The sequence below is a fragment of the Anser brachyrhynchus genome, assembly GCF_964034855.1.
Source record: "Anser brachyrhynchus genome assembly, chromosome: 26".
NCBI lineage: Eukaryota > Metazoa > Chordata > Aves > Anseriformes > Anatidae > Anser > Anser brachyrhynchus.
In genome coordinates this window covers 4,225,467-4,436,236 of record NC_137719.1, presented here as the reverse complement: position 1 = coordinate 4,436,236, position 210,770 = coordinate 4,225,467, and the positions used below count along the sequence as shown (strand labels likewise).

The window sequence follows — 210,770 nt, the reverse complement described above, 5'->3', positions numbered from 1 at the left end:
TAATAAAGAAGGAAAATACATTTTGAACAGAGATTTTGGAATGTTTCACCTTGAATGTTTTACTTTTATTCACTTATCTTTACCTGTATGGTCTTTCAGAGAAAATAAGTTTTCTGGCAGTCTCCAGAATAATCAGCAAATACGGAGATGGTGCCTGAGAAGAAAACATCCCATAAAAATCCCTGTGTGATTTAAAACAAGCAAACGAATGAATGTATTAAGCAGGAAATGTGAGGTTTAAGTCAAAAGTGTTTTAAAAGCCATTGTATGAAACCTGTCACAACCAAAGGCTCCTGGTGCAGTGCTGCATCCACGCTGCAGCTCTCGGGGGCGGCAGGAAAAGCTCTCCCATGCAAATTTCCTCGGGGCCATGAAAGACACGAGTGGGCAGCTCTTTGCAGTTCGCATCACCCCCCAGCAGATGTGGTTCGTACTGCCTGTGGCACTGGACCAATACTTAAAATTAGCAGGGGAGGGACCCGCTGCCGGCTCCCCAGGACAATCCCTGGACCTCGTCTTCCTGATGGGAATTAACAATGGTTCCCAAATTCAGCCGCTTCTGGTGGCTTCTGCCTCCTGCTGAAGTGGGAGGGGGCTCGAGTGCCTGATCAATACTCTTAATCATTGCTGGGTTATTTAATTATCTGGGGATGGGCTTGCTTTAAAGCAGATTTTTCGACTCAGGCTATTAAAAAGCTTTTCCTATAAATATCCCTACTGTACAGCAAGACCCAGGGGAGCGTCCCTGCACTCCCGTAATCTAATTTGTGGGAGTGGGAGTGCAGCAAAGAAATGCATCTGAGCAGGAAGCTTTTCAGCCTGAAAGCCACCTCGAACCATCCCCTCCAAACAAAAAAGCCTCCATTTAGCCTCAGCCCACAGGGAAGGAGCCTCCTTTTGCAGCCTCCTGCGGACCGGGTGCCTCGGTGAGCAGTGATCCGTGCCCCCTCGAGGGAGCAGGGCCCCGGTATGGGGTTGCCTGGATGGCTGTCAAGAACCTCTTTGGCTAATTGCAATCCCGGCTTAAAAGCATCAAGGGTGCGAAGCAGCAGCAGCCTAATGCAGGACCAAAGGTTAATGCACGATCGCACGACAGCGTTTAATCTTGCAGAAAAGGAAAGGTGCGTTTCTTTATTTATTTGCTTGGTTTTGTCCCTTTAAAAAGGGAAAAAATCTGCCCCACAACCAAGTGCATTTAAAAGGAAACCCCTCCCTTCCTCCAAGCTCCTGTGCTCCTGGCAGGTGCCTTTGCTCTCTCTGCAGCGTCCTTGGTGGTGGCACGGCCACTGTCCCCATCGCCGGGGGGCTCTGTCCCCAGCCCAGGGCATCCCTGCAGCTCCGTCCAGCTCTGCCTCTTGGCAAAATGCAAGAAAAAGCCAAAGGCAACCAGCTACCGGGCAAAGGAGGCTGAACTCTTGTGATTAATGAGCACTGATGCGCATCCAAGCCCCACTTTCTCACCGAGCGGTGCCCAATAAAGAAAACTCCCTGCCAGAGCCATGTCGGGGCAGGAGGGAGGATGAGAATAATACATCAACTCAGCAGCAGTGCTCGGAAAGGGCAGCGTGCCTGAAGCGCAGGCGAGACCTTTAATAACAGAAATGTTTGCCTGTGCGGGAGGCTTTGTGCTCGTGACAGCCGGGGGGGAGTTGTCCCTGGGTGAGGTCTGACGGGGGATGAAGGATGCTGGCGGCAGCAGGCAGCAGTCTGGGGACCGGCCACCAGGCTGGGCAGCAGCCGCCGAGCTGCGGCTTGGCTGCTGCTCTCCCTGGGGAGTTGATGGGTGCAGAGCCTGGTCCAAACCCGAAATTTCACCGAGAGTGGCAGCTCACTGAAAGTGGCCCATGAGGGCTTGATTTTCCCCCAGTAAACCTGGGAATTGACTGAGCCCGCGACATATCTGCGACCCAACGCTGATGCGCAGCAGCTCAGCGTCTGCTCCCCGCAGCAGCTCTGCCTGCAGAAGGAGCAGACAAATGTGTGCTCTCAGGGAGCCTGACCCTGAACTCGTGGGGGTTTTCCCGGTATCGCCAATCTGTGTCCTGCATTCATCCACAAACCTTACCTGCTGTGCCCATCTGCTCCAGGCACCAAAAGCAATATCGTCAGTGAACTGCGTTGACATTTGCCCGTAAAAACGTGAAGTCAATCAAGAAGTTGGTAGGATTGCTTATTCCCCACCCCCTGTCTGTTGCAGCACCCGGGGGTGTCAGCGATGGCCCCAAAGCTCCGGCTGCTCCCTGCCACGCAGCTGCTGCTATAACGTGAGCAGCCAGGGCACCTCCCAGGGGGCCGCATCCTGACGGGGCACAGCCTCAGCAGTGCTGGGCAGGGGGCACCCAGGAGCCCAAGTCAGGAAGAATGACCCTCACAGACCCTCTCAGTGCCGATTATCCAGGGAAAGATGAAGCCCTGGCAGTAAAGCTGGAGAAAATCTGATGGAAAAAAAGCCATAAAGTTTGAAAAAAAATAAAAAAAGGAAAACTCCACGTGGTGGAGATGCAGACGGTACAGGACAAGCTGGGCTGCAAAAACGAGACAGAATCTGTTCCTTTGACTTCATCCTGTTTCATCCCCTCCCCTAACTTCCCGGCCATTGATCTGTGCTGTGCAAAGGGCTCTCCCCCCCCGCCGTGCACTCGCAGACAAGGTTTCTCAGCGCTGGTGCCAGCCCTGGAGCCCTCTCGCTGCCGGGTTTTTCGTTGTGGTCAGCAGGCTGCGGATGACTGAGACATTTCGGATGGATGGGAGGGGGGAGCGTCTGCTCCAGAAGGCAATAAACCACTTCGGCCAGGAAAGCAAGCTTTGGCCTGACACACACCGTATTATTTCAGTCCTACAGGAATGAGATATACATAAACCTGTGCTGGGCTACGCAGGGAGCTCGTTATGAACCGAGCAGGGCTCAGCTCCTTCCAGGGTGCCTGGGTCCAGCACTGCCTAATGCATTTCTCCTCTGGTAACTCCCGGAGGAGAGAGCTACTGCTACCCACATTTTGCAGATACAGAATTTAGGTAAGAACACGTTGAGCAGAAGAGAGAATGAAACTCAGCCTCCCTAACCAGAGCGTGGTGTCCTAAGACTGAGCCATCCATCTTTCAGCAGGTTCCTGCAGAGAAAGCAGAAGGCGAGCAGGCTGTGAGCACCCTTTGCATCCTTTCCTCCTGCTCTTTTGGTCCTTCACCTCTGAATCATGCACAGTGCATCGCGATGCCCTCCCAGTCCCAGGCTCTGATACAGCAAATGTGTCTCGTGGTGAGCAGGGCCACCAACAGCCTTGGGGTGTGCAGGGGCTCAGAGTCCTCTGGGTCTGATCCTCACGCCCAGTTATGTCTTTTTATACCTGCCATTGTATCTGACTGCTCCAAAGTCCTCGTCAGAAATATGGAAAACCCAATAGATGCTGCTCGAACATACACGTCTCACCCCGTCTTTGTCCCTTGTCTGACATGAACACCACCCAGCTAAAAGGCAGAGGCTGAATTCCCCTTGAAGCACCGCGCTGGCCGTTAGTGAAACACAGCTCTCCCCGACAGCCTCCTCACCGAGACGCCCCTGCCGTGCTTTATCGATCGCTTTTATCGGGACGTGAGCAGAGGATGCTGCAAGCGGTGTCCGAGAGCCAGGCGGGGCTGTCGATAAAGCTGTTTCAGCAGCACAGCTGCTGTCCCCCAGACGGTGACCACGGAGCAGTGAGGCCGGGTTTAGGAGGGGACAAAGGGGGAGATCAGCTGGGCTTTCCCTCCGCGGTGCTGCCGGTGGGCTGTTTTCTATCAGGGAAGCATTTCCCAGTGGGCAGCCGCTGAAACAAAGGAGGCTCCTGCGGCTCAGATGAAAGGAGGAAGCGAGCCTGCTTGCTTTAAAAAAAAAAAAAAAAGGAAAAAAAAAGGAAAAAAAAAGACATGCTTTTGTGGATAGTCTGGTGGTAGAGGTGCAAAAGATAACAGCCGAGCCATTACGCCCACGCAGAAGTACGCAAGCCACCAACATCCGCCGATGGGAACAGACCGCCCGCTATCTACCGCGGAGCGAGCGGTGCCGCTTGGCTTTATTTTTAGGCTCTCAATCTGAAACAGCTCGGGGAGAGACGACTGCTGGAAGGAAGCACTCGGGGCTTTCTGAAGTGCAGAAGTCTTTCGTAGTCCGGACTCGGATGCCACGAAAGGCACCCAGCCCTGGCCCAGACCCAAATCCAAGCTGATGTTGGGCAGCTCTTTTAACCTCCCGGCTCCCCTCTGAACCTGGAAAAAAAGCACGATGAATGAACGAGGAAGAGCAGGGTGACTCTGTCCGCTAAATATAGCCCATAAGTGGTGCCAAGCCAAATGTAGGTTACTATAACATGTGAATCATCCTGCTTTGAAGAGCAAGGATGGAAATAAGGGATGTGAGAAGGGGGTGGGGGTAGAAGTGGTTATAAAATCCTGCCTTGATTGACTCCAAGTTGAGGTTTGCCAACAGCATCTAGACAGGAGTATGTAGCATGTGATGCGCCTGTTCCCACTATGTCGGGGAGGATCTGCCTGTAATTCCCAAGTAACATGCCAGCAAAGTATTGTAAATATGCCAGCACTGACAAAAGAGATCAGAACAGCTTATCTGGCTGAATATCTGTGGCTGACTCCCTGTAAGACAGATGGAAATGTTTCCTAATGGGCAGGGCACGAGGCTTATAAGGCTCATTTTTCTAATTCTTCTCTTAGCTCGATTTTCTGTCCATGGAAGGGGATGAAATACAGTGACCCCCCCCTTTTAAATTTAATGAAAATGCTGGGGATCAGGGCTTCTCATCCCTGCCTGAGCTGAATTGGGCACGGTGGGGTCCCACTACACCTCCAAACGCCGTATCTGCAGACTGGGTGATGCAGTGGGTTACGGGAACCTTACTGGGAGTTTGGGGCTTGCAGTGCCTGCTCTCAGTGATTTTTTCATTCACATAGTATATAAGTGTGTGTGCTTTGCCCCTGCTCTGTAAGCGTGATGCTTTTTGCAGTAATAACACGAAGGTCCGCTGAGCTTTGAGCAGTGCTGTAAGAGAAAGTCAGCATACAGGGTTAGCACAAACAGCAGTGATCAACAGAGAGGAGTTTCTTACAAGGAGGCAGGCAGGAAAGGGAGAAATTGCAGTGCTGATGCACCAGGGCAATATAGACTAAAAGCAGAAGGAAAAGAAAAGGTCTCTGCATGAGCAAGCAATGTCCCCTGCGAGGAGCACCCCTGTTTTCAGAGAGGTAAAACAGAAGGGTCTGCCCCTTACCAGAAAGCATGCACCAAACAGGAGCCGGGAGGCAGATGCTAGGACAAAAACCTCCCCTTTGGTAGCATCTCGTGTGCATGGGGCCACCCGCTTCCAGCACCTGCTTCTGCTGGAGACGGGGTCTGCTGCAAACCTTGCGGCTTTGGCATGTGCCTTGACAGCTCCCCAGAGACTTTCCACAATCCATCCTTTAGGGATCTGTCACCCACTGTAATGCTCGAGCTAATTCTGCGTACATCAAGGAAGCTATGCCATTAGTGCTGCCAGGTCCGAGGACCTCATTAGCATTTGCTCGGCAAAACTGAAGTCATCTAAGGCAGCTGGTGCCAGATCTGAACTATTATTATTAATCTCACCTCGAGCTGTGGTCTTTAGGGTCAATGCAGAAGGGGACCGTGAAATGGTAATGGTCAGAAACCTAACGGGAACCATCCATACAGAGGCAAAAGGTCTGCAGAGTCAGGAACAGCCACCAGAAGAAAAAGACCTGGATTGTTATTCATATTGCTTGATTTGCCTGGATGGCTTTAGCCTTTAATTATTTGTCTCACATATTAATTTCCCTGCATATTAATAGCAGCTCGCCAATGCAATGATCTTCCCCTGTATTTGTAGGACTCTGCGATGCAATATTAGGGTAATAAAAGCTCTTCCAGGCACATTGCATGTGTGAAGGACCAGCACTCAGTACCTGTATTTTTAATTAAAACAAAACAAAACAAAACAAAAACTCTTTTCAGCCCTACTTGTGCAGCCCTTCCACAAATAAATAGGGAATCTGGGTTGTTAGCATGCAGTCCCTTGAGTGCTGGTACAAATCATTAGCAGCTGAGCTTGTTTTTCTCCACAATTATATGAAACCAAAGTTCTGAAGAACTGAATTCAACAACAAAAAGTACCTTTTTTCTCATATTCTCATAAAGCTCTTTGCCCATTTTTCATTTGAAAAAAAAGACCATTAGCCTTACACATTAGACAGCCAAATTTAAAATAATGAAATATTTGCCATAGAAGGGAAATAGTCCAGGATACAGATGGGAAATATTCATGGCAAATTGCTAGCCAGGAAATATTTGGTGGGAAATACACAATGAGCATTAATAAATTTATACCCAAGGAACACAAATCAAGGCAAGAAATAAGTGTTCGAGCAGGAGCAGTCTAGCTGGAAGTATTTTGTGATGCAGACACACAGACCTTTCCCTCCACGTCTTGTTACCAGAGAAGTAACAAGACATATAGTTCCATTTCTATAAATACCTGGAGATACAGAGCCAGCAAGGGCAGCAATACTGCAGATGTACTACAACACAACCGCTCTGAAGAACTGTAACACCACTGTGCATGGGAAAATTATGTTTCCAGTCTGACGACTGCCATAAGGAATCCTGGCTAGTGCTGCATCAGAGATTTCCAGCCCCAAGAGCATCCCCATCTGCCACCAGAGCCAGAGGAAGGGCTTCTCTTCCTGCGTCCGTCAATACGCTCAATCCTCCGTGGGCTGGTCCTAGAGAAATCAGCATCACCAGCGCTGCCAGAGGGGCACGAGCCCATGAGTACTCACAGTCATGAAAGCTCATTTTACTGGTTACCTCCTCACAGCTGCGAGTTACGACCCCTCCCTGAGGATTCATACCCTCTGCAGAGCTCCCCTTCATTTTTATTTTTGTTATTCTGGCTCTGATCGTCTTTGTTGGTGGATTTCAATGCACCAAAAAAAATCGAAAAGTTGTTATTTCACCATATCAGCCTGATGGCACTGTCAGGCGGACAGAGTACGTCGCATTTGTCACAGTGTGAATAAAATCAGCCACATATTTCCAAGTCCTCACAAGTTTCTAAACAGCAAAGGCTTTCCATAGACAAAATGCATGAAATAACAGCATAGTAGCTCCCTCAGAGCTTAAAACTTCATATCTTAAAAAAAAAAAAAAAGCTGTTTTTCTATCTTTCAGAACATGTTCTTTGCATTCCATATAAATGCTATCCATTAACATTAATTATGCTTCGAGCCCATTATCACTTAGACACATCCATTATCCTCCAGAACATCCCCCACACCTCTCTTCTCGCTGATGTCTGATTCACACTTGTCTGTACGATGCGCAGCAGCACCACTCAGCTGTTCAGGTCGGGAGTTTTTCCTCAATTCTTAAGGATAAAATATACAAAATTCCCTCCCGTAACCGGGAATGTAGGAACATGTGCATCCCCCCACGCACACCTCTGCGCTCAGCCGCCTCTCTTCTGAAATCAGAACTTGCATGTTCACAAACTACACATCAAGGCTTTCCCAGTTTCTGTCTAGTTTTAGCAGATGGAGCAACAACAGGGAGAAAAAAAAAAAAAAAGCCTAGAAAGCAATATAGTGGCGAGCGCCCTGATGAAAGGAATCCTTGGACATGTTTAATTCATCAAGAGGTTGCTGACATTTTTTGGAAGGAGCAGCTCCAGCACAGGCTGCCCTGCTGATTCATGCAAGGCGGGCTCACACCTGCAGAGCCCCAGCAGGAGGAGGGAGACGAGCACCCCACATCCACCCACAGCATCTCTCCCCACGGTTCTTTTGCATTTGGGGTTATCCCCTGCCCTGAGCCATGCTAAAAAATCCGTTTCTTTTTCTAACCCTTCTATAACCACCAAACACAGGACAAGGCTGAGCACGTTTTTCCTGCCAGCTCCTGCAGGATGCCGTCCTCCCTGCCAGCACGCATTTCTTTTCCACGATCTTCTCTGACTTCGTGGCTTTATTTAGAACGATCTCTCTGCCAGCACATTTTAATCCTGCTTTTCAACCAGCCATGTTTAAGCACCCTATTTGCTCCAAAATCGCCTGGCCTGAGCAGAAGGCAATAAACCATGCCGGGCCACTCTGCTGAGGAAGCACGATTATCTGTGGCAATGGAAATGACTCTGCAAGAGCAAATTGCTTTGAAAGGGGAGCTGTATTGAGGAAGGGTAATAAACAGGGAAGAAGCAATGAGCCCCTGGTTTCTGGAGAAGAGGCAGGGACGAGCAAAGTCTTGGGACAAGTGGGGTGAACAACAGCATCCCCAGCCAGTGGTTGGGCCATGGATACTGGCATTCTGCATGGACTTGGTCAGGTCCCTTATCTGCAGTGACTTCCATCTATCGTCCTGTTTTTTAAGGAACCATTCAGATCCTGCATCCAAATGAAGATAAGGTCTGGCATGAAGGATTTTGATGATTAGACTTGATGATCTTGAAGGTCAACCCAGACAATTCTATGATTCTGTGTTTCTTTTGTATATTCAGAGGAGGCAATGCAGTTCTTGTGGGTGAAAAATGACAATTCAAAAAGAATCCAACATTTTTTCAGAAAGCAAACAACAGCAAAAGGCTGTTGGCACTCCTCTTTTTAAAGCTAGGTCATTTTTTCTAGGCTGCTATGCCTGTGTCAATGAACATAGGATTTTTTCATTTTTATAAAGAGGATTCAGTGTGGAAAAGAAGTTGTACAAGGGTCGGTTGCAAACCAGGAACAGCAGGCACATGCTTTGGGTGGGAAACCAAGCGAGCTGACCAACTGACAATGCTCCTAAGGCTTCTTTTGGAAAAAGGTAAATGGTTTGGCATGAATCCCAGAGTTACTTCTCCTTGTGACCAGTCTGCATCAGGACAAAGCATCAGAGAAGCCAGACGGCTGATGAGAATCGCTAACTTTTCATTAGAGCCTTTCATCCTGACAGAAATTTTCATATTGCATCTTTTGATTTACAGACCCATTTGAACAATTAGTTGAAATAATTAAAACTGGGGACCAGAAAAGGTGTTTTTGGATGAAGATGGAAATGCACCAAAAACTCGATCCAATAAAAGGGTTTATCCTCTCCTTACAAAAGTTTCCAAAACCACTAAACTCATGGCAACATTTTAAATATTGCTATAATTAGGATCAGCAAAGAGGTGGAGAACATTAAAATCTAATAAATGCACCACACAAGAGTAAACAAATTATTTTGTTGGATGCTGCGCGGCGGAGTTATTAGCTCGGCAGCCCCAGGGGCAGCGATGCACTGCCAGGAACGCAGAACAGCACAGCAGCAATTTCTTTGGGCTGGCTTGCAGCTAGATCATCTGCACTTTACGTATGGATTTTCTATACCCACATTTTTCTGTATGAAGTTATGGGAACAGGGTTGATGATGTAATAATTTTACCTAAATATTCAGGAGAGGAGACAGCGCTTCTTAAATACCAACTTTATTTTACACAGCCAATGGATCCTTAGAAAACTTTTTTTTTTCTAAGGCGAGGAGCGCTGAGAACATCAGCCTGTGCTCAGAACCGTGTTCACGTGGTTCTACAAGCACGTTATGCGATAGGCAGCTTCTCTGATTCACATCCCAGTTGGTGTCAGAGGGCAATCAGAGAGACGATAGAGACATCTTTTCCCAAGGCAAATTGCAAGGAATGTGTCTAATAAATCCACTAACAGATTTTAACTGTTTTATTTTTTGGCATGACGTATAGCACCTTTAGCAGAACGGCTTAGTTACATGCTCCTTTCTAGTACGTGTAGCAGTCAGACCATGTGGTTGCTTTTCTCTGTGACAATTCAGATCCCAGAGGAAGGTCTGGGAGTGAGCAGAGGGAACCAGAAGGCCATTCCTATTTCCCCCACGCCACCACTCCGAGCATGGATGTCCTGACAAACTCAGCAGGAGCTGTGCATACGAAATGATGGTAGGTTACGGCCCATAAAACTCTATTTTAATAACGCCACATGGAGTTATCCTTGGTTTATTGAAAGGCGTTTAATCATCAGGATGAACAGCGTCATGGCAGCTGGTTCTGCAAACCCTTCCCATGGCAAGTAAAACTTACTTTGTTGTAGGGGATCGAGATGAGATGAAAACAGGCAGGCTCAGTTACTCTGCACCATGCACATAAAAAGTACACCATGGACTGCACCCATGTTACACAAACAATGCTCATAGCACCAATGAAGGACATGAACAATTAGGCCAAATTACAGCCCAGGGTGGGTGCTGCAATCAAGGAGTTGCAGCATGCAGGTTCCACTTCTCCCTAACAGACAGAAGACGAAATCGGTGGCAGATGAGGGTGATGTGTCTGAGCACACATGACCAGCAAGGGTTTGCATTCAACAGGTCTTCTCAGTGCCCAAGTAGCAATGAGCAGGAAAGTAAAGGAAGTGCTGGGATTATGGGGTGAAAATAATTCTCTGATGGGGAGAAACGTGCTTTAGTGGAAAAAAATGGGAAGAGAGATGGCAAGGGTCAGCTGCGTGGTTTGTGCAAGGTGAGGTCCTCCTCCACACCTGGTTCAAAGGAAAGCTGTTCTCCTCCCCTTCTCCTCGCAGGGCTAACCGGGGCACGCCGGCCTGGCCCACGTCTGCTCTCATTTGCACTGGTGCCACTGACGTTAGCAGCTCACCCCTGGGACACTGCGGCTCCGCAGCGTGTCACTGCTGGCAAGGGCGTTACATCTGCTCCTGACTTTCCCTGGGATGAGCAGGAGGAGCTGTGCTGGTCCCCGATGCCAACGGAGACACGAGGAAAGTCAAAGTCCGTCGATGGTTGTGCTTTGGTGAGATGTGATGTACTGCAGCCCCTCCTGAGGGGCATGGCATAGCTCTGGGATGTTCTACAAATGTGAAATGGCAAACAAAGGTTGCATTCCCCGAATGGCAGAGATATAAGAATAGACCGTTTCGTTTAGAAAAAGCTTTTGAATAGGAGGAAGCTAGTTAAGGAGAATGATTTATGGCAGTGCAAGCTCTGTCGTACCAGAGGTGAGTTTTGTCAATCGGTTTCTACCTTGGAAATTATCACTGAAATCCCAGCAAAACCTCGCCAGCTGCCCGAACCTGACCTCAGGGAAGCCCCCATTGAATTCCTTTCAAAAGGACAACCTGAGTACTGCTGCCTGGACAGTGCCTGCCCTGGCTGGCTTCAGCAATCAGCTCCGCTCTGAGGACAAAACAGAGGAGCTGGTGGTGGCTCAGGAGGAGAAGAGGTGAGAAACTTTATCACGGGCAGGCTGCAAATCTGCCATTTCTTGCAAATTTGCCATTTCTCCTTAGAATCTTTTTTTGCAGGAAGGCAGAATTTGCTATAAATTGAGACCACAGCGTGATCTCTATTTCAGATTATGAAATTATAAGTATTGGACACAGCTAAAATAACAGGACATGATTATACTTAATGAGGCACTAAAAGGGAACAGCAGCATCTACAGAATGAATGTTGCCTCTGCTATCAGTAGGAGGGGATGCTGCTTTGAAATGGAAAAAATCAGTAGAAAAAGCACTGTAAGTCACTGGAACATGTTTGTTGAAATCGTGACCGCTGGCATAATGATTGAGAGGTCACTTCAAGGCAGTGACACGGGGGAAATGGATGCATTGATGTACAGCGAGCAGACTATGGCGTATCAGATGAGGTTATTAGATAAAGCTTCCTCTCATTCTCCACAAACATTGAATAATTCCAGCTGGCTGTTTAAGAAAATCAGGTTAAGAGATCAGTTGGGGGAGTTTTGTTTGCTTTATTTTGTAATTCTAAAACATACAGACTTCAAACCTGGCAAAATTTCAGACATAACCTGCAATACCAACACAGGGAGCATTTCAAAGGACGGTGATGAATATTCTGACCTTGAAATTTACAGGTGATAGCCTTTAAATTCTTTTCTCAAAGTGTTTTCTAAATGCATTTCATTGGCATGGAGCCAGTTAGTGAAGACCTAATGCTAATCTTAAGCTTGGAAATAGAAAAGTGAAAAAAAAGCAATGCAGCAAATTCCACCACATTTGCATGTCATGGTCTTGCAGCATCACTGTGACCACGGCATTGCTGAAGATCATTTGGATTTCTGTATGCAGATATCTTCTCTGTCGCTGCAGGTCCTTCTCACACTCATCTATAATGGGGGAAGAGAAAGAAAATAAGTTTAAGTGGTAGACATGCTGATAGATCAACTAGACAAATACACACAAAGCAGAAATGTTGGAGCCTTAAAGCAATGAAATGCCTAAAAGGCTCAAATTAATATAATTCTCCCAAGGAATATACAATTACATTTTATACTGTCAAATTTAGGAAAAAAAAAAAAAAAACAACATATTTTTGATGACCTTTCCTTCCATTCCAAATGGAAAACAAGCTCCTGTCTTACCACAGATTTATGCAGTCACTGATATAATCAAATGCATGGTTGTCCAGAACAGTCACTGATTTAAAAAAAAGCACTAAAAATTACCTTTGTTTTTTCCACGTTTAAATCACATTATGGAATCATTTCAGAACTGCCACGGGCAGCTCCCTATAAATGTCTCTCTTCCGCTCTACCCCTTCAGGATGGATGGCCTTGCTAGTCTGTCCTTTGTGCACGTTCTGCACATGCCAGCTTTCACTTGGTATAATTGGCACCATGGCTTTTAAACTTGTTTAAAAACTTTTGAGCCTTACTGCAGCTGAGGACCTTGAGACAAAAAGGACGACTTGCAGCTCCTGCTTCATCAAGTTGTCTAAGGAGCTATATATATTTCTTTTTACAATAAAATGAGTTTGCAAAATGTATTACTAAAATTATTGATCTTCCTACTGTGAGCGTCTGCATGATTCGATTTGATTTGTATTTATTGCTTCCCTCCTAATCAGCTTATAGGTATTTCTACTAAGAATATTCTTTAGATGTTATAAGGCCAGAGGAATTGAACTGACTTTCTGGCCAAAAAGCAGCTCAGATTTCTGTATGCAGTCTTAAAAACGTAAGGAATATCTTACAAAGCATGTCCATCCCCATAATTCCTTATTAAATGCAAACAGAGAACAAGAACTTGATATGCACAGCTCACATTTATATCACAAAAGGCACTGGGCAGTCTTCTCAGACCATGGGCACGTGAGGAGTGGTTTCAAAAGATGACGCAGTAAAACGCAGGCTCTGTTGTCGCATTTTTGTGACCACGAGCAAGAAAGTAGGTCTGGTTGATACGGGTGACACCTGTATTTGACTGAGGCTCTCGTGCAATTTTACATTTGCAGTTTACTGCGTGGCTGGAGGAAAATCTGAACCTGGCATTTGGTTAGGCCAGAAAGCTGAAGCAGGCCACTGCAAAGAGTCCTAAGGGACAAAATTGCCACCATGCTGTTGTAATTTGAAGAAACATAAAATGACTAGATTGCACAGGCTCCTCTGAGATCCTTGGCCAAACTCATAAGCTAATTCATACCATGAAATTCTCAGATTTTTCACCCAAAAAGGCTTTGCACATGGTAAGTCCGCCAAGCAGGACTGCTTTCATGCTCCCTTGTTTCTTAATTTTGCTGTAAAACGTTCTTACCTAAAAACCTCTTCATTTCTGTTCAACGTTTACTGTAGTGGTCTGCATCAGAAAAATAAACTATTGTTATATACAGCATCTAAATAAAAATGGGTCCCTTGGAGATCTCAGTAGCCATCCGCAAGGTGGACTCCTCGTTTAGTGCTAATTAAAGAGAAAAAGGAGTCACTGCAGTTATGTAGAGTCGTCACTGAGCTAGAGCCCTTCATTGGCTTTCTTTACGTGAATCAATTAAACATCCACCAGGAGAGCAATTAACCTAGATACAAATTAGACTAGCAGGGAGAACGTTTCCTTGTATCAGGCCTTTTATTTTAGAAATAAGAATCATCCATATTTAAGTGCGCTGTTTTGCCTCAGCTAAAAACAAGTCAATAAAAGAAAGGAAAGTCAAATGTCACGGTGAAGAAGGAGGATGCAGCTGTTGCTTTTTGTGCTGTAAGGACTAAAGTAAAGCTGAGTGCAAAAGCAGGGTGACAGCACACAGGAGGTAAACCCAAATGCATACAAAGGAGCCCTGCCCACAAACTAATTAGGAACAGCTGCCATAAATAGCCTAGTAACTGGCCGCAGATTTAGGTCCAAGCATTATAAACATAAATCTTCCCAGATCAGGGGTTTTATTCCCCAGACATGTCTGCAAGTGTGAGCATTTCTCTGAAATTACTGGAGCAATGCTGATTTATATTCGACTTTAGTTTGCAAAAGAGCCCCCCGGCTCTGAGCAGGGATGTCCGCAGAGCTTCCAGCCCGTTCACGCCACCAGCAGTTTTGCTGGGTTCAAATCCCCAGGAGTTGCACTTGTGTTAGGCCCAGGATTTTGCAAAACTGTAGGATGGGGTCGCACACAGGCCCTGTGGTTAGCACAACAGGCAGTGTTCCTTGGCAAGACCTCCCTGTCTTGAAAAATGGGGCTTCTACCCCAATAATGCCTCTAACTGCTAGCATGACGAATGTGTTGTGATAACAGATGTCAAAGGTAGCCGTGGCTGCGGCTAACTTTCTCTAATTTCCAGCCTGCAATAATTTTTCACTGCTATTCCTCGGAAGCAGCACTAGGAATAGTTTTGCCCTATGGCAGTCATACGGCGTGTACAGCTTCAGGAAAAGTGATCGTAAAAGGAAGCACAGTAGCCTTTTCAGAGTTGTATTTTTAGAAAGGGGAGGCTAGGAAAAAACCTCTCAAAACTAGGTAGGAAGAGCTATTTTTGATCACTTCATCACTAAAAGGCTGCTATCCTGACCCGTGCTATTTTCTGTATGGCACTTTCAGGATAGATCCGTTTGAAGCATCAGACAATACACACAGGAGAAGTGACCAATGAGCCAGAAAGCCAAGCAGAGTGTGGAAGCATCAAGGGAACAAAGACGTGTTATTTCCTTTGCTTTTCATCTGAGCCAATTAGATTTGAGTTTTTCTTCGACTGGGCTGTGGCTCGGAGCTGATCCTTTGCATTGTCTGGGCCATTGTATGCCTGAATCCCCCAGCTCTGCAGAAGGCAGAATTGGGTGATTTAATACCTTGAATACAGACAAATTTCCCAAGACAGACAGGAGAACCCGAGATCAACCATTTCCTAACTATTGATTAGAGGACATTAATAGTTAGTCCCATCTCACTCCCTGCCATCCCGCTAGTCCTATAATTCAACATTATGGCCACAGACAGCAGGGTACTGCAGACTGCGTTTCCTCAACAGCACACGATTCCTATTAGAGTTATGGCTTTTCAAAGATGTCACACGTGAAATTCAGTATGTAGTTCGGCACGGGATCAAGAAGCACTGATTTGAATTATAACCAGACAGGCAAGGCAAATGAAGCTAACGGACCTCAGTGGTGGTTTCCAGATTTGTAGCTATTCTTACCTCTAAGTGTGCAGTGATACCCTGACACATCCATTGTGAGCCTCCCGTCCACTCCAGTTCTCTCTGACAAATTGATTTGCAGCACCCCACTGACATGAGTTTTTAAACATATAAATTCTGCTGATTCATCTCTGTTATGAACCCCTTTTACAGGCCAGGGAGACACTTGAAATCTTGTTAGAGGCTGGGCTGGATATTCTCTGCGGCCAAGGGGCCATTTGAAGCATCAGGACAGTCTCCAAGCTCATTCATGCCACACCTGAACCCAGTCCTCCCAGTTGGCACGTGAGCTAACTCTATGTTTGGGTAAAGATGGCAGTGATGAAATGGTACAATTAAGGTTAAAAGAAAGTAATATTAACAGAAAGACGCTAAGCATCTTTAGGACTGAAGGCCTTAGAGCAGTCTTATAGCTACTACATTATTTCAATATTTTCCTATTCGTGGGCAGAGTATCTAAATCCAATCCTGCACCCAAATCCATTACATCACTCTGCATTATATCAGGGCCATAGCACCAAAGGTCATCTCTTTTCTAATGATGCTTTGGGAGAATAGCACCGGAAAGGAAACTGAGGCTCAGTGTTGCCACCTAAGCTCATTCATTTTCTTAAGGAGGTGCATATTTGCTGCTTACTGTTTCATTTGCTGCTTTGCTGTTTCATCAATCTTCACCTCCAAACTCTTTCTACCTGAAAAAGCTGTTCTGGGCAGGCTTATTTCTGTTTTGTCGTGTTTTGGCTTCTCTTATAAGGGAATCTACAATTAATTCTCTAGAAGAAACCAAGATTTCCAATATCTGTTTAATGTACATAGTCATTGCTTCAGAAACATTGTCATTAAGAAAGGTCATAGTTCATTTTTGTGCTGAATATGCTTTTCATATAGCAAGTTCATGGCACATCTGTACTTAATTGGTCCAAGAGCGGTTTGACGAATCGGTGAAACTGAGTTCAACATCCAGTTCAAGTAACTTGAACAGGGGTTTGCTGGCCAAGGACTCGATATGCTGCTTGAATATATTTGTAGAAAATGGGAGACTTGAATAGCTGCCATGGAGATAGAGGTACAAAATCTCTCTTTCCCTCTCACCCAAGTGAATGCCATTATGCCACATAATGCCACAGAAAGCTGCATTAATTTACAGCAGGTTCTGAAACTTTTCTTGAATATCTTTCTGTTATTTAATCATAAAACTCTAGGCTAAGTCCTCCACTGGAGTCATTTGGCATGGCTGATCCTTTGTGAATTTGCACAGGCTAGAAAACTGGCCCTTTGAAACATGGCAGGAGGTGGTCATGAATACGAACGTGCATTACGGAAGTTATAAAACAAATGTGCAATGCAGTGTTTTAAAAATGCAAGGAAAACGCCACTAGAAAATGTAGGTGGTAAGGTACATGTTTAGCTTTTTTAAGTCAGTAAATTACTGAAGTATGCTCCTAGCTGTGAAGTCATTCTTCGTATTGCTATGGAAAGAAACTTAGCTCTGTAACTTTAACTGCTCTTGGAGTGAATAAATCCAGGAAAGTGAATATCAGCAGTGAGCTTAAATGATGATCTGTAGAAATTTGCAAGGAATCTTCATTTACTCATAAATTGAATGCAGATGTTGCTTTAGGACTGTGCTTTCAGAAATTTATTACCTTCAAATGCAACACAAAGCATTCCTGCACAAAGGAAATAATGCAAGTGGCTGGGAATGTTTGATTTAAGGTTCTGAAATACAACCCCTGGCTGAACATGAATGATGAGAAGTGAGATGGTGTTAGGCAACTACTACTGTGTTACAGCTATGTCCTGCGAAAGTCCAGAACAGAAGGAAAATGAACACATAAATTTTTCAAAGCACAAGCGCTCCGCACGAGAACCGTCAGGCGTTGTGCTGGGGCATGTTATCAAACAGCCTGGCGTAGCTGCCTTAGCCAGGCCAGCTGGCCTCATCGCCACTGCCAGCAAGTCTGAGCCACGCCGAAGCAAGATGCTCACGTTTGAGTCCCCTCCCATTCACTTTGTCCCCTTTCCTTCATTGCACGTCCCCGAACAAGGATGAAGATAACTCGTGGAAGATCATGAGAACCCATCATGAAACCCCACACAGGACCTGTTATTTCAAATCTCAAGATCCTGAACAAATTACAGGGAAGGAAACAAATGTAAATGCTGTTTGCTGCGAGGCAGTCCCTAAGAGCAGCTTCCCATGAAGCTGAACACCAGCACTGCTTGCTCGTGTGATGGCTCAATCCTGCCAAGAGCCGTGCGCTTCTTCTGTGTCTGCTGATCACCTCTGGGCTTCCTTAGGAGTTCAGGTACCCAGCGCCACAGAGGATTAGGCCCTTAGTGCATAAACCTAAGTGTTTTCTTCCATAGCTGCCGCTATATAAATATTATTAGGACATCCTCAGCTGGACTGAAATGTCCTTGTTCTGTTGGCTGCACTGGAATGAGACCAATTTATGGCAGCTGATTATCTGGGCCATTATTTATTCCCAGTTTATGGTGACCAAATAAGGCTCTAGGACATCAAGGTCTTTGGCTGATACAAAGCGGCAGAACTTCACTGGTTTGGAGAGTTGTGCCCATCTACATTACTGTGTGGTGTGGAGTATAGGAAAGGGGCCAAATTCCGACTACCTTATTCGCCTTTTCAGCCTGACAAAATTCCTCCTGAAGTTGCACTTTGCTCTCCTTGCATTATTATCACTAATGCCTATTCAGGCTTAAATTTCTTAAGCTTAAGCTTGAAGCAGCCTTATATTTAAAATAGGCAGCCACTTACCAAGAGAAACCCCATTAAACTGACAAATAGTTTTTAATAGTTCCAACCAACTGCATTGCATTATCTGCCCAGTCCTCTTCGTTCTGTTGTCTCTCCATAACCTAAAAAAAAAAAAAAAAAAAAAGCCAACACCTTTTCTTCTACTCATCCGATACTATCATTTTTTAAAAGATATTCAAGTTAATTCATTGCCACTGAATGTATTTTCTACTCCTTTATCTGGAAGCAGTCAGGCTGTTGTGCAACTCCGCCTTCTGTGGTTTGTCTCCTTTTTTTTTTTTTAAGGAAGCTGCAGAACTCAGTCTCATCCTTCCATAGTATTTCTTTACTGCAGGTTTGTCAGTAGTGCGTAATCAAGATTAAAATCAATGCAGCTGATTTGCAGTTCGGTGTGAGTGCCTGCTCCTTCCGTGCATTTGCTCCAAAGCATGAGACATCATGTTGCTGTTTGCTCCAAAGTAGCATTGCTTGTTTCTTAAACTTTGGGGAAAAAGTTCTCTATAAGCAGAAATATTAGTCTTAATTTCAAAATCTCCAGAAATGGATATAGATAAAAAGGAAAAAGGAATTAGATGCTCATCAGAAATAAGGCATCATTTTAGACTAATTTCCCTGACTCATTCTAACCTTCAGATCACCTTCAGGATCATGTAGCAGGAACGCTGTCCATCTACATCTTATTATAGCCAGAAATGCATATTACAAGACTGTGATTAAAATGAAAATGATGTATTTTATTTCAGAAGGAAATTCTGTACATGCTTGTAAATGCCTGCGTGAATAAAAAACTTTTCCTTACCTGAATACCCTGATTTTTAAGGTAGTCAATACGTATTATGAAAATGATTGTATTCTATAAAAGTTTGCACTGCTTGAATTTCAAGATGCAATGAATAAGCCGAACGCTATCACTGCTTGATTATAAAGCAACAATTTATTTTGCATGCTGGGTAAATGGATTTAAAACAATCCATGCCTCAATTGTATTTAATGAAAGGGAGTTCTATTACAAAGTTCAGTATGTCTCTCCTTACTTGCTGTTCAACTCCATTAACTTGTTTTCAGAACATTAAAAGGATAATAAAAATTCCCAAGCACCTCTGTTAACCATATGTTTGCTTTTCCAGTAAGTTTTACATACGTATAAAACATGTTCTGCCCCCCCCCCCCCCCCAGTCTTTTATTTCCTTATCAGGGGAAAAAAGAGTAGTAAACCAGATCATAACATATATTTTTCCCTAAAATGAAACTAAATGTGATGCCATAATAGACAGTATTTTTGTTTTGACTTCCAATCAAATCCAAAGAGCTGCTTTTTGCCCATGGAGAAAACTTCTACCAAAATAAGTGGAACAGATTTAGAATCCATGATTGCTTCAATTATGGTATAATCTTTTCTCTATGCTTGTCATATAAAACTCCAGAGAGGTTAAACAGTGGATCTAACTGCCTGTGTTTGCAAATACAATTCAGCGGATACCGGGGATAATTCCGACTTCTCCACTGACTGCAGTGCTGCAGTCCTATGACAGCATCATATTAATGAGCCAGCAGAGGTCCGATGTTCCATGTGCCTTGCAAAGTTTAACCCTGTCCCTCGGACTTCCCTAACTCTCCACGATGAAGACACAGCAGCAGCAAAACCAGGAGCTGTGAATGCCCCAGGTTAAAGGCAGGAAGACTTTTCTGGGGACGGATTTTGCCTGTTAACAAGATCAACTCCTCCAAAATTCAGATTGCTGAACACAGGCAGACACATTTTCAGCACCTTTCTGAACGAGGGGTTAAAACCTACCCCCCTCAGCTTTCCTTTGCTTTGCAATGGAGCTGTATCAGTGATTTTTCTAGCACCAGCAGGGCTTTTTTTTTTTTTTTTTTTTTTCCTTTTCTTTGCAGCTTACTAATCAATTGCCTGTGTAGCTGTCACCCATCCAGGAGGAGTTCAAAGTCTGGATGCTAGCTAGTCTCTGCATGCAACCCCTAGAAAGTATATTGGACCACAAAAACATAATTCTTAACAGAATTTCCAAGCAGGAGAATTCATTTCTAAGCAATGCACCAAGCGATAGACGAAACAGGGAGGGCGGGAGGAAAAAAAAAAAAAAAAGAGGAAGAAAGGGAGAGAAGGAAGAACCAAGAGTAGGGATTTTGGGTGCAAGGGGGGGCTTTCAAACTCCTGTTTCCTGCAGCGGGTGCAGGGCAGAGCGCAGCCAGCCCCCTGCAGCCCCCCTCCTGCGGCTGCCCTGGCCCCCAAGGGGAGGCAGAGCTCTCCTTGCCGCAAAGCCTCCCGCAGCACCCCCAGGCCCCCGGCCCCGGCCACTTTTGACCTTCAAATGTCACAGCCTGCCTGGGGAGGGAGAACCGGGGAGGTGGCACCGGGGGGTGGCATTTTGGGTCCCCTCTGCCCCCTGCTCCCCCACCCCCCCTGTGCCATGCGGGAGCTGCCCGTGGTGCTGCAGCCGCTGCTGCTGGCCCCGGTCGGGCCCCGATCCTGGCCCCGATCCTGGCCCCGGTCCTGGCCCCGGTCCTGGCCCCGGTCCTGGCCCCGGTCCTGGCCCCAGCCCCGGTCCCGACCCGGCCGCGGGCCCTACCCTGCGGGCTCCGCCGGGCGCTGCGCTCCGCCATGGCCTCTGCGGGGGTGGGAGGGAGGAAAGGGGCAAGGAAAAGGTGAAAGAAAGAAAAGGGAGAAAAGGAAAAGGGAAAGAAAGGGATAGGAAAAGGAAAGAAAAGAAAGAAAAAGGGAAATGGAATGAAAGAAAGGAAAATGAAAGAAAGAAAAGAAAGAAAGGAGAAAAAAAGAAAAGAAAGGAAAAGCAAAATTAAAGAAAAGAAAGGAAAAGGAAAGAAAGGAAAGGAAAAGGAAAGAAAAGAAAGGAAAGGAAAACGAAAGAGAGGAGAGAGAAAAGAAAGGAAAGGGAAAAAGGAAAATAGAAGAGAAAGAGCGGCGATGTAAGGGTGGGGGAGCAGGGAGCCGGGGGAAGGGGAGGGGGGAGCGGGGGCGCACGGGAATGGGGACGGGGGCAGGGGCGCAGCGGGGAGGGGGCAGCGGGGATTTGGGGGGGTCGGGAGTGGGGAGCAGGGGCCGGCGAGCGAAGGGGGGAGCCAGGAAGGGAAGGGGGGAGCCGGGGCAGTGGGGGAGGCAAGGGAGGGAGGGGAGGAGCCGGGGAGGCGGAGCAGGGGAAGGGCCGGGGGGAGGCCGCCCCCCCGGCCACGTTGTGCCGCCGGGGCTTTATAAGGGGCGGCGGGCGGCGGAGCAGCGCCGTGCTGCCCCCGGAGTGTCCCCAGCCATGAGCTACACGATGGAGCCCTTGGGCAACCCCTCGTACCGGCGGGTGACCGAGACCCGGGCCACCTACAGCCGTGCCAGCGCCTCCCCGTCCAGCGGCTTTCGCTCGCAGTCGTGGTCGAGGGGCTCCGGCAGCACCGTGTCGTCCTCCTACAAGCGCCCCAACCTCGGAGCCCCCCGAGCCCCCTACGGCTCCACGGTGCTGAGCTCCGCCGACAGCCTCGACGTGAGCCAGTCGTCGCTGCTCAACGGGGCGGCCGAGCTGAAGCTGAGCCGCTCCAACGAGAAGGAGCAGCTGCAGGGGCTCAATGACCGCTTCGCCGGCTACATCGAGAAGGTGCACTACCTGGAGCAGCAGAACAAGGAGATCGAAGCGGAGCTGGCGGCCCTGCGGCAGAAGCACGCCGGCAGGGCGCAGCTGGGCGATGCCTACGAGCAGGAGCTGAGGGAGCTGCGAGGAGCCCTGGAGCAGGTGAGCCACGAGAAGGCGCAGATCCAGCTGGACTCGGAGCACATCGAGGAGGACATCCAGCGCCTGCGGGAGCGCTTCGAGGACGAGGCGAGGCTGCGTGATGAGACAGAGGCCACCATCCGCGCCCTGCGCAAGGAGATGGAGGAGGCCTCGCTCATGCGGGCGGAGCTGGACAAGAAGGTGCAGTCGCTGCAGGACGAGGTGGCCTTCCTGAGGGGCAACCACGAGGAGGAAGTGGCCGAGCTGCTGGCACAGCTGCAGGCGTCCCACGCCACGGTGGAGAGGAAGGACTACCTGAAGACCGACCTCACCACAGCGCTGAAGGAGATCCGCGCCCAGCTGGAGTGCCAGTCCGACCACAACATGCACCAGGCCGAGGAGTGGTTCAAGTGCCGCTACGCCAAGCTGACAGAGGCAGCCGAGCAGAACAAGGAGGCCATCCGCTCTGCCAAGGAAGAGATCGCCGAGTACCGGAGGCAGCTGCAGTCCAAGAGCATCGAGCTGGAGTCGGTGCGCGGCACCAAGGAGTCACTGGAGAGGCAGCTGAGCGACATCGAGGAGCGCCACAACAACGACCTCACCACCTACCAGGTGCCGGGGGGGCTGGGGGTGGCGGGGTGGGGGTGTTGTGGGGAGATGGAGCCCCCTTCTGGGTGCTGAGCATGGTGCTGGGTCGGGGGGGAGCTGGGGAGGGGGGGGTCTGTGGGGTCTGGGGTCCTGCTGCCCCGAGCCCGGCGCTCGCTGTCGGCGCGTTTCTGAAAGTCAGTCCCCAACTTCTTGCGCTCTCCGTGCGTGTGGCTTTGTCACAGGGGCTTTCTTGTCTCCGCTGCAGGACACAATTCATCAGCTGGAAAATGAGCTTAGGGGAACAAAGTGGGAAATGGCACGTCACCTGAGGGAATACCAGGATCTCCTCAATGTCAAGATGGCCCTGGATATTGAAATTGCTGCGTACAGGTACAGTAGGGTCGTTGCAGACATGTCTGGAATATTAATAGCACTGCAGATGCTGCTGCTCTGAGAAGCCGTACCATGGATGAGAAATAGCTGCATGCAGTGAACACAACTCAAATTAGAGCTTGACTAAATTACTGCAAGCCTCTCCAAATCTAGGCAGACCCTGGAAGGGCTGCAGTAAGGAGGCAGAGCTCGCTGGGGACCAGCTCGCTGGTAATGAGTGGCGAAGCTCCCAGTGTGCTCAGTGGCACTGGGATGGCGTGACTCAGTGCAGTGGCACCCTGGTGCTGCATTCTGCCCTTGTTTACAAAAGCAGAAGACGAAGCAAAAGACAAGCTTATTTTTAACTCCTGCTTGCTTTGCATATGCCAAGCAAGTGGTGCTTGTCATTTGAATTCCCTTTTATCACTTGAGAGGGACGGTGTGCTTGCTTGATCACAGTTTCAGGCAGGGACGGAATCTGCTTGTCACAAACACTTTTGCTTTTCTTGCTCAACTTTCCTCTGGCATCCACTCTAATCTAGAGCAGGAAAACTGCTTGCTATTGCCATCACCTGGCAGATTTTTTTTAGGCTCCTTTGCATCACTTCAGAACTCTAATCAGAACCACTGATTTTTCTGGGTCACAGGCTTAGATGAAAAACATGCCTTTCAATACAAGAAAAGTCAAAATAGAAAGCACCCTCAAGTCCCTTTAAATTCCTGAGGCTGTTCAGACAAACACAGGTTCCCTAGTGTCTGTAGCTGTTTGCTGCCAAAGATCACTTGAATGAACCAAAGTCTCTGAAGCCTTCTATTTTCAAAGCCACACAAGAAGGGTGGATGCCCAGGCTATTGCACTAGAGCCGTGCTCTAGCTGGCTTTGAAAGTCTCAGTGGCAATATTCAATTCGGGACCTTTGGCTGCATTCAGTTTTCAGTTCACCTGAGTCATAATGCAGCCCAGGAAGCTAATCAGCCTGAGTTTCTGATGGTAAAGATGAATTGCAACTGATCTGCCATAGGTGGTATGTTTGCCACATGCAAAGCAAGCCAGAAGGTGCTTGCTGAATATGAATTTACTGGAAGAGCTGATTTGAGGAAAGCAGAACTCGGGCTGTGAGCGATGGATTATGCTGATCAGCTCTAGCATATTCTACAAAACTGTTTTCATTGCCCTGACAGAGGGAGATATTCTAATAGCCGTCCCTTATGTTGGGTTTCTGTGCTCACTGTTTTTCTTCCTCCTGACTCCTTTAGGAAGCTGCTGGAGGGTGAAGAGACAAGATTCAGTGCCTTCTCTGGAAGCATTACTGGGCCCATATTCACACACAGACAACCATCTGTCACAATAGCATCAACTAAAATACAGAAAACAAAAATCGAACCACCAAAGCTGAAGGTCCAGCACAAATTCGTAGAAGAAATCATTGAAGAGACAAAAGTAGAGGATGAGAAGTCTGAAATGGAAGATGCCCTAGCAGCTATTGCAGAAGAAATGGCAGCGAAGGCCCAGAAAGAAGAACAGGAGGAGGAAAAGGCAGAAGAAGCTGCAGAGGAAGAAGTTGTTTCTGAGAAGGCAGCCGCAGAACAGGCAGCTGCACCTGAGGAAGAAGAGAAGGAGGAAGAGGCAGAGGAGGAAGAAGCTGCGAAATCTGATGCAGCAGAAGAAGGAGGCTCTGAAAAAGAAGAGATAGAGGAAAAGGAAGAAGGGGAGGAGGCTGAGGAACAAGAGGAAGAAGCTGAGGCCAAGGGCAAAGCTGAAGAGGTAGGAGCGAAGGTCGAGAAGGTCAAAACACCTCCCGCAAAGTCACCCCCTAAATCCCCCCCTAAATCCCCTGTAACTGAGCCGGCCAAGGTAGTCCAGAAAGAACCTGCTGCAGAAGCAGGAAAGGAACAGAAAGTGGAGAAAGGTGCCGAGAAGGCAGCCAAGGAGGAAGAGAAAGCAGCATCTCCAGAGAAGCCAGCCACACCAAAGGTAACATCTCCGGAGAAGCCTGCAACACCGGAGAAACCTGCATCCCCAGAAAAGCCTGCAAGCCCAGAGAAGCCCGCGACCCCAGAGAAAGCAGTGACCCCGGAGAAGCCGGCGAGCCCGGAGAAGCCCCGCTCTCCAGAAAAACCAGCAACCCCGGAGAAGCCCCGCTCTCCAGAAAAGCCGGCGACCCCAGAGAAGCCCCGCTCTCCGGAGAAGCCAGCTTCCCCAGTCAAAGACGAAAAGGCCGTGGTGGAGGAGACCGTCACCGTCACGAAGGTAACAAAAGTTAGCGCAGAGGTCGAGGCCTCCAAGGAGTCCAGGAAAGAAGACATTGCAGTGAATGGTGAGGTGGAGGAGAAGAAGGAGGAATCCAAAGAGGAGGAGGAAGACAAGGGGGTGGTCACCAATGGCCTAGACGTGAGCCCAGTTGATGATAAGGGTGAGAAAATCGTAGTAACCAAAAAAGCAGAGAAAATCGTTAGTGAAGGAGGGGACAGTACAACCACATACATCACGAAGTCTGTGACAGTCACTCAGAAGGTAGAGGAACATGAAGAAAGCTTTGAGGAGAAATTAGTGTCCACCAAGAAAGTGGAGAAAGTTACTTCACATGCTGTAGTAAAAGAGATTAAAGAGTGAATTAAATAAATTATAGCTAAATTAAAAAAAAAAAATTAAAGAGCTTGGGTCGGTGCAAAAGGTTAAGCCATATGACAGCTGCAAAATGCATGTGAGTGACGGCTTTAAAGCAGAATGGGTTCTCTCATGGAGGCTCCAGACACACAGTATTTTACTTTTTTGTGCAATATAGGGGAGGGGGGGGGAATGCATGCAGGCTCAAGATGTACTCCCTCCACAGAGCTTGGGGAACTAAAAAAAATAAAAATTATAAAAAAAAATATTAATAATAATGCATGAGATGAAATGTGCAAAGGAAGCTTTTGAATTTCCTGAGCTGTTGGAGGGACATATCTGAGGAACGACTTAAGATGTATTATGCAAAGAACCAACTGAGCCAAAAACAAACAGAAAACAGTACTAGAATATTCATGAGAACCAGAACTCTCCTAGCCTTAAAAAAAAGCTACTTATAAATAATTATGTTTACCTCACTGGTGCAATTAGGGTGGACTTTTGCTCATGGGAGAACCTAGTCGACATGCACAGTACGCAACCTTTTGTTGTTTGATGTAAAACCGTCACAGCAGTTCTTGCTCAATAAAGGTCAATACTGAAAATATGCCTTGTCTGGTGATTCTCTTCCAACTCAAATCCCTCCCTGAAATAAGGTATTTGTACTGACCAGCAGGGTGGTGGGGGTTGAAAAGGCTCTGGAGCTTTTCCTTCTCTGCATTTCCTCATTAAGATAACAAATTTCCTGTAGCATGATTAAGTAATGCTAATACTTCAGCTGGTTTAAGCAAACATGAGCCATATGCCCTGGTTTCTAGAGCAAAGTGGGATCTATTCTATGGGGTGGCCTTCTGGTGCTTGGAGGGGTTGCAGTCCCTCTTGCTAACAGAGGAAGGGGTCTCTAAGGCGTGTGCTGCTAACACTGCTTGTCTGAGCAATCCTGCTCGTGTTACTTGTAAAAGCGTTGGGCTGGCTCTGCATACTGGTCTCAATGCTTAAGGAGAACCTTAAAGATAGGGTAATTTCCAGATCATTCCTTGACTTCCCTGTGATAGTAGCATATCTGTTAACTGGTCATGGTATCTTCTGTGACGCTCATTTGTGACTTAATGGGTCTTTGCTCACTTAAGTCGTCTCAGCCCCGACACTATGTATTCAAAAGGTAGTAGGTAGCAGCTTTTACTTTTTCCTTTCCTGCCTTAATTCTGTGGGAACGTCCTTCTCATCACCTCCCTGTCTCAAATGATCCACAGTGAAATCTGTCTCTAAACACAAAATTTAGAAATTGAGGGCAAATAATTTCCTAGAAAAAGGAAACTGTCCCAGAGATGACATTGGGTTGAGTATCAAAAATATCCCTGACTCATTTTTTTACATATTTGTCCATCTTAAAATAACTGTAGAAAGGAAACCATTCCAGAGCCTGGACTGAGGCTTAGTAGAGTTCAGATTACACCTGGTATGACTGAGAAATAAAATAAAATTAAAGCATTTTTTTTATCATTTCCAATAGAAAGCCCTTCTAAATGCTGGCCTATGTCTACCACCATTTGCAGGTTGGCTTCATTAAGAAGAAAGCCAGGTAAAAGGGCCCTTTAAAATCCCAGTACATGGAAATTAAATGGAGATAGCTGACGCAAACGGAGAAAGAGGAGGGCCCTGACTCTAGTTTAGGGAAATAATGTCTTATTCTAGGATTAAGATTGTGTTTATTTCAATTGCATTTTAAAAGGATAACAAAGACCACTTCTACTGCTTTACATGCCATAAATAGCAAAGAAATGCAAATCTTTTTTTTGTTCAGCTGCCTGGGTTTGGCATATGAACTGTTCTGAAAGCTGTTGACTAATAGAGGGTCTGATCAAAACCCATGCTTTGCATAAGCCTTCCAATTCTTTGCCCTATCAATAATTGAAGATCAAGTAGATTTTAATTGGAAGGGTTACTCATGTTCTTCACTGGAGAAAACGTAAAAACTCCACAGTAGATAAGTCTTTCAAATAAATGCGAATGCCTTTGTGTAGCAAAGTAATGAATGTTTCTCCTGCTGATATCAATAATGGAAAGCTGTGCTCAACAGATTGCTGCTTGAGTGACGTTTAATTAAAGCAGAGTAAGCAAATTAAATGGCAGCTTCTCTGTAGCAAGCTTATTTGTGAAAGTTACGTGCATATGTGGATGTAAAAATAACTATACCTTTATGAATAAAATGTTAACGAGCCTAGTCCCACTCACCTGCCATCAGTGCTGCCAGAATCTGCTAAAATGTCACGAATTGTGAAGCCAATGGGCTACCCCTCAGCATGGAAAGTTGGGCATCTTCAGCATCAGGACAAAGAAGGGTCACCTTGTACAATTAATTAAATTTTGACATCAGTGAGAAACTCGAGAACATGTTAACTTGTGCTTACACAGGTGCAGGTGGGATCCCAAACTGGCTTGCTCTTTTTTATGTTATGCTTTCTTTTCAGTTCTGGTAGGAGACAGGTACAAGGACAAAACCTAGAAATTAATGTCCATGTTGCTAAATGCAGCCAACAGACCAGAGTTTTACAGCAAGAAATGACAGCCATTGAAGTAAGGCAAACTCATGGGCTACTCATTGGCATATTACAAAATACTCTCTTCCTCCCCTTTTCCACACAAAGCATACTTCAGCCTTTAGTTATTATCCACAACTACACTTCTTTTCTCTGTATGCTTTAACATACAAATTTTTTTAATTATTATTATTATTTTTAGTTTGGTCTATTTCCCACTGCAAATGTTTCCGTCAAATCCTAAGAGAAATAAGCAACCAGTTAGCACATTTCTAAATATTTATAAAACTATAAGATCTGGTTAATATTTAATTTTGCCAAGAGGTTTTGTCTACTGACATCTGCAATCAAACAGTTTCAAGAGATAGCATAATTCCAGGGCAGAGATGCATAAATAGTATGTTATTTGCCTGTTCTGCACCAATTATTTCTTGAGACTGTGCATAACCACTGAAGGGATTAATTATTTTCAGACACAGGAGTTCATTAATGAGTACAAAAGACTCTGCAAAAGGAAAAACAACAATTAATGGAAGCTATCTGTGAAGATCTGTGTGTTTGAGTTACGGGGGGCCATCAAGACCCCCCCGTGACTTTGGGAACTGGAGGGCTCTAAAACGGGAACTTTGTGCCTTATCGGGCTGGAGGAGCTATGATTAAGGCATTTTCAGCATCCCAGAGCTAAAATCCAGTCAGAAACAAAATGGGAAGTGTTACAAAACAGAAATAGGTTGCGTTTGCCAGGGTGCTGAGTCAGGCACTAGAATTTTCTCCACACGTCAGGGTCTGTGCTTTTACCAGGCACTAGTGGGCTTTTCCCTTCTCTGTTCAGGACCGAACCACCCTCAATTAAGCCAGGAAGGTAGAAAATGATGAACTGTCAATTATTCAGTTACCGGAAAGTTAATTCTTAGAATCTGGTTATTGTACCTGTATAAGTTTTCCTCTTGCCAGGTAGAAGGGGAGTGTGTGTGGAGAAGAAAAGCCCTCAGGACCTCCTTGCATTCGTCTCCCCAGTGACAAGATCTCGGCCTGATCCAGACCCCGTCTGCCTGAAGGCCAGAGGAAGCTCAAGGACAGACTTGCTGCTCCACTTGCAGCTGCAACTTGGGTTAAAGTTTCTACCGTGTCTCCCTCTGCCTGCTTTTACTGCATTGCGTCAAAGCCGGCTCCTGGATTTTCTGAGGTAAAGCAAGCGTTGCCAGCAGGATCTCCACAACCCCGAGAGCCTCTCGGCACGCAGACGCATGCTTCCACCCTCTCTCCCTCCAGTTTTCCTCAGGAGCTGGGCAGGACTGGGGGTACCAAACCAGGCTGGATGGCCCCTGCAGCTCGTAACCCTCTGCAGCTCACTGCCACGGCTGCGACTCACACATTTCCCGCAAGAGTCGTGAAATCTCTCCTTTAGCTGCAACGCGTTAAAAATAACGCAGGGAGCGGGGATCAGGCCGAGACACACTGCAGGGAGGACTGTGTTTTCTGGTGTACCTCTGAATGCGCTGGTTTGAGAGCATCCCTAGCAGCCTGGCTGCCAAGATTTGGAAAGCCACAAGCTGTGTCACTTCCCAGAAGTGAAAGGGATGAAAATGACTAAGTGACGAAAAGGTTCATCCGCAGGAGAAGGCATGAGATAGGAAGAAAAATCACATATTGCAAAGTCAGGAGGTGCAGCGCTTGGAGAATGGGAGGATAGGGGCAGTGGTTTTAATATATGCCGATCTATTTTAACAGTGGTTTGGCTTTAATGGCTGTGATGAGTTCTGATCTGGCACATAGCATGCTTTTTGCTCTGCAGGAGCAGCTTCTCTCTTCCTAAAGTGCCATGCTAAGCATTTTCTGATAGGGCACTTTGGCGGTTTTCCAGGTGCCATCTCCTGCACTCCAAACCGTGCTGCGTTAAGAGCTGGGGGTGTCACGTACCGAGAGGAGCAGCTCTGCCACCCTGCCAGCCCCTCTGAAAAGCTTGATGCCAGCGGCACAGCCGAGCCTCTTGTCCATGGCACCGAAAGTACCCGCTGGGGGGACACCCACATCTGCCTGGTGAGTCTGCATAAACACAGAAAACTCTTTTCTATAGAGGTGGAAAAGCCTCTATGGAAAGCAGAGGGGAGGTGTGGAAGAAAGTCTTAAAAGAGATTGTTGAAGAAAAAGGGGTATAATTTGCTTGCTTACCTTCTGGTTCTCAAAAGCATCAAAAATACAAAAAATAGGAAGAAAAAATAAAAATAAATAAATAAACAGTATTTAGAAATGCTGTCAGGACTCCCTGAAAACAAGTTACTGAATTACCCCATATGAGTACAAAGCTCTGTCTCCTGAACAGTTTTGCCATAAACTTCCTTTTTCCTGCTGTATTTCCTGGGAGCATGGAAGGAAAGAATTGCCTTGAGCACTTACTTCATCCACCTTCTTTATAACTCTTTCAGCAGAGGGACGTGCTTTTGGAACATCCCTAAAATTTGTATAAAAACATACTTCTCTCTGAAAATAGTCGTTGAGGAGAGCCAATGCAAATCAGCCAATGTCATGAAGTCAGCGTAGAAAATTAAAAGGTACCCCAGAACCTCATGTAAAAATCCATCTAGCTAAATGTGACTGAGAAGGGTGCAGCCCCACGATGCCTGTTCTATTTTGGCTTTCCATAAGTTTAAGCATATTTTAAATGGTTTAATTTGCAGTCCTGGTCTGCTACTTGCCCTTGGCACAAGGTGAAGTTATAGGCATTGACTTTTTGAAAGCTAATTGAAGCTAATTGAAAATAAATAGGCTCAGGCTTGATATTTCTTTCAGAATTGTCAGGCTTTGCTGCTGTGAGCTGTTCCTATTTTGTGTCTGATCACACTTTGTGAGACTTTTCTTTGGTTCATATTGAAAACCTTAAAAGGCCCTAACAAATTCTCATTAGAGAATGAGACTCAAGTCCATAGTGGTATGACTTAAGACGGTGGTCTGTGGGAAGACGGCTCACACTCAGTTGTCAGAGAATGCTGCACACGCCCTGTCCTTCCCTTAAAAAGGAGAGAACTATGAAAAGGTGTTAAGACAGACCTTGTTCCAAACCTTGTCAGCAGTCATTTTCCCTTTCCATCGCTGAACCTATCCATTGTTCTTTTGCCAATATCAGTTTCTCTATTCATTGGATTTTTTCCATAAGGCAAAAGAGAGTTGGTTTATACAAGACTAGCAAAACCAAAGCTAACAGCCCATTCAGATTGCAGCATATTTTTACAATTAAAGTTTCCTGTGAACGTACATCCACAGCACAACAAAGAAACGCCCTTATTGCTTTATCCACATATCAGTGCTCCAATATATCAGCTTGGGACAGAATCATTCAACAGGCTTGAAAGATGAGTGTAATACCCCACTTTATCTATCATTTTTAAGTGCATCAATGACAAAAGACACATACTACAAGGAATCTGTGTAAGCATTTCTGTAACTTTATTGACTAGCTTTATTGCACATACTTATTGAAGCCTCCATTTTGCCCACCCAAGGTTTCCATAATTATTTTAAATGCAAGTTAAAGATAACTTTCATTCCATGACTTATTTTTTCCTTTTAGAATTTTAAGATTCTGAATCACCCAAATAGGACATAACCCCTGAATTCATACGTGTAGACCATGCAGCACTCAGGGAGCAAGCCAGTGGGTGCTCTGCAAGCATACTGATACTCCGCATAGAGAAACATCATAGATCATTAACTTTAAACCTCAGTGGTCACTGAATTAAATATGTGAGACTGCAATTTTAGCTCAGTCAATCATATTTTAACTTGATGAGAAAGCTGGACTGCCTTAAAAATTAAGCTTTCTTCTTCACTTCACTCTCTTCCTTTCCTGCTGCTTCTTTCTCTTCCTTTTCTTCCTCACCAGTTTCCTCAGCAGTTTCTTGAGACTCCTCTCCTTCTTCAGCTGCTGTTTCTTCCCCTTCTTCATCACCCTCTTTGGCTTCTTCAGATTCTTCCTTTGCACCTTTGAAAAGCGAGAAGAAACATTTCTCATCTCCTACACTGCTTCAGACTAGTTCCTAATCCCAATTCCACAGAAGCCAGCATACCTGCACCTCCATCTCCATCCATTTGGATGACAGCCAACCTAAACATCATGGGGCTAGCAACTGATTTCTGCATGGTAGCAGCAACATATCTAGGACTGACAAAATTATACAGCCCGTTTACCCTAAATTTCAGAGGGAGTGAAACTTTTTACAGGTCTTTTAGAAACCAGTCTTGAAAAATAGTAATTAACTGTAGACTCGCTGCTTTAAACCTTATACAAAGATTTGAGTTCAAGAAGGAATCTTGCTATTATCCTCCAATTGGCTCTCAGCTGTAGTTTTGTTATGATCTGATCACGTTAATAAAATTATAATCACCTTAAACTCGTCAATTGGTCCAATGGTAACCAATACATTTCAGATGTGTTTAGGTTACAGCCTTCAGAGCTAAAATGCTGCTCTTACATTTTTAAAAAGTGAGTTTGGTAAGTAAACTGGGGGACAGGAAGTGGCGTATACTTCGGTTGAAGGAAGCGAGTAAGCTACCTAGACCTCAGGCAACAGGAGCTGCTCTCAAGACACGGTTAAATCCAGACATCAGGTGATGTTCCCATTATCCTAGGCTACTCTGGGAATTAGTATTTAGTTCAGGATGTTCCTGTTATCCACTCAAGGATGTTTGAAATAGCCACATATTGCTTGCTGCCAGCATTACCTGCTTTTAAAGTATTGCATTAAATTTTGTAAGAATGAGAAACAGACAGCAGTTTCCAGGGGCTAGAACCAGTCCTATAATCTCCCTGGCACTAAACATTTACCTTACCTTCTATTCTAAATTCAGGTGTACTTGCTCAAATGCTACATGCTTGATCTCACATGCTTGTTAATAGTCAGTGAGAAAAGTCTATTAATTAAATCTAGTTCCTAGGATTTCTAGGTTTTATCCCATATGAGCAGGGTGAAACATGGAAGAGAGGGGTTTGAAAGTAACTAAGTACCTTCCTCCTCTTCTTCAGCCTCTTCACCTCCTGCTTCTTCCTCCTCACCTTCTTCTTTCTCTTCTTCCTCACCTTCCTCTGCTGGGGCTGCCTTGGCTTCTCCTGCTTTAGCAGCCTCAATTGTTTCCTCTATTTCAATCTGTTCTTCCTGGACATGACTAGAGTAGTAGGTGGGGAAGGAACGGGTTGTCATCAAGTAGGAACTGGACTGGAGACCACTGTATGCAGACCTGCCAAAAGTCGGGGCAGCCTGGGTGTAGCCACTGGTGATGCTTCCAACACTAGTGAAGCTGAGTCGGGTCTCTTCACCTTCCAGCAGTTTTCTAGCAGGAAAAAAAAAAAAAAAAGCAAGCATCTTAGCTCTGCTGCAGTGGTATTCAGCAAACTCAGCTATGGACAAGAGAACCATTATTACGCTTTGAGCAGCACAAGCTCTAGGGACTGCATACTACCTAGAGTGCAAATACTAGCCCATAATGAATAATTGTGTGGCAATAGTATTCTTATCTTCTTAGAAGAAGTTAAGTTTGAAATGTGTATTACTGTGGAATTAGTACTTGTTTGAAGTAATGAAGAAAAGACCCCCCAGGACTAGGTTTCTACAGCAGGTAAAAGATACAGATGTATTTTGGTAGCCTGTGAAGTTCCAGAGAACAATGCAAATGTAACAACTCCATGTTACAGCTATAAACCTCATCTAACAGCTAGCCACTTTCAATGTTTCCCTCTGCGGCATTCACAGAAACTGTTTCAGCATTTATAATTTCTACCAGTATCTGGGTTAAAACATTAACCAGTTATTTGCAAGCAATTCTGTGAAAGAACTCACAAGTAATCTCCTGCTAAGCAATTAGAGAGATATCCCATTGTTGAAAACATGTAAGGGATTTCTAGTTCTGAAAACATAGCTACCTGTTTTAAGGAGTTTTACTGATATAAAAACAGGTTTTAGGCTTAGGGATCTCTTTGCTGTATGAGTACAGCATTTATTTTTTTTACATGTAAAGATGGAGAATAGATAATATACCTGAGTTAATAATTCTGTATGCATGTACACACATACTATGATACTCCTATTTGCTACACAGTGCAGATTTTGCTGAGAGCAAGCTTTACCTTAAAAGCACTGCTTCTTTCAACCGCAAGACAATTAAGAAAACCTGATTAAACTCTGCTATCTCTGACACTTTCAGCTGGAGGAACAAAAAGAGTTCTCTTATAAAAAAAGGGGGAATCAGATCCAAGATTGATTTACACATCCTCCCTATCATACCTGTATGCTGCAATCTCAATGTCCAGGGCCATTTTCACATTGAGCAGGTCTTGGTATTCCTTTAAGTAGCGAGCCATTTCGCTCTTCGTGGTTCGCAACTCATTCTCTAATTTGTTGATTGTATCCTGTTGGAAGCAAGAACATTGACAGTGCACAAGCCTCGGTTTTCCCATCTAGCAACGCCACCTGCCAAGGGATTCCTGCAGCCCTTGCAGCTTAACCTTGCTGCAGCAGACCGACAGCCCCCTCACACCGCTCCCCAGCGGGGCTTCCCCACCCCTCCCTCTACACCCTAGTACAAACCTAAGCACCCATTTCCCGCTATTTAAAGACTAAAGCATTCACAAGGGTTAAATATACTTCATTTTAGAATCTAGGCTGTTTCTTTCCCCTTATGCTTTTTGGAGCATTCATTTGCCTTTTTGACAGGAGCTTACCACAGTACACCCAAGACCACCCCCGCGTTATGCACCAAGCGGTGCTGTGGGCTGAAAGGCAGCCTGCGCTCACCTGCAGCGCCGAGATGTCAGCGCTCTGCTTTTCCTCCAGCTCCTGCAGCTGCTTCTCCAGCGCTTCGTTCATGCCACGGGTAGCCTCAATCTCCAGCGTCTTGGCCTTCAGGAGACGGCGGCTCTCAGACACCTCATCCTTGGCGGCACGGACAGCGTCGGTGTTCTTGGCAGCGCTCTCGCTGAGGACGGTGAAGCGGCTGCGGAACCACTCCTCGGCGTTCTGCATGTTGCGGGCCGCCAGCTTCTCGTACTGGGCACGGATGTCCCGCAGCGCAGCTGAGAGGTCAGGCTTGGCCGACACGTCCATCTCGACGGAGAGGTGAGCATACTGGATCTGAGCCTGCAGCTCGGCCAGCTCTTCCTCGTGGACCTTCTTGAGGAAGGCCAGCTCATCCAGGAGGCTGTCCACACGCTTCTCCAGCTCGGCCCGAGCCAACGCTGCCTCATCGGCGCCCTTGCGGACCTCCAGCAGCCTGGCCTCAGCATCCTCCCGGCTCAGCACCTCTTCCTCGTAGCGGGCCTGCAGCCCCCGCAGCGTCTCCTCCAGGCTCTCCCGCTCGCCCTGCAGCGCCTGCTTCTCGCTTGTCGCCTCCTCAGCAGCCAGGCGCAGCTCACGGATCTCCTGCTCGTACAGGGCTCGGAAGCGGGATGGCTCGGCGTGCTTCTGCCTCAGCACCAGCAGCTCAGCCTCCAGCACCTTGTTCTGCTGCTCCAACTCGTGCACCCGCTCGATGAAGCAGGCGAAGCGGTCGTTGAGGTCCTGCAGCTGCGCCCGCTCCTGGCTGCGGATGGACTTGAGGTCGTTGCTGATGGCCGCCACCTGGCTCAGGTCGAGGCTGTCCACGGAGTGCAGGAGGGAGCCCGAGGCGCTGGAGGCGGCATAGCTGCGGCGAACCGACACGGAGGAGACGGGCGCCGACAGGCTGGAGTACGCCGAGCGCCCGGAGCTGTAGCCGCCGCTGCTGCTCCGCATCGTGGAGACGTGGAGCCGCGAGCTGTCGGCATAGCGGCGCTTGTAGGAGGGAAAGAACGGATCGTAGCCGTACGAGCTCATGCTTGCGGGGGGCCAGCGACTGCTCTGCGGCTCGGCGCCGCCCGACGGCCCCTATTTATCGTCGGGGAGGGCGGGCGGCCGCAGCCGCCAGGCGGGGACGGGGAGGGACGCGGCGCTGAAGGACGGCCCCGCTTGGTTCGGGCGGCTCTGCAGGGGGTTGGAGGCGAGGGGGCGGCGGTCGGGGCTTCCCGCTGCTCGTTTGTCCCTTCTCGGGTGGGTCTGTGGGAGGCAGGGTGCTCTCGGGTCTGTGTTGCCTCACGACTCCTTCAGGATTAGCCCTAGGGTGCTGCGCGGCGCCATTTTGTGCCTGGTGGCCCCCTCCCGCCCAAGCCTCCCTGAGAGAGGTGGTATGGAGGTTGTCGGAAACCCCTGTCATAGCCAGGGCCTGGGGAAGGCTCGGGTTATCAGTGGGGCTGGGGCGTTTGCAACACTCACCTGTACCTCAGAAAGCTTAGAATGCATGTCTAAACAGCTTTTTTTTTTTTTCCCCCCCATCTCGTTTGCAGTTGTCACAAGGTGTGTGTGCTCTTCAAGCTCCTGCTGTGCTCACTAGGTATCTCCTCACAAATGGTTCTTAATAACCAAGTAATTACATGAATTAAGAAACTACTATGCGGTGTAGTTTGTTCTTGGAGCAGGAAAAAAAATATTGTCTAGCCATCTAACTTTGCTTTCTATATTCTTTGAAATGCTATGGAGGCAAGTTTGAGGTGTGGACAACAGGGATTGAATACTTAATCTTTCATAACCTGACTACAATGGAGACTAAAACTGGACAGCTGCCTTGCAGCTACCTCTGATACAGATTATTAGCCACTGATTGAGTAAAACCAAGCATTATTATGCAGTAGAATTCATCTAAAAGTAAGGTAGGGATACATTGCCCAAACATTTTCTGGGATGCTCCAAAAGGTGTTGATAATAATATATGTAAATGAAGCTGTCTGGCTGTCACTAATTACAGTAGTACCCAAGTATTTGGGGCACAAAGATATGCTTGCTTAATATGAATCATCTAATAAAAGTAAGACAGGGTGGATTTCATCATGTTTCCTTCTATAGTCTAGTGCTCTCAGGCACAACTTTACCTGTTGTGTGTTGTCATTTCCACAGGTCATAGTGTACTTGAATATAAAGAATATTAAGCTGTGAAGGGCAGTTTCTATCAAAGATAGAAAGGTATAAGATCTTTTCATCTGAGCTCATGCTGGAGAGAATTAACTATGCAAAGAACAAATAAAGACATATGCATCACTACCTCACAGTAAATCTGATGAGATTTTATTTTGCAAATATGAAGTGTCCACATGAAGATCGATGGAAATGCTCTCAACTCATAAGCATTGCAAGTGAGGCTTCAAGTTTTATTCAAAAAAATTCAGTAGCGGTTACGTTCATGCTTGTTATTCGTGTATTATATATGCAGAATACAGTAACAGCACAGGCATGATTTTACGTGCTAATAAATTTTAGATTTAACTGAGTAGCTATTCTTGACTTTTGCCAAAAAAAAGGTAGCTTTTGTATCTTGCAGTGCACCCAGGGAAGTAAATGAGCAGTGTAGACGTCGTAGCAGATGGGAAGATTTACCAGTAGGCTTGGTCAGAGATTCATTGAGCTTCTAAATACAAGTTGTTATGGGACATTCAACAAATGGATACTGGCATACCTTGTTTCATGCCAATGGATTTGTTAATCTCCACTGTATTCAATTTTGAGCATAAGATTTAATAATTAATAGTATCAATTATTATGCCATGTATTAATAAATTAATATACCTCAACTTGTAAAATAACCTCTACTTTGTGTCCCAGGAAAATAAGGTTTGTAATTGTAGTCTGTTAATATTCTTTCTCATATTTCTTTCTCATATCATTTTAGAGAGAGCAAATGAGTGCAAAACCCCTCCTTCTCCTCCAGTAGCGTGTGCCAGGAAGATGGGAAAGCATGTCTGCAGACAGCCCTGCAATGTTGAATTTCAGTGTTAGTCAGAGGTAAGGATGAAGCTTTCTTACTGTAATGAAAGGGAAACCACTGCTCGAGGCATCCTATCTTGGAAGTTCACATTTCCAGGTACGGAGTAATGCTAATGCTGGTTTTCCCATTCTCTTTGTCTCCCTTTTGTTGCTTTTTGTCATAATGCAGAGCACACTAGCCCCTTGATATTATTGTTAGACAAATCTCTAAAGTAGTAGTGAATAGAAGAACAGGATAAAGACTGGCTTCCAATTAGAATGAAATGGTCTGTGCTGTTTGCCTTGTCTGTGTTTAAGATTGCATCGGAAAAAAAGCAGGCAGGTGGTCACTGGAGATGAGCTGAGTCACCCAGCTGCTTAGCATTACTTCCCTTTCCATCTGCTAAAGCTACCTACAGCTGCTGCCTTGCTGTTTTAATTAGGTGCGAGTCTCATGATTTCATGTAACACGGACTTTAGGCAGAAGAATTGTAAGGCCAGGTTCATCCCTTGAAAACCTCCACTAGGTTGACTGACCTAAATAATGTAAATTATCATGAATGATACTGAAATTACATTAATGACATGAAAAGTGGCAGCTGTGCAGTCACATAATAGTGCTGCAGAAGCAAAAGCAAACATCTCTGACATTACTGTTTGCAAATTTCCCTCTGCCTCATACTACTTAGTTAATGTGCACCTAGGAGAAATTTAGGTCTAGGGCCAAAGACTTTCCTGTGCTAGGGCCTTACGTGTACTGAGAAGTAACTTGAATGCAAAACAAGAGCCAGTGAAGAACTTCCCTGAGCTGGAAAAGATTCATGCATTGGAATGTAGTGGGGTTTGCCTTTTGCTTATTTGCATCAAAAATTGGTTTCCCCAGCAGAAAGTCTAACAGGTATGTTTGGGGTTGGGGTGCATGGCAGAATGAAGCATGTATCATCTGCACCTGGTCTTATTTCAAAAGCATAAAATAAGCTGTGTCTGCTCAGTGTGGATTTACACAGAAATTGAGCATTCCTGAGTCAGAAGAGCAAAAGCATTGTTTATCCTTGTAGATTTTTCTACTCAAGAAAGGCACAACTCTGATAGACTGGGGAATCAGGTGCTCCCACTTCTGAAAATTTCCTAACTGTGGTGTAAATAAAATACAATGTAAAACAATCTGGTGAGAGTTGATCTGTGCGTGCTACCTATACTTGCAAAGCAGGCAGGTGAGATATATTACACATAATTAAGTGTGATTAAGAAAGTTACTTTCTAGTGTTCTGTAATTGTTGATGAATTTACTGGAAATTCAAAAATCAACATATTTGCATTCAGTGACACCATGTATTACTGAATGATTTTTTTTAGTGATAAGATTGATCAGAGCAGTCCTGAAGGAGAAAAGGAAGAGCTGGAACAGGTCCACTGTAGCAGTCGATGTTGAGTGCCAGTACTTTACTGCTATGGGAATGCAGTAAAGCATGCATTCTGCTGAGTGGTCCCTATAGGTCCTTTTACTGATCTTACCACAGAGAGGTGTGTTGTAAAAACGGAATAAGAGAATTCTCATTGAAGCCCCTGAGAGCTTCAGTGCTGAGAAAAGTCAGGTTAAGTGTTTCAGTTTCCCTACAATGTTTCCGTTTTTAATAGCTACTTCTCTCTTTAAAACTTCTGGGAAGAGACAAGGGGGCTAAAGAAATTTCTTTGGCTTTATTCTCATGTATGCTGGATAATACTGTATGTATTTTTACATCTTTGGGTTGTTTTGAAGCTTTGCTCATATGCTGAAGAGGCTTCAAAATCTCTGTTGTAGGGCACTAATACAGGGGAAGATTGTGAGAGGCTAAAAGCAGGAGTAAGGGGTCCAGTTTCTTTCCCTTTTCCTGGTGTTCAGAATCCGGATCTTATATATGCACTTGAAATTATATCAAGATCTCTGAAGGATTTAAATGTACAAACAAAAATGCTTTGTTCTACTTTGATTCTCCTTATGCTGCTGCATTTTTCTTTGTTGAATTGGAATGAATCTCCCATTTTAGGAAGTCTGCTTCCTGTATTCCGAACAGCCCTTTTAATATGAGACAACACTAATATGAGTTGTCAAAGCTCATAGGGAGTTTTGTCTGCAAGGACTGAAATACAGTATCTGAAAGACACAAAAAATGCTAATAAGTATTTAATTTATTTCTTTTGAACTGCTATTTGCTTTGTTTGTGCCATATATAGTAAGTGCCTGAGCAGCTTTCATTATTTTATTATCGCTTCCACCAATTCTGTTTTGCTGCACACAGTAACGTTAATTTGCTCACTTTGAGTTTGTTCTGCCACTTGATTACAAGAGCTAGAGGAAACAACCAGCCATCTGAGCTCCTTCAATGAATGCTTAATTAGAGGATTCATTAGCTTTGTTTACTCTTTGGATCAAGACTCCAAACTAGGCCACAAAATGTGATGGCAGATTACTTCTTGTGGTTAGATCTTAATTCCCAGAATCAATTAAATAGGTGATCTACGTTTGTCAGATTCCAGCAATTAAAGATAAAAAGGTTCTTGGGCAAATAATCTGAAGCTACCTTGCCAGCTGCAGAGCAATGTGCATGTCTTGAACAAGCCCACTCAGCCCGTTCTGAAAGAGATTTATTCCTCTGCAAAATCTCATGAACGGGTCTTCTGCCAACAAGAGAAGAAAGGAGTTAGACTGAGGCACATGGTAGGAGTTTGCCTAAGTTGGCACTTGCCCGTAGGCTTCACTGAAGCCCTGCCAGTTTAGGCTAGCTGAGGATCTGAGCCTCAGCTTTTAAAACATTTTGTCTCCTTGTGGATGATCTTACACGAAGCTGTCACCTGAGAAGTGTTTTGTGATGCCCTAAAATCCAAGAATAGTTGTTGACACCTCCCTGTGCTGTTATACGATAGTGTTTTCTGCCCGCAGTATGTACTCGCGTGTCAAGCAATGAACTCAGATCTGAGACATTCTCATCAGTACGAGTTGTGTTAAGGGGCAAAGACAAAGTGAACCCTAAGTGTTGGTGTGCACCAGAGAGTTGTTCTGGGAGACCAGCTCTCACTACTGCGCTTTTAAATGCGCAGTGATGATAATTATGTGTATGTAGTGTTACTGTTAGTGATAAGTGCAAGGAAGAGGCTGCATACAGTTAAGAGCATATGAAAGGCTCATAACTCAGGCAGAGGCTCTGTTTCCTTCCAAAAACTTGCCATCATGCGTGACAATAAAGATAAAATGGGAGTCAAAACCAGTATTTATTTGTGATCTGCAGGCATAATTGAAAGGCAGAGAGATCTTATATCTGTGGTCTGCAGGAACTTAAGCATGGTCTGAGTTCTCCACTACCAGGATGGGTGCTTCCTTTGGTTGCAGAATCTAGAAGAAGAGTTGAGGAATTCATCTGCTGTAACTCAATTATTTTTTGAAATTTTATGAGATTCTTCTTACTGCATAAGTAGCAATAAAATTTGTGGAGTGTAAATAAAGCCACCTCTACCTTTAATATATATAATCTTCCCATGCACAGAAGTGCAAGCATTTTTTAGCAAGATATAAGCATCCCATTATTTAGTAGTCTGGCACGGACAGCTGACCATAAAACACAGATGGAAAGCAAGCAGTAAAACTGTCTGACTGTACTGCAGTGTGGTGAATGGTTAAGCTTCATAGCAGCGAGCTGAAGTTGCTCAGCTCTGCAGCATATGAATAAAAATTATTGAACTTCTGCAGCCCGTGCACCCAATTTCCTACATCAGATCTTCTTGCATGAATCAGATTCTTGGTATTGTATTTGATAATCAAGGGTGATAGTCAAGGACGTACGCCTGGGTGCGATGGAATAGGGAATGCATCCCAGTGCTCCAGTTTTATGCTAATATAACCTCACTGAAGCATTTGCAGAGGTCTGCAGAGGTTTAATCTCTGGCACTACTCCTAGAGGGAAATTGGCTTTGCACCACTCTAATGCAGGACTATTTGTAAATTAAACAGCCTGGTTGACAGTGCCTGTAAGGCTCTCGTAGCATGTATTAGTGTGTTCTTGATTATACTGCTTAAGGGCAGATGAGAAGTTACTGTTTTTTCTTATTTGTGCAAATTTTTCAGAGAAATAGCAACTACCATTAAAAAAACTGTTAACTCTTTTTGAATGTGGGGGAGAAAAAATTGCTTAAAAGCAAAAGAAACTGCTAAACTGGAACACTGAAGCTTCATGAATCACAGGCAGATCACAGTTAGTAACGAGAGCATGATGCGGGTGTGCTTCAGGGAGCCCTGCGCAGGGACTAAGCAGTGCCTGCTGCCTTTGGGTGTTCCACGATCATCACCTTCCTTAGATCAGGATCTGTCACACTCCTTCAAATTTCTGTTATCCTGATATTATCCTCTAAGTCCTTCAGGTGACTGGTGGTATTAGACCCTTTAAAAGCCCTCAGGTTACTAAAAACTTGGAGCATGAGTTTGGCTTTTGTGTAAGCGAAATATTCCTGAAATAACTTCAGAAGTGCCTAGCATTGTAACTAACTAGCCTGCTTATTTGGCATTGCCAAAAGCTACTCAGTCGTTTGTTTTAATTACTCCAAAATCTCCAGGGTCGTTGTTGCTGTTGAGCAGATGGTTGTGTTACCTTCTAAGTGATTCCGCTTCCTCTCTGACAGCAGAAGGGGTGCACTTGCATGGGCTGCAGTGTGGGAGATTATTTGCCTATACCTAGCTAGTGCTCTGCAAGTCAGAGAAATTCCTGCAGCAGCTCAAATGAGCGCGGTTTCTAGGTCTCCAGAGTAAGATAGGAGATAAATCTTCAAGGGTCTGCTGATTCACAAACACAGCCATCAGAACTGACTAGAAATTGTATTAACTTTGCTTTTCAAGGAGAGTAACTTGGCCGTTTGTTATGAGGTAGCGTAAAGCACTTGATGTTGTAGAGAATAGCTATTGAGTAGACGGGGTATTAGGAAAGATGAGGTAGCCAGATAGATCCTTTTATCTCGCATTTATCTACTTCTGTTGGTAGAATCTATAAGAGGATGTTTGTGAAGCTAAACAAGCGTATTTCAAATACTGAAAGCAAACACGAAAGGTCACGTTTCACCTTTCAGCACAGCACTCTGCCTTTCAGAACAATATAGCTGGGGAGCGGTGTAAAAGCTGCTTGCAGTGAAGAGTTTTATGGGTGGATTCTCACTGCCTCCTGGTTCCTGCCTGGTTCCAGATGGGGTGACCTTTGGGAAAGCTGAGTGCTGGTTTGAGTTTTCTGACCTACAGCACATCAGTGTAATGGTTTTATGCTCTTGAAGAGCACTTTTTTTTTCTGGTAGATGGGTATCAAAATGATGAAATGAACCTCGAACAAGAAATGACCAGAAGAGAGCCCTTTCCTACAATCTCGTCAAGTCTATAATTCACTAAGCTGTCAAACCAAGCCCTTGCTCTTGAGTTGCTCTACCTCTACCAGGTCATGCAGTATAAACCCAGGCAGTTCTGTATTTTGAGCTGTAATTCTTGGAAATTCTCAATTGGTAAAGGTATTCTCTGACCTCTGGGCAAAAGGACCGAATAACTTCTAAAATTTCTAGGATTGGCACATTTACTAAATCAGAATCAAGAACATTGTTGTTGAGCCTAAGCGGTGCTGAGCATCTAAAATTTTTATGAGACTGTGGTTGTTTCAGAACTGAATCCCATATACAACATTTAGTACCTTTCTTAGCCCAGCATCAGTCATTTATAGCAGGGGATGCCAGCAGAAGAGTAAAACTGATTTCCACATTCCCAGGTTAGCAGAGGCTCGGAGGCTGTGAATGCTGGACTTGTTTAGCTGGGGAGAGGAGCTTTCAATTAAAAATTGCCTGTTGCCATGCTGTAGTAGGAAATTGAGAGCCAGCTGGCACGTCTCAGAGCCTGGCTGATAAACAGGCGCTGCCATGGTGGCTGGAGGATGTTCTCCTTCAGCACATTTTCTAAGCAGCCTCCAGAAGCTGAGGTGCTGTAGATGTACAATCAGATATTAGTTATCCAGCTCTGATGAGTCAGTCCTGAACAGGGAGATGAGCTTATTTCATCTGCCCAAAGATACATTTTTCTTTTCTTTTCAGCACCAGCAGGAACTAGTCAAGCCTCCTATGTTAAACACAAGATGGGATGGTAACAGTTAACCTCTGCATTACTGCACCACGTTCTGTGACGCTACAGAGGCTGGCAGCTTTCAGTGGCACCTCACAAGTGGTATGAGTAGTTTATATGCTGTCACTATTTAGAGGAATAATCCCTTGTGTATCTGCTTTTACTGTGTTGTTGGGAAATGTTTCCTTTACGTTCATGGGCTACAAGATATGATAGAACTGGTTGTACCCAGATTTAAAGAAGTTCTTTGTGTAGTCATCAAGAAATCAGGTGGTACTCCTGAAATATTTACAGCTCCTTCCTTCTGGAAGGCAACAGCTTAGAATTCATCTTCCATGCCTCAGCTTTCCAGCTACCATTTTTCCTTTCCAGATCGTGCTTTCCTAATTACATTGCAAGTGCTCAATAGCAGGCACTCTGTCCGAATTTATATATGTACAATATCTAGTGTGCTTGTGGGCCTCCACAATGTGTGGCAATGGTAATAAAAATAAAGCATTAAAGTAGCACTTCTTGATCCATTAAGATAATGGTTTGTCATCAGGAGGAACACGCTTTTAAAAATTTCACTAAAGAAATTTGTACAAGCTCTAAGATGTACTTCTGCTTTGAAGTACTGGGAAAAAGGTTCCAAGCTTTTTTATGATTTCAGGAAAAGATACATAGTTGTTTTTAATACCCGTTGCATATTCAAGATGGAAAGCAGTTTTTCATTAATTCTTCTTTTTTAACTTCAATAGTGGGTACAAGCAACTTGTTTTTTAATCTTTTGAGTGTGTGTGTGAAGAGAGCAAAGAGGAAACGGTCACAGTATCCACGATGTCTGCTTCTGTTAGATCAAAGTTAAGGACGCGTAACTCTCTGTAAGGCTGGGCTACGTCCTCTGTTTTATTTGTTAAAATGACTTGTGAGCATGGCAGCATTTCCAGTAAGCTGAGGAAAGAAGCGGCACAAGCTGGGTTGTTCCTGTAACTAACACAATCTTTAAATCTGGGAGCATCTGAGGCTTGAGTTTAAGACCAGTAAGCCTGGAGATCAGATGTTGAGAAAATTGGCTGCTGCTGTGAGTCTGCAGAAAAGAGAAGCCATTCTGCCAGCTCGCAGCCCTGGTCCAGCTGCTCCTGCGGCCATTAGAAAGCAAACGCCTTTGTAGGCTCAGCATGGTCAGAGAGGTGAAGGTGCACCTTGGGGATGTGTGTGGGATGAGTGAGGGGGAGGAAAGGAGGAGTTATTTCTTCCAGTAGTGCAGCCGGAGTGAAACAGGAGGCGACCTACTGAGTTCAGTGCTCCCCAGGGCTTGCTACTGCTGTGCTCGGAAAAAAGAACGCATTGCAGATTTCATTTAGGCTGGGCAAGGCTGTTCAGCTGCATCTAGGGCTTGCCTTGAGGGGCAGAGTTACTATCCATATAATCTGACCTAAATCATTCCTTCAGGAGGCTTGCCACGCTTCGGAGCAGCCTGCGCTGGACTGAGAAGTGCTGTGCACAGTGAGGAAGGAAAAGGCCCAAGGGAAGGGTTAATTTGGGATTTGCAATTCCCTGGGGGCAGACCGCAGCGTTTGGAGCTCTGTGCACCCTGCCAGCGCCTCCTGTTGGGAATTCACCCCGGTGGAGCTGCAATTTAGGGGGAGAGGAGAGGGCAGAAAGGCAGCCGAGACATTTTTTTCTTGGACTTTTCAAGGAATCTGTCTGCATGAGGTGAAATAAAGGGCCTAGGATTGCTGTGTCAGGGACAGCAGAGGCAGCTGCAGCCTAAGGGGAACTTAAGCAAAGTTTCTCTGCGTCCTTTGGGGGAGGATGGGGAAAAGGGGGATTTTACCATTTTTCCAAATGGAAAAGGAAGGAGCAGCCCCTCTCGCATTAACCCTTGGCAGTGTCCTCTGCCTGTCACTGCAGGGGTGTGGAGGTAGGACCTGGCATTTCTACCTGTACCAGGAATTTATTGTTAGAGCCCTGCTATAGGCAGGGAAGGGAAGGAAGAGGGAGAAGTGATCGTCTGAGTGGCTGCTGTCAAGTGGAGCTTCGAGAAAGCATTACTCAGTCTGCCTCTTCTCTCCACCCTCTGGGAAGCTGCCACTTCTGCAGCAGGTCCGGTTCCTGGCAAAAGTTCAGCACTGCAGCAACTTTCCAGGAGAAGGGAGGGAGAGAGGAGGAGAGTCCCGCATAGAGGAGGAGCTACCATGTCCCAGGCTCCCTTTGGACAGAAGCATAACTGCTAAAAGCAAGAAAAATATGCAAAGGGCAAGCCTCTTTCGTATCCAGGAGCAGTGAGTGCTCTGCACCAACTTCCGTATAGTTAACAGAAGTTTTCAGTGGCCTTATCACTGCCAGACCTCACCCCAAGAGCTAGTGTTTGTGATTGATACTGCATAAAATTCTTCCCCAGAGTAGCTAAAAATGGTGCAGCAAAATGGGGTGATGGGAGTATCCGTGGGATCGGAACAGTTTTAGCCCAGGAAGGTGTTCTTTTCTGAGTGCCCCGAGAGGAGGTTCAGGTGAAACTGGGGGGGAAGCAGGAAGAAAATGTTCATTTTGGGGGAGAGGGGTAAATAGACAACATACAAAAGAGGGAGGTGTTAAATCAGGAATAGAGAGGTGGGGTGCCAACAGGTGGGAAATCAGGACAGACCTAGCAGAAACTGAGCAAAGGGCTGAGAAGTGAGCGCGTGGGCTTTGTACAATTGTGTGTCTCTTCTCCCTTGCCTCCCACAGCCTTCGCCAAGCGCTGCATTCAAGGCAGTGTTTGTGGACACCGAGTGCTTCTCCCACTGAGCCCAGATTGCAGGAACGGAGACCACGTCCCCCGTGGGAGTGGGAAGAGCCCAGTCTCCAACTCCGGTCTGCGTGGAGGGGGATTAAGTTCTCCGCCTGCAACCAGCCTTGCGCGCAGAGCAACTGTTGGGTGACAAAGGAAGCTTGCGACTCCTTTCCCACCTGCTTGACAAAGGAAGCTTGCGACTCCTTTCCCACCTGCACCTTTAGGTGCCTCCTGCTGGAGAGCAGCGGTAGGTGTGTGGGGCTGGACGTGCAGCGCTTCGTGGCCCTGCTGTTCCTTTTCTATCCTGTGCAAGGTAGTGAAGGCACTGGTGTACAGCCGCATGGGAGATGGGGTGTAGGAGAGGAGGCGTCAGCTGCTCAGCTGCTCCCCGTGAGTGGGAGGTGAGCGTGGCAGTGGGAGTTAATGGCTTTTCTGCAGCTCGGAGGGAGCAGAGCGGCTTCTCCTGACTGCGGTGGGGAGATAACGGGCTGGGGGGGGCAGCTTTGATGCTTTCCCTGGAGCAGACCCTGGGGAGGCAACGGAGGGAGCTGTGACTCTGCGACTATTTGCAGGGAGATTTCTGGACAGGAGGAGACCAGCTCTCCGTGTGAGTGGCTCCGGCTTGGCTGCAGTGTCTCCTGCAGCAATGGCTCCCAGGGACGGGCAGGCTTGGTGCTGGCAGCCGGGGAGGGGCGGTGGCTGCTGCCAGCCCCCCTCTGCCGCAGGAGGCTGCTGAGTCACTCCTGCAGCGCCTGCTCCTCTCTGAACCTCCAGGCTTTCCTAGGCACCCGCAGTGAGACTGGTGGAGACAGCGCAGCCTCTTTATCTCTAGCCCTTTCTCTCTCCTCTCTCTGTCGTTTTTGTTCCCCTTCTGGGTCCCAACCAAAGGAAGACATTGCTTTATAATTTTTTTTTTAAAGCCATAGCCAGCATAAGGTGATGCTGAATCTATTTCTTTGATAATAGATCTTCCCATTCCTCTAGAGAGCAGCAATAATATTTGATGAATACAGTGAGTGCTGCAGCAATTTTCTTCTTTAAAGGAGCCCTACTGGGCATTGAATCAGCAATTATTATCCAGCGGGCAGACATTTCTTGGAAGAAGGGCTGGGGTGTGGGGGAGAGACATGATTTTTTTTTTTTGTTTTTTTGCAGAAATAAGCAGCAATAAAGTACTTTGTACTGCTGCTTTCCGCTGCCTGCTGTACAAGCTATTCCTCTAACCTCTTTTTCCTTAGGGATTGCTGCAGAACTTGTTGGTAAAACTCTTCAGAACTGCCCAGCATGCAGCTTTAGGGAGGATGCTCTGCAGGGAGGTGAAGCATGTGCAGGACTGTGGTTGTTTTACAGAAGCAGGGGCTTGGGGAGAAATGGGTGCTGGCTGAACGCTGATGACCAGCATAGAAAAAGCTTCCATCAGTGTTTCACTGTTCTCTCAAGCATTAGTGCTCTTTAAACATTCACATCTGCACTATCTGCACTACCTGATAGGAATTTCATAAATGTGATGGTCCTGGTCTCCTGAAAATCTAAGTACTTGTTTGAGCCAGTGGATGATGACTCATTGCTTTGTGCCTTACAGCTCTATATTGAACTCCCCTATAGCCTTACCTCCTCCATATCAGTACAAAGATATTAGCACTACTTTGTCTTAAGATAAGCTCATACTAACTATTTTAAAATCCTGTTTTAATTTGTTCAGAACTTCTATATGTAATCTTTTTAAAATTAACTTCTGCTTTAGAAGTTCTTTGGGCTTGCTATATTTTAAAACTGGGGCTTGAAATTTCATAATGCTGGGTATTATTTCATTTGTATCTGTCTGTTACAAAGAAGCCATTTAATTATGATCATAGTTTTTTTTCCAGAACACTTGTAGATTCATACAAATATACCAAAATATTATATTAATATACTTATTTTATTCTTTTCCTTTAGTGTTTAATGCCCTGTACTGTTTACAGCATGCAGTCCAAATTCTGCATTTAATACCATTAGGTTTTCTATTTTTTCCCACATGGGCTCACACTAATTGATTCTAAAATGCATTAAATGGTTGAAATATATGCAAGGAAAAACATTCCATTATTTAATGAACCACTCAAAGTCAGCTCCTCGTCCTCCAATGTTTATGAAAAAGCAAGGCCAATTGTAGCCAGCCCCACAATAAGTCTGGCTCGTTGGCTCTTCCTAGCCTGAAATCTTAGCCTTAAAATAGAGCCATGAGACCAGCAGGGTTTATTAGGTACACAAAAAGAAATATAAATTAAAAAAATCTCAATCATCAGTCTCTGCTGCTTCTAACTCTAGCATTAATTCTAGTTCAGTGCTTGCTGCTAGCTACGAATCTAAATTTAGCCAGTTGGCCTTGGCACAAACCCACTCTGAGTCCTATCATGTCCGTATCCCAACATGTTTGGGAACATAATTTTGGTGGGAAATCTACTAGAGTGATAAGAACTTGAGAACTTGTTTCTGAGCTCTGAAGTCCTGGCTACTCCAGGAGCTGCTGTTTGGAAAAACAGGGAAAAAAACTTTCTTTTACCAGCCTGTGTTCCAGCATCTGCTCACATACTTATTGTTTCCTTTTTCAGATCTATTTTTATCCCAGCCGTTCCTAGCTGCACATCTTTAGGGATATGCAGATGTTACATAATGAATAAGTCATTTTCCTTGTAGAACGACAAGAGGAGGGGAGGCTTGAATTAGGAAATCTTTCTTGTCAAGTTCTGCAGTTTTCATAAAGTTATTTATATAGACAGAAGTATCTATCTGCCTGTAACATCGGTTTTATCAGGCTTCAGCATTTCATTTGGATAGCTCTAAGGGGATTACTCAAGTTAATAAGGAGTGTGTGTAGGAGGACTGCAGGTCTTCCCTTCTGTCTTCCTCCCACACTTCCCATCGAAGTCTCTGAGCCTAGTAAACTGCCTTAGAACACTTGGAACTGAAGCCTATGAATCTTCTCCTGTAGCTAATGGGCAGATCATTCATAGCGCACGTTGTGTAGCTACAAGAGGAGTATTAAAGACCTGGCTCTTGAAATGTAGGAGTTTATCAAAGAAGTGGAATTAAAGGATGGAGAAAAGGAAAGGGGAGAAGCAGCATCAAGGTTTTTCCAGCAATTTAATTTCAATGTGTGTTTCTATGTTTCATTGACTAATAGTAGAGTAAAACGTTGTCTTTCTTTTGTATTTTTCATCTACAGATCTCAAAATGCATTATGAATACTAATCAGGTAAGAAAGAAGAAATTTGGATTGGCCTACCTAAAAAGTAGTTAAAGAATGTTTAAGCCATACTGGCAGTGTTTTCTAAAGATGGGCCTATTGCATTTGCTTATATAAAGACTACAGTCATCTAATAGCTCCTTATAAGTTGCTCCAAAATTACACCACTGCAAAGTGAGACCAAAACAAGGACGTGTTTGTTAGTCTTATGTTAATTATTTGATTACTGATTTTGGTTAAGATTCTGATCAGTGTCCTGAATAGACAATACTTGCTAGCCTTTCCTGTAGTCTGTCAACGTTTGGAATGATTATGTGCAAAATGAAAACTCTTTCCCCGGGCTAGTACACCAGATATGTAAACCTATCCTATTAAAGGAGTAATTTACTTAACAAGGCACAAAATTGGCTTGCCATCCCATGAATAATTGGAATAAATGTCTGCCATCTGAGCCCTTGCTGCAGTCACTAATGCAGATGGAGATTTGCAAGGTTTGGCTGCACTGTGTGCTAAAAGGGCTCACATGTACAGCTCACACAAACTACCTCTTGGTCTGGGGAGTTACAGATGGGACCCATAAGAATCCCTACACATGCCCAGATACTTATTTTATCTTCCACCAGCCCAACTTAGAAAAAGCTTTATGTTCTGTTGGGATCTGAGGCTCCTTTGTGCATTTGTTGTGGAACAACATGTGTGATCTAGTACGTGGGAGCCCCTTTATATATAGGGTATATATATAGGGTATATATATATGCCTCTTATGGGATCAGAGGTCTGGAATTGGGACAGGAATTTGAAACAACTTTTCATTACATGAAATTAATTCATTGGACAGGAAGCAGAACAAACAATACAAAGTTAGGGGTCTGTCTGTCTGCATGTTAGACAACACTCATTGATGTCCAAGCACCCAGAGCTAAAGTTTGAATCTGAGCTTCAGAGCCAAACGCGTCAGTATGGCAGGCGTCTGTGGCAGACACGTGTATGTTAGTTCCCACAGAAGGTGGGCGTTCATTTGAGGCTTTGTCTAAGTCTTTCAATTTGTTACTGTCATAACAATAAATATAAGGACACTCAGTGGGATTTTGTTTTGGGCAGGTTAACTTCAGATTCTTCAAATGTTGGCTTCCACGATCATTCCAACCACAGCGGTTTTCAAGATCGAGCACTTACCAGTTGCATTGCTGGACCAGTACTGCAGCTAAGATGATAGGTAAGTGCTGTAGCTTTGTTTTTCTTGGTAGCATACTGTGAATTATTTATGCCATCTCTTTGTTGTCCTGGTGGCTTGGATGAAGGGAGAAAAATGCATGAGTGTGCGGCTTCATTTATAGACCACATTAACATCAGGTACAAAACAGATGCATTGGCAGGTAGTAGAATCGGTTGCAAGCTGTTGTAAGGATGTGCCGTGCACCTACATGGACATCATGTGTTAGCTGAAATTGCAGCACCAAGAAATTTGCTAGAGCTCGTCATAGTGGATCTGTTGGGTATAACAGGTATATTTTAGTCTTGTTTCGCTGTGTATCTGGTGTTATATTGGCAGAATAGCTTGGATAAACTGTCATGTACATACTGGTTTAAATAGATGTAAGCATGAGCCTCACTTTAAAAAATATAAAGCTTTAATTGAACACTTTTCAGTGTGTGAACCATCTGGCTCCTGTTTCTGTAGTCTCAGAACTGCACAGAATCTTAGTACATGTATCCTCATCACCTCTCTGTAAGGTGATGGCACCCCATTATCCTTGTCCAGCACGTGGGAATTGCACTCATAAATACCCTGGACTATCAAAGAGTTAATTATCTAACATGCTTTTGTGCATTTCTGTGATTTCCACAAAGCACATTTTAGCAATTTTGTAGTCCTAAAGATCTTTGTAGTCATGGCTGTGATTTTCTGAGAAAGTTCCTGGGAGAGTGGAAAGGTGAATTTAGTTGTCTGGAGTTTTACGTCAACATTGTTGCCCCTGAAATACCTTGTTCTTGTGATCTGTAACTGTTGGTTCTTAAAAAAATAAATAGAGAGATGTTGAATGGGTACATATTTACATTAATCACAAAGACAAGGTAAGTGCATTTGATTTTTGATACAAAGTGATATTGTAAAAGGCAGGTGGCTTCTTGGCCATAGCCCCAAATTCTGCACATCCTTGTGCACCTTCTATTACTGGCTAAAATAAAGCTTATAATTAAATAGGTTACTGAAGAGTTTGTAGATTCTATTATACGTGCAGCTGCTGCAACATTTTAAATTCAATTTGTTAAGGGATATAGACATCATCTCTATTAAGTTATAATGTATAACTTAATGTAGGGTAGGAGGGACCATTAGCAAATGCCATATGCTAACCTCAGTCGTGTCCACACTATAATATAAGTTAGGAACAAAGGCGTATTCCCAGATGCAGTTATCTCCTATGGAAGAGACCTATAGGGTCAGCACGCCCATTGTCCATGCAGACATGAGGGAAGAGGTTTGGGTGAGGGAAAGACACAGACAGATGCAAAGCTGTGTGATGGATATGCCTGATTACAGCATGAACAATAGCTGAAGAGAGGTTCATGCAGAGCTTGCTGCTGTGAATTTACTCAAAATTTAATGAGCCCAATCTGCCACCTTTGCATCCAGCAGGAATTTTGCCGTTGATTGGAAAGATGGCAGGCTAAGGCCCAATATCAGACACCAGCTAATGTTATTAGTGCATGGCTTTCCTGCTATTCCTTTTAAGAGATAAAAAGCCACCAGTAACGATACTTGCACATGCTCATGTTTGTAGTTTATAGGAAGTTAAGCTGGGGTTGCTGCGTTTTATGCTCTGCTCTGAAGTGACTGTTCTACCATTACACCTTGTGAAATACCCCTCAGGTGTCCTGACTTTCAGTTCCCTTCTCCTATGCAGTGGCCTAGTTATGAGTCTGCCTTTCTGCCCAGAGAGTAAAACAGAATCTAAGCATCCTGAGGCTGCTCTAATTAGCCCCTACCTTCCAAAAAAACAGGAACAAAACCCTGACTGATGTACCTTCAGACACCTGGTCTACCTATTTGGTTGTGCTGTTTCCTTCAAAAGCTTTTTACTGGAGTGTTTCAGCCCAATTTAGATTACTTTTCCAGCTACCTTATCTTGCTTTTATTTTAATGGGTATTTGGTATCTCACATTGTTTTGTTGGCTTAGGACAAGACTCCAGTGTACCTCCGTAGCAGAAGTAATGCATGATGTCAAGAAGGAAGCTATGTAGAACATAATTACTTGCAGTCTTCCGAAGTAACTTAGAGTCATATTTAAGGTTAAATTTCATTCTCGGTAGTCATGAAAGCCAATTTGATTAGTAGCTTTATGCACAGAAGTCGCCGCTGATATTAGATTACTGCTGCTTTTTTTCCCAGATTTTTGCCAGCGTTTATTGATTAAGTGTGCTGCTCCAGGCACAAATAAATAAATAAATAAAATCATGTCCTGCAGCTAATCAATGGGCTGGTTTTTAAAAGTCTGCAGATCATGTTACAAGGGCAATTGCTGTTGTGGGTTCAGCAGATGTGGCTGCAAGCTGTGATTTTGGATGCAAATGCGATTTAAAAATAAAGTAGTGTCTCCCTGCATCTCAGCTCTCTGGTTTTAAAAACGGCCTGTTCACACAATCTTGTGCTGGAATGTGTTTGTTTAAACACCTTGTTAAGTGATAAGGCTGGCACAACCAGAAATTTCAGCATTTCTTACTACACTGTATGAGGCAAAAAGAATTTCATATCAGAAAAACATAACATTGCATCTTCATTGGTCAATATCATTGGACACAGTACCCCAGTATACACTGGTAAAGAATTAATTATCATTATTTTACGTAGCTGCAAGCAATCTTGCACTCAGTGCAGTTTTAATGGGGGTGAACAATTTAAGGCTCTTCTGACATGCCATAATCATGATTTCTGTCCTTCCCTTGGGTGTGTAAATGTGAACATTTTATTTTGCTCAGTCTGTTTCTCGATTGTGACTTAAGGACATTCTTACCTGTGGCATTTTGACACTGATATTCTTGAGGGCCCTTCCAGTGTTCACAGAAGGTAATACAGAATGGCTGAAAATGAAATACAGATATTTGAAAGTTTTATAGGAGGAGCTGTATGAGCACAGATTGCCACAGAGATCGTGTTTTAAATTGATAAGGTAACAAATAATGGTAGAAGTTTTGTCCAAAATGGCACAGTACGGTAAAAGGAAGGCCAATCTGAACCTGTTAGGTTGTCACCCATTAACTGATACTATTGTCCTGCCTTACAACCCCACAAAATAACGTAGTATCCATATAAGAAATCAGATAGCAGTGTTGAATCTGATCTCACCCATAATTGTTTAACTCCATCTTTATCAGCAGTCTGTCCTGATAAATTACTGGAACCTAAATTAACTAAAGAAAGTAAGACTTTTTATTGATTTCTATGGACTTTTAATTAGGCCCTCACATAAACCTGCCTGAATTCATTAGAGTTACTGGGGGCTTTTTCAACTATTCTGCCCAATTCAGAAGACTGTTTATGTTCCTAATCTCTTACTAAGTCATCAGGAGGCTTGTGTGGAGTCGAGGATATCTCTGTGCACCCCCACATTCCCCTACAGAATGGTCATAAATGCTTGGAAAATTTTGAGCTGCCATGACAGTGCTTTTAAGTACAGCAGTGGCTGAGGACCACAGCTGACATTAAATGAACTTTCTCTTCTAAGTATCTGCCTACTCAGTACTGTGTTTCAGTGCTCAGCAATGCTTATTTCTGCATGCCTAAGTGTCCTTACTTCTCTTTTCTGCACCTAATGCTTCCTATATTTTACTTGTTCAAATTGATAACAAATGTGTTCCTTTGAAATGCAAAACAGTTGCAGAAACAGAAGCGAGAACTCTGAGTTGGGTCTGAAGCTGTGATGAACCTGTATTTTAATAACAGGTGGGTTAACAGACATGAAAGAAAAAGCGTTTGAGGGAGAGAGGCTTGTCTCATGAGGCTGCTAACATGTTCTCAGCTTCAGCTGCTTTGAACCACCATGTTCCAGTAAACGTTGCATTTCAGCTCAAACCTCTTCCATTATTTCTAAAGGAAGGGGGGATATCTAACCATAGAACACAGAGCCACGGTAAGAAAGTTTATAAAACATCTGAATTATCAAGAATCATCCTGCAGGATTTAAATTTTTAGTACCAAGTCACCGTAGGCCAAATCTTGCTTGCTTCTATTTTAGTCAAAGGATGTTTTATAAGAATAGGTTCAAGAGGGATTTGGCCTTGTCTTTCACAAGATCATTTTTGTCTATCGTAGCTGTGGCATGTCTGCAGAAATGTCAGTGTGAATTGTCTAGTGATCAACAGTGACGGCAAAACATGACACTTGTGTGTTTGCAGATAACAGCAAACAAATTGACCTTTCATATCAGGCATGTCAATATACCAAGCAACTCTATTCTTTTGGAAATAAATGCCTTTTCCTGGTTCTTCTCTTTCTCTGTCTCTCTCCCACTCCCACCCTTACCCACTTTTTTCAGTAGGCAGAACTAATGGTGGTGATTCAGACATTTTGATTTTGGTTTAGATAGTCTTCAGGTTTGTTGTGGTTTAACCTGGCAGGCAGCTCAGCGCCACACAGCTGTTTGCTCCCCGCACCCCTAGGTAGGATGGGGGAGAGAATGGGGGAAAACAGTAAAAGCTTGTGGGTTGAGATACAGACAGTTAACAGGACAGAAGGAAGAGAAATAATATGATATCCACAAAGCAGGTGATGCATAATGCAATTGCTCACCACCAGCAGACTGATGCCCATCCCATCCCTGAGCAGTGGTCCCCACACCCCCCATATAATTGTTCGGCATGTCTACATGATGTGGAATATCCCTTTGGCCATCTGGGGTCAGCTGTCCTGCTTCTGTCCCCTCCCAGCTCCTTGTGCACCCGCAGCCTCCTCGCTGGCAGGGCGGTGTGAGAAGCTGAAAAGTCCTTGGCTTAGTGTAAGCACTGCTCTGCAACATTAAAACATCAGCGTGTTATCAACATTATTCTCATCCTAAATCCAAAGCACGGCTCCATATCAGCTCCTAGGAGGAAAATTAAATCTCTTCCAGCTGAAACCAGGACAACATAGCAAGCTACAAACCTTTAGGTTTTGAGCGTTAGTATTCTGAGGATGAGAAGCCAAAGGTTGCTGCATGTTATTACTATTATTGATTGGGAAATAGTGCCTTATCCAAGCTGAATCCTTTGCCTTTAGGTGGCCTTTATTTCTCTACCAAAGAACTACAGAAAAGAGGAGGACTTGTTTAAAGCAGATTCACTTTTTCTACCACATTGTTTCATGATACTTGTCCTATGTGGTATGTATTTCTTTCTGTACCAATCATCTCAGTGTACTATCAAATCTCATCCGGAACAGTTCCCATTTTAAACCGAATTATATGATGTCATGCAAATTGTTTGGAATTTTAATTTTATTTTTAGAACTAGGATAGGTAAGGAAAAGGCTAAAATGCTGAAGAGCCTGCATGTCTGAGACTTCGGGAGTTCAGCGCTGAAAGGTATCTCTGATACATTATTCAGGAAATACTGGGCAGACAGCATACCTAATGAGTAGCATCAGGGGTATCTGGACTTTTTCTTTAATGCCAGTGCCTTTGTACATCTTGCTAACGTGATTTACAATGCCTTAAATGAATTAGTGCTACAGCTTCACTGGTCTTGAAAGAATACCTATGCATCATCTTACTTTGACACAGCAGCTAATCGCATCCAGGAGAATTAAAAGGCATGTAGCCATAAATTCTGGCATAAGCTTCAGATAAGGACTGGAGGTGAAAAACAGGGTGGAGAGCCAAGTAGATTCTGCAGCTTGCAAAAATACATCCTGGGCACTGGGGCAGAATTCTGAAATTCACAAGGTCAAAGTAAGCAAAAGTTGTGTCTGACTCAGATGATCAATAGTTCCTGCCCTAATCACTTGTTTGCACTCCCAAAGCTCACTGAAGAGACCAGGAATATCTATATCTAGGTCTCTTACCTCTAAAGCTTAGATCTGTGTTCAGACAGACTTCTTTCAGATTCAGCTTGAAAGCAAAGGACCTATACATGCAGAAGTATATGTGTGTGCGTAGCCTGGATCTTAAGTGCTCATGTCCTCAACTATGATCCAAAGGAGTCTGTCATTTTGCTTCCTTACTGTTCCAGCCCACAGCCCCAAGTCCTGTAGCCAATAACCTCTATTAGTAGACAAGGGCTTGCTTTCACTGGCACAGTTATTGTGAAAGATATCTCTAAATATAGGTATAAAAACGTACAGCAGCCTTACATGACACAGACTGCTTTGAATCTCTCTCGTATGTCTATATAACCACCACTGATTCCACTAGCTTGACTGAATCCTTGCTAAATTACCTCTCTGGAAGAGAAGAATCAGACCCCCCTGCTTAACAGAAAGCACTGTACTTTATTTTCATTCTGTTTAAAGCAAGGAGGATCCAGTGCTTCAGCTGTCAGCAGGGAGACAGTAGTTATTACCCGTGGAGCTGTTACAGACAAGCAAGGGCACTGAGAAGCTACTGACAGATTTTTATTTCCATTACTGGTAGGCATCGATGTCAATACAAAAAACCATACATTTCTCCATTAGGTATGCGTGCCTGGTTTATGCATAAGGGCTCGATGACATTCTTGTTTGTGTTTTGACATGACATCTTTTTCCTCTGTAACCGGACATTCTCTAAAAAGAATGTCATTGCTTTCCTCCATGCTTCATTATAGTTTGTCTTTATGTTTTCCCCCCCAGCAGCCTCCGGCAATTAGGCTGTTAATGCAGTTAGGGGTGGATGGAAGGCAGCGATCTGGGCTCTGAAACAGAACAGCAAGCCCTACGGTCCTGCACCACTTCCCTCTTGTCCACACTGCGTAGTCATTAATAAAGTCCCGCAGGTCTCTCGCGGCGTGCTCTCAGAATCTGGGCTGCCCTTCACAGGGGAGTAGCGATAGTGCTGCTTCGGCTCTTCCCAAATTCAGATAGGTCTGACCTCTGGCGCTCTGATAATTTGTCTACAGCAGCTCTCTTGCAAGCCAGTGACAGACAACCTAGAACAGGTGAACTACAAAATATTTGCTCTGGGTTTCCTTAAATCCTTGCACAGGAGCGTTAGTCAGTGGCAAAGAACAACGGCAATCAAAGCTAAAGATGTGAGTGTAATAAATTGCTTTGTGTGGTAACCTGAGGCAGGCGACATTTTGATGTTGGAAAAATTGAGATCAGTTGTGAAATGAAAAGTCAAAGGCGTTCCTTTAAAAAATGTTTCTCTGCTTTAGATTCAGCAAAGTTCTGCTTTTCCGTCACCCTTCTGAGTCAACTGTTTACTGAGGGTGACCTGAATTTACAAAGAGCTGATTTTCTACCAAAAATTGCATTTTTTTTCAGTGAACTGCAAATAACACTTTCAACAAAGTTTCACCGAAGCTTATAAGAGAATTTGGGTGGAACCTGTGCCTTAGCTTGCCATATAGCCAGGATGGCTTGGGGAAAATTGCACTGTCATGCCAGCCTTGTATCGGGTCTTTGCAGCGAAGATCCAGGAATTAGGATTCTCAAGCAGGCGTTTAGGAAGTGCTTGCCACAGAAGAAGCATGAATATGTGAAAAGCAGCAAACCAAAATATTCTTTACACTCGCATTTATAGACAGACACATGCACACGTTTTGAGGCTTTGTTTTGAGGCAGGGAGGGTATCTTTAGTGAATATAGATCATTTATATTCTGGTGGGTTTAGCTTAAATGCTGCACAGCTCAGTGCCTGCTTGTCTGAGGCAGCTTGCTCTGAGAAGGGTTAAGCTTTGTGTTTGTCGACAGCATTGCAGCAAAGGGGATGAAGTAAGCTTGAAGGGCAGAAACGCTGTACTGCATCTTTAACAGGGTGTGTCCCATCCATTGCTGCAGTCTCTGCTGCAGTGAGGTTTAAATTGGGCTCTGTCTGTCTCGTTAAGCCTCCTTACTTTATGATAATTGGAGACGGCAATCATATTCAGACACAGCGCTAGAATGGCTGCTGATCTGAAAGCGACAGTCAGCCCACGAAGGGTGGGAAACTTTGGATAGCACAAATCCCCTGCTCAGTCACCCATTGCGTAGTCCAGAAAAACTTTTTAGTGATTTTGTGAGTTAAAAGGCTCTGTTGCATATAAAAAGGAGCTAGCCGGGGATTTCGGCACTCTGTAGCATCGTACTGTGTTAGTAACTTCGCAAAGTCATCGAACATGTTCTGCAGCAGCTGCTGGATATTGCTGAATCAATTTGGCACTGAGAAGAAGGAGACTGTTAGGCTGTTGAATTTCCTTGAGATTTGCAAGTCCCTCAGACTCATTCGATGTGAAGTTATAAAAGACACTGGCTTTTCACAGTATTGACAAGCAGGTTTCAGAGGATTAGAAGAAGTGATTTTGAAATAAAATCCTCTGCCGTCATGACTGCAGTGCTGGCTGCACTGCATGGGGCAGGACCAGCGCCACTTGCGTAGTCATTGCGTGGTGTAGTTCTACAAAGCCTGCCGTGGTCTCCTGAGTGCTTGTTCCCTTTGTATTATAAACATCCATCTGTGACGAATGTCATATTTAAATCCTGTGAATTTGTGTATTACGAAGTTGGTAGACAGCGTTCAGTTATTTTTATTTTGAAAGGAGACGTTTTCTTAGACTACCTTGTAATTCATTACGTCTGACATACGGTGCTGCTCTAAGAAGAGTGCTCATGTCACCAAATGTAGCTTCATGCTCAGATCTCATCCTTTCTAATTGAAGTTTTGGTCATATGCATCTAAGACTTGTTCTAGTGAACTGAAGCAGTGACAAATATTTTGTTAACCTAAATGAAAAGGTAATATTTAACCAGAACAAAGCTATGATTTAGGCTATCCGTCTAATAGCAACTCCCATGTTCTTACAGACTCATGCTGCTAGCACATTTGTATGCAGGGGCTCCTGCAGAATGTGTCGAGTCCACCAAAAACTAATCAGGCTTCCTGCTAATATTAAGGGCAGATTGCAAGATCAGCCTCTGTAATTATAAGATGGCAGAAATAATTTCTGCTTGTCTGTGAAGTGTTCGCTGTACTTCTGGCACTGAAAATGAGATAAGTTGTTCAATTTCCTCCCGTGTCGTGAGAGTTCACTGTTCTAAGTCCTGCGGAGACTTCAGAGAAGATTGCAGGGAGCAGGGAGTGGATCGCATTTCACTTAAAATTATAGAGCACATATATTTTCAAAGAAAGTGCAGAGCCAGACTTCAGAGCTCATTGAGCAATGTTACCTCTGGAACAGAGCAAACCCTTCTAGATGACACTCTGCATCAACTACATGAACAGTGAAACGCTGCTGATTCATCTCTATCTGTACTTTCCCTTATGTGAGCTCTAGTGCCACCAAGCGCCCGTCCCCTGGAAGAAAGCAGCCCAGCCTGATTGACGCAAACAACGTCCAAATGAGCTCTTTCAGGGAATGCAGTGATCTGCAGCAGGTGGGATCAGAGCTAAAATAATCTTTTCTGAAACAGAAATATGAAGGCTTGAACTTGGGATTCCTCCAAAGCCTTAAAACTCCTTGTAACTGAGCTCTTAATAACAGATTTAGCAACATTCCCAGCTTAAATTTGTTGGCTGATAGAAATAATGGTTCGGTAGTTAATAGACTGGGTGTAGGTCCTACAGCACAGCTCACACCAAAAAGGTAGGACCAGCTGCTTTGTTTGTGATCAGTTCCTCACAAACCAGAGACTGAGCAGAATTGTGAATTCTGCCTGAAAGCAGACGTGAGGGTGCTGGGCTGGATTTTGTGTATAGGGAAAGAGCTGGAAAGAGCCTTATTCTGCCGGCCCCTGAAACGCCAGTTCTGCAGTGACAGGTGAAGGAAAGGAGAGATGATAATAATCTGAGATCGTGGCAGCCTTAAAGCAATGATGGAGGAGACAATACATCGTACGAATGCATTAATCTTATGTAATTTCAGAGAAGGAAGCTTGCCAAAATTGACGTAAATAGAAAGCCGGAACATTTTTAGGTGTATACTCTACTTGATTCTCAAGTGGACTCTGCCAGGACTCACTGTGCTGCTATTTTTTTTGGATACCACTCAAGGTGATCCAGGTTTGTCCTGCATTGCTTCCTCTGTGTTGTAAGAAGGCAATAATGGTTTTTTTTTAGAGCTCAGGTGATAGAAACTTTTACTGCTCTCTTCCTCCCTGTAGAACTTTTACTGATTTGCATCATCTCCAGCAGTCTGTTATCAAGAGTTTAGTCTTTTTTAGTCCTTGATTCCTTCTGAACAAAGTTTAACAGATTTTATACTGGCTCATTATGCTGTGCTACTACAGCAGTGCTGTTAATGAGGCCAGAATACTTGTTTAAGAAATTAAACCTATTGCCTGAAATAGGAGCAGATATCCTTGAGCCTTTTGTATGAGATCTCCCTTTGGATGGGGGAGGCTGTAGCCTGGTGAAAAATAGTTCCCCACAGTGCATTTTGTAATCACCACTTGCATATGAACCTAACTGACTTCTTCCTAAAAGGGCAAAAGCTGGAAGGAGCCAAGTGGCAGATAAAGCTCCATGAATTTTCATTCCCTATCTTAGAAGAAAGAATGCAGAGTCCCTTAGGCCAGGCAAGACAATTGTGCGCCTCACCAGGAGATCTGTCTGTTGCCTGCCGAGCTGAAACAAACATTTCCATGTTTATAGGGCTGGGGATGGCTTCATCAAATTGCAGATCAAGTCTGCTTCTGCTTTCCTCCCCTCAAACAATATATTGAACTGCTACCTCTGAATTAGTCATCCCATCTGGTACTCACTGAAACCAAGGAGCTAAATCTCGAGGCAGAAGAGAGTGGAGCTGGTCCCTTAGCTGATGGATTTGTATTTTAACAACTGAGAAACGTTCAGAGGCCTGAGAGGTGTCAGCACGAAGGCAGCCGAGGGGGGCTGATGTGCAGCAGCTGAGATTCAGCATGCCCCTTTGCTTTCTAGTGCAGACTTCAGACAAGGAATTACAGATTGCACGTGAGAACACACACAAAAAAAATTCTCTTAGGACAAAAGACTCTGTCCTTTCTGTGCAGCTTTTCATTCGTTATGCTGCAGCCTCGGTGTGTGCAGTTTATATCTCGAGACTGAACTAACGTGCCAGGCTGTCACCTCTTTGTGTTCCTGCACGTGTTAATGAAAGAATGTGGGCCCGATCCTGGAGTCCTGCAGTGCTTAACACTCCCCCGTGAAAGCTGGTGTTGGGTCAGATACTTTGTCTTGCTCAGATCAGTCTTGCTGTCAGTAAAACAAGACTGTAATTGTCTTCCTGCCTTTCGTGTGGTGCAGTTTTGATGAATAAATCAGTTTCTAGACTGCTGTGTTAGAGATAAGTACAATTTGGGCAGAGTGTTGGCAATCTGTGTCTTTTGGACTTCTATACTAAACTCACTAATTAAAATCCAGAAGAGTAGGAAGGCAGAGGGCTTTTTCTTACCCTCTACAGAGCGTTACCAGTTGCCAGCAAGTAATTTTATTTTCTTTTGCCCGGTTGGTTGCTTGAGCTCTGCTCCAGGCAGCGCGTGTGCTCCCAATGCCTGGCAACAGCGACCTGACGTCAGTCCCGGCACGCTCCTGAGCAGCAGAAAGAGCAGAAATAGTGCCTTGTCACCGTGTTCTCCTCGGGCTGAGCTGCATCATGCTGCTGCAGGGATAGCCTGCCTTCGGTTGCCTGCACAGAGCAATGCAGAAAGGTGCTTGGGGGGGTATCAGTGCTGTGGGGGGAGCGTGGTGCATGCTGAGGGCACGGGGCTGAGCACAGCAGCAGCTGTTTCCTACGGTAACAAGTGGCTCCTTGTTGGCTGATGGCAATATCTGTGCACAGCAAAGTGGCAGAAGTGCTGCCTTCCGTGGTGCAAAGCATTATTCCACGCGAGGCAGCGGTTCCCAGTCCCTGTAGGGGACCCGTGGAGCAATGTGCTGCAGGGAGTCACCCCTCAGCCGGCTGGCCACATCTCATCTCAGGGACCGCTGCTTCTCTGGGACACCCACAGCTATTCAGAACATGTTCTGTTGCAAAATGTATATACAGCGCGCTCAAAATAAAACGGGGGTGGTACAGGATAGAAGCCCGCAGAAGGTATCATTGCATTGCTCTGAGGTTTGTCTTCAACGTGAATTTACAAAGTCGAACGGACGCTTAGTCCCTGCTAGAATTTTGCCCTGCCGCTTAAGGCTTTGAAAAGTGCAGACGTTTTGAGTTACAGTTTGTGTGCACATCTACAGAGATCCTCATAGATCTTGATGCCACAAACGCCCTTCTTGTTTCACGCAGTAAATACCGGGAGCATCGCTGAATGATGGTTTTAGCTCATGTTATTTCTCTGTGCTGGAGGAGGTCGTTTTTCACATAGAAGAGCATTAAATCTCTTCTTTGCTGCTGTTTGCTGCAGAAATATTTGAGGCGGGCAAGGATAATAGCAGGAAATAATTTTGCAGAAACCTAAATACTGCACGCTAACTCTTCAGCTGTGCAAAATGCCCCCTCAGGTGTTTACCTGGAGCTCTTTTCATTTGCTTTTTTCCTGCTGCTGAGGAACCAGGCCAGTGGCCACAACCAGGTGCAGGGGGTTTGAGCACTCTGCAGGGAAGAGCGAACAGTTTTCCATGCTGATCTCTTAGTGGCATCTAGCGTTTAATATTTGTAATAGCATCCTCTCACGAACATTTGGAACTGCAGTAACCTTGAGGATTTCCCTTGAGATTAAGCATTTGTAGATCTTTTTAAGCAGAATATCACTTATATGAGGGCTGTAGGCTTAGCCCTTTTAAAAGAAACGTTTTCCAATGCTTTTCTTCTCCCTACATCCCAGTGCTTTCCTTTGATTTGGGTATTTAGTGAGTCTTTTCTTCAACTTTGATATATTTGTCATTAATTCTCACTCTTAGTGATTTTTCTAATCTCTATTTCCCCATAGCAGAGATTTTTTTTCCCAACGGTTGTGATAGTTTTGCTTCTCTGGAGGGATGAAACAATCTCTTGGGCTCTTTGCTAGAATTAACCTCACACTATGGGAGCACTGAGACAACAGAGGGGGTGTCTGTGAATGTTGCTGGCAGAGCAGGTTTGCGTTCAGGCTCTGTACCCCTTGCATGAGAGGGGAACGGAGAGGAAGAAGGCAGACATGAGAAGCAGCATGGAAATCAGGAGAGCTTAATGGCCAGTGCCAGAGATCTTCAAAACCATAGACTCTACTGTTAATAGGTGTTTTATTTTGCCTGTTCAACTCCATTCCTGTAAGCACTGAGAACCAAGCCTACTTTGCTTCCTTTCTTTCTCTTCCCTGGTTCACTTTACAAAAGAAAAACCTCTCCACATTGAGGGTATCGCGGGGCCGGTGCACTGCACGCCGCCAGCGTGCTCTCCTGCAGGCCTGTGCAAGAGAGATCCAAAACTTCTAATGACATCTAAACGGATATTTCTGGGTCCCAGGAGGAGATGCGTTCTACCTCCGGAGAATCAAAACTGAATGACAGAAATTACAAGAAATTTCCTTTAAAAAATGAAAGCCTCTTTCAAGCCAGGGAGAATTAACTTATAGAGAGGACATTTAGAGCTGTGAAGGCAGTCTCTTATCAACAGTACTGTGTGCATCAGGCAGTACCCTAGAAAAAGTGATTATTGTATTGGTATTGTTTCTCAGTTTTGGTTTTCCAAGTTCTGAATACATCTTTCCTCCTTTTCAATGGGAGAAAAGAGAAATAAGTTGAAAAAAAAAAAATTAAAGATAAAACTCATAAAAAAGAATCAGTATTAGATGAATGGAGAAATTCTTAGGACTATGAATGTATCATTGAAGTGCTCGTTTATTCGTATGCCAATGAAAATGAGTCATAAGAATGAGACATAAGAAAGTCATGGGCTTTGTTGTCTTTTTCTGAAGCGTGCATCACATAATAAAATTTCGTGCTTATCCAGAACCTTTCCTCTGAAGATCTCAAAACTCCCAATGTAAATTAATCAAGCCCTGTACGTAAATATAAGCAGTTTGCCTTTGTTTAAGGATGCAAGGAATGTGCTGTACCTAGAACCCCTAAGTTGTAGGTGAATATTTCTGAAGAGTTGCACATAACCATTAATTGTTTACAAAAAAACAAAGCACCTCTACCTCCTTATAACTTAAATCCATGCTAAATGGAAATTAGTCTGAGCCACAAAATTTGTATTTGGGTATTAGATCGGGTGAGTTCCTGGGTGAGCCTTTATTGTTTGTGGTTAGGTCTAGAAACTACTGTGCTTGGTTTTAGCTTGAGTTTACCCGTTGTAAGATCTATATTTGATTTTTCTTTTTATCAGTATTGATTTATTACTTGAGAAATAACCACATATGACAGTGGTGACAAGCAAATATCAAAATCCTGTGGGATCAAAGTCAGATCCTTCTACTTTTGCTGCTTTCTGTCCATCTGAATCTGCATCTTCCCATCATGAACCAGATCTCTGTGATGGATTTGACAGGAAGCAATCTCTGATCAACGGCCAAAGCAATTATTATTCTTTACAGAATGTCTGAACTCCTTAGGAAAAAACACTCCTGTATGTAACAGGCATCTGAATTAAATAGGTGTTTTTAGCTTTCTTGTATCCTCAGTGTCAAAATCGGGGGTTAATTTTGTAGTAATGCACTTCATATAGACTTCCCAGGAGCAGAGGGAGAAATCACTGCTTTTAAGAAAGGAACTATTGATCGCAGTTGCCGAAGAGGACTATGACATCTGCCCATGCGTCCTAAGAATTATTGGAAGCTCATTTCCAGCCATGAAAATTTTGATTAAATCTGACCACACACCTCCCTGCTGAGGACGCTTTCGGGAACAAGCTCTTCAGACATTAAAGATGTAAGAGATGCATTAAATATAAAATAGTCGATATCCATGATTCAGCTGTGATGGATAGATACCACAGGCATTGCAAGAGGGCTTCTACTAATAGGCACTTTGGAATTAGCCAGTGATTCTTAATGAAAATGCCTGCCAGCACTTCCTCCTTTTAATCTTTCTCATGTTATCAAAGAGGAGGGAGGAGTGGGATCGCTGGAACAAAAGTAAAATATAAATTCAGAGTTTGCAAGTCTCTTGGTAGCTATTTCAGTTGTGCCATAGCAGCCGGAGCTGAGGGTTCTGGCCTACGTGGTGGTAAGGTAGGAGTAAGAGAAACGCAACCTGGATTCCTCCTGGGGTAAGTAAGCAGAGTCACTGCCTGAGGTACCAGGCCACTAGTGAGAACCACACGTATCCGTCACTGGCATCTATGTCTGTACCTGCAGGTCAGGCTGTTACGCCAAGAATTTTGCTGAAATCTTCCTCTTGCTGAAGTTAGTCTGAGCATTGCTACTGACTTCAGCTCTCAGTTCCTCAAGTTTATTCTTCTGTCTTGGAATTAACTGAGCTCTGTTGAATCTCATTGATTATAAAACCAGTTCCATTTTCTATAGTAATGGGAACAATATAATGTAAAAACCCCGCAGTAGGTTGACGTTGAAATTATTTTTTCAGCAATACATTCCTAAAAAACATTTATCTCCACAACAAGTACTCTGTTAGATAGGACAGGAGGGTCCAGGCACATTCGCAGTGCGAATGGGGTCAGTTTTTTTGCTGTTCTATTTGCAATTGCTTACATAGAAAGTAATGTTAGAAAATGAACGAATATGTTTTAATGTAGTCATGAAAAAGGGGCAGAAAACTTAACCCTATGACCATTTAGCGCTGTAGAAATCAACAACTAAATGAAAGAACTTTATGGCTTTTTGATAGACCAATACCAGCTTGAGACAGAGGAGTTTATTTAAACCCACTGGCTGTGAGAGTGATCTTTCTTGAATTTATAGGGTCCTTCCTCCAGCCTCAAATGCTCTTTTCTTCAAATAAAATAGCAAAAGAGTAAAATGCAATGGTTAAACCAGAGTATGGCAATTATCTTTGGAGTAAGAGTTACTTACTGCTTGCTTTTCATCGTTCTTAAATTGTAAAGCTCAAGTTGGTAGCTGAGGGAGTGTTAACCTAGAACTTAACTAGACACAAGACGCAGCCACACAAGCAAATTCCCTTCCTTCGTGTCTGACGAAACACCAAACCAGTCACATGCCTCGATAAGGGGCATTTCTGTGGAAGTTTCTGGCCAGTTGCAGTCACGCACTAAAGATACCTATCTGCCCCTCTGGCAGAATGTCAGTTAGCGTAACTCTGCACAGAAACACCCACGTGGGTAGAGAATTACTCATTTACAGCAGTTGACAATGTGTGTTCTGCTGTTTCCTTAAATCTGCTGCCATCACTCACAGTTTTATGGCAGGCTGCGTTTGGGTAGCTCGTACCTCATCAGATCCCTCGTTGACAGGACGAGGTCACAGGGATCTTTTATCTTCACAAATTTTGCAATAAAATCTTGGAGCACTGAAGGTCTCTGAGTTCTGTCAAACTTGCTTGTGCTGTTATTCCCTAGAATAGCCACGAATTTCAGTCTAGCAATTCTGATTATGAGATTTTGCCTGAGGCCACGGACTTGCAAAACCTTTTATGAAACATGCAGCAATCTTTCCGACAAAGGGAATTGCAAGATAACCTTTGCCTCTGCCTCCTGCTAACCTTTTTAAAAGGAGTTCAAAAGCGAGATAAAACAATTTGATATCCAGCTGTTGGGAAAGGTCTTGGCATCCCAAGCTGAAATGTAGCAGTCAGATGATCTCCTGCTAAAATTAAAGTCACAACCCTTTTTGTTATCGCTAAGAGCAACATTTGTGGCATGAAATGTGAAAAGCAAACAAAATGGATTTCAGTGAAGCTGTGCTGATTTACATCCACTGAGGATCGTGCCCACCTAATGAGCTACTAATATGAATAATAAAGTCTGGCTTTCAGCAGTAATTCATTCATGGGCTGGAGAGCTGGATTTGTTGCTGGCCCATGGGATTCTTTATCAGTGCATGTGGCAGCAATAAATGGACTCAAGTGAATTGTAGATGATGAAGATAGTTAAAAGCAGTTTTGAAGTGAGATCTCTGAATGCTATACCGTTTTAAGTATCGTTTCTCATTGTGTTTCATTTCAGAAATATTGGATTTGGGACTTAACAGAACCTACAGGAGTAAGGTCTGGTCTTCTTGTATCAAGTTGGTGCAGATAAGTAAATGCATGCGTGCATCATGCTGGCATTTGCAGCGGTGAACATACCCGTAAGTGTTACAGACAGGGTGTTAACACCTTGCACTTTCTAATGAAGCAAAATATCCTAACGAGTTTTGCAACTGTTGCAGATGTTGATTGCGTGATTGGTGCTTTGATTTGCATGGATAGGATTCATGCCTCAACAAAGGAAGAGATCACCATCTGGATAAAATGCAGACTAGATGGGAAGATTCTTCTGTCTTTCCTTAATAAGAAACAGATGGAGGAGGGGTAGGAAAACTAAGCTTTGAAATTTTAATAAACTCAGACATGAAAATACAAAGCTATTAAAATAGAAACGCCAACTAACTGATTACTCAGAACCTGTTCATCTGACTTAGGGATACATCAAGGCAGAATTTTTCAAAGCTGCCTAAGGGTTGTTATAGTCCCCATTCCTGTTTAATTGAAAAGGAGTCAGGTTTCAGTACTTGGATGGCTTTGGAATTTTTTGCACAAAATCATGAAACGGAGATGATTACATTTCATCTAGGATTCCTCTTGAGAAAAAGCGATAAGCCCGTCTAACAAACTGTTGTGCTACTCAGCACCATGTTACCCCAGCTTATCAGTGGCGTAACTGTACTGAAACGAGCAGCTCTGCCTCATTAGGACTGAAGAAATGCAGGGCTGGCTTGAAGGGAATCCAAGGGCACTGCAGAGCTTTGGGGCTGCAGCCATGCCCCATGCCAGGGGTGCCAGTCATGCTGCTTGCTGCTGATGAGAAGTCAAGTCCTCTTGACCTCTCAAGAAACCCGTACCTGCCTATTATTTGACTACAGGTCCTGTAGTCATTAACCCTGGAAGATTCTGAACATTGCTGAACTCAACAGAGTAATTCATACGAAGGCAGCATCTCTGCAGCTTCTGGATTTGAGCTAATAAGGCTGCACGGCACGGTGCTCGGGACATGCAGCGTCATGTCTTTATTAATTGGGACATACACTGGAAAACCTAAGCCTGAATGGCTTTCAGCGAAACTTGCTGTTCCTACATTAATTTCAACAGGAATTAGCATTGAGGTAACTCTCAGATTCCTACTAGAATCGTTAACAGCATCATTAAACATCTAAATACCTTTACAAATCTGTCCCCAAGACGTGCATCGGTTTTGGAAAGGAAAGCTCAGCTCCATAATCACATAATTGCTTTGGGGATTTTTTTTTTTTTACACAAAATCCACAACTTTTACAGTGCATCTTCTCCGTTACTGGTCCTCTCAGCAGCACTGTTTGCCCACAGTTCTGCTTATTTATCAGCCCAGAATACCATGCAGAATAACTGTTTGCTATCATATGCAGTTAGCCTCCTGGGGAGTTTGCTGCTCTGTTCAGAAATACTGAATGCTCTGCTTAAGAAGCAATTTATACCGTGTATAAATAAAACAGAAACATTGAGCAGCCATTCATGTTAGGCCTTGGGTCAATGAGCTGTGCCCAGAGCTGCTGTGTATTTCTTCCAGTGAAGAAATTGTTTCCTTCCATCGCTGCAGGAAGACTGAACAAACTGTATTTGCAGAAGAGAGGGGTCTTGACATAATTCGTGGGCTTGTTGAGTAAGCCATCCTGTGCTTACTCTTAACTCCCAAGTAGCAGGAAATGCTTCTGGACAAGTTTGTTGCACCTTAGTCCCAGGTGGTGATCAAAAGATGGTAGTAGTAGCTGTAAATCACAGCTTAGGTAATGAATGTTTACTCTTTCTCACAGCTGTGCTGGTATAGAGTAATCCAGAAAAAAAGTGCCTGTGAAATTGGTGTCCTTTAAATAGTGTTTGTTTGTTTGTTTGTTGTTGTTTTTTTTTTTTGAGAAGTTGTTTAGAAATATCACTGCGACATTAACAGAACAACAAAATGAGCTGACAATATGGTAATGCCAACTAAATAACCAAACTACCATTATCATGCAAGCTTTTGCCTTACTTGCATAACAAAATGTGCAGTGAAATATTCAGCTATATAACTATATATTTGGGCTGTGAGATCTTCAGATAAGGTTAATTGTTATTCCACGATAAAACATGTACAGGCAGCTGGGTATAAACGGCGTTTTCTCCTATTTGTGGTGTATGAATATATTTGCATATTTAGCTGATCATATTGCTTACACTGCTGGGTTTTATTTACGATTTCTGCTAGTGATCAGAACCTAAGGGTCAATTTCTGAACTAGACCTGATCATTCATCAGCAGGAAGGCTTGAATTATTCAATTAATGAAGAGATGGCTTTAGTTGTGGCAGGAGATTTTTTTTGTTGATATTTTAAAACCACTTAACATTTTGTGGAGCAATATAGTTTTGTTATTTTTTCTCCACTCTGTTTCCACGTCCTTTCTGTTAATTTAGGTCGCAAACTTTTTAATACAAGTGCCATCTTTTTTTGGTCGTATATGCACAGCACCTAGCTAGATAGAATCCAGGCTGGTGACTGGGAGAGTTTGTAGGTGTTGCCCCAGGAAAAACTTTTTCTTGCCTTTTCCCTTCATCCAGTGAAGGTGAGTACATTCTCTAGCCGCTGTAGTTCTCATTTGGGACATAGGAGGGCACTAGAATTACGTTTCTTTAACTCCAGTTATTCCACAAAGAAAGAGATGCAGTTGGGTAGTACTTGAGAAATGTTTCTAGGACATGGGGCTCTTTCTAACTTAACGTCTTGAAATGACAAGTTCAGATGAAGGATTTACTCCAGCAGTCAGATAAATTGCAATTGTGTTGTTCTTTCAACTGTGAAAGGTAAAAGACACAGAAGTGATATGGCGTTCTTAGTGCACTAACGTGAATAAACCCCAGTCACGCAAATTCTCTCCCACTCTGATGTGCAGCATGCCCTCAGTCGTGTGGCTTTGATGTGGTATTTATGTAAACAGAGTTAATCTCTAATTGTAACCTTGATGGGAATTGAACTGTCTATCTTCTGTTTGGGGCAGAGAAGAACAGGGTCCAGACTGTTTACCACTAGTGTCCCTGGTTAAACAGCACTTAAGCGTTGAAAGAAAAAAAATAATGTATTTGGTAACATAAGATTAAATAAAAGGCTTTCCTAAATAAAACCTACTTTTAGTGATAGCTGCAATTTCCTATTCCATGTGCCCTAACATATGCAAATCGTTGTATTTGATGAATCATTCGCCAACTTCCCTTCAGTTAAAAAAAAAAAAAAAAAGCAACAACAACAAAAAAAGAAGCAGCTACTCTAGTTGCTGCTTGTCTGTCTTTCATGTTTTGCTCTGTTTTTCATTTGCTGCCAAGAATTTGCTTGAACTGGGTTGGAAAATACGGGTACGGCTCAGCCAGCTCAACTATAAAATCAGGAATCTTAAAATCAGGGTGCTAGGCCGTCACGCAGACTCGGTTAGAGAACCTCTAGCCAAAGGCCTTGGCAGCCAGAATACAGGTGGGCTTTCAAAAACTCACTGCATTCTCTTCCTCAATGTTTTTCTGCTTTAATATTCTGGCCTCAGATCCAGGCGCTTTGCACAGTCCCTCGCTGGTCACCTCCAGACGCTTACCAAGCTGCTTCTCTTCTCTCTTTGGGGTGATGCTATGGAAAACCACTGCTCAGCGTAACTGACATGGAACAGAAGAAAACTTTAGCAGAAAAGAAAGAGGCATTTTCCTCCTGCGAAGGAGGGTTATTTTAGCTAAGCTTGGATGTTAGCACGCACGTGGCACCTTGAACTGCAGCGAGGAATGTTTAGCTTGAAGTACTGCAGCTTTTACAAGACTAACACTTCAGGCATGGCTAAAGCAGCCCTCCAGGGTGGATGGAAAGTTCCTTGGACAGGGAGGAATGCAGGGTGATGCAAGAGAAGCCTCCTCTGCATCGTTTGTTCTGCCACACACTGCAAAAGGGCCACAAAAAAGCCTTATCCCATTTGTATCGGGGAATATTTTGGAATCCAGACAGTCCAAGGTCAGATTAGAGGGGCTTAGACCAACCCAGTTTGGTTGTCTTGATAGCCTAATTGCGTTGTTCTTTGTGTTAAGGTCTCCAAGAATTTTGCAGTGTTAAGCTTCCATTAAAAGAAAAAAGTTTGGGTGAATCTTTCAGAGTAGAAGGATTTGCAAAATACCCCAGTGTTTGTTCTTCATGCAAGTGTGTGAAGTTGTTGGATGCCCCCACCCCATTCCTGTGAGCCCTCAGCTCTCCACAAAAACCCTACAAGGGCTGCGTTTAGTGGCACTACCGAATCTTTAGCTAGAGGTACTGTAGGCTTTGTGGATAAGGACAACGATTTCAGGTAGGTGTCAGTACAGCATCAGAGGCACAGTTGGCTGAGTTGAGTTAGTGTTTTGTACAGAACAGATTAGTTAACCGGTTCCAGCTTGCAAATCTTGCTGTTTTGTTGCTATAACTTGTTCCACATACTGACAAACTCCGTGTGGACCCTTCAGGTGCCGTGCAGGTACCGAAAGAGCCCGTGTCCACGTTTAACCTTCTGCTGCTCGGTTCTTCAGCAGTACACAGCCGAACAAAGTTGGGAGCACCCCAGTCGCGTTGTGAGCAGCCCTAGGGAGATCAAAACATCGTCTGAGAGAAGGGCTTGGCTCTCTAGTGGGAACTGGGCGTAACGTTACAGCACATCACAGCTGGATGAGTAATGGACTGGGCACGCAACAAATTTGTAGGCCACACATTCTTGTCGGATGACAGGCCACCAGGTATTGTTAAAAGCACAAAATATTGTACAGTGGTGCTGTGATAGTGATATCAAGTGGCCTTAGGTTTAAAGTTCTGGCTGGCGAAGAACAAGTTTATTTGTTGGAGAGGGCAAATTACCAGTAATTAACTCTCATTTATGTTACTCTGCCACTTAGAGGCGTCAGTGAAGATGAAGGCAAATTAAATTTAGAAGAAACACAGGTGGGAGAGCGTGGTATGGAAAGTATGCTCTGAACATGCAGGAGGGATGGAGGCTGGGAATCAGCCACGAAGTGATCTGCCCAGGGCAAGATGAGCTGAGCAGCAGGGCTGCCCCTAGTGCCTCTCCCTTGGAAGAGAACAAGATTATTTCTCCAGATTCTCCTGCTTTAGTGCGGGGTATACAGGTGGTTGTGTTTTCAAATATTGAGACTGATTGCACTGTTCACTGCGTGCCACGGGAGACAGGCATTCTGCAGAGATAAAAAGCACATTGGTGACTTCCAGCCCCCGAGGGATGAGGAGGACCTGGACCTTCCCAGGTTCGACCTGGCACTTTGTAAAAACCCCCAGCTGTCTGCACGGCCCAGGGCAGGTCGGGCGGTGGGACGGGGTGCTCGGGGAGGTGCTGGGGTCACCGTCCCTGGGGGTGTTCGAGGAGAGGTTGGACGTGGAGCCTGGGGACACTGTCAGTGGGTGATGGTGGTGGTAGGGGGCCGGTTGGCCCAGGTGGTCTTGGAGGGCTTCTCCAACCTCAATCATTCTGTGGTTTTGTGTCTCTGTTACCAGTTTCAAATACTCCAGCAGGTCCCAGAGCACCGGAGGCTTACACCAGGAACCAACCCAACCCCACAAACAAGAGCCTTGTGTCTTCGGCAAAGCGCAGCCCTGTGAGCTTTCTTTTTTTTTTTTTTTTTACACACTACTTTTAAACTAACCCTTTTGTTTCCTTCCTCGTGAATGGTTCACTGCTCGAGCAAAGCCTGCAGCCAGCGGGACCCCGGCTGCTCCAGCAGCGGGAGCGGCCGCAGGTGAGTCCCAGCGGGCGGAGCCGTGCCGAGCCGAGCCGAGCCGTGCCGGGCCGCCCCCGGCCTTGTTCCCTCCCCTCTGCTCCGCTCCTTGCCGCTCGGCGGCGGCCGGCACTCGGGCGGCTGCGGGCAGTTGTCCCGCATGGCGGAGCGGCCCGGGCCGGGCGGTGGCGGCACAGGGACCGGGCCGGGCCGAGCCCAGCCGGGGGAAGCGCCGCCGGGATGGCCCGCTGGATCCCCACCAAGCGGGAGAAGTACGGCGTCGGTGAGTGCCAGCCCCAGCCGCTCCCCCTGCCCGGCTCCTCTGCTCCCCCCTTTTCCCTTGCTCCCCCTTTCCTTGCTCCCCCCTTCCCTGCTCGCTGTGCCTTTCCCCCCAGAGCCCTCCCCATGCTGCACGTCCCTTTGCTTCCCCGGCTCTGTGCCTTTCCTTCCTCCCCAGCTCCTCAGCCCCGGGAACCCCCAGTTCCTTTCTCCTCTGCACGCTTCCTCCGCTGTTACTTTCTTTTTTTTTTCAGTTTCTGCCCTCTTCCACTTTCAAGTTTCAGCCGCCGGCATCCGCTCTTTGGACCCGTGGGGATGGAGGCTGCGTTCAGCGCCTGCCCTTGGAGCTCTGGGTTTCTGGGCTCAGGACTGACCTTTGTAGTTTTGCCTCCGCAGCGTGTTTAACAGCACAGAGAGATCTAACGTAGCAGCAAAAATGCCTGCTGTTGTCCCCAAACGGAGATGTGGATAGGAAAAGTAGCGTCAGGATAAGAAGTTTGTAATGTGGGAATTGGGGATTGTGGGGGATGTCTTTGGAGGGGGCTGGAAATCTTGACAGTGATATTTTGAGGTGAGGGGAGGAGCAGTGAAGGCTTAACTGGCACCTTGTGCCTTCTGCCCTGTCCCGATAACAATTAAAAGGAGTGGGTTGAGTACTGGCTCGCTTCTCTCTAGGCAGAACATAACCAGTGGTGCTGCCGATAAGTTCCCATTTTCTTGCGAGCGTGACAAATCAAAAACCACACAATTCTGAGGTTGATTGCAAGAATTGGATGGGAACGATGGGCAGGAAACCATGACTGACACAAGCAGCTCCTTACAGTTTATTTTAATGCAGGGCGATCTTTTGTGCCCTCTGTGTTCCTCGGTGGACTTTTTTTTGATGCGAGGCAAATTTGTAATTTCATGCTTGCAAAGTGTCAGTTGCCCCAGCTCCCATGAGGTTGCTTGTTCAAGTTCAGTCCATGGGCTGAAAAATGAGGGACCTCATCCAGCGCAGCTTTGTGTAGTGAATATGAAAACCAACTCGATTGCAAAGTGGCTTCGCAGGGAGGCAGCCTCCTTCTTGCAGGACTGTGGCTTAAGTTTGGCTAGATAACTTCAGAGGTACCGTATGCAGCATGGCCTTATCTAGTTCTGCTCTGGTAACCGGGAGGGTGTGGAGTGCTGTACACCCTGAACTTTGCTTCTTTCTGTGCAGCTAACAGCCCAGGCTGTTTGTACATGGGAACCCATGTGTATGACTTAGTGAGATTACTCCGAGCGTCAGGAATTAAAAATGTTGGGTATTATAACCCAGTAAGCTACATAATCATAATCTGAATGGCTGGGCTAGATCGTTGTGTGTTTTTTTCTGAGCTTTTTTTTTTTTTTTAAGCACACCTTTGAGTAAGGCTCTGCTACCTGAAGAATGGCCTTGGGCAGCGGGATGAATCAGAGGCACTCCTCTAGCCAACATTTCATCTTGCTTCCGGGGTGATTTTTGTGTGCTGGCTTCAGCCAACTGCTGATTATGCCATCTCCTCTCCACAAAAGGCTTGTGAGTAAGCAGGGTGGAGGAAAAACTGCCTCGTCCCTTATGTTACCGACCAAGAAGTGCTGGTGGGAAGTGTCCCCGTAGGTCTGTGCGTTCAGACAGCTGTGTAAAAAGGATACTCACTTCCCCTGCCTGCAGACTCATGGACCAAACTGACCTAGAGGCTGTAATGCTTCGACTCTTGCTTTTATTTTGCAACACAACTGAGGGGGTTAATCCGCAGGCAGTAAACAGAATTATTTACGCAGTGACAAACTTTATCAGGCGGTGTTTGATACGTGGTGTTAATGAATCTTAATTTTGTCAGTTCGATATTCGCAGGCCTGTCAGTTTCCTATCTACAGTTGCATCCTGTGCTGTGTTAAAGCTTTGCACTCAGGTGCCAGTCCTCTCTGCGTTTGTGCTTAATGCGACTGTCAGAAACAATAATCAGGCCTACTCATCATAGGTAGACTGAGCGTGTTTATGGCTGTTTGTAGGATCTAGATTTCAGTCTGTAGGGGTACTAATGCTTAGGATAGGATGTAGACTGATCACATGAGATGGAAAAGGTCCACTTGTGTATGGAAAAGCCCAGAGCGGGGGCATTAAGCTTTTTCTGCTGATGCCTCAGTCTAAAGAAGTTGACATGGATTGAAAGGAAATTGTGAGCTTCTTGTGCTGATAATGTCTGCTAGCCAAGGTGCCAGGTGGTACAAAATATGAAGGTGGCTGCGATGAGGGTAATGCCACTGGTTCTTGTAGTATGGGCCCTTGGATGGTAAGAACTTCATTCACTGGTAGCATGGGTAAGTTGATGGTTGTGAAATGTAAAGCTAGAAGTTCATTCCTTTTAGAAACAACAAACACATGCTGGGTTTGTTAGTGGTCTGCACTTTGGAAACTAACCCAGAACTGCTTGGTTTTTTATTTATTTTTGAAATACACCCCTGTAAATCATACCAACACAGTAGGAAATTCCGAGAAGTTAACAGTGTGATTCAGTGTCACTTGTCTAATCTTTGCAGTGCAGTTCAGAATGGTTTATCTCCTGGGTTACATTCTACAGATTGAGGGTTCAAATGGATTTGCTGCCTTCTAGGAGTTTTGTTCTCAATTGGTTAAACCTGGTGACTGCTACCTTTTAGCGTGGATACTACTGATGGCATATGGACTGAGTTTGAAACTGGAAATTACAGCATCCTAAGGGAAACATACATGAGAGGCAAATGACTTGCAGTTTCTCACTCCCGATGAATTTTCAACCCAGTAACAGATGTGAGTTTGGAACCTTGAGCCTTGTAAAGGGACAAAACCACTGTTGATCGTCTGATGGGCAACATCATGCCTTTTGAAGCAACAACTGGGGGGCTCACTAAGCTTCCTTGCAATATGTTTCACCTCTAGTTTGGGAAGGAAAGGTACCGAAGTTGGACGGTCTTTGCTCCAGACTCAATGAAGTAACCTATTCTTGGAGTAGTGCTTTTCTCAGAAAGAAGTTGGCACTTGCAGAATGGCTTTCATGCAGACTCTTTTCTGTCAAAAGAGCTTGCACTGGAGGAAAGAATACCTGAATGGCTCCCTGCAGCTTTTAACTTTTATTTTCTGCTTGTTTTAAAATGATTAACTTAGGGAATCCACAATTCAATTTTTTTTTTTTATTTTTTTTTCTTTTCTGCTGGCAGTGACACAGGCTTGCATTAACTTTAGCTTAAGTATGCCACTTCAGTTGTAAAAGCAATTCTTTCTTCAGTCATCACCTGCTCTTAACCTGTAAGTGTTCTTTGTGGACTGGAAAAGACCGTGCTCTTGGTGCTTGGCTTCAGCATGAAGTACGAGAGAAATCTGGAGTCTGTGGAACGATAAGATCTCAGAGTCACAGAACGGTAGGGATTGGGAGGGACCTTGAAAGATCATCTAGTCCAGTCCCCCTGATAAGATGTTCCACTGCAGTGTAAATCCAGGCTGCTATCAGAAAAAGTAGTTGGACCCCTTTATTTGATTGCTGCCTCATGCAGTAACAGTCTGAAAAAGCAGCAATGGCAGCGTGGCAAACCAGGGCAGGGAACTGAGCCAGCTCAAAACCAGTTCAGAAATAAAAAGTGCTGGGTTTTCAGCCAGAGCAGTTTCCAGATGACAGTAATGATGCGTCAGGTACACATGCTTTCTATGTCACCTTTGACTGTGAGCTAACAGGATGAGAAGTGCTTATTTGCAGTTCTGTAGTTGATTTGTGTGCGTATCTACTCTTCAGGCGATCCACAAATCTGGTCTCCCACAATGAGAAGTTAACTGGAGTTCTACTGAAAGAGCTTAGAGAGGTGAGGTCCAGAACAGCTTGTGTTTGGGTGGGGTTGGTGGCTTGCACCTGGATGCACTGCTGTGGTTACCTCTTGAAATGTCTATTTACCTGGAGTTAGGGGATAACAGCTGTTCATAGAGCTTGTGTGCTGGGACTGGGAAAGGGCTGGGCAGGTTATCGTGTCTGAGCCTCTGCAGTTGAAGGCTGTAATGGAGCATTTGCTCCGCACACCACGAAATGCTTCAACCCAACAGCAAACTTAGAGCTTGCAGCAAAAGACCGAAAGCCACAAATTGCCATGTTCTGCTTGGAAGGAGAAACCAAAGGTATTATTAGTTGCCTATGGTCTTCGGAAATTGTTAAATGTATAACTTCGTATGTTATTATGAGCCCAGAAAACTTCACTGGTCAATGAGGTATATCAATGAATTGTTTGCATCTTAGTAATCTTTATAGACTCTGAGTAAAATCAGTCACGTTTTGGGTAGAAAGTGTAGTAAAATGTTGGGTCCGAGAGAATCTAATGGAACAAGGCACTTCAAGTAGTTTTGTGGAAGGTATTTTGGTTCTTCTGGTGCGTTTTGAAAGAAAAAAGTTGAGAAACTTTTGGGCAGCTTTAATTCCCAAGCTTTCTCTGCCTCTTCACATCCCATTGCAGGGATTTACATGTTGTATTTCAGCTATGCAAATACACGGGTGGCTGTTTGAAAGGGGATGGCTTGTTTTGATCTAGTTCCAAAAGCAGCAGGGCCATTTGCTAGGGCTGAAATACCTCGGCCATGTTACCAAGATCAGCTATTTGTTACAGGGGCAAGTAGCAGCCTCCGAGTTTTCAATCTATCATCTTTTATTGGGGGGGTGTTGAATAGATTTTTATTTTTTTTAACAGACAGGTAATTACCCCTAATAGTTATTGGTGACCTTTTAAACCCATTATATTTTTCCCTGCTGGAGGGACCAGCACGTAGGACTATTCTCGTCGCAAAGAAGTATTTACTCTGCTGAAATACCATGTGGTGGTTGAGTTACAATCAGCTGCGTCATGTCTTAGGAATGGCAGTAATTTTTCAAATGTAAACCAGTGCCTGGCAGCTACATTTGTGATTTATGTGAGCAGAAATGCAAAAGATCAGAGAGGAACAGAGAGTGCTGCAGAATAAGATTTTCTTACTAATGGTTTGATTTGTGATGACTTCTGATACGCTTGGCCATCAGGTCTTGGTTTCGTGTTCAGACTTCATATATCTTCTGCAAAGTTGTCTCGAAATACAGTCTGTGATCAAAAGAGGCTCACAGCACTGATAGCAGTACATCATGTCAAATTAGAGCAAATTTCATATTTGTTTCAACTTGCTGCTTGCCTTGTGCTCCCCTTCCTGCAGGCTGCTGCTAATTGGAAACGTTAAGTGCACTCTGGTGCGCTGCTTTCCTGACCAGGCTCCAGAAGGATGCAAGAATCTGGCTGCATCTGGATGCAAGAATACCTGGCTGTACGAGTAGCCCAGATTAAGTAAATTTTTCTTTTTTTTCAGAAAAGTGTGCCTAAGGATATCAAACCAGACATTTAGCCCTGCATCAGGTTAGCTTCATGTGAGATGTTGCTTAAAAAGGGGGGACGAGACGATGATAATATATTTACCTAAATTGGTGCAAAACCATGCATGAATATTCTTCATCAGTTTAAGGTGGATTAATTTTGATGTAAGCTAATCGGTTAGCAATAAATTCAGGCTGGATTGAAGGCCCATTTATTGCCAGCAACACATTTTTTTTATTTCAGAAGGAGAACCTAAAACTCAATTCACTTTAGTAGACGTTTATGTATAGAAAAGCACTGAGTGGTTTTATGCACCTGGTTTGTCAATACATTAACTTATTGAGCATCCTCTTTTTTTTTTTTTTTTTTATGTGATTTAACCTTTCCCTCTTGAATTTGTGCAAAATACTGTAAGGACTGAATTGGGAGCAAGCAAAAGCCATGTCATGTCTTACTGCATCTTGATTCATTTTGGATCTCCCATTTTTATATAATGCTTTCAACTGCATTAATACATCCTCATTCAAAAAGCACACTGCACTGCTTTTTGCTGACCAGTTCTGAAACGTGCACTTAACCTTTTTTCTTGCAAGCTCTCAGATTCCAGATTCTCACTCTCTCCGTCTTCCAGTGGCTTTCACTCAACACAAGATAAACTTGCCATGTACTTCAGAATTTGTTTGTACAAACGTGCATCCTGTTCTTCTCTTCTGTGTGTTTCTGAAAGGAACTTCATCTGTGCTAAATCGGTAAAAGAGCAGTCCGAGTGCATGTGTCCAGTAAGTGGAAAATTCTTTATTTAGAAGAGGCTGTGAGGGAGGAGCAGTGCTGGAGACCACAGGGGGGGAGCTCTCCTGAGCTATCTACCAGATTTTTTGTGCCTGTGTGTGCGTGTTCGTGCTTTTTTCACTTTTATTTTTGGTCAGGGTTGATAGAAATTCTGAGTTTTCACAACAGAACAGCTGAGCAAAGTCTTTTTTTTCCAGGAATGGATGGAGAGAAGTACCTCTTAAGAAGTACCTCTTAAGTATTGGTGCAGCTGCTTAGCTTTTTTGTTTGCTTGTTTTTGTTTTCTTTTGTGTAAAGAATTATTGGATACTGCTCATTTCACTTGAAGAATGAGAAAGCAAAAAAAAAAAAAAAAGAGCTCTGATGAAGTGATTGCTTCCCGGCCCTCCTTCCCCTTACAGAAAGGAATGCGGAGAAGTGGCAGTAATGGAGTAACAGAAACAAGAAGCGTGCGGCTTTGAGGTGAAACTGAATTACTGAACGAAGATGTAACAGTGGAAATGGAGCGTATGTGATAAGGATGAGCTGTGCCTGGCTGGATTTATGTGTGGGAGCAAATGTTAGGGAGAGGTTTTTTCAGAGCAGCGCTGTGTGTAGCCATTGGAACCAGGAAGGAAGGACCTGTGCCTGGAGCAGCGATGGGCTGGGGCTTTTGTACCTGGATTTTAACTGGGATCCAGACAGAGTTAACACCCCAAACTGGGGACTTTTGAAAGCTGTATTTCATTCACATCCTTGGAAAATTCCAGTTGTGGCTTCTTATCCAATTTTTAGATGGATCCCAAATCATGCTTAGGCATGCTTTGCTGTACCATTTTCTTCTGACACGTTTCTTTGTCAAAGGTGCGGAAGCTGTACTGTTAAATGCTGAGTGTAGCTGCGTTGCTGCAAGGTCTCTTCCCACCCCTGTGTTTCCAGCATCCTTGTGCTCTCTCTCTTCGTTCCTATCCATGTTACCAGACTGTAACTTTCCAATTATTTCTGTCTGGGAACGAAGAGCTGACAGGTTATTATGGGCAAGATTTGCTCAGTTGTAACTTCAAGGGCAGATAAGCGTTGTTGGGTGGAAACCCCGCCTGCCAAAATTTGCAGCTAGTCTCTCGAGTTACAGCCATTGTCTCGCCAGCAGCAGCTCAGATTTGCAGATCATATCATCATGGCAGAACATTAGGTCAAGCCTGCCAGCTGTTTTATGGGTGCTCTCTATATGTCAGCAGAGTATAATGTATCCCATTATTAGTCTTCTATAGGATTACTCATTTTTGCAAGTGCCTTAGTCTTTTTGAAACTTACAGCACATAGCACAGAAGACCCTGTTGTGACAGCAAAAGAGCAACAACAAAATCAAACAATAAAAGTAAGGGGGGAGACTTAAATGTTTCTTTTAATTTTGCATGGTCCCATACATGTTTTATTTGTGTTTACTTTCTGACAGCCAATTAAATCTCATTGTGTTTGGAATCATTATTTTAAATTATATAGAAACAGAAGCAGTGCTGGATTTCAGCTTGCAGCCAGAGAATGAATAAATCAGCAATCTGCTCTGCAGCTACGAGCAACTCTGGCTTCTTGAAGCTTACCGCTGTTAAGCCTGTGTTGTGGTAATGAAAGGGAAGGAGGCACAGGTGGGAAAGCTCTGCAATCCATACCTAGTTATACTTTGTAATAGATGTTTTTAGCTCTGGGCAAACCTTCCTGAGTCTGTGATAAGGATAGTGAGTTTAGATTTCAGCATTTAAAGTGAAGAAAGAATTAAAAGACAAACCTTACCTGTTTGCTAATAACAGTTGTTATAAATCCAAAGTCTAGAATTTAATAGCCTTAGGATTCGCTCTCCACAGAAGCTAAACAGCACTTTCGTACTTTGACTGGAGTGTTTCCCTTACCAGTTTCCTAAAATTAGTTTTCTGATCTTTACTGTGTCTCAGTAAAAACAAAAGGCAGCCTGTTGCTCCTTTCTTTCCATGATAGAAAATGAAAATAAAGTTAACTTCTTAGTTCTCATGTACCTACAGAGTTTGTAGTGGAACCAATACAGGGAGATACTGTAATTACAGAGCAAAGTAGGGGTTTGGTTTGTTTGTTTGTTTTTGTTTTCCAGAATATCTAGAGCCCTCCCAACTCTTCTTTGATCAGGACAGAGAGAAGCTACTGTGAACCCAGTCCTGGTGTAGAAGTAGCTGTCTTCCTCTCGAGTGCTGTGCACATTTTCCATAACTATTCGTGTTCTTCCTCCATTTGCTTTATTACGATTTGTGTCTACCAGTTCATGTTGAAGGTAATAACTACAAAGCTTTCAACAGGGAAAGGTAAAAACCTTGGTGCTGTTGACAGCAAGAAGTTTGGACTCTTCAGAGCAATATATGATATTTTCTGTCCTGAGTTAATGGTGGCATTTATTCTTTTAATTTAGTTCCTCAATTTATTGGCTGTGTCTAAAGTTTATTTGGTGTGTAAGTTCCCAGTGCAACTTATCGCTCCCAGAGTCCTTTCTCTTTTTTTGCTAATCCGTATTAGCTTGAGTCTGTCTTCCCTTGCTTTTGGTGCTTACTCTATTTCTTAAGTAGTTCCCTGTGAAACTAATCCTTTGGACTTCAAAGGCATTGCTGACATGCAAAGGACTTGTACCCATTCCTTGGCTTATTCTTACTTTGCAAAGTAGAAGCAATATTTCTGCAAGTGTCTTGTGACTTTTGGCTGCTTTAGTTCTGGGTATCGAGCTTGAGACGTGACAGTCTTGATTTTCAGGATCTGTCTAACTCCATCTTCTTAACAGTCAAGCCTCTTTAGCTCTTGTGAAGCATCCAAAACTGCTCCTTGCATTCTGGAGCTTCTGCTGAGGTGTCTCCTGTTAATTAGATACGAGCCTAATTGTTCAGAGGTGTCAACAGGCTGGAAATATCAACTTCGTTAGTACCGGCTGTGCCGACTGGTTCTGAATTTCACACTGGCCTCTTGCACATTCCTGTAGTTCTTCTTTTGCCATGGGGTTGTATTTGCTAGCACAAATGCAGTTAGGAGCTATGGACGTTACTAACGAAAGTTTAGAAACTGGGAAAACTTCAACCAATAACAGATTGATCAAGAAAGAATAAAGGTATAATAATCTTGCCCTGTCATTAAAAAGTGGAAAAAATGTACAACAAAAGTTTGGGAGAGTTTCTTTTACATGCTAACATGGTAAAGACACAAACATGGACAAGCTTAAAACTATCTTAGTCCCAAGTCATAGATGCATTTATCCCCTTGCTACCAAATGAGAACTGTGTTTTCAGGTCCAGTGCATTTAATTTATGGTAGGATGCCTAAAATAATGTCATGAATTTAGGTACATTTGCCAGGAACATAAATAGGAATTACTGGACAGCTTTCTAGGTGGACAACTCACGGCTGGCTTCAAAGACTGAGGGTGTTAGAGTCCTGGTTGGACCAGTTGCAAATACAATATAAGTTTCCAGCTCAAATGGTTTAAAAAAAAAAGCCTTTTTGGTACAGTACAGACTGTACCTCCTAGGAAGATCTCCCAGGAGTAGAGGGGGGAGCATTGTTCAGAGGATGAATTGCTCTGGCAGCCTCTTGAAGCTTTCAGATAGGCGTCTGGCACATTGTCAGGATGTGTCTAAAAAAAAGTCATGACGGTCCTGTGGAGAGTCTTTAGCCACTTCTTGCACTCACAGTTTCTGAGGTGTTGCTGCAATAAAAGTGGGCCTCGTCCTGGAAAATGCTGAATGGGCAAAAAGTTCCTTGAGATACAAAGGCAGTAGTAATAATTTTTTGTTCTTGGGAAGGGTGGTGCTTTGATCTGCCTAGTAATAAAACAGGTTATAACTTCAGTTATATAGTTCTAATGCTGTTACAAACTGTCACAGATAAATAGTGGCCTATTTGTTCTGAAAGAGGGCTTGTGTGTGTGTGTGTGTTTGTATTTATTTATCGGAGTACCTAGCTTACGTGTCGGAGGTCTTACTGTTGCAGCACTTACATTTTCAGTGCTCTGACAGTGTAATGGGTGCTTCAGGCTGCATAGAAGTGGAGTTTAATGTACGGGAATAAAATGAAACCACAGACATCCATTATGAAGAGCAATCCGTTACGAAGCCCACGTGGAATAGGAGGCACTGAAGGTCCAGAGGCCGACTGAAATCCCTCTGGTTATGTGTATTAGAAATGCTACTCGTGTTAGTCCTGCCTGGATGAGTTATCTCAAGGGCGAGTTTACACGGAGGTGCTGTCTGCTGGCAGCAGAGAAGCTTTTGGCAGCGTATCCTGAGTTTCCTGAAACAGAGTAGGCCAAGCCGTGCTACGGATTCATCTCATGCAAATTGTGGGAGAGCTCGTCTGTCTCTTTCTGAGCGCACCGATGGCAAGGGGAAAGTATTGGAGGCCTGGGAACACTCGTACACAAATCTGTGTCTGTGTTTCTGGTGGGCTGGGTTTGCAGCTGGTGGAATGGGATCCCTTAGCTGTGTTTTCCCTGTGGGTCTGTCAGCTTGAGTTTAGGGTTGCTGCGTGTAGGTGTGATGCTAGCAGGAGACGATGCTGAAGTTTTAACTCAGGTGAACTTGATGGTGAAGACTAGCCTGTAGGCACACTTGGGCTCTGTGCTCAAGTGTTTTACTCGTTAGACCTCCTCTCATCTCTCTGCCCTCTCTCCCTCTGGAAGTAATGCATACAGTGAAAACTCGTTAGATAGTAACACTCAGTTCTGTACAGTAGTATTTCCAAGTTTTCTTTTTATTTCCTTTGATGTTTTGCCCAGTAAGATCTAGGACAGTAATTTAAAGCCAGTGGCAAATTCACTTAATTCTTTTGAAAGTGCCACACACTTTCAAGTTGGAAATTAGCTGAGTAGTCCAATTTATCAAGTGATGGCTGCTTTGGTGGGTTTTTTTGTTTTGGTTTGGTTTTTTGTTTCTACAAATCTGCTTGAAAATTTTGTTTCAGAAGTTGCTCTTGTGCTATTTCATTTTAGGCACAGAAAGTACGTTTGCAGGAGTGGAGGCAAAAGAAAGGGTGACTACAGGCAGACTTCATAAACTTCAGTAGTGATCGTATGTGCCTTATAAGTGAGCATCTGTTTCTTCACAGGCCATAAAAATGGAAACATTCAAAATCAGAGGTTGCTTTTGTGAAAACTGGATTGAAACCCTCTACTAGGTATGTGCAGTTGTCAACACTGGACTGGAAATACTGCGCTATTCAGAAGGCTGTAGGTACTGACCCCTGTTCTGTAGGAGATTACCCAGAGTGTTTATGTGCCTGTTCTCTGCCAAGTCTCTCCAAAATAGAAAGTGCAGAGAAGATGCATAATATTTTTAGGTTATTAAAATTATTATTTTTAAATATTTTTTTTATTTGGAATTCTCATGATACCAGTGGGCTAACCTGAATACAAACCAGATTCAGACACAGCCAGTGGTAAAACTGTTGAATTCTGTGGTCATGTGACAGATGAAAGTGTTTTGAGGTTAGAACATTGCTCTACAGGACAAGGCTGTGATTTAATATATCTTTGGGAAAATACTAGTCTTTCAGGCTAGGTGTTACTGCTCAGATTTCAAAGAGGTAAAATAAACCTGCAAGGCGTGGAAGATACGCACCTTACAATAATATCAGGCACCTTTTAACCTAACGAGATCTATAAGTCACCTGTCATTATGGTATCTAGTTCCTGTAGCCTCGCCAGTAGATGAAAAGGAGCAGTCTTGTGTTGTGTCCTGTGTATTGGGAAGGTCGCTGTGTCACAAAGCAGTTAAACGTACATCGTGGTGAATGAATGAAATAATTAACACACCAGATTGATGTGTTTCGTGAAGTTAGAGCTGGTGAAAGACGCAGCTTTGATAGCACCAGGGTCTGAGACCTTGCAGATTGCAGTAGTAATAACAAGATTGGCAGCTGTTGTGGCACCCTTCCTCCCCGAGCCAGCTTCATACTGCTCAGAATTGAGTACCACTCCGAATGGCAGCTTAGTGTCACTGGTGGCTTTTCTCCTTTATCAACTAAAGGAAGGTTGGCTCAATTAAACAGCAAGATCTTCTGGCAGCTGGACTGTGAACCATGAAGTCAAGGAGCACCTTCCAGACCCAACAAGCAGCGCGTTGTCGTCTTTATGGACTCGGAAGCTGCTTGTAGCACGTGAGTGCCAGATTGGCTGCTCCCGCGTGTGTTCATTCCACTTGAACACTGACATGCTGTTGCACGTTGTTTGGTTTAATTCAGCCAGACCTGGAATAGGCTGCGGCCTTAAGAACTGTCTTACACTGACATTAACACTTCATGATTTTATCTTCCCTTTGTATGTTTGAACGCTGTTAGGTGGGCAGCATTATTGACTGCAGGGGGTAGATGGAGGCTGGTAGAGCAACAAGAACAAAGCCAAGGGCATTCCTCTTAAGTACAGTCTAGGTAAGCTTGCAGACAGCCTTAAATGGTTGTAGAAAGAAGATGGATCAAGGCAGCCTGAAAAATGTTCACAGAAGTGTGAATCTTCAAGAAGAGAGAGGCCAAGCTATTTTCTTCGTCTTTTTTTCTATCTGCAAAAGGGGATATTTCATGATGTTCCAAGGAGGCTAGAATTGTAGGTCTAATAGAAGGAAATTCATTTTGATAAATCAAGCACTGGGATACGTTGTCTGTAGTGTAGGAGTTGGCTCCCACACTGGTTCTGATTTATTCCTCCATTGGCTCACAGCATTCCCTCTTACTCCAGACATAAGCTGAGACAGCTAATGTAGATTAATTCTTTATCTGAGCTTAAAACCCCTAAGGGCTCTTTAGAGTGAAAATAACAAAAGGAAGTAGAGAGCCCGGTGAAGAAAATTACACAGCTAACAATTTGTGTGTATTACCTATATATAAATTAAAATGCGTACTTACTATTATGTACTGTGACTGTTGTGCATTATTCTGGTACGTGTTTTCAGGAAGATAGTTTAGAAAATGACTACACATGTAAAAACAGCAGATGTATGTCTACGTGAATGCCCAAGTGTGTTTGGATAGGCTTGGTTTCTGGTGGGTTTCCTAGTGTAGGTTTTCTGTGCTGTTGACTTCCATGGCCTAGTTTGAGGAGGAAGCAGCAAGAGAGGCTAAGACTTTAAATTTATTTTGTCCGGGCAAAATGTGGGACTGCTATAAAATACGCGCTTTGTGGCAAAATGGGAGAGATTTCAAGACTTGTCCAAGTGTTGTGTCTGCCCATACACATACTGGTTTAGTGTGTCATAATGCAATAACCAGCGCTCCGTAGCCTTACTCTGCTAGCCACTGATACAAAAGTAAGCCCAGAAAAGTCACTGGTCATCAGGAAAACTTACTCTGCAGTCTTGTCAGCTTAACTGGGGTATCTGTGTGGCTCAGATCACTGAAGCAGCTGCAGTTTGGCTAGTTCTACCCCAGGCATGCTTAGGAAGAGGCAGAGCAGTTTATACTGAGATGATATTACTGGTGTCAATATTAACATTATGTTTAGGATGTATATCTCTATCTTTTATTGCAGGATAGATGTACCGTGGGAACAGAATCTCCTTTATTTTCAGGCAGCAACCACCGTGGTGTAAACGCTTTGCAATAAATAATTGAAGGGAAGATGACTAATGGGAATTCTGTAGGCATGAAAAGATGGAGATTATTTCTTTTTCCTTTATAATCAGTATGTCTTTTGCTTCAACAGTTCTGAATCATCTCAGCTTGCCTGATCCGAATCTCCTAAGAATCTCTAATTAAAGTACAGGGGTAATTTGTCATTGGGTCTGCTGCTTGATGCAGAGCATTGTTGTGGAACTGACTGTGGTTTTCCTTGGTAGAGTGCAAAGCCATAAGAGACCATTAGATCATCTAGTTGGAACATTTGTGTAATGCTTGTGAAGCCGTCCCTTTTCCCATGGGTGAGGTCGTTAAGTTGGGTTTCTCTAAAGCAATCCAGGCTTTGAGAGATTAAACCATTGATCCTAGCGTATGATCCACAGGCTGTGATGGAGAGGAACGGGAATATCCAAATGTTGGTGGTAGCGTGACTGAAGAGGAAATCTTTCCCAATCCCAAATCTGGCAATCAGAGCATTTGTGCAGGGCAGACTGAAAAACCTTAGATTATTAGCCTGTCCCATCTCCAGGATAATACTCTGTTATTCAGAGGAAATCTGAAACATCTTAGCATGCTTTTTATCAGCTGTGCTTCTGGAATCACACTTGGCAGGTGAGCAGCTCCCATCCTTGTTTGGATTTGGTTATTGGCATAGTCTTAGGCTGGACTCTTCAGTGTTAGAAGCATGTTGAGGACAGTGTGGATCCTCTGCTATTCTCACGGTTCTCAGAAGGAAGGAATTAACACCGAAACTGACAGTTATAGAATTCAAATTAGAAAGGCCATGCCGTATTTTCATGCATAGGCAGATTATCTGACTTCTCAGTTCATTTTTAATGCTCATTTTTAAGATAACTCTGAATGATTTTAAGTAAAAATCCTCCCAAATGTACTCCTGTGTGAGAGGTCACCTTGAAACAATAAGTATACAGGATATTCATGGTCTACTTCTAGCTCATCAGATGATTGACTCTGAAGCCTAATAATGGCTGTTAATTAAGCCTTCTATCCAAATAATGCCACTATTCTGGTTTACATTCAAAATGCTGAGCATTTGCTTGGAAGTATGCAGAATCGAGGCTGAATGTCGGCTGCAGCTGTTTCAGGAGTGGTCATTTTTTGCATAACGACGTGTATGTTTCCCAGTGTTGAACCACGACTTGCTTTTTTTCTGAAGATATCTGCCACGCAAATCTTAATTACGCTATTTTCAAATTTTCAGACACAAATTCCTGGGTAGTACAAGAAAGTTTTTTGCTCAAAACATCAAAAAGCCTTTGTTCCCATTAGGAATTAATTCCTTGGGCAGTTCCTTGTTTTTTAAATAAAGGCACTGTTTTTTTGCTTACGTCTTGGCAGCAGACAGCATACCAGGCTTCTCCGAATGGGTCTGTCCAGCCTAAATGCCACTTCTTAACACAGGGCTGTTGCAGCATAAAGGCACATACTTCTGTTTCCGTACAGAAGTTTTTGACTCCTCGCTTGAAAGATGTAATGAGACGAAGTCTGGTCGTTGCTGCAGCACTGAATGTGATTCTTTGTTCGGAGGAAGCAAGGCGCAGCCCTCTCCTATCAGATAGTGGTGAGGGCAGACTTCAGAGAAGTGGGACGTGGTATTTGGAAACTGTTATCGGGTCTCTGTGATGGGTGGAGGGCTGGTTATTTTGAGCCCAGTGAGAAATAGCGGATCTGGCAGTGGCTGTGTTTTCCAGGCCAATAATCCACATTTCAAATACATTTAAGCAAGTTACTCTGCTTTGAATTAGACGCAAAATGGTAGGTGACAGTTTCTGCCTCGTTCATTTTAGTTTCAGATGTTTTAGCTAAGCTTCCCTTTTAGAGCTGTCTTGAAAATGAGTTACGATCTTATGGCTAAAATGGCTCAAGGAATTAATATTTGGGTTTCGTCTGAGTGTGCTGCAGATGAAGTCTTATGTGCCGTTCAGTTCTTCTGCCTCCAATTTCCCTGCATGTAAGAGAGAACGATCACTACCTTTCTAATGTGTGTCAGTACTGTTATGTGAAAGGTGCTGCATTAGTGCAGGAGGTCACTTGTCCAGGGATGTATTCAGCTGCACTCTGAAGAGCCAATACACGTGGCACTGGAGCTGATGGCACTGTCACCTTCCTCCCAAACGAATGGTGCTAGTAGGACGGGAAGGAATAAGCCTGCTTTTGTTGAAATATTTGCCAGAACTCCCACTGGTTTCACTAAAAGCCAAGTCAGGCCCAGTTTGTTGCTGACAGACCTCTGGCGAATCAGGAATGTGCTGTGATTAATCTTGTCCCTTCGTACAGTTGGAGATTGACAACGAAACCTGCTCATCCCATCAGAACCCTGCCCTCTGCCAGCCTGCATCCAACTCTGCCTTCTCAGAAGCCTCCAGCTCACTGCTAGCTATTGCTCAGCGCCCTGGAAAGCCCAGGCTGCCCCGGAGGTGTCCTTTGCCCCACATGCAGTCCTTGCTCCTGGTGATGACTGTTGGGTGATGCTTCAGACCGAGCCGTGCACCCCCTGACGTGCCCCTTGCTCACCCAGTTGTGCAATGCCTGGGGAGTTCCTCCGGATCCGTTTTGAGGAGTCGCCTCCTGCCCTGCAGCATGAAAATTGCTTCTTATCTTCACCTACGTAACTCTGGCTGCTGTCATCGGCCATAAAGTTATCTGTTGCCCTCTTCAAACCACCTCCAGTGTTTACTTCGCTGACCTTCCCTGCCGGTGAAGTGCTCAGGCTGAATGCACAGCCGAAGAAAATATTTCCTAATCCTACTTGCTGCTAAACAAACTGGGGAGCCTCCTTCACGCAAATTAAATAATACAACACGTCGCCTGAAGTTATGCTTGAAGAATAAGTTCGTTAAAACAAACCCAGTATCTCTTAAGGATCGGGGTTTTCTTCTCTGCTTCTTTGTTCAGAATAAATGTATTAGACTTCAGTGCTGCTTTTCATTCAGGGCAACAAAAGGAACAGAAAGGCTGTTCTAAAGTGAATTTCAAAGGACAAAATCTCAATGGAAGTTTAACTTGAAGGGAAGAGCCTTAACTTCACATATTCCTACAAATTCTGGGGCAGAAGTATTTATTTTCTTTTTTTTTTCTTCTTCCCTCCTTGCAGCACTGTCAGGTTTTCATAGGAAGGATTTTTATTTTTTCGTGCCGTGACCGTGCTTGTTGTGTGCGGTTTCCTTTTCCTTTTAAGTTGGAAGGAGGTCAGATTAAATACACATGATGAAAAAGAGGCTAAACAGTTCAAATAACTGTGGACGGACAGTTTCAGACGGGGCTGACTCGAAGCAGCAGGAAGCATCGGTTGCAAACAGCAGAGCTCCCAGGGAAAATATGCCAGCAATTTGTCTTTTATAACCTTGCACATAACCGTTGGGTAGGAGACTTTATATACAGTGGCCCTCTGTTCTTGCTTAATTCAATGTAGCAAAGCAAGATATTACAAATCTTGCCTGCATTTGATGTGCGGTGGCAGAAGCGTGTTCCTTCAGTTTGTAAATGCTGCATTTTGGGATGAGATATCTTCCCTGTAAAGCAGGGGGGAGAAAAGGGAGCTGCAGTAGTTACTTGTTTCTCTTGGGGCTGTTGCGCTTTTGGAGGGGAAGGGAGCTGCCTTTAGTTCTCCCTCTTCTCGTGGCTGTTGTGCTTTTGGCTTTTGAATGAGCTGCCTGTGCTCTCCGAAGAAAGGCTCGTCTGATGCCCGCCCACCTTTCTGTTGGGTGCTTGGTGCTGCTCAAACTGCTTTTGTCCGAAGCTAAAGCAGCAATTTTATGGAAAAATACAGGCTTGTGTTTACATAATGTCTGTTTGTCCCAGAGAAACCCAAGGCATCTAGAAATTCTGTGTAGGAATCCCTACAGGGATAAGCACAAGTGCATTCCCACAAGGCAGCCGTTCCTCACGTCGAGCCCATCCCTGAAAAATCATTTGAAGGCAGCAAATAAAGCAGTGAGCCTGCAACCACGGGAGGAAGCTTCCGAAGCCAGAACCTAATCAGCCAAACTGGGAACTGGCTAAGATGCTGCGGTTTAAATCTCTTAAGTCTACAGGGTGATGGGATTAGTCCATCCGCACGCTGCTCAGTGCTTGGCTTCACCCAGGGAGCGACACCTCCTGGGCTGTCTCCCAGTGCTCAAAAGGAAGCCTGCATGGTTTTATTGATCCACAGCCCTTCCTGCTGCACCTAGGGGAGATTTGGGGCTGCCCTATCCAAGCAGTGGCTCGCAACGTCCCCGCTTAACTTAGCGATTTGGCAGGTTTACTGCAGCAGGAGGCGTGGCCGCAGGGAGTTTGCTTTCCTTTGGGCTGGGCGCTGCACTTTTCTGCCGACCTCTGCAGATCCTGGCGGAATTATTTGCTGCATCCAGCAGAATGGTTTCTTTTTAACTGAGTCTAATCCAACATTAACCGGTTCTTCTCCCAGATTAATGCTCCCGGTGCCTGGCAATACGCAGCGCTTCTCAGCGGAACACTCTGGTTTGTGCGGTCGTGTTTGGCTTCTCCCATAAACATCATACAAGTTTTTCTGCAAAAATATCAATGGAATTTTTTCACTTTAGGGGTGTTTACAGTGCCTGAGCCGACTGTCCAGCTCACCAGTCAGTTTTGAGTATCTTGGCTTAATACACTATGGTTGGATGTTGAAGAATATATATAGGATGTTGAAGCAGTGCCATAAAATCCCAGTAACATCCCTGTAACCCCCGTAAAAACAGTGCAAGAATTGCACACATACCCCGTGTGGGTCTCTGCAGGCACTGGAAGTCACAGCAGGCATGAATTAGGGCCACGGCGGACATGCACTGCCCCTGCAGCTTAAGAAAATAAGTGTCTGTTAGCGATCAGGGGTTACTGCAGATACTGCAGGGAATTGACACAGCCTGCCAGCCTCTGCTGGATTATTTATAGTTACAATATTTTAAAGAAAGTTAGTATATGTGAGATAATTTCCGGTGTGGTAAGCCACAGTCATTTGTTTGCACTGGATCCTTGCCAGGAGGCGATATACCTCATCTTGACGGAAATGATAGGCATTTGATGTGAATTTCCTGACACAGGAGCTCGAGTTTTTATATTTAATTTTCAGAGTGTTCTTCAAATACAAACCCGCTGAAGAATGTTCCCAAAGCCCTCTGAAAAAGCGTGCCTGATTTATTTGCCTTGTTAAATATAAACATTGTGCTTACTTCACTAATACGTTTTCTTGGGAAAACGCTTTTTAGAGACATAAATACGGTATTTCTATATGAGAAGGTCGCATTGCTACATTTAAGATGTGGGTTTTATCATCCTTACTTGCACCAGAGTTAACTAACTAACTAAGATCATCTCATTTTGGTAAAGGAGTGCTCTGTTCTGACTTATTTATCAATTCGTTGAACGATAGCATTGAACCATTCCTGGCTGCTTTAGGTAGCTTTGTACTTGCATTGTTTTGAAAGCAAATTCAAAGTGAGCTGTCTCATCTTGCCAGGCAGCTCTGAGGAGGGCTCTGCATCCCAGGAAAGTTGCAGAGACCAGGCAGTTTACAAAGTTGGCTTCTGGACTTAATCCTATTCCAACTGGAAATCCGATAAGCGTTCAGATTAGCTTTAGGGATTAAATTTGTGGAGAATCTCAAGTTTTCGTGCTAAGTTTGGTTGGTGGCTGGGAAAAGCCTTCAGTAGCAAACCGTCTGAGGCACTTGGTACAGAATAGTGGAATTTTTCTTATGGCAGAAAATTGGTATTGTTTTGCCTGTTCTTGTGAGTGCTGTGGTATAGTTAGCCCTGTGAAACACTAATAAAAAAGGCAATTATCTAATTGATCCATAGCCTCTACCCGGGGTAGTAGTGACCTTTGCCAGGCAGGCTGTCAGTAAAGTGTGAAGTTGGAGCTTCTTATGGTGTCACGGGTCTGTGTTCTTAGAGGTAAAAGAATAACTTTGGCTGCTGAGAATAATGTGTCTTATCCTTGCAGGAACTGATGGTGGAATCTGAAAATAGATACGCTACATACTAAGCTATCCTGCATATGATACACTGAAAAAGTAACTTTATCATACTTTTCTAAAATCACATTCTGCCTTTGACAGGTGATGTGTTACTAGATCTCAAAATCTGACTAGCTCACAGCTTTTGTGATTGTTGTTCAACTCTCTCTTTCCCTTTCCCTCCTTTCTAGCAATCTACAACTATGATGCTGTCCAAGATGTGGAGCTCTCCTTGCAAGTTGGTGATACGGTTCACATTCTGGAGATGTATGAAGGTAGGTTGCAGATCACTTCCAAGTACCTTGCAGTAGTGTTTGAAAGTAAATATAGCAAATGAAAATTTTTAAAATGTAAAGTTCAGATTTAGATTTTCAATTTCTGATAAGTATTCCATGACCGAAGCTTACTGTGTCGTGCTTGCTGCATACACCTGATTTTTTTCTAAAGAGTACAAAAATATGTGAAATACAGAAGCAGCAGTTATGTCTGTGCTGTTCCTGGCAAAGGTTTGTCAAGGTAAGATTTTACTGACAACTCAAAGCAGCACTGCTAGAGAAAGAAACACTTTTACTTCTGGCTGTTCGTTCCTTTTTTTACACCACACGTTAACCTTGTGCCAGGCCAAGTAATGAACTGATCCAGATGGAGGAAAAAAAAGAAAAGCTTTTAGCCTGAATTAGTTCTTTGATCTGAGACAAGGGAGGATGTGGTTGAAAGAAAAGGAGGGGGCAGGTCTAATTGTTTAAAAGTAATGCTGGTTTAAGTGGTAGTATCAAGAACTGGCATGATATGCTTTTGAAAGACACCAGTGATGGAGCTTCTTTGTGCTTTTTAGGCTCTCTCTCCTAATACTTTCCAGTAAAGTTTTTCATAACATGTACCTTAATGTAAAACATCATGCAGAAAGGAAAACAAAATTACTTCTTTACACAAGATGAAAATGATACTTAATCGTGTTTCTTATCTACTTATTAAACTAGACTGTTTAATGAGGATTTCAATATCGGGAATAGAGCACAGCCTTGTAATTATTTTAAAGATTGTACCTATCTATCCCTAGTTCATTTGGAAGGTTGTGTCTATGCTCTCCAAAACCTAAATGCTCTTTTCCAAAATATAAATGCAATCATTTTCACAAGCAGCATCAGTTTGAAAGAGACTCGGAGTACAGTTCAGAACAGTAGAGTTCAGTATCTCTGCTGGGAACGGCACGCTGCTTGTTTAGCAATTTGTTCTTAGCCAATTGTTCTCTTTCCATTCCTCTTTGACCTTGACACTGGAAACAGCCAGCCGGTACCTACATGTCAAAGCAGATTATGTTGCTGATGTGTGTTTTCACACTGATGTGTGTGATAGCGGGGAGTGTTGTGTTGTTTGTTTTGTTTTGTTTTTTATGGGGGGGGATTAGTGTGTAATACAACTAATTAATGAGCTGTTTTTGTCAGTGATAAAAACAGTCTTTATGAAGAGTATGAGTTGCATACATTCGAAAATGTTGGGAGTATTTTATGTATTTTTACAGCAAGTTTTTTGTTCAGTCCCACTCAGTGGTAGCAGTCAGCTGTTTGTAACAGAGTGACAGTCAAGAACACAAAACGAATACCCCAGTGGCATTCCTTTTTATTACCTGAAATGTCTCACTTTGGAACTTCAGCCTGAGAGGACTGATTTGTAAATTGTTTGGGAAAGCAAATGCATTTTGGTTGTTTTCATACGCCAAGCCATCGGTGTGCATCCTAGCTTGTGACTGAGGACCTAGGAATTACCACAGTGCAGCTAAGAAGTTTTCCTGGAAATACAAGCCAAAAATTTGGGCCAGACATTTGTGAATCCAAAGGAAAAGGTGTAGATATCTCTGAGATGGTAACTGTTGTGGGTCTAGTCTTGTTTCCCATAAATATAATTAATCTTAAAAACTCTGATTCTTGCAATGTCTTATTTGGGCTTCAAGTGGGCTTTGAAACAGCACAGTATGTTTATACATGTGAAGTTGTGGAGGATATCAGTTTTCTTAGACTTACCTTCCTTTAAAACAAAAATACTTGTACCTAGGTGTCTTGGCCTTGATACTCTTGATATTTATAAACTGCAAAGCAAGCTATTTTTTTCCCTTCTTTCTCTGGTTGGCTGTCTGATTGCTGAAGGGCATAAGGTCTTTATACAGAATGACTTTTTCCACTTGATAATAAGATAAATACCACTTATCCAGTTGTTTGCCAAATATTGGCAAGATTGAGCATATGCTGCAAAATCCAAGAGTTAAAGGAAACTTGCTGCCTCCGGAATTTTGAAGAATTCTTCAGTGCAGGCTTTACGTTCTCTCTCTGGGGATCTGTCCTTGAGTGGTGAGCTGGGGAGGATACGTTTCTGTTCAGGGGAATCATCTCTAATCTGCAATATGTGTTATTATTTTTTGCAAGCTGTGGGAAATGGCCACATTGTGGATAGAAGGAATGTGTGCCCACACACTGGGATTCAGACCAGATTCTTCTCCCGATGCAAATAAGTTTGCATTGAATTTGTTCCTAGTTTGAGTCTTTATAATTCCGCTGACTGCTGTAAGTAGATGAAGGCATCCCTTGCTTTATTTCAGTACAGTGCAGTGGTGTACGTTGTGGTCCTGAGAGGTGGGACGGTACCATGGAAAAGGATCAAAGACCTTGTGGTTAAGCATGTGAGCTGGGGCAGTCTCTGTAACTGCATCACTGTGTATAACGTGTAGTTGTCTGAACTACTTTAATTTGAATGTTTTTGTTCATATTTCCTGTTTTCTTTTTTTCATTTGGTTTTTGTTTTTTTACATATTGCATAAAAACATTTAATGAAGGGTAAAACTAAGGACCTGTGTTCCTTTTAAAACAACAACAAAAAGTCTTTATGGTGTTTCTTTGCAAGAGTCAGTCTGCTATCCTTGCTTTTTAGTGAGACTTCAGCTAAGAGTCCGTGGTAGTAGCTGAAATGTCTGTTTGATAGCTCTGAACATCATCCATGCAGTGTGGATCATAATCTATACCCTTTATGTTTGCTGAGCAGTAGGGTTGCTGTTTTCATGCAGGGACCTTCAGGAGCGGAGTCAAAAAGTGGTGCTCCGGGAGCGCGGCTAACTGAGACCTGTGGCTGCAGAGACCTTTGGAAGAGTGTTTGTAGGGGCTGAGTCCGTGCAGGTCTGCATCCTACCCCAGGGCCGCACAAGGCACCTTCTGGCCACACGTCAGCATTTAAAAAGGAACAGATCCTTCTGAAATGTTTAGTGTTGTTATTTCCAGAACATTAACTTCAAGAGGACCAAAGGTGATTGGAGACTGTTGGAGAGGGCGAGGAACAGGCACCCAGAGGCAACAGTCCATGATCACGCATGGCTCTGACACAGCCGAGACAAATGACAAAAGTGAGGGTGGAGAGGAAAAAGCCCTTTGCCTCCTATAGCTTGGAGACAGCGGAAGAAGAGCCGAGCGACTTTCTCACAGCGATGCTTCTCTTCTGTCTACTCATTAAGCAAGGCTTGCTTGAGGGCAGAAGGAGATACAGCAGTTCTTTCACACACTTGCATTTCAGTGACTTTGAAATCAAAATAGTGGTTTAACCCCAGGTGCTGAAGAGAGTCGTGTACTCTGAAAGAGGCATGTGCTTCTGAGTCTGGGGGATCGCAGTGCAGGCTTTGTATTTTATACTTTGCTTCTCAATATTATCTTGACAAGATCTAGCAATGTCAGTACCAGGGCAAGCAGATTTTTTTTCCTTTATCTAACAGAACATTCTCTTTCAGTTTTCCTTTGAAGGAAGGCTTTCTTTTTCTATGACTTGGTCTAAAGAACCTAAATAATATGAAGCTCAAGCACAATCTATGTGATGATTTGGATGAAAATGAACTTCATAGAAAAGAAGACTTTAAAAGGGGTGGAGTTGGACTTGGCATTCTTGAATGTATTTCCCTTTGCCATATACACGCTATATGATCTTCGGCCAGTAGTTGTGTGTGCATGTCTGTATTTGCCTCTGTGCTTATCTGTCAGATGATCCGAGCAGTAATTCTGTGCTGTGCAGATAATTTGTGAGCTTTATGGAACAAGGATTGTCACTCTTAACATGTAGCACAGAGAGGCCTGATTTTGATATTCAGCCCTATCAGTGTAACCCAAATGAACGAGATCAACAGATTTATGCTGTAGAATGGTGGTGGGAATAACAATGTGTACTTAATTGCTGTAGAGGGGAAAAAAAATACTTCTGTTTCTCTTTGACAGGCTGGTACCGAGGATACACACTCCGAAATAAATCTAAGAAGGTATGACCTCACTTCTCAGTAACTGTAATTTTTATTTCACACCTTGCCAGACCCCATGCAGTGCTGCAATTTGGCTACGCTCCCGCTGTATCTCTTGTCTTAATGCTATGCAGGTCTCCTGATCAATATGTCCTTTTCCTTAGTGATAGAAATAAACGCCCTTGAGCTAAATGTTTCAGAACCATTAACGGGGTACTTCTCCAATGTAGGCATGCATAATGCCGTTTGAACTAGGGGAATTGACTGTTGTATATCTGCATACACTAGTTTATTGCCTTATTATTAGAGTCTTGGACCTGTACACATCCAACATGAGTTATATATAGTGGTGAGGTTAGGGCTTTGATTTGACTTGGAAAATATTCCAAAAATTATGCATGCATGGATCTCGGCCAGGCCTTTTGAGGTTTGTGAAACCAGTCTGAAAACTCCATGGAAATCTGGTTTCCCGTAGGAATCCTGCCACCTCTCATGTGGTAACATCCTTCACAATCTCTATTTTTCGGGCCTAAAGGGGGATGAAAAGAAAATAGAAGAAGATTGCAGCATTCCTAGAAGGGTTGTTGCTCTTAAATAATGCAAAGTTGGGACTGGTGAATTCTTAAAAATGCTGTTATGTCTTGTGAGCTTTTCTAGAGAACCATGGGTCCACAGCATCTTGACAAATGACCCCAAAAATGTTTTGTAGCAAGGGCACGTGACTGATAGTTTGCAAGATTTTACAGTGTTTTGTATAGGAAGGTGAGTGGCATTGTAGTGAAGCAAGGATTTCAGTTCTGAGATGTAGTAACATCAAATATAGTGTTCAAACGTGCAACCTGACACTTCTTACTTCGTTTTCCTGTGATACACTGACTGGCTGACCGAACACACTTGTGTTGTGGGTAAACAGTAACATCAGTCACAGTTGCTGTTCTGCTGATCATGCTCTTACCCTCCTTCTCCTGTTTTTTGCTGAATGCACTTTTGTCATGTCATATGCTCTAGTGCAATTTATTTATTTACTCATTCTATTTATTTATTTTAGGGCATTTTCCCAGAAACATATATCCATTTAAAGGAGGCAACCGTGAAGGACCGAGGGTAGGTTTGATCTTCTTGAGATGTGTCATTGGTAGCAAAACCAATGATGGAATCTGTTTCATTTAAAAGATAAATGAAAAAACTTTGTGGTTATTGTAGTGAGTGCTTCTGGTCTGTATGTGCAGCAGGAGATACCTGTGCTGGACTTCTGGAGCTGCATAACTTCTCCTTTGTACACCCCAAAACAGTTGTAGGCATAGATGCAAGAGAATACCGCTTGCAAAAATAAGAAAGGTCTGCTAGACAAGTTAGTAGCAAGGCAGGTCGGTCAAGTTACGTTGAGATCCTCTGGGGAATCCTGCGAATCGTAACACATTGCTGGTCACAGCCAAGTAGCCAGCAGGAGTGTGGATTCCTTCCTGCCTTGGAAAACATTTTAGGAAATGATTCCTCATTTGATTCTTATAGTGGATTCTGTGATCATTACGGTGTGAGGGGAAAAAGCAGCTGCAATAGAAAGAGACTTTAGAAAGTACTTTTTTTTTTAATTATTATTTATTAAATAACTGTGGCTGAGTTACCAGGGTGATTATTCAGAACTTAATTTTTGTCCATTTAGGATTTGATCTTGAGTATAAGGTTTTGATCTTGAGTATAATGCCCTTTTTCTATTTTCTCTTTTTTACTTTAGACAACATGAGACGGTGATTCCAGGTGAACTGCCCCTTGGGCAAGAACTGACTTCCACCCTGAGGGAGTGGGCAGTTATCTGGCACAAGTTGTACGTGGTAAGCTTGCTTCAGTGGTTGGTATTTAGCAAAGGAAGTGAGAGAAGGGCTACTTCATTCAGGTTGAAATGCAAACAGTGTGGAAGTCTTTTAAAAGCTCTTATTTCCTTCTGTGCAGCCAGAAATGTGTGTGTACATTGCAAGCGGTAAGGCTTTTAAGAATGGGAGTTTCCAGAGTCCAGTTATGCTGATAAGAGACTTAGATCTGCTGTGTTTCAAACCCCATGTTGCTGGGGCAGGGGGGATTCAGCAGCAGTCTGGAGCGTATGCAGAAGCAGAATTATCTTCAGTTATTAGGAAGATAACTGTCTCATGCTTTGCTGTACTCTGTCCTGTAATTATTTCTTGTTTCAATTGTCTGGCAAATAAAATGAACAAGATATTAAATGATGTCGGATGAGATGAGACCTGGGCCTTTTGCAGAGCACTTTAAGATCTCTAAAGAGAACCTGATGCAGAACTGAAGAACTATCATTCTTGTAAAACTGACCTCACAAGGGGCTAAAAAAGTTCCGCTCTCCTCTAAACAAATGTGCGAGCACAGACAGAGTGGCAGTTTAGTCCGTGCCACAGAGTGTTCGCTGTACTTGAATAATTTGTGATGACAGAGCACTGCTGAAGACTTGACTCTGAGCATCAGCTGGCACAAGTCACACTCAGCATCGTGTCAGCTGGTTGGGGTTGTGAGTGTGACTCAGTTTGCTGTACGGTGAGGCTTCCTGCTTCACATCCCTCCTGTATGAGGGCAGGAGATCTCAGTGAAGTTGTGCGAGAAACCATGATGTTTTAACAAAACATTTAACAAGGGTGAAACCTGTGTTTCTGGACATCGTGTAGATATTTAATGGAATGCCTGAGCCTCACCCCCGAGTGCATGTACAGGTCAGGTAGGCAAAGGAGAGGAGGAGAACTAGGGCTGGGGGTGCTGGTGGGACATTTGGCTGACCAAAGTCCCATAATATGTGTCATTCTCAGTAGAGAGAATGACAAAGACACGTGACAAAGTTACTACAGAAAAGTCAGCTCAAGGTAATGCACAGATTCAGTAGTTTTGCTAAAGTTGGTGAAGTTCTTGCTCAAAGAAGCACAGCTGGAGTTCACAATGAATTGCCTTCCTTTAAAGGTGATTATTAATGCATGTTAAGAAGAGCCAAGAGATTTCTCTTTGGTCAGTAATGTGTTCAGCCTGCGGAGTAGTATGTGCCCTGAGACTTTAATTAAGATGAAAGAATTGTTTTAAATTAGCTCTAACAATTCAGTTTATCCAGAGCAAGTTTTGCTATTGAAAATTTCACGGGGCCACAAGCACATTTTGTTTGTGAGCCACGAAACCACAAAAATTTGTTCCACCCTCTTAACTTAATGAGAAACCGTATGTGACGTTATTACTGTGTGAAAAGAGAGTTTTATTCCTGATTATTATTTTTTTTTCTGAATAACTTTAAGATCATAGCCTCAGAATCTGTTTTTTTAAGAGCAGAAGTCTTTCATGTTCCTGTGCTTAACCAACATAACTCTTAAAATAGTCCTGGAAAATGTTGTGGTTTGAAATGGATTTGAGTTTATTTTATTTTCCCCCTGCAGTATGTATTAAAAGAAAAAAATAACAAAGGAGGAAGGAGATATTTGAGGAGAGAAAGGAAATACAGAGGATTTCTTTATTTGGCAGCATTTCATTTCACTTTAATTTCTGTGCTTTGCAGCAGACATTGTACCAGGGGGTATATCTCCACTGCAAAATAAATACGAAAATGGGCAGGGGTTTTTAACTTGGGCTGGTTAATGGGAGTTAGCTAATGTAAACAGGTGCAGAGATAACTCAGGGTTAGCTCATGCCAAATTAAGATATGCTCTGAATTTCCCTGAAAGCTAACCCAAGTTTTCTTCCCTTTTTAACTCAGGTTAAGAGTACATTTATTTTTGCCTTTGTTTACTAAATATGTCAGCAATATCTGCCTTGTATCAACTATAGGCTCATCTAGCTTCCGCCAGCCCCTTGACATGGGCCCAAACTGAAGGAAGATGCCTATTTATAGCTCCCTTTACATTTATATTCTCAAGGGGCGAATGATGAGTAGTTCTTATCATTCCTGTTCTTTGCAGGGACCAGAACGGGGCAGTAACTGAGGTGAGCCTCTCGTTCTGCCATGTGGGAGCAGTTGGGGCTTGTGGTTAAACATTAACAGCCCTGATACAGCCAAGTGACATCAGTCAGCTGCCACCTGGATGAAGCAGCAATACACAGTCGACCAGTTCCCACTAGCTGTTGGGTGGGATGTAGTCCAAAAAAAATAAAATAAAAATCATTTTGGAGTTGCATAACCATACACTTTGTCCCAGATGATCAAAACTATGGCACTTTCCCTCTGAAAATGAACTGCACTTGACTCTCAACATAAGATGGTTGTAGTAACTGGCTAACCATGCAGAGGTAAAACAAGGATGAGGCCCAAATTCCTTCTTGAATCTTACAGCTGACACTTTTTAAGGCTTACTTATCTAAGCAGGTACAGCTGCAAGTATGGTGGCTTACTGCATAGCTATCCACTTCCTAATTGCAGTGTGAGCCTTGGAATCTGGGGCTCTATGAAAGAGATGTACAGGTATGACTAATTTTATTAGGGCAGAACCAGTTAAGAGCATAAAAAATATTTAATTAGAGATGATAACAGTAGAAACGGGAAGAGGAAGCTCCTTAACAGAGCAGGTTTTGATGTTCTGCTCAGTCAGTGCTTTGTAATTACAGATGCTGAATCCATAGCAAAAGATGAAAATGCAGTGACTGCAGCAGAGTGGAGCGAGTACCGGGGTAGATGAGGCAGGTGGTGTCTGGGAAGCCTCCTTCAGCCACGTTATCTTTTAATTGCATGTTTGGATGATCCCTGGCGTGGTGGGTTCTGAACAGCTCCTGTTGGACTGATAAAAGTGAACTTTGAGAAACCTCTGTTACCATTTTGCCTGGGTTAGTGCTTGAGAGCATGGAGTGAGTCAGGCCTGGGTTGCGCTAAGGTCTATGCAAATATAAACAAAAACGAGTGCTCTGAAAAGCAGACAAGCTTCAGCCTTATTTACTGATAGGCACCAGCCAGGGAGATGATTGTGTTTCCACAGAGCTGCTTGGATTTCCATGAACTCCTCTCTGGAGGTCAGGCGTAGACATGGCAATCCAGGTACCAGCAGGTAGAGCGTGGACCTTGAAATATTACATGCATACTGGCAGGGAAGTGTATCCCAGATATTGCTGCATTTTGTTACCATTCCTTTTTTTTTTTTTTTCACTGTAATGGATTTTGAGTGCCTGTTGGGACAGGATAAGGAGCAGGCAGCCATGAAAATGCATCCGTGGACTCAGCTCCCTTAGCATTCTGGTTTTACAACATAGTTGCTAACACTGTAAACAGTGGTGGAGGCAGAATTTGAATTAATCAGGTTTTTCATGTTGTATTTTGGTGATGAGATCTTTTTCATGTGTACCAAATAGGTTGAAGAATTATTTTGGCTGGTGAGAGCTGTAGGAGGGATACGTGTGAGGAAAAAGCTTATGTGGATATCAGTGGCATAAGTAGTTATGTTTTGGTATCACCTTTAGACTTTCAAAAGCAAATGAAGTGTTTGCTTTAATGAGTCTAACTATCTAAACAAGCAAAACAAACGGGACATGCATAAAAACGTCACACAACATCACACATTCTGAGTGGCAGACCCTAAATCTTAAGACACTTAAACCTTGGCAGTGCAAAGTGCTGGAGAATTTTCTCCATGGTCTAATCTTGTATTGTCATACAGTGCCTCTTTCTCAGATATTTTTAGTTAAATGCAATTTGTGTGGATTTGGTCAAGTACCTTTCAGGAAGCTTACTGACCTCATAGTTTTCAGGTTATCACTAGCTTGAAATTGTCCCTTGTTTTCTGTAGGATAACAAGACAACACAGTTCCGTCATGTCCAGCAAATGACTTACAGTCTGATAGAATGGAGGTCGCAGATCCTGTCTGGGACCCTTCCCAAAGATGAACTGGCTGAACTCAAGAAGAAAGTCACTGCTAAAATTGACTACGGTAACAGGTAAACTCCAAACTATGTCCCGGGGCTGGAGAGAATCCCACATCCCACCGAAAGCTCTGGAACTGTGTTGTGAGAATGGATATAGATGTTTATTAATACAAGATGGTGTAAATAACCACACGAGGAGAACGCTGAATCAGGCTCAATGCTTTCCCTTGGAAAGGGGATAACAGCTTTCTGTTCCCATCACAACGTGGCTAACCTGGCAGGTGGGCACGTAGCAGTTGGTTCTACATATGCCAGCATTCTCTTTAACCTGGCAGGAAGCCTAACCTGTCTTAATTCTGCAGAACTGCTGGCACAGGGTGGCATTTCCCATGGAGCACAATTTGTGCCTGGCTATCTGGAGCCAGGATTTGGATACTGCTAATGAACTAAACTGCTTTATCAGCAACCGAGTAATGCGATTCTATAGGCCACCAAAAGTGCACCTTTCATCGGTTTATACAGAACAGAGATTGTCTCCAGAACTCATTTGTCTACCTGTCAGACTTGATTCAGGTCAAATAAGTCAGTTAAGAAAAAAGCTTATGGCAAAGAGTAATAATTAGCCATAACCCATAAGCTTTGTAGTTATACCTACCTGTTTATTTTAAATATGTTTAAGTGAGAACAGAGATGGTGTCATCTTAGCATAAAGTTACCTGACTAATTATTTTTCCCTTTAATGGGAAAACTAGTGGTGGGGGAATGAGAGGACAGCATTTCTAGATAGGAAAACCAGCAGTGTGATTATTGGAGTCAGTTTGCTGCCTAGAGCTTGGTCAGTGGTTTGTGCTCTTCGTCACCTCTGCTTCCTATACATTATGTCACGTCTTTTGTCCTCTGGTTTGCATGCTGCTCAGGATCCTAGGTTTGGACCTGGTTGTACGAGATGACAATGGGAACATCTTGGACCCAGATGAAACCAGCACAATCTCTCTCTTCAAGGCCCATGAAACCGCATCCAAAAGGATTGACGAAAGAATCCAGGAAGAGAAGGTACATCTCTTGGTGCTGGCTTTGCCCTCCTCAAGTAACTAGTACCCACTGTATTTGTACATTCCTCTTAAGGATATTGTGCTACTTGGGCAGCAGAACTAAGTTTATGTTGTTTTTAATGGGAATACTGTCCTTCTTTGCAGTCCCTGCAACAGAATTTGGACCTCCGAGGGCAGCCAATATTCAACACAACACACACGTATAGCCTGTATGTAAACTTCAAGAATTTTGTCTGCAATATTGGAGAAGATGCAGAGCTGTTAATGAGCCTCTATGATCCTGACCTCTCCAAATTCATCAGGTAGGCTTTTTTTTGTATGTACAGAAGCGATTTAGTCATTGTGAGGAAGCCAATTAGAAAGTTAGTCAATTAGGAAGTTAGAAAGGAAGAGCCAGCAGAGTAGTTTTTCTCAGTTCTGTTGGTTGCTGCTCCAGTGGTGATATGGAAGGGGGTTATTTGACTTCTGGTAAGAAACCAAGGTTCTGAGCACATGCACTCCCCTTCGTAAAGCTGGGCATTTCTGTGATACATTAGTGAAATCCCAGATTGTCTATGTTCTTAAATTTCCCTAGTGTTTTCACTATATTTGAGACAATCGATTCATTGCTTCCCTTCTGGTCACGTATGGGCATGATATTTGCTGCCAAGTCGGCGCAATTTCACACCTACGAGCTGGTTATTTATTACTGGTCAGGGAAGATATGAAAAATTTTATCAAGGAAACATGTAGGTGTCAGGCACCCTCTGTCTCCATCACTGAAGTTGCCGGGTGTGGAGATGCGGTCCCAGTTGTAAGAGGAAGTAGCTGAGAGTACCCATTCTCTCCATGCCTGTCTCCAGTGAAATGAGTCACCTCAGAATCATGTTGGCATAGAATATTTTGGCAGAGCTTTGCAGATACTCCTAAAAGATCAAAATGCTTTTGAGCTTTTTCCTAGATAATGGGAATGTCATTGATTTTATTTTATTTTTTGCTTCTTTTTTTTGTAGTGAAAATTACCTGGTTCGTTGGGGCAGTAATGGGATGCCTAAAGAAATTGAGAAGCTAAATAACCTTCAAGCAGTCTTCACTGTAAGTTACTGTATTTACATCCTGGAAATTCTTCCCCATGCTGCAGACATGAGTCCTGGATTCTTTCCCTTTCCCCTCCTTTCCTTTCCTTCCCTGGCAGAGAGGAGCCACATGGGGCATTTTAAGGTGTTTTCATGGACACTTAAGATCTTAGAGGCAGCCTCAAAGGAATGCTTCTGAGAAGCGTTTTGTGGTATGTCAGTCCAAAGCAGTAGTAAAAGTCTATTACTTTGAAATGGCACTGTCAATGAGTGCTGCTGAATCCTGTTAGGCGCTTCTCTTCCGAAGCCTAGCTGTACTGAAAACCTAGGCTTGAGATTAGAATTGTTTTGTTTTTCAGCCCATTGCTTTGCTGATTCTCTTCTGTATTAGAATTTATTTGCCACGAGATGTTAATGGAATTATATGACTGGAATAATTTCTGACAAGTAGCAGCAGTGGCACAAACTAAGTGCCTTGTCAGTGGATCTAGTGTGCTGGCAGTTAACACCACTTACTCTCCTTTCAGTACTGTTACTGGGGTACTCAAAGAGTAGTAGGATATATAGGAATTGCTGTGTGGAAATTACTACAGATACACTAGCAGGTCATTTTCCTAGGTCTCAAAGGGAACTGTTTTTCCTTTTATTTTAAAGAGGAGAGTTCCTTTTAAACATGTTTACAGCCTAACAAGAAGTGTTTTACCTTCTGTCTGTTTCTCCATTCACAAAGCAGATTGATGTAACTCTATTTTAACTGATTTCTAGGATTTAAGCAGTTCTGACTTGATCAGACCGAAAATCAGCTTGGTGTGTCAGATTGTGAGGGTGGGGCATATGGAGCTAAAAGACGGGAAGAAACATACATGTGGACTTCGGAGACCGTTTGGTGTGGCAGGTACGACAAATTCAGTCATAAGAGAAAAGAACATGGTCCAGTGGGTGCGACAGTGGGTTAGGAAACATAAGCTGTACACCAGCAAAGCCTATTAACCTCTTTGTGTCAGCATCTCTGTCTTCAGAATGGAGATTCTGATACTGAGCTGTGTACAGTGCTCCTTTGAGATCCTTCAATTAAAGCAGTAAATGAAGATGACATGCTGTCAGCGTTCACTTTTTGGTTTGTCACCATCTAAAGAGATAACACACTGCTCTCGGTGCAGTAGACTTTTCAGATCTTTGCTAAAGAGGGATTTGCTCCTCGCAACGAGTAAGATAAAGCTGGATTTTTTTTTAAGGAGCTTTGGTGAATGAGACATCCAATTCCTGTTCAGTTTGTATGATCTCTTGTGAAGAGACTTGCTTGAGATTAGTGGGAAAAACAATTTCAAAATAATCAGAATTTGAAACCTGAATGTATTTTTTTTGCCTTGAAATACCTGAGTCTCACCTGTTTTTTTATCAGCAAAAATATTCACATTCACTACTGTGTGCTGACTTCAGTATCGATGAAAAGATGCTTGCTAAAAAGTTTTAACGATGAGAGTGGCCTTCTGTATTGCTGTCATTAGTGGCACTGGACCAAACTAAGCAACTGTTTTTTTTCCATTCTGATAGGGGAAAGCTCTCTGTATTCTCTTTAGCAACTTGGCAGAACTGTTTGTTGAATTTGTGTTGTTGCAGTGATGGACATAACTGATATCATACACGGAAAGGTGGATGACGAGGAAAAGCAACATTTTATTCCGTTTCAGCAGTAAGTACTGGACTTCAGAGTTCATCCCATATCTGGCTCATCTAAGCCAGCTGTCCTTCAGAGAAGGATGAATTTGTATGGAACCTGGCAGCATACCAAGGTCTCTACAAATAGATTAGCTAATGGCAGTAGTCAGCTTTTTGAAGGAAAAGATTTTTGTCAGTCCTTTGACACTTTTGTTCCCCTTGATTTACATGGCTGTATGATAGGGTAAATTACTTAGGGAGTCTTGGCAATGCAGCTGAAACTGCTTTGATATCCATATCATCCGAAGTAAGAAAAAAGAATACAGTGCAAAATAATGTTGTGGGGTCTAGGGGATGTGACCTTAAAAACTGTTATGAGACTGAGGCAAGATTTTGAGAAACACCTGAGCACACAGGGAACACAATCCTTGTTGTCACTGCTGTGCAGCACCCTGTGTATTGTCAGCCTGTAGCTTTCCAGATTGCCTTGTAAAGGTGGGTCAGAGAAGAATAAAAAAGGGATTTCTACCTCTTTCTGGGAAAGAAATTCAAGCCCCGCTGTCTTTTGAGTTTCTGTAATGCTAGAACTTGTGTGTTCAGCCTGCTCTCTGATTGCTCTCTTTTTCAGCACATTACAGTAAATTAAAAGGAAGCTTGTTTGGGTAGAATCAGCTTGTTACAGGCCTAAATACAGCAGTCCATTTGGTGTAGCCATATGTTGTTGCAAGGTATTTTCAGGGGAGATTGTTTTATGGTTTTTTTTTGTGTGTTTTTCCCCCTACCCTCTCAGGACCTTAAAGGCTGCAAAGAAGGATGTCTTTTTGCAGAATAATGTTAGTCTCCTACTTTTTTTTCTTTTTTCCTCTATTTTCTAATGAGGTTGAGTTTAGATCCAAATCTGGACACCTCTACTAGGGTGAGGAGTCTGTGGAAATACTTGGTTAATTATTGATGATGTTGGAAGAGGAGTGAAATCTGGTTCTAGATCCAGGCTCACTGGATGTGTTTGTGGCTAGGGACAGGTTCCATGTGATGTCATTAGAATCATATTAATTTAAGAGTAGTTAATCTACGTAATCCCTTAGGGACGACTCAGAGGCCCACCTGAATTCAGGGCTCAGTTCACCCGATGGGAGCGCAGGGCCCTATGTGGTGAGCTGTTGCTGCATGGTGACCCTCAGCCAGACTTACTCTGCAAGGCAGCCTGTGGATGGGAGAGAGAACAAAGGAGACCTGCCTTTGTTTATGGTTGTCCTGAAGGCTGCTATTTCAGTCTGATAAAAATGTTCCTGGAGTCTTTTAGGAGGCCCATGTTACTTATTTCAAGCCTGAGCTAGCACCGACGTAGCTCCTCGTTTGAGAGGTTAGATATATTTCCATTGGGTTTAGGCAGGTGAAGGAAAAACTTTTATTTAAAAATATATATATATTTGGAAATTAGTCAGCTGTTGGCCAGCCCTTGTCTTGCAGAGCACATGCTTGATATTGCTTCCATGTCTGCTTCCCAGTCTGTTGTTGTTCTTCGCAGGATTGCCATGGAAACATACATCAGACAGCGACAGCTAATTATGTCCCCACTGATAACTTCCCATGTGATTGGAGAAAATGAGCCCCTCACTTCTGTCTTCAACAAAGTCATCGCTGCAAAGGAAGTGAATCATAAAGGGCAAGGTACAGCAGTCAGGCGAGAAGCTGATGTGAAAACCTGGTGTGGGGAAAGGTTCCCCTTGCTTAGAAAGGAAAGTAAATGGCTCGTGAAAGTCCAGAGATCAATGCTCACTGGAGTTTGCTGCCTACCCTGAGCCAAACCTATGGTCTTTGTAATGACAGCCATCCCAGCACACTGGGAGCTAAAAAGATTAAAAACAAGTTGTTCTTACTCAGGTGAAAAAAAAAGTCATCTTTCTAGCTGATGACTTACTTGCTACAAACGCAGTACTTTTTTTTATATGTGCATACAGTATTTGGAAGTGAACATAGCTGATTGCATATTCCAAGTGCTTTCTTCTGGATTCTTCTGCAGTTGCTTGTGTGTCTGGCTTTTACTCACTAATGCGTTTTCATGTTTCATGTTCATGTTCAAGTACAAGAACCATAGTTTCATGCTTTCATACTATTTTTTTCAGTAAGTAAACGTAACCCTTCTTTTTGTAGGTCTTTGGGTCTCCCTGAAACTGCTTCCTGGCGATCTAGCACAGGTTCAGAAGGATTTTTCCCACCTTGTAGACAGATCAACTGCTGTGGCTCGCAAAATGGGATTCCCTGAGATAATTCTGCCTGGTAGGTCCCAAATGCCTCCATACGTCGGTGGGTTAAAAGAGGTGTGAAATTCTGGAATTTCTTCCATGAACAGATTTATTATAAAACTAGCTGAAAACCAATTTGTTTTCACTTTTCTTGAAATTTCAAGCTGATCTCTTATTTTTTGTGAAAAATCTTCCTTTCAGAAACAAATGAAAAATAATAGTCTTTGTACTCTGGAGGAAAATATCTATTTAGACAAAAAGATGATTTTGTTGCATACAGTTTTGACCGTGCTTTATGTAATCCATTCAAAATGGATTTACACCTCACTGGTCTAAATGGATAGAGCTCACAGCATTAAAAATTGTTACATGAAAACATGGTACTTTTGTATTATTTGAGGTGAAGACGCAGTGATGTTGCAATGGATGATGTGATGTTGAATGTCATCAATTAACTGGTATCAGCAAAGGCTATGAAGAGGAGTAGGATGATGTGGTACCCTAGGATGTTATCTTTTACAATTGTCCGTGCAATGAAAAGAACTCATTTAGTGCTATGAATTTTAGGTGATGTTCGCAATGATATCTATGTCACCCTGGTACAAGGAGAGTTTGACAAAGGCAAGAAGAAGACTCCCAAGAATGTAGAAGTCACCATGTCTGTACATGATGAAGATGGCAATCTCCAAGAGGTATGATGGCCTTTGTGAGATGTAACAAGGCTGCTCAGTTCGATAGGTGATAGCTCTGCTGGGCAGGACCTTATTTATTCTTCAACTGTATGCAAGAGCTGTATGATAATGAACAAGAAATACTATAGGTGACTAAATTTGAAGTCACTATTTTTTTTTTTACATTAATAACAGATGTGAGTAAAAAAAGAATCAGAGAATGCCTTGGGTTGGAAGGGACCTTCAGGATCTTCTAGTTCCAAACCCCTGCCATAGGCAGGGATGCCACCCACTAGACCAGGTTGCCCAGGGCCTCATCCAACCAGATCTTGAGCACCTCCAGGGATGGGGCATCCACAGCTTCTCTGGGCAACCTGTTCCAGTGCCTCACCACCCGAAGTGGTGACATGGTTTCCTTGACCGTGAAGCATAGATTTTGAGCAACTCTGCCAGCTACATGCTTTGAAATTTCCAACCTAAGATACTTTTTTCTTTCATTCTAGACCTTACCTTTTCTTTTTTTCCCCGTACCCCTTGTCTTTTTGTCCAAAGAAAGCTATCCATCCTGGTGCTGGTTATGAAGGTGTCTCCGAATATAAGTCTGTTGTTTATTATCAAGTCAAGCAACCTTGCTGGTATGAAACTGTAAAGGTAAGTGTGTGCATTTACAGTCTTGCTCTATTGTGTAGAAAATGGAACTAGCTTAACATTAGTAGGTGCATCATAATCTCTCTGGAGAGAGAGAATGCTCGTGCTGCATTTTTTTCTTTGTATTATCATGTGCAGGTGTCCATTGCAATAGAGGAAGTCAGTCGTTGCCATTTAAGGTTCACTTTTCGTCATCGGTCATCACAGGAATGTGAGTATCAGAAAAGAAGACTGACAGAAGTATTTTTGCTGCTCTTGTTGAGATTTTGAGTATCCACTAAAGGTGTAGCACTTGCATTTCTACTTATTTCCAGTGCTGTGGATTTTATTGGAAGCAAAAGCAAAACAAACAAAAAACCTGAAACTTCACGGCCATAGGAAAGGGTTTGGGGCTGATTTTGGTCTAAAACTTGTATTAGGTAAGGAGCAATGACCCTCCTTGGAAGACAGTTGTCAATGCTTGTTGGTACTTGGCTTCTCAGCGTGTGGTTTGTTTTTCGGTGTTTGTTTTTAATTTCTTTTAAGTCCTTCACAAAATTCAGTGCAGGGCTTGGTAGGACTCTAATGATCTTCTTATAGAAAGATTTCTGTTAGCTTAATTAAGCAAATGAAAGGCAAATGAGAAAGTTTAGAGCCAGGGATTTCATCAGACTTCTTCAGAACCCTGTGAAAACAGATCAATAATGTTACAGTGATCCCTTGAAAGACTAAGGAAAAAAAAATCTCTTAAGGCACCTGGGAGATGGAGTGACACACTTCCACATCTATAGCTTACAGATAGATTTGCAAAATCCTAATCAAAATTTCTGTATACAATTATATAAGTCCATCCAGCAGGACAACTAGCCACTGAAATTGTGTGGAGAGAGAAGCTTCAGAGAGGAATTTTTTTCTGGGTAACTCCAGATACCTGCTAAAGGGAAGGGAAGAGAGCTCTTTCTGCTGTGGGTCACCAAGTATGCTGCTTCCATTGCATTATCATGTGATGTTATTAAATAAAGACACTGCTGTAGTTACCCAGCTGCACTGTGGACAGTATGGACGTAAATAAGATGATTACTAATAAAGATTTTTTTTTCTGTTTACAGCTCGGGATAAGTCTGAGAGAGCATTTGGCATGGGCTTTGTGAAGTTGATGAATGCAGATGGAACAACGCTCCAGGATGGCAAACACAACTTGATTGTTTATAAGGTAGCTTGGGTATTTGCACTCCTTAACTTTTGTTTAACTAATCAAAACAACTGTGTTGGCTGATTTTTTTTTTTCCTAGCAGTGTAAACACTGTTGTATCATTGCAGAGATTTTTAATAATCTCTTCCAGGATAATAGGAGAGTAACCTTTTTTTGTAAGTTACCATCAGCTCTGCTTTCACTGCTCAGTTTTCTAACTGCAAATCTGGTCCGTCCTAGTGCGTATCTGTAAAGAGCGTTTTTCCTCTAACATCATTCACTTAGACAGCATGCAGTAAACAGGCCTGGTGAACACCTGCCTTACAAGATCGGTATGTGACAGGAAGAAGGTCCTGGTGCCTTTAATCTCAGTAAAAGGAAAAAGCTAATGCACTGCTGTAGAAAGCTACAAAGTGTGTGTGTGTATGGGGAGAAGGGTGAACCTCCAAAATTCTGTGGCTTGTGCCGCTCAAAACGAGCTTAATTTATTGGCAGCGTATGGGCAGCTTCTGTTCCTTAAAGTTAGAAGCCCAAACAGACAATGTAAGTGAGCTCTAGGCACGAAAAAATGCTTAAAGCCGCCTGTGGCTGTCACTGCGTTGAGGTGTGTATGGCGGTAAGGTGTCTGCAGATGAGAAAGAGGTCAGATGAGGTGTTCTCAGCGTGTGAGATAACCCTTTTCATTCTTGTGGTCAACCAACAGGGTGATAACAAGAAAATGGAAGATGCTAAATGCTATTTAACCCTTCCTTGTACAAAAATGGAAATGGAGGAGAAGGAGGCCCCTTCAGGGAAAAATCTGCACCATCTAGCCAACTTCACACCCACTAAAGATAGCACGAAAGACAGCTTCCAGATTGCCACTTTGATCTGCTCCACCAAACTCACCCAGAATGGTAGGTCTTGACACCACTGGGATACTAATACACGCTGTATTTTATCTAATTTTATCTAAACTACCAATGTTAAATCTAGTGGGTTTGTCAGCTTGTATAGAAATGGTACCTGTCAGTGACAGTGTAAATGTGGGTTCAGAATCCTTTGTTAAATGTTAATTATCTTTTTTCTATTGCTTGTCAAGAATGTAGCCATTAAAACTAATCTCTTCGGCATGCTGTTATGCAAAGTAGCCAAAATAAAGGTTGTTGTACATATGTGAATCGATACAGTACGTGCTGGTACGTGTTGTGAGATTGAAATGAGTTAAGGAAGCTAGCACAATTAGGGGAGGCTCTTGGTATAATATACTCTCTGACTTTGGGAAAGAGGCACCAGCTGTGACTCCATCAAGGTGTACATGTGTAGCTGCTGGAAGATGGGCAAGAGCTGTTCTGCTTGTAGTCTGAGCCACGCCAGTTTGCTTAAGCTAAATGCCATACTGATACATCCGTGTGCAAGCGGGCCAAATCTGAATCTCATTGTCTAGTTGCTGCTCTAGAGCAAACACAGAGCATTAGTAAGAAAAGTCATACACTCTAATAAATGCCCTAGCTTGATGGATCTTCTCTTGAGTGAATGAGAAGCCTGCAAAATTGTTTGCCAAATGCCTTATGTTATCAAATTACGCCAAGGTTTTCCATTAATAGCAAAACTAACTCTCTTGCCAAGACAGAAGAGCCACCTCAATGTTCTGTACATCAGTGTGAGTTTTCCTTATAAGCTGATTCTAAAAATAACCTCTAGTACTTTTTCTGTATTGTTCTGCAGCCATTAAGTCAGCTGCGTTGTTGTAATCTGTTTGTAATTGCTGATGTTCTGCCCTTGCTAGTTGACCTGCTGGGTTTGCTGAACTGGCGTTCCAACTCTCAGAACATAGCCCACAACCTAAGGAAGCTCATGGAGGTGGAAGGAGGAGAAATTGTAAAGGTATGCAAAGGTATATTGCGTTGTACCCAAAAGTTCTCTCTGTATGCTAAGATAGCTGTTTTTTCTAGCTGCTGAGTAACAGCAGAACAAAAATGTATTCTTTGTCCCAAGAGCTCTCATTAGTGGAATTCAGCAGAATTACAGAAGTTAAATGTTAAGAGAATCAAGGAGATGGTGGTGACTTTATTTTCCCATGTGATCTTGCAAAAGAGAAGGTACATGCAAAGCCTAGCTGTTAATTTCCAGTAGTGGCTCTGCTCTGCCTTTGTGAATGGGGACCTGCTGTGGATGTAGGAACAGAATGCAGAAAAGGCTCAAAGACCCTGTAGTCAGAGTGGGGAATAGGTGGGGAAGCACCAGAGAAAATGACCTGAGGGAGTTAGGAGGTGAGGTTTCCTGTGGTTCTCAGTGTGGGTCTTTTGGGATTATGCAAGGTCACGGCTTTGCCTGTTTTAATTGCTGAGCAACTGAAGTGCTGTGTCATTGCAAACCAGTCTCCATACGCTGTACTACAGCATGACATTTTGTAATTAGGGTTGATTTGGCCCAGTGCAAAGTGCAGCTACATGGATTTGGCCTAGTGCAAGCTGTATTCAGCAGCATGGACCTTCGCTCTTGCATGACAGGCTAGATAAAAAGGCAGTAGAACAGAAAAGAAAGTGGGGACAATCAAAGCTGATAAGAAAAAGTCCCCCTTTCTCCTGCTAGTAGGGATAATAGCATGATCATCACGAACAGCATGTGAATGAACACAGGACTAAGATCCCTTTTTCAGTGTTCTTTTGTGTACAACTTTTACAGTTCGACTGAGCTAGGCTGGAGAGGGAAAAATGATCCAAAAGAACAGACTCTTGTGCAAGGTTACAGAAGTAATACTCTTTTCTTACCCTTTTACTATTTTTTCCTCTAGTTTTTGCAAGACACCCTTGATGCACTTTTCAACATAATGATGGAAATGTCAGAAAATGAAACCTATGACTTCCTTGTGTTTGATGCACTGGTGAGTGACTTTTTTTTTGGTGAATTTTGTGTGTTTGTTTTCTGGCCACATTTTCAGTCTATTCATGATTCCTCCCTTGGGTGGATGACTGGTATTTCACTCCAAAGAGCTTAAAAGAGAAGTGACTTGTTTGGAGTCACAGTGGTGGGATAGAGCCTACACACCCTAAATCCTAACCCAGTACTTAATGCATTAAGGATGAATTCTGTTATGAAACTTTCTAGAAGGATAATAATAAATGAGTAAAAGACTTCACAGGAAACTTTCAGGATACTTGGAGAGGCTGTTTCATATGAGTGTGAAAGGCAGTGGCTTTGGTGTGCAGTAACAAACTTGTGTACTTGGCACTGATCAACAAGTTGACAGTTCAGGAAGAAAAGTGAAGCCAGATGTATCCAGCTGACATTAGTTGGGGCTAGTGACCAAAGGGGGACAGAATGTCCTAGCTCTAACGTGTCATTGTAGTAGCAGGACTGAGAAGTTCCAGCCTGAAAAGAATCATTTATTAGCTTTGAAAAACAGCCTTCAGCAGCTCTGTGCCTATTTAATCCTGTGCTATGACTGTCATATAATGACTGCTTCACGGAGTACCTGCCCTTAGCCCTAAGATTTCCTATCTAAATGCTGATGTGACCTGCCTTCCCTCTGAGAAATGATGTGGTCACACACACACGTACCAGTATTTAGTCAGAAAGTGAACAATGTGATGTGTAGTATTAATGTTATTAGAAAAACAAAGAAAAACTATGATCAAACAAAATAAATTACTTGATTAGAGACTAAGTTGTGATGCAGTTAGTTAAAGGTTGTGCAGCTCTGTACATTTGTCTCCTTTTGAATTTTGGCAGGTATTTATTATTTCTTTAATCGGAGACATCAAGTTCCAGCATTTCAACCCTGTACTTGAAACTTACATTTACAAGCACTTCAGTGCAACCCTGGCATACATGTAAGTATTGGTAACCACAAACCCACAGGCTGTCACTCAGGCAGCGTCTCGGATACTTTCAGTAAATGACACTAATGTGATCAAAGCAGCATAGACCAGATGACTGGGTTTGTCCCTATTCTTCTCTGCTTTCAGGAGAGAAAGAAACTCTGTAATTGTCCTTTTTACCTTGTAAAAAGTTTCTATTATCAGATTTTTTTCTGCAGGGGAAAGACATCACTATCATGGAAAACACTACATCAGGACATGTGATTCAGACTCTCTTTTGACCTTTAGTCCTCTGTCTATTTTTATTTTTATTATTTTGTGTGTGTTCTCAAAGGGTCTTTGTGTTTTTCAGCCTGCTTTACTATCAAAACCAAGTTTAATACAGTCAATGTGTATGGAAAATACAGTAAGTCATTGTAGGGAGGGAAAATTTGATCAAGGAATACAAATTCAGTAGAAACCTGGTCTAATAGGTATTGCTGCTTGATGGAACTGCTTTGTCCTGCCATTGTCTGCCTTGGTCCTTGCAACCCCCCCTCAAAGTACTTTGAGCAGAAGACAGTTTGACTTATCCTGTGTATTCTCTGCTGGAAGTTAGTGGTATGTTTGAATGGGGTCATGGGGAGCAGAAGCAGAACCACGCAGCTGAAATGACGCGAGTGACTTTGTGGTTGATGGTGGCAGAGATAAGAAAGGCATTTGCCCCCACTGCCTTCAGCCAGACAGGTTGAGGTGGCCACAGGCTTCAGAGAAGGACTAAATGTTGTTACGGCGCTTAAACATGCTGATTGCACTCTATATATTGAAACTCTCACATAGGCTGTCATTTGCTTAGATTTAAGCAATTTAAGTAGTAATGGGTTTTCCAGATTCCTGAACCCTTCCTTGTAGGGAAAAAGGAACAAGTCAAGGAGCTGGAATTTGTAGACAAACTTGGCAGCCACGGTTCAGGCTAGTTTTCTGAAAATTCATGGACTGGTTATAAAAGTCTGGCACCCCAAGGAGCCAAAAGCTTCAGTAGAAAATAGGCTGTGAAGAGGAACTGCTGTTCGTTATGTAATCATTAATTATAGTTCCTCTGTGGAATAGGGAAGCTGGGCATACACAAATACTTAACTGTGTCTTTATTCCCCTTTTTGTTTTTCCAAAGGAAACTCACTAAAGTACTGAACTGCTATGTGGGAAATGCCGATGACTCCAGCAAGACAGAATTGCTGTTTGCTGCTCTGAAAGCCTTGAAGTACCTATTCCGGTTCATTGTTCAGTCGCGAATATTGCACCTGAGGTGAGGCTTTGTCATTGCCAACTTTATTATGTCTCTTTTGTAAGCCAGGGCTTCCAGTTAATACCACCAGAGAGGATATTCTTCAGCATGTCCTCAGGAGTTGTAAACCTCTTGAGTTGTAAAGAAGAGTGTCTTTCTACTCTTCGTCTACAGCTCAAAAAAAATAAATTGAGTAAAAATTGAAATAAATAATTTGAAGAGGATATTCCTTGTAGTTATCTATGGCATGCTAAAGGCAGCGTATGGTAGTACTTGAAAAGAACCTATTATTTAATTTAAAAAAATGAAGCATGGAATGACTTCCTCATTTTAAGGAGCTTCTGCATTTTGAAGGACTCTTCAAGATGTGTTATATATAATGTGCAAAAATAATTTAGTGGTGTCAGAGAAGGCCCTGCATAGATTCCCTTTAAAAAAAAAAAAAAGAAAAAGGTACACATATTGCATGCAGTGTCTTTTCACCTTTTCCCTGATTTTCTTGCAGCAAGCAAAGGCACACACTGTTGCTTAGGAGGTGAGGTGATTGAGAGGTACACATTGTGTAGGATATGGTCAATGACAGTGCTTTTACCGTAGTCTTAAAACATATTTTGAAGAATTTACAGTGAAGGTTTGGAACCCTTTTCACATGTTCATTGTGGCACAATTGACAAAGAATAAGCTGGAGTCTTTTCTGATTTGGTTGTCATCAGTAGGATTTGTAGGCTGCGTTGAAAGTCTTTTTGTTTAAGACAGAAATGAGCTATTTGATTCTTGGAACCCAAGCAAATTGTGAGGCAATGGCAGTTAGAAAAATACAGCTTTTCCCTTGTAACAAGTTTAATCAGGAAATTACTACTGTAGTAACTGCAGAATCCTCAATGCCGTTTTTGCACTCATTTTTTTGTGGAAGGAGACTGATGTGAGAGGTTCTTCCAAAGGATAAAGTTATGTTTCAAACACTGTGACACTATTAGCCTAGATTTATGTATATAACTAGCACTTTCTGTTTTTTGTAGGTTTTATGGGAAAAGTGAAGAAGGGGATGAATTTAATGATACGATACGCAAGCTGTTCCTCTCCTTCAACGTCCTCATGGACCGTCCTTTAGAGGAGGCTGTCAAGATTAAGGTATGCATGATTTGCGAGGAGAGGTATTATCTTTTATGAGATCATCTGATAGAGCTGGGGGAAGGCAGAAGAAAGGACAAGCTTTGAGGTGCATAAACCCATTCAGATGAGTCACACCAGAATCCTCTGAATGTCTGTTTTAGTGAATGGAATGTAAGAAAGGAATATCTAAAGGAATATCTAAACTGCAAAGTTAATCAAATAAAGATGAGAGCTTTCTGTACATTCAAAAACTGTGGCTTTGCTGAAAACCCTGCAGCAACTGCTAGGATGAAAACTAACAAGCAACCAAGATAGAATATAGTACGGTGTGGAAGATGCTTCAACCAGTACCACCGAGCTTGTGGGTAATGGAGATGGAAATGCTAGATCACTGCAGAAATCAACATATGCTGGGAATGAAAGTGCTGAAGAAGCAGACAGTTCCTAAACGTATATTAGATCTTACACGTGCTTGACTTTCTGGTGTCAACTGGATTATGAACCTTGTGTTTGGGCTCTTGGAAGGAATAGAGCAACCATGCAATAAGGCTGGCTAAATTGATGGAAGTGATGAGGCCTTTAGATTGTTTTCTTCATAGTCCTTGTAACCAGCGTGCTTTTCTCTGCTCGAAGGAAAGATTGATTCTAAACTTTTAATTAGCATTTGAGTCATTTGAAGCCCAACTTTGATTCTTGTGTAATCAGAGTTCCAGCTGGCAGCAGCCATGGAACTTCACCAAGAGACCTTTAGTTGCTGTTGCACCCAGGTGCCTGGATGCTACACATGTAAATGCCACACTAGGACCTAGATAATGTATTCCTGTGTATGTGGACATGCTAAAGTAAACAGAACACTGAGTCAATTTACATAGTGCTTTTCATGTCAGGCTATGAGGAGCTTAATCACTGAAACTGCAGGATGTTTGCAAAAACTGTACAACTTGGCTACAGATCCTTCCTCCTTTACCTTTTCTGCTCTGCACTGCAGATGTGTGGTTGATGGAGGCTCTTCGGGTGCATAATTTGATCTTAAGCCAGTTCTCTGCAGGTGTCCACATATTTGCTCTTGCCAAAGCTAGATTTGCCATGTGAACCATGGGCATTGTTGAGGTTGTGAATGAACTGGCTTTCAGAATGAACGAGCTAATCTAACTTAATCTAACTCAGTCTCCGTGTGTGCTTTGTCTTTTTAATTTTTTATTTTTTTCTTGCAGGGTGCAGCTTTAAAGTATTTGCCAAGCATCATAAATGATGTCAAACTAGTATTTGACCCTGTTGAGCTCAGGTAACCATTATTAAGTTTGTCTGTCCTCCAAACTCAGTTCATCTATTGGGAAAGTTTGGGAAACGTTCCTATAAACAGCAGCTGTGACTATGACATGATAATGCACATACTGCATGATTTTTTAGGAAGCTCCTTGCAGGGCTTTAGAGGAAGTCAGTTTAGTTCAAAGGAGTCTACGCAGTTCAACTGCTCTTTCTTAGGAACTTTTGTTTGAAACCAAAATTTGAGGACTGGAGAACCATGTGAGGAAATGCCATGGAAGTTTCCACCAATTCTTAATGATTGCTTCTGAGGTAGAATGAAATATGTGACAAAACAGAAAACAAAAGTTGTATTTATTCAAGAAATTCACAACACTGTGGATTTCTGTTCTTCAATATTCATAGCTTTACCCAGAACCTCCCTTTCATGCCTCCTTGTTCTGACACTAATAATTTGCTCGTAAACAGTAGACAGACAGCAAATGTACATGGGATTTAATTTAATGAAGTATAAGATTAAAATGAGTCATCACTCTTGATGAAAGGGGCATCTGGAAGAAAATGCTCTTGCCATTGTACTTAGCAGTGTCTCAGGCTTCAGCAGTGCAAAATTGTGCTTTCATTTTGTATGAGTATGATTATGCTGGCAATGAAGGGCATATGGTATTCCTATTTATAAGCTTTTGTGGCATATCTGTTGTATCTTGGGATGCAAGCTTCTTATCGAGAGGCTTAACCCTGTTCAGCTTGACTGAGAGCCCTGTGCTACCTTTCTTGAAAATGAGTTAAGTTAAAGCTCTGTAGTAATTTACCTGGAGACTGCTTGCAGGTGACATGTCAACACAGTGACAACTGCTTGACTTGCCCAGGTGCAGGACAGTGTAAGGGTAGGTGGAATCACATTGGGTGAAAATGCTGACCATCTGCTTACTTTGTGGTTTGCATGCTAGTGTCCTCTTCAGCAAGTTTATCCAAAGTATTCCTGACAACCAGTTAGTTCGACAGAAGCTAAACTGCATGACCAAGATAGTCGAGAGTGATCTGTTTAAACAGTCGGGTAAGTAGCACATTGAAACCTCTGGTTTCTCCATGGAGCCATGCACCTTTACCAACAAAAAATGTCTTTCAAGTTTACATGTCATTTAAATCAGCCATCAATGGTAGTCTACAACTAAATCCATCTTTAGAAATATTCCTTGCCAATAGTGGCTCCAAAAGCGAACATCTGAAACTTTGCTGTTGTTACAAAAGTAGGATCCTGATTGAGTATGTTAATCTAGAAAGGGACAAGAGGAGAGTGATCTGCTTGCTGTAATGCATATCGTTACAGGTTATTTGTCTCTTCTAATTTGCCAGTGGTAACTCAGGTGGATTTAGGTAAATGTTTTTGTGTCCAAGATAAAGTTAAGAGCAGAAAGCTACAGTGTGGTACCCATGTATACTGAATGCTGAAGGACTTTGAGAGCAAGATACGGTGCTGTTTCATTTTCAGAATGCAGAGATGCTCTCCTGCCTCTACTAATAGACCAGCTAAGTGGCCAGCTGGATGACAATTCAAACAAGCCTGACCATGAGGCCTGCTCACAGCTCCTTAGCAGTGTTCTGGAAGTTCTGGATCGGAAAGATGTGGTGAGTTCGTGAATTGTCAAGGGTGCAAATTTAAGGTTAATACTTTTTTTTTTTTTTTTTTTTTAAGTTAGGGTGAAGGACTGTTCTCAGCTTATATTGTATTGCTCTGTATTTTGTTTTGAGTCTCTTTGGACATAAAGTAGCTGCGTTTGAATGAAAAGGGGCTATGCAAAGATTGAATTGGTGGCTGTCACTATAGTACAAAGAAAAATTTCTTTCCCTTCTATGAACCAGAATGCTATTCCCAGCTACTTTGGTGACTTGTTGAATTATTTGGAGCAAGCCATCTAACTATTGGGTTTCTGGTTGAAGTAAGGGCAACAGTCATTATTCAGTTAGGGGAGTACAGTTATTTGCCACATTAGTCATGGAAATTGATTCCAAGGTGCCTTGGAAAGAATAATTTGAACTGAAGAATTGTTCGGGGAACAAATGTCAAATCACATTGCCCGGTTCAGTTCAGCTGTGCCAGCATGAACAAGTGAAACTGGTACAAATGAATTTTGCCACCTCTTCACCAAGTATCTACCTGCAGTATTTGAATCAACTGCTGTTGTGTAGTAAGTCGTCTTTTTTGCATCTTCAGATAACAATTAACCACTGTCAGGGCAGTCCTCCCGCTCAAGGAGCTCTCTATCGAATAGTATACATCAAGAATTGTCTCAAATTTTCCTTATTGAATCCCCCAGGGGCCGACTGCTGTCCACATCCAGCTGATCATGGAACGGCTGCTAAGGAGAATAAACCGCACGGTGATCGGAATGAGCAGGCAGTCTCCACACATTGTGAGAGCCATTTACTTGCTTCCCTTACTACCTTACCCTTTGTTGTAGCGGAATTCTCCTGGGAGATTTCAGTGTGTAGAGTGGTTTATGAAATCATCTTTCCACTTCCTGCAGCACTTCTGTGCCACTACAACATGGCTTTGGCTGGCTTTCTGGGAGCTGGTATTAGGATACAAATTGTTCTATTCTAACAGCAATTTTAACCGAGTCACAGGTGGCTGTGATTTCAAGTTCCTTTGGGCCCCTGTGCACAGAGGATTTGGTTTCAGCCCATTTCTAATACACAAGGAATCTCTGCTGAGAAGAAAATACTCTTTTGCCACCTTCACTGAATAGGATTAAATGCTGAAGGATCAGACATCTCTGATTGGCAATGCTGACTACTGTGTGGCATCTTAGAAGGTGTAAGAAAGTTTGTATATTGTAATTTGCACTATACTTAGTGTACAGAAAGATGGAAAAATAAGGGGCTGAGCATGGATAGCAGTGTCTTATTTTTAACAGCTTTAAGGTCAAGTCTACTATTGCCAATATGTCACACATGAGAAATATATAGTTGGACATATTAAATCTAAAAATGTAGTGGCGTATGTATTTCTATATATATAATATATATGTATAAAATTACATATGTTCGTATATTCATTCCTTCTGCTGTTTAGAGGATATGTTTTTCTTCCAAATTGTGATCTCTGGGGAAACAGATAGACCCAGACCTCATACTTGACATTTAGGAAGTCTTAACTGGTTTGGGGTAGAGGAGAAAACAGCCACACAGAACAATGTCAGGAACGATCAGCAGGATTGTGATTGGTACTATTTGATTAGGTGGAACCTGAAGGCACAGGTCACACTTTAAGCTTATAGTGCTTAATACAGAAAAATAATGGTATGTCTTGTTTTTCATGTTCTAGGGTATTTTTGTGGCCTGCATGACAGCCATCCTGAGGCAGATGGATGATTTCCATTACAACCATTACATCAATACTTTCAAAACCAGGCAGGACATTATTGTAAGTCAGCCTGGCTGGGGGATTATCTCAGTCCATAAAGAATTATTTTCTGCTTCTGAAAGGTCATTTCAAGTTACTGTATTCAGTTTGGACTGACTATACTGCATTCATCAGCAATTACTTATGTGTACCTAATGCCGCAGCCACTGGGGATATGTTCGCATCACCCCTGCTGGGTATGGACAGTGGATGTTGCTGACTCTGTGGAGCCTGAGATTAGTATTTGTAGCATGAGTTAAAATGTTTAATGACTATTGAAGTCTGTGCAAGTAAAAGGTCTGGAACCAAAAGAATGAATGTAGATGAAAAGGATAAGTGTTCCCCTTCCTCCATGCTCTCCCTGTGTCTCTTTGTGGTCATGTTCTCTTTATTTCCTTCTTTCTAGTTCACCACCATCCTTCCACCCCTAGATTAATTTAGAGTTGGAAAGCTTTAAAATGTATTTAAGGCAAAGAAAAGATAGCAAATTTGAACATATATATATATATTCATTTCTGAAAACAGGGAAGACATCTATAAATGAAGTCTCACAGGATAATAGCCAAAACCCAAATACTGAATTCACATTCAATCCAAAATGTTTTGCTTGCTTTAGTGGACAGCAATGCAAATAGTTTTCTTCGTGTTAAAAACTGTGTACAATTCTTTTTTTTTTTTTTTTTTGAGGCACTTAGAACAAACTGTCCTGTCCAGATTTGTCCCTAAAACGTCCTAGAAAAAGTCAGAACCAAACCCAATATTTATGAACATCTCTGAAGCAGGACACAGCAGCTGTTCTGGTTTTCTGTCCTCGTGCTCCTAGTTTTGCAACTTAAAGTGCTTGCTTATTTAAAAACTGGCTGGGGAAGAGCCTGGAGGTGTGTTCTTCATGTAGAACCTAGATCAAAAACCAAAAGAAAATGTTTGTAATTCATTTTGGATGGCAAGGTCATCCCTCTGGTTCCTTGTGCAGCTGGAATCGCTCACCATCTGCTGAGCAACATAGCCACCTACAGGACACGCACATTTCTGTCACTTCTGCATCAAAAAGGCCCCTCAGCTGGATAGTCTACAGAGATCATTCAGCATCTCCTTTTAGAAATGCTTTTTATATTATACAAATAATAATTATTTTTTTTGTGGAGGACTCATTAGAAAACAAAACTCAAGTAGATCCAGGTATATTGCTATTGTTCATTAAATGAATGAGCGAAAAGGTTTTCAGCAGGGTTGTGTAGAAATCCTGTGTCTGAGGATGAAGAGTGCGAGGAAGACACCTCTGATGGATTTCAGACAAAGGTGGATTGAAGGCAGGATTGAAACTAATTTTGTGTTGAGGGAGCCTCAGTTCAGAAATCTTTCTCTTTCCTGAAGAGCAGTTGAGCTGGTAGGAGACCATTGTTACTTAAGGTCAAGGTGAGGTTAAGCAGGGGCTTTAAAGCTTTATTGTAATGCAAACTGAGCTCAGTCTGAAGTTTACAAGTTGAAGATGTCTCTTGATTTGCCCTTTTAGCTCTGCATCTTCTGACTCAAATAGATTATTTCTTTTATGTTCCTGTGTGTGAATGTGTACAGCTTCTGCATAGAGGCATACCAAGAGGGTGAGTTTGTGAAATCATTAAAACTACGAATATCATTTAAAGAGATACTGATCCAAAATCCAATTTATAATCTAATTCTTATCCCCTAATCTACAGAAGCAAGCCCATGTTTGTGGTGGTGTAGGAGTTACTCATACCAACAGAAAGCTGCATTTTGTTTTATTGCAATAATTATTTTTATCTATTTTTATTCTTTATTGTTGTTTTTTATTAGCTTTGGTATTTTCAGCCCTGGCATAGCATCATTACTTGGTTGGTTTAACACTGTTACAAGCTAATTCTTATCTTCAAGGTGCCCCTTGTCAAGTCCAAACTTTTCGGTCAAGCTCTGATTTAATAATGCCTAAAGGATTTTTACTGAGGCAGCACCAAATGCCCATTTCTCTTTCCACATTAGTGTTGCATGCCAATTTTTTAGAGCAAGCTGTTCAGCTTAACAGATTTTTTTTTGCTGGTGAGCTTTGTAAGGTGGTGATTTCTCATGTGACCTTCTTTGTATCCCTCTCATTTCTGAATGCTAATGTGCTGTCTTTGCAGAGAACAGTCTATTTAAATGCTCAGAGGTTAGCATTTATATCTGTAGAGACCACAGTGTGGAGAGATCAATATTATTGATACCTTCTTTCACTCGTCTCTTCTTTTTCTTTTTCTTATCCTGCAATTCAACCTTGTCTTGCCAAAGTCTTCAGGTGTGCTAGCTTTGTTTGGGGCAGTTTGGCACTCACACAGAAAGTGTCTTTTTTATGATAATATTCTAAACCATGTGTCTGAAGCCATGTTTGCTGCCTCTTTGTAAAAATACTTCTTAAACTAAACTAGAAAAGGCTTAAATAGTTGAGGAAGTGAAAAATATATTCTAGATTTCCATCTTTGTAGAAGGTACTGCCTAGGGCTGTTACACTGTCATCACTCAGGCATTTGGAAAGTGCTTGAATGTTGATTTTGGTTCTTCATCCATCTTGTGAACCAGAACTCCTTACAGCATAGCTTAATTTGAAACAGTAAAGGTAGATTTAATTAAACAGATCAACATGTTCTGTGGAGTTATTTCTCCTTCTGGAACTGAATGGATGAGATGTCAGAAATAATTTAGTTATTGGAATATACTCCTGCAGTAAGAGATGCTTCTTAGGAGGTGCTCTGTATTGATTGCTAATCGATGTAGTAGTTAATCGATGCAATTGCAGATACTTGCATTTCCCTACATTTTCATGCGGATAAGAAGATTATGCTGTTCAACCTGTGGTTTTTACTTTTTCTGACAGGATTTCCTGATGGAAACATTCATAATGTTTAAAGATCTGATTGGAAAAAACGTCTATGCAGCTGACTGGATGGTCATGAATATGATGCAGAGCAGGTAAATAGTTGCTGCTATTTTAGTCTTGTTACTGCTTTGGAGTCTTTTTGGCTCGGAAAGGAGGGTGGTTCACCCTGGCAGGCTTGCAAATCACTGGAGTTATATAAGCTTATTTTCTTTTACAGATTCAGGGTAATTTCAGTTAGAGTTTGGTAAATTCTAGTGCCTGGCCATTTCTGTTAATGGAACTGAAAATCTTTCTTCTCCTGCCCAAAGGCACACAATCAAAACCATGTTTTCTTCCAACCAGTTATTTATTTATCTGTTGGAGAGTGCAAGATAAATCAGGGAAGCCCTTTCAGTTTCAAATCTGGGGGAATCAGCTCACAAACATAAATGTGTAGTGGATGAAAGCGTGCTGGCCTGTAAACTAGAATTACCCAGGTTCATTTCTGTCCTCTGATGTGGAGTTGTCATACGGGTGCCTTAATGGAGAAGGACATGGAAGTGGCAAGTTATTTGAATGCTTTGGTGGTGAGAATGGGCTAAACTTAGGAGGAGCTACTATCTGGAACAACACTGCATGCTCACAGAGACTGACTTAAAATATATTTGTTTATTTTTTTATCATCTGCTTCCAGTCAAGGTTTCTTTTCCTTAGAAACAGGCGAATGACTTTTCCTGCATGTCCCTTTACTGTCCCAAATCTCATTTGGGAACATCTGTTCTTGTTTCCTGAGCTTATGTCATAAACCCAGAACTGCAGTGTTGTGTTTTTGGTTTTGTTTGTTTCTTTTTCCTTCCTAGAGCCACCTTTTATTTGATGCTTTTACCTCTTCCAGGGTTTTCCTCCGGGCAGTGAACCAATTTACTTCTGTACTCAACCGTTTCTTTCTGGATCAAGCAAATTTTGAACTCCAGGTAATAGTTCCATTGTTTCTGGATTTTCTTTTGGACCTCGGTGTTTCCTGAAAGGCCTGAAGAGCAAGCAAATCCCCCAGTTACCAGACTTGTTGATATGGAGCATGCCAGTGAAACACATCTGTAGAGTCTTTGCAGAAAAGCAGCTGAATGCAAAGCAGCTCTGAATTCCAGGACTGTGGTTAGTACAGCAAAGCAACTGCTGCAGTCTTTACAAAGTCGAGCTGAATGGCCTGCTGGCCAAAGTTGACTAGAGCGTGACTAGTTGAGAACAAAACACTGTGGGTGGGGAACCTATTGTCACTTCCTTAGGCTGGAAAGTCCAAGGCAAAAAGAGGGAGGAATTCTGAGTTGCTGTATGCTACTGGCTTGCCTGCTGTGGCTGAGAGGCTCATCTATGCTTCCACGCTTACTGTTGGTACGCTTCTCATTAACACTTATCTGTGAGACTGCAGCATTTGGGACTGCGCAGCTCTGTTGTGCTGGTTGTTGCTTTTCCTTTGTCTTCTCCTATTTTGGACTTGTTTCTCTTCCACAGCTCTGGAATAACTATTTCCATTTGGCAGTGGCCTTTCTCACTCATGAATCCCTCCAGCTGGAGACCTTCTCGCAAGCCAAACGCAACAAAATTATCAAGAAGTAAGTTCAAAAAATTGCCAGACCTTTTTATTTTTAAGAAGCTTCATTTGTACTTTAGCAGACATACCCTGTACAGTCTTAGAATGAGACGAAACATGCCATGGAAGTGCTTGCTTAATGAATGATGATGAAGGGAGGAGGGGTGACAAGCACACGTCAGACCTTTGAAACTACAGATGTCTAAGTCTTGATACACAGGTCCTGAGCTGAACTTAAGCATCTTGCCAAAATATTTTTTCCACTATAAGGTCTGCAACAGAAGGTTTGCCACAGTTGCCAGAGCAATACTTTATGCAGTTTCTCAGCCATTGTATGAGTTTGGTAAGCAAGGATCCTAAAAGCCCTGCAACCTTTTAGTCCCAAGTCTTTAGTTTTTTGGTTTTAAAACCCAGAGCACTTCAGAGTCCTTAACCATTTCAGAAGTAGTAAAATGAGCTTAATGCCTGTGTATAAAGTGCAACAAATGGTAGTAACTTGTTGGGGAATGTGTAATTTGTAGGAACTTGGCCAAATTCACAGTGAGATGGAGCAGCTTCTGCATTTAGCTGTTATCATGTGCCTACATACATTTGTAGATCTTGACATAGAATTTTGTGAGGGCATGCATAGTTAATGTTTGCTGTCCTGTTTCTGCAATGATAAGGGCTTTATTGGTAATTAATCCTTACCAATAAATGGTAATGCCCTGGTAATTAAACATTCCTCCATTCTCACAACATCTGCAGTTGAAGCTTTAGGGGAAAGCATGAAATGCAACAAAATTTGGGCTAGAATTGTGTTGAGCAGCAGGGCTGCAGTTTTTTTCTGCCCTCTGGGAATCTGCAGTCTTCTGCCAGAATGGCACATGGCTGCCCTCTTCCTCTGAGCATTGAGCATCGATGGTGGGCAGGGTGATGAAGAAAAAAGACAAATTGAACATCTTAGCTACCCTTAACAGGAAAGTGTGTGATATTGAGGAACTTCTTCGTAGATGCTTAGTAGGGAATATAGCCTGTAAGACCCCTTGGTATCATTACCCAGCATATTCAGGTTTGTGTGGTGGTTTGTTGTGTTTTTTTTTAATGAGAAGATAACAGCTTCTGTGGTTTTGCTGTTAAATTTCTTCAGCTTTGCAAGGGTAACATCAGTGAATAAGCCGCCTTCATCTTTTTCTTTCTAATACTTCTTTCTAGGTATGGGGACATGAGGAAAGAAATTGGCTTCAAAATAAGGGATATGTGGTATAATTTGGGTGAGTTTCAGCTAAAGAATTATCTTTATTCAAGCTGTTAAGCTGGACTTCTAATTATTTCTTTATATAAGCTGTTTGCATTTAACGTGGGGAAATACACGTAGGTTCAGCTGATCAAGAGTACAAAATTTCTTTCCCTTTTTCAGTAAATAACCTTCAAAAGCTGATCTTCTTTCTTGTCAGATGATGAGATGATCTCTTAGAGATTCCTTATAGAGGAAGTTCTACCATATGAATGCCAAGAATAGAATTTTCCAGGGAGCCTTTGATTTGCAACATGCGTGCAGTTCAGTTCTGTTCACTTTTTAGGACGATTCCTGAACTTTGGAGTGGTATTAAGTAGCCATTATCCACATCAAAAATGCATTCTAATCAAAATGTCTGTGGTTTATGGTTTTTATTTTGACTAATGTGCTTGCAAATTTAGATATCCACTTACCACACAACTTCAAGCAGACATATTCCGTTAGGATGTATCTGACTTTGACTTTCTTCCAGGTCCCCACAAAATAAAATTTATTCCAGCAATGGTAGGCCCGATCCTGGAGGTAACCCTGGTCCCAGAGCCTGAGCTACGGAAAGCCACCATTCCCATCTTCTTTGATATGATGCAGTGCGAGTTTAACTTCAGTGGGAACAGAAACTTCCACATGGTAAGGGAGCCTGGTATGTTCAGTGCCAATGTTCCAGTGTACATTAGGCAAGAAGGAGAACAGAATATTTGAACAAAAAGACAACACCATAAAATAAAACTTAAAAAATGGACAAAACATTGAGCCAAATGCTTTGGGAAATAGTCTTTTAAGTGGTTTGTTAGAGACATTAATCCTTGGTTATGTCCCTGATTGCACCTTTGTGTAACTGTTAATTAATGAACTCCTCTGTTTTCATATCTTTCTGCATTTGCAGTTGTGAAGCACTTTTGAGACTGTAACAGGGTACTGAACAGAATAGTGTCTATTTACATTTATGATAACAAAATAAATTCTACCGAAGCACATCTTTGATTGTAATGTAAGTTACTATAAAGAAAATTGCTGGACAGTCAGGTGTCTCACTTGAATTATTAATAGGACCATATAGTTGTTTGTGTTCTGCCTAATCCCTCAATTTCAAATCAGAGGACAGAGCAGAGAACAGGATCTCTGAGTTCCAGCCCTGTGCTAATTTCTCTGGGAGTTAACTTTTATTACTACTGAGAAAGCACCAGACAGGAAGAAAGAAAAAGAGGGTTTTCTTTTGTTCTAAGGTTAACTTTTCTCTGCAGTTTCTAAGGACTTTTTCTTCCAGCTCTCCTCTGGGGATATCAGACATTAACATTTCAACTGGCAGGCAGGGGACACTCGAGTTGTGCTGTAGACAGTCTTCTCCCTGGAGGATGAGTAGGAGACATCCATCCAAGAGGCAGCCACCTTGGCATTTCAGACTGTTGTCAAATGTGATGTGTATTTCCCAAAGCTCCATCCTCGCACCAGCTTAGACCCCAACTTCAGTGTGTATATGGGATCTTTCTTCCCAAGGGGTCATCAGTCTTTGGTGTGGTTGGCCCCAGGGTCTTGGCTTCTTGGAATGAGTAGAAAGAAACCGGATGTGTGGCGTGGATTTTCCATGCCAGTGATATTTTTATAATAGTTACAGTGTCCCTCATATTTTGGAACATGAATATTTATATCTTTGTAACTGAGTTGTAGATAAAACTATGTACTTGACCTGTTTGCACATAACAGGGCGTATCTTCATGGCTGAACAGATAATCACAGAGGACTTGGTTCCTGTCACATGAGAAGTTGCTTTAATTAGCAGTCACAACCGTTTATGTTGGTCAGAGAGCTGAGACTGGCCCTTAACTGGTGGTACTAATTCAGTTGCTGTAGGGTGAGTGAATGACCATTATTATCCATAAGCTGGTCATTAAAGGTGCTTCTCCATCCCAGCAAATCCGAACCAGTAATGGATGGGTGGGAAGGAGAAGCACTACCCCAGATCATCACCTTCCAAGGATTGTAGCATGAGAGAGAGAGGACTCATATCTCTTTGCTCTGTCCTTGTCATCTTGACATCTTACCACTTTTGTTCTGGTCGGTAATGAAAGCATCCTCTAGGTTAGCTTGTAAAAAACAGTGTCTGATGGTGTAGCAGTTCAGAAATACCATCCACAAGCATTACTGATCACACTGTAGAGAGTCGCTGTGTATTTGACGTGGTTTTTGCCTTTTCAGTTTGAAAATGAGTTGATAACCAAGCTGGACCAGGAAGTTGAGGGTGGCCGAGGGGACGAACAGTACAAGATTTTGCTGGAGAAACTGTAAGTTTTGTAGTGAACACGGATGTTCTTCGTTTACAGCATAGTTGGCTATTTTTGTGATGCAAAGAAACCTTAATTTGTTGCTCCAGTGAATAGGGAGATAATGCAACTGACAGTGATTTAACGCTATGAAGGAGCTCTGAGACTGGCAGATTGCCTTAAAATAATGCTTTTTTACTGGAGCAGCAACTTGCACAATTATCCTAACCTTGGGGATACAAGCCTAAAGACGTGCCGATATGGCAAGGGGCTTTTAAGTGGAAAAGCTTGGGAACAGCAGGATCAGAGCTAAACCCATCAGAGTCTTGTTTTAGTACCAAGATTAGAGCTGAGGCTTTTCATTGCCAAGGCAAGCTTTGACCTGTCTGATGTGGATATCTGAGGTCTGTGGATGTGCTGTGCTGTCCTGCACTGAGAGTGTCTGTTAAGGGAGTGTGTTTGGCTCTCTTAGCTGAGTGGGTAATCACACTGAATTTCTACCTATTAGCACTCAGAGCTTATTCCCTTACACCTCTTTGGATTTTGTCTACAGCCTCCTGGAGCACTGTCGGAAGCATAAATATCTGTCTGCTTCTGGAGAAGTGTTTGCTTTGCTGGTCAGCAGCTTGCTAGAGAACCTGTTGGACTACAGAACAATCATGCATGATGAAAGCAAGGAGAACCGCATGAGCTGCACTGTCAACGTGCTGGTATGGGACAGGCTGGAGATGTGCTTCTTTTCTGACCTCACTTTTGCGATGTGGTCCTGGGGTGGGTCAGGTGCCCCAGAATAAATAAGAGGCCACTAAAGATTTTTTTTGTCGGATTTTAAGTAACTCTTTATGCTCTTACTGGTTAATGATGGGTCCAAATCAGGTTACCAGCTATTGACAGCTAAAAACATAAAGGTATATACGCCAAAATCAATTCAAGTGGCTGATCCTTGCCTATACGGTAACCTGAGGTCCCGAAATACAGGAAGGATGGCTAGCTGATAGTTTGGGAAGCATGGGCTTAAGTCCCTGTTCCACTGCGAAGAGTAGCTGTAACTTTGGACAAGTTGCTTTCTGTCTTTCCCTTAACCCTCTTCTAGAGGTGATGGTAGCCCCATCTTACGTCAAAAGGATGGTTTTAGGCCTCTGTGCGCGACTAAGTGGCCAAAGTGATAGCAAACATCCTTGAAATATCCAAGGCTGATCCTTAAGTTACTTGTCTAGCATTGATTATGCAAATCCATGCTGGCTTATATCAGTTTGACTTTTTTTTTCTACTTTTGGCAGAATTTTTATAAGGAGAAGAAACGAGAGGACATTTATATCAGGTAGGCTGTCTCCTTCCATAGACTTGTGTAGAAGCCTTTATTTCCCTTGCTGTTTTGTACACTGGTGGAGTCCATCACATAAAGTAACAATGACTTTTCATTTATTTAGATATCTATATAAACTCCGGGACCTGCACACAGACTGTGAGAACTTCACAGAGGCAGCATACACTCTCCTCCTTCACGCGGAGCTGCTCCAGGTAATACACTAAAGGCAGTTTCAGTTTTCATTCTCAGAGTGTGGGCTATAAATTAAATGTAATCAGAGTCTTTAACTGAAATGTAAACCTTCATCCGTGCAGAAGGTTAGTCTATCCACTGTAAGGATTTCTTTGTCTGTGGATGTTCTAGTTCCTTCAATCTTGCTTGTTTTCCTCCATGCTAGTGGTCTGAGAAGCCGTGCGTGCCTCATCTGCTGCAGAGGGACAGCTACTACGTCTACTCGCAACAGGAACTCAAGGAAAAGCTCTACCAAGAAATTATCTCCTTCTTCGACAGGGGCAAAGTGAGTGTCTCTGTGATGTTCTTACTGTTCACTGGTAAATACTTAACTGGTGGCTGTAGCTAGCAGAAGTTGGTTTTAAAGAGAAAAAGAGATGTAGTTCCATAACAGGCCTTGATGCTTGAGGCCTGGCTTTTTAACAAAGACAAGAGTACTAGTATGAGCAGGGCATCCATTTGTCTTGGAGATGTTTGAATCCTTCAGTTTCCTTGTACAGAGATTCTGTAAAAATAACCCTGCTCAAGATACTAGCTAGGTGAGAAACTGCAGTGTTTGTTTTGTTCTTTTCCTGGTTAATGGGTTTTGTTAGAGTTCTTTTTGCATGGCAATAAATAGGGCTTGTCTGGCTGATACAGAACTTGTGTCAATTGCACTTGGGATAGATGGTTCTAAGAAGGCTAAATGAGACAAACCCAAGGAAGCCTGATGAAGGGGATTATTTATTGGTGTAGAAGGAGACCATGCGAACTTACCTGCTTTGCTGTTTATAGGCATGTCCTTCCACTTCTTCATGCCTCAGTTTTCCCTATCAGGAGTAACAATAGTAACTTTGCATTGTAAATCAAATTAAAAAAACTGTGTGACTGTGATTACTGCAAAAAAAATATACAGCATGGAGTCTAACAAGAGGTTGGCAGTACATTTAAGTGCTGCCTGAACTGAAATCAGATGAGTTCTTTGTATTACCTACCTGCGGTAATGAATGCTTTTAACGGAGTCTTTTGTTTTGTGCTCTTCCTCCCCCACCTGCCTCCCTTCATCCTTCATGGAGATGTGGGAAAAAGCCATTCAGCTAAGCAAAGAGTTGGCTGACATGTATGAAAACAAAGTCTTTGATTATGAGGGACTTGGTAATCTTCTGGTAAGAGTTTTTTTTTTTTTCTCAATTTTCAGAATGCTGTTGACTGCTTAAATTAATATCTTTAAGCACGATAAGCCCAAATTACATTTATGTTAAAAACAAACAAGCTAACATAGCCTCCATGGTTTTGTAAAGGTTAATACTAGAAGAATGTTTCCATAACTTTTTTGTTTTTAAAAGTGTGTGGTTTTGACCTTGTAATCCATATGACAATATTGTGTGAAGATGTTTAGCATTGTTAGTGTTAATCAAATAAGCTAACATTTGCATAGTATATTACCAGGCTCCATAAATTTCATCACCTTGTTATTCCTGTGGTAAAATTACCGTGCATGAACACAGAACTATAGAATGGGCTTGGTTCTGAATGACTTTTTTTTTCACGGCTAAAAGATGTAACCAGATGGTCTTTATGTTCTTTCATATGAGAATCATCTGCCCAGTTTTATTTCTGCCAGTTCTCTGACATTTGTCACCATTTGCGTCTGCTTTGCTTCAGAGTATGTTTACTTTTAATTTGTGTTGCAATAGTTAAGGATTTCAAGTATCCTCCTGGAATCCCAAAAAACATGACATTGGTGTCATGTCGGCAAACGAGGAAATGAAGTTGATTCTGGACTAGACAAACCAAATATTTAACCAAGTAAATGGATAAATAAGAGATACTGTATCAAAAAAAAAAAAAGATAATAGAAAGTATTCTGCAGGGGAGAAGTAATAGATCAGGAATTGTCGCTGGGAATGTGAGCTGCAGTCTGGCAGTGTCCTTTAGCACTGAAAAGTGAAAATGCTAGTGACTTTTTTTCTTTTTCAGAAAAAACGAGCTACTTTTTATGAAAATATCATGAAGGCAATGAGACCTCAACCAGAGTACTTTGCAGTTGGATACTATGGTCAGGGTTTCCCGTCTTTCCTCCGGGTAAGAATTCTTCAGTACTCAAGATCTGGAGTGGTGGGTACCCTAAAAGCCTGAACTCGCAGAGCCTCCAAGAAAATTCAGATGCTCCTTTTTCATTTGAATGCTACCGAGACATATAAATCCCTTAGGTATTGCAAAAAGCTCAGCATAGAAAAAAGATGAGTAAGAGGTGATTTTTTTTTTTGTATTCCCAAATTTGGTAAAGTTAGTGTGGTGCAAGTGGGTTTGTTAGATGATTATGTTCTCATACGGACTTAAAACAGAATCTACCTTTAGTATTACTGCTCTATAAACGTCTTCAGAAATATGATTTCCAAGCAAAATACATTGTTGTTGTAATGATGATTTGTTAGAAAATGATTAGCTTGTAAAGAACTTATCCCATCTCTTTTCAGTCTGAACCTAATTTTCAGGACATGGATCGTTGCAATGCTAAAGCACATTAGTGAGAGTCTGGTCCCACACAGAAGAATTAAAATGCAAAGATGCTTCCTGTTTGAGATTGCTGCTAAGCACTGCTGGATCTGTGCTAGCTGTAATACGAGAACCTAGCCAAAGTGAGTCAGATGGGCAGGGTGCAGCATAGTAGAAAATATTCCCAACTATTATTTAAAATCAAGAAACATTTACATTTTCAGACTGGAGTTGTTTGAAGCTTCTGTCCTTAAACCAAAGCCAAGTTTAATAAAAAGGAAAAATGTCAACTTAGAACTGTGGAACTGGATGGCATAGAAAGCTTTCTCCACTAGGTCATGTTTTTGAATCCAGTCCTTCCAGAAACCACCACTGCTTGGTGGCCAGCATGAAAAAATCGGCTGTTGGCTACTTTTTAAGTCTGTAGTACAAAACTGTCATGGCTGGTTATTTTGTTAGGGGTAGCTGAAGAGGGCTGGGGTAAAACTCATGCTTTTGCCGAGTCCTACCCTTTAAAATCCATTGCTGCATCTTTGCTGTCTGTTTAGGACACCCCAAAGCTGTCTTTCTGTCTGATGACAAACCTGCAGCGTGACTTGAGGCGTGGAGGAAAATGTGCACACCACAAAACACATGATCGCACGTGCCCAGACATCCCTGAACATGTCCCTGTCGGCTGTCAGTGGGGCAGTCTGTGTCCATCAGTCAAGCACACTGATGAAACCTGATGGCTAAATAAAACAAACCCAGGGTGATAACACGAGCAGTGCATGCTGACCTGTTGTGGCAGTGGCTTACCAACAGCACGTGTATCCAGTATACGTGCTGGATAAGTATACAACGGCTCACAGCAAGAGGGATAAATCAAAATTGCTAGAAGCATGAGCATGTCAGTAACACTTTTATGTGAAACAATAACTTTGTAGGCAGCTGTGAGGATGCTGTTGCAGTGCCTTGCCGCTGTGAGTTGCTGTGTTGTCACTCCAGCCTGTGTTTCTTCTCCCATGTGTTCTGCCTGTCAGGCTAGGAGACAACCCTTTGTGTAAACCAGACCTCTGAGACTAGTCTGTGTACATTGGAAAAGCTCTTTCTCCTTGCTTTTATTGCTAATTCTCCTTTTTCTTCTGCTACCCACAGAACAAAATTTTTATCTACCGTGGCAAGGAGTATGAACGAAGGGAAGACTTCAACCTGAAGCTACTGACCCAGTTCCCTAGTGCTGAGAAGATGACCAGCACTGCCCCTCCAGGAGAGGAGATCAAGTCTTCTCCTAAACAGTGTATCTTTTGGTTCTAAAAGGTTTTGGCACATTGAAGATCTGTCTCCTTCCTATAATGACAGAATTAGGAAATAACAGATTAATAAGCAAGGAACTTAATGTTCCAGGAGAATTTCAAAGTGGACACTGTGCATGAAATAAGACTATCCAGAACCATAATGGTGAAGTTAAATGTATTGAAAAAGAGAGAGAACTTGATGTTGTAAGAGTTAAATGAGTTGGTGCTAGGATGAAACCTTAGTGGGTTGCAGGTCAGGATTTTTTTTGTACCTTGCTCTCAAGCAGGTGGTGCTAACTGCTGTGCTGTGCACGTGATCCGGTCTGGTATTTCCAGGTGAACGAGGTAAAACACAGGCAGTGAAGGTGGGAGGAGGTATGCTGTCTTCTTGCTTGCAGTTAACTAGCATTTATGAAATGCCTGCTTTTTTTTCCCCCCTATAAATCACATTGTAAGAAGTGTGAAATGATTACGTATGTTGACAAAAGCTGTTGGGTGTACAGCCGCCTTTTTTTTTCTCGTCTTTGTCCTGGTGGAACTCCATACTGTGTGACAGCACACCACTAGGCTTAAGATCTGTTTCTTAATCGTGAGCACAACCAAGTGCAATCAAGTGAAGATGCTTCAGATACTTATTTGTGACTTCCAGTCAATATCAGTGCTCCTGGAAGATGTACGTTAGTAAACACCAAGTTTACTAGGCTCCTGGCCTGTGTTATACAGGCCAGGCTAGAGAATCTGGTGGTCTATTTTGGCCTTAAAAGTCCATGTACAAAGGCGCAACTCAAGCAGTGATACCAGATGCTTCCCTTGCAATAAGCCTGCCAAGCACTAAATCCACATAGGAAATTAAAATTCATTCAAGACCAAACTTGGTATCAAAAAATGCCTCCTCTGTTGCTGCTTTGTTTCAGCTACTTCCTTTGCATCTGTTTGTGTTTGTTTTAATGTTTTTGGCTCAAGATGAACCTGAACTGCAAAATTTGGATCCAGATCTGAACTCTTCCAAAAGTTTGGGGGTGTTTGGTTCCGGGTCTTTGGCATAGCCCCATTATAAAGGGGAGCAGCTGCATAGCTTGGATTTGGTACAGGTCCTTCTCGGACTCATACAAACACCTTCTGAAAAGATGAGAAGTTTGAGTGCCCAAATCACTGTTGTATTAGGCAGGGGTTGGTGGTTCTGTAGTTTGTTTTAATTTCATGCCTTTTTTTTTTTTCCTGAAAACCTCCTTTGTGTTGGGTTCTTTTGACTTTTGCTTGGAACCAGTTCCCTTGCTCTTGCATGATATAATGCCTTGTGCTTCCTTTGGTTGTTTCATAATAGTGTACTGCAGATACTAATTAATCTGTTCACCATTTTGCGGAATGCCTGCATTATAAACCGTCCAGTCTAGCACCAGTTCTGAGCTGGAAGCTATATAGAATGCTTAGCATGGCACAAAGCCCAAGCTAATAAGATCTCCTGAGAGAAGGAGTGTATTAGCTTGGGCTCAGTGCTTGATCTGCTCTAGCAATGAGGTTTTGGGTTCAGACTTGGCAGGTATCCAGCTGGCTCTTCGATGCGGGCAGAATGACCTTGCCTGTGCTACATAGGATTTTGAAAGAAATAGCCATAGTGAAATCAAGGATATATGGGGTACCCTGCCCACCAGTAAACCTTCACCACTTCAGAGTAAAATTGGCAGGTGATTCACAGAGATAATCTATTCATGTGAGTCAAACTGTTTATGCTTTGCTTTGCTTTTCCACACAGATTTTTACTTAAATAAAGCCTTCAATACAGTCCTTAAAATGGAATAAAAAGGAACAACGTAGTATCTCCAAGCACAACAGCTTACAGTTACTGTTTTTTCTTGAATTTCTTCTAAGGTTCACAGGTGCAAAAGATGAAGATGGTGTAGATGTTCACTGGTAAAAATAGCCTACATTTTTCAGCTAACTTTATTGATCTAAAAATTCAGGGGGCAATTTCACTGCACTGGGAGAATCTGGCAAATAAACAGGCAGAGAGAGGGGAGGAGAAGAGAGGAGATGGATGCACGCGTTACAGAACCTAGTACAGAGTTTTGTTTTCGTGTCCCTGAGGTAAAAATCTTTAACACCCAGTCTCCCATGCATTTCACCAGGGAATTTGAGTAGTTGGAAGTATTCGTATAGGGGTTATCTTTTTGGGCTTTTAGTTCATGAGTAGCATACCAGTCACATCAAGCAATATAATGTCTGTGATTGTTGATGAACAACTAAGTATTTCTCTTCAAACATGACAAGAGCACAGGGAATTGTTGAGAAGTCTGACATATGATGAAAACAGGAAGGGAATTTCTTTCCCTCTTCGGTTTTCCCAGAAGAATTCACGGTTTTTCATCCTTAACTATAGCTGCCTCAGATGTGCAGTGCTTTATAGTGAAGCCTGTGATGAACCTGCCACCTAATTATAAAGACAAACCTGTTCCTGAACAGATCTTAAAGTAATTTGTTTTCCCTTTTCTCTCAACATTTCTTCTATATTTTTCTCAACTAATCTACTTATGAATTAGAGTGCCTATATGTCTCATGTAAATTTGTTTCCCAGTCCGGTTTAAAGTTAGGAGGAAATAAAAGAACATCGATGTAATGAAGATAAGTCATTATCGTTATACTCAACATTTTCTCTGCTTCTTTCTAGCTACTACAGAGCAAATGAGGTACAGCAGTTCACACACTCCCGACCATTCAGGAAAGGAGAAAAAGATCCAGAGAATGAATTTGCTGTGAGTCTTTTGCTTTTAATGCCAGCTGTCTTGGTTGTCTGTTCTGTGCAAAAACTGTTCAATGCATTTTTTTATTTTATTTTGCCAGTGGCATTTTGAACAGCACTGTCACAATTTTTCTTCCACCTGTGGCAGTGGAGTTTTGTTATTAAAATGTAGAAGGAGCAGAGGGCTACACTTCATATTGCAGTTTTTATGCAAAGATAATGTGATGTACTGAGGGGCTTCTTAGCTGAAGTTGTAATGTTCAAAGTCCTTGATGCAGGCATACGTAAATACTGTGCTGTATAACCGCAACATCCTAGAGAGTGCATTCTGCTGCCTGCTAGATTGTGGGTGATGTAGCCATCCTTAAGGAGGCTTAACATCTGACTATGAAGGATCAGCTCAACTTTAGGCCAAATTTTAAGATTTGCAATGGAGAGTGAGCTTTGGGTGTAGTGTAATAGCATGTTTCCTTGCTGCTTGTAAGGCATACTGTTGCTCACATGCAATGGTTGGACATACTGCATATAACTCTGGCTAAATATGCCATAATCATATCCCTAGAAGTGGTTTACATGAAGGACCACAGCCGCGTTCTGCTTATGTTGATACCACTTAAGTTGTAGTAGTGGTATTTGTTGCCAAAAACACTGGGTTCCATCCCAGTTAATGAAAGCAAAAGTCATTGTGCAAATCCTGCCAGCTAGTGCTGGAAGCCTGGTTCCATATTCTAGTGCAGAAGAGAATTATATTGCAATACCAATATTTTCCTTACATCTTAGAATTTCTTTTTCCTTCTCTAACTAGACTATGTGGATAGAAAGGACAACCTACACAACAGCATACTCATTTCCAGGCATCCTCAAGTGGTTTGAAGTCAAGCAGGTTACAACGGTGAGTTTTGTATGTGAATTGCATTTCATCCTCTCTGATCTTTTGTGGAATAGAAAGTTTTGCAAAGTTTGGGACTAGCTGTTCCACCGTTGGATGTGGCACACCAATACTTTCTGCTTCAGATAAAAGCAAATGTGTGTCTGCTTTGATGTGCTTGCCTTTTTTTGTTCTGCAGGCAGCTGTACCACAGGCAGCCAAGTTCTATGTTGGCTGAGTAAAGCTTGGGAAGGTGGTTACTTCTTAACACTCCGCTCAGTGGCTAATTGTTGAACTGTTGTTCCTTCAGGATAAGGTGTGAGGTCATTCTTGCATTCATCTCTGTGGCAAAATAGTTAGCACAGGTGGGCTGAAATCCTCTGCTGTAAACAGTCAAGCTGCCATTTGTATACAAGGAGTTCCTTCATATTCAGTGGAGGAGAATGAAGGTTTTCTCTTTTCTCTTCTTTCTCACAGGAGGAGATCAGCCCTTTGGAGAACGCCATAGAAACGATGGAGCTAACCAACGAGAAAATCAGCAACATTGTCCAGCAGCACGTCTGGGACCGGAGTCTTCCAGTACATCCTCTCTCTATGCTCCTGAACGGGATCGTGGACCCAGCAGTCATGGGGGGATATACCAACTACGAAAAGGTGGGCTTCGCATTTAGCTGTAGCTCAGTTTGACCTCCACAGTGTTGGAGGTCTGGATTGAAACATGGGAGATGGAACTTCACTTTTCAGCTGTTAATCAGGCATATTGCAGTATATAGCTTTATCTGTGCCCATTCAGAGCTTAAAGAAGAAAAGAATTAAAGTGAGAGATTTCCAGTAGGCTGAAAGGTGGAAAAATTCCACATTTTTAAGTGTTTAAGTGTTAAGTTTTAGTGGTGTTCCCTAACAGAGTTAAGGAGTGATCCATGCACCTCTTTTGGTCCTCATTTACAGTGGTGATAATAGCATGGCCCTACCTCATGGGGGCATTGTGAGGTGCTTAGTTAGCCCAGTGAACAGTGCAAGTATCAGAAATAGAAGCAAAATAGCTAACATTTCTCCACTGCATTAATATAGAATGGTAAGGCAAATGAAGATTTTACTTTCCAGCAAATAGTCTATCTTTGCAGTGTTGCAGAAAAGAGCATGTATTTCAGGGGAGGGGAAAAAAAAAGGAATGTTTCAGTGTTTCCTATCCAGGTTTATTCAGTTGACACAGTGTGTGTTCTTCGTTTGTGATGTTTAACTTAAGCTGTTTATTCCCAGTATCTTAATTATTCTTTCCCCGGCACAAAATGTATTGCTTATTTCCATAAACGGAATGGATGGTGTTAAAACATGTTTAATTCTTCTCAGATGTGTTGCAGTCACATGAAATGAAGTGAAAAAGTTAAATGGGAGAGGGTCTGATATATCTGGGGTATAACTCTTCTGATTCCAGAGGAGCTGCATGCTTCGCCAGGGGTGAATTTGGCCCCAAATCCTCCGGTTTCATGAATTAAGGTTGACATAAAGTTTAGAATTACGAAAGTGGGAAAGCAGTTAAAACTAGGAAACACAATGTATCTGTAACCACATCTGGAAATACTCATTTCTGGTTCATATTTTCCTATTTCAACTAAAGATCAGTACAGAACATTTGGCTTTTGTGGGCGGCTAAAATCTTGAATTTTTTAATTGTTTCATTGTAGCCAAAAGTCAAAGTCTGCATTTTTAACATGGGCTTTCTTCTTGCAATAATTAAACACTTTAAAGAAAAATCCATTGGGACATACTCGGCAGTCCTTTCACAAGCTAACCTCCTCTTGACATCAGCCTTTTTCAGAATCATACCACTAGGCCTATAAACACTTGTACATACAGTCCAGTTAATGGAATGCAGGACTAAAATATATGCAGAGGCTGAAATAGATCAGAGACCACATTTTAAAACAAAATGAAAAATTATTGGGGATTTTATCTAGGAAAAGAAAAATTAAATTCTTCTGACTGGGAATTGTGATACATTTCAGTGCAATGTTCTGCAGCACATAATGTGAATTGGCACAATTTTTAGACTTCAGTCCAGGAAGGCGTACATGTGTTTGTTCAACTCTTAAACCAGTACCAGATTCTGTTGAGTTAAAGGTAAACACATAAGAAGTGTAGACTAAAGGTGCTTTGTTGAACCAAACTATGAGTCTAAATCTCAACACAGGTCTTATTTCTACTGAATTTTCATAACAAGCCCCACGTAAAAATGCTGTACCTAAGGACTTAATGGTAGGTCTCAAGGAGATTGCAGGCAAGAGAAGGTCTGTTCACCTTTCAGAGGCCGAGGGTATTTGCACGTCATTGTGTACTGCAGGTCATTGGATGCTAAAGTGAGAGAAACCTCCTGAAGTGAGAGCTCCAGGACTGATTTTTCCACTCATGTTTGGGTGACAAATAATATAACCTTGATTATTCAAGTCAGTACTTTGAGAAGGGAGTTGGAATTGAAGAAAACCCTTCTGATGAAGTAACTGTTTATTAACATACCAGGTTTTCATTGAAAATATAGTTTAAAAAATAGAAAAAAGGCATCTTTTTTCCCTTTTCTGGATGAATAATTAAAATTCTTTGTCCTTTGGCTTTGTATCAGGTTGATATTAAAGACAATTTTGCTATGAGAAGTAATGGCAGTGAATTGCTTTTAAAGTACAGGGATCTTCACCTTAGAGCTAGCTGTGAAAGCATCACATCTATATCATTTTCTCTCTTCACTTTTAGGCCTTTTTCACAGAGAAGTATCTTCAAGAGCATCCTGAAGATCAAGATAAAATTGAGCTGCTTAAGCAATTAATTGCTCTACAGGTATCATATTGGGGAAGATGGGGATGTACTGTGTGTGAGTGCAGGTGTTTTTCCAGCATCGTTGTTTTGGAGAGAGAAAATGGAGATAAATACTATAAGAACAATCTGAATATGCATAGAATTTTATTTTGAGGAGAAATATCATATTCTAAATTTGTGGTCTAGAATGTTGCACATACAATACCATGTCCTGGTGTTGCTCTGAAATGTTATTGTGGAATATTTGCCAAAACAGCATATATTTTTTTCCTCTCAGGAGTTTAACAAAATATCTGTTAACTTTTCATGAAAGCATCAGATCCAATGTTTTGTAAGTCTGACCACTGAAAGTTGTCTATTTTGATCTGCATAGCAATGAAAAATTGCTGTGTTTTTGTAAGAGAGCAAATTTCACATTTGTGGATTGCATCCCTGCAGACCTGTTTTTACATATTTCTGTACAACAGAGCCCAGTTAAAACCACTTCACAATCACACGGCTCTGGTGGCTAAGTTGTGATACTTAATGTTTAACATCCCGTGTTTTCCAAAGCAGAATATGGAATCTGAGTATGGAAGAGGGAACCTTGGGTATAGATGTGGACGTATTTATTTGTAATACACACATACAACTCAAGTAGACAGTCAAGTTACTACAGTGCCATAAGTTAGGAGTCAGTAGCTGAGTAGGTTATGATTGCTTTTTTGCCTCTGCAAACTTAAAACACACTGATGCCAGTCCTGTGATTGTATCTGAAATATATAACATGCAGAGAAAATTGCTCCCTGAAGCAGGAGATCTGGTTTGTCTTCATAGCTTTATTTTTTTCCTTCTTTCAGATGCCGTTGTTGGCAGAGGGGATCAGGATCCATGGCGAGAAGCTGACGGAACAGCTGAAGCCTCTACACGACAGACTGACAGCCTGTTTCAAAGAGCTGAAGAAGAAGGTGGAGAAGCAGTATGGTGTGATAACTTTGGTAAGCTTATCTTGTTGTCTGGTGTTTTGCCTTGAAGTAACACAAATCTCCCCTTCCAGCTTGTGAATGAGTTAGTGCTAAGTGATTTGTGACAAGTGTGTTTGTCTGCAGCCTCCCTCCCTCACCGAAAGGAAACCAAGCAGGTCAGGCTCTGTCGTATTGCCCTATATCATGTCTTCCACGCTGAGACGGCTTTCTGTCACATCCGTGGCCTCTTCTGTGGTCTCTACATCCTCCACGTCGTCTGACAGCACTTCCTCCAGGCCAGGTTCAGACGGGTTAGTAATCAGCCTTTGCACGTGACTTACAAGAGTTGGGGATATGCCTTTGCTAGAATGGGTTTATGTTATTTTCAAAAAACCAGACTTTTCTAATCTAATTAGTTACTCTTAAAAACAAAGATTCATTTTATAAACAATTATAATACCTACACCTTTATGGCTTTAAGTGGAGATTAATGTTACTCCAGTTTTACAAATAAGGAGTTTGAAGAACAGGTAGGGATAATTTTGGGAACTGAACCTATGACTGTCTGTCTCTTGAGTCCCAGTTCTATATATGATACTGAAGAGGAACAGAGGCGCCGTGTATTTCAGATGTACACTGTTTCTGTTTCCCAGGAATCATAGAAAACAGAATTGTAAGATACTACAGTGTAACTTAGTTTGATGTGGTCTGCAGAGGTGTTACAGTCACGTGGTACTCATTCCACCTGTTTGCAGCTGCATGTGTGTCATTAAAAGGAGCTGCAATACATGGAAACACTTCCTGATGTTACTTCTCTTTACATCTGCTTTGCATCTGTGGTAAGCAGGGGAGTCAAGGTGTTGTGCTCAGAGGCACACAGCAGACTCAGTGGCAGGGTTTGGCATAAAATGCAGATCTGGCTTCCTCTGCAAGTAGTTCACACTTTACCTTGTATAAAAGACGTAATACTCAAAATTGGTGAGGTAACTTAGGAGCACAAATGTCATTGAAAATTCCCTGGTCCTAATTCCGTTTTTAACGATAACTTCTGCAAAGTAAGAGATCACAGCTTTTTGACAGACAGCACATGAAGTGTCTGATGGACTAATATTTTGTGATTTTTCTCTCTTCTGGTGTGGGCTGCAGATCTATTCTGGAACCTCTCTTGGAGAGAAGAATATCAACAGCCTCCAGAGCTGAGGATCTGCCCATCAAAGAAGATGGCGATAACAGGATTTGCAAACTCAAGCGGAAGGAGTGGAGTATTAGCAAGTCTCAGGTTATTGTGGAGAAGGAGCCAGAAATGGAACTGACTTTAAAAATGGTAACACACACACACACACACACACACACATGCAATAATAAAATCCCAGCAGGAGATTTTAGTGTTTCCGTTGCTTTCAGCCATGCTTGTCATTGGGAACTTCATTAAATTGTGGGAGGGAGGGGTTCAAATACCAAAAGCCTTGGTCATCTGAGTAATTCTTGCTTTTTTATTTGGAAAACTTGTGTCACAGATCAAACTGCAGCTTGACTTAAAGTACAGACTGGAAGCACAAGGCACTGGTGTTTCATCTAGGTGCTCAGTGCCCTCATTTCTTCTAGGAGTGGATGACTGTGATGCACTCAGCACCGTGTAGAATTGTTCTGTTTGTGTTGGAGCAAGTAGATACAGCTAGCCCACACAAAAATCCAGCTGGCAAGCCAGATGTTCAGCTGCTATCAGTCAGCATCACTACACAAATCAAATATACTGCAAGGTGAAGATCAGTTTGATAGATTGGGGAGTTGAAAAAAAATGGTCTGGTAGTTAGGTCACCAGCTTGGGACTTTGAAAAACTCTTTTTCCAAATCTGCACTCTGCTCCAAACCTCCTGCACGAGGGCAGGGGTGTTTATTCCTTGAGCATTATTTGCAAAAGAGGAAAAAAAGAGAATCTATACCCCCACAGGAGTGTTGTAAGGAAGAGTACATTGGAGACTTTGGGGCATTCAAGTTAACAGTGCGATTCAGAATAATTGCCTAATACAAACACAAAAGCTTGAGCCCAAAAGTAGAGTTGTGTGAGCTTGGAGTATTGGGGATATTGAGATTTATGCTGTCTTACACTGTCAGAGAGTACGCGATAATTAGGTATCTTAGTATTTAAGCTGGTGGCTCAGTGGTACTAATTTGACCTAACGCATTGTGTAAATAATGAAAAAAAAAAGATCAGCTCTTCTATTTTCCTTTCCTTCCCCAGATCTCGGTTGAATCTGGCAGGAATAGGTTATGTTGCTATAGATTCAGGAATTCTCATCAAATCTGAGTGATGCTGCCAGCACTTGGAGTCCACAGAATATTTCTATAAAAGGGGAGCTGTGGCTCTAGAATCCTGACGTTTGGTACTGACAGCCTTTCCACCTAGGAGGAAAATCTGGGGTTGTAAATATTAGTGATTCAGGAGGCCTGGCCCTCTGCCTTTGGAAATGCGTTGAATTTTGAATTCAGTTGAATTAAATGGATTTAACCCACAAACTGTGATGTCAGCTGCTGATCAGTTTGTTAAGGAAAGCTAGAGGGAAAAGAGCTGGGAGAAGGCCCGCTTTTATTGACCAGTTCCCTGTGACAGCACGGCACATCTGTCCAAGGCTTTGCTTTGCAGAGAGTCGAGAGATGCAAAACAGAACCCCCACCCTCCCTTCTCCCCCCAGATCTCTGAGGGCACATTGCTTGTGTGATCAGCTTACTGAAGTATACGAGCAGTTAAGGGTTATACTTCTGCTTAAGAACATTGCAAAGTACACAGAAAGCTGGTTTTTTATAGCTGCTCTGTTCCGTAGCTGCATAGTGCAGCACGAGAATGAGGCAGAGTGATTTTATGCAGCTCTTGAATAAGCTGCTTGGGAGCTAGAAAGCCAGAGGGAACCAAAGGCTCACTGTACGTCCAGCAGCTTTGGGCTTTATTTGGTTTATATTCACTGCACACCACTGTGTGGTCCCTTCCGTGCAGGGAGAAATACTAAATTGCTCAGTGGTGGAGAATTGGTCTCCAGAAGAGCTCGTTGAGTTTAATTACATGTGTAAGCATGATAGCCTTCTCTGTAAAGCATATTAAAGGGACCTTAATATGCCCTGGGCTCTTGGGTCCGTATTTAGAAGGACTAAATTCCACCTTTGTCTGCTTGGCTGGAACGTCCTTTTGGCTGCCTTTGTATCTTCAGGCACGTGGCGCTAGTGGGAAACCCCAGGCACTGGGATTGAGGTGGAATTTAGATGTCTGAGTGAAGCTTTTGATGACTCTTGTATTGCTGACATCTTTAATAGCACTGGCAGGAGGAAAGTTTGCTGGTGGAAGGCACGCTGAATACCACGGTCGCCAAATCAGACGGTTACCACCAGGCTGAATGTGATGTTTGCTGAGCCACCCGAGGACCTCCTGGTGACGATTGAAGCATTTCAGTTTACCCCCATGGTGTCTCAGGAAATAAATTAGAGCCGTTTGACAGATGACTGGCTGAGGCGGTGGGATTGGGACTTTCAGAAGTCCTTAAAGATGTTGGGTGCTAGCTGTTCTTTAAAGGGGCTGTAGGTTTCCAAGCCCATGTATGCTGGTGAGTCTTCTAAGTAGGGAAGCCAAATTTTTTGAATGAAGAATACACAGGACACAGATGACGCTGGAAGGAACTGGGACAACACCTCCTGAGTCCCAGATGCAAGGGATGTGTTCAATAAGCTTGAAATGGACTTGTTTCGCAGCCCTAAGTAGCTGGATGACACTAGCAGTCCTGACTTGCACCTAAAATTCAATCTTCCATCTTCTTGGAAAGGCTTTTTTCTCAAGTTTGTTCACAGAACTGTTAGCCAAATGCAGCAATTTTTCAGCCTCACCCCTTTCCCCGACCTCTTACCTTCTTAGTTAGACTGAGATCATTAAAAACAGTTTATTATTATTATTACCCAGTTAGTAAGGTCCCAGGGACAACTGAATGTGTCATAGGAGCACAGTGTGTGCCTTTTGCTGTAGCTTAGTCAGCGCCTTGGTTTCTCCCTTACGTTTCACCTGAATGCACCTTTCTCTCTTAACAAGCTCTAAAGAGCCACGCATGATGCCTTTGCGACAAGTCTGATTATGGGATATGTGGGCAGCAACTTTGCTGACTTCTAAAGGTTTTGTTTACTCTTTGTTTTAACCAGAGCTTGTCTGGAAAAGCACAAAGGCCAAAGAGTCTTCAATTAGGAGACAGCAAACTGACTTTGCTTCAGAGTTCTTCACTCCAGCAGTCGTCGCCTCTCAGCCCACCACCCATCACTCCCAAAACGCCAAGAACCCACAGTAAGTTGTGTCTTGCAGCAACTGAGTAGTAGGAGTTAGGATAAATTTGCTGAGGTAACCTCACTGGGGAGGCAGGGAAAGAGGTACTGCTCTGAAGTATGCAGAAAGTGACTCTGGGCTATTAATGTTTGTAGGAATTTTTGTTTGATAACAGTTTTTGGCAGCGTTATCAAAGGCACTGTGATTATACATGTGATTTAGATATCGCTTGGTAAATCAAATGAATTTCAGAGAACATTATCTGTGTTTTTCAATTTCTTTCTTCTGTGTTTTCTCCTGTATTGACTTGTGGAGAGGAATACTAAATCTCAAGGTGAACACGGTGTGCAGTTAATGTAGGTGCTCGGTTGTTTTTTTATTTGTTAGTTTTTAAGGAAGAGTCAGTCTTCTGCCAAATCAAGTGAGATGGTTACAGCACATACTAGGAATACCTCCAGTGAATTCAATAGTGAAAACTGCATCAGCCCTGCATGGTAGTTAAGTTTGGTTTCTGAAGAGGCCTCTGGCTAAATTTTCTGGGCAAGCCTTGCAGGATTGTTAAAAATTTTAGAAGGAGCTACTGCTCTGCAGCTTGGAAATTCAGCTAATAAATGTTACACCCGAAGGAGAAGGAATTTATCTTGAAGAATTAGTAATTTGTGAGTAATTTGTAGTTGCCTCACATACATATCTCCTAGTATCTGTAGTTAATTCTGAAGCAACGTGTGACCAAGGTAAAAATGCAACTGTAGTCTCACCATTGATGGCTTCCTTTCTAGTCGAGCTGTTATGTTTGTCAGCCTTACTGAATGTGAAGTCTCACTCTTTTACTTAGCAAGCGGTTTTAATTATCATTAGTAGCAGGACAGCTTCCCAGGAATTATTCTGAAGTTTGGGTACTTATCTGCTCCATCAACTGGAGTTAAAATCAAAGTGAATTCTCAGGTTGAGCCCCTGGCTGAAAGGAAATCCCAGGGAACATTGCAGATGTGATAATGGATTCAATTCTCTATTCTCTCAGGCATGCATTTTTCACATAAGCTTAGATTCATTTGTTGAAGGTAGAACTCTTCTGGGCATTTGGAACTTAAGGGAGATAAAACTGTGACTCTGGTTTGACATATCTGTGCGGGTTTTGCTGCTAAAACAGATCTAAAGTGCAAGATATTAAATGATTCTCCCTTAAAGTCATACATGGTCAATTGCTTTTCCCACTCCTTTTCTGCCTGCTTTAATGTCTTCTCTTACTGGTTTTGCTTCTAGGTTTTCCCTCGTTGCAAGCTGATGGATTGTCAACTGCTAGCTTGCAGAGTACCCCTCCTCCACCTCCGCCTAAAAACAAACCCTACGAGAATAGCAACCCGAGGAATTCTATGGAGGTAAGGAAATGAGAGCTGACATTTTTCTGGAAACCAACATTCGAGCAGGACACCGCTGGAATTTTCCAAGCTGCTTCTAGGGTGGTGGTGCTTGAAACTTGTCTAATCATTTTACTGGTTCCCTCCCTGAAATCACAAAAGAATAAGATTTTTGTTTTGAGAGAGGGCTATCAAGTGCAGTCCCTGTTTCAAGTGGAGGTTGTAATGTCCTTGGTTAGGCAAACTTGGGGGGGGGGGGGGGGACACAGGGAAGTATATTGAAAACAAACATGCACAGTGATTGAAAAGGTTCAAAAACATGGTCAACACGTAAAATAGTACAGTAACCTGATCCTGAAAAAGAGAAGTTTACACGTTTTCAGAAATGTTTGTCTCTTTTTGAATCCTTAGCTCAGAAGAATCTAATTTTTCAAAGTACCTATCATTACTCACTTAAAAGTTAGCCCATTTTACATCACCATCTTGGCCATAGTCTTTTTTTCTTAATTTCATGAAGTTGATTGCCTTCTAGGAACATCATATTGACACTTTCCATGCTGTATCGCTAATGTTGCTATTCCCTTACAGTATCTCAAATGACTTGTGGGTACGTAATGTGCAAATACACTGGTGGTTATGTCAGAATCATTTCATCTGCCCCTAAAACGCAGGTGATTTTAATAAGACACTGTCGTTGCTTACCATTGTGCAGCATCAGAAAACATCCTTTTGGAACTGTGAAGAGAATGTCTTCCACAGTGCAATTTACAGAGGGGATTTATGGAGTACCTTAGTGAAAGAGCTGGAATTTTACCAAAAATACTGAATGATCACACATCACAAAAGATGTTAACTCTGACAGCACAGAAAGACAACACAGCAGTTAATTATTTACGTCAATAAGAGAGAAATGACAATGGCATGAATTCCTGAAACACGGGATAAGGATAAATTGGAGGTTTTCTACTCAGGCCTTCACTTGGTCTGAATTAACTGTTCTTCTGAGAAGGGGCAGTATAGCTGATGTAGGTGGTGTGGCTGGAGGAAATATGCCAGCCCTAGAGATGCTGTGGGAGTCGCTGGTTCAAGAGGATTAATAAAAAAGCCTCCTTCCCTTGAGTCTTGTAAGAAAACTAATTACTAACATGCTCTGGCTTGTAACATTGACCCTGGCTTACAGCCAAATGGAACGGATTCAAAGGCCCATAAAGAGAGGTTGTAAAAGTACTTTCTGAAGGGTTTTGCTACTTTTGTTGTTGTTGTAAAGTTGAGTCTGTCCTCCTTTCGTTAAAATAGTCAGGAAATCTTGGCAGTTTCAGCTAAGCAAGAGGTAAGCCACATAAGCTTCTTGTTCACCTGGCCTTTCACTTTTCATTAGTTTATAGGATGCCCCTTAAAACAAGCAAAGGGACAACTTGAAAGGATCTACTAGTGCAGTTTTCTGCAAGAACAACAAACACTCTACAATCCCATGCGTTAGGCAGGAAGGCTGTGACTTGTTTTAGCAGAATTTTTGCTTTGCTGCCATTTTATGGAATTAGTTCCACCATTCTGATTAGGAAGCGTTTTACGTGGTGCAACTCACTGAGCCAGCAAGATAAAAATAGTTGAATTTTGAAACCATGAGAGAAGTGGGTTTATTTCCATTTTACTGGTAAATCTGGGACTGGGCAAGTGACTTCCTGGCTCAGTCAGGCTGCAGGTCAGAAGCAACTAAAGCATGTCTGCAACTAAAGATGATTCTACCAGCTGAAAAATACCTGTTTCTGTTACATCGGAGTCCTTGTTTGCCCCTCTCATTGATTGCATGGAGCACTGTGAGGATGAATTCAAAGATTGTGTCCTGAAAGAAGAATTAAGAAGTATAAGAACTTTTGCATTTCTTCTGTTTGATCAGGCAAAATGTTTTTGTTTTATCTTCTCAGGCTGCTCCACCGCTACCCAACAGACGTGAAGCCAAGCCTCCCCCTCCTCCTCCAAAAACCAGAAAATCCAGCGTTGTCTCTTCAGAGCAAGGATTGCAGTGAGGATTGTTACTTGCTTGGCTTACAGCAAGCGCCTAGAGTGAAATGGCTGCTTTCTTTTCACCGACATGCTGGGCCTTTCCGACCCTAAAGACCTAGTGATCTCACTTGCCATTCCAGTCACGTCCCTTGGAGTTCTCCCTGGGAAATACCAAAAGGAACTTAGTTGTAACTATTCCTAACCTCTGGTTTACCTTTCCAATCATGAGACACTAATCACATGTGGGAAGAAGTCAGCCTACTGGAACTCCTGTTTGTCTTAGTCTTGTCTGTCCTGAACTCAGTCACTGATGCAATTTCAGCAGCTCATTCCTAGCGTAAATCTGTCACTGTAGTGATTTGCACCAGTGCTTGAACCAAGGTAAGCCACACCAGTATGAGATACATTCTACAGTATTTTCATATAGGTTCGTCACAGCTTTGTGGCTGTACTAGTGCACCGACCCCTCCTTTTGCCCCTGTAGCATAGCCAAGCCCTGCTTTGCATGAAGCGAGACGATCACAGCCGTGCCTAAGCTGTGAAATGTCTGCTCCTGAGATGTCAGGTGCTGGCGTATGATATGTGGTCTCCTAAGATTCTTGATTGCAGGCAGAGACCTGAGCATTGTTAGCAGAAAAAGAAACCTCTTTTCTGCTAGTCGTCATAGGTATTTAAGATGAAGTGCAGACATTCTGCTTTACGCCACCTCTGCTCAAGTAGTGGCAGTCACTCACTCCCAGTGGAGAGAGTTCAGGTTCACCAGTACTTTGTCGTAGTTTCGCTGTTGATTCTGGTTTTGACACTACAGAGCAGTCGATATTCCTTCCTTTGTGATGTTACTACTTCATTTTGTGTCTGGGACTTGGTACAATATCTCATCTTTGTGCTTTTTTGATAGGGTGTAAAAAGTTATTTTTCTCCTGTGAATGTCTTAGGGCGGATAGAAGTTCCATCGATACCAGTACTGTGTTGATAGCAGCAACCTGGAGAGGATGGAGTGGGTAAAACTGGTCACCTGGACCTCAGAAACAAAGTTTCATAGTTAATGTAACCTCTACTTCAGCTGGCCAATTCCATGTAAATAATTCTCATCTCCCCCCTGGTTTGTGGTGGTACTTGCGCTTTGTTTTGTAGCCTCCCTTGATCTAAGTTGCTAACAGCCACTGGGCTTTAAGGAGCCGTTTAGGTCTGGGATGCGTGTGGAAGACTTGACACTTACCCACCAAGTTTCCTGTTGCTTGTATTACTCCAGCTCTGCAGCTTTTATTTCCCTGGAGGACGGGATAATAATATTATTTATAAGTATTTTGTTAATCTGTTTAATTTTTTTTTCTTTTAATTATTTATTCCCTGCTGTCTCAGAATGTTAGCATCAGTCTTTCTGTTTTATTTATTCTAGAGAAAAAAATGACATGATCTTGGGTTTTAATGTTTTTAAATTCATGCGATTCATGCAGAAAAAGGCTGTTGCAGACAGTTAGAACACCCTATCCTCACAGTTACATAGTGACCAAACATAGAACACAAATACCATTGTTATTTATGGACCAGATGGGCCTTAGACTCATTCATCATTCCTCTGTGCCTGAGCTGCCACCAGAAGATTGCTGTTTAAAAAAAAACACAACGAAATACTCCATAGTATTAGTGTTGGCAGTTGCATTTTGCACCTTGCAGGGCTGCTGGTCTCTGAGCCTGGGCAGCACCATGCTGTTAGATCGGCTGCTCCCCTGGGGTGGGGAACTCGCTCTTCTGCATCAGGCTTACAGGGAGTTTGTACAACACTTAGGCCAGAAGAAAATTCAGTTTGAAATTGTCTTGCAAAATGTATTTCTACTCTGTTCTACTATTAAATAATCTAGATCACTCCAGAAATAGTTTTCGCTTTGTGGAGGTGGACTTTCCTAAACTCCCTGTTCCAGAAGTAATGCACTGTGGAGAACTTCCCTGTTTTCTTTTCAAGCTACGTAGTTGTAACTTTCATGTATATCCCCCCAAAGTTGCTACTGCCAGTTGGTGCCACATTTCCCAGCAGCTGCAAAGTCCCTCAGGTTTGGTTTCTCTTGGTTTGTAAGAATTGTTCTCTTCTGTCACATTCAGACGGGACATTTTGCCGTGCTGTTCTGCCTGTGTGACTGGCCTATTTATAAACGTAGCTTCCATAGTGGCTGTTATTTTCACTGATGTTTTCTAGGGAAGGGAAAAAATCGCTCATTGTTATTGTTCCCTTTCACTGTGAATCTCAGGAAACACGGGAGTTTGCCTGCAAAGTTTAGATCCAAACTGTTTCAGAGCCTAGAAGTTTCTTAGTGCTCATCATAAAGAGGGACCAGCTGAAGTTTGTTTGAACTTAGATAAAATTTTAGATATTTGGTTGCCACTTGTGGCCTATTCCTTTATCATCATGTTGATGAAGATTCTTCTGTGTGCTCTTTCTTCCAGGAAATAATTTTGCTCAGCTATAACTGTTGTTTAGCTTCTGATTATCTGGCATAATTCATGGAGAGGTGTTAAAAACCCTGCTGAGGATGTTGCTCACAACAGCAAATATACAGTTGTTTGGTTTGGGTTTCTTTTTGCAGGCCACTGCACCGCTATTCTGTTCACATGACTTAATGAGTTTCATCACATTAGTGAAAACTTATTTGAGAAAGGCTTTAATTAGACTTAAAGTCTTTTTCAGAGGAAAACAAAATCGTGCTCTTAGAAGTTCCTTGGGCTTCTGTGTGACTCCAGTTAAAGAAACCTGCAGAAGTTGCATTTATTTTGCTGCCTGACAACTTATTTATTTTTTTTCTGTCTGCTTTTATTTTGCTGGCTCTCTAGGCAGATTGCATTCATTAAAGGATCATATCAGATTCACATCACAGAGCAGGATGGAGACATTTTGGAAGCTGCACTGCAGTCACAGTCGTGCTTGCTGTAGCTCACATGCAATTGTCTTCGGGGTTGTCACCTTCTCTTGGGAAATCTTTGAAACCTTTCTGGACATCTTGGCTGTGTTTCACCGCCTCTCTGGTGCATTGTAGGACTTGTCCAAGAACATAATGTGGAGCTGACATAGACACTGCTTGACTTGAAAGCCACAGGGTTTTCTCGTCTTTGGCTTTTTGGGTCCACTTCTTCCTCTTCATGTAACTACTGTCTTCCTTCTGCTGCTGTTGCACATGTAAACTAAAGGATCCTCTGAAACTCTTTACTTGAAGGAGAACTTTTTTGTCTTCAGTGAGAACTTTGCTTAAGGCAGAGCAGTAGGATGTGGTGTGAATTGTAGAAACCTGAAGTTCTCCATCAGCTCCTTGGCCACATACACACATCCATGTATACGTTAACACCACCTATTGTTAATGCAGTGCCTTGCCCCATCCTGCATCTGCCTGTTGTCTCATTCCTTGGTGCTTTTCCTTTTCAGAGGAGGCTTGCTTTTAACTCCTTTGGTAAGTCAGCAGAAACAAAAGAAACTGCAGGAATCTCAGCTAATGGTTTGTCTGTAGTGGGAAAACAAAATAGATAGGAGGTTTGGGTATTTTAGTTCCAAGTGACTTCTGAGTCTTGCTTCCCTGCCTTTCTGATCTGCTTTACTAACTTGCAGATGCACCTTGTGCATTCACCAGGTATTTTCATGGAGGATGGAACTGGTCCGTGCAAAAAGACCTTTCCTCCCTTGGATCATGCATCTGCCAGTCATTGGGAACACAGTCCTGTCTTTCATGTGCGCTGGTCCTAGGTGCTGAGCTAGCCCTAAATGCCCAAGTCATCTGCCTCACTTGGCAGGTTCCTTGACGTTTTTTTGGTCTGCTGTCTGCATCGCTGAGGCCTTTCTTCTTGCCACCTCTGTTGCCTGGCCGGTTGGAGATGGTTGTAGCTGAGACATCACCCTTACTGCAAGGAAAGGAACAGCTGATGCCTAAAGACAACAGGGCAAGGAGATCTCCATTGCCAAAATGTTTGGGGCATTTTCATTGGCAGATTTTCTATGCCAAGTGTTTGAAGTTGAACAAGTATTTTCTTCTTTGTTAGCATTATTTTTGTTCTAAGAGCCTGTTTGAAGTGCTGTAAACTCTTCCCTCTTCTTCTTGCCTTTGGGCAACCTAACTTACAGGTAGGAGTTCAGTTTTCTTAAGTATTAGTGACTGGGAGGTTTGAAGAGTTGCATTGTTAGCTGATACAAGTCAGCATCGTTTCCTTAGAGGTACAAGATGGAATTTCTGTACTGTGCCTAAGTGACTTAGGGCTTCACACCAATTTTGGAAAAAGGTATCATCTTCAAATGTCAGATTTTTAAAAGAAATTGGGCTTTAAAGTGTGTGAAAAAGCATGGGGCCTGACTGATTTTAATTAAGTAGAATTTAGTGCCCACACTCTTGTGAGAAACCCCACTAGACCTCTAATTTTTTTTTGACTTAAGTTCTGAGATCTAATTTTCAGAGACAATTTAAGGTCTTGCTGCTTCATTTTCAGAATGAGAATCATCTTTCTGTGTTTCTTAGATGATTTTGTAAATATTAACCAATGTCTTTTAACCTGTAGGACTGAAAATGGGAGTAGGGGAACAATCCATAATGGTGTCTTCTCTGCATGCCAGAACTGAAAGCAGCAGCAGCATTTCTACTGAGTTCATAGTTCTGAATAAAACAAATCTCAAAGTTAAACATCCAGTCTGTAGAGAAGACAAAATCTTAATCCCATTTCATAGCCATGCTGTTCAAAGCTAATGTTAAATTTCAAGTCTTAGAGGATTTTTTTTTTCTCTTTGGAGAAATATGCTCAACACTTGTTTTCTGGAGCTTTTAATTAAAATTTGTCATGCTGTGATAAATTCCTTTAAAAATGTTACAGGCTCTAATCCATATCAGGGGAAGGGAGAAACAGACAGTTTTCCATTTCAGTGGATTAGTGGATTAGGAAAGGACACCGATTCCAGTGAGGACAGCTCTGTGATCTGCAGTGGCAGAAATACCATGATATGTATGTAGCAGTTGTTGAGAACCTTCACACTGTGCAGCCCGGCGTACGTTCCATGATGAACAGTGAGTTAGACTTGTAGTAATAATGGCTCAGATTTTCTCTCCTTATTTATTTTTATAATTGTAAATGGAAAAAATAAGTTTAAGATGTCTGTAGCTTAACTGTAATCTTTTTTTTTTAATGTAAAAACATTCCCAACCATTACTGCTACCCCTTTTTAAATTCCTTAATTAAAAATCTTGTATTTACTGTTGCAGACTGTTATCTAGTGGACCAGGGTGAGCTTTTCCTAAGACTATATCAGAAAGAAAAAATACACAAATAAATGTGATTTGTTTATTGCATGGTAGGAGGTGGGCTTTTCAAAAGCACGAGGTTCACTTAATTCTGCTCCTATTAACATTCTTCCTAATCTTCAGAGTGTATCACTGTGTTTATTTAAGTGATTATGATGTAAAAAGATCCCAGCTGGAGCAGAGCTAAGTTCCTAGTGTGTGCTCTGCGCCCAGTAGATAAATAAAACCAGGTCGTGTTAATGTCTGTGCCTGCCCAGCACAGTCCTCGAGGGGTACAGTGTGAAAATCAAGTGTGGAAAGCACCTTTAGGGCATTGTGTGTGCACCATGGCAAGTCCACAAAGGAGTCACGGCTGTTGGGAAATAGAGGAGCTTAACAAAAGTGAACAACATCTGTTTGTGCAGCCTTGGTCTGAGCTGGTTTAAGGCTGTCACTGAACTCAGGGGACACGCCTGACTGCACACGTTGGACCTGCGTTTTGGAAGAACAGTCTGCAGTTTCTGTGTGTGTACACCGAGGTGTAAGTCCTCAGCAGCTCTGAAATTCAGCCCCAACGTGCCTGGTGTTCATTGATGTAGTCGATCACTGTTGGTATTACAGGGGTTTAATAACATGATAAACTGCGGGACGTGTTTGTCTGGAATTCAGGAGAATGTGGATGTTGTGTAACGTGTTTTTGTGAGTGCTTTGAGATGCTGGGTGTGATGGTTCAGTTACAAAACCCACCTCTACAGACTGCAAATACTTTTTTTTCACCTCCTTTTTAATCCTCTGCAGTTGAATCAGCAAAAAAATACAGCTTTTAAACTGGCTCTGGACAAAGAGCAGGAGCCAAGCTTCGGAAAGGGAGTCTGCATCTCTTTGGGTAAATGGCGCGTGATTCACTAAGTCTGTAAAGCAAGGTGTATAAATTCTTGTGTTTTTTTAAATGTATTAACTATTGTAAAGTTTGTAAATACCTTTTTAATATAAATGTAGTTTTTATGAGTGAACCAGTAAAAAAAAAAAGGCATATAAAAGTGTTTCACGTGTGGCCTACTGACGTGTGAGTGGAATTGCATTCCAACAGTAAATTTATTCTTAATTTTTTATGTTGTATTGCTGTTGTATCCAGAGACGGGGGAGATCAGACAGTGCCCTTGCCTAGGCATTGTCCATGTGCGTGAAACAAAAGCTGTTGTGTCCAAGTTTTAATTGCAGAAAAAGCCAACCCTATGGTGCTGATTCCCCACCACCGGACTAGAATGTGTTCTCTTTTAAGCTGGTAATCTATACAACAACATCTTCCACTTAAATACAGCTTCACAGAATTTATTCACATCATGAAATCTAATCCATTTTAGGAGGAATTGGTTTTAACGTTGCTTTGAAATTTTATTCTCGGTCTGTTGTTCCTTTGGCTTTGTGGGTTTAAATCTTCTTTCGTCTGGCTTCTCCTTCGATCAGACTTGCCTGTAAGCACACACATACACCAGTTTTAAAGAGAAGAAAGAACTGATGGTGGAATTTTAAAGCCTAGTCAGATGCTAACATATTCATAGTGTGGTTTGCATTGGAAGGATTAGAATGACATAAATCTGACCCGACATGATCTCTCCGCCACCTGCCCGGGGATCTGATCAGACAGTATAATGTAACTGACACTCATAATAGCCCTTTTCATCCCAAAGTCCATGACCAACTTTACATCTGTTAATGGGCCCACCACTGCAGCAGCTCTTGGAGTGCAACCCGACAGCTGTTGAACACTACATTTTGACAGCAGTGTAGGAAAAGCAGCACGAACTTACAAAAGCATCAGTATGTGAAATGTCCATGAGCTTAAGCAGTTGGCCAAGACACCAGAGACAAGAAAGCTCTGCTTACAAAAGCGTTACAAGATGGGACAGTTGCCCTGTTACCTTTCTCTCTGTACCTTGGTACTGTTAGAATGGCATGTGCTGTGCCACACCCTGCTGGATCTGGCCTCCTGCTTGAATATTTATTTATGTTATTACCTCTGAGTTGAAAGCCTGAAGCGTTTTGGATCAACATGTTGAATGAGTTACTGTTTTTTGTTTTCCCTTTTGTATCTTAGCTAGGTGTATCTTTGTTTGTGCTCAGTACCAGCTGCTCCAGGAAATGATGAAGGTAACTTGAAAAGTTTTTTCCATGGGGTGGGCCGTTTCCTGACACCTCCCCTCGCATTGCGTAATATTCCTGTATCAACTCCAGGAATGTGTTACGTTGGAAAACCTGCATCTGGAAAAGTTTTAATTTGTTTTCAAAGTCATTAAGCAGCAAGAAGTAAGGCCACATAGTTCAGGCTATGTTACAGGAACAGTATGCAAAGTAACCGCTAGATGCAGAGGCCTAAAAGTTTTTTGCACATATTGTGTAAGATTACCAGCAGTTTCCAAGCAAGCCTCAGAATTTGACTGCAAAGGAAGGCCAAGTTTCCCTCAGTGAGCAGAAAGCATCAAAGAACTCATTTCATATATCCTGATAATTTTTCTGCTATCTGTCCATGCCTAATATAGTCTTTTGCAGGCCAAAAAAAAAAAGTATAAACATACTATGTTAGTGTTGGCTCTTCGTACTGAAAGTAGTGCTATTGGAAGCCAGAGTCACAGGCATAGATCCCATTTTATGTTCTGTACAAGTAGGATTAATGATGACCTAAAAGAAACCCTGGAATTTAGGAGATTTCTGCATGAGAAGCAAACAGAAGTTGGACTGACCTGTCTGCATTGCTGTTACTGAGTTTCTGAGCGATTCAGACCAGCTTCCTCAGTGAAAGGCAAGAGTATGTAGTTGAATTTTTTGGTCTTTGATTAAAAAATGAAGTAGAGATTGAGTGTTTCAACTTCTAGGACAACTCAGAGGCGTTCCCCAGAAAGTGGTGGCCATCTGGCCTAACCAAGGTGTTGCTGTATGATTTGAAGAGCATGGGTTTGCTTGAGAGTAGTCTTTCTGTGGCAGCTAGTGTCTGCGTGAAGTCTCTGCCGTCACTGCATTAGAGCATCTCATGGAAAATACATTTTCCAGTCTGGGGACCTTGGGAGCAGCAGCTTCCATCTGGCTCCATCCTTCAGCTGGCAAAGTGCACCCCTGAAGTTAAGCATCTGCGAATGCTGCATAGATTTGTATTAAGGTAGATAGAACATTGTTGTTTGTGTGTTTTTTTTTTTCTTATTTAGTGAGTAACACACTGCTACAGTGGGAGCATCAAGAATAATGTAGTCATGTTCCAGGACTGTAAATTGGAGGTACTTGAGAACGATGCAGATAATGAGGGTACAGCCAGTATCACCATATGCAAACTAAGCTGACATGCCTCTTCTTTCATCACTCCTACCCCATCCTTGCCCTGTGTTTTCCCAGCCTGGACTAGCCCCTTGTATTCCACAGTGATAAAAGAAAAAACATGTTACTTACCATGGCTTCCTTCAGATCACTAAATCTGGGATGCTGATATGAGCCAGGGCATTCCGTCTTCTGCACTTCCCCTAATTTTTCCATGTCATTTTCAATCTGAATTGGGAATGGACACAGCCTTCATGAGAAGAGATTTCTCCTCTAAGGCAGCCATGCCCTAGTTGCAGATAATGACCAAACTGTTCCACTGCACAAATTCTTCCTTTCCCTTAGGTGCTGTGCTTGTGCTATAGCAAACTTTAAATCAGAATGTTACAACTGCAGTTACAAGAGCCTACACATGAAATATTAGAAAGCATGGGAAAAGCATCAGTGGACAGAACTTTTCACATCTGCTTTGTGGTTTGAATCCTTCATTTAAGTGCTTGCCATCTAATCCCACAACAGCTGCCCGTTGCCACATTCTCACTGAAGTGGATGAAAGTTGTCATAAAGCAGCTGATCGGAATATTGGCTCAGTCTAGGGACGGGATGAGATCAGGTTTAACCTGGAAGTCAAACTTCAGTCTCTGCATTCGAGCAGACTGCCCAAGCCTTGTGTCTGCAGTAGACAATACTGTTCTTTATGCAAGGCTGTCAGATGTTGTCTTACCCTTACGCTACATCACGGTCAGCTCTCCAATTACTTCTTTAAGAAGTCTGTTTATGTATGTGTGTTTGTATAATACATACATGTGGAGAGAGAGACACACAGTATGCCTGAGCCACCTCTGATACCATCCCATGGCTTTTTTGCTTGCATCTGGTTCAGGTGAGGGATCCCAGCAAAACCAACAGAGTTGCTTTACAATCCTGAACCCACCTCTTGAAATGATTCTCCCATATTGTCCACGTTCCTTTTTCCTCCTGGTTGCAGGCCGTAAGACCAGTGCTGAGCCAAGCAGATTTCCACAGACACAGTAAACAGGAGGATACCAACAAAGGCCTTCCTGGACTTCTCCATTCTGTGAGAGAAAAAAACATCTTTTCGATCATAATGTCATTTAAAGCTCAATTTTTATCTTACAGAACCATGGAAACGTTACATTTTGGGAGTGAATCTTCGGTTCTGATCCTCTGCACCCCAGTGGCACTGTGCCTACACGCGAGTCACAGCTGGTTTTGGAGTCCCTCAAAGTGTGGATTAGCTCATTAGAAAGAGATTTGACATCTGAGGAATTTGGATGGAGATCTAAATTAGGATTTTTGAACACCCTCTCAGAATTTTAGGAATGCCTGGATCTCCAAGGTTCACTGAAAGTCCCTGTTGATATTCGACAGATTTGTTCAGTTCAGCCAATTTCTGTTCTAACACTCTTTAAAAATTGCTCTTTGCGGTATCTTCTAATGCAAATTTCTTCCAATACAAGCATCTCTAAGGACTGAATAAGTGAAATGGGACGTGGTGTGTTGTTCAAGCACATTACCTGCTTGCTGAGAGAGGTTGCAGAATCACTCCACCTCTTCCCCGCTGGAAAACGTCCAGTGAGTTAGCTTGTTGCTTTGCTTTTTATATAAAACCACCCCAACACCAAACCTTTCACAGCAGGTGACTTCATCTAATTCTATCTCGTGGACTGCAATTTTGTTCTTAATGTTGCTGTCATGTAAAGAAATAAAGCCCATAATTGGGACGCCCCGGTGCAGCTATTAAATTCAGCTGTTTTCGCTAAGAGCCTCAGTGGTAACAGCCTTTCTTTTAAGAGGCTGTAAATCTGACATTCAGATCTAGCTGGCTGCGGTTGCCCCATGAAAAACACAGTCGTTCCTTTCAGTGGCTCCTAAATATATATACTTCTTTTAAGTAAAGTCTCTCTGAATTTGATGAGTGTGCCTTACAGGAGTTGAAATGGATGAGGAATTCGGTTTAGTCTCTGTATCTCAGACCTGAAGGAAACGGACCTGTGGTGCATAAGCAAGAGCCTAAGACTGCACAAGCACACAGGGCATTTTGTGTGCTCCTTTGAAAGTCCCTCTCCTTAATGTTTGAATTAAAATACCTTCATATTCTTTGCTCTATAAAGTGCAAAGCAGTACTAAACTGATCAAATAGACACGTTTATTAGATTGTAAATATGGGGAAGGGACCCTCTGTTGTAAGATGGGATTTTCCTTGAATAGGACTCCCCAGGCACTTTCAATATATATATTTTTAAATATATATAAATACTTATATATTTGTGTGTGAGAGGGTATACATTGAAATACTTCAGAGTTTTTTTGTTCCTGAGACATTATGCACTGCAGTTTTATAAAGAGGTTGGTAGCCATTTGCATTCAGCACTTAACATCAGTCATTTTAACTGCAGAAATCTTTTTTAATTATTTTTTTAATCCACCTGGCTGCTATTTTGACTTGCTGTGCACCGTTTTATGTGCAATTGAGCGTATCACGTTTCGCAGTCTTCAAACATCCTCGCTTCCTGCCCCCACAACCTCTTTGAGATTAATGGATTAAATGTAATTTAGTAAGTAAGTAATGTGAGGAGGGTTTAGTGACTTCAGCAAAGAGTAATTCTTCCTGCTCTAATGCACACACACAGCACGAGTAGCCAGTGTTTAGCTTCAGCTGATGAGCTGACCAAGCTGCGAAACTAGTTTGTTTCTGTGGGGGAAAGGTTACCTTAGCGTAGGCAGAGCACTTGAAAAGGGAGATTTTCCTGTAACTGTTTTAAGAGTATTTCCTTTTCTGATCAGCCTAGCAAGAATTAAAGTTATTTATTTCAAATTAAACGTAAGATTTTGCACATCCTGAAGGATGGCATTTAAAGAGGGGATCCCAATAATTGCACCTCTTATTAACCCACCATTTAAAGCTAAATCTAACAACAGCCTGCTTTTAATATTTTTCAGCAGCTGTGTTTCACAGCAGGTTTCCTATAGCTGCAAAGCTGCCCTCCTGAAGCACGTCAGAAGGAGCACCAGGAGCTGCCCTGGCGACTGAGCTGTTCTCATGTCTTCTGTTCAACTCCAGACCACAGCCACACGTTATATAAAGGAGGTGGGAGGTTAGGAAAAAGAGTTCAGCTGGTTTTGTTTGCCCACAAATAGTTTTACAGCCCTGCGTAATGGAAACCAACAAACGAGACAGATTCTGGCAGAGGCTGAGCCTGAATGGGGTCTGCTCCAAGGGCTGGGAGTGCTTCGGTCTGGCTTTGTTAGGTGGGTGCCAGCTTCATGCTGGCAAAAGAAATCAAAGTGTAGAGCTGGGGCTAGCGTGTGACCTCTCTTTAGTTTTTGGACACTGGAAAATAGGGTTGACACAGCCTTCAGAAGAGCTCCCAGACCTTCACATGCACAAGTTTAACTGGTTTGTAAAGGGAAGTGTTAATGTCTCACTGCAGTTACATACCTATGTGGAAGGCTAGGACCTGCCTGGAAAATCTGGGTTTGTAGATTCCCATTCCAAGAATCAAGACATCTCCTATCAAAGTATGGGAAAGGTGTTTCCAAACCTATTTAGACAAGGTCAGACAAGCCTAAGAGACTCACAAGTTTGGCATTCCTAACCCAAAGAAGTGTGCTGTAGCTGAGAAACTGCAGTAAGAATGAAATTTTTCCAAATTTTTCTCTCAGGGTGATGTGTAGCACCCATACAGATGCCTTGTATTTGTGTTATCACTGTTGTACCGTGTAGTTTATTAGACTGAAATCACGAGCCCTTTATAGACCACAGTCAAGCAGAGTTTTGTTTTTTCATCCGGAAAAGCTTTAACACTTCCTTATAAAGTAAAGTAACACAGCGTAGCTGCTTGTACCGTGTGATGATTATCTCTGATATGGAAAGTGGGCCTTAAATAGCATACATACCTATGGAAATTGTGGTTAATGACTTCTGATTCCAGCTACTTTATTAAGCAAATATGATGGGTGGGGACAAAGCAGATGAATGACAAATTAAAAAAATGAAGAGAGACATGGGGAAGGTTCTCAGAGTGAATTGAAAACTGCAGCCGTCTCCCCCAAGGGCTCATGAAAAGCAAAAATCAACTTCAGCTACAATATTTTTAAATTTGTATACAAGGAGCTATCAAATTTAAAATTTGGCATCTTTTATAACTTGTCCTTCCAAGTCAGAGTCAAGTAAGGTTGAGCTTATGTTGTGTGTGTGTTTTTTTTAAATGAAGACCAAGACACTTTTATATTTCACACTTTTATTAATGCAATTTAAATTAGGCTGGAACCTTTGATTTCTGAATATGCCACTTTGGGCTATTCATACAGCTTTGTTGTAGCAAAAGAGGTACCTTAAATTCATCTGTGAATGAATGATGCCACATGCTGTGATTATTTAAAACATAGTGCTTCAGTGAAAGTTCAAATATATTTTATACACAGTGATTATGAAAATATATTTTTTCCATACAATATTTTACTTCTGCTAGCTAGAAAATAAGATAAAGAAAAATAATTCATTTATTTCTCTAGCCCTAAGAATCTTCTTCTTCTGCAACATATACATCACTCGATGAAAGCGATGAGGTGGGAGACAGGACTCCAAAATCAAAGTATTTCCCTACAGCTGTATTTCACCAAGGCTATGGTGTTGTCCTAGAGACAGCTCAAGAAGCCAGGGAATGCAGAAGGAAAAGAAATCCTAATTCCAAACCACATGGCTGTAGGATTTTGAGTCCTGGAAGTTCACGTGATACGCCTGAGTCAACCCAACTTGAAAGTAAGGGAGAATCCTGCACTTCTCCCCAAACAAATCATAAACCGTTCCTAAACTAACCTTTATAGATTGATGGCAAAGCAGCATTTTCATAGCAACTACTGAGACAGCGTGACTTCTGTTCAGAGGACAGCAAATCTGCATCTAAAAGGCAACACACTGAAGTAACTGCAACTCAAACCACTGCTAACAGTATCACATTCTCTAAGTTTTAGGATATGTTTGTTCTTAACTTCCAGTAACAGTGGCATTTCCTTAGATTCAATGTTAGTTGTAACTTTGGGGTATTTTAAGTAAGCATCTGAGGTATGAGTTCTTGATGCACCTTTTTTTTTTTTTGGTATAGTTTCTTCATGTGCTTTTTGATTGTATAGAAAATAAATGTTTTGTTAGATGAGAACTAGATTGATACTACAGCGGAAACAGCTTATTAAACGAAGCGCACCACCACTTAAAGAAATGCTGAGAGGCTTTCTGCACTGCAGAAGTCATAGTTCCCTATTTGCTCGCAGGTAAAGCAGTTGTGGAAAGGGCGCTCTGCCCCATGCAAGAGGCTTTTACAGCCACTTCAAGCAGGCCCAAAGTGGTATATTAAGATCTGGCTGGGAAAAGGATTATGCTCATGCTTTCAAGGATTCAGTGTACAACAGTATTTGCATAGTATATTGAGGCGAAAGGGGTGCCATTTATTCATATACTGGAGTCACGACGGGAGAAAGGAGTAAGTGCTGTGGCCCCAATGCCTATCTCTACTTTGGTGAGAGTGGATTGTATTGTCTTACACACATTTAACTTCCCACAAAGAATGAAACATCGACAGGTACTCCAGGTTGGGAGTGGATAGGACAATTAAAAGCAACAGCATGTTTCTTAGCAGCTGTGATTGATAGTGCAATTTTATACTAACACAGAAAGGATTAAGTAAGCCATACAACTTTTGACCGGGGTGTTTCTGTTATAACTCAGTCTGCTGTGTACGCAGATCCCTTCAGTGGAAGTGGCTTCCACAGCACATTTTAGATGATGATAAAGCTGTTCTATACCTGAATTCTAACTACTACAAGGCAATACATTACCTATGATGACAGTTAACTACTGTTTTCACCCCAGAAGAAAAGAGTACCTGAAAACAGCCTGTGGACATTGTCTAAACCACATCGGTCATTTAATACACTGTGCATGAATGAAGAAACTAACCGTAAATACACTAACTGTAATAACTGTAAACCTGAACTTCGTTGCTACTATACATGAATAACATCTTCTATTCATATTGCAGCTACAGATTTAATAAATAGAATTGCATATATTGTGCTTTATAAATTAAAACGCATTCCAAAGTGAGGCAATGCTAAACAATGAATCTTTTAAAAAAAAACAAAACAACCACAAACATTCTGGTCCTAGAACCAGCCCCCTTCCTCACTCTGTTCAGAGGCAGAAACAGTACCTATTTCTACCTCTTCAGTTAAAGCTCCCTCCCCAAAAAAGTGATCAAAGAGTTTACTTAGGCACTACTGCAAATATAAGTCGTCTAATAACCATTACTTCTAACTTAAGAAGGGGAGGAGGTGAAGAAAGTCACAAATGTTTTGATTCTTTCCTCTTCAGCATATTCTCTTTCCTATCTGACGCTCTGAGACATGTGCAAAGGTGTCAGCATCTCTTCAAAAATAGCTCCTTTTACATTAGATCCCCTCAAATTAGCTTCTTGTAGATCACAACCTGAAAGATCACAATTCTAAAGAACAGAAGAAAGATTAAGTATTAGTTGAATATGTACAGAACTCTGATCAAAACCTTACCTTAACTTTATTTATACAGAAGTCATGTCCACTTCTATAATTTCAATTTCCTTTAGTGTATCACTCTCGTGTTGTTTGAGTTATTTCTTGTAAGAGAGTGGTTGCTTTTCATGGTAAAAGCTGGATTTATATTAAGTTGTTAGACTTACACTCTTTATATCAAATTACCTTCCAGGAGTTACTACTGCTTGTTAAGCAAAGCTGGAAGAAAGCTGCCTCTTGAAATCTCATTGGATATTGCACTGAATGCTTCTCTAGAACTTGAGGAAGAACTGCTAATGTACATAGCTTGAAATGAGCTAGTTTGTCTTTCTACAGCAACAGTGAGAGGAGTGTACAATATGCCAACAGTTGGGTAAGATTCCAATATTACTCTACAAATGACATACCAGGAGAAAATAAAACAAAACAGGCAACTGCATTTCTCCTCGGTGTTGGCATGACCTCACACTAAGAGTTCAGTTTAGCAGTATTTCTAGGCTTCACTTCGGAGAAGATGCATGCCATTCCTGTGGCTTTGAAACATTGCAAATCCAAGACTTCAGATATCTTCCAAACTGAGGCAAGAATGAAATAGGATTCTCTAGGTGATCCATACCTCACTAAGACTAATGAAAAGACTACTACATTCTGTCTAGTACGGAGGTGGAGAATCAGCCAAAAATCCCCAAAATTTTTATCAGTTGACTATTTAGTATATAGAATTAATTATAACTCACTTCCAAATCAGTTCCTGCCAAAGTTGCTCCTCTAAGATTACAGTTTTTTAGTTTCGCATTTTTCAGTGTTGCAACTCTGAGATTAATTCCTGTCATTTGACTGCCTTCCATGTCAACGCCTTTCAGGTTAGCACCTAGAATACAAAAAAAAGAAGTCATTTTTACCAAGAAGAACAGTCAGAAGCACAGGAACTCCAGAAAGATGCTTGCTCAGAGCCATGTAAATTGATAGAGGTCAACGCAGAACTTAGAGTTTAATGGTTATATAGTCACACTCAATCCTGCATACATGGCCTCTTCTCATGTGAAGATGAATTGCACAAACCACGGCTGAATCTGCCATATGGAACTAAAAATATATGTGGTTCTGTTTCCAAACGGGCAGAACTCCTTACCTTCCAAATTAGCTTTAAGGCCTGATGGATCTTCAAAATTGCACCCTTTTAGAGATGCTCCTTCTGCATTGGAACACAACATCTTTACCCCTTGGAGGTTTGCACACTGATGGAGATAAATGCATGAATGAGATTCATGAACAATGCCAAAAAATAGTCAGCTTATGGTCTTAATTTCTGTTTAGGAAGTCAATCTATTAAAGCACAACAGCCTTGTTACTGTGAGACAGTGTAAAAACGTGCTATACTATTACTTCTCCATCATCAGGACAGCATGTAATTCTCTCCCACTGCCTTTCTTGTCTCCCCTTCTTCCCTACAGAGGGGCAGGTTTTTTTTTTTTTTTTGCTTATTAAGATAGCTTCTAAAAGCTTTTGAAGTGATCTAACTAGAATAGTATCAGAAATATTGAAGAACTATGTTTTACATTCATCTGCTTGTTTCAATTCCCCTTTCCTTAAAATAAGGAAAGGATAACCCAGACTTTCCTAGACATAATTCTTACTTACATCGAGCACCGATCCAGAGAGGTCAGCTCTTTCAAGATTCGCACAGCATAAGTTGGCATGCGCTAGGTTGCAACGGCTTAGGTTAGCCATCTTGAAGTTTATGTAGCGAAGATCTAGTCGTGAAAGATCTGCTCCACTGAAATTGAGACCCTAAAAAACAAAAACCCCAGAAGTTACAGAAAATGAGGTGTAGCTCAGAACACAAAAAGTTAAAAGACTCGCACACAAAGATGTACACAGATACACACAGCAGGACCACCTATTCTACTACATAAAACTAATGCAAATGCAAAGCTCTAAAGCATTGGCTTAGGTTATTCAATTGCATCTTACATTTAAATAGAACAGCTTAACAAATTGTTCCTCCAGGAAAACTTCAACCTGAAGAAGGAAAGCTGTCTAAACATCACATTCAAATTTCCTACTAAAGTCACTCTGCCACAACTTGGACCCAAAATTCAATTAAAAAGAGAAGGTGGGGAAGCATTTGAACTTCGTGTTATTTGTCATATGCTGCAGGATATTTCACCACCTGACACCAATATTACAAAATGAGACAAAGTCTGCATTTTCGCACCTGACATCGCAGCTCAGACTTGGTTGGGGTTGCCAGCAGGAATCGCACAAACTCTTTTCGAGATATAGGAGAGTGATCCTCTGCTGGCTGTGAATTCTGTTGAGAGAGTTGTTTAAGAGCTAATACAGATAGGACTACGTTATATATTGCCTGGAAGAACAGGACATGCACGTTCATGTATAAAAGCAAGCAAGTTACCTTAATAGCTATTTCTAGATGTTCAATTAGTGAATCAATACCAAAAAACCTGGCTTCTTCCAAAACACCTAACAAAACAAAGCAGTATTTGTTAATTACAAGGAGCCATTAAACAAGATACCACTCTTCCCTTACAGGCCAAGGCAGCATACAGCCACACCGACAGCAGACCAGAAACTTTACATTCATCATTAATCCATCCTTAGTATTGGAGGACCATCAGTTCAGTCTAATTTCCCCACTTGTTAGAACTCTATTATTTTAGCTACACTAAAAGAGGAACAGATCACTTGTTGAAGTTGAAGGGATCTCTAACAAACGCATGAACTAATTAAACTGTCAACCACATACAGTATACTACATATAATCAGATAGAGGAGAAGTGAACTTGCTTGTGCTAAAAGGAAAAAATGAATCAGAGAGGATGTTTCCACTACCAGCATTAAGTTAAAGATATCAAATCCAAGATTGTGGCCAGATATTAATTCAGTATGGAGAATGTTTAATCCTCTCAAGGTAAGCTTAAACAATTTATTAAACCGAAGATGTGGAACTGCACTGCTCGAGTAAAGTCACCATAGAAAAATCCCAAACATTAGGATAATCAAATAAAAAGTGCCAGTGATTTCATCATGTTTACCAGAGGGCACAGTTTGACTTCTAAAGAGTAATAATTGAGGAGATGCCATCCAGGTAATACTTACCTAGCAAATTGATGCCATCATTTACAATGAGCTGTCCGTGACGCAAATAATTCAAAATTGGCTCAAAATACTCTGGACTGCGGTCAATCAGGAATGCTCCTCTATGATCTTGCTTATTTCCCCAAGCATCTGTTTCCACAAAACACGTATCATTAAGTTTGATACATTAATAGAAAAGCATTTGTTTCAGTTTCAGATTGTTACTCCAAGGGGTACTTTCCACTTGCAAGGGTGTTTTTAGAGAAAAGGAAGGAAAGTAAGAGTGAGGGGACAATATCCCTTATATCTAACTCTCTCCTGCTATAAATAACTAAAACATATTTCACCACATGCATAAGAACCATTGCTAGAATAAAAGCAGCATTAAGATTTTACTCTGCTCCTGCTTCATAAAGACCATCCCATACGGTGTCTGCCCATTGATCCTGGTATCACAACAGCAAGACACAACAAAAAGATGAAAATCTAAAATAAAAATAAAAAGACCCCAAACATATGAACAAGAGCTTCAACTTGACAGTGCCTTTTACTTACTTCGCTAATTTGTTAGCTTAAAAGGTGAATTTTATTTCAAGATACTAACCTTTATCTTTAAACATGTGGGCCAACATACTGTCAGGTTCCTTATTAACCAAAGTGCTCCTAGAAAATAAAGGCAGAGCAATTTTATTTTTACAGTGGAAAGCAAAGCTGAAGAGACACACTCACTGGTTGCAGTGTATTTCCTGCCCTTGGCAGCTTGAAGGTAGTAACGGTGTGTGATATGCATTCCAACAGCTACAACACTATACTGATTTAATTTCATACAGTGCAATAACAAAATACATTTCTGACCTAAGGTATCTCAGAGGTACTTTACATACAAAGCACTTAGTTATTTGAAACATTCCAGGGATAAATCCAGGCCCATTTCAGGCCTTCCAACAGTTTTACCACATGTGTAAACTGTTGAAGAATTTGTCGCGAAACTGCAGTAGCAAATGCCTAATAACAAAAAAGCTGCAGAAGTCAAAGGCCTCCTACTAAATAGTCAATGACTTTCGTAGCTCTTTCTCAAGAGCATCCAGAGCATACGTCTGAGCATACACCAACTGCCAGCTGCTGTAACCACTGAAATCAAGTCTTCAGGAGCCAAACGAGTTCCATTTTTACCGTGTCGTGGTGAAGTATCGGCCTCCAACATTAAGCGTTAACCAGTCCGTGTGCGACCCAGTTAGTTCCTCGTGAGGTCTTGCATCAGTCTGAGGATCTACACAGTTGAGGAGAACACAACAATTATTAGAAGAACGGTGACAATTTCAAAATCCTTCACGTGGTAAAAGATATCTTCTGAAAACAGCATAAAATTACATTTTTAAATTTACACTAAAGCAAACCAAACCCTCTTTCCATTAAAGAAGAGGTCAAACAAGAATTACAGAGACTTACCAATGAATGGTTCCCCTTCACAGACAAACAAAACATCATCATCCCTGAAAGGGGGAAGGAAAAGGTAAGAAAAAAGATTAAGCATAGGTGTTTTTTTTTTTGTTTGTTTGTTTTCATCTGAATGACACAGATCCCTTCATGATTACTTTCAGGTAAATGATAATCAGTGGCCGTTAGTTAGTATCTAATGTATCTAAAGTTAGTATCTAAAGTATCTGATTTTTGTCCTGATTTTGCAGGTTCCAGGGGACTGCAATACTGTCAACTTCACTAGAGATGCTACCAATAGATATCTGTATCCATCAGGTAGGGATCACTTTTGTTACTCAACAAGTTTAATTTTACAAAAGTTACTTCTCTCCCCACTCTGGGTGTACTATATGAAGCCAAAGCAATGCTACAGTTTTTTTCCTTTTCAAAAAAAAACAACTCATGCCAGTGCTGAATGGAACAGTGGGACTTTGCTGGTGTATTCATTGCACTGTGAATCAACACAGAGGGATGTTAAAAGGCATAAAACGCAGCTTGTATCAAATTCTGATTCACCAAAATAGACACGCTTTGAAGTTCCACAGAGAGCATTATTTTTCCTGGAGGTGAAAGCACCTTTGAGTATACTGGCTGGAAATGGTGAGATCTGTTTTGACAGAAAGCTCTTGTCATTGTTTAAGGTCAGAGCATTGACAGGCTATTAAGTCTCTTAGTCCACGTCCGTGATTTGAGTTTTAATGGATAAACCTTACCTAATCAACGCGATATCATCAATGAGTCCGCCTTTTCCATTGTAAACACTGGTCGCCTTTATTCCCAGCTTGTTACTAGCCACAGACAGCAAATCCGACAAAGTGCCATACACGGCCACGACCTGGGGAGGAGAGAGGCAGCTGGAGACCCCCGTTTGCCCAGCTCTGCCCTCTCAGGGCTGTCACCCCCTTCCAATGGGGGAAGGGGGGTGTCCCCACATTAGTTGTGTGCAGGCTGGGCTCTGCAACCTGCGCAATGATCACTCAGGAGACATTACTACCACGTAGCTTTTAAGGAAACCAGCAAAATTTCATAGAATCCTAGAATCGCTAAGGTTGGAAAAGCCCTCCAAGATCATTTGGTCCAACCATCCCCTACCACCAATGTCACCCCACTAAACCATGTCCCCAAGAACCACGTCCAACCTTTCCTTGAACACCCCCAGGGACTGTGACGCCACCACCTCCCTGGGCAACCCGTCCCAGTGCCGGACTGCTCTTTCTGAGAAGAAATGTCTCCTCATTTCCAACCTAAACCTCCCCTGGCACAACTTGAGGCCATTCCCTCTGGTCCTGTCACAGTTACCTGTGAGAAGAGACCAACCCCCAGCTCCCCGCATTTCCTTTCAGGCAGTTGCAGAGAGCAATAAGGTCCCCCCGAGCCTCCTCTTCCCCAGACCAAACACCCCCAGTCCCCTCAGCCGCTCCTCACAGGACTTGTGCTCCAGGCCCTTCGCAGCCCTTCTCTGGACACACTCCAGCACCTCGACATCTTTGTAGTGAGGGGCCCGGCACAGCACTGGAGGAGCAGCCATTCTGTGGCAGGTAGGGCAGCTTCCCCCCAGCACCAGCGAGACCTTGGAGCTCTTCTCCAACCCCACTTATTCCCTGGTACCTTGACTCCCTTATTCCATGGATCCCTGGCTTCCTGACTCCCTTATTCCATGGTTCCCTGGTTCCTTGGCTCCCTTATTTCATGGTTCCCTAGCGCCCTTATTCTACAGTTCCCTGGCTCCTTGGTTCCCTTATTCCACGGTTCCCTGGCTCCTGGCTCCCTTATTCCATGTCTCACTGGTTCCTTGGCTTCCTGGCTCCCTTCTTCCATGGTTCCCTGACTCCTTGGCTCCCTGGGGACCCCTGACCCCACGGTTCCCCCAGACGATTTCCCCAGTCCCCCGCCAGCCTGGCCCCTTGCCCCCCCCCGGCTCCCCAACCCCACGGCTCCCTTAACTAACGCCCCCCCAGTCCCCTGACCCCCTTATCCCCCGGCCCCTGGGCTCCCTGACCCCCCGGCTCCCTGGCTCCTCGGCCCCCCGGTCCCCCTGGGGCCCCCACCCCATGCCCGCCCCCCCCCGGCCGCACCTTCCCGTTCCGGGGGCTGCCGTTGACGAACAGCGTCACCCGCCGCATGCCGCCCGCCCGCTCCTCCCGCTGCACGAACCCGGAAGCGCAGCGCCCCAGCGACAGCGGCCGCGCCCAATCGGCGCCCCGCCCCGCCCCGCCCGCTGACCAATTGGAGGCGGGGAGGCGGGGCGGAGCTCTGCCGGCTGCCAATCAGCGCAGTAGAGAGCTGTGACATTTGCATACAGTGACTCGAAGCCGACCGTGGCCTGTGATTGGCTCTCTCAGTCACGTGGGGGCGTCAGAGGGGAGGTTTTTTCCAAAGCGGTGCGGCTTTGCGGCTTAACGGTTCTTGATCCTTCCGCGCGGGGGCTGTCAAAGAGTCCCCAGCCCCTGCCCCCCCTACCGGCGCCGGGAGACGGGGGCAGCGGCTCGGATGGGGCCCGGGGGGGACGCTTTGTCCCCGCGAACCTTCGGCCGTGGTGGCTACGGGCTGTGAGGGAGGGGAGCCAGAGGGGGGAAGGCGCGGAGGGATACGCGGCGGGGCGGCCCGGTTTGAACGCGAGAGGCGGGCGGCGGTGGCGGTGAGGCGGCTTTGAGGGGGGCGAGGCGCTGAGGGGACCCTGAGGGGATCGGGGGACTCTGAGGGGTTTGGGGGGTTCTGAGGGGATCCTGAGGGGATCCACTGGTGCTGAGGGGATCCTGAGGGGCCGGGGGGGCTCAGAGGGGACCGTGACGAGGGGTTTTGTCCCTGCAAGTGTCGCCAGGGGCCCCTCGCCCAGCCCCGTCTCTGTACAACCGCAGGGAAGGGGGTGTCAGGTCTTGCTGTGACTTGAGAACATGCGGGGTTTAACGGCTTAATTCCTGCTCCGCAGTATACCAAAAAAGCATGCCTTCGTGGGGGCCAAGTTTCCGACTTATTTTCCTGGATTCTCTGTGTTTAATTTTAAAATGCAGGGAACCAAGCGTAAAAGACATTAGCGTCTTAAACTTCCCCAAGTTAGGCTTTACTAATGCTAACTAATACTTATTGCAATGTTTATTATAGCAAAGCAATGGCAGTGTGATCGAGGTTCGCATATTTGATGCTAATGTGAAATTTGTCATAGGGTAAAAGCACAGCCTCATAGTTCCTTACTCCTGAAACATCTGTGGTGAGGTGACAGGTGTGCGTTTTTATTTTTCTTCCCAGCCTTTTTATGTCTTTGCTGTGTAGCTTTCTGGAGATGCAGCTCTCCTTTGCCACACACACTGATAAACCCCTCACTATAGAAAAGTCCAGGAAATTCCGAGTTTTGGTAGTAGTTTGAGAGTGGTAATGGACTCCTCTTATGAAATGCCTACTAACATTTCTTATTCTCTTTGATAGGGAGCTGTCATTACAGGAGAGCAAAGAATGACTCAGTGTTTGGTTCTCAAAATCCATCACTAACAATGCACAGACAATTAAAGGTTGTAAATGTTACCCTGAAAGTTAAAGGTAATGAGAGTAGAAACACTGAAGAGAAGGAAGAGACCTCTTTCTCTGATCTGTCAAAGGACCAGAAGATTTGCAAAGTGACTGAATCAAAAGCCACAATGGCATCTGAGAAGGAGAATTTAAGCGATGGGAGCCAAGTGCGGTTGCAAAAACACACCCTGAAATACTCCAAAGTCCTAGAGAAGGAATCATACCACAGCAGAAAGGATGCTAGCTGTCCGCTTGTTGAATGCTCTTTTGATACACTAAAAGGGGATGTGGTTGGTGAACCCTCCTGGCCTTTGAACAGTGAGGAGAAATTTTCCAGAAGTGGACCTGGTTCACTGGGGGATGAATGCTGCTTGCTACCCAACAGGGACAAAGCAGAAGAAAAATCCTGTTGTGGAATAGTAGAGAAACAGAGGAGAAAAATTGTTGACTTTGCAACTGTAACAACTGCTGAATTTGGGATTACTCAAGAAAGTTTTACTAGTCCATCTATAGGTAAGGCTGGAATGATTCATGTCCTGTTGTCCTTCTCAGAGGGACATCTGGAGGTCATCTGGTGCAATCCCTATCAAAAGCTTCAAAGTTTGGTCAGGTTGAGGTTGTCTGGCTGAGTTTGAATATATCCAAGGACAGGAATTTGATTAAGTTCTGTATTTGCGCTCATTCCCTATTCTATTTTTTTTCTGTTCTGGTGACAGAAACTTTTCCTGTCAGTGAGCTTCACAAAGGAGTTGAGTAGTAGGACAAATTCTGCAAGTATTGTGTGTGGTTCCTTAACCTGCAATTGAAAAAGTTGAAAAAATAGAAAAACGGCTCGATTTCTCACTTACATGGTTTAGTTAAATGTAAATCTTGCTTTTTGTCCTCCTTTTTCATTTCTTATGTAGAAAAAGAATGTTCTATGTCTTATCTTTCTGTTAGTTGAGCAGAGTTTTAGAATCTGTTTTGACTTGGTTGGAAAACAGCATGAAAGAGAAGGAAGGTTTCCTAAGCTGAGCAGCTAAATATGGCTGTTTCCATAAATAACACAAACCAATCTTTAAAAAAACAAAACAACAAAAAAAAATCTGCCGTGAAAAAGCTGTAAGTATTCTGCTGCAATTTTTCTTCGTATTTTTTTTCCTCCTGCATCCCATTTCAGGGAAGTCTCCAAATGCATTAAAGTTAAGACGAAGATCAGCGATTGGAGTACGAGGGTCACCAGAAAATAATGCCCTTATTCAGTACCTTGCCCAGCAGAGAAGCAATCGGCAAAAAGAAACTTTTACACAGGTGAGAGTCTTGCTCCAATGTCAAACGCTTTATTTTAGTTCCCCTTGGAATCGATGGGTAAGACTTCAAATTTAACATATGCTGGCAGAAGGAGAATGCAAGTCTAAGGAAGAAGTCAGAAGAAATAACAACGGCCTAAATTTTATTCACTTCCTTAGATACCTTATTTTAAAATAAGGAGATGTTGCAGGTTTTGTTTCTGTAGAGTCTTCTCCATGTCTGACTTGCCTGTATATTTTAATTTTGTTTACTGTAACCTTCACTTTGCTGCATTTGCCATACTTGATATCTGACTAATTAAAGTATTGATAATCCAAGATAAAGTAAGTACTAACATGACTTCCTTTTCTTTTTTCAAATAAAGTATAAATACAAAGTAAAAAAGGCCATCATCTTAGAAAAAGTGTCTCATGCCATTAATTTTCTTTTAGCACGCTAGTCCTTTTAAACTTGCCAAGTCATCGAAGAACAAAATCAGTGTCTTTCAAACACCTTTGAAATCAGTGCAAGAAGCTGAAGGGCAGATGGACTTTTCTGGACTCTCACAAGCGTCTGGTGCTTCTCAGGAAGCAGACTGTTGTAAGTGAATTGTATTTCTGGTACAAGATTTATCTTAAACATTTTGTCTTCCTTTAAAAGAAAACCTATGAAGCAACACGCTATGAAACAAAAATGTTTTCCTTTACAAGGGTTGGCAGTGGTTTTGTTGTGTGTTTTTGGTTTGAGGGTTTTTGTTTAAGTCTGTCTTGTTTCTTAGTGCATCCTGAACAGTGATTTCTCAACAACTCTTGAAAATCATTGGAGACTACGTTTTTCATGGTTGTTTTCTTCACCTTGCTTTCTAGATTTATGCCTTTTCATTTACTTTTCACAACGTATTAGTATTTTCATACTTCTTCCAGGAACATGGGAATGGTTTTAAGGATTATGATAACTGGTTTTAGCTCTTCTAACTCTTGTCTGTCTTGACTGTGAAGACTTTTGTTCAGTAGCTTTTAGGTGCAGTAACTTAGAAATCACGATGCATTACTGCGTGTTGTGAATTTCCTTATTTCCTAATGAAAATAGCAAATATTGCAAAAGTAGGTCACGACAGTACTGTGCCAACTGTTGAGAAGATGGTAGAGTGGAACAAACTAAAATTTGTTATTTCTCTGGTACTGCTGGTATTCATACATTTACATAGAAAGAAGAACTCATTTTGTTTTGAAGATTTCGTAATGTTATTTTCAAAGTTGAAGTCAAAATTGGATGATTTTTTCTTTCTAGCTAGAAAAGTACCTAACATATTGAATCTTACATTCTTTTGGTGAAGAAACAAAAATAGCATTGACTGAAAGATTTGAAGTTTGCTGTTGGACTGTTTGTTTTTAATCACTGTAGCTCAGAACAAAGTACCATTCACAGAACAGTGCAGTCTGGATCAGCAGAGTGAAAAGTCTGTGTCTGACTACAGTGGAGCTGATCTGAAAGAAAATTTAAAACAGAACTTGACCTATGGCAATAAGTCTGATTCCAAGATGTGCACCGTCTTGTCCTCACATCAGGATGTGACTGTCACCGAACCTGCTCTTTCTAAGGTACTTACACAAACGTGGGCAACGAAAACAAATAGCACAGCAAATCTCCCTTGTAAGAATTATTTTGTCTTGTACGTCTTCAGCAGTTGCTTGATATTCCATGTAAATTCATTCATCTTCATTTCCATTTATGGTACCTAATCCTTTTAAGTTTTTAGCCTTGATATCTTGGGAAAACTAATACAACTCAAGTAATGACTGATTGAGGAAACTGCAATCCTCGTTTCTGATGGGATTAAAAACTAGTTAACGTATTTTTATAAGGTAACGTTTGCAAGTAGTTCCCTCTATCTTCGGCCATTGAGATAGATGTGAAGAACTTTAGGTTCTCTGGTCAGATAGGTGTAACCTGTTTTGGATTGATTTGTACAAGAATCCCTTGTACACATTAGAAATGAGTTAGTGAGCAGACAGACAAAAACAGGTAAATGTCAAGAACTTCACAAAACTCAGCAGATTATTTTGATCTCTTTATCATGTCGTGAGAGTTGTATATATATCTTTGTATTCTTGTAACTTTTTCTAGGAATGGGCTTATAAGCAACACAACCCTATTGAGTATTCCGATGCAATTCTGATTAGAGATATCTTAGAAACGAGCCATGGTAAGAAGTTTCATTGTTATTATAATCTTGTTATATTCTTATTAGAAACTCAAAAAAAAAAAAAAGAAGAAGAAATATTTGGAAGGTGGAGCAGGGCCTCTCGGGTGGTATGCTAGCTATGGGACACAAAAAGCAAGTTCAAACTGAGGCACAGGATGGCAATAATTGTTTAAGAATTTCCCTTGATTCTGCTAGGCCATTCTTAAGGAAAAGTATTGTTGAGCACTTCATGTCTGTGAAGCAGAACGTGCAGACTCATGGGCAGAGAAATCCTGATGCAAAATCTTAGCCTTCACGTAACACTCCTATTTCATTTCTGTTTTGTATGAATCGCTCAAAGTATGAAATGAAAATATGGCGTAATAGTAGCAGAAATTCAGAAAATAATTGATTTGTCTTGATATACCAAGTGAAATTGCTGAGAGAATCTATTGATGTGTGTACATCTATAGTTAAGATTCCTAAAGCGTTCTCAGTTTTACTTCAATCTTTAATTTTCACATCTGTGTACTTGCTCTAAAGATTTCAGTCCCGACCATATCAGCAAAGAAGTCAGAAGTAATGTCATATCAGACCTACACAGAAAGAAGGTTAATTTTGCAGAACTGAACCTGGAAATCCATGATGAAAGCAAGCTGCCTGTCACACCACTACGAATGGGAAGTGCTTCAGTAAATGAACATACACAGAGTGGCTCCCAGCTGCGATCTGTACTGAAGAAAACGCCACTGAAAGAACTGATGGATTGCGTTAAGGTTGGTTAACTAACTTAGGTGGTGGTGGGAATGCTAAGGATGAACTTAGCATTTGACTTGAAGAAGGACAACCTTTAATTAAATAGTACTGATTAGATAATTTTATCACTTAAATTTTTATAGGAATACTCAACTGATACTGTTGGCAGTGGAGGAAGAGGATCTCTTACAGGCTCTGAAGTAAAAATCTGTGAAGCATTGCAGACAGGTCTGACTCCATTTTTATGGGTTTTCTTCTGTTGTTTTTTTTTTGGGGTGGTGGCGGTGATGGTGTTGTAAATAGAGTATTACATAGGATGATAGGGTCTTGCCTTTTTGCAAAATCTGACTAATATTTTGCATTAACCACCACTGAAGTAGCTCACACATAGGGTCCTACCAAGTGAAGTGGAAAATAAAGTTGTCAAGGAAAAAAAAATCACTTCAGAAACCCTTTACTAGCAGGAATGATAGTATTGCCTATTTTTCGGGAAATTTTACACTTGTCTAGTTGACAAGTTGACAACTTGTAGAATAGTTGAACTTTTCTAGGCTATTTTCTTCTACTCTGAGTTCACTAAGCAGTCTTTTGCTACAATAGAGAAAACTGAACAATACAGCTCCGAAAAGCCAAAGAAGAAAAAAGTTACTTTTGGAGAAGATCTCAGCCCAGAAATATTTGATAAAACTTTGCCTGCAAATACTCCCTTGCGCAAAGGAGCAACACCAGTCCGTCATCCAGGATCACAAAGCAATAGCCCTTTTACCAGGTCGGGACTCGTTGAGGAGCCATTATCCCAGCCAAACTTTGATTGCGATGACGTAAGTTGGTTTAAACTACAAAAATAGCTTCTTACAGTCTCCATGAGTGTTCAGTATTTTAACTTTTTTTTGCTCATCTTAAAGCAATGCGTTGAGCCTCTTGAAGAGTTACGAGAGGATTCTGTTGCTGCAGAAGACGTCTCACCTGTTGAAAACACCACAGGTAACCTTGAGTTGTATTTTTGTCATTAGATAATGCAGCTTTCTGAAAATTGAAAGGTGACAATTGTGGTTTTTTGTCTTATAGAGGTGATCTTAATACTAAAAGTTAAATGTTCTTGCTTTCTCCTAGAGGTCACTGCTGTAGCTGCAGAGTCTGCCTATTGTTTAGGTAAAGTGGATGCTATTTCAGCTGTTATTCTGTGCAAGTGGCTGATCTAATTAGACTTACTGCTTTAAATAATTTGGTTTACTATCTTAATTATGATATTGCAATTTTGATGTTTTTAAAACAGCAAGCAACACAGCAAGAAAATGGAAAGGGAGTTATACATTTGTGTGTATGTCTCTCAATGAGAGCTTTATAAGCACGGATTATTTTGTTACCAAATCCTCCCAAGTGTTGTTTTCTTCTATTCTGATTTATATTGTAAAGCAAGCTGTTAAGTTTTTTTTTCTTTAGTCTTTCCATGTTTGATAGTCCTTTATGCATAAAATCTCACTTAAGACTAAGATCTAAACATGTTGTACATAATGTTAAAAACCGTGTGAATAATTTCCTCAATACGTTTGGCCTTTTTTGTTGAACTGAACTAATATTTGCTTTTTCTTCATATACAGTAAAAGAATCTGACAAATCTTACGCAATACCAACTCGTTCCTCTACTAAAAGGAAGGTAAGTTTCTTTAACGTGGATTTGTTGTTGTTGTTGTGTTTTTTTACATCTTCTTCAAACAGGGATGTTATACCTCTCAAACGTGTATCAGAGCTTTTGCATCCTCAGATAAAAGGATTGCATAGATCCAGGTATATGGAAATATCTCCCCTTAGTGCAGCTAAGGAAATTTCATTTATGACTGAAAGCGGTTTTTAAGTTATTAAAAACAGCTTTGCTTACCGTCTGATACTTAAATTTACGATTTCTATTTAATTTTGCTGGAGCTTTCCCAAATAGTTTAGCCACAACAGAAAGTTAGAGATATTCATATGCTTTAATTTCATTTTCATGCTCATGGGCTTCAGTCATGGAAATCTAGAAGGTTGTATTCATTGAACATTTAGGAGAACAGAAACAAAGTTTTCTGTCTAATTTTTCTGTTTGGTTTAATTTTTTTGAGATATAGGAGTGTGTGGGAGAGGCTAATAAGTTCAAAGTTGTTCTGCAGCCTCTGATGATTCTCTCACTATTACTGAAAATGTGATTTGTGCTCCCAAGTCCAGTGCTGAAGGTCTTCACTATAACAGTGAATTGTCTGCTAGCCATAAGACACAAACAGACAGTATCCTACCTGTATCTCTTCTGGTTGCTGGAATTTTAAGGTGCATAGAATTTTTTGTACAAGAATTTCCATAAGAAATGCTTTCAGACATGCTCCAGTGTTGTACAGTTCTAGAATGCTTTATTGGAGGGGGAAGGAGGAAAAAAAATGAAAGGCAATTAGAAAAGTAGCCCATCTTGTCAGAAAGAAATAACTGAAGATGAAAATTTACTGTATTCTTATTAGAATATCCTTTTTCTCAAAAGAGAGCTACATTGTGAAGACATAACCGCTATAAATCTTAACTGCTGAGTGTCCAGCTTTTATGACTTCATATGTGAAATAACAGACTATTTGCAGCGGGGTTCGTATGGCTGTTGGACTGTGTTGCTTTTTTAGAAAAAGCAAACATGCACCTGCACATGCACACATACACATGTACCCCAGCAACTTAAAATTTCATGTTCCTCAACAGTCTAGCACCCATTCAGATGGGGTTGATGTTAGTATCCCAAGAGCCACGAGTACTAAGAATGTTAAAGATACCAAAAATCCAAGGAAAAACAAACTTCAAAGACCAAAGAATATTACCACATCTGCTGCCAAAAAGACACAAGTAAGTGACAGCCTGGTGAATAATAAATTTTATTTCTCCATCCAGATGCCTCATGCAATTCATTTTTTCTTGTGTGTTTTTGTGTGATTATTTTGATGTTTGTAGTGAAGATTTTCTAAAGAGTGTTTTGTTTCCTGTTGCTGCTGATATTCTCTTCTTCATGTCTGTCTTGTTTTCCTAGACTGACTGGCACGCCTGTATTGCTTGTTAGGGCTGACTAGCAGGGCTTTAAATACTTGCAGGGCAGAAAGGGTACTTTACAGACGAAGAGTGGAACCTTTGAGACTTCAGGGACACAAGATGGGTTTGTGGTGCTTCTCTTATCAACTGTGGACGGTTGATAATTCTTCGTACTTGCCCAGGTGTATGCCAGTTTGCTTTAAGTGCTATAAAAGTGTGAGACTTCTGACGTATTTGAGCTTTTTGTATATTGGAAGGGAAAGCAAGTAATCCTTTTCAAACGGGAAAGATACAAGTAAGTACGAAAGAAGAATCTGTAGTTTTGAGCTGAAAGACTCTTTTTTTTTTTTTTTTTTTTGATTTCCAGATTTGGTTAAATGAAACAAACAAAAAACCTAATATCTCAGAAATAATCCTTCTTTGTATTGTAGCTTTTAAATTAATTTGTAGATAGCAGAACAAGAAGGACCTTAATTTGAGAGAAACGATTGTTTTCTATCAAAATCCAGTAACAAAAGTTATTTGTTGGAAAATATCGCAAAGGATCATTATAATTGCGTTGTGCTCTGCTTGGTCTTCTGCATCTCTTCAGAGAACAAAACATGCAAGCTCTGGGAAAAGAAGAAAGAGAAAAGTTAAAAAATCCTTGTATGGGGAAAGAGAAATGGCTTCTAAGAAGCCTCTTCTGAGCCCTATCCCTGAGATTCCAGAAGTTCTCTCTTGTGCCTCATCTCCAAGCTCACCAAAGGCAAATGCACTTCCAGGTAATGTGGTTTTAGTTTTGTTTTGCCTTACTCATTCTTTTTGCTTCAATACTTATTTACAAAGCTGTTGATAGTTATCTTCAGTTCTGGGCATAGGTAAAGAGCACAGTATGCATTTTTCAGATTTAATGGCTTCTGGAGTGGAATGAAGGAGAAATAAATGTTAGTCTGTAATAAAGCCCAAAGCATCCACTAGATTATTAGTCTCCAAGTGCATCACTTCAACTCTAGTAGGACTCCAGTGTAAAGCAGACAACAAAAAAGACTCTCTGTACCTTGACTGCAGACTGATGTTTTCATAGGCTTTAAAAATGCTAAGTGATGTGCAGTAGCATTGTGGAGAGGCTTTTTTTGATGCTGGTTGTGTTCTGGAATGCTCATTTAGGAGGTTATAGTTTTGTGAGTTTGTTTTAGTACTTCAGAAATTGATTTCATACATTCACAAGGAGAGTCAGGTAACCATGTGTTATTCTGTTTCAGAGGATGCATTTTTAGATTCGAAATCCAGGAATGGTCAAAACGATGTTCAATGGAAGCAAGCAATAGAAGGAATGAGAGGGGAAAACATCCCTGCTGTTCACGTGTGTCCCATCTCTGGGGACCTGGATGTTGTAGAAAGCAGCAGCCCTGACGTTACGGTGTTTCAGGTGTCAGATGGTGGTCTGAAGTCGGTTTCTGGTCCTGATCATAAGGTAACTGATCTACTTCAAGTTACTGCTAGAAAATAAGTCCTGTTCTTGGTGTTGTTACATCAAAAAAGTAATGTTTCTGGGAAGGAAAAAAAAGCTAGCTGTTAGTGGTTAAGCATTGGAACAGGCTGCCTGAAGAGGCCATGGAATCTGCATCCTTGGAAGGAGGTGTTCAGAACTCGACTGAACCTCAGGCAGCATAAGCTGGCCCTGCTTTGGAGCAGGTTCCTCCCAGCATGCAGAGTTCATTTTTTTAGTTGGTCAGTTTTTATTTTTGAGAATTACTAGACTTAATGAGGAAATCTGTAGCAGTTGTTTAATTGTCGGCTGTTTGAAACAAGTTTTGGGTGGATTGTTTCTGCCTATAATTATTTTTTTTTCCAGTTTCCAAGCATTGTACCAGACCCAAACTATGTTTCTGACACATACGACTGTTTCCAGCAAGCTGAAGAGACTGAGTGTTTAAAAGAGGAAAAAGGAAGTGGCTTCTTGATAGAAAACGAGAAATTACAGGGAAATTTCCCAAACAAGGAAGATTGGCTAACAGGGCTAGAATTTCCAGAACAGGACACCGGTATACATGAGATTCTCCAAAGAACTGGCTGTCCACCAAAAAAATCTTCAAGAGGTAGACCAAGAAGAAGAAGCAGTACTGTCTATATTCCTCCTATTGAAAAGTTCAATTTTGAAACAATTGGAAACGATCTTCCACTTTCTTTTAATGTGGAAGAAGTCTTATCTGCTCCTCAGCTGAAAAATAACTCCTCAGAAGGGCCTTTTAGAAGGAAGAAGGGTAGCAGCAGTGAAACGAGCAGGGTGAGACGCAGCATGAGGCTACACAAAGATGCAGAAACGGAAGGACTGGCGTGGATTCTAGTGCCCAATGAGATTCTAAAGAGCCCTCCTCCGATAGCTTCTGGTTGCAAAACCAGGAGAAGGATAAGCACATCGGTCCTTACGGAATCTGAGAATATTCACCACAAAGAAGAAAATCTCATCCAGTTTGCAGCACCAGGGAAGGAGAACAGTGACCCTGTTAATCTGGCTGATGGTCCTTGCAGGAGATGGAGGAGGAAGAGCTTGTGTGTATCAACGCCTCAAGAAACAAGAACTTGGTCTCAAACCCGGAAAAGGAGCATAACAAATTCTGTATATAGCAAGGACAGAAGGAACCAAAGACACTCTGAAGAAGCAGAGATACCTGTTGAAAATCAGGCTAACACTTAGTGAGGTTTCAGCTACTTCCCATTTTCTAAGTGAAGGTCAGTATTAGATTCTTATATTCTCTCTTGGGAGTGCTATGTAGAAATAAGATGTTCCTTCTGTCTTCCACGTACTTCCTTCTGGGTAACTTAGAACTGATTTTCCTTGTTTTGATGACTAAAATGCTTGAAGATCAGAACTGCATGGAAGTCCTAGCTTGGCTTGTGCCTTGGTCTGGTAGACAGTCACGACAGATAACCAAGATGACGAAGTCCTTTCTCCCATGGTGAACTGCATTCCGACAACCTCCTCACCTTTGTCTACCTCCTTGCTTATGTGTTTCATACTTTAGCTCAGTCTACAGAGCAATTGCAATTAAACACTGTAAATGTTATTAAAAACTCGGCAAATGACCGACTTTCTCTGCAGCCACCAAGCTCAGTCATCTCAGGAAGGCAAAGATGAATTTCTGTCGGGTGGAAGAATTGCTGTAGGGACTAGTGGTTTTTTTTTTCAATATACAGCAGTAAGACAAAATAAAGAACAACCTGTAGATGCATGCATAAACATTATGTATGCAATATGCTTATAGCTGTGGCACCTGCACAGCAGTGTGGGTTTTCTGCCTGTGAAACTGAACTGTGATTGTTAATCTGGTTTGTTTCATAGGTAATCTTGGCACATTTGCCCTACTCACAAACGCACAATCAATATGTGAAGTAGGTAAATGGAGAGAGGTCAGAAAACGTGACATTTGGCAATTCTGAGTAACAAAGTTGATAACTTAAAAAAATAGTATTATAGTGAAAGGTTACTTTTTCTTTGAATGGGGGTTGATACTAATCCATACTTTGGTGAAAAGGACTTTTTTTTTCTTGAAAGAGCAGGACTCAAGCTTTGAAGTTTAATCAAAGTAGATAAAACCCGAATTTGACTTAAGTAGTCAAACCAGATTCTAACAGATTCCCTTTTAGCTAGAATTGTTCAACATGTTGATATTTCCCTTCGGCTAGATCATTTTTTATAAATTATTTTTGGAACCTGTGTTCCACATTTTAAAAATGCCATAAAAAACACTTTAGATTTTCGGGGGGGGTGGGGCGGGGGGGGGAGAAAGAAACAGAGTTTGGCTTGAAGGGGAGGAGTGTAAAGCAGCAAAGCTGTTACCTTATGCCGTAGAAACTTAGCTTTACCTTGTCATACCGGAAGAGCAGAGTTTCTTCAACTAAGGGCTAGGAAAGACCAGAAGGTTGGTCTTTTTTTAAAAAAAAGAAAGAAATCAATAAATGTGGCAAACCAAAACATTTTTAAAACGTCATTGTATATAAGAATTTTTTAAAATTAAATTGGCTAAGGGAAGTGAAATATTCATCATGGAATAAAGCTGCATTTAATTTCTGGACCCTTCTGATCTTCACTGTGTGTGTTTTATTTACATTGCGTAATGTTCAGTAGTTGACCTGTCATCTTACTGTTTCAATAATTCTAGTATGAACAATAATAAAATATGATGACTGTAGGTGGTCGACTTAAACGTTTGCTGTAGCTTTCATTTTGCATACTGCTCTGTTTCAGCCCTAGTGAAATACCTGTGCCAGCTTTCAGGAAATAGCTTTCTCTTGAAAATTATCTCTTCTGTGACCTTGTTTTTACCGTTATTGGTGTGGAATAAAATATTTTATATACTGGGCTGCTTTTATAAAACTTAAAACCAAACAAAACAATTTCATGTTTATGTATGTTTTACTTTTTCTCTACAGACATCATCAGTTTTTCCCAAGACAAGAACTCCTAAGTCAACTTGAAAGGAACTTCACTAATTAAATGCTGTTCATCTTTACTGATATAGAAATATTATGGAATTTATCAAAACAGTCTCCTTGAGGTTTTATTTTGGCCTTTGTGTTTGTGTCACAATGAAAATCTTAGGTTTGGAAACAGGGTGGCAACAAACCGTTACTCGGGTTAAATTTTGTCGTGATAGCAGTATGTTGGCTTGCCAGGAGAGGGCAGTCTGACATGAGTTTTTGTGGTTATAACTGAATTATTTTGAAAATGTACAAAATCTTTGAACAGATGCTAGCTCAGATTATAATCTAAATTTATTTGAGATCAAAACTGCCTAATAATAGCTGCTACTTCTAATATTCAAAAAGAAAATGAGAACAGCAAGTGCACTAAGTACCAAAATTTATACTAGAGAGGTGAAATGCTTATGCACCATATTCAGATAGGACTTCCTATGTGGAAATCACATAGCACTCTTAAACACAGCAGAGCTCTGCAGTTGCTGCAGAGATGTTCGGGTTTACCTGTTACATCACATCAAGCAGTGAGGGAAACCTCTGGAGACTGTGGGGGTCAGATCCTGAGTACCAGCCTCAAATGGTCAGGTCAAGTACAGAGACATCCTGGAGGAAGGAGGCAATAAACTAGCATATGTGACATGAGAGGGCTGAATCTCCAAAGTGCTGCCTAGAACCTGCTTTTTGTGGTGCTGCCATCCTATGCATCAGTCACAGCAGCAGTGGAAGTGTGTTCTCCCTCGAGGTTCCTTGAGTGGATGTGTTAAGTGCACTTTAAATGTGGAGTGAAGTGTAAGTAAAATCAGAAATAGATGAGCAAGGGTAAGGAGAAGGAAAACCAAAGCTTGCATTTGCCTCCTGGCACAACTTGATTGAAAAGGGTTGAACTGCGTATAGATGCTCAATGGCAGTTTGCATGGCTTGTGTGAGGGTGAGGTTGGAACCTGCAGAGAAATAAAGGTTGCAGTAACTGGGTTTAATCTGGAGAGGGCTTGAGAGGAGACAAGGCTTCAATTATGCAGAATCTTACTGTAGGGGGAGGTTAATGATCAGTTCTCCATATCTGTACTGGAGGGGACGATAAACAATGTTTTTAAATTAGAAAAAAATATCTTTTTAAGCAGTAAGAAGCAGCTCCAGCACCAGAGATGGCTGAGCACAAGAATACATTGCCTTGGGAAGTTGTGAAATCTCCATCACTGGAGGCTTTTAAGAATAGATTAAACAAACATCTGTCAGGAATATCTGCTGTGACTTGCTCTTCTGAGGAAGAGCATCTCTCTTGACTCCTGGAATAGTGTAACCAGCAACTTGATAGCCGTGCTGCTCTGCAGGAAGGGTGACCAGCAGAGTGACCAGCGCTGTTCCCTTTCCAGTTTTGCTTTTCCAAAACTGAGTTTCCATAAACCTTTGAATGACAGCAACTTCGCTATCCGCATTCAGTGAACAGAAGTACTTTGAGTTGGTCTCTTGTCTTTGTGAGGGTATAGGAATGAAAATTTGGGTATATGTGCAGACAAGTCCCAAGGTTCAAGAGATCTTGAGTTTGTGGTTGCAGTTTGCAGCTGGTAATTGCAGCACTACCTGGAGCAGACTTCACTGGTGTTCTGTCAGGTTGGATTAGTCACTAATACCACCGGCAGTTTTACTTGTGACGGGGTTGTTGGACAGGAACGCCCCAAATCAGCATTGTGCAACTGAGCTGTCTTTTAGTTTCATCAGTGAAGCATCTCTACACAGTATGTTAGATTAGGGACTCTGCAGTGTCCCATTTTGAAGGCTAGCCTTTGGAGCCTTCAGTTTAAGTCACCATTTCAACTATTTTTAACTAAGTTCTGTGTCAAGTTTGTGTATTTTAATTAAGAAATTTGTGGTATGGGACAGTTTTTTACCTCTCATTCACTTTCACTACTATTCTAAGGGGAAGCTTTTCTCTCTTTAGAGGGTTATTATGAAGACAAGCTTGGGTATTCGGTAATGTTAAATTTTGTATTGTGTAGATGTGAAATGGCTTCAAGCATGGTGGCAATAGCTAGCGGTAAGTATTTATTGCCAAATAATTGCATTTAGCAGGCTGCCGTGATCATGCTCCAGCTGACAGAGTACAAGTGGTGAGTCCTAGACAGACCGATCATTTTGCCATTCTGTTGTAATTATGATGTAACTGGTAAGTAAGAGTAATATGTTACAAATATATTGCTTTGTTTGTGCTTTCCCATGAAGTGCAGTCTTAATGTATTCTTGGACATTCAGGCAGCTGAATATGTGGAAGCAAGGAGTACATCACAGCTGGGATGGTCTTCCCGTAGACTTGCATTATATTACTCAGCTGAGAATACAAAGACCAGCAATACTTCATGTGCTGTCTTCAGAAAGTGTTACAGGGACAGATTAGGGTCTCTATTGCTATTTTCCAGCAATTATTTTATGCCAGTGTTTTGCCATAGTGAAGATGCTCACTGATTACAGAAGTGGAGGCTGTATGACCAAGTTTTCTCCCATGTGATTTAAGAGAGTTCAAACAACTTTCTCAACCTGGCACTCACTATAAGCAGGGGAAAGAAAATAAGGAGAATAGTATGTGCTATTTTTATCATTTGCTGATAAGCTCTATTTTAAAAATAATTGTACATAAACCTTCATATCTTCAGCTTTTTTTCTTTACTTGCTACTGATTAAATTGGCAATTGAAGGGGGTGCTGAAATGCCTGAGTGTTGCATATAAATTTCACTATTGTATATTCATTTACTTGTGATAATGATGTAGTTGTTTGGAACTCCACTAAAATGTTTTGTGCTCTAGCTCCTCTTCCTGACTCTGAATACTCTAGCACTTTTACAGTACATAGACCTGGAAAGAAATTAGCAATGAAGTGATCTACGCACAATGAAGCAAACAGAAAATCATTGTTAGATCTATATACAAGGAAATGGAGAGGAAAAAAAAAAGCCATTGATGTATGCCAAGTATAGTTTAAGCCTATAGAAACAGGAGCGGGCAGTGAAGAAATTTCATTTTCAAGCTGCTAACAGGTATGTAAGTGATGGAAATCATTTTAAAAACAAACTGTACTGTGTAGTTGAATATTCCTTCAAATTGCACCATTTTTAAATTAGGAGGTAAACAGTGCAAATCACAATGTTTTAACTTGAAGTAAGGTAGTGCCTAACTCCACTGTGTTCCTGTGGAAAAAATGAGGTGGTGCCTGTAACTTATAGACAAGAAGGCTAATGTATTAGTTTTGTAATTAACTTGTGTAAATTGTGCATAACAGAGCAATTAACTACTTTAACCAAGCTTTGGAGGGAGACGAAGAAAAACCTGTGTGCGCTGGGAATGAGGGCATGGAACATATTCCCTAACTCAAACCTGAAAAACCTGGTGTTAGTCTTGGGTTATTTCCAGTGACCCCTTGACTCCCATCTTCCTGCCCCCTGCACAGATTTGGAACTGGTCAGCCATTTTTGTTTTTGGAAGGGAGAGGAGACAGATATAATGAATGGCTTTTATTGTGCAATATTTCAAAACCTTTTTGACTGCATTCGGATGGGATGGAAAATGTTCTACCCTGTACTGTAGCCAAAACAAACAAAACATATTCCCTAAACCTGGATGTGTGTTTCACTCAAACTGGCAGTAGTTAGAGCTCTACTCTTAAACAAGAATTTAGTTTGACAATTTTTAGGCCTTGTTCAGCTGAATGTAACAGCCAAAGAAAATACGTGGAAAAAAATTAAATAATACACATATTTACAGCTTGCAGGTGGCATTAATTTTTGCAGTTCATAGTGTTTAGTTTCAAGAATCCCTGTTAGTTGGGATATATTGTAAATGTTAAAAAATATTCTTAATTGTCTTTTTTTTAAATGAGTTTTTTTTTTTAATGAAAATAGTCATTCTGAAGGAAAATACATTTTATGTAGCTCCCTGATGGGTGATAAATAGCTGTGATTCAAGGCTTTTAAAAGTTTAGGGTCTACCAAGAAACTGAAAATTCTGCAAACACAAGACCCAGCAATCTAGCAGTAAAACCTCTTGACAGAAACCTGCTAGGGCCTGGCTTCCAGCTCCACTAAAGTTTAGTTTAAATACCCTCTTTATGGTGCAGTCTTACTGCTGGGTTTTGGCATCGCCAGTCGGTTCGGTGAAGACCTTGCAGTGTGCAACCGAGATAATTCATGTTGCGCAACATGTTTTATGGCCTGAACAACCATATTTATCATTAATAATAATAACTTTAAATTTAGACACCTATGCCAAGAGGCCTTCGGGTATTGTAACAATGAAGAACTAAAACTGCAAACTATCACAACAGGCACCATGCGTGGACATCCCACCCTGCCAGCCCTGCAAACAAATCCTCTATTCTTCACAATCCCACCCTCCGAAGAAAAGTCCCTTTGAGCAAATAAAATGCAAGACTCCTAGTGTTTTTAAGTAGACAAATGAACCTCATTTTTAAAATTATGATTAAGTCATTAAAGATTACAAACAAGGTATCTTGAAGTCTGAAGAGCAGTTGTAAGAAAAAATAGTGATCGTTCCTCAAGAGCCCTAATGACATAGTAAACAAACCAAGCTCAGAATCAGAAGTTTGGGCTTTTTGGTCCCTCTGTGGTCAGGGTTTCGTTTCGTGCTGTTCTTGAATTAAGTGTTACTCAGTTTTCTTGCCCTTTCTTTCATTTATTTGCCAGCACTGTAGCATCAGGATGAAAAATACGGATCTAGTACTACCATCCATTAAATCAACTGAGTTATACTGAAGACACTTTTGAAGTCAAGCTTCACTGTGTCATAAATAAGCTGCCCATGTCATACAAATGCTTGGACAAACAAATGTACTTAGTTCCATGTTCAGAAGGTCAGTAACGCTGAGTTTTAGTAGTAAATATTCATTAATGCAAATCTACTAAGGTTGCAAGGGAATTCATGTTTGAACTATGATTTGGATATGTTGAGTATCCTCCTGTGTGCTATCAAGAAAGTAATTGTGTGGTTACTAATATTAATGATTAATAGAAAGGTCCTTTCACTTTCCCCTCAAAAAAAACAAAAAAGTAAGCACTCATGGCATGTTTTGCAAGAAAAGCTTTGTAAAGTTTATATAAGTACTAGGTAATGTTACATAGAGCTTATCTTAATGCTGAGCATTACATAATACACGCTACAGAACACGAGACGCAATTCACCCTGCATTTGTCTCTTAGATCTTGGATTTGTCTCTTACACTGCTTGCTTCTCACAGTAGATAGACATCTGTTGTACCTTGCTGAGTTTTCCTGCATCCCTGTGTTCCACTGCCTCTGGTTAGGAATGTTGGTTCACAGAGGGATGATGCAAACAGGGAAGCAAAGCAGTTGGTAGCACAGAGTGTATGTATATGCAAGATATTGAGAGTTAAGCAAATTAAAGTGTTGCTGCCAGGAACTTCTGATGCCTGGCATAGCGCCGCTTAGTAGAGCCACAAAAAGCCTTAGTCACAGCCAGATCGGTGGTGTTAAGTGCCCTGGAATTGCACCTTTGCATAGGAGTTAAAGAAAATGATAAGACCATAGGCAGAATTAACTGTGTGGTTTCATACCGACACACAGAATAGCCAAAGCTGTAAATTGTTCCTCTTTTATTAACAAAACCTCAGCTCCTGAAAACTGCTTTTTTCTCATTCCGTTAAGGATCAGTAAGAGCTAGGGACTTGAGGTGGTAGTTGAAGAGAAGTCTTAAACTAAATCCTAGAACTTTCTGTTTCCACATTTTTAGCCTGCTTTTCTCTGCTTTCAGTATTGAATGGAGTGCAACTAGTATGCCTGTGCCAAAAGCTGTTTAAACAATATTAAGATGTTTTCTTCAAACTTCTCCCTAGGAAGATACTCTTTTTCGAGAGGAATGTTTTCCCTGGAGCATTACATCATGAATTGGTTCAGTTCTTGGAGTAAGAAATTGGACCAAATGGTGGAGAAGGTCTCCAGGGGAAACATACTTATGCTGTTAAGTATTCCCACCAGAAAGCTTAGAAACCGCTTACATATTACCATTCTGTCCACATTTAGCCTTTCACCTTACTGCAGCTGAACAGAGGGTAGGGGGGTGGTTAGACTTTTTTAAAGAAACTTGAACCTCCTTTGTTTTTGTCATTACATTATTTTATTTTTTCCCCTCGTACTGTATCTTGCGAACTGAGCTCTGGTAATGGAATTTCTCATTTTTGACAGTAATGCTGGGCAAGGTTGCATTTGTTTTGTATGCAAACTGTTAATGAAATCTTAATTATGAAAGCTTCCTTCGAAACTCTAAATTTAATTTTTGTTTGAGGATTAAAACGAGAGGAACCTCTGAGAAGACCAGAGGATGGAGGGATTTGGGTGGATTTTTGGGAAAGCAGCCATATGAACAATGTGTGAGCTGGAGCAGTATTGTGTTACCTCCTGTGTATGGAATCGTTCCACATCAAAGATGGAGGCACTTGATACGGTTTCCTTTATCAAATGAAAATAGCAGAACAAGGAAGAATATACTCTTTATCTTTAGTAGTGCAAGTCAGCAGCTTTTTTTCTTTAATATGGAAATTCTGCTCTGTAGAATAGTTCTTTGAAAGCTGATAAACCTGCAGTTTCACCAAGGTCTGCCTTTTGTTTTGCAGACAAATTAAAGAGAATTGTTCATCTTTAGTTCACACAATTACCTTACAGGATATAAAATGAAAATACGTACGAGTGTAATAAACTGTAGAAGCCAGACGTTACCAGAATAACCTCCTGAACAAACATGCCCCAGGGCAGGACACTCTTGTGGTCCCTTCGTGGCCTGAATTGACCATGGAGCTGAATTAGAATGGAGCCTCCTGTGATACTTCTGCGTCATATTCCTGGGGTTATTTGGGCAAAACATATTCTGCCATCCCAGATTTGTTTGATGGACAAAGATGATTTTTGTATCCTGAGTCTTATGTAAGGCACCTTCAATCACTCCGCAGAAATTAAAAGCTTCATTTAATTTGTATCCCCCCAGTCAAATGCTGTGATAATCATAAAGGACCACAGAGAAGGTCAAGCCCGAGAGATTCTTTCTCTGCTCCCCACCCATTTGATATCTACTCTCTCAAAAAGTGCTTTTTCCTTAAAACAAAAACAAACAGAAAACACACACAAAAAAACAACACAACCAACCCACAACAGCCAGGCAGCCTTTAACTGTTCGTACCAAGAATTCTGTGATTCCAAGAAGGACCGTTAAGTTGGTCCAGCTGCCGAGGGACTGGTACTAAAATTGATGACTGGAAATTGGCACGGGATTGTAAAAGACTTCTGCCAAAACATTTGAATTATGTAATCTTATTAAATACATAGTAATTACGCTGTGCATATTACTGCTGGATTCAGGTTATGAAATCATATAGTAGATAATGCGAGACTGTAAGAGGAGAGAAACTGGACTGGTCTGAAGCATGCTGAAGTCAATGGAAATGCTCGGCTTGGCTGCAGTGTTCTAGGTGAGGGTGTCTCAGTGAGGCTATATTATTCCAACAGGGAAAGGGCATCAGGATTCTAGGATCACAGCCTGGCCCTATTGTCCAGAACCTCGATGCAACCAAACATTTAGAAGTTTCATTTCTGCCATGGAATGAATTTAGCAAAGTTGAGCGTGGTGCATGCTTCTGACAAGGGCAATTCCCAATGTGTCTGAAGATCCAACAGATGGGGTATTTGGTTTGCAAGACTTATGCTGCTTCTGGAGTAAGTGTCAAGTCGCATTAGTCTTCTTTATTGGGGGTGCTTCTCAGGAAATACATTGCAGTCACTCACGTGGCATAAACAGCTATGAGGCTGGACCAGAACTTCTGCTGCATTTCCTTGCACAGTCCATGCAAGATGGTAGTCCTGCAAGTGCTTCCACTTGGAAATCACCTTGCTTTGGAAAGTCTCTATTTTTAGGAATTTGACTGGGTAAAATTATCATCAGCAATGACATTTAGACTCTACCAACACTTTTGTTTTAATTCTCAAACTCATTCCAGTTCAAAATCTGTCCTTCAGAGCAGACCCTTTTTTTTCCCATATCTCCCAGAATGTGCCTCGAAATATGCTTTTGCTTAAACATTCTGAGCCGTTAGGAATAGTTAGCAGAATGCTCACTTAATCTTCCTGCTGCAGTGAACAAAAAGTAAAAAGATATATTTACTTCTGCTTCCTTTCTCAGCCATTTTTTCACTGCAGAACAAACTTCTTAAAAGTGATTGCAGCAGATGATTTAGCAGTACGGCCAAATAGTCCCTGCTTGATTAAGATGGATGGTAGCTGTATTTGGAGCAATAGTAATTAAGGCTCCCATGGCAAGCAAAGAAAAATAACAAATTAATCTAATAAGAGCTTATGGGGAAACTTTTAAATTGAAAAGCGTTCTTAAAATCCAAAATTCCTTAACACTAGTAAAATCTTAGTTTATTAAAGCACAAAGGGTTATTAAAATCCAATAGCTTTCACTATTTTTTTTTCAATATTTGTGTATTTTTTTTAATTTATCAAGAACATAGCAGAAGTTTTCAACACAGAATAGATACTTTCAGTTAAGTGACAAGATGTCTTTGAAATGAGATGAACTATATTTGTAGTGTATTTTAATTCTCTTTCGATGTCATGCATACAAGTGACAACGTGTCCTGTCACAAAAACCCTTCTACATTGCATCTTCTGTCTAGATCAGGAATCCCTTCTTGAAACAGACTGAAAATGAATACTGCCTGCTCTAATAAACATTACAAACTTTACACAAGCTTGTTTTGCTCCTGGCGTTCTCGAGCTCTTTTGATACCGTACAACTTATTTCATAATTTGGTGCCTCAGTTTCCACATGCAAAACGAGATGAAGGCAGCAGAAAGCATGTTTGCAGTTCAAACCACGCAGACACAATCCCTGAACTATTACTTTTTCTTTTCTTTTTTTAACTATTTCTCTACCAATTCTGTCCCTGTGCTCAGAGGTGAATAGTTAATGTCTGATGGTCAGCAGCATTAATGTTATTGCTGCTCAGGTGTGACTGACAGAAAAAGCCCCAATGATTTAAGGGTGGGACTTCTTTTAGAAGAGAGGTGGCTTGTTCAGCCTTTTAAAGTCCTTCAGATAATGTCTTTTATATCTATGATTGATTTATTTGATATTTATGCAGTTGGCAGTGGGATTTGAAATATAACATAAGCACTTCCTGAGATGTCAGTACTCCGATGTTAGTGGTCTGAACAAGGATGTAATTCATATCTGCAGGTGCTTACTCTGGTATCAAACACTTCAATAACATCATGCTTGTGGAATCCGGCACTCCCCAGTGTCCCATTTGTATCCTGATATGCCCACGTCTTTCCTATGTGTGTTTTTCTTTCTTAAGGAGCTCTCATTTCCTTCAATAGGATATGTTTTATTTCATCCTTTTTCCTGCATTTACTCATATTAATGTCACCGCATTCACTGGTAATAGCTCGGCTTGGAAATAACCCGTATATCCCTGAAAACACTGGGCCTGAAATTTAATGCCTATGATACTTTATTAAGAAAGAATAGATGCTTAAGTGAAGGGAGGTAATCACTTATTTTCGGACTCTAATTTGATCTAACCGGTTGAAAGGTGCATCAAGCATGCTCGACCACAGGCTGATGGCAGCCTTTGAGAGTTCTGGGATGAACATTTTCTGGGGCTCTTCTGCTAAATGGCCGTACGGTTTGAAACTGGATGCTGTCAGAGGGAAAGAACAAGACCATAGATGTATCGTAGGCTTCTCTTACGAAAATCGATGTAGAAGGAAAATAACAGAAGCCAGATCGTGGGCTCTCGCTCATGAGTAAGGTCTGAGAAAGGATTTCATCATGGTGGTGAGATCAGCTGATGCTCCTGGAGCTGTATTTCCAGCTCTACAGCTGGTAGGGTGTTTTGCTTGCTCTTTGTGCCATGAAACATTATCTTTCAGTAACTCCTTTCCTTTCTCCCTGTTTATTCCGTTTATGAAACGTGTGTGTTTAGATTAAAATCCGTTTAAGGGATAGTTGCCTCTTCACTGGCTTTGCAAAGCAAGGTTGCACCTTTTGGGGGATCTGAGGATAAAGCATTGTGTAAAGAAGTGCTTGTTAGCACTTCTTTGAAACTGCATTGTCCTTTCTGCTATCGCTTTGTAGACAACAGTCTTAATAAGGCTCCTGTCAACAGGGAAAAAGTATCTGACATGAGACTTGCATAGGTCACAGAGTCGATTACTAAATATGACAGTGCAGGAGGGATCTCATTTCCGAAACTCCAAAATGCCAGAGCAATTTTTTAGTTAGGATGCTTATTTTGGAGAAGCGTTTTGATTAAATACTCTGTAGTGTTCAGCGTATGAAATCTTTTTATTTCCTGTCATTATCTTGGTACAATCACAAGTGCCTTTTTTATTATTTTTATGGATGTGCTCATCAGCTGTAGCTTTTCCCATCCCTGTGGGAATTTCCCTGCCCTGAAAAGCTGAACTTCACAATATCTGGTAGAAACTGAATTTTTTTCCCAGCTGGTTAGTAGTGCAGCGCCAGAGTCTCTAGTTAATAGTGCTCTACTTGGGGAAATTTTACAAGCCATAATCTGTTTGAACAACTCACTTGGGCAAGTAGATGCTTAATTGTGAACTCTCCTAGGTGACTCATCTGGGAAACAGCAATGAACAGAAATGCTACAGAATATGGGGTCTTGCTTGCAACTTGACCTACCCCCTTGACAAGGTACGTGGTCTGTATGGATACATCTTACTGTAGCCAACCTAAGTTTGAGGTTTGTTTGCAGCAAAAAGCAGTATATTAATGTTTAGCTGGTGGCATAACCCCACACTTACAATGGAAATAGACCCATTCATTTTTATTGCCACAGCAGTTGCCTTGCAATGTCATGGATTTGTTCTGAGACAGTTTTGCATTACACTACATAAAAACTGGATTACTGAAGAGAGAATCCTTGCCATGTTAGGCTCACTTCACCTGAGACTGCATGTTTTGGTTTTGTGCTGCATTTTTGATGTACGTGAAGGTACAAAGTGTGAATCAGTCCAGGAGAAAATACGCTCTGTAAACAAGTTTGTGGCTCTCTTAGGATTTTCTGTCTGTCATTCAACAAGCTATGCGGTCCGTGCAGATACGCCAGCCATCTTGTTCAGAAAGCACCACTTCAGCTCGAGTTGTACAGGAGCTCTGACCCAAAAGGTAACTTCTCCAGCCTCATCTAATGGAAGATAGTGGTGCAATTACGCTGAGCCACGTTATGGGCTGGTACAGTGAGAATGCCCTTATAAGATCTGAGGAGCACAATCTACTGGGGGTTATAAGATACTTAAAACCCCACAGATGGGGATCAGGAGAGGCATATAGTATGCGTGTTATTTCACTCTCACAGTTTATAAATAGCAAAAATGCAATTTCCTGCTTTCACTCGGGGCAGCTGCAAGTCACACTGGCCTGTGGAAAATGGCCTGTTTGACTCACGATTAAGCCCAAGTGCCACATGCATCTTACCTGCTTCAGCCAAAGCTGCACTTCAGCAAACTGCTTAATATCTCTGCCTAGCTCAAATTTCCCCCTCCCTTACATCACCATACAGCTTGGTTTTCCATATTAAACATTCTCTTCTGTGACCCTACCTAAAAAATAGGTGGTTCTCTGCTACCAGCAGGTAGGGACAGGACATAACATAGCCCTGTCATAAAGGAAGAGACAAAACAAAGACAAATTAATTTCATTTCCTCTCCAGCAGGTGGGAAAAGTCTGCCTGCCTGAATACACTCCTATTTTCCCCTCTATTTATCCTCTTCTTACTCTTTAGATTTTTTACTTGTTACTGGCAAAACTTCAGTTAATCTCTCCAGAGAAGTAAGCAAATATGGGTTTTGTTTTGTTTTGTTTTGGTGTTGGTGGTAGTGGTGCTTGGTTGGTTGGGTTTTTATATATATATATGCTTTCAAATATCACAGAGCTTCTAATTCTGGAAGAGGACAAGTTTTCCCTTCACAATTACTTACTGAATGTGCTGAAGGCAAGCAAAGAAATAAACAAGTAGAGAAATCAAACTTTCATGATTGCCAAGGGTGTGCACTTCCTCTGTGATGTGCTGCATAAAAGCCACACCTCAGAACAGTAAATCTCTGCAGACAAAAGCCTCTTAAAGATTTATGCATAGAGAGAAAGCACACTGGAGCACGCTGGCCTGTCCGTTTCAGACATTTAGCCAGGTAAAGAGCAGTGCATGCAGAGAAATGTATCCACATGCACAGAAATCAATACCATAATGATTAAACGACTGCAATGAACCTCAAATGGATTCCAAAAATTCACAGGTTAACTCTCCCTTTCACAGCAAAGTGGCTGTAACTCCACATATGCTGAAGTTGAGAAAGCAAAATACCGTTTTCTCCTTTTTTTCCTGCCCAAATTTTTGTGGCTACATGGCCCTGCACCTGCTGCTCACAGCCAGCGCCCCCCCTTCTCACAAAGGCCAGGAGGGCACCGGGCACGCTTGGTCGTGCTGCGGACTCACGCATCACCTGTGGAGCTGGCTGGGCTCAGGTGCTCATCAGCACTAATTACAGGCTGCTCCTCAGCACTGGGGTAGGTGACACGGGGTTTTGCAGAGGATAACTTCTCTGAGAAGGTTTTCCCCTCAGATTACTTCTTATATTTACTTTTGCTCCAGTTCTCTGATCTAACACATGCATTTTTTATACCTGAAATGAGAAGCTGTAAGCTTGTTGGGGTGCTGTATGGGGTACGAATGGGCTAGCTCAGAGCAAACCTTGTTTTGTGCCTAGTGAATGGGATGTGGTAGTGCTTTTTGAGTAAAAAAAAAAACCACGGTGTAGTTGTAGCTAACAGTGATAATGCTTGTCTTCTTCCCACAGTGGTTTTGCTTGGTGCTAGAAGTTGTCTGAAGCTCTTTGCCTGCCCTGGCTTTGTGGCTTTTAATGAAATTTATCCATTGAAGCGAGTTTCCTGACTAAATAATATCTGGAAAAAAAGGATCCAATTCTTGTAGCTGGGTCACCCTCATCCTGCTGTGAGTTTCAGCTGTTTTCATGAGGCTGCTTGAGCTCCCCTCCTTCTTGGAAGGTTGTAGAGCGACTGAAGTTTCATTGGAGTGGAAAAACTGCCCTGTAAAATGCTCTTAGATACTGTCCACAGCTGTGATAACCTCAGGGGTGTCTCAGTAGCACCTTGACTCTGCAGTTAGGAGAGCAGGGTGTTGGGATGTTTGGTCAGTGGAGATAAAAGCCCAACAAGAAATTGGAGTTCTGGGCTTTGAAGACCCTAGAGGACTTATTTTTGCTTGTTCAGTGAACGTCGTCTGTAAAAGAACAAAAGGAAAGGCTCGTTCCTGGTTTGGGTTCTAGTGTAAGACCCGAGCAGATTAGATATCATTACTTTTCGTGCACGCTGCTGGGTGTGAGGTGAGCTGAATTCAGACAACCGTCTTGTCTTCCGATCTCCTCTTCCCCATTTGTGCTGCAAGTCCCCAGCTGCAAAAGGGGTCTGGTACCTCTGGCTTCAGATACCTGGTGCCTGGCATTTTGATGGGGAGGGAAGCAGGCAGCTAAACACCTTAGAAAGACCAATTAAAATAAAGCCATAGCTAAACAATTATATGCATCTTGGAAGTCAAATAATTAAATAGGCAGCTTAGCGCCAGGCTGATCCAATATTACACAATTGCTAACTCCAAATATTGCCTGTGAACAGCTGTTAGCATGTTCCTCTCCTTAATCCTCTGCATATGCAGGAGCCAGGTACTAATAAACAGCAACCACCTTTTGAGGAAAGAGTCTGATTTGACTACGTCACTGGACAATATCTGTGGAACCTCTGAAAGCCTGCAGATACCAAAGGAGAGAAAGCAGAGAAGGCTTTATTGCCCAAACTCATTTGTAATGACATGCAAACCTAGATGTCCCCGGTGAATCAACTTCAAAGGCCTCAGTGTGCTCCCAGATCTGTAAGGACAGATTTTGGGGGTATTTTGGCTCTTCTACGTGGGCATAGACAATTCATGAGTATGCATTTTCTTGTCTTGTTTGCAGTACCAAACCCTGAGCAGTCTGTTGTGTTGCATCTTCCTACAGGTGTTCACTTCTTACCTCTGCTTCTCTCTGCGTCAGATGTTTAGGACAGAAGTTGGTAGGTGATTCCCTTACATTCATTTTCTTCCATCACAGCGAGGCATGCAGACACGCTCATGCAGTGGATTTTGGCAGGGTGGCTTTACCTTAATTTGTATCGATGGAGCAAAAGAGCCAAGAAATGGGACACTGAGTAGAAAATGTAGCTCTGGCCCTACTGTCTCTCTGTACTCTTAACAAGCATTCTCTGATGCTCCTCTGTGATCCCTATTTTAGTGCAGCTTCTGAAAGCTGCAGTTGTCTTGGCATGGTGCTTTCCTCAGACTAATTAGCCACCCTGCCTAGTAGGTGTATCAGCCTGAGCAGGCTGCTGTGCTAGGGGGACTGAACTGCTGCCTGGGAAGGAGCTGAGGTGTAGAGCTAGTTGAGGTGTTTGCGGGCAGTTGGTGCATCACGCCACGTGGACGTAACCATGCTGACATCGGGTGAGTTATTTCCTTTCTGTGCATCCATTTTCCCTTTTACCCTTTGCCTATTTCATTCCTAGTCCTGTAATGACTTAAACACGTGCTTAACTTTATGCAGCATGCGTAACCCTATTGCTGTGCATAAATCTTGTGAGAATGGGGCTTACACGCGTGCGTCAGTAAATTTATTCCATGTATAAACTCAAGCACATGGGTAAATTTTCACAGGATCAGTGCCTTGGATGCAGGGCAGGATGGTCTTTCGCTGTGTGCCTGGGCAGTGCAATTTATTGTAATAGGGAACAAAACACACCCGTCAATGAGCGCAAGGTGTCTGCCAGCACAAATCCAGTTGCCTTAAATTGCAAAGGTGGAAGTAATCTTCGAGGGTGGGGAGGGGTGGAGGGGAATGAAAAGTTATTAAAAGCAGAAGAGATCTCAAGGAACCCAACTTCGTTTCATTCTTATGAAGAAGCTGGGAATACAATAGGGAAAAAGCATTGGGAGTAATTATCCAAAATGGGTGGCATAAATCCGAGCAGAAAGTAATACATCAGTTTTAAAGCTACTCATTTCAAACTGTGAGTTAGATTTATTTGACCTGCATTTGGGAGCAAATATTAATGAAAGGGCGAAGGCAGCTTATGGCTCTTTCAGTTCTTTCATTTCCCACTAGATGTCTCCGGTGTAAAAACTAATTATGAATGTTCTTGATTTAATTTGGAAAAAAAATTGGATGAAGCTTTTTTTTTTATTATTTCTTTTAAAGTCTTGTGCTATTGTGCAGTATGCAGCTTAACCCTTGATCTTTCTTCAGTAACTACTTCAGCTTCAAGTATGACAAGAGGCCACTTAGAAATGATGCAGTTAATGGAATGCCTTTTTTTTTTTTTCTTTTTAATAAAGAGTTGTCCAAGTATTATAAGAATCAAATCTTTATTCCCAGTGATTCTTTTGCTGGTACCTGTAACATGTAACGTACCTCCCAGCTCTGATGACACACGTTCAGTAGTCTGTGAAACTTCCCATTTTTTTTTATTTATCACTAAGTTGGCATGCTGTGTTGGAACTGGGATCTCTTTTGGAATTACCCTTTTCAAGAGCAGCATTATAGGAATGAATGTTCTGGTTGAATCTGCAGAAGTGGTTTCTTTCGTGTCACTCACTCTTTGTTAAAATTAATGGGGCTTTAAATAGATACAAGGATACACCGACGTGGATCTCCCCACTGAAGACTTCAACCAAGAAAAAAAGCAGAATGGCTGTTGGCCTTATTCTGTTGCCTGCAGGTGAGAAGCCAGTAGAAATACACACAGTGGGGAAGCATTTGGGGTAACAGTGGTTTTGTATGGTAGAATCATTCATCTATTCATACTTCATTTGAAAAAAATGGAACAAATTTGGTTGATCATTCTCTCTTTTTTTTTCCTTCTTTCTTAATTTTAAAGTTTGGATTTTGGTGCTGTGTGTTATTTTTAGCCCGCTGCTGTCTGATGGCTATGTAGGTACAGAGGATTGGACTGATTATGTTTGGAACAAGCAAAAACCCATCTCCACATTTGCCCTTTCTGAGGTAAGGAACCAAATCAAAGTGTCAAGCCTGGACTGCAGCAAGTTTGTGCAGACCTTGTACACCTGCAGTTATACATTACTCTGCCACTGCACAAGCTTTTTCCTAGTCCAAGTTCACACATTGTCAGTCTGCGTTCGAGTGTGAAATTTGTCCTTTGATTTTGGCCTACAATGAGATTTACATTTTTAGGGATGGTCTTTAAGCTTGCTTTATTTTGGAAATACTCTGCTGAAATGTTTCCATTGGCTTTGAAGGTGCTCACATAGCCGGTAATTCGTTGTCCTCATGTCCATTATCATGTTCAGCAGAAGATTTAGGCTTGTACAAGCTACTTCTGGAAAACCTCGTGTTTGTTTCTTTCCTGCACCTTTTCAGCCTTTTTCCTAGAAGCCCGTATGATAGCTGCAGGTTTGAGGAAGACCACTGCAGCGAACAGTTTGTTAATGTCAGAATGAGGACTGGAGCTCAGCTATCACCAAGGCCCTTGCCAGGCCCTAGCAGGTTGGTGACAGCTCCTCTAATGGAATGCAGGGATGTACAAATTCAACAGCTGTTTTATTGTCGTCTCCAGCCCTCTCTTATACTCGGCTACACTCTCCCAAGATAGACATGCCATTAAACACAGTGTAATCACTGGCACAGCAGGTGTATTGAGATACAGACATCTAGGAATGTTTTAAATAAAAGGCATGAGTAATAATAATAATAATATAAGAACGCAAACAACAACAACAAAAAGCACCACTGCCAGTCACCGTAAGAAAAGGTATCCATTGGGAAATTAATAATTGCCCTCTGTGGACTATGTAGCATATGCTGGCTGCATCCTTCTGCCATTTTCATTTTAAAATGTTGAAGTTAAATTATAGCATTATAGGGAAACATGCCTTAAAACCTGTGCTTAAAGGTACATATGTAACAACAATCTAAACTGAAATGTCTTCATAGCACTATGTAAATATGTGGATAAATATATGGATAGCAGAAATGGATAGCAGGAAAAAAGTAAAAGCGACAAAGAGCCACAAATACACTTTTCCAATTAATAAGAGTCAATGACATTTTTCTGATCACTTTATTTTACTCGGCTATTACTGGGTGCTGGATGCAATTTGTAGTGAATGAATGGCCAATTCTGTTTTAAACATCTCAAAGTTGATTTCCCAAAATGGTCAGGAAAGAGACTTGCTGTCCCATCTAAGTGCTGTAGGGAGGTGATACAGAATAAATTGCACACAGTCAGCCTAAAACACCACCAGCAAGGACCTGTCCTCTTGCTTGCTCAAACTTACATATTTTTTTCTTTCACTTTTTATTGTTATTCTGCTTTACTGTATTGTGTTTCAGATCGAACCCTGCTCTTCAGTCGAGCCTTTCAGTGTCACGGTAAGGTAGTCACAGGTCTCAACACTTGCATAATATGCTGCTGGGAGACCAGAGGACTGTGTGTGCGTCTCTTCTCTCTATAGCACCTTGCAGAGTCCCCAAGCTTGACAGGAGTCTGTGGGCACTATTATAATTAGATAATAGAATAATTTCATATGCAATTGAAAGTGCTGCAGGGAAAGAAGAGGGGTATTTAGGAAAGTAGATTGTAATTACTTGAGCTGGAATTTGGCCAGGATACAGAGGTTAGTCTTACAAAGAGTACCGAGGGACCTTCAATGAACACAACTAGTTAGGATCTCAGTTAGACTTCTCATTTAGAAGATGCAGCCCTCCCAGCCTGGTGCCCCACAGTGTACTCATTCAGGACTGAATCAGAGCTGCCACAAAAAGCCACAAGCAATTTTTCGTGATAAAGGTAAAAAGGAAATAGAGGTGACTGGGAATCATTTCTTTCTGCCCCAGATTGTCCTTGGCATTTTTTCCAACATTCTGCACATGAAACAAAACATTTGATTCAACATAACATAGTGTGGGAGAGAAGCACATCTGTGCTGAAGGGAGCTGAAATTTTAAGTCCAATGGTTGAAGTGATTATATGGTCTAGTGTGGAACCTCAAAAAATAGGGAATTTGGCAGCCTTTTCAGTGGAAGATGAGCACAAGCCCTGTGTGGCCTAATAGAAAATCCCAGCATAAAATCTGAGCCTGAATCAGCCCAAGCAGTTCAGTAACGATTCTGTTTTCGGTCAGGGAGAAGATGCTGGTATCATTGAGGGTACTCTGACTTGCCCTCTCTGAAAAGGACCTTTCTTATTTTCATCTTTACTGCTAGTCAAAAAGATATATATTCTCCAAATAATAGCAGTTTCCTTGTGCTGGAGTTATAGTGGCTTTGTGATACAATAAACAGCACCCTGTCATAAGTCTTGTATAAAAAATGGCCTGACATTTCTTTAAAAGTAAAGAGAAACACTACTGCAGAGATGACCTCTGTGCAAGGTCACAGATGTTTTGCATGGTGGGGGAAACTATGGTTACATACTTATACGCTAGGATATATTGCTTACTTTTCACAAAGCATTTTCCTGAGAAATTACAGTACATTAAAAACCGTCGGGTGAGCTCCACTCAGCCTTTTAGTGCTCATTTTTTAAATGATACAAAACAGAATAAATATAGCTGGGTGGGTTGCTGATGGTTTGTTCCCCTTTCATTTCACTCACTTTGCACTTTTAAAAAAAAAAGTCTTTAAATGCCTAACGCCCCAAATTGGACGGTGTTTTGAAGAATAACAATGGAGCAGGTCTTGCGAAGGTTTTTAATGCAGCAGAAGTTTGGAGAACTGCCTAAATGTTTGGATATTTATCAGGACATCTGCAGAAATTGCATTGGAGATCTCGCCACAGTAGTTTACTTATTAGATTTCTTGTACTTAGCAGCATGTGGGGAGTCTACTGGTGGAACTTACCGCCACAATCCACTGCTGAAGTGCTCCTTGGTGTGCACAAAACCCAGGTTAAAGGTTTGAGGTTTATATCCTGCAGTGGTGTAAACTGAGCTACCTGATTCAAGTGAGCTATTTCATCTGATGCTGATGGATCCAGTGGTGCATTTGACCCCTGTATATATTGGATGCATCATCAACGAGGAACTCGCTACGGTCAGAACAAAACACATTTCCCTGAGGACTTTTTACTTTGTGGTCCACTCCCTCGAGATGCTGTGCAGCTGGGTCCCTACTCCTGTGTCAGCTGAGGGTGACAGAACTCCCTGAGCTCAGGGGGCATAGTGAAAACCTTGCTGATTTACCAACGGAAAATGTTCCTGGACACATTAGTCACGTGGAAATAAGCAAGCCAGGAATCCAACACATCCTAGCAAAGTAAGGATTCTGACTGATGAGTTTAAATTGAAATAGCTGTGACAATTCCCTTTTCAAACTGTCTAGTTTTAGGTATTAGGGTTATCCAAAATCATTGAGGGTTATATTAATACAGGGAGATGAAGACTACATCAGTTCAACACCTGTTCCATGAGAGCTCATTTGGAGAGCTCTACAATAAGACCAAGAACTAGGTCTGTGGTCAGGAACCCTTTCCAGAAGTTAGAGCCCAGGCTGCCAAACACCATTGGAAAGGTAAACTAGTATGTTATTTATCCAGCTCAAGTTTCTCCATGGGACACGTTCAGCTATAATACAGCAGCACCGTTTTTCTGTTTCTAGTTCTACAGCTGGCTTCTTTTGGGGTAGATTCAGAGCTTCTTCGTGAGACTACATTTGAAGACAAAGTGCTGTTTTGTACTTACAGTAAGTAGCATTTCTTCCCCAAACAGCTTAGCACCTCAGCACATGAGATTAAGGACACAAAGCACAATGACTGTTGTATTTCTTTTTTTCCTAAAAATCATGCAGCAAAGCCATGAGAAGAACCCCGTTCCATAGACTTCTGCTCTGGTGTCTTACCCGTTGGACCAGCTTTTCCAGATGCTTTCAGCTAGTTAAAGAACAGGTGGAAAAGGAAGGTGAATAAACACCAGCTTCTGCTGGATAGCGTGTACTTTGGTGAGTATTCCCTCTGAATCTGGTGGTGTGTTTGCAGAGTAAGGGACTAAGATAAGCAAAGATGTTCATGTGGAAGCCATTACGGGGCTTGATTCTAATCCAGCAATGAGCAAGGAGTAATCGTTACTCTGAGTCCGTTCCACTGGACAGCCAGAACTGTTTCTGATCTGCTTTGTAGTCAAATAACATAGAAGTTTTAGTTACTACATGGTAAACTTAAGTAAAAGCAAGAAACCCAGAACTAATTTGTTGCAGTTTAATGGTGTAATGCCCTTCCTGGCAGGATAGAAAATGATCATCTCCATTGCCTGGGGACATGGTATAATGGGAAAACCTTTTTCCTACTCCTTGTATATTGTCCATTGGACATTAATTTACTTAACTGATGCTCTGTTTAAAAGAGAAGCTGTGTTAAATGTCAATAAACTAAGAGGTCTGTGGGTGTTCGGTATTGGGCTAATAGGTAGTGTGATCTGGTCATTTCAAATAAAGGTCTTTCTTTACGTCATATCACACTGTGTGTTCCCAGCATGGCATTTGAGGGTAGCGAACCCTTAGGAAGGGTTTTTCTGGTGTCTCATGCTGACAATCAATGCCAGAAGTGCTTTAAAAGCCATAGAACAAGCCCTAGTTAATACTGCCAGGTAAGTTTTAGGAGTTCTTTGTGTATGATTTCTGAGCATGGAGGCGTAGGGTAGATATTCCCAACTAAGTTACTGCACTAATAGGGTGATGTTCCAGATGTGGAACTGTGTTAGCCCTTGTGTTTTTGAGAGTGAGTTAAAATTTCCTTTTAGGGTTGTGATGTGTATGGATACCATCTTGGTTTGGCATTAACTTGAATAATCTGCTTCACCACGTGCACTTGAAAGCATACCTGGTGCAGCTGGGTTTGTCAGTGATTGACACAAGTGGTCAAAGCAGGCCTGTGTCTCTGCAGGGTCCCTTCTTTGGCTGCCTAAATACGAGCATGGCCAGCTTTCTGTCAGCACCTGACTCATGGCATCTTCTTTATTTCTTCCTCGTTCCTTTACTATTCTAATGTGGACACTAACATTGACATTATCATCTTGACCTCATGTTAGCAGCCAAGTTTAGAGGATCTTTACAGAAGATATGCTCATAATAGCTCATTTTTAGTAGCACTTTGCACTTGTAAAGTTCAAAGGGTTTAATAAATTAAAGGCAAGGTGCCTGTTGGAATTTCTTCAGTGGGGAAACTGAGGCAGACTTTTTCTGGATTGAATGTCAAGTGATGCACATGTATTAGCTGTTGTAACTGGCTTGCTGCTGGGCTTGTCCGGTCTCTCGATCTGAGCCAATATGCATAAATCTCAAAGGGTGGGATTAGGAATAACAACTCCTACAGGCAGAGTTCCCTGTTCCCTCTCTTACTGTTCACTCTTGTGACCCTGTGACTTGAAAAGGGCTGCCAGCCATAAAATGATCCTATTTTAGAGAATTAGTCAACATAGTCCCGTAGCTTGGCATTGCATAAATTACACTAAACACTTTCACCTCTGGGTAAACTGTAACAGGAGAGGAAGAGCCAGGAGGTAACTTGAATCATAACTGTTAATGACAAAAGAAAACTTTTAGCTGGCTTTCCAATGTATGTTAATTTAGTACCATTTTAAACTTTTCACTTAGGAGTGTTCACCCCTTGACCACTGCTTGATCCGTGAAATTGCAAAGCAAACCCTTTGTTTGCCATTTGGTGTAAGAGTTTAATCTGTTTCCCCCTTCTCTCTCATCCCTCCCCCTTCTTCCCCAGTCTCTTTCAGACTTGTTAGGGGAACTCTCTATTTGAATGAAGCTCTTCTGCCACTGGATTTTTCAGTCAACAATAAAAACACTCTTTAGCTTTACAGCAAACAGGCAGCTAGGAGCATAGTGGAACTCGAGTTCAAAGGTAATCCAAAAGGAAAGGTACTGAATTTTCCTGAGGAGGGGACTCTGGACCCTCACTGCTTGTATTTTGACTTTTTTATTTTTTATTTATTTTAATCCACTAGATGGCAACAGACAGCTACTTACAGAGCCCTCTGTCATCACAACGGGCAGGCCCTAGTTCAGGCTCCTTCCAATTAGCTTGGCTACTTTATTTAAAGGTATAGTATACAGTGACCTTTGCTGCCTTGAACTCTGTGGAGAAATGTCTGAGCCATGTCCAATGTACTTCCTTTGTTTAAATAGACACTGTCAAGGCAGTGTATGCTCTGTCATTCAAACCCCCCGGGGAAGCTCCCCAGTAGGACAAATTTTCTTATAGGTTTTTTATCCCCTTTGCACATGTAGAAATGTTTGCAAAGGACTGTCATTGGATGTTTTGAGAGAAAAGATGCATTTCCAGCTCATAAGCAATTTAAGGTATGACCTTGGGGGATGGCTCTCTGTCCAGCTGCCTCGTTGCCCAGCCTCAATTTCCCACCTGTAAACGGGGGTTGCTCGTGACTCATTTTTGTGACAACTCTGTAGAAGATCTAGAGCATAATGTTGCTGCATGAGTAACATTACTGAGCAGATGTTGTGGTTTTAGTCTGTTAGCTTGTTTTTTTAGAAGGTAATATGTGAAGGGAAAAACATGTGAAGGTAAGATGGGAAGGAAAGCACAGCTCGCTGAGGGATGCCGTGGAGTGGCAAAATATTATAGTGTATATTTAGGATTCAAAAGCCTGAACAATGTGAGAAATACCTTTCCTGCAACTCCCCTGAAAGGCATATCTCTACCAAGGCATGTTCATCTTCCAAACTGCTCTGTCATGAGCGCCAACGGGGTATTCCCATTTTGTCTTCAGGTGGACTTGAGCACTGTCCGCTAGAGAGCAAAAGCTGTCTGCGTGACACGTATTCTGTGTCGGCCTGAGGCCATTATCTCTCATCCCCTGCTCTACACAAGTGCAGGCTAGAAATGGAAATTTCTGCCTCTTTCCTCAGTTGTTTCCAACGGAGATCATCTCGTGATTTTTCTCTGTTTAGACTGAGCTGTGTGCTATCGCTTTAAAAACAATAGACATTGGGGGGCGGGGGGGATGTATAGCCTTGAATAATTAGACTAGAAAGTGCCAAGGGACATGACAAATGAATCTTCACTGAAAGATTGGCTGAATATTTAAACTGAATGCACACAGCTGGTGATCTTGTTCTTCACCATGAGGCCAAAACCTGCTCACCTCATTCAGCAAAGTCCTACTGCCTGGCAGGTGAGCGAGCTGAGGAGGGTTTGGCCCACACAGTGCTCCTAACCATCTATCTGCTTTCGTATGAATCATCTTGATACCAAAATGTCAGTTACTTGGTTAGATCTGCCCAGTCTGGGGGACTATAGTGGTCAGGGAGTGCTATGAGGGACTCTGCAGCCTTTTAGCAGCAAGAGTTAGATTCTGGCCTGGGGTCACAGGCCAAGATTTTCAGCAGTGACTCTTGATTGTAGGTACTGAATCTGAGACCCCTAAAAAGGCTTAATATTCCCAACAAGGAATGAAGGCAGCCTTAAGATCAGGCAGCTCTGTTTGTGTCAGGCAACTGATGTATAAAGCACCAAGAATGTTAAGCTGTGTTTTGAAGCTCAGTGATAGCGTACAGAGGTTGCTGTGCCCGTGTAGGAGGTGCTTTGGTACGGCTCCTTCCAGACCTGTGTGGATGGCACATCTTCAGTCTTCATCTTTACAGAGGTCTTGCCGAAGATCTGGGAATGGATGGACGTGGTTTTGTTGGCTTTTCTGCCTTGGATGTAATCGTTTCATAAAGAGTTGTTCGCAGGCTGCATAAGGGAAGCTACCTCCTCTACGCCTAAAGAAAAACACTGCGCCTTCAGGGCCCTTAACAGATGGGGTCCCCCATTACGACTGCACTGTCCTTGTAGTGATTGTACACATGCTGAAATTCGTGGAGGTTCCTGGTAACTATACACGCTGAAACTCTATAGATATATTGACCTTAGGAGTGAGCATGATCTTAGCATAAAGATACCTGTTCTTTTGTTGAGGTTCTTGTGTCATGTATTAGGTAGGAAATCAAGGGTATAATAGTATCTTGTTTTCTAAGAGTGTTAACCCTCCAGTTATAGGAAATAGTGATAATTGTTGAATAAGAAGCAGCAAAGCTGCTGTGTAATTGCACAATTTCTCATCGTGATGCTATTCACTATTAACCGCTATGCCCCAACGT

At 42.4% G+C, this 210,770-nt stretch overlaps 6 protein-coding genes and 1 long non-coding RNA gene across 19 annotated transcripts; 3 read left to right on the top strand and 4 right to left on the bottom strand.

Moving 5' to 3' along the window:
* Nucleotides 1-11,772: 11,772 nt before the first annotated feature.
* On the bottom strand, nucleotides 11,773-21,356 carry LOC308183100. The gene is made up of 3 exons (XR_013942259.1): nucleotides 20,832-21,356; nucleotides 18,241-18,341; nucleotides 11,773-12,167 (listed from the first exon to the last, which is right to left on the bottom strand). It is a non-coding gene; the product is annotated as an uncharacterized lncRNA (long non-coding RNA).
* Nucleotides 21,357-21,423: 67 nt separating this feature from the next.
* Nucleotides 21,424-26,149, top strand: NEFM (neurofilament medium chain). Its single transcript, XM_080568616.1, has 3 exons — nucleotides 21,424-22,589; nucleotides 22,831-22,955; nucleotides 24,194-26,149. The coding sequence occupies exons 1-3, from the start codon at nucleotides 21,528-21,530 to the stop codon at nucleotides 25,548-25,550; spliced, it is 2,544 nt and encodes an 847-aa protein (XP_080424742.1). The 5' UTR covers nucleotides 21,424-21,527; the 3' UTR covers nucleotides 25,551-26,149.
* Nucleotides 26,150-31,505: 5,356 nt separating this feature from the next.
* NEFL (neurofilament light chain) lies at nucleotides 31,506-36,066 on the bottom strand. The gene is made up of 4 exons (XM_080568658.1): nucleotides 34,870-36,066; nucleotides 34,360-34,484; nucleotides 33,087-33,409; nucleotides 31,506-32,063 (listed from the first exon to the last, which is right to left on the bottom strand). Exons 1-4 carry the CDS (start codon nucleotides 35,923-35,925, stop codon nucleotides 31,894-31,896), a joined length of 1,674 nt encoding a protein of 557 aa, XP_080424784.1. The 5' UTR covers nucleotides 35,926-36,066; the 3' UTR covers nucleotides 31,506-31,893.
* Nucleotides 36,067-36,248: 182 nt separating this feature from the next.
* DOCK5 (dedicator of cytokinesis 5) lies at nucleotides 36,249-157,869 on the top strand. Of its 8 annotated transcripts, XM_080568587.1 has the most exons (56): nucleotides 36,249-36,478; nucleotides 37,808-37,920; nucleotides 43,969-44,098; nucleotides 49,963-49,992; nucleotides 51,085-51,199; nucleotides 94,058-94,141; nucleotides 98,111-98,151; nucleotides 99,179-99,234; nucleotides 99,866-99,962; nucleotides 103,878-104,026; nucleotides 104,872-105,007; nucleotides 105,151-105,308; nucleotides 105,999-106,080; nucleotides 106,827-106,956; nucleotides 107,682-107,754; nucleotides 109,249-109,391; nucleotides 109,875-110,000; nucleotides 110,534-110,658; nucleotides 111,190-111,288; nucleotides 111,424-111,496; nucleotides 112,374-112,477; nucleotides 113,160-113,352; nucleotides 114,225-114,322; nucleotides 115,233-115,322; nucleotides 116,171-116,271; nucleotides 117,410-117,544; nucleotides 118,543-118,654; nucleotides 119,851-119,921; nucleotides 120,853-120,959; nucleotides 121,395-121,531; nucleotides 122,221-122,316; nucleotides 123,231-123,329; nucleotides 126,175-126,269; nucleotides 127,052-127,130; nucleotides 127,669-127,769; nucleotides 128,942-129,000; nucleotides 129,499-129,653; nucleotides 131,220-131,305; nucleotides 131,838-131,994; nucleotides 132,565-132,605; nucleotides 132,715-132,805; nucleotides 132,991-133,110; nucleotides 133,880-133,969; nucleotides 134,784-134,888; nucleotides 136,440-136,581; nucleotides 138,966-139,047; nucleotides 139,245-139,329; nucleotides 140,122-140,208; nucleotides 140,662-140,838; nucleotides 142,930-143,013; nucleotides 143,832-143,969; nucleotides 144,081-144,247; nucleotides 145,083-145,260; nucleotides 148,113-148,251; nucleotides 149,494-149,609; nucleotides 151,514-157,869. In XM_080568587.1, the coding sequence occupies exons 3-56, from the start codon at nucleotides 44,015-44,017 to the stop codon at nucleotides 151,613-151,615; spliced, it is 5,820 nt and encodes a 1,939-aa protein (XP_080424713.1). In that variant the 5' UTR covers nucleotides 36,249-36,478; nucleotides 37,808-37,920; nucleotides 43,969-44,014; the 3' UTR covers nucleotides 151,616-157,869. The 8 variants fall into 8 exon arrangements, with proteins under 8 accessions (XP_080424713.1, XP_080424717.1, XP_080424716.1 ...); XM_080568591.1 differs by lacking the exon at nucleotides 43,969-44,098; XM_080568590.1 differs by lacking the exons at nucleotides 36,249-36,478; nucleotides 37,808-37,920; nucleotides 43,969-44,098 and adding an exon at nucleotides 46,862-47,001.
* A 282-nt stretch (nucleotides 157,870-158,151) lies between these two features.
* Nucleotides 158,152-162,331, bottom strand: GNRH1 (gonadotropin releasing hormone 1). 2 transcript variants are annotated; one of them, XM_080568722.1, is made up of 4 exons: nucleotides 161,680-162,331; nucleotides 161,076-161,217; nucleotides 160,274-160,369; nucleotides 158,152-158,308 (listed from the first exon to the last, which is right to left on the bottom strand). In XM_080568722.1, exons 2-4 carry the CDS (start codon nucleotides 161,214-161,216, stop codon nucleotides 158,267-158,269), a joined length of 279 nt encoding a protein of 92 aa, XP_080424848.1. In that variant the 5' UTR covers nucleotide 161,217; nucleotides 161,680-162,331; the 3' UTR covers nucleotides 158,152-158,266. The 2 variants fall into 2 exon arrangements, with proteins under 2 accessions (XP_080424848.1, XP_080424849.1); XM_080568723.1 differs by lacking the exon at nucleotides 161,680-162,331 and adding an exon at nucleotides 161,299-161,647.
* A 2,058-nt stretch (nucleotides 162,332-164,389) lies between these two features.
* Nucleotides 164,390-173,516, bottom strand: KCTD9 (potassium channel tetramerization domain containing 9). Of its 2 annotated transcripts, none has more exons than XM_080568672.1 (12): nucleotides 173,365-173,516; nucleotides 172,003-172,124; nucleotides 171,260-171,303; nucleotides 170,984-171,080; nucleotides 170,415-170,473; nucleotides 169,832-169,960; nucleotides 169,128-169,195; nucleotides 168,930-169,025; nucleotides 168,353-168,502; nucleotides 167,844-167,949; nucleotides 167,449-167,582; nucleotides 164,390-166,665 (listed from the first exon to the last, which is right to left on the bottom strand). In XM_080568672.1, the coding sequence occupies exons 1-12, from the start codon at nucleotides 173,410-173,412 to the stop codon at nucleotides 166,549-166,551; spliced, it is 1,170 nt and encodes a 389-aa protein (XP_080424798.1). In that variant the 5' UTR covers nucleotides 173,413-173,516; the 3' UTR covers nucleotides 164,390-166,548. The 2 variants fall into 2 exon arrangements, with proteins under 2 accessions (XP_080424798.1, XP_080424797.1); XM_080568671.1 differs by lacking the exon at nucleotides 173,365-173,516 and adding an exon at nucleotides 172,715-173,163.
* Nucleotides 173,517-173,699: 183 nt separating this feature from the next.
* On the top strand, nucleotides 173,700-191,362 carry CDCA2 (cell division cycle associated 2). Of its 4 annotated transcripts, XR_013942234.1 has the most exons (18): nucleotides 174,031-174,509; nucleotides 174,713-175,306; nucleotides 175,953-176,083; nucleotides 176,515-176,662; nucleotides 177,467-177,663; nucleotides 178,190-178,268; nucleotides 178,791-179,023; nucleotides 179,147-179,231; nucleotides 179,604-179,824; nucleotides 179,909-179,987; nucleotides 180,117-180,155; nucleotides 180,605-180,660; nucleotides 181,719-181,859; nucleotides 182,632-182,803; nucleotides 183,284-183,495; nucleotides 183,877-184,754; nucleotides 186,456-189,533; nucleotides 191,196-191,362. XR_013942234.1 is itself a non-coding variant. In XM_080568605.1 (17 exons), exons 2-16 carry the CDS (start codon nucleotides 174,778-174,780, stop codon nucleotides 184,717-184,719), a joined length of 3,165 nt encoding a protein of 1,054 aa, XP_080424731.1. In that variant the 5' UTR covers nucleotides 173,700-173,838; nucleotides 174,713-174,777; the 3' UTR covers nucleotides 184,720-184,754; nucleotides 186,456-191,362. The 4 variants fall into 4 exon arrangements, 3 of the variants coding, with proteins under 3 accessions (XP_080424731.1, XP_080424729.1, XP_080424730.1); XM_080568605.1 differs by lacking the exon at nucleotides 174,031-174,509 and adding an exon at nucleotides 173,700-173,838 and having other exon boundaries at nucleotides 186,456-191,362; XM_080568603.1 differs by lacking the exon at nucleotides 174,031-174,509 and adding an exon at nucleotides 173,846-173,927 and having other exon boundaries at nucleotides 186,456-191,362.
* The last annotated feature ends 19,408 nt before the right edge of the window (nucleotides 191,363-210,770 follow it).

Coding starts and splice junctions, on each gene's coding strand:
- NEFM (XM_080568616.1), top strand. CDS start 21,528: ATGAGCTACACGATGGAGCCCTTGGGCAACCCCTCGTACCGGCGGGTG. Junction 22,590..22,830: donor ACGACCTCACCACCTACCAG/GTGCCGGGGGGG, acceptor TCTCCGCTGCAG/GACACAATTCATCAGCTGGA. Junction 22,956..24,193: donor ATTGAAATTGCTGCGTACAG/GTACAGTAGGGT, acceptor TGACTCCTTTAG/GAAGCTGCTGGAGGGTGAAG.
- NEFL (XM_080568658.1), bottom strand. CDS start 35,925: ATGAGCTCGTACGGCTACGATCCGTTCTTTCCCTCCTACAAGCGCCGC. Junction 33,410..34,359: donor ATTGAGATTGCAGCATACAG/GTATGATAGGGA, acceptor TTTTCCTGCTAG/AAAACTGCTGGAAGGTGAAG. Junction 32,064..33,086: donor GGCTGAAGAAGAGGAGGAAG/GTACTTAGTTAC, acceptor CGCTTTTCAAAG/GTGCAAAGGAAGAATCTGAA.
- DOCK5 (XM_080568586.1), top strand. CDS start 73,387: ATGAGGAGGACCTGGACCTTCCCAGGTTCGACCTGGCACTTTGTAAAA. Junction 122,317..123,230: donor GCAGGCAGTCTCCACACATT/GTGAGAGCCATT, acceptor TTCATGTTCTAG/GGTATTTTTGTGGCCTGCAT. Junction 140,209..140,661: donor AAGTCAAGCAGGTTACAACG/GTGAGTTTTGTA, acceptor TCTTTCTCACAG/GAGGAGATCAGCCCTTTGGA.
- GNRH1 (XM_080568722.1), bottom strand. CDS start 161,216: ATGGAGAAGTCCAGGAAGGCCTTTGTTGGTATCCTCCTGTTTACTGTG. Junction 160,370..161,075: donor TGGGAGAATCATTTCAAGAG/GTGGGTTCAGGA, acceptor TTCCCAATTCAG/ATTGAAAATGACATGGAAAA. Junction 158,309..160,273: donor GTGATCTGAAGGAAGCCATG/GTAAGTAACATG, acceptor GTGTGCTTACAG/GCAAGTCTGATCGAAGGAGA.
- KCTD9 (XM_080568671.1), bottom strand. CDS start 172,774: ATGTCGAGGTGCTGGAGTGTGTCCAGAGAAGGGCTGCGAAGGGCCTGG. Junction 169,961..170,414: donor CCACATGTTTAAAGATAAAG/GTTAGTATCTTG, acceptor TTGTGGAAACAG/ATGCTTGGGGAAATAAGCAA. Junction 168,503..168,929: donor AGTCTGAGCTGCGATGTCAG/GTGCGAAAATGC, acceptor TTTGTTTTTTAG/GGTCTCAATTTCAGTGGAGC.
- CDCA2 (XM_080568605.1), top strand. CDS start 174,778: ATGCACAGACAATTAAAGGTTGTAAATGTTACCCTGAAAGTTAAAGGT. Junction 179,232..179,603: donor CTGTGAAGCATTGCAGACAG/GTCTGACTCCAT, acceptor TTGCTACAATAG/AGAAAACTGAACAATACAGC. Junction 179,825..179,908: donor CAAACTTTGATTGCGATGAC/GTAAGTTGGTTT, acceptor CTCATCTTAAAG/CAATGCGTTGAGCCTCTTGA.